Raw genomic sequence first — 263,546 nt, forward strand, 5'->3', positions numbered from 1 at the left:
CTGCGGGGACAGCAAGCGCCGGTGCAGGGGGACAGCGAGGCCCGTTTGTCCCCCGTTGTGTGGACCCGCGCGCCGGCCCTACCTGCAGGAAGCCGCCCAGCTCGCGCCGCAGCAGCTCCCGGAGCTCGGCCCGGCTCAGCCGGCGCCGGTCGCCCTCGCGGCCCGAGTAGCGGTGGAAGACGTGGATGAGGGTCTCCATGGCGGCCTCCAGCCGCGAGGCCATGGGGCGGCTGCCGGCGGCGCGCGCTGGGTCCCGCTTCGGATGGAGGATGTGCCGGGCAGCGCTGCAGCGCGGAGGGGACCGGGAGCTCCGCGTGTCCCCCCGGCTCTGCTGACGCTCCCTCCCTAATCACCCCGTGTCCTGCATGGATTGGGATAATGGGGCCAGCGCGGATCCTTCGGGAACCCCGGCTCCGCGGCAGGCCGCCTGTCCGTCGCCTCCCCCTCTGGCCCTGGGGGTATCCGGTGTCCTCGGAGCCGATCGGATGTCACAGCCTGGCTCCACGGGCCCCAGTGCAGAGAGGCCTCTTGTTGTGTGACGATCCGATGCCTTTCCCAGCGGGAGAGGTTGCTGCAGCAACAGCTGGCACCGGGAAACCGGAGCCCTCATCCGGACCCATCATCCCAACTGTCCTTGGGGCCGGCATCCGGGCGGGAGCGGGGCTGGCATGGGGATCCCGGCCTTGCCGCAAGAGCCGGGTGGTGCCGGGCTCCCTCTCTCCCACATTCCCGTCCTCCCGGCGGCTGGGCGCTAATTGCATCCCGCTGCCCTCCAGCCCGCTTCCCGTTCCCGGCGCGGCCCCGGCTGCCTGCGCTCGTCCCGCGGGAAGGCGCCGGCGCAGCCGGGGCCGCGCGGACGGAGCGGGGAGCGGCGCATCCCCTTCCCCGCATCCCTGCGGCTCCGCGGCCCCTTCCCGGGATTGCGGCCGGGCTCTTGCCCAAGCGGGTGGCACACACCCTGGGACAGCTCCCAGCCTCCGCGGCTCCCCTGCTCCCAGATAAACCAGTTGCTCCAGTTGCTGGTGCTGGGGCTGGGCCCATCCTGCCTTCCCGAAGGCTCCGACGGGCCATGGGATGCGGGAAGGGGCTGGGATCCGGGAGGCCTGGGGAGGCTGTGGCTGCAGGGAACTGCGGGGGGTTCCGGAGCGGCTGCTCCTCCCGTGCCGGCTGCTCCTGCCTGGCCCCATCCTGGCACCCCGAATTCCAGGGCCGGGGAGTCACGGACCTGCCTGGCACCCCGGGGCTGGTGACTCATCCCGGCGGTTCCCCAGAGCTGTCGCCGTGTCCGGACGCGGGACTCTGCGGAAGTGCCGGCCCCGTCCCCTCCGTCACCCCGGGCGCAGGGCCGGGCCGGATGGGACCGCAGGAAACCCATTCCTGCCCCCTGAGCTGGAGCCGGGGCGGGAGCCGCGATACTCCCAGCCCTGTGCCCGGGCGCAATGAGTGCGTCCGGCCTCAGCGAAACCGGGCCGGCCGCGCCGGCGCCTCCCCGGGGCCGGGGTCCCCCCAGCGCCTCCGGATGGGAATGCGGTTTGGAAAAGCATCTCCTGGGATGCCCGTTGCGGCATCCGTGTCCCGCGGTCCCCGTGGGAATGGAGGGGACCTGCTCCAGCTCCCGGGAAGCAGCCTGGGCAACCGCGGTAAAAATACCGTGTGATTAAAGGGAAACGCCGGGGTAATTCCCACCCCCTAATTAATTTGGATTAATTAATTTTTTACAAAGCCCACTATTAATAGCGATGATGTCAGCGGGTGCCTGAGTCACCACTCTCACTCGGTGCGGGTCGAGCTCGCCCGGGTCTGCGGTGGCGCCGAGCTGAGGCCGGGCCGCACTCAGTGCATGTGTGTTGGGGACAGCGTGCGCTGGCCGGGGGCCTTGGGCCGCTGCCTGCGCCGGGAAGGAGGAAATGATGGGAAGGGGGGGGATGGCTCCGCGCTGGGCGGCGTCTGCGCGTCCGGCATCCGTGTGTCCGTGCGGACGCCACGGGAAGCCCGGCGTAAATCCCTGCCTGCTGACAAGGCGGGTAAGTCGGGACGTCCCCTTGTCCCCTTCCTGCTGCCCCCTGTGCCCCGGGTGGCTCTGAGCACCCCTTGGAGCCAGCGGAGCCCCTCACCGGGGCGTCCGGCCTGCGTCGCGGCAGGGGCTCGGCGCATTCCCGGGTGCCGCTCGGCTCCCCGGTGCTGCTGGGGGCGCAACCGGAGCTGTGGTGACGCCGGGCGCTCTCGCGTCCCTCGACGGAGCGGCCGTGGCGGCGCCGGCGCTCACCGAGGTGGAGGCGGCCATCGAGGCGCTGGCCCGCGCCTTCCCGGCGGCGCCGGCCTCGGAGCTCGCCGGGATGCTGCGGCGGGAGCTGCCCGGCCTGGCCCAGGTGGGGGCTGCAAGCGCGAAGGCATGGAAGGGGGAAAGAGTGGGGAAAAGGGGCAAAACGGAGGCGCCGTCCGTGGATCCGAGCTGTGCTCGGCATGGGGCGGGCCGGGGGTCCGCGCTGACGCCCGCCCGGCTCTTCCCGCAGGATGCTCCATCGCTGCAGGCCGGGATTCGGGAGCTGGAGCGGAGCGGGGCGGCGGAGGTGCCGTTCGCGCAGTACTGGCGGCTGCTGGGGGAGCTGGCGCGGGATCTCCGCGCGGCGCGCGCGGGCCGCGGGGCGACCCCCCGCCAATGACCGCCCCGTTCCCGGCTCCGGCCCCGCGCGGCTCCTCGGGGCTCCCGGCCCGCGGGGGCGGCCGGGCGGGAGGCGTCTCCCGGCCCCACGCTGGCGCGCGGCCAGGCCGCCGGGCGCCCCACGCGCGCCGCCCCGGCGCATAAAACGCGCCCGCGCCGCGCAGCCCGCGCACACCCCGCCGAGCAGGTAAGCGCCCCGCGTCGCCGCGTCCCGGCCGCTCCCGCGGCCGCCGGGGCCCGGCCTCCCCGCGCTTCCCGGGGCGCCCATTCTGCTTTCCCCCCTCGCCGGACCCGCAGGAGCCTGCACGGACCTGTCGGATTAAGCGCGCCGGAGCCGCCGAGGAGCAGCATGGGCCAGTGCAACTGCCACAAGAAGCGCAAGGTCCCCGGGAGCCGCCGGCGCGCGGGGACGGGGGGCGCGGGATGGGGCGGATGGGGAGCACCCCACGATTCTCGCCATCCTGCCCATCCTACTCTATGGGGAGCAGCTCCCTGTGGGCCGCGCGGAGCCGGAGCCGCCGGCACGGCATTCCCTGCGCCGGGATCCAGGATGGCCGGCTTCTCCCGAACGGCACCTGCTGCTGCGGCCGGAGGGCCGGGGCCGCGGTGACTCACGGCCGCGGGAGGCTCCGAGGGGAGCGGGATGCGGCCCGGGGCCGCCGGGCGCCCGGCACTGACTCACGTCGCCGCTTGTGCAAAGGAGAGGAAGAACCAGTCGGGACGGCGGCGCTCCGCGCGCCGTGGGTGTAGCGCCCCGGGGACGCCGGCGCGGCCGCTCCTCGTGGGGCCGGTGGCCTCGCGGGGCAGCGGGGACAAGGGGGGACACTGCGGCGTCACTGCGGGGCCACCGGGTCCGTGTGGGGTGTCCCGGGCGCGCGGAGGGACGCGGCTCCTGCAGGGTGGAGCGCGGCCGCACGGGCTGCAGCACGTCCATGGGGAGGGACGTCCTGGCCCGAGGGAGGGACAACACGTCGGGATGGAGGGACGTCTTGTCTGGATGGAGGGACATCGCGTCTGGATGGAGGGACATCGTGTCTGCACAGGGGGCCGTCATGTCCCCGTGGAGGACACCATGTCCGCATGGAGGGACATCACGTCTGGATGGAGGGGCACCATGTCCCTGTGGAGGGACAGCGTGTCCAAATGGAGGGACATCATGTCCCTGTGGAGGAGCATCACCTCTCTAGGGTGGTATCATATCCATATGGGGCGAAGTGCAGCTGATGGAGCCCACATAGAGGGGTGGCACCTATATGGCCAGCTGGCACATCTGGACTATCACTTGTATGGTGGGATGTCACATCCATATGGTGGAATGTCACATCTGTGTAGCGGGATATCACATCTGTATGGTGGGATATCACATCCGTATGGTGGGATGTCACATCCATATGGTGGGATGTCACATCCATATGGTGGGATGTCACATCCATGTGGTGGGATATCACACCCGTGTGGTGGGATATCACATCCGTATGGTGGGATATCACATCTGTATGGTGGGATATCACACCAGTGCGGTGGGATGTCCCCTCCGTGCGGTGGGATGTCCCACTGGAGGGCGGGATGGGACGGACGGCTCCTCTGCATCCCAGCCCGGCGCTCACGCGCACGCTCCACGCAGGACGGCCAGGAGCTCACGGACGTGGAGCGGGCCATCGAGACCGTCATCAACCAGTTCCACTGCTACGCGGTGAAGGGCCAGAAGGAGTACCTGACCCCCAACGAGATGCGCGAGCTGGTGGTGCAGAAGCTGCCCCACCTGGGCAAGGTAAAGCGGGGGGCGCGGGGCGGAGGGGACGCGGCGGGGGGACCCGGCGCCGCTGACCGCCCCGCGCCCGCAGTCCGTGGGGCCGCTCGAGGAGAAGATCGAGTGCATGGGCGACCCCGACGAGGCCAAGCTGGAGTTCGGCGAGTACTGGGACATGATGGGCGACGCGGCCAAGGGCTGCCACAGGAAGTAGCGGCTCCCGCTCCGCTCCCAGACGCCGCCGGCCCCGCGGCGCTCCGGCTCCCCGTCCCCGTGCCCTGCTCCGGCCCCGCCGCTGCCCGCTCCGGCCCGCGGCCGCGCACGGAGCGGGATGGGCACCCGGAGCCGCCCGGCTCCGTCCCGGGGGGCTCCCGGCTCCGCTCCCCGATCCAGCCTCCGGATGCAGCTTCCCAGTCCCGGAGCGGCCCTGGAGCCTCCCGCCCCGCTCCGGCCTCGCCGCCGCTGGAGCCAGGCGCGTCGGTTGTGGCCGGCGGGCTTCGCTCGCTGCCGTTTTTGTATAAATTAATAAAGGAAAAGCCTGGCGACAAGAGGGCAGCGCCTCGTGTGTCCAACGCGCTGCGCGGGGCGGGCGCTGGGCACCGCTCGCGGCCCCGGCGGGAGGGCTCGGGGTGCGTGGGACTGTGTGGGTGCTCACTGGGTGCCACGGGGGTGCATGGGGTGCTGCGGGGGTGCTGCGGGTGTGCATGGAGTGCTCTGGGTGTGCACGGGGTGCTGCGGGTGTTCACAGGGGCTTAGGGCTGTGCACTGGGTGCTCTGGGTGGTCACTGGGTGCTGCGGTGGTCACTGGGTGCTCTGGGTGTTCACAGGGGGTTAGAGCTGTGCACTGGGTGCTCTGGGTGTGCGCGGGGTGCTCTGGGTGTGCACGGGGTGCTGGCGGTGTTCACAGGGGGTTAGGGCTGTGCACTGGGTGCTGCAGTGGTCACTGGGTGCTCTGGGTGTTCACAGGGGCTTAGGGCTGTGCACTGGGTGCTCTGGGTGGTCGCTGGGTGCTGCAGTGGTCACTGGGTGCTCTGAGTGTGCACGGGGTGCTGCGGGTGTTCACAGGGGGTTAGGGCTGTGCACTGGGTCCTGCGGGTGGTCGCTGGGTGCTGTGGGTGGTCACTGGATGCTCTGGGTGTTCACAGGGGGTTAGGGCTGTGCACTGGATGCTCTAGGTGGTCACTGGGTGCTCTAGGTGGTCACTGGGTGCTCTGGGTGGTCACTGGGTGCAGCCGGGGTGCATAGGCCGTGTCAGACCCCAACAGTGCCGGAGGGACATGGGATGCCGACAGGGAAATCCCACCAAGCAGGAAAGCGCAGGATTCCTGCTAACTGCAGCAAACTGGAAAGCAGTGACAGCCATGGAGCCTCGTTAGCGGGGATTCATTCCCGCGCCCCATCAGCGAGGTTAGGGAACGTGTGCAGGGAGCAGCGCCGGGCCAGGACGGCAGCATTGGAAGGAGGGGACGGGGACGATGCCCCCATGGGCGGCCGGCGCCCTGGCGGTGGCAGCTCCGTCGGGAGCCGCAGCCGCCTCCGGCCCCGCGCCCCGGGGCCGGTTGCACAAGGAGGATGAGTATTTGTCGTGCCGGCCTCGGGAATTAATGCATGGAAATTAGGCGGGAAGGTGTGGCGTGGGCTTAATGGGAGGCAGGAAATGTGTCAGGGGGGCCGAGCGGCGGGAGCGGGAGAGGCCGCCCGGACGCCTGGGCCCCCGCCGCCGCTCCGGGCAGGCTGCCCACGCGGCAATTGGCCCGTGGGAGTGGGGGACTCCTGGGCCTTGGTTCCGGCCGCTCCCGGGGTGACAGTGACGCGGAGACCAGGGCAATTCCTGTGGCATGAGACATCCGCGATAACGACCTGTTGCAGACGGGAAGTCCTTGGAGACACCAGGGTGGCACAGCCGGCTGACCCCTCGGTGTGCTGGGAAAGGTGGAGGAAGTGGGAAAGGTGCCGCATCCCACGGAAAAGCCCTTGCATGCAGGGATTGGGTACAGGAACCTCTGGCATGGCACATCCAGATCCCACCATGGTGCATCCAGATCCCACCATGGCGGTGCAGATCCCACCATGATGCATCCGGATCCCACCATGGTGCATCCAGATCCCACCACAGTGCATCTGGATCCCACCATGGCACATCCAGCTCCCATCATGGAAACATCTGTATCCCACCATGGTGCATCCAGATCCCACTATGGTGCATCCAGTTCCCACCATGGCGGTCCAGATCCCACCATGATGTATTCGGATCCCACCATGGCACATCCAGCTCCCATCATGGCACGTCTTTATCCCACCACGGTGCATCCAGCTCCCACCACGGTGCATCCGGATCCCACCGTGGTGCTCGCAGCCCCCGGGTGCCCCCGAGGTCCTGGGGAGCCCCGATGGCAGCAGCCGCGGCCATGTCGGGTGCTCGTACCCGCCCTGGGTGCCCTGTAAAAATAAGGGCCTGGCTGGGTTGTGCCACTGCCAGCCCCGGGATGGTAATGACAGCGTGAGTCACGCTGAGCTGTCCCCCGCGGGGGCCGGGAGGGATTCCCACCCTCCCGCGATCTTGCATCAACGGCGGCACCGGAGCGCTGGAACGGGGCCGCGCTCGCTGCTGCCGGGATCGGCGGCTGCAGCGGGGGTGTCCCGCGGTGCCGAGCCGCGCTCCGGCTCCGGCGCGGCCCCTTCCCTGCGGAGCCTCCCGTCCCGCCCCGTAAACACGCGGCTCCCCGCGGCGCCGCGTCTAATCTCGGCATCGCGGCTCGGGCCCCGGCCGACGCGCAGGGCTGCAATTTGCAGGGACAATTAATTAAGGCTGCAAGTTCCCGAGCCGGAGCTGCCGGCCGCGGAGCTGCCCCCGCGCCGCTGGCTGCAGGGGCCCTCCCTGTGGCAGCATGGGGTGTCCCCCGTCTTCCTGCCAAACTGCCCTCCGAACCGCTCCGCTGAGCCCAAAACGATGCCCACGGGACCAGCCTGGCACATGCGCCAGCTCGGGGGGCTGCAAATGGCCCAGGGGGCTGCAAACGGCCCAGGGGGCTGTAAACGGGCCGGGGGGCTGCAAATGGAGTGGGGGGCTGCAAATGGGTTGAGGGGCTGCAAATGGGCTGAGGGGCTGCAAATGAGCTGGGGGGCTGCAAACGGGCTGAGGGGCTGCAAACGGCCCAGGGGGCTGCAAATGGTGTGAGGGGCTGCAAAGCTCCCAGGGGGTTGCAAAGGGGCCGGGGGCTGCAAGGGGGGCTCTGCCCCGCGGTGCCGCTCGCCGGGCCCGGCCGCGTGTTGCAATCGGGGCAGGTGAGCGGCGCCGGGAACGCCCCGGCAGCGTCAGGGCCCCGGAAGGGCGGGAGCCTCTTTAAAGGCGGCCGGGCCCCGCGGTATGGGTGCGAGGTGAGGTGAGCGCGGTGCCCGTGGTGCCCATCCGGAGGCAGCCGGCAGCGCACGGACGCGCGGAGCGGGACCCCCAGGTAAGGCCTGGGATGGCCACGGGAACGGCCCTTGGGGGAGCATCGGGCAGCGGGTGCTGCGGCAGCCTCCGGCGTGGCGGGACGTGTTGGAACAGGACGGGAAAATGTCGGAGCTGGATGGGTGGGAATACGGCGGCGCTCCCACCAGGATCAGCCACCACTACCGTGCTCCAGCAAAGGGGCCATTTCCCCAACTCTGTCCCGCTCCAGCCGCTGGGCTTTGCATGGGAGGACAGACGGATGGAAAAAGGGCGACGACGCGGAGATGCCGGCGAGCCCCGACTTGCCCGGTCGCTCGGCTTCGCCCCCGCCGCAGCGGAGCCGGGACGCCGTGGGGATGGGCTGGGCGCGCTGGGAGCAGGGCGATCCAGACGGGATGAGGATCCCACCCTGCAACTGTCGGATTGTGCCCAGATGCCGGGGGGGCCGGGACGGTGTTCCCGAGTTCCGGAGCTCACCCGGCGCAGGAAAGCGCCAAGGCCGGGTCAGGCCACGCAATTCCCCTTCCCGTCAGCACACATCCTGCCGGGATCCAGTGCCGGCTCCTGGGTCGGCTCCATCCTGCCAGGTCTATCCTTAGGAAAGGGCTTCCTGGTGCGGCCAGCAGGAGCAGGTAAAAATCCCTGCGGATGAGGCCGGAGCCAGCGGGGGGAACCGGCCGGTAATTCCTGACCTGCCGCCATTCCCAGCCCCATTCCTGGCTAATGAGCGCCGGCCTGGGGCCAGCGGGAGCGGGCGCTATGGGGCCATAATTGGGATCCCAGCACCAGCGCGTGGGCACCCGCAGCACAGGCGGGACGTGTGGGGCAGTGATGGGGGGTCCCGGCTGTGCCCGGGGGGCAGGACCCCCCGAATGCAGCGCGGGGGATAAGGCTGAGCCTCCCGGCAGGCGGCGGCGATGGCCGATGGCACGGAGCTGGAATGGGCCGTGCAGGTGCTGGTGAACAACTTTGACAAGTACTCGAGCTGCTGCTGCTGCCGCCAGCCCCGGCGCATCAGCAAGAAGGATTTCCGCAAGATGCTGAGCCGCGAGCTCAACCACATGCTGACGGTGAGGTGGGCGCGGGGCACGCGGAGCGCGCGGGATGCACGGAGCCCCTTCCCACGGGATGCGCGGGGCGCCTTCCCATGGAGCCCCTTCCCACGGGATGCGCGGGGCGCCTGCCCATGGAGCCCCTTCCCACGGGATGCGCGGGGCGCCTGCCCATGGAGCCCCTTCCCATGGGATGTGTGGGGTGCCTTCCCACGGAGCCCCTTCCCACGGGATGCGCGGGGCGCCTTCCCATGGAGCCCCTTCCCACGGGATGCGCGGGGCGCCTTCCCATGGAGCTCCTTCCTACGGGATGTGCGGGGCGCCTTCCCTTGGAGCCCCTTCCCACAGGATGTGTGGGGTGCCTTCCCACGGAGCCCCTTCCCACGGGATGCGCGGGGCGCCTTCCCATGGAGCCCCTTCCCACGGGATGTGCGGGGCGCCTTCCCATGGGATGCACGGGGTGCCCGCGCGCAGGGTGGGTGCGTGAGCGAGCACGGGGCCGTGCCGGCAGCCGGCTGATCCTCTCCGCTCGCTTCCCTCCCCGCGCGCCGCAGGACACCGGGAACAAGCGGGCGGCCGACAAGCTCATCTGCGACCTGGACGAGAACAAGGACGGGCGCATCAGCTTCGATGAGTACTGGACCCTCATCGGCGGCATCGCCAGCCCCATCGCCCACATCATCCGCCAGCAGGAGCAGAGCGTCAAGTACACCAAGTAGCGACACGAGCGCCGCCCGTTCTCAGCCCTCCGCCTCGGCCCCGCCCGCAGAAGCTTCGCCCCTTTTTCCCCCGCCAAAAACCAAAAACACCCGCCCCCCCCGCCCCCCCCGGACCCCCCCCGGCCCTGCCTGTTATTTATTGCTGCAATAAAACGCGGAGGAGCAGCGGGTCCGGCCGGCTCTGCCTTCCCGGGGGGGGACGGGGGGGTTGCGAGGCCGCCAGGGGCCGCCAGGGGGCGGCAGACACCGCCGGGGGTGGGGGGGGACCGGGGGGGGGTGGATTCATCCCGCCCCCCCCGGCGGGACGGGGCTTCCCGCGGGATGAGCTTGGAACGGCGGGGAGGGGGGGAACGGAGGAGGGGACACCCCGGGGGGGCCAAGCGGGGAGCTGGGGGTGCCCGGGGTCCCCCAGCCCCATGGGGTGTCCTGGAGCCCCGTCCCCATCCCGATGACGCCCGGGGATTTTCCATCGGGAGGAGGCTCCCGGGGAGGGGCCGGGCCTTCCTCCTCCTCTTCCTCCTCCTCGCCAGGCCCCGCTGAGGTTGAGTCAGGCCGCAGGAATCCTGCTGCGCCGGGCAGGGCTGCAGCGTGACTCGGGCTGCGCCCCGCGCCACGTCCCGCCGTGGGCGTCCGGGGTGGGAAGAGCGGCCCGTGCAGTGGGGAGCGGGCGCCCGTTGGTGGGCACTGCACTGGCAGGTGCACGGGGCTGCATGGTGCACGTTGCATGGGTGCATGGTGCACGTTGCACGGGTACATGATGCACAGTGCATGGTACGCCATGCATGGCGCACGTTGAATGGATGCATGGTGCACAGTGCATGGTGCACGATGCACAGTGCGTGGTGCATGATGCACAGTGCATGGTACACCATGCATGGTGCACGTTGCACGGGTGCATGGTGCACGTTGCATAGGTGCATGGTGCACGTTGCATAGGTGCATGGTGCACAGTGCATGGGTGCATGGTGCCCAGTACGTATGTACGTGGTGCATGGTGCACATTGCACAAGTTCATGGTGCGCGATGCATGGTGTGTGGGTAGATGGTGCATGGTACACGGTGCATGACACCAATCCCCCACCCTTCATACCATGCCCAGGCACCCGGGCTGGAGCTTGCGGTGCTGCCCAAGCAGCTGTGCAGCCCTCAGCATCAAGATTTCCCCCCAAAACCCTCAAATCTGTGCCCCCCTGCACCCCCGGGAGCAGCCAACTACATTTGCTCCCTTATTCCAGCAGAGCCAGGATGTGGCCCCCTCGTCCCCCTCCCAGCAGCCGCTAATCGGATCACACGGACCGTTAGGCAAAAATGAGGCGTGGGCGAAACCGGGGTGCTGGGAAAGCCCAGGGGCGCCGCGGGCGGTGGGTATAAAGCGCCCGCGCACGCCGGGCACCCACAGCGCCGCGTTCGGCACCACCCGCTGCCCCCGCTCGCCCCATGGCCTCCTCGCTGGAGCAGGCGCTGACCACCATGGTCTGCACCTTCCACAAGTACTCGGGCCGCGAGGGCGACAAGTACAAGCTCAGCAAGGCCGAGCTCAAGGAGCTGCTCAACAAGGAGCTGCCCGTCTTCGGGAGCGTGAGTGTCCCCTTCCCGCCGGGATAACCCCTGCGCTCCCCGCGCTGCCTCGTGAAATGGTCAGGAGCCCCATTGGGATGGAGGGATGGGAGGAACTGAGGCCCTGGGAGGAGGCAGAGCAGGAAGAAGAGAGGGAGGAAGAGAGGGAGGAAGAGCAGAGTCCCTGGGCAGCAACAGGCCTATGTGGGAAGGAAGCTCGGCTCTTCTCAAACCCACAAATCCCCCTAGAAATATTCTGATTGACGGAAAAACACAAAAGTTCTCCCATTTCACCCCCTCCTCCCCCACACTTTACTTCCATTTTTTGGCACTTCCCCTTGTGGTTTCCAGCTCCAGCCGTGCTGGGGGGCGAAGCTGCGGAGATTTCCTAGCAGGGCAGACGATGCTCCCAGTCCCCGGCCCGGCCGCGCTCGCCCCTCTCGCACCCTCCTTGCAGGTTTTGGGACCCGGGGGTGGTGGTGGGGAACCGGCCCCATTTTGGGTGCACTGCAGGGGGTGGGAGGCGCTGAGCTGCTCCGCTCTGCCCCTCGCAGAAGCAGATGGATGAGGCCGAGTTCCGCAGGATCATGAACGACCTGGACCACAACAAGGACAGCGAGTTGGACTTCCAGGAGTTCGCCTGCTTCATGGCCTGCGTGGCCATGGGCTTCAACGAGTTCTTCAAGGGCTGCCCGGCCCCGCAGCCCCGCAAGAAGTGAGCGCGGCCCCCCCGGCCCCCGCGGGCTGCCGCTATCGCAATAAAAGCGTTGACGAAACCTCCGAGTGGCTCTGCCGGGTCTGTGGGCAGTGAGAGCAGACAGGTGACTCACGGACAGCCTCTTCCTGCACCCCCCCCCGCCCCAGAATTTTCCATGGAAAAGCTCACACAAAGCTGCTCCAAGCAGCAGGAAAAGCTGCGGGAAGAGCCCGGGTGGGACGGGAGGCAGCGGCTGGCAGGGGGATGTGGGGCGGCCCGGGGGTCCCGTGGCTCCTGGCTCATCCCAGGTCCCCGGGAAGCAGCCCGGGCTGTGGGACCTGGGGAGGCTCCAGCCTCGCTCCCGCCTCTGGCTCCTCCCGCAGTTGGGAGCCTCCTCCCCACACCGGGATTCGCACCCGTTTGGCGCTGGGCCAAAAAGGTCCTTGGAGAAAGGAGCTGGAAGAAAGGAGACAGGCGGGGAATCACTCCCGGCCCCGTCTCTTTTCCCGTGCGGTTCTCCCCCCGTGCTCCAGAGGTTTTCAAGGGGAGCTGCGGGAGCACCAGGGCGTTTTCCCTGTGGTTCTGGGCACGTACAGAGGCTGCACAGGGCCCGGAATAGCCGCATTGCGTAACGCAGCGCCAGGGAAAGGAGCCTACGCGGGTTGGGAAAGTGAAGGCGGCGGAGCGCGATTCCCGGGACCCGCGGGACCCGCGAGCCTCGGGGGCTGCGGGGACAAGCGGCTGCGGGGGCAGCGGGCCGGGCCGCCGGCGGGTCCCTGCGTCCCCCCGTGTCCCCGCGATGGGAGCTCCCCGCAAACGCGTCCCCGGGGCGGGGAGCGCCGGCCCCGCCGCGGCTCCTTTCACCCGGGCCGGGTAGCGCCGGATTTTTGCCCCGCTGAGTCACGGGCCGGGCGGCGGCTCCCGGCGGCGGGACGAACCCCCCCCGGAGCCCCGGCGGGATCGAAGCCCCTTTCGGCCCCGTTGGAGCGGCCCGGGGGGCAGCGCGGGGATGGGGGGCGGCTGCAGCCCCCGCCGCACCCGGCGCTGCGCAGCCCGGTGGGGGGGGGGGGTACCGGGGGCGGCACCCGGGCGGGAGCGGCTCCCCGCGGCCCCCCCGCCGTGGGAGGACCCGGGCCGCCTCTATAAGAGCGAGTGGGAGCCGGCCCGGCCCGTCCCGCCGCTCCGCTCCCGCCGGTAAGTGCGTCGCTGCCGCCTCCCCCCGCAGCCGCCCCCTCCCCAGGCCCCGGGCGCCTCCAGATGTGCGCGGGGCCCTTCCAGATGTGCGCGGGGCCCTTCCGGCATTGCGCAGAGCCCCTTTGCAGCTGCTTGTTCCCCCCTCTCCAATACTGACCAAGGGGTCTCGGGGGGCCCCGCACTGACCCCCCAATCCCGCTCGCCCGCAGCCTCCAGCCATGGCTGCCAATCTGGACCACGCCATCGGGCTCCTGGTGACCACCTTCCACAAGTACGCGTGCAAGGAGGGTGACAAGAACACGCTGAGCAAGGCCGAGCTGAAGGAGCTCGTCCAGAAGGAGCTGAGCATCGGCTCGGTGAGTGCCGGGCTGGGCTGCCGCGTCCCGCTGCGCTGGCCCGTTGCCGCGTCCCGCTCCGGCAGCGTCTCACTCCCACCCCTTTTCCCGCTCCAGAAGCTGGAGGAGGCCGAGATCGCCCAGCTCATGGCCGACCTGGACCGCAACAAGGACGAGCAAGTGAACTTCACGGAGTACATCACCTTCCTGGGGGCCTTGGCCATGATTTACCACGATCTGCTGAAGGAGTGCAAATAGCGGAGCCGCCCGCGATGGGGGGAAAGGGGGGCGGGGAGACGGGCAGGAATAAAGTCCCTTTTGTATAAGTTTTTGGTTATTTTTGATTCTTAAATAAAGCATAACTTCATGGTTGATGTTGATTTTCTTGCTTTACTTCCTTCTCCTCCTTTGGGCCAGGGGGGAGGAGGGTGCTGAGGATGAGGAGGGACGGAGCGGGAAGCAGAGCCCAGGGCCGCTCCTGTTTGGGTGCTGCCGCTGCCCTGTCCCTTGCTGAGACCCACAGGGGAGGACATGGGGGGACAGCGGTTCCCAAAGGCCTGGGGTGGGGGGCGCAGGGGACCCTCCTGTCCTTGGAGGGGGCTCCTAAGCAGGAGCATGGCCCAGTGCAGGGCTGGGGGGCTGGATTGCAGTGGGAGAGCCGGGAACAACACGGACATTCCCAGGGGAATTGAGCTCTCTGCCTGCTCCAGCAGAGCCGCAGCTCCCGGGATGGGTCACCTGCCACCACCCGTGGTGTCCCCAGTGGTGGCAGGAGGCAGAACCCGCCTCGGGGGCTACGCGGTGCCAGCACAAACAGGGGCACGGCCGCTCTGACGGTGCCACGCATCCGTTCACACCTCGGGGACAGCTCGCGTGTGGCCGCAGCACCCGCCTGGGTGAGGCGGCACATCCCACATCCCGCCCATCCACCTCGGGACACGCAGGGACGGCCCCGACCGGCTCCTTCCTGCTTCTTCCAGGACATCCTGGTGTCCCGTACACACACAAAAAACAGCAAGTCCATGCTGGGGCTTGCACCACCTCTCCGCAACCTTTCCCCAACCTCTGCACAACCTTTCGCAGCGGGAACACCCAGCGCTGCCCCCAGACCCCAGCAAAACGCACCCGGTTGTGGCTCTTGCAGCAGCCGCAGAGACCCCGGCAGCTCCTGTCCCCCGGTGCCCCCCGCCGCTCCCGGCCCCGGGGCGTCTGGCGGCGCCTCCCTGGGGAGTTGCCGCTTCCCGGAGCCGGGTGGGAGCCACCAGCCGGGCCTTGCACAACCGCCGTCTTCTCCCGCCCCGGGCGCCGCGAGGGTGTCGAGCCGGTGCGCGGGGAGGTATAAGAGGCGCCGCGCAGGCAGCGCCGCCTGCACCGCTACCCCGGACACACCGCAGGTACCGGGGCTCCGGGGCGGCCGCGCGATGCTGCTGCGGGGTGGCCGCTCCGGAGGCCCCTCCGAGCCCTTCTCGCCCTCTCTCCCGCAGGTTCATCGCCATGAAGACCGACCTGGAGCTCGCCCTGGATTGTGCCGTCAACGTGTACCACGAGTACGCGCTCAGGAAGCCCCTGGACGACTACCTGAGCCGCGGCGAGTTCAAGGCGCTGCTGAAGGACACGGCCAAGCCCTTCCTGGACAACACCAAGCCGGTAAGGGCAGGGGCAGGTGGATGAGTGGGTCCTTGGGTCGCCCGTGGAGGCGGCTGGCAGAGAAGGAGCCCCGGGATCCGCCGGGATTCACCTTTCCGGTGTGTCCCGCTGCAGCCCGGGCTGTCCGTGGAGGCCTACATCGAGCAGCTCTTCACCAAGGCGGACAAGAACCGCGACGGGCGCCTGAAGTTCACCGAGTTCCTGAGCACGCTGTCGCTCATGGCCATGGACGCCCATAAGAGATCCCACGAGGATCCCAAAGAGCCTGGCCACGACCATGACCACGACCACGGGCACTGAAGCAGGTCCTGGTGACCATGTCCAGCACCTCGTGCTATTCCTATCCCGTTGTCCGTTTCTGCCCTCACTCTTGAAATAAAGTTTATTTCTCCCAGCACCAAATGGGTCTGTCCTGTTGCCTCAGGAGGGCAGGGGAGGGTACAACACATCCACCCCAGCCCTCGGTGTGGGGCAGATACTGTAACGAGGGCCATGGGGGGTTTTGGGCTCCTCCTGCCACCTCTCCCCGGTGACCAAGGGACCCGGGTCTTGTGGGGCTCAGCTCTGCACTGATGTGGGACAAAAAGCGGAATTCTGCTCCACGGCACCGAGGTCATGAGCCCCCCCGGGACAGGATGCCCAAGAGGGAAAGAGGCTCCTTGTCCTTTGGGGTTTGCAACCATCTGAGCAGGAATTGCTCAGCCCTGGAGCCCAGGCTCACCGGCTGCACCCGGGAACAAGGGGGGATACTGGGGGGCGTCCAGGGGGTACCTGCTCCCCAGGGCTTGCCTTGCTGCGTTGCACCCCCAGGACACAGCGCTCACCCCCAGGGCTGGCGGGGACACTCGGCCTCCCCCGGCTCCTCTCCATCACCCCCCAGCCCAGGAAGAAGCCTCAGGCCGTGCAGCCCCTGTCCCCAACCGCCAGCCCAGCCGGGGGGCGAGGTGACCCCCCGCAATGCCAGCGGCCCCCATGGGCAGAGGATGATGCCATTAGTCAGAGATGCCAGCAGGGAAGCGCCTCCGCCAGGAGCGTCGGCCCTCCCGTTTCTTCCCCTCCCTGCCCTATTCCTGCAATCTGCTCTGCTATTTTTACCCTCCTCCGTGGCACCTTCATTGTCCTTCCAATACCTGCTCCATTTCCAGGACGTGTTTGTGCCCTGCAAGAGCAGTGCCGTTGAGCTGCTCTTGCAAAACCCCTACAGGGTAAGGGGCAACCTTGGAGCCTCGGCAGCCTGGGCTCTTGCTCAGAGCCTCTGCGGTGCTTCCAGAGCAAAGGGAAAATCAGGGCATGAGCAAGGGGCAAGGAAACCATGGGGAAAAAGCAACATAGCGAGGGGCGGATACAACCTGTGCCGTGGTAGGTTGTACAACGACGCGGCGGGTGCAGAGCCGGGGATCACACGGGCAGCAGCGGGGGAGAAGCCGCCCATGCGTCTCCCCCCGTCACTGTCCCCGTTTCCGTGACCAGCGCGGCCAAAAATCCCTAGAATGTCACAAAACCTGCAAGGTCCCGGCCGGTCCGGTCCCAGCGCACGCGAAGGTTGCACAAGCGCACGCAGCATCTCCCCTCGCCGCGGGCGCTCGCGGCACCCCGGTGGGCGCTACCGGGAAGAAGGCGCCGGGGAGGTGACTTCCCACCTTGCAATTTCCAGGTGCGGGAAAGGGCAGCTCAAGCTGCTGCTTGCCGCCGGTGCGTCACGCGCTGATGAAAGAGGCCTCCGAAGCGGATAAAAGGCCCCTGGGCTCTCTGCAGACAAGCCGGCCCCCGCAAAGCTCCTCGACAGCAGGTAGGTGACAGCGCGAGGGCCCGCGCGGCTCCTGGGCGCTCTGGGGACCCGGCCGGGCACCCTTCAGCTCTGGCCCCGCACGGTGCCGGGTGCCTTGGGCTGCAACGAGGCTTTTTGCCGTTCAAAAGCCACCGCGCTTCCACGGCGGGGCTAGTGGCACACGGGGTTTGCGGCCCAAAGGGACATCAGGGATGGAGATGCAAGGTCCACCACCGAGCCACCTTCACGCCCTTAACTAGCCTTAACCAAATGGCCTTCACAGATCTCGAGGTCTATGGGTTTTTTTTATATGGCTATAGGCCTATTAGAGGCCCTTGTGCAGACCGGCCCCGTTGTGCTTGACGAGCACGAGCCGCTTTGCGGGTGCAGCTGCAATTAGAGGCGGTCGAGCAAAGCGGGAGGACGGCAACGTTCCCCGAGCCGTGCGCGACATCCTGGTGCCTGGGAGCCGCTACGGGCCGGGAGCCTCCGCCTGGGAAGCGGCTCTGCTCCTGACGCTGCGGGTTTCTCCGCAGGTATCCACGTGTCTGGCCATGTCCGCCGCTACCACCAGCCTCCCCCAGCCCCGGCCGCTCCCGGGAAACTGCAGCATGGAGACGGCCCTGCAGACCATCGTGAACGTCTACCACCGCTACAGCGCGCGGCAGGGCAAGCTCGACCTGCTCAGCGCCCAGGACTTCCAGCAGCTGCTCACGGAGCAGGCGCCCACCTTCCTGGCTGCCTGCGTGAGTGCAGCGCGCTCAGGGCTGGGGACAACACGGAGCGGGGACGCGGTGGCCACGCAGCTTCCAAACTTGCCCTTGTCCCCTCTTACAGGGCAGGAGCCGCCGCGGCTACCTGGAGAACCTCTTCAAGGAGACCGATATCAACCGGGACCACGAGCTCTGCTTTGAGGAGTTCAGCATCGTGCTGGCCAAGCTGGCCGATGACGCCCATCGCATCAGCCACGGCAGCGACCGCTGCGGGCAGGAGGCCGACTGAGCCCGCGCGGCTCCGCTCGGGGCCACGGGCTCCTGCCCGGCCGCTCCCGTCCTGCCTGCCCATAAACCAATAAAGCATCACCTAAACCAACCGTCTCCTTCCTATTCCGCCTACATCCGCCCCATGGGAGTGGGGTAGGTGCTCGGTTCATTTATGCCCAGTCTCTTCCAGACACAAAATGAGCAAAGGGCAAAATTACCAGGAAAAGGCATCAATTTCCACAAGGATAATTCACAGCAGGATGTGTCCTCACCACCACGACAAGCTGGGGGCTCTTGGTGCGTCCTGGAGGACACTTTCCCCATGCACATTAAGGCTTTCTGCTCGATAGGGAGTGTATTTAACTCTCCTTTCCCCAAATTCCAGAGGAAAACTCAAAATGCAGCTTTTTCCACCAGCTCCCTCCTGATCCCCTCATCACCCCATGCCCCTTGATGGGGGAAGCTCCCGGGTGCCCGGCCAGGCCCCGCTCCGGGGGCGCATCCCGCTTGGAGCCGGGGCCCAGCCCCGCGCTGGCTCTCGCTGCCGGCACAGGCGGATTTTGCAAACGCTCTGGGGCGGCTGCTGCACGGGGCACCCGGCCAGGCCGCTGCTCCAGGGCAGGAGCGGCCCCGGGTGCCTCAAACCAGACTCGTCATCCGTCACCCGCCGGCACCGCGTCCCGCTCCTTCCTGGGCACCTGCGTTTGCTCAGCCCCATGCGGGGCTGGGGGCAGAGCCCAGGTGCAGCCGCAGCCTCAAAACGCCGGGATGCCAAGACCACAAGAGCTGCAGTTTCCTGAAATTGCCACAATTCCGCAACGGGGCTGCCGGTCCTCACTGCCCTCTTGTGAAATGTCCCGGCCCTGCCGTGCACCAAAATATTGTGAAATGCATCGCGGGCCCTTAGCGAGCGCTGCCCGTGCACGGTCCTGCCAAGCATCTGCCCCCAGTCCCAGGGCGACGCTGGCCTGGCCCGACCCGCACTTGAAGAAAGCGGCGCCAGAAAATCTTGTCCTGCTCCTGCTGCAGCCGCCCGGGATGGGTCGGCCACGTGGGGACACGGCCTCTGGGCCGGGTAAAAATACACCTTGGGCCCCACCCTGGCCCTGCGGTTTGAGGAAAAACATCGACTGGGGAAAAACCGGCTTCGGCGGCAGCTGCTCCGGTGGTGCCGGGGCCAGCCGGGCTCCCCCCGCGCTGCCAGGGTGGGCGCTGGAGCGGGGCAAAGCTCTGCACCGCCTGGGGCAGGGGGAAGAGCTGGGGGTGGCCCTGGGGGCACCTCCTTGGAGGTGCATGAGAAGCCCCCAAAATCTCAGCAGAGACCAGGCCCGATGGAAGCAGTGGAGAAGAGGGCAGGAGCTGCAGCCTGGGTCACTGATGCCACTGTGTCCTGGTCACCTCCCGGCGGGATGTGACGCTCCGGCGTTTCGGGAAGAGCCGCAGAGACCTGTTTGAGGAAGTGGCAGCTCCCGGCCTTGGGCAACGCAGGACGATGTCGCGAGCACGGACTGGAACTGCACGAAACGGGGGTGTTTCACAAGCGGGGGGCGGCCGGGAGGGCTATAAGAGCCGCCGCTCCAAGAGCATCTCCACTCCGGTCCAAGTCCGCACCGCCGCGTTGCCGAGATGAGCCAGGTGAGTCGAGGGCTGCCGGGGGCTTTTCCTTCTCTTTTCCAGGACCGGAGCAGTTTGCAGCCCACTGACCCTCCACCTGCGGTGCCGCTTGGGTTTCCGGAGCCACCGGCTGCAGTGGTGGCTCCAGCTCCAGCTGTTTGGCCGGCGGCTCTTCCCAACACATCCTGGTTATGCTGGAGCCTTGCTGGGCAGCATCAGCAGCCCTCCGGTCTCCTTCATTTCTCCCTCCATCCTCCTCCTTGCAGACCTGCCAGACAGCCCAGGCACCGCTCTCCGAGCTGGAGAAGTCCATCGACACCATCATTGATGTCTTCCACCATTACTCGAGGCGGGAGGGAGACAAGGATACCCTGACCAGGGCAGAGATGAAGCTTCTGCTGGAGAAGCAACTTGCAAACTACCTGAGGGTGAGTCCAGTCCTGGGAGATGGAGGAGACCTGGGCTGGGATGTGGCCAGAGCGTCACCTTCCCTCCTTGGCCCTTCCCTTGCAGCATGTGAAGAACCAGAGCTCCCTGGACCAGATCTTCAAGGACCTGGACACCAACAAGAACCAGCAGCTGAGCTTCGGTGAGGTGATGATGCTCATCGTGCGGGTCACCATCGCCACCCACGAGCACCTGCACTTCTGCGAGGACAAGCAGGGCCACCAGCACGAGCACCAGCACCAGCATCACCACTGAGCAGCACCAGCATCGCGCGCGGAGCCGCAGACCCAACCACGTCCCTCCTCACGCGGCCTGTCGCTTCCCCACTGGTTAATAAAGATTTGCTGATGCTGTCAAAGCTCTTGTGGCCATTGAATGGTTTTTCTGCAAGGGACCAGCCTGCTCCCCGTTGGGGATTAAACTGAGGGGGTTGTAGCAGGGTGGGGGTCTAGGAGAGGTGGGAGCTCAGGGTTGAAGGAGCAGGGTGGTGCAAATCCCATCCCAGTGCACCAGAGCTGGGCAAAGGGAAGGAGCATCCCCATCCGCCCGGGATGTAACGGAGCGCAGGGCTCTGGGTCTGCGGGGATGGTCTCTGCTACAGACCACAGCTCGTGGGAGAGCGCAGCAGGGAAACGTCCTCACCAAGCTGTCACCGAGGCAGGCAGGGGGTCACCGGCAGAAGCAGTTTGGAGGAGGGAGCGGAGAAAAAGGAACCCTCGTGATTTCCCAAGAGCGCCTCGAGCGCTGAAATCGCCGGGCGCCGTGAGGAAAGAGCCCCGGCTCCCACCCGCGCCCATCGCCGCGGCCTCGGGGCTGCCCCCGCTCCGCGAGCCGCGGCGCGTCCCTGCTGCCCCCTCGCGGCAGCCCCGGTCCGGCACCCTTTTCTTGCCCAAAAAAGGCCTGTTTTAGGGCCAGAGGCTCCTATTCCCCTCCAACACGACTTTGCTGGGGGCAGCTCGCAGTTCCCAGCTCCCGTGGCCTCTTCCCATCCCTATGGCTCACGGTGCAGCACGGGCAGGTGGCAGCACGGCCAAGGATGGGCACTGGAGCCACCTGCACAGGTGGCATCACCTGCCCTGGTGACACTGGCCCTCCTGAGCACTGCAACCCCCCATCAGCTCTCGTCCCTCCAAGGGGCTCAGTGGTGCCCACAGATACCAGGTCTGCACTGCAGATGCAGGCTGGGTCCCTCCTCCTCATCCTGAACCCGGGAACACCCATGCGTGACTCCTCATCCCTGCAAAACGACCTCACGTGTCCCTGCAGATCCCCCACATCCCTGCAGACCGTGTCCCTGCAGACCATGTCCCTGCAGATCCCCCTTCCAGCTCCCAGCGAGATCAGCATGAGGAGCCCTAGCCCTGGGGCTGGGTTTTATGAGCGGCCGCGGGGATGCGGCGCAGCTGTGCCAGGCCGTGCCGGCACCTGGAGCAGCGGGAGGCAGGAAAATCACGGGTGACTCAGGGTGATTTTCCTCCCCGCTTCCCCGTTCCCGTGGTGGAGCGGGATGCTCAAGGGCGGCGAAGGCCTCATCGGTGCATCCTCCTCCTCGCGCGCCCGCTGCCGTCACCCCCAGGAAGGGCCCCGTTCTCCCGCTGCGGCCCCCGCGCTGCCCTACATTCCCGGGGGAAACACCCTGCCGGGGAGGTGCTGCCTCCGGAGAGGCACCGGGAACGGGACGGACGGGCAGAAATCCGCACCCCTCCGCCCACCCTCCCGGCTCACACGGATCCGCGGGAGCTGCTCCCGCCACCGCAGCGAGCGAGCGGGGGGTCCCCCGCGTTGCCCCCGTCGCCCCCGTGCTCAGGACGAGCGTTTGCGTCTCCAGCTCAACCCCGCGATCGCGGCCGGGCCGGGGGAAGGTCCCAGCGTGTGAAGCCCCGCGCCCGCCCGGCTCCTCCGCAGGCCCCGGCATGTCCGGGCTCCTCCGAGCCATCACGGACATGATGAGCAGCCGCCGGGGCAGCGCCGGGAAGGGGAAGAAGCCGGAGCCGTTCAGCCGGAGCGAGTTCAAGAAGCTGCTCCAGCAGGAGCTGGCGCCGGCCAAGGTAGCGGGGGCGCGGGGAGAGGGATCCCGGCGATCCCGGCGACCCGAGCCGGGCCGCTCCGGCGGGAGCCGCGCTCTGACGGCGCCGCCGCTCCTCTCCTCGCAGCGTCCGTCCGGCAGCGAGTACCGGAGCGTGTCCGCGGCGGACGCGGCCGCGGAGCCCATGAACCAGCCGGAGCGGGGCTGCGCGCACTGAGCGCCCGCGGCTCCGGCGGCCCCGCGTTGCCGAGAGCCGCAGACGGAGGCGACGCCGGCGGCGTGGACGGGAGAGCGGGGAAGGCGCCGGCGCCGCGGGGAGCTGGAGGCTGCGGCCAGGGGTTGGCGGCTGCTCCTGCGAGTGTGTGGCAAAATTCCCATGGAATTGGCTGGGGGGAGAGGAATGGATCCCAATGCTTACAAGAGTGTTTCCCTCTAATAAAGGAAGCTGGGGCTACACATTGGCTTTCTTCTCCCTTGCTTTCATTTTAGGAAAGCTTTTCCTGGGGTCCCGGTGCGATCGCTTGCATGAAGGGATCCTGCTCCCCACGGCAACCCCGGAAACGGAGGCTGTTGTGACAGGCAGGGAGGGTGGAAACCATTTGTTCCACCGGAAAAAAAAATATTGCATGCAGCACGATATTGCAGGCGGTGTTTGCATCCTGCTCTGCACGGGGCCATGGGCTCGCAGGCAGGTCCAGGAGCTGCACTGCGGGGTCAGGGGCTGCTGTCACCGTGCGCTCAAGATGCGGGATGTGGGATACGGGGCAGCTCTGTAAACTGCTTGGAGGGATGAGCTTCGGCACTGTGTACTGGCCAGGTTTTTAGGGCTATTTTTCTTCTTGTTATGACTATTCTATGATGCAATTAAAGAAAAGCAATAAACCTCCACACATGAAGTATGCCTGGCTGCCGCGAGCAGTGCAGGGACACCCGGCGTCCCAGAACGGGTCAAGAACGGAGCCCTGGGGCCAAGAGCAGCTGAAATCCCAATGGTGGCGGCAGAGGGGCAAGGGGAAGACGCTGGGATGGAGAGTTCAGGGCAGAAGGGCAGTGCGGGGGGACTGTCCCCAGCAGGGTGATGGGGACCCGGCCAGGGCGCAGGGGAATGGCACGAGCAAACCAGGGAGGGCTGAAGGAAGCAGCGACACAAGGGAAGGTTCAGGACATGATGCTTTTATTGGTCCCCGGGCGCCTCTCGGGGCCGGGGCGCAGCTTGCAGGGAGCCCATGGGGCTGGCGGTGCCCGGGCCCCGCTCACTTCTGCTTGTGCTGCGGTGCCTGGTAGATCTGCTGCTGCTGCTGCGGGCACTGCACCTGCGGCTTCGTGCTGGTGCCGTGGCAGCAGCTGCCGCCGCTGTGACAACCGCCACCGCTGTGGCAGCCGCCACCGCCGCTGTGGCAGCCACCGCCCCTGCTGCTGCCGCCGCCGTGACATCCGCCGCCGCTGCCGCCGTGGCAGCCGCCGCCGCAGCAGCCGCTGCTCTGGGGCACGTAGCGCTCCTGGTCCTTTTCCTGGCGGGAGCACATGGCTGTCCTTGCGCTGGCCTGCGGGGAGAGGAGCTGTCGGTGCCTCTGGGAGCCCTGGCCCAGGCCCCAGCGCGTCTCCAGTGCATTCCCAGTGCATCCCTAGTGTATTCCCAGTGCATCCCCAGCATGTCCCCAGCATACCCTCAGTGCATCCCTGGTGCATTCCCAGCACATCCCCAGCATGTCCCCAGAATATCCCCAGTGCATCCCTGGCGCATTCCCAGCACATTCCCAGCATGTCCCCGACATATCCCCAGTGCATTCCCAGTGCATCCCCAGCATGTCCCCAGCACATCCTCAGTGCATCCCCAGCACATCCCAAGCACTTCTCCAGTGCATTTCCAGCATATCCCCAGCACATCCGCAGCACATCCTCAGTACATCTCCAGTGCATCCCCGATGCATTCCCAGCACATCCCCAGTCCATTCCCAGCATGTTCCCAGCATATTCCCAGTACAACCCCAGCACATCCCCAGCACATCCCCAGCACATCTCCAGTGCATCCCTGGTGCATCCCCAGCACATCCCCAGTCCATTCCCAGCATGTTCCCAGCACATCCTCAGCACATCCCCAGTGCATCCCCGGTGCATCCCCAGCACATCCGCAGCCTATTCCCAGCTTGTCCCTGGCTGGATGTGCCACCGGGCACAGTCCTGGCCGCTCTGCAGCCGCTGCCGGATCCTCCCGGGCAGCAGGGCCTCGAGCCGGCGCTTCGGAGCCGCCCGGGTCGGCAGCATCCCCGTGCATTGGGCTGCGTTGGGCCCCGGTGCTGCGTGTCCCAGCTGCGGGTGCCGGCACAGCCTCAGAGCAAGGCCGGTGCTCCGCTGAGGAGACGTCCTGTCGGGAATGCGTGCAGCTTACCTGCACTCGAAGGAGAAGCTGAGAGGAGAAGCGGATGAGGATGGCCAGGACGGGCTCCGCTTTATACGGATCCCGGGTCCCCTATCCGGAAATGAGACAGCTCCCCGTCACCGCGATTTGTTACTGTCCTGCCCAATCCCCACACGACCGCCCGCTGTTTACTGGGCTCGCCTGACTCACCGGTGATGGATATCGGTCCCGTTTTATCTGCTTCCTGTGCTGCATAAGTGTCTAATTGGCAGCCTCACCTGTTCGATGGGGAAAACCGTGGCTGCCCGCGCTTCCAGGGCTCGTCTGCCCCTGCCTGTTTTGCTAAATTAAATCTCGGCCTAATTATGGGCCCGTCTTGTGTGGCTTTACTCTTGGAGTCCTGCTGCTGGGATGGAGCTGAAGGAACCTGGGAATGATCCCAGCAAAGAGGAGCAGAAAGTGCCCCCTCTTCCCTCCCAGAGCGGAGCGGGGATGCGACACTCCTGGGCTTCCCCAAGGAAGTGTCTCGGGTCCTCAGGCTTCCTTCTCCTCTCCATGACCCCAAAAAGGCCCTGGATCTGCTGGGTCCCCATCTCAGGGCATCAGTCCTAGAGGACAGAGGACAAGGGATAAAAGCAGGGACAAGCCCGAGAGCAAGAATATCAGGCTGGAGATGCTCAAGAAGGTGCTGAGATGCCCCTTGGCGTATGAAGGAGCTGGAGCAGCTCCCCACTGTCCCCGCTCATCCCATCCTCAGGCTCATCCCATCCTACGTGCCACCCACCAGCACCCCCGGCCAAAGCAGTTGGACTCGGGGTTCCTCCTTGCCCTGATCCCCGGAGGTGACGTTAATAGTGGAATATTCTCGTGTCTGCACCCTGTGCACACATTGCAGGGAAAGGAAAGCACTGACACACGGGAGGGCTCAGGAAATTGGGGCTTCTTTGGATCCCAGGCAGCTTCTGGTGCCCCCAGTGCTCAGCTGCATCTCCAGGCCCAAGCGGCACCTTCGGCACAGCAGGAGGCTGTGGGAATCACGGGAATGGGGAGAGCCCCAGCGCGCCTGGGTACATTGCACAAACAGCAGAAGAATGAAGATTTGGGTGAAACCATTATTCACAGCACAGCACTAATTAGAGCGGGGCGGTGGCAAACATGTTTATCGCCTCGCGGGAGATGGAGCCGCCCCCCGCGCGGGGCCTGCCGGGACGATGCTCCACCACTGGGACCCAAATGGGTTTCAGCACTGTGGATTTTGCCCCGGGGTTTTGGCTCTGCCCATGGCCACGAAGGGTGGTCGGTGCCCGCAGGGTTTCACCCTGCTAGAGCGAGTGGGTCCGCCCGGTCACCTGCCTCTTGCTTGAGAACCTGCCTTAGTTTCCTTGGTGCCGTTCCAGCACCCAGAAAGACTCTTATTTTCACCTCTCTGGGGAGACGTCTGGCTGGTTTATGTCACAGAAGCCCAGAATGGTTGAGGTTGGATCCCTAGGGATCACCTACTTCAAACCCCTGCTCTGGCAGGGACACTAGAGCACGGGGCAGCCGGTCGCATCCAGACGGGTTTGGAAGATCTCCGGAGAAGGAGCCTCCACAGCCTCTCTGGGCAGCCTGTGCCAGGACTCTGTCATCCTCACAGGAAAGAATTTCTTCCTCACATGGAGATGGAGCTGCCTGGGATTCAGTTTGTTGCCCCTTGTCCTGTCACTGGCCACCACTGGGAAGATTTTGGCCCCATACTCCCTACAGTCAGTGCTGAGGCAGTGGCTGCGATGGAGCAGTTGGAGTAAGGTGACCCCCAGGATGGCTGGGTACATGGCAGCTTCAGACCAAGGGACAGGAGCAGCAGGGAGGGATGGAGCGGAAAACACCGACACGAGGGGACTGCGATGGGAATCTTTTTATTGCTAGAGCTGTTACAGTGCAGAGCATGTCCGTGTTACATTGCCCGAGAGGAAGAGGAAAAATCACAGGATCACAGCTCAGTGATCACACTCAGAATCCCACTCATTGCTTCAGGTTGCACGAGGACAGGAGGGAGGAGGAGACATTTCTCTTGCTCTCCCATCTCCTTGTTGGATCCTCTTATTTGATCTTCCTGGCTGGTGCTTGGCAGACCTGTGTTTTGCAGGCGACCGGTGCTTTGCAGGCGACTGGAGCATTGCAGACCTGTGTTTTGCAGGCAACTGGAGCATTGCACACCTGCGTTTTGCAGGCGACTGGCGCTTTGCAGACCTGCGTTTTGCAGGCGACTGGCGCTTTGCAGGCGACCGGAGCATTGCAGACCTGTGTTTTGCAGGCGACCGGCGCTTTGCAGACCTGCGTTTTGCAGGCGACTGGCGCTTTGCAGACCTGCTGCTGCTGGCTGGGCCCTTGCTGGAGCGCGGGCACGCAGCCCTGCTGCACGGCCGGGCCGGGCGCCTGCCCCGGGCAGCACTGCTGGGCGCGCGGCGCGGCCGGGACGCAGCACGGCTTCCCGCCCTGGTATCCCGGGACGCCGCAGGACGAGGGCTCGGCGCACACGGCCCGGCAGCCTCCTCCGGACGAGCCGCCGCACCTCTCGGAGCAGACCGACCTCCCGTAGCTGTTGCATCCTCCGGAGGAGCCGTAGCTGTACGTGGGCCTGCGCACACAGCCCGACCCGCAGCCTCCTTGGTAGGATCCCGAAGACCCGCGGCACCTCTCGGAGCAGACCGACCTCCCGTAGCTGTTGCATCCTCCAGAGGATCCGTAGCCGTACGTGGGCCTGCGCACGCAGCCTGACCCGCAGCCCCCGTGGCACGCGTTGGCCGCGGAGGAGCCCTGGCAGCGCTCGGAGCACACGGGCTGCCGGTAGCCGTAGTGCCGGTAGTCGTGGCCGCACATGCCCTCGACGCCTTCACCGTCGCAGCCCGAGCAGGAGCCGTAGCCGTAGCGGAACGGCGTGCGCCGCATGTCCAGCCAGGACCCCGACGGGTCGTACCAGGTGGAGTTGAGGTTGAAGTAGGACTCTCTTCCGGAAGAGTAAATCATGTCTGAGCTGCAGGGATCAACCTGAAATGCACGGGGGCAGATAGGAGACCTCTTGCATTTCCATCCCCTCTATTTCCATTTAGCTTCCCCCAAAGCGGCCCTGCTCATCTTCAGAGCCTGGGTCTGAAGGCAGCTCTTGATGCTGCCCAAAGCTGCCCAGCTGTGTCTGAACCCTCCTCCTGACCTTATCCATGGCTGTTTTGTCCCTGGAGCACAGAAAAGAGCTGGCACCCTGCGGCACATAGTGACCGCTCTGTGGGTCCCCCATCCCGGCCCCTGGCGGTTCCTCCCTCCACTTTGCCCATCATCACCCGTCCCTTGTGCTCCAAGCACGATCCGAGGGCTGGTCACACACCCCCAACCACAGCATCCCGCACCCAGATGTCCGGAGCGACCCGCGCTCCTCCAATGTGTCTCTTACCAGCTGGCGAGGGGAGGCAGGCGAGGGGAGCAGACTGAGCGCTCCAGGGGACGGAGGCCTTTTATACGGTCTCAGGCCTTGCAGAGTGAAACACTCTGCAAGAACGAGGATTAAAGTATTTATTGACAGAACATGCCCTTCATGTGGATGCTGTTCCCAGCGCTTGGCATGCTCTGCCTGACTCACTGCTCCTGATAAGTATCTCCTAATTACGGCAAAGTTAGGGAGCAGGGCCCAAAGGGACTCGCATCGTTAAGCCACACATCAGCTACACGAGGCAGGTAATAACCAACTTATTCACTGCCTTCAGAGCACTGAGCCGCCGAGCGGAGGCTGACGAGCGCCCCGTGAGTCAGGGAGAGCCATGTGCCTGGTGCTAATATCCCGTCTTAGCTAGGACATCACGTTGTGCTAGAGCTGTAACATCCATCCGTGGGGATGTCCCGTCATCCTATAGCACTAAAGTCCTCCCCTAGGTGGGTTGTCCCATCATCCTGACGTGCTAATGTCCCATTTTAGATGGAACAGCACGTGTTCCTAGAGTGCTAACATCCCATCTTAGGTGAGACATCCCATCATCCTAGAGCTCTAATGTCCAGTCTTACGTAGGACGTGCTACTGTCCTAGACCGCTAGCATCCCATCTTATGTGGGACATCCTGTCATTCTACAGCACTAAGGTCCCATTTTAGGTGGGATGTCCCATCATCCTGGTGCTCTAACGTCCCACCTTACGTGTTCCCATCTCCTGCCCCTCAGAAGCCTTTCCAGGTACTTGGAGCACAGAGAGAGAACTGGGAAGGGGCCACGGAGTCACCAGGATCAATATGTGTCATGACACTCCCTGCAGGAAAGAAGGACTGAAGCAGTTTGGGAAGTGGCAGTGGATGCTCATGCAATGCTGCCTTGCCAGAAAGGGCTCTGTGAACCTCCCCAGGGGACTCAGGGGAAGGAGACATGGAGGAAATCGCCAGCAAAATAAGGATTTTTAAAGGCAGAGTTCCTCTGGATTTCCGTGCTGGCAGATTTCCCTCGGGTTGAGATTTGGGCTTCCCCCTCGCGGTGGGAAGCGCTGAGCGGAAGGTGCCTCTGGCACATGGACTCATCCCCCGTGCTGGGACATGTGCGGGATTACTGGGATTAGCAATTAGGGAAACCCTCCCGGCTCAGCGTCTCGGGAGGGCACGAGCTGAAGTCCCTGAGGGCGGAGGATAACTTTGGTGTTACTTTTGCAAAACTTCTTGTGGGAATTGTAATGGCTTCACACATGCAACACTGGGCAAAACTCAGGGTTTTTGGGAGGTGTTCAGGGGCAAAAGAAAAATCAAGCATCAACTTAGTTTTGTCAGCTTTATTCTGGAATACACAGGGAGGGAGAAAAGCCGCAGAGTCCCTGGTGCTCCCGTGGTCGTCGCGGGCGGCTCTTCTTCATTCCAGCTCTACCCCCGCGGTGCCGGGGGCAGCTCCAGGCGGTGCCGGGGCGCGCGGCCGCCGGGCGCGCGGGGCTGCGGCGCGGGGCGATACTGCTGCAGGGGCCGCAGGTGGATCCTGGGCCGGGGGCGGGCGGGCTGCGCCGGGGGCAGCTCCAGGCGGTGCCGGGGCTTCCCGGGGGGGCGGCTCGGCAGCGGCCCCGGTTCCCCGGGGGGGCGGCTCGGCAGCGGCCCCGCGGGCTCGCGGCGCGGGCAGCCCCGCGGTTCGCTCTCGCAGGAGCCCTCGATGTCGCGGCTGATGCTGCCGGGCTCCCAGCCGTGGGGCTGCATCCCAGGGAATCCCGGGGATGAGGCAAGCGCTGGGGGCTGCTCCTTTTCCCTTGGGATTGTCAGGACCCCCCCCCGCCCACGAGAGCTGCAGGGACGGGTCGGGCGGGAAGCGCGAGTCCTGCCGCCGGAGCCGGGGCCGGAGCTTTTATCCGTGGAAGTGGCATCCTCGCAGTGATGCACTGCACGGGAATGAGCAGCTGAGCTCTGAGCGCCGCTTCCCAGCCCGGCTCCTTCCCCGGCACTCGCTGCGGGACTCATTGGTGGCAATTAGCACGCGCAGTGGCCATTAACTAATTAGTCCTGCCATCGGCCGTGCTGGAAATTGCCCCGAGTCACGTCACTCCGGTGCTATGGGAGGCGAGGATCGTTGGGATGCCGCGGTGCTGAGTGATGCGCCCGGGAGGAGCGCGTGGCCAGGCTCCCCCTTGCCAACACGAGGAGCAGAGGGCCGGGATTGGCAGCAGTTCTCCATGAGCTGGAAGGAAACTATGAGAAATCGGTCACGGGAAACAAGAAGCTTCCTGCCAAGGCAGTGGAACTCTGTTTTCAATCAGAAATGACAGTTTCTTCAGGGGACCATCTCAACTCAGCTGTCCTGACCACCTCTAAACTGGGATTGCCCCCATTGCCCCCTCTTGCCTGTGCCCCTGCCCAGGCTGGATGACCTGGGATCTTCCCCATATCGCCCCAGCTGCCCTGGCACAGATGGACCATCCGGCACTCACACATGGAGTCTGCGGAGGGGATGTGTTTTATGCTCCATAGCAAAGATAACAGCTACAGGCCAAAGGAATCTGATCCCAAGTGAGCAGCATCCGGGGCAAGAGAGCAGCAATGGCACCGAAAGCCCCTTTATGCCCCACGCTCCGAGCAGCGATGACCTGGGTAATTAACCTGCCCTCGGTAATGAACCATTTCGAGCCGTGTCAAGGGCCCTGTCGCCTCCTGACGCGCGGGGGTGACTCATCCTCCGAGCAGCTGCTCCTCTTTGCATTTCTGCGGGTGGCCAAGGCGCTTTTTAAGCACCGGCAAAACATCCCCGGCAGCAGCCGCAGGCTGCAGCCGCACACGGGGCGGCCCCGGTCGCTGCAGCCGGGTCTCCTAAGGGATGTGCAGAGATTCGTCCCGGGATGGCTGGGATTGAATCACCTGGAAAAGCACGAGCAGAATCCAGGGTGCTGCAAATGGCCTTGCTGCCATTGGGATAATTTATTCCTCTGCTTCGGGCAAACTCTATCTGGCAGGAAGCCTTGTGCAGAATGAGAGAAAAGACCTTTCTGCCTGCTAAGGGGATACTTGAGTTTTTGAGCCTTAGCACAGTCCCTGAATTAAGCTGTTATCACATAAATTGGATTTTCATGCTAGAAAAGATGCTTTGCCATCACTTTGCCTCCCAAGGGGCTCATAAACCGTGAAGTGCAAGTATGTCACTTCTCATCCCCTAAATTTGCCAAAATTTAATATGATTCCAGATGAAAGGAGATATTTTTGCTGAATCCTCCAGGCTGAACTTGCATCTTCACATCTTTCACAGGCTCCCTCATTCCCTGCTCCCTCTCTACTCTGATAACGTGCCTGCCTCCCTATTAAGGCTGCTGAGGCTGATAATCCATCAAGCCTCTCAAAAAGGCTGCTTCAGAGCCTAGCAAATGCACTGGGAAAACTCCTAGTAACAGAGAAGCCTTCGGAGCAGCACCAGGACCACCACGACGGCCAACTTGGTGCTTCTGCAAAACAAGGAGTGAGACCGGCCCGGAACTTCTCTGCTTGCTGCTCTCCTCCAGTGCTGTCATCTGCACCGTGATGGATAATTGGAAATGCTTATTAATCAGCAACTAAGCAAATTCTTAAAAAAAAAAAAAAAAGAAAGGTCCAGAACAGAGCTACAGTCAGGAAAAAAAAAAATAAATGAATGAACATATTCCAGAAGTTTGTGAAGTCAGACTCTAACTTTTATTGCCCTTCATGACTACTTGGAGATTAAAGCAGGAGGTGGAGTTTGGTACAGCAGCAGCATCGCACATTCCCGAGGAAAAGCAGCAGCAGGACTAAGGCTGGCAGAGGAACTGCTGAGTGGCAGCAAAGCCAGAAGAAGGTTGCAGGAAAGAACAGGGGAGTCTCTAAGCAAGGGCAGATCCGCGGGCAGGCGCAGGGCACCCAGCGGCATCAGCAGCAGCCGCTGCCGCCGCCGCAGCAGCTGCTGTTGTTGTTGTTGTTGCTGGTCACGGTGTAGCAGCAGCCCTGCATGGGCACGTAGCAGCCCTGCGCGGGCGGGCAGCACGTCTGCGGGCAGCAGTACTGGGCGGGCGGGCAGCTCGGCATCTTGCACTGCGACTTGCCCCCGGAGCAGTACACGGTGTAGCTGTTGTTGCCGCTGCTGCTGCCGCAGCAGCCGCTGTTACCAGAGCAGCATCCGGACATGGTGGCTGTGGGGTGGGCAAAGCTGGAGGGACAGAGACGGCCTGGATGTGACTGAGAGCATGCTAATACATTTGGAAATGCAGAAGTCATTCAAGGCTCTGCTTATGCTGAATTTAGAGATTCCAGGATTTAACCCAACGCGCACTTGTTTTAGGGTAAATAGTGCTCATTACGCTTTTCTCTCTATTTTTCCCTGGAGTGCGGGTGCGCAGGGCATCCCAAATGCTTTGGGGATTGCACCACTTGCACCCACCCACTTGCACCCACCCACTCGCACCAGGGCACCCCAAATGCCTTAGCAAGAGGCACAGCGCAGCGTACAGGACCTCGGCTCTCTCCTAGGATGTCCCCTCCTGCATGACCCATTGACATCCCCGGAGCCTCTCCAACCTCTAACACTTCTACCTTGTCCCCACAGTGCCCAGTACGAAGCTCATAAAAGCCAAGCTGCAGCTGGAGTCCCAGGCCAGATACACAGTTATATTCTAGATCTTGTTTTAAAGCATCCCTATCATTTTCATTTCGTGAGAAGATGTAGATGTTCTCACTTACCCTGTGGACTGGTGAGGACAGGAGAAGGGAGGCGAAGGCGAGTGAATGAAGTGCGCTGGGTCCCGAGCCCTTTTATAGTCCCGAACACCTTCCTCGTGGAAGTGAGACAGCCACTGACCATTCCAACTTCCCTGTTTATTCACCCAAACCCATACTTCTTAGCTTTACGTGTCTTCTGGTATTCGTACTTTGCCTTATTATTTGTGATCACCACCTTTGTTTCACCTCATAATTATTTAGCCTGCAGATAATCAAAGGGCTTCTATGAATACTAACGAATTTGTCCTCACCGCAACCTTGCAGGGAGCCAAAAATGCATCCTTGTATCTGCTTGGAAAATGCACATGCTAAGGGTCTTACTCAGAGGTGGATGGTGCTGAATCAGTGCTAAGAGCCAAGGCTACAACTCGTGGCCTGCATCTTTGAGGCACGTGAGGGGTTATTTCACTGGACTGGTGTTTGAGATAAATATTTAGAAGATTTCATGAGAACAGGTGTCCATTCCCAGTTACAGGACATGCACGTGAGGACGGAGCTGTAGCATCACGAGTCCAGGATGTGGTGACACTCGTGACGGGTCCTGAGACCTCAGTCACCTTCACAAAGGGGATTTTGTGATGGAACTGAGGGTACCTTTGCCTTGTCCTTGGGAATGTCTAGACATTTGCAGATCCTCCAGCCTGGGTGGTTTGGGTCTGTGTGTAGCACAACTAACACCGGCAGACAGGAGCACTTCAGTTCTGCTTTGCTTTGCTGGGACTTCTTCCTTAGGAATATTTTCTAAGCCTCTGAACTGAGTTGTTTTAATTAGCAATTAAAAAGTCAAGGGGCAGCATTCCCTGTGCAAATTGCACTGCAAGCAGGCAGGGCTCTAGGGCCGGGCGCGATGCTTTGCAAGTGCAATGTCCCTCCTGCCTCCTCTCCTTGCATGCAGCAAAACTCCCATGCCGGAGCACCGGAGCGCGGGGTCCGTGGGGTGCAAAGCGTGGGAGCACGGGGGGAGTCTGCAGGGCTCTTTGGGGCCATTGGAAGCAATAAATGAAGCAGCCCCATGTGAGAGAAAATGAGTCCTGTCTGCTGCCGCGGAGCCAAGCGGGAGGTGGGAGCACAGAAGTGATGCAGGGGAGACGTTGTTGAGCTGGAAATATTTTCGTGGAAGGGAAAAAGGTCAAGGTAAGGCAGGGCCGTGGGCGGCAGAGCCAGGGTGGATGAATGCTCATTTGGTGCCTGTCTCTGCCCCGAATGCACGTTGCTGTGGGGCTGAATGATGGCAGGAGAACGGGATGTTCGTGAGGAATTTTTTTCCATGGCCTAAAATTGCGGCTCTCGTTTGAAGACCTGGCAACGCTGCCCTGAGACGAGCGCTGCCTAATGGGAGCTGCTGGATCCTGCCTGGCAGGTTCCCTACCTGCTGCCCAGCACCCTGCAGCATCCTGAGCCCGGCTGAGCCCTGCGAGCTGCTACCAGGCCCAAAGACCCAGGCTGGGAGCCTGGCAGCTCTATGCAAGCTGCGGGGGAACACGCGGATACCTTCCCTTTAATGCCATATTGCTCCTGCAGCAAAGCCAGGCAGCTCCTTTCCAGGCTTCCCTGGAGAGCAATTCCTCGAGTAAAATGATGAAGATACAAAACATGCGATGGCAACTTCTCCAAGGGGGGAGGAAGAGCATCCGTGGAATTTCCTTTGCAGCAGGTACATCCTGCCCATGATGTGATGTCCATGCACTCGGATGGTTTTTGGCAAGTGGGTTACAGATCCCAACACAGAGCAGGGACTCAAAGCGCTTGCAAGAGTCACAAAAGGGCACTAGACATGGGAGGGGGACCGTGGTGCAGATGTTGAGCTCTGTTCTTTGGTACAAGCTCAAACCTGGGCTCTTGCTGACCCAGTCACTGCTCAAAGATGGTGGAGGCTTCTCAGATCAAAACCTGGTAGCCCAGACCTTCTAGCAGGGCCAAGACCTCCTTCTAAGTGTTCAGCTATGTGTAAGGACTCTTTATATGGTCTGAAGAAGACCCTGAGCTGATGGAAATGCTAAGAGCTTTCCTAGTCGTGATGTGCTTGTGTCACAGCCTTCCAGAAGTTCCAGAAAGTTCAAGTCCTTTGTATGTTCCTATATTTTTTCCCTATTTCTTTATATTTTTACTGTGAAAGCCAAAATTCTGGTTGTGTAGATAGCAAGCTCATTTTTGATTGGAGCTGTGGATAGGCTCAGGCTGCATCAGGGATGCACGAATTTTTCTTGTGAAGCCCAGACCCCCTGGATGGGAGGATGTCCATCACCAGAAGGAAAAGGGATGGAAGTGTGGCAGGCCTAGTGAGGCAATGGGGAAGCACCCATTAAAAAGCAAATAACCACCAAGTGTTTTGCTGCATCATGAACAAGAGATTTTATTGTTTTTCAGGCAGAATGAAGCAAAAGATGGAAAGAACTTAACATCCACTACGCAAAGAGGTAAATGAGGTTGGCGAAGGAGCATCTTGCAGTGCCGAGCGGCAGCGCTGTCAGAAGCGTTGCAAGGAAGCAGGAGAGGAGGGTCTCGAAGCAAGGCGGGAAGCGAGCAGGACACGTCGACGTCCGCGGCAGCGCAGGGGCACCGAGGGCAGCGTCAGCAGCCGCAGCAGCTGTTGCAGCAGCTGCTGCTGTTGTTGTTGTTGTTGTTGCTGGTCACGGTGTAGCAGCAGGTCTGGATGGGGCTGTAGTAGCCCTGCAGGGGCAGGGGGTAGGAGCGCACGGGGCAGCAGTACTGGGCGGGAGGGCAGCTCGGCGTCTTGCACTGCGACTTGCCCCCGTAGCAGTACACGGTGTAGCTGTTGTTGCCGCTGCTGCTGCCGCAGCAGCTGCTGTTGTTGCTACCAGAGCAGCATCCGGACATGGTGGCTGTGGGGTAGGCAAAGCTGGAAGGGACACAGAGAGTTCTTGTGATACGGACTAAGCTTTTCCTCTGCCTGGATTTCTGAGTAGTTTATGCAGGTTAAATCATGATTATCCCTCAGGACATCCCAAGCTGGCTTGGGATTGCCTTGCTGCCTTGGCTCCCATGTCAACCCATTCCTGAGTTCTCCACATTACCCCCTAGTGCCTTTGACATATTCTCCAGCACCGGTTCCATTAGGAAGAAACCACCCAAGTGGTTCAAAATCAGTTTCAATTCAGCCAGTGTAGGAAATCACGGCTGTTTTCCTGCAAAAGCACACAGAAATGCAGTAGAAAGCCCAAGAAAAAGCAGGCAACAAGCTCCGACTTACCCCGTTCACTAGCGAGGAGAAGAGAGGAGAAGGCAAGTTGAGCGGATGGAGAGCACTGTGATGGGGAGCCTTTTATACGCCTCAAAACCTTCCTCCTGGAAATGAGACATTCTTCAGCAATTCTGACTTCACCGTTTATCACGCGGTCTATGCATTTTACGTCTCTTCCGGTATTTAATCTTTGCCTCTTTCCATTCGCTCACCCCCTATGTTTTGCACCATAATTAGCTGTGCACATAAGGTGCAGGTGTAAATTTTCTCATGAATTTGCATTACGGGGAACCGGAGGAGCCTATAAGGTATTCGTATCCGCTTCCTAAGGAATGACCTTGAGATGCTTAACAATTTGCCTCGGGGAGGCCTGGAGCAGTGGGAGAACCGTGACTGGAACTCGGGAATGTCACTGCTCATTTGCCTTCTCTTTGCATGGCTGGGACTTTGGGGGACAAGTGGAAACTATTGGCAAATGCAGATCCTTTTATTCCTCCTCTCTGAGGTGGTTGTATGGCCAGAGTTAAGACTGAATAATTTCTCCTATCTTGGACTTGTGCTGCTTCTTATCCTTCCATTTCCATCCATGCAAGGGAAGACTGAGTCTATATCAAGCAGCTTTCCAAGCAGCAGACGCAAATTCCAGCTTTTCTCTGGGTTGGGATGGGGAAGGAACCATGGCTATGGGCAGGGCTAGGCCTGGCCTGTGTAAGGAGAAGGCAGCTTTGATGGAGTTTTCATTTGATGAGGGACGACATCAATATAAGAAAGGATTCTGAAGATACTTACACAGCATTTATTTGTGCTCATTAAAGGTGCCATCATGTCCAGCAGATCCCCACTGTGAGGCTGGTGGCAGGTGATCCAAGGTGGCCGGGACACGTAGGTTCTCCCAGGACGTGAATACGCTCTCCCATGGCATTGAGTGTCTCTCCTGGAATTTCCCCAGGGGAACTTTGTTCCGGTCACACGATAGTAGACAGATACCTGCCTGCAACGTCCTCCTTGTGTAACCCTTCAGACATGCAGGCCATCCAATAAGTCATTTATTTCTTTTCTTTTTTTTTTAAATCAGATTTGATTGTCAGAATTTTGGTTAAAATGATGTCTGGATAGAAATGAATATGAACCTGCGAGGCTGTTGGTAATCATGGTCTTGATGCTGTGGCGACCCTGGAATTTAAGGTGTTGGAAATAGCATCCTGCACACTAGATTCCTCCTCTGCAACACACTGTGCCTTTGCCAACATCCATGGTCAAGTGAATTTGGGAATGGCCATGTTTTCTGAAGGGAGGAAGCTGTGATCCCTGCTCTTTCAGCATGTGCTGAAGTTAATATTCACAAGATTTCCTTAACAGAATATATTTCTGTTATGGTGTGGTATAGGGAACACTTCTGCTAGTTTAGTGAAACTTATTTGCTTATTAATCAAAGGTCTGAATAATCTTTTTATTAGAATCGTAGTAGAGAAGATTATTTAAATCCAGACTTGGTGTACGCTCCGAAGGTTAGTTAGAGGGAAGCAATCCAGAGAGTGCCCAAGGCATTTTCCTTAGACCTGCAATTCACAAATGTGTCCTGAATTTTAATAGCAAAGTAAGTCCCGGCCAGGTAGAGAGGCTTTGTTGACTCATGAGTTTGCTATTTTAAGAATGAAGCTTTTAAGTTTTATTTTAGTGCCTGGGTTTCATTCTGATGGTTGTAATGCAGGAATGCTGCATGCAAGACATGAAAGGCTCTGTTGATATAAAAATAATCAACCATTTTAAAGTGGTCAGTTTTATTTTTGAAGACAGTATTGGAAGAAGATGGCACCTGGTACTCAATGAGTAGTGAAAACCTCTTTTGGTACTTATGGAAATTCTGACATCCAATATCAGCGATGAGTTCCCATGTGCATTTTCAGGTGGAGAACTATGCATGCTTCATTGCCAGTGTGTTCTCCATGTTTTCTTTAACATAAACGTTCAGTTTTATAGTCAAAATCACAATGAGTCTCTGAGGTAGAGGGTCGGTAGGTGGAAAGGGTATCACACTGTTCTGCTGTGTTTATACATGGCCTAATTTATGCCCATGGACAGCAGAGCAGAGTCTGAGCAGATCTTTATGTTTCCTGCAGGCTCTGATGTGATATGGGAGCACAGACATGAGGAGATGACACCAAACGAAATGGCACCAGAGTGAGGACTCATTCCGGGCAGAGGAATGACAAGGTAGTTTAGAATTTGCTTAAGAATAAGTTTTATTGTCTACCAGTGAAGAGAGAAAATGAAGAATGATCCTGTTAACACCAGAAGTATCCCATGTCCCATACACCAAACTTATCCCATGTCCCATACACCAGGAATACCTACTTCTATATAAGATTTCTTTGCCTTATACAATGGGCAATATATTCAAGTACTCTACAGAAGGCTAAAGAACAAAAGAACAGAGAGAAAGAAGAAGACAGCTTAATTTCCAAAACAAGAAGAAAGTCGTTGGGCGTTTGCTCCATCACTGTGTGAACCAGAAAGCAATGTTGTCACCTCCTTGTAGTGCCTGGTCCTGTCACACTCTGGAGACGGGAGCCGGCAGAGCCGCTTTTCCACGCGGAGCAGGACCCTCAGCACCTTCGGATGGGGTAGCAGCTCTGCTGCGAGGGGACGCAGTACTTGCTCAGCGGAGAGCAGTAGGACACGGGGCTGCAGCTCACTACGACGGGCCTTTTCACCACGGCTGAGCAGCAGGACAGAGCTCCGCAGCAGCAGGGGAAACAGCCGCAGCGGCTGCAGGGCAGGCACCGCTGCGTGCATGGCTGGGTGCAGCAGATGGGCTGCTGGCACGGGTCACAGCAGACGGATTTCTGGCACGGGTCACAGCAAGTGGACTTCTGGCATGGGTCACAGCAGACGGACTTCTGGCACGGGTCACAGCAGGTAGATTGTTGGCATGGGTCACAGCAGGTGGACTGCTGGCACGGATCACAACAGGTAGATTTCTGGCATGGATCACAGCAAGTTGGCTGCTGGCACGGGTCACAGCAGACAGACTTCTGGCATGGGTCACAGCGAGTGGACTGCTGGCACGGGTCACAGCAGGTAGATTGCTGACACGGGTCACAACAGGTGGGCTTCTGGCACGGGTCACAGCAGACGGACTGCTGGCATGGGTTGCAGCTGGACTGTTGGCATGGATCACAACAGCTGGACTGCTGGCACGGGTCACAACAGCTGGACTGCTGGCACGGGTCACAGCAGGTAGATTTCTGGCACACCTTCACGCAGCAGCGGGCCTGCTGGCACGGGTCACAGCATGTGGCCTGTTGGCACGGGTCACAGCAGCGGGCCTGCTGGCACGGCTGGCTGCAGCACACCGTCTTCCCACGAGAGCACATGTTTTATGTAGCTGTAGCGCAGGCAGAGACGAAGGAACGGAGACCTGAAACACAGCGTACGCTCAGACCCGCTCCAGCTTGGCAAATTCATTGAGCTGTCTGGCCTTATCCCAGGGAAGTGCCGCAGACCTTCTGAACTACTCTGGGAACTTCCCTTTGCTGATCTATGAACATCCCTCCATGAACCACCAACCCCAAAACTTCCTTCTCCACTCCCAAAGCCTGAGCTCTTTCCGCTCTGTTTTGCAGGAAAATCTGGACTCAGGCAGAACTGTAGATCAGACACAAAGACACTTCTAGACTCATTGCTTGACCAGAACCCTGCTAGAACCCTCGTTAACAGAGAACGTTGCCAGCAGGTGAACTTACCGTGCTAACGGGGTGGTGTAGTTGAGTGAGGAGCAAAAGGATGGGAGGCCTTTTATTTAGCTCGAAATTTGCCTGTCGGAAATGAGATACCCCATAGCAATTCTGACTTCATCATTTGCCCACCTAACCTATACTTATTCGTTGAACGTGCCCTCATCTGGTTAGCCTCTGCCTCATTATTTTTGATCACCCCCTCAATTTTGTATTATTAACAATTTGTTCTGCAGATTTTTTACAGTTTTTTAATGTCAAGTTAATTCTTGTGGACTGCTTAAAAGGTATGTTTCTGCTCATTTTGCATATGGCAGTCATTAGACAGATATGCTCAGTGCCTTGTCCAGAGGCAATGAGTGCTAGATTAACATAAAAAATCCTAATTGTCATAAAGAAGTGGTGGATTCCAGAGGCAGGTGGAGGCCTTTTGGGCACCTGTCACTCCATCACTTGTGATTTGTTTTTGGATGGAGAAATGGCCAAGCCTGGTGTCTTCTTTGGGGTCCTGGTCATCAGAAGAGCAAACACAGAACACAAAGCTCTTGACATCTCATTCCTTGTTCAGGGCACTGGAAAATCCATGCCCTCTGCTTTGCTAGTATGAGAAATCCTAGCTGAAAGAATCATGAAGAAATTTGGAGTAGAGTTTGGCCCAAAGCAGAGTCCAGATTTTTTCCAATTCCTTTCTGACATATTTAAATAAAAGCAGATCACAATACTTTTCTAATGTTTCTGCTTAGCACGTTTTGATCTTCAAAATTCCTATTACATTCCTTTAAGTTCTAGTATGCCCTTGAGTAAGGAAAGATCCACCTAAGGACGTCATTTCTGGAATCAACTCCATGCTCCGTTCTCAGTCATCTATTGACAGTCATTAGTGCTGATGCTAATGATCATGTTGCAATTATTCATTAATGGTGTCACTATTTATTTTGCGCGAAAGCCTGAAGGCCTTGCATGATATGCTGAGCATCTTAAGAACTTCAAATTAAACTACGTGTTTTTAAAAACATTGTCTCTCTCTAGTCAGAGGGAATTCACAAGACCCAGGACCATGACGTGTATCGTTAAATGTTTCATTTCTGAGATCATTTGGGGATGGAGGGCTCCTTCTACCGCTGAGAGCCATAGGGGACCTCAGACCACCCTCCCAGGCAGCAGGCAAGAACTCACCGTATCTCTGCGCAAGGGCTTTCTAAAGTTAATTTTCCTATCTGTTGAAACACAGGCCCAATTTCCTATTGAGTTTGTCTAGCATTGTGCTAGCCCAGGTTAGAGCAGGTTGCTGCCACATGTTAAAATCTAATTAGAGATACAGATTTATAGCAGTTGGATGCAGGCATCTCTGCTGGCAGCAAGGGAGGCTCATGCCAGTCTGGAGTATGGCCTGGTGTGGAGTTTTGAGCCCGGAGCATATGGAGAAAGGACAGGAGGCTCCAATATTAACAAACACAGAGGTGCTGAGGAAGAGATGTTGGTCCAAACAAGGCAATTTTTATGTGACTTTGTACAGCTCTAGTGCGTTACTTCATCCATGACCCTGCTAAGGCAAAAAATACATAGCTGTCATCAGACCTGCGTTTGCATCAATGATGGATAAAGCCATGTGAGAGAAATCCAATCCACAGAGACTCCTGGCCGGTTTTATAGGAGGAGGTTTATGAAGGAAAAGCCCAGCCATGTCCAGAAAAGATCCCAATTAAATTCTGAGTGGAGAAGATGAACTCTCGAAGCCTCCATAAGATGTCCAAAATGCTCCTGTGCTGCCCGTTTGGCTTTGAGAATTAGGTAGGAGGTGGAGCAATCCTTCCACGAAGTAGCTAATGCAAATTCTGTGTTATTAAACTTGAGGGAGTTGCTCCTGGTTAATCCTGGCGGTGGAAATCGGCTATTACGTTGTTAAACACAGAGCTGGGATTCCTGAAGTGTTCCTCTTGGCCATCTTGAGCATACGGATGTGAAAGAATTCTTCCTCCTCAAAATTTTTATGGTCTTTGATTTTTTTTAATGATTCCAATGAGATAAAAGCTTTGATTATTGCTATCCTAGTGGTAAACATTTCCAGGACTGACAAAAGCTCTGAGCATTTTGTAGGAAAAAGGAAAGGAAGAGGAAATAAAATACTCTGCATTAGTCACAGAATAGAGAGCTCTAGACGTTGTGCAGGAAAGGAAAGTGAAGGAATAAACAAACATAAAAGAACAAAACTTCTATGAACTGAAAGACTTATTGACTCATCACCCTCTAATGCCCAGACGAAGAACGAACAGGGAAAACACAGCGTTCCCCAGGGCTGTGTGAAAAATGAGCCATCCCTTAGCAATGGCAACAACACAAATGTAGGTCAGTAATTAATTATCCTCTGCATCTCATTCATAGCTTTTCCTTTTAATAGGCTCTTCCTCTATAATGACAATTTCCCCCATAACTTACAAATAAGTAATTTCTATTGGGTATTTACTGACTGTTTATTTACTAGGGACTTCCAGAAGTCCGTTCCCATGCCTGCCTGGGATGGGTGAATCACACTTGGGGAACTTTCTCTCATTACACACTGTGCAAACTTTTTAACTAAGGTTGTTCCAGCTCAGGTTAAGGAACCTGCGGGATTTGCTTTGTTTTGTTTCCAAATCTAGCAATGACTTTTAAAGATCCTGTTTGCAGGAAAAGCATGAACGTGCAAGCCAGGCCCCCGGCTGTATCTTGAACCCGCACTGCATCTGCTGAGCTCTGTGCATCTGCTCTGCTTTCACACCTGGAATGTTCCCCTGCACGAGGACGGTGTCCTGGTATCGCTGGCAGGCACCGTGGGCACTTCCTGCCGCTTTCGTTTCTGCAGTTTTCCATTAATTTTAGTCATTGGAATGACTAACAAAAACCTCAAGGAAATCATGTGTAAGATGCCATCAGACAAATAGGTATCAGGGAACAGTGATTAAATACACTCAGCACGATATGGTAGTCTTGAAGCAGAATTTTTATTGTCTTGCTGGAGGCAGAATCAGAAAAGCGAGACAGAAACTGCTGACAGCAGCCATTACAATGGGCATTGGCAGAAGGAACATGAACAGCTCAAAGACACTTCACCCCATCCTGACGCGACCCACCGGCTGCTTTGAAAGCATTTGCTTGCAGAGAAGCAGCAGAGCTGGCCAAGGAGGAGAGCCCAAGGAGGCAGCCGGCAGATCCGGGCTCAGGGCTGGACGCTGGTGCTAGTACTTGGGGTACGAGGAGGGCAGTTTGCAGATGTTCTTGGAGTACTGGGGGCAGCTCGGGACCGGGGGGCAGTACTGCAGCAGTGGGGGGCAATAGCGCTGCACCGGGGGACAGCAGGGTGCCACGTAGCCGTACGTCTGCACGGGCTGCACCTGGATGGTGTAACGGCAGGAGGATCCCGAGTCGTGGCACGAGGAGCGGGAGCCGTGGCACGAGGAGCGGGAGCCGTGGCAGGAGGACTCGTAGTCGTGGCAGGTCCCGCGGGAGCACATCCTTCTGGAGTCCTGGCCAAGCTGTGGGGAACAAAACACCCTCCTGCTGAAACGATCCCTCTATTTTCTTCTTACTTTTTACCTGTTTTTCACTGGACCTCCCCAGCAAACTCCCTCTCTGTTTCTTTCTCCTGATTAACCCTTCTCAGGTCCAAACGCTCCCTTGTTGCTGCCTAAGCATCAAGGGTTGCTCCAGCTATTGGGGCACTGAGCTTGGCCACAGTGGCCCAATGCAACAGGCCCTGCTCTCAATCCCCATTTACATCAACAAAATATTCAGTGGAAGGATCTTCTGATTATAAGCAGAAATGGTAGAATTGGTCTTACCCTCTTCAGCTGCAGGGAGAAGCGTCTGGAAGAGAAGATGAGCAACTGAGGAGGACTGGGCCGAGAGGACTTTTATATGGTCCCAGCAGTTTATCTCGGATGTGAGCCATCCCTTTGCAATGGCAATTTAATTATTTACGCGCTCAACGTGGCACGTGCTCACGCTATCCTATTTTTAGTGTTTCCGCTTTGACACGCGATATTTTGTCCCGTGTTAATTCCTGATGAATTCCCCATAAGGTTTTTGGGAAGGTATTTCCCATTTCCTGGTGACTGACGCTAATCTCAGCGGTGTTAATTAGCTTGCCAGTGGGCAACAGGGATTGCATCAGGGACAGAAGTGTCTTGATGTCTCAGAAACGCTGACTCCTGGAGAAGTCCTGCTGATCTGTGCAGGTGACGGCTCAGGACTTTAATTTACGTGTTGCTTAATGTCAAGACGAAACGCGATTGCCACCTGCGAGCGCCGGGCATGGCACCATTCTGGGGAGTTTAGCTCGATCTCTCGAGTTACTTGGCATGGCCAAAAACAAAATGTTTCTGATTCTTCATCTTCTCAATGTGCCAGATGCCCTTGCTGACCCCAGCCGCTTTCTCCACAAATATTGAAGATCACTTAATCGTTAAGATCAGGGAAAAAGGTCGAGCACTGATCTCTGCCTGGTGCTTGTGCATTTAAGCATCGCTATTCTTTGGCTGCTCTTTCACTTAGTTTCTTTTTGACTCCTTGTAGCTGACCTCATCTGCAGAGATGTATGGAATGCAATGGATTCAGAGAAAGGGTGCTTTTCAGCTGAAGTTTGGGCAAATTTGGGCTCTACTGGCAAAATTACGGGATATATAATCCTGTTTGACTTGGTCTTTGAAGTATGAGAAAATGAAGCCCTTAACTCAGCGACTTTTGGAAAATGTTACCCATTAGCCTAATAGACTAAACACTCACAGGAAGCTCTTTTTCCTTCTCTCTAAAGTAATGGTGTCCTACAGCTTTTCTTCAGGCTAGAGCTGCTGTAATTGCTTGTGGTGAGTTTTGTGCAGCTCAGAAGGATGCACGAATTCCTCGGGCCATTTTGTGACTCAGTTGTGGGTCAAAAACTGAAATAGGCTCTAGCTGCCCAGTGAGTGAAACCGCTGTTTGCCTGGTCTTCGTGCTCATCCTCCGTGGCAGTTCTCGTTTCTGTTCCTTCACTGCCTTGTGAGGGACCTGCTCGCTGATGCTCCTGCTAAACCCTTCCACCTCCTCGCCTCACTTCAGAAATTGGGGTGTCATGAGATTCCACCTGCTCAAAAATGTTTCTGAATCTTTTAAATACAGGTTGGGAGAAGAAAAATGTGCTCTCCAAAGAGTTCACTCATTGCTTGAGCTCTTTTTACAGGAGTAAGCAAGGAAAGCCCAGTCTGCAATGATGAAATGTAATTTTTAGTGATGCATAGGTCAGTACTTGCTTGGTTATGTTCAACACTGTTTCGTTATGATCCCTCCATAATGACATGCTAGGGAGTTATTATTTGTGTTACGCTAGTGCAGTCTCGAGATGAACCTTCCCTGGGCTAGGCCATTGCTCTGTTCCAAAGTATATGCTAGGAATATGGCAACCCTGGGATACAGACTTGAAGCCCGGGTTTTCTGTTTTTCAGAAGATCTCTTTTCTGTCTTTCTGTTTTTCTTTTTTCCCTCTACTGTGTCTATTTACCTCCCAAATACACGAGGGAGTTGTTGTTATAGGCTAACAAATATTATGCAGTTTCCAAGCATTAGAATACAAGGAGATTTGACTGAAGAACCGAGGAAAGAGAGTATCTAAAGAGAAAAGTGAATAAATAAATCGAATGACGATGCACGAATCTCATGAATTGGAAGCTTTATTGTTTCCCACGCCCAGCTGAGGCTGAAGCAGAACTGCAGGCATAACAGCAATTACACGCTGAATAATAAGAAAGGACGTTTCCCGAATAATTAGAAAGAATGGCATCTTGAGTGGTAATTAGGGGAACACTTCATCCAGAAGAGTGGCGAGGTGCATTGCAGACACCCAGGGGTTTCAGGAGAATGAGATGATTTGTGGCATCCAAGGGAAGGGGGAGCTGGCAGCTCCTGGCTCGGCGGTGGCTCCTGTCCCTTTAGTATTTGGGGTACGAGGAGGGCAGCTTGCAGATGTTCTTGGAGTACTGGGGACAGTATTGGACCGGGGGGCAGTACTGCTGCAAGGGGGGGCAGTAGCGCTGCACCGGGGGGCAATAGCGCTGCACTTGTGGGTAGCACGGTGCCACGTAGCCGTACTTCTGCACGGGCTGCACCTGGATGGTGTAACGGCAGGAGGATCCCGAGTCGTGGCACGAGGAGCGGGAGCCGTGGCACGAGGAGCGGGAGCCGTGGCAGGAGGACTCGTAGTCGTGGCAGGTCCCGCGGGAGCACATCCTTCTGGAGTCCTGGCCAAGCTGTGGGGAACGGACAACGTGTCACCCGGGCAGGCAAACTCCTCTGCAATCTGCATTTCCTTAGCTCTTTCTCCGTAGGCTTCTGAGGAGTTAATTTTCCTCTGCTTTGTAATATATATGGGAGATCATGACTCTGAAAGTGACACTGCCTTGTATTTTAGGAGATATTCTGCTGTTCCTGTTTTGCATGGTCTGATTCTGACAGGAATTTCCTTAACAAGATGCTGCAGACTACTTTGTTAAGTCTAGTTTACTCTTAAGGCTTTGCATCTATTTATCTGAGATCTCTCTCTTGCTCTCCACCACCAAATACTTCAGGATTAATTCTCTGACGGACCCAAGACTTCTTGTCTTTGCAGTGCCAGTCCCTCAACTCTTCCCATTTTTCTGCCATCCTACCTGCACAAACACACCACACGAGTCCTTTGCACAGTTTAAATATACAGGCATCTCTTCACATACCAAGAACTACAATTCTCTAAGACAAAGATAAGGTCAAACTAACCAGCCAAGAGGATATCCCACTGCTGAGCGCAGTATCGATCCCCATAACCCAACTTACCCCTTGTCAGAGCAAGCAGCAAAAGAGAGAAGTGAAGCCGAATGAAGGAGGAACAGGGAACAGAGCACTTTTATACACTTCCAAAGAGTTGCCCAAGAAATTATGCATTTCCTGGTAACAATGACAATTAATTATATCCCCGCACCGATGTTTACCTCATGTGCCTAGTTTTTAGCATTTCCTACTTGTCACAGCCAGGAAAAGCAATTATGAATTTTCCCATAACAGGTTAATAGCCTTTGGATTTCCTAATCTGCTCTATGTAGAGATTTTGAAGGTAGTTGCATGTATACATCTCAAGAACAAACCTAACCCTAGAGTTATTAAGTGATTTGTTGTTGGGCAACCAGTATTACATCAACTTACAATTCAAAAGTGTTGACTCCTACCTGCACGCTGCCCCTTTGCCTGCATGGCAGGCTCACATTTTGATTAATACGTTTTTTTCATAACACGAGGAACTGTAATTAGCAGTCACAACTCACAAGGACTGTACTTGGAGAGGTGGAAATCTAGCTGGCTACCTCCCGCACACGTAATGCCTCAACACTGGAGATGGCTTTAGGTGAAGGATGTTCCCACTGGAAAGGTCTTTTATTCAGTTTGTGAGTCTACCAACTATCACCTGTGCTTTTTTTTCCTTGTTATTCTAGATATTATTCTATTTACTTTCTTTTTTGAAGATGATTTCAAATCCTAGGAAGAAGTGATTTGGTCTTGGAAAATGTCATCACTAGAACACTGCTAGTTTCACACTCCTGAGTTACTTAAGCGGTTTTATAATTTTTCTTAGTGCAGTGTTTCGCTATTTACTATGGAGCTTCTCTTAGAATGGCCTAGACCTTGACGTTAGGATAATGCTACACACGGTTGTTCCTTTCCCATGGCTTTTATTCAGCCTGGTGCTGCAGGAATGCTTTGGGAGAGCTCCGTAGGCCAGTCCAGATGTGATGAAACTAGAGGGTCCCCAAGAGTTGCTTGCTGAGTTCTCAAGTCAGGAACTATTTGTATAGACACGGTCTTCATCTCTCTCAGGGCTTATCTTCACTGAGTTTCTTTAGTTGATCTTGATTTCGCAAGTCCACGATTTAGCAAAAAAAACAACAAAGTCTGAAAATGAGCCCTTGTGTAGGAAAATCTGATCTGTGACTACTTGGACAACACTGTGAGTTTTAAGTAGCATAGAAATGTTTCCTCTAGGTTGTTAAAGGGTTAATTTTTGGGAAGACCTGTGTATCAGTTGTGTGTCTTGTAGGGTGCATTCTTTTCACCTTGTTTTAGACATTAAAAGATATTTGTTTAAATTTAAGCTCGTTGTCTAACTCTTGCTAAAACCAATGCAGAGGAAGAGTCACTGGAGGAAGCGACTCATCCTGTTCTGGAGTAGCTGTCCTGGCTAGATGGCTGACAGCTGAAGAGATAAAGATTGAGGATCTGTTTTTAAGTGTATGCAGTTTTCAAAGAAAACAGTAATTTGGAGATCATTAAAAGGAGGGTTAGAAAAGTCTTCGGGGCACCTCTTTGCATTTATTAGACAACTCAAAACCTTTTAATCCTGAGTCAGAGTGACAGACAAACTATGTGGCACTACCGAATGAGGGAACTGAAAGTGTGAATCCTTGCCTAAGAAAGGTATACATGAGGACCCTATATGCTATACACAAATACATCCACCTGGCATAGAAATATATCTGGATTTACCTGCTTTCAGTCACGTTGAAACTTTAGGGTTTTTTTATGATGTTTGAGAAACAGAGGATGAAGAAATTGTGATTAAGAAGCCTGAAACTGAGACAATTTTCTACACATAAGTTAATGAACAAATAAATCATGAACTTTTGATACTTTTGGAAATGAAATTTTATTATCTTATGTGTATGTTTGGAGGTTGACACAGGAACATCACATGTAAACCGCTGCCAGCAGAAATCATTCAGAAACTTTGACAGGATGAATCTAAACATGCACTTGCACGCCAAATAAATTAAAACACATTACATTTTGATAAAACATAGAGGAAGTGCTCAAGCATCTCTGCAAAACGAGAATGAGAAGTGATGATCCAAGCTTTGGCACCAAGACATCTAAGGAAGTTGGGAGCCGGCAGATCCGGGCTCAGGGCTGGACGCTGGTGTTAGTACTTGGGGTACGAGGAGGGCAGTTTGCAGATGTTCTTGGAGTACTGGGGGCAGCTCGGGACCGGGGGGCAGTACTGCTGCAAGGGGGGGCAGTAGCGCTGCACCGGGGGGCAATAGCGCTGCACCGGGGGACAGCAGGGTGCCACGTAGCCGTACTTCTGCACGGGCTGCACCTGGATGGTGTAACGGCAGGAGGATCCCGAGTCGTGGCACGAGGAGCGGGAGCCGTGGCACGAGGAGCGGGAGCCGTGGCAGGAGGACTCGTAGTCGTGGCAGGTCCCGCGGGAGCACATCCTTCTGGAGTCCTGGCCAAGCTGTGGGGAACGGACAACGTGTCACCCGGGCATGGAAACCGCTCTTGGATCCTCTCCCTGGCTGCGGATTTCCTAGGAAACGCTCTGCTCTTGTTCATTCAAGGATAAGGCAACATCGATGCCACTTAGGTCCTTGAAGACAACCTACAGCTCCTACTAAAGACATGATCTTTTACAGATGCAACTTGTTTTTGATCAAATTTGTTTTTGAGCAAAGATCCAAGCCCATACCAAGACTCAGTCTTCCCTGTCCCCTCTCCTCAAAAACTGTGGAAATATCTTCTCCATTAGATCCTCTGGCTGTTCTTCTCTGTCTGTAGCTTCAAGGCCATAGTCAAGATTTTACTGAGTCTGATCCTCTGCCTATTAAGAACATATCCCACTTGTAATTTGCATTAATAAAATAGTTTACCTACAGGGACTTGGTCTCAAGCCTGACCAATGTCCAGTGGTAAGACGTGAACTATCATTGTCCAGCCCCACCAAAGTCTGCATGGAAGCAAATGTCCCTCATTAGGGAGAAACAGAAAAATTGGACTCACCCCTTCAGCAGCAGGAACGAATGTATGTGAGCGCAGAGCAGCGAATGAGGAAAACTGGGAAGAGAGACCTTTTATACTGTTCAAAGGGTTATCTAGGACATGAGACATCTCCCAGCAATAAGTGTAACCTAATTACATATACCAGCCCATTTCTATCCGCTGTATTCAGCTTCCGACATTTTCCCTTTGATGCCTTGTGTTTTTAGCATTATAATTGTCCCATAGGATATTAATAGCACGTTAATTCTTTTACGTCTCTATGAAAGAGATTGGAAGGTATTTGTGCACCTACTTCACGTGAAGGGACGCCAATACCGAAGATATTAAGAGATCTGGTCATGGACAAGAAGTATCGGGTGGGAGAGATGTTTGTCATTCAGAAATACCAGTTCCTTAAGCTGTGTGGGGAAGTCACATGGACCAAGAGTTAAATGTGATTGCACTGTCGCATGAGAAAAAAAAAAAGATTACTAATGGCAACTCATCTGGATGATGCTTATGGCAGGAATAATCTAGCTGAATTGCTCAATGGTACTGGATGTTTAATGAGAGTCCCTTGCTCATACTTGCAGCCTAACTGCACAGTGTTCTATGAAAGATGTCTTTTTCTCCTGCAAAAGATGCCATTTTAGTGTTCATGGCAGTGGTACCAAACCCCGGAGCAGAAAAGTTTGAGCATGCCTGATCTCCCAGAAGTGAGATTTCTTTCACTTCCCATTTTCAGAAGCACTTAAATGATTTCTCCAGCTCGTTCCTTTAGGCCCTGCTGAGATGTCTAACAGTTGTGGTTGTAAAACGACGGGCCATGCACTTGCTTCCAGATAAAGACTCAAACTTTTATTTCAAGATAATGTTGAAGCCAATATTTGGACTATTAGCTGGGGTTTGAGGGCTCTCCTAGTACTGCTGTCCTGATTTCAGCACTCAATCATGGTCTTTCGGTAGCTCTTCCACAATATGCATTAGATAGTGTGATGGTTCAAGAAAAAAGAACCAAAACAGAGTAATGGAGTAGAGGCAGATGTGTTTGAATCTGGATTTTCCTATGAATCATGTATGAACTCAGGTCTTCCTCCCCATGTCTACTTACAGGTCATGCCCATCTAACCTGGCAATTACATATTCTTGTCACATAAAAGGCAAGGATGTGTCAGCACTGGGATGGCACTGTGGGATTAGGCGTCAGGCACAACTGATTTCGAGTAGTCTTCTACTGACTCACTGGGATCCCTTGAACCAGTTTGTTTGCACCTGCATTTCAGTATCACAATATACAAAACCAACCTATAAATACTTTGTGGCAAAGTCTTAAGCAGGCCTTTGTTAGGCAAAGCCTTTAAAATCTTTGATCCTGTATGGGATTAGCTCTATCATCATATAAAAAAGAGTGAGTCCTGTAAAAATGTCAGGAATCAAGGGCAGCCAATAAAACCGGCTGTGGTCAGGGGAACACGAAGCCCCCATTCTCCACTGGTGGATCACCACTCCAGCCCGAGACTCTATAAAGCTTTCCCACTCCAGTCCATTCCCTTTAGAATGAATTGGGATCACTCTGTGTTGTCTGAAGTAAGTGATTACAATGGATCATGGCAGCTTATTTTTCCATTATAGCTCTGTGTTTATCTACCGTGTCTTGACATGGCTCTGACTAAATGCAAACAGCTTATTTTTATAAATAGTGCAATAGAGAGACTTTCTATAGAACAATGCTTATATTTCATTGGTAGCCAAACATTTAAAATAATAACTTTTTTTTTTGTCTAATATCTCATTTGTGGGAGGAATGGTATAGTATCTGGGACTTTAATCTCAAATCCTGACTGGACATAGTCCTAATTGACCTATACCAGCTGGTCTTGCTTGAGAAGGAGGTTTGGACCAGATGATGTCCAGAGGTCCCTTCCATCTCCAACTAGTCTGGGATTCTGCTTCCATCACAGGGAAGGGTCTTTCCTTTAGGTTTACCCCTTGACCAAGATGAAGAGCTCTTCTGGGAGAGGGTGGTTCTTCAACTTGAACTCAACCTGCTATGGCCCTGTTGTAAAGGTTCTCCAATGGGCAGCGGTGGTGGCAAGGACAGAAGGGAGATGTAGTGCATGGCAGAGTGAAGCACAACACGTGTAGGAACATGCTCTGAGGACCAGCCCCTGCCTCTCGCGCTCCTGAGGCTTCCTTGGGCTTATCCTGCTTTTTCAGTCTGTTCCTTCCCCTTGTCTCCTCCTCACTTGAACAAGATGCTGACCAGAAAGTGTCCTCTGCAGAGATTGTCCTCTGTTCAAGCATCACGGCCAATGTGGCCTCTGTGTTCTGCGGTGGGAGGGCTGTTTCTGCTGAATTTATGCAATCCACTTTCTGGCTGTGTATGCGGAGATAACAAAACTCACAGCTACAAAGAGATTTGCTGCCTCTGTTCCTCAGGCTCATACCGAGGATGTCTTCAAATGTCACAACCTGCAGCGCTGCGGGTGAGCTGGCAGCGTAGGTGAAAACTTGGACTGCCTAGAAAGAATTGACGGGAGATTTTATCTCCCTCAAACCTTTCTAGTCAGATTGAATCCCAGCCCGGAGCCTCCTCTGCTTTGATTCCTACCTCCTGTTTGGTGCAGGTGGGTTCAGCATTGGCAAATGATTGTCTGAGGATCTGGGTGGATGTGACTGTCCAGGACACCATGAAAAGCTCCTGTCAGCGGGAGCTGCACAGCCCTGACCTTGCAACCATGTACTGCAACATACTAGAATGATGCTGCTCATTATTTTAATTAAGAGTAATAATAAAACAAGTGCTAATAATAAGTTCCTTGTTCCTTTCAAAGATTTAGTACAAAGTTTTTTTTTCTCCTAATTAAATATCTAATGTATTACACACAATACTGCACCCATCCCACAGAGGCACCAATTTCCGTAGATATCTGCCTCTGTGTCTACGGACACCGGAAAAGAACTGAGGGATGAATCTAGTGAAATAAGAAATGTTGCTCTAGACTCTTATGGACAGTTGTCCATTTGCTATTCCCTCTTGTGGGATTAACAAATGATGCAGCTCTCTGTACCTTCACCTGCAGACAGCTTTCCTAAACCTAGATTTGTCTGGAAGATGCACTAGATACGGGGACCAAAGAGCTGAGCTTGTGTGCGTCACCCATACGGAAGTGCAATGGAAGAGGGGAGGCACGCACAACCTTTGGCAAACTGTAGAAAGCTCCGTTCATTAAGAGATAAGGACTCAGGAGTGGAGCTAAGACGAGGCAGAGCGCATGAGGGACGCACACACCAGGACACCAGGATTCTTTGTGAGCTTTAGGTTTTAATATCATATCTTTGCTACTGAAGACAGAAGCAGGAAATCAACGGATTCAAATACTGGAACACGAGAGAATAAATCACATTTCTGGCAGGTTAACATCACTTTGCATTATCAGGCGAAGGAGGGAGTATCTGTGCGGGAGGGAAGCGGCAGGGCCTGCCCAAGCTCCGGGCTGCATCTTGAGGGGGAGAGGAAAATGCGGCCCTGCAGTGTGCGCTGACCACGGGCTCCTTCTCGCCGCTTCACTTCTGCTGCTGCGGGGGCCACTGCACCGGCTGCTTGATCTGCTGCTGCTGCTGGCAAGGAGCGGGGGCCACCGGCACCTGGGTGACCACGGGCTCCTGCGGAGGCAGCACCACCACCGGCGTGACGCCCGGCACGGGCCTCACTTCGTGGCACACGACGTCCTCGGAGCCGTGGCAGGACGAGCGCTCCTTGTCGTGGCAGGAGGAGCCCCCGCCGTGGCAGGAGGAGCTCTCGGTGCTGTGGCAGCCGCGGTCTCCACGGGAGCACATCTTCAACGGGAGCCCTGGGAGGGAGAGGAGCCTCCGTGAGTGTGCACGAACAGCACTGCTTTCTCCTCTCTATTCCGGCTCAGATTTGTTCTGTGTGTTTACCATTTATCTATGCATTGCTCAGCATTCATCTCCTAAGGCTCCATGGCATTTGCCTGTCCTCCTAGGCTGCTTTCCAGGCTTGAAGCCTTCTTCCTGCAGGGCTATATCAGCCAAAGGCCTTCACAAACTCCTGTGGCTGCCTGAATCCCCGTTTCTGCCCGACATTGCACTCCATCTCCCTGGATTCCCTTTCTGTATCCCAGAAGGACTCGTACAAGAGGCTCGGGGATTATTCCAGGGCAATGAAGAGCCAAAGCGCAAAGGGCACGAGGAATATACCTACCCTCCCTCCTGTTTTTAGAACTGCCTTCTCAGTTCAGTCCCACGTTTCTTCAAGGATATCTTGATCCTTCCATTTCCTGAAGATTTACATCTTCCAGAGGAATTTATTAGTGGAGTCAGGCTTGTAAATACAACTAAAAACCCAGCTTGAACAGGAACTTGGCACCTATCTCCCAAAGTCTCTTCTGAAAAATAGCCTACCACCTCTCATTCATTCTCACACCCCATTCCTCACTTCCTTTAATTCCCATTTGTCCTTAGAAAACTAGGAAACAGGAACACGGAAGCAATCTGAACATATTAGTACATAATAAGAACAGTATTAGCAGCCTCAAAAGCAATTTTGATTGAATAAAACTGTCCCAGGCCCTGAGAAAGAATCGATCTCTTGACAACCTCAGTATCTGCAAAGAGACTGATCTTTGTAAGAATACAGCAAATTTTCATAGAAACCGTCAGCCATGGAGTAGAAACTTACCCTGGATGTAGCTGGGAACACTGAGAAGAGGGAGCAAAGGCGAATGAATGAGGTGCTCTGCGCTGTGGGAACTTTTATACGATTCCTAGCGCTCTTCCTGAAAATGCAATAACCCCTGAGGAGAAATGACCAATGTATTTACAAAACAGCCACACCTCTAATTATCTACCACCTTCAAAAGCTTATTCAACCTGCTTCCTTTGATTGACTTGTCATATTTTAGATTGTCTTCCCTGTGTTACACAGTTTTAATTGCCACCCTGCCCCATGCCAGTGGTAATGCACCAAGAGTGAAAACTGTGTGGGTGGCTCGGCTGCCTCACTGTCATGCCAGGATGAATTCTATGTTGCAAAACTGATGGCAAAGCTGGTGCTTTTGGGGTTCTTGTTCTGCTGGAACCTCTCACCTCGAGCCTGGCAAGGAGTGAGGTTGCAGGGCCTGGCCATGGCTCCCTCTGACCCGTCCTGGAATGACTGGGGCTTTGCACAGTGGACAAGAGCTGCCACTTTTAGGCTTTCAGATAGTTTTTCTAAACCTAATTCCTAAAATTCCTAAAAATTCCTACAGCATCTTTACAGGCACCTTCACTCCGTAATGTGCCTACGGCTGCCTGCAGCGGTGCCAGCTGGTCGTGGAGGGGCTCGGCATCCCCTCCCTGCCTTCGCTCCCTGTCTGGGGCTCATTTCCCTGGTGTCTTGGTCACCTTCTGTAGTGATAAAACGGGAAGAACGAAATGTGTGACCACTGCAGAGTGACAGCGTGCTGCGGCAGCCAGGGGATCCACGTGGGGAACCTTGGAAAGTCTTGGCTTGTACTAGTGAATTCCCAAAACCTGTAGTGCGGTCTCAGTGAGCACAACCCTTTCCTGTAAATAGATTTTACAGCCATTTCACTAGTTTTGGCATAATTACTGCTAATCAACACAGTTGACATCTCTTCTGGCCAATATTGAAAAGTTCCAGGCAGAATTCTTCTTTTGAAATGTTTTTTTTTCCTTATATATATAGATATATACATTTAGTCTGTCCCTCAAGCAGCCCCTGTCCGTGATGGGAAAGGCTCGCTGGCAGGTGCTGATTGAGCAAACCCGGCGTGTGAGTAAGTTGTGAGCAAGGCTGAGGTCAGAGCCCCTTATCAGAGCCCAGCACACGAGGCCGTCTCACCCGCTCTGCCCCGGGGCAGGAGGGGGTGGCAGGAGAACGGAGCCTCCATGCAAAGTGCTGGAGCGGCTGCCGCGAGGCCGGTGCCTGCCCGGCCCCGATGCCGCTTGCGGTACGACCGCGGCTTTGCCGATGCTCCCGGGGTGCTCCCAGCGGAGAACTGACTGCAGCCACCACAGCTTTCTCTTTTCCCTTTCATTAGCATCCGGATCATGCAGCTTCAGCAGTTTTCCTTTCATCTTACTGAGCACCTCAGTTTGTGTCTTAATCTCTCTGCAAACACTGCAGGTGCAAGGTTTTGGAGGGCAGAAAGCAGCTGAACATCTGAAGCTGCAGAGGGGTGGCTAACACTTGCTATCTCTAGAAGTATTTTCTTTGGTTTGTGTCTAGAGGCATCAGGTTGTGACTTTCATCTTCTGCGAAGATGCCAAATACGTGTTTACCTTTCAGCCTGTGTGTCTGCATGCAGCTGGTGATGCACCGAGGCAGAAGGGCAGCGCTTTGGCAAGCACGGACACGCTTGTGAACGAGATCTCCAAGTTATTAGCGCCTCTTGCAACAAAAGAGTTATCGTTCTTCCCATATTGCGCAGGCAGGGAGGCGGGAAGGAAATCTGCGTGTGCGAACGTGTGTGTGTGTCTGTGTGTAAAACTCAGACTCCACCTGTCTCCATCTTCCCGCTGCAGGCGAGCCGTACGTGCCAGAGGATCCCTCTGCAGCCCGCGCGCGCGGCGCTGCTCCGACGTGCTCTGTGCATGCGCCCCAGGCCCGCGGCTTCGCTGCAGCAGAGCAACGCGCAAGCACCGGGCGCAAGAGCAATTTCCCCCCTTCTGTCCTGCGTCTGTTATCTGATCTGTCTTGGTTCGTATCGAAGCCTGTGGAGCAACGGCCAGGTGGGACAGGGAGTAACAATTACGGACAGACACACATGACCAGTTCACTGGGTGTCTTTTCCTGCATTACTAATATTGGATGAGTCAAAAAGTAAACAAAAGAAAAACAGAGAATAGTCCTGAAGCCCTAAAAGTTTGCCATATTCCACGTGGCAACCGGCCCCTGAAGTTGAAACCTCCACTGTCCTATCACCGTGGCACAGAGGAACCACAGGATCAGCATCTTCTTCCTTCTTCCTAATTTAGGACCCATTTTTATCAAAAAATGCCATAAGATTACTCCGAAGAAGCCAATGAGTTCATTCATGTTGCGCCATGCCCCTGGTGCAAGCAAAGGTTTACGTGCTCGGGCTTACAACATCCCCTGCAATCTCTTTGGGACAGGAGCTTGGTAGATAATTGTTTCCAGGTAAACAATCTCGCATTCCCAAGGTCACTGTGTAAATAATAATCAGCTGGAAATCACCTGGGAGTTCTGCCTATCCGCTCAACCTAGCTCGGAGCTGCCTGCGCATCGAGGTCGAGGCTCTGGAGAGGGTTGAGGGCCCTTCCACTGCGAGAGACTGCACAAAATCCAATAGCTGCTCTCGCTATTGAAAACTATGTATTTTAATCGTACTAAAGTATACATTGAAATGGATTTCATGTATGTTGAAAGATAAATCTTCCTTAGCCCACTTTGAAGTAGACTCCATAGGTATCTATCAAAGATCCACTTGTATTTTGAACAAAGAAACCATACAGAGTGGGGAGTTCCAGCAGGCAGGAAGGTTTTATTTCCCATCCCATGAGAAAAAGAGGATGGAGGGAGCAATCCCTTCCCAGCCCCAAAGCACCAATGATTTGTTGGCCGTGAGCATGGCCTGGCCCAGGGAAGGAACGATAACGAGGGGGCTGGAGAAGAGCCGTGATGTGGCACAGCCCGGGCACTGCTGTCCGGGCACTCGGGGGGCTTTGGGGCTGGTCACTTCTTCTGGCTGAGGGGCCACTGGCACTCCTGCTTGGTCTGATCCGACTTGATTTCAGGAACGACCACAGGGCATTTCTGCTGCATAGACTGGGAGCAGCCGCTGCCTCCAGAGATGATCTCTGGGCCACCGCAGTACCCGGATCCACCGCCGCCCTCACCCGCTGTGATGCACTTGTCTCTTGATGACATCTCATACCCATAGCCGGAGTCTCTTCCCGTGCCATAGCCCCATCTCCCACCGTAGCTGGATGCCCCACCAGCCCCGGAGCTCACAGCACTGCCCAAGTCCTCAATGCTGTACCTTGGTCCTCCCTCTGTGTCGCACACGGACTCCCGTGCCATGCCCCATGCAGATGACCCCCCACTGTCCCCACGGGTTATTACAACACAGCCGTCACCAGCGCATCGGTATTCCCCTCCAGCGACAAAGGTGGAAGAGCTGGGCATGAAGCGGCAGGGTGAACTGGCCCGGCTGTAGGTAATGGAGCCTTCCCCATCGCAGAAGAAGGAGCCGTGTCCCCGGAGGCTCGACACGCCGCCACGGCTGCAGTAGCCCGTGCCGTAATGCGACGAGATCTCATGTCTGTAGCCTCTGCGCCGGCGAGGACACCTCCCTCTCAACCAGCGGTATATCTGGAAGAGGAAAACATCCCACGGGTACAGGAGACGCTGCTGTTTTTGGATGTTTTGTTCCATTTTGGGGGATGGCGGGGGAGACCGCGGTCAGGATGGTCACGAAGGCTCTACCAGAACCTGTGGGAATCCTGGGCTGGGCAGCAGCACACTGGGATAACTTGTTTTTCACCTCTAGGGTGCAGTTCTGGAGAATCAAAATCTGAATACATCCTTTTGCCTTAATTTATCTAATAACTGCTACAGTTCTCACTGCTCATCATCTTGTCTGTAAAAATTGCAGAAATTACCCTCGTTTATGTTTTTAAAGCACTGCAAGAGTGGCCAAATAAAACCTCCGTGAAAGATAATGGGACTGGCGGGATGCAGGCTGCCGTTACTCAGTATCCCCAGGGATTTTTTAGATAAGTTAATCAGCACAGCCGTGAGAGAGATGCGATCAGTACGGATCCTCTACAGGCTTGTTGCTGAATAATACGAAGAATGCGCCCAGCGCTTTGCAAGTTTACTCAAATATGCAAAGAAAAGGCAATGGCCATGTGCTGGTTCTACTGCAGACTTAGCTGTGGCCTCCTCAAGGTCTATAGCCTCCTGAAGCGCATGGTCCCCAGCACTGTGACCTGCCTCTCCCTCGTTTCCAAGCCATCTGAGTGATGCTGCACCACAGCAAGAAGCCACAGCGATCCCAAGAACTCTGCTCTGGGCACCCAGGCAGCACGGCACAGCTGGAGACCCTGTGCCACCAGCTAAGCAGGACGTCTCCACCTAGGTCTACGTGCTAATAAAGCCTCAGAAAAAGCAGACTTACCCTCTTCATCCATTGGAAACACATTTAGAAGATAAAAGTCGACTGAATGAGGAGGTTTAACACAGAGGAACCTTTATATGGTGCCTAGCATATAAGGGAAATGAGACACACTAAGGAATGGCAATGATTTAGATACCAAACTGATTTAAATACTTGCTTTGACTCATGACTTCTGATCGATATCTCCAGGCTGCTTTCTTGCATTGCAGGGATGCTTCTGCTTAATGATCCTATTCCTGTGCTCCCTCTGCTACAGGGGACCGCTCTGGTCCCAGAGCAGCAGCCGTAACATGGCTGGGGGCTGCTTTTGGGAGGCTGAAGAACATGGTGGCCAAAGGGAGACGTGAGGTAGAGGGCGGCCGTGACTGCATCCACTCTGGGAAGAGGCAGGGCAACGCCGTGGCCAGGGATGTTGCTCTGGGCTTCTCCACAGGTAGCTGGGAAAGGCTCGGAACGCACCAAGGGGCAGGTTGTGGGCAACTGGGGTGGCCACAGGCTGGTCACAGCTCTTGGACCCAGCATCTCATGGGTGGCTCTGAGAGAACACTATGGACCCAGAGAGAACCCTGAGAACGCTATGGACCCTGGAGAGAACTATGGAGGTGAACGTCCATGGATGGATTCCTCTGCTGGACAGCGACAAGCATTTTTGTTAGCCAAATGCTGCCTTTCTGCATTTCCTGGCTAGGCCTCTCTGACTCAGAAGGACTCCTGAGTACGAGGGAGCCCTGTCGAGATGGCTGCTGGGGAAGGACGCTCTGTGGCCACGCGGCTAACGCTGTGCCAGCGTGGAACCCAAGGGACCAGCCTCACAGCACAGCTCTTGCTGCAGGATTAGGGCTGCTTAGATCTGAGCCGTTTTGCTGCGGGGACAGCTCTGGCAGAAGGCCACATACACCAGCCACTAGCTAAACCAAAGCAGTCCTGCTGCTGCCCTTGCTTCAAGGCAGATGGCAAGAGCCTGGCCAAGGAGGGTTTAAGTCCTGAGGGCATAACTGGTGTCTACCCAGTTGCCTCAGGGCAACCTTGCTGCTGGCTTGCTTTCCTTCTGCCTGGCCCCGGACTGGTTTGGCTGGGCCAGTGTGGGCCAGGCAGTGCTCAAAGGCACGAGGGGAGGGAAAGGAGTGGAGGGAGGCGGATAACGGCGTCTCTTTTGGCTATAAACAGCCGGGTTTTGGGTGCGCTGTGACGGAAGCGGCTGTGCCGCTCGTGCGCTCCCGGCCGGTTCCAGCCAGTTCTGTAACGGTTGAAAGCGGCGCCAAAGCGACAGCCAATCAGAGGCGCCAGCGGGGGGTCACGTGCGCGCGTGTGGCGAGGTGGGAGCGACGCGGCGAGGGCGGCGCGGAGCCGCCGGGGACCCGCGGGGTCCGGGCTGGCCGGGAGCCTCGAGGGACCGCGCTAGAGCACGGAGAGCGGAGGGAGCGGAGCCACCGGGGACCTGCGGGGTCCGGGCTGGCCGCGAGCCTCGAGGGACCGCGCTAGAGCACGGAGAGCGGAGGGAGCGGAGCCGCCGGGGACCTGCGGCCGTCCGCGGGGTCCGGGCTGGCCGCGAAGGACCACGCTAGAGCACGGGGAGCGGAGGGAGCGGAGCCGCCGGCGAGGCGCGGCGCGGCAGGCCAGGTAACACCCCCCGAGGGGCCGGCGTTTGTGTTGTGTGTCCACTTGTGTTGGAAAGGTCTTTAAATGGTTACATTAGGCGGCAATAAATCAAGGGGAAAATGCCTGATCCTGGACTGGTAGGGTCAGGAGCGTGGTGGGGAGGGCAGGAGCAGGCGGGTGCTGGCAGTGAACTGCTAGTGGTATGAAGAGGGGTGAGGATGGAGCTGGGGTGCTGGTCTCTCGCAAGCTCCCTGCAAGGGCTGTTTCTTCAGGAGATGTTGAACCAAGAGCTGAGGGAGCGACCTGGGGAAAACACCCTGCGAAAGTGCCAAGAGGGAGTTGGGGGGTGGTGGGTGCTGGATGGTTTTAGGCTGTGCTCTTGGTTTCCGCATGTGAGTGGAGCCCATGCTGAAAAAGGATGGTGTAAACTTCTAGAGTCTGAGGTGTTTTTAGAGCCACGGTGATGGCAACTTGCTATTCAACCCGCCGTCTTTTCCATGGAGGAATGGAGAATGAAATATCCTCTCAGATTTCTGATTCTCATAATCATGAGAGACTACTCAAAAATAAATACATAAATGAAGAGTTCCTTAGGACATTATTATATTTATTACATTCTGGATATGCTTTTGGAAAAAACAGCAGAGCTTGATCAAAAACACCATGAATGTAGACGAGGGCAGAGTGCTGTCATAAAGAGTTTGCAGCTCAGTTATGCAGCCTCAAGAGAAGAGAACACGCTGGGAGGAAGCAGAAAACCTTGGAAGAGAGGGTCCAGAGAGGAGAGGGTGACCTGTCATGGACTGTTGTTGCTGAGTGCTGGAGCCATGAGTGGCCATCACTTCTGCTGGCTGGGTGGCCAGTGACAGGCCTGCTTGGTTTGATGGGACTCAATGTTGGGAATGACAATGGGGCATTTCTGTTGCATGGACTGGGAGGATCCTCCACTGCTTCCTCCTGAGCTGATGATGACTGTGTGGCCAGAGGAGCTGCTGCTGCCACTGCTGAATCCTCCACCGCAGCATCCAGATGATCCCCCACTGCTCCCACCTCCTGATATAATGATCTTTCCTCCTGAAGACCCTCCGCTGGATCCTCCTCCCGTGCCATAGCCTGAGGATCCTCCACCGCAGCATCCGGAGGAGCCACCTCCTCCTCCTCCAGAGCTCACAATAATCTTCTGACCTGATCCCCCACTGCTACCCCCATAGCCTCCTCCTATGCCGTAGCCTGAGGATCCTGAGAATCCTGAGGATCCTCCACTGCAGCAGCCAGATGATCCCCCACTGCTCCCACCTCCTGATATAATGATCTTTCCTCCTGAAGACCCTCCACTGGATCCTCCTCCCGTGCCATATCCTGAGGATCCTCCACCACAGCATCCAGAGGAGCCACCGCCGCCTCCTCCAGAGCTCACAATGATCTTCTGTCCTGATCCCCCACTGCTACCCCCATAGCCTCCTCCCGTGCCATATCCCGAGGATCCTCCACTGCAGCCTCCGGAGGAGCCTCCTCCTCCTCCTCCTCCAGAGCTCACAATAATCTTCTGGCCTGATCCCCCACTGCTACCCCCATAGCCTCCTCCCATGCCATAGCCTGAGGATCCTCCACTGCAGCAGCCAGATGATCCCCCACTGCTCCCACCTCCTGATATAATGATCTTTCCTCCTGAAGACCCTCCGCTGGATCCTCCTCCCTTGCCATATCCTGAGGATCCTCCACCACAGCCTCCGGAGGAGCCACCTCCTCCTCCTCCAGAGCTCACGATGATCTTCTGTCCTGATCCCCCACTGCTACCCCCATAGCCTCCTCCCGTGCCATATCCTGAGGATCCTCCACCGCAGCCTCCGGAGGAGCCACCGCCTCCTCCTCCAGAGCTCACAATGATCTTCTGTCCTGATCCCCCACTGCTTCCACCAGATCCTCCTCCCATGCCGTAGCCTGAGGATCCTCCACCGCAGCAGCCAGATGATCCCCCACTGCTCCCACCTCCTGATACAATGATCTTTCCTCCTGAAGACCCTCCACCGGATCCTCCTCCCACGCCGTAGCCTGAGGATCCTCCACCGCAGCACCCGGAGGAGCCACCTCCTCCACCTCCGGAGCTCACGATGATCTTCTGAGCGGAGCCTGAGCTGCCCCCGCCAGATCCACCCCCACTGCAGCATCCGGACGACCCTCCACTGCCACCCCCAGAAGAGATGATAATGGAGCCTCCGCTGGATCCTCCTCCCATGCCGTAGCCTGAGGATCCCTGCATCTGTTGGCAGGAGGCCGTGCCGCCGCCGTAGCTGCTGGAGCCTGCGCTGCCGCAGCAAGAGGAGCCTTGGTAGCTTGAGGAGCCGCCACCATGGCAGGACGAGCCACCACCGTGGCAGGACGAACCGCTACCGTGGCATCCTCCCGACTGGGAGGATGTTTCATGGCAGCCTCCGGAGCGCTGTCGGGAGCACATCTTTGAGCAGCAACCCTGCAAGAGAGCGCCCTGTCAGGAAGGAGCAGCAAAGAAATCTCTGAGCATAGGACAAAAATTGATTATTAAGTAGTACCTGACAGATATCATCCCTTCTGTTCTAGCGTCCTGCCCTAGAGGAAAGGCAGTTCTTTAAACTCTTTTGGTAGGAAGGTTCTGCCCTCAAATACTCATTAACGGATTTTCAGATGAAACAGTTACAGGAAACACTGCATGTTGGTGGACTCCAAGTCCTCCTAGAGATTTCCCTATGTGTCTTGGCATGCAGAGAGCAGACAGTCTATAAGCCTTGGTTCCTGTGTAGATCACTCTTGATTTACAGCCTACTAAGCTTCACGGCAGCCAGGAGCTCAGCTGCATCCCTGCACCCTGGGAGTAGCACGAACAACTCCCATCTTAAAGGATGGCAGTCCCCCAGGCACACCCAGCTGTCAGAGCACATTCTGCCCCAGGCTGAGCTGGCAGGATTCCCTTGTGTAAAGCACGCTCAGAGAACGATGAATGGAGCGACTTCTCCGCATTAGGGGCTGAAAAAAGTTCCAGGGTGAATGCACTTACCTTTGTTGGGACTCGAAGTGCGTGCTAGGCTTGCAGGCAGGTGAATGAGGAGCAGTAGGATGCAGCAGCTTTTATATTGTATTCTTAAGGGAAATGAAACACTCTAAGGAATGCTAATACACTTACTTAATGAGTCCGGTGCTAGCTGTCTCTTTTGACTCACTTGTATCATATAGGTGATAGAGAGGAGATAAGCAGAATGTAATCACTAATTTTATGTAATCATTCATTTCCGGGAGTCGTGCTGTGAACCGTTGGGGGCCTAGTCTCTTGAGGTCTCCTTTGGGGACCCCAAACCCTTCCTGCTGGGCTGCAGCTTCCTAGATGTTTGCTCCATCATTCACCCCTCAGCATCCATTCTTTACTAAGTAAGTGCTGGAGACATGGAAGACGAAGGATAAAGGATGAGCTGGAGCAGTATCCAGGAATATTTGGGGAAAATGGGGATTTCCCACAGATTGGTGAGCTGGAGTGGGAACTGGACAGGGAAGAGGTGTATGTTCAGCCTGCTGGAAACGGACAACCATATGTTGAACCTGGCAGAGGTACCATTTCTGATGGGACAGTGTAGCTCTTCAGAGGTGCTGTTGGGCTGTCTTTGCTGCGCACCTGAGCCCAGAGCTGTGTCAAGGATCTTTGTGAGGAAGGCAGAGATTTGAGGGCCATTTCCCTGTACTGCTCAGGAGCAGGAGGACTAGCACTGCTTTTGCATGGAGCAGGAAGGTCTGTGCTCAATTCCATCTGCTTAGGAATGCTTATGATGGGGTTTTGCGGGGGAATGTTTTGGCACCTGTTTCCAAAGTTGCGTTTGAAGGCTGTCAGGACTATAGCATCGAACCATGGAATATGAAACACCTCTTCAACCTCAGTGCTTTTGTGAGGGTCCTGCTTCTCTTTCCAGCCCACCCACATGAGAAGCTGGGGAAACCTCTGGGTATTTTCCTATGAAATATGCCTTGCTGGAGACCAGCAGTTTGTCAGCACAGGAGCTGCAGTGCTGTTGGCTGTGTTTTGCAGCAGCTACATCCTGTCACAGTTTCATGCGTGTTTTGAGAGTGACAACAGCATCCACTCCCACAGAAGACAGAGCAGAAGAAGGCGTAATTGGGGGGTTCTAGCTGAGAGGATGTGTGACAGCAGGATCAAGTGGGCCAGCCTTGTCACGATGAACGTAGCTTAGGGCACGCGCACAGCTTCAGTGGTGTGGGCACAGGACCGTGCACCCATGTGGTCTCTAAGAATGTGGGTACCATTTATCTTGCTTTGGACTCACTGCAGTGTCCCCAGTTTCACTCTAGTCACCCAAAAGAAAAATATATATTCTCATGGGAATTGTGACTCTCACCTGTGAAATGTGGGTGTTGTGCTACTGAATATCACAACAGCTTAATCCCTCCCTGCGAATGTAACCTGTAATGACTTGCACAAAGGGACACCCAGGATTTGCAGTTCATCTGGACCTGGGGTATGAGGGAAGGCCACAAAGCAAAGCATGGCCTTCCAGCGGGTGTGACAAACTAATCCTGCAAATATGTACATTTGTGTGTACATGCATGTGTACAGGCACCGAGACTGTGTATGTAAGGCCCCACACAGAGGAAGTGCCAAGCTCGTGATGTGCACACATGTGGTGCCTGCCCCATGGAGGAGACCATAGTTGCTGCAGGGGTTGCTGTTGCCATAACCCTCCTCAAGTTAGTCTCAAGTGCAGAGTCCACCCCAGTTCCGACGCGTATGCTGAGTAAAAGGAAGGCAGGGTGCAGGAGGCTTCATGGGGTGAGGCTGCCCAAAATCTGGATGCTGCCCCTGCTCTGGTGTCCTGGGTGCACCCTTTTCACCTCTGAGGTCCAGTTGTCCCAGAATGGGGAGGAGATAGGTCATGCCATTTTTCAGTTTAGTCACTGCAGGTGCCTCAGAGGATGAGGCCTTGGTGCATTTTGTTACAAGTTATTGTTACTCTGTAAAAGACAGAATCATGTCAGTGAGTATTTGCAGAATGCAGAATTGCTAATGCAAACCTCTTGGAAAGAGAGCCTCTTGCTCCTACTGTGTTTACTGTGTCCCAGCTCGCTAGAGGAGGTAGACAATAAAAATCTCATGTGTTAAAATTTATGGAAGTCAAGACTGAAATCTTAACTTTTACTGAAGACTTCTTGTTGCTGATGTCAGCACAAATGTTGGATGTTGTTTACCAAAATGAGTAGTTTTCTTATGTTAAATATGGGGAGTGTGTGTGAAGACCGGAGCCTTTCCAAAGGATGCTGTTCTTTGTATTGAAGCCCAGAGTTTGTACTATTCTTCCTCCTCTGGGAAAGAGGAAGTGAGGATGAGTTATTCCCTGTGCTAAAGTTTCATTCTTGGTGGCTTTTACTGGAAAGAAGGGTCTAAACCATTGGCTTAAGCAGCAACGTCTCTTTCAAGCACTTCTTTATACCCTTTTTTTCCTAGCCCTGGAGGAAGAAAAAGACTTATTAAACTGCATGTATTATGTATGGCTATTTAGTTCTTGAAAGGAAACATGGAACTGATGCAGGATAAAGCAGACGACAGCAGTGCTTTCTGTACACAGCGAGTTTTATTTCAGTTGATATTGGGTGAGCAAAGCAGCAGAACCTGACCAACTGCATCTTAAACCCAGCATCAGAGCACAGCAGGTTGTGCAGGACGTCGCAGTCCAGGGATGCAGCCTCAAAAGAAGAGAACACGCTGGGAGGAAGCAGAAAACCTTGGAAGAGAGGGTCCAGAGAGGAGAGGGTGACCTGTCATGGACTGTTGTTGCTAAGTGCTGGGGCCATGGGTGGCCATCACTTCTGCTGGCTGGGTGGCCAGTGACAGGCCTGCTTGGTTTGATGGGACTCAATGTTGGGAATGACAATGGGGCATTTCTGTTGCATGGACTGGGAGGATCCTCCACTGCTTCCTCCGGAGCTGATGATGACGGTGTGGCCAGAGGAGCTGCTGCTGCCACTGCTGAATCCTCCACCACAGCATCCAGATGATCCCCCACTGCTCCCACCTCCTGATATAATGATCTTTCCTCCTGAAGACCCTCCACTGGATCCTCCTCCCATTCCATAGCCTGAGGATCCCCCACCACAGTATCCGGAGGAGCCACCTCCTCCGCCTCCGGAGCTCACGATGATCTTCTGTCCTGATCCCCCACTGCTACCCCCGTAGCCTCCTCCCGTGCCATATCCTGAGGATCCTCCACCGCAGCCTCCGGAGGAGCCACCTCCTCCTCCTCCCCCAGAGCTCACAATGATCTTTTGACTGGATCCCCCACTGCTACCCCCATAGCCTCCTCCAATGCCATAGCCTGAGGATCCTCCACCGCAGCATCCAGATGATCCTCCGCTGCTCCCACCTCCTGATATAATGATTTTTCCTCCTGAAGACCCTCCACTGGATCCTCCTCCCACACCGTAGCCTGAGGATCCTCCACCACAGCATCCAGAGGAGCCACCTCCTCCGCCTCCGGAGCTCACGATGATCTTCTGACCTGATCCCCCACTGCTGCCCCCATAGCCTCCTCCCGTGCCATATCCCGAGGATCCTCCACCGCAGCCTCCGGAGGAGCCACCTCCTCCTCCTCCAGAGCTCACAATGATCTTCTGTCCTGATCCCCCACTGCTTCCACCGGATCCTCCTCCCGAGCCGTAGCCTGAGGATCCTCCACTGCAGCAGCCAGATGATCCCCCACTGCTCCCACCTCCTGATATAATGATCTTTCCTCCTGAAGACCCTCCACTGGATCCTCCTCCCGTGCCATAGCCTGAGGATCCTCCACCACAGCCTCCGGAGGAGCCACCTCCTCCTCCTCCAGAGCTCACAATGATCTTCTGTCCTGATCCCCCACTGCTTCCACTGGATCCTCCTCCAATGCCATAGCCTGAGGATCCTCCACCGCAGCAGCCAGATGATCCCCCACTGCTCCCACCTCCTGATACAATGATCTTTCCTCCTGAAGACCCTCCACCGGATCCTCCTCCCACACCGTAGCCTGAGGATCCTCCACCGCAGCACCCGGAGGAGCCACCTCCTCCACCTCCGGAGCTCACGATGATCTTCTGAGCGGAGCCTGAGCTGCCCCCGCCAGATCCACCCCCACTGCAGCATCCGGACGACCCTCCACTGCCACCCCCAGAAGAGATGATAATGGAGCCTCCGCTGGATCCTCCTCCCATGCCGTAGCCTGAGGATCCCTGCATCTGTTGGCAGGAGGCCGTGCCGCCGCCGTAGCTGCTGGAGCCTGCGCTGCCGCAGCAAGAGGAGCCTTGGTAGCTTGAGGAGCCGCCACCGTGGCAGGACGAGCCGCCACCGTGGCAGGACGAGCCACCACCGTGGCATCCTCCCGACTGGGAGGATGTTTCATGGCAGCCTCCGGAGCGCTGTCGGGAGCACATCTTTGAGCAGCAACCCTGCAAGAGAGCGCCCTGTCAGGAAGGAGCAGCCAGGAAATGCAGTTTAAGATCTCTTATGTTGTGAGAGTGATACCCGTGATATGATATGAATGATAGGCACTGCTGTCACAATAATTTCCCTAATCCCACGCAATCCTTTTAAAACCCATTCACATTGAAAGGACATTCTTTCTATTCTCCAATCTTCCTTTTTCCCCAAGCGTGTGTGATCCATGGATCACAGCAACATCTGAAAACTTTGCACTTACAAGAGGTTGCGCAAGATAATCCACCCATCATTTAAACTCTTTATCCCATAACTTTTCCATCTGGATATCTACGGTGATGAAACACACTGTTTCCAACATCATGGGATCACTTCTCTTTCTCCTGGCATTATCTGAAGATATAAATTAATCAAAACAACCTTCCCGTCCTTCAGGTCGCACCCACCAGGCTTACTCTACCAAGGCGTTTCTGTTTTGCAAGTGTAAATATAAAAGGAGAAGGGTCTCTCCCTTTGGCGGAAATGGACTTACCCTTCTCAACTCCGACAACGTGTACGTTGGAGTAAAGCTGAGTGGATGGTGCACTGTGAAACGCAGCAACTTTTATACGATTTTGTAGCTTTCCCGTACGGAAGTGAGACACGCAAAGGAATGGTGATGGGTTTATTTACGAACCAAACCCAGATCAGGCTGCCCGCCTCTGACTCATCAAATTTGAACACTTTTCTGCTGTATCATTTCCTAGGCTATCTGTGGTTTGGTTGTGGATGTCACTTGGGAGCACCAAGATTTTGTTGGGTTTGAACTGAAAAGGTGGATTCATCCCAATTTGGGAAATGGCTCTGGGATTTCTGAGGAAGAAACGAAGTTGGGAATGCCCTGTGCTCCTGGGAGCCTCTGAAACTTGGCTGTGGCCTGTGTGTGTTCTGGGTCACTTCTGGGCGTGGAGATATCTGTTAAGAGCACTCTCCACACCTTGAAGAGCACCCTGAGCTTGCTGTTAGCACTGTGCGAGCAATGGCAGTGCTTGTGACGTTCCTGGTCACCGGTATTTTAATACTCTTGGGCTTTTCCCTATTGAAACTGCAATTAACTTGACTATTTCAGTGGCAGCATTGGCTGTTGTATGATGGCAGAAGCTTGGCCATACTCTTTTTGAGGACATGTGTAGCTCTGGAGTCCTCTGGGGAGAGAATGGAGTAACGGACCATGTGAACACAAAGCTCCCTTTCCTTGCTAGCAGGCATGGGTCATCCCTGTCTCTCCTCCGCCAGTTCTAAGCATTTATCATCTACCTTGTGTGGAATGGTTCAGGCAGAGGTTTATTTTCTTTTGCCTGCTAATTGCCAGAAAATACCACATCAAAGAAATTGCTTCCCATAGGGAACCTCCCTCTGAAGACTTGTACCTGGAGCGGTGTTTTATTCCTGTGTGAATGAGGTTCTTGGTTGCTCCATGCTTGGTGTCTCAGTTCTTGGAAGGTGCTTTCTAAAGTCTGTCCCAGTTGCCTGATGCACAGGGGAGTTCAGAACTAGAGCAGAGCTTGGGCAGACCCCCCATTCTCTTTCCCAATCAGTTCGGTAGACTGTGCAGAAGGGGCACATGTCCCCTCTGCAAGGGACACAGCCTCACCTATAACCAAATGTTGTAATCTTTTGTACTAGAGTATAAAGAATTTTTGCTTCTTTTCTCATCCATTTAAATAACTTCCTTGGTTCTTGCATGATGCTTAGATGAGGTAGAGATTCATTCTATGCCTAAAGACAGTCTTTTTGCAATGTTTAACTTTGTGGCATCTTATCTGATGGGCAAAAGCTAAGATGGTGAGGTAGTGACTGACATTAAAAGATGGCACAAAAATAGTCAGTGAATTTGGCTGTTGGGTCCATAGGATCCCTTCTCCGTGTGGGTTTCTATTGCAGTTTTGCTCTGCAACTTTATTGCTATAGCATCAGCTCAGAAGAAAATAATAGAATAGCTTAGGAGAAATAATGCAAAATATATGGTGTAAACCAAACACAGAAGTTCTCCAGAAGTGCAAGTTTTATTGTCTCATGCAAACACTATGAAACCAAGGCAGAAAACAACCATGAAACAACCCTGGCATCAGCCTGCAGAGGCTCTGAATCAACAGGAGTATTGAAGAGAAAAACTCAGGAGAAAGACATCATGCGAATGAAATCAGTAAGGCTTGTTTGCGTCTTGGGCCTTCTTGATCAGAGAGTCCCTTCTGCAGCAGCTACTTGTGCATACACTGTGGTGGCCAGGAGATGGGCTGGGTCTCCTGTTGGATGGACATCCCTCCAGAGCTGGATGAACCACCTCCGCTGCCGCATATTGCAGAGGAGGATGAGCCCTGGCCCTGGTGGCCTGAACTACCACCACCACCACCACCACCACCACCTCCTCCTCCTCCAATGCAGATGGGTCCTTGGCTTTGGTGTCCTGACCCTCCGCCACCACTACCACTCCCTCCTCCTCCTCCAATGCAGATGGGTATGTGGCTTTGGTGGCCTGAACCACTGCTGCCACCACCCCCTCCTCCTCCTCCAATGCAGATGGGTCCTTGGCTTTGGTGTCCTGACCCTCCGCCACCACCACCACCTCCTCCTCCTCCTCCTCCTCCTCCTCCAATCCAGATGGGTCCTTGGCTTTGGTGGCCTGACCCTCCGCCACTACCACCTCCTCCTCCAATGCAGATGGGTCCTTGGCTTTGGTGTCCTGACCCTCCGCCACCACCACCACCTCCTCCTCCTCCAATGCAGATGGGTCCTTGGCTTTGGTGGCCTGACCCTCCGCCACCACCACCTCCTCCTCCTCCTCCTCCAATCCAGATGGGTCCTTGGCTTTGGTGGCCTGACCCTCCGCCACTACCACCTCCTCCTCCAATGCAGATGGGTCCTTGGCTTTGGTGTCCTGACCCTCCACCACCACCACCACCACCTCCTCCTCCTCCTCCTCCTCCAATGCAGATGGGTCCTTGGCTTTGGTGGCCTGACCCTCCGCCACCACCTCCTCCTCCTCCTCCTCCAATGCAGATGGGTCCTTGGCTTTGGTAGCCTGAACCACCTCCTCCACCTCCTCCACTTCCTCCTCCTCCTCCTTTGCTACCCACTCCAATGCAGATGGGCCCTTGACCCTGGTGGCCTGAACTTCCTCCTCCTCCTCCTCCACCTCCTCCACTTCCTCCTCCTCCTCCTTTGCTACCCACTCCAATGCAGATGGGCCCTTGACCCTGGTGGCCTGAACTTCCTCCTCCTCCTCCTCCCCATCCTCCTCCCCATCCTTCTCCTTTTCCTTTTCCTCCTCCTCCTCCTCCTCCTCCTCCTCCTCCTCCTCCTCCTCCTCCTCCAAAGGAAGACGATGTTATGTGGACCTGGTGGCCTGATGCACCTCCACCACCACCACCTCCTCCTCCGCTGCCACTGATGGATCCTTGGCTCTGGTGGCTTGAACCTCCTCCCCCTCCTCCAAAGGAGTGAGATGATACGTGGGTCTGGTAGATAGCACCACCACCGCTGCTTCCTCCTCCACCGTGGCAGGATGATCCTTGCGTCTGGTAGCCTACAGATCCTCCTTCCCCACTGCTATGGCACGATCCTCCTCCACCACCTCCATGGCATGATCCTCCTCTTCCACCGCTGCAGTGGCATCCGCCAGACTGCTCCCGGATCCCTTGGCCATCACCCTTCTGTTGATGGGAGCCCATCGGCACAGGGCTTGAGGCCCTCCAAGAGAAAGAAAAAGAGACTTTATAGCAAACCCAGGGAAGGAATGTATGTGTTAGTTTGTCCCCCATCTCTTTCCAAAAACAGGCTGATAAAAGAAAATGTCTTCCCTCCTTTTTCTGTCTTCCATCCATCTCTGCTAGCTAAGGTAAAAGGGTATTCTCAGCCTCAGGAATATCTAGCTCCAAAACAGTTACCTGGAACAGCCTGGGAAGCTGTAATCTCATTCCACAGCGCTTGGTCCGCTGTTCTCTGGGGCTAGGCTGTTCTGTCCACCCTAACCGGTCCTTTTGCTAAGATGGTTGCAACCATAATCATTCCTTAATTGCTCCTTCTTGCAGCAAGTGCCAGCACGGCATACCGCTGGGAGAGGTACGCAAGGCCGCGGCACTCCAGAATTACCCGTATCCAAATGGGGGCTTGGAGTTTCCAAAGGGTTGCAGAGCTCGAGGACAGGTGCTGACATTCCATGTCATACAAGAAAACCTAAGAACACTAGTCATCCTTTGCATAACAATAACTTAATTGCCCTTTAAATCCTTTTATCCTCGATTTCAAAAGGGCCCAGTGACTTTTTCTTTCTTACTAAAAAACAGAAGAAACGGGAACAGCCAATGGAAGAGCAAACAGCACTAGAAGAACAAACTGTGCAAAACTTCACATCAACAGAAATCTAGTTCACGTTCAGTGGGTACCTGGGTCCAAAGTTGAGACCTGTGAAAGTTCGGGGCAATTTGAGCCCGGATTTGGCTTTTAACCTCACCAGAGTCTGCATCCTTCTCTACTAGCAGTAGCAATTTACACTCATCAACAGGCAAGGGGGAACTCTGCTAATGAGCACAGGCTGTGCTCTCCAGATGTGCCCATGGAGGAGCTGGTTCCTCCAAGGAAAAAGATGCCCAAAAGAGTACCCTTTTAAATGTAGATGAAAAGCTGAAAAATAGAAATAAAACTCCATTCTTTAGTTCAGTTCTTTTGTTTTCTACTCTTTGCTAGGTACCTGTGGAGACACTTTGTTTTTCTGTTCTTTTCATGATTTATAGTCCAGAAATGCTTAGGATTTGCCTGTATAAAGCAGTGCTGCATGGTATCGAACCCAGATATGTGCAGCTAAACCAGGAGGCTTCAAAGTCCATGTTTTCTGTATCCCAGCTCTCTCTATATTGCATAAGATGAAGCAATCCCACATACCAAATGATTAGGAAAAAAAAGCCTGACTGTAAAAGAATATTTTTGGACCGCAAGACCCAAAGCCATATTGAATCTCCAGTTTAGCATTGCTGGGCTAATCAGTGAGGTTAATTTTCATCAGTAGCGTGAAATGCCTTACCGTGTCCCACAGCAGGAACCAGTGGCAAGAAGTGAAATCGAGTGCGTAAAAGTGGTGGGTGAGAACTTTTATATAGTATCTAGTCCTCCTCTTGGAAGGAAACCGTGATTGACTTATTTACCAGCCAAACCCAAGCACAGCTACCCACTTACTTGGCATAATCTCAGGCTTCTCATTCTGATTGATATCTCTCTTCCACCACCTCTTCTGTTTTTAACTGTATTAAAGTTACTGGATAGCTCCACCTATGCAGGGGAGAGTGAAGAAATGGTGGAAAGCAAACGGGTTCATGAACAAAAAATAAAAACAAGTGGTTTCCTTTCACATCTCTCATACAGAGGGGACCAGCCTTCCAGAAATGGGAAAAACAGGAATTTTAGGCTTTGTAGAACATAAATCATTTGTCTCTTGTCTAAAATGAGTATTTCTGAACACTGCGACATGACCGTGCCATGTTATTATTTTGTGTTGTAAGTGGCAGGTCGGTAGGAGTGTGTCACATGTTCTGATGCCACCCACACTATTGCCTGGGTGCTGCAAAGCAGCCATTAAGCTCTGGTTCAAGGAGTGTAGGTTCTCCAGTAGACAACACCGGCCTGTAGGGTCCAACCTGAAGTGTTGCAAATCTGGGTCATTTACACACATGGAAGATTTGACCAAGAGAGAAATGGAATAAAAAGCCAAACAGCCAAAGAAGCAGTAAATGGGTCTTAGTATAGAGTTGCAGTAGTGCCAGGGCGCCAGGGTTAGGACAGGGACTTCTTCTGCCATCCTGAGCCACAGGGACCTCGACACGAGCTGCCCTCCCCGCTGGCTGCAGGAGCCGGTGGCCGTGTCCCTGGTTGCTGCGGAACCGGGCGGGAGGCAGAGGAGCTACGTTTGCCCTCGGCAGGGAGAATTGGTACCACTTGATAATGTTCTTGAGCAGACGGTGCCTGCCATGGCCAAGGGCGTTATCGGGATGTGGCCCAGTTGCACAGAAAAGGTCTTCCATTTTTTTCTGTTCACTCATGGTTACCTCTATACCAATAAAACCCTTCCCTCCAGGCAATCTTCTAAGTGCAGATGCCTGGAAGAGGCTTCCAAGTGAGTTAGAGCTGGCCGGAGCTGTGCTGTTTCCAAGCCGCTCTCTGGGATGGAGAGGCTCAGGCTGGGCCATCCCCAGGCTCTGCTAAGGAGGCCCGAGAGCTGAGGCTGAGCAATGTAAGGCTGAGGTGAAAGATCCTCCCGTAACTGTTGGTTCTTGGAAAAGGGCTCGTTGTTGCTGATCAAGAGGAACCCGCAGACACAGAGAGCTCCCCCAGGAACTGGCCTCCCTGCCTGGGTGTCCCTCCCAGGTTGTCCTGTTTGGAGGTAGAGTCAAATAAAGCTAAAATAAAGATCACCTGCTATTCCCAGCCACTCTTTCACTCAGTTTTGATCCAGCAATTCCTGCAGTGCGACTGCTCTGGTTACACCCAGAAGCAGCCAACGGAGACCACATAATTCATAGGGCCACAGAGACCCAGTCGCAGATAACGTCAAAGCCCCTCTGTGCTGTGCCCAGATTGGGGAGCTAAGTAGGACATAGATAGATGTCAGTGGACTTGCTGTTTGTCTGAAAACCAAATTAAAGGCTGTGGTTGGAGCATATACTTAGCATATCTAGAACAGCTTGTTTACGTGTGCCGAGATCAAGGGCAGTTGGTGTGCAGCAGCAAGGGGTTCGGCCTGTTCTGGCATGTACAAGGTGAGCCCTAGCATTTTAGGTCCGTGTTCTGCGAGCTGGGCGTAACGAGGCCTGTCGCCCTAAATACTGCTGTGTGCTTGCCTGGGTAGGCAAAAGCAGCTCAGTTGCATGCTGCGAGTTTGTAAAAACAGTTCCTGCAAGCAGTAAAACAGGGGTATTGGTGAATTGTGAAGACACATTCAGAAAATGAGATTTTGGTATTAATCAAGCCCTCCTTCTTGAAAGAAAGAATTAGGCTGCAAAGGCAGGGGCTCCCCAGCGCTCGGATGTCAGCATGCTCTTCTCTCTGAAGATTTAATGTAGAGAACCAAGGAATGCTGTGTGTGTTGGGTGTTTTGTTAGCGGTTGCTCACAACAGAGCAGAGTTGGTAGCTACCAAGGGTGTCTCAGGAGGGTGGAGTGTAATGAGCACCGAGGCGGATGTGTCCTCGTGATGCGTTTGCTCAGCACCTCCTGTTTGTATCCGCCGCGTGGGTTATGGAAGAGGCATGATCCTGACACCCAGCGTGGCGGCAGGAGAGGCTGCGTTCCCCTCACGTGGCAGGTGACACCCGGGGCCGCCCTCGGTTCTGCTGGATGATAGAGCCCGATTCCCGAAGCGCTCAGAGTATTGTGGTACTGAACTCTCCTGCTCTAACAGTGTTGCAGGGCGGTGGTAAAGGAGGAGGCAGGAGGAGAGGCTGCTGGGATGCTGGACACTTGCCGTCTGTTCCTCACCGAGAATCATCTCTTTTCTAAGATGGCAGTTTTTCCATTAGTAAATAAATACAATAAAGCATTTAATATCCTGGTTCAATGCACTGAACACCTGCAATGCCCGGCTGCCCTCCATGGCATACAGCAAGGCCCTGTGGGGTCTGCAGGCAGCTTTGTGCCATCGGGGTGGGCATGGAGTGCGGCACACACGTCCTGCCTCCTCTTGTACCATCACCCTGCAATGGCCAAGGCTCTGCTTGGGCCAGCGGGTGCATCCAGCACCCTGGTCCTCAGGAGCTGGATCCAGCTCTGCTGGACAGAAACCTCTCTGCTCCTTCCTGTAGCGTTTCCTTATGGCTATTTCCTCACTCCTCAGCTGTTAGGACAGGGCACAACCTGCCTAATCCTTCGTGTCGCCTGGGTGCAGGAACCGGAAGGGAAGGATTACTTGTAATCTGGGAATGTTTCTGCCTCCAGCTCTCGGATTCTGCGTCTGTTTTGGGGATCAAGGCTTTCAAGCCTTTGCCATCCACAGTGCCAGCTCTTCCCTCGCCTCCATCCACCGAGAAGTTTCCCTCGTGCCCTCATTTCTCTGCACAGCCATCCATGATCACAGCTGGGTCTGTTTTTGCAAGGGTGACTTTCCCCTGTGCTTAACATATAATGACTTGGTGGTTCAGCAGTTGTTTGCCCAGCCGTGGGTTCCTTTCCTGGTTTCACTTTTATCTGCTCACTGCAGTTTACCACTAAAGCTATGGGCACACCCTGCTTTGAATTTCCTTCCCCCCATGCTGGTTCCTCATTCTTCCAAAGCTCCCTGGGGAATTACTGGTGCTAACCCTGGGAATTTGGTCTGGGTGAAATAGGAAGACTTGGGCCTGTTCTGCCAGGACCAGCAACACCTGCCCAACATTACTTAAAGCAAATCTCACACTGGTACAGCTTTGTGCAGCTTTAAATCACAGCATTTCACAGAGGTTACTTCATTGAAAGTAAAACAGAAAAAAAAAGAGAGATCCAAGTGTTCCTGACTGCTCTCTGTAAAAATTGCCAAAGTTTGGTGCGTGCTCAGACACTAACGTACCTGAGATATGCTGAGTACTAAATAACTGGCTCCTTCAAATGCTTTCTGTTGCTCTAGATAATATATATTTCCTGCCTCATAAAAAAATGGGCTCTCAAAAGAGCCCATGACCTGTGCCACAGGTATGGCACTTCTTCCCATCTTAAATGTGTTGACCGGAATGACAGAGCCCCGAGAAAATTGCTGCCATGTTAGGCAGGGGAGGGAGGACCATTTCCTTCCATTTGCGGATGGGGAAGTGAGATAGAGGCGGGAATGACAGCCTGGATGCTCCGGGGAGCCCTGCGGTGGAGCCGAACCCGCGAAGGCCACGTCCTGAGCGCGACTTCCTGCGCTGACGATACGGGAAAACGTGGTTTGCCGGACAACAGTGGGACTTGGGTGGGGGTGACTAGTTCACGAGGCTCCCGTGTTCCTGCGCCGTGACGTGGGACGGGACAGCTGTGGCGAGGGCCTGGCGCTGGCCGGCCGTGCAGCCCTGCCGTTGGACCTCGCCTTGCGCAAGCCTCTTTGTAAGGCCTTGGTTTTGGTGGGGCTATTTCTGCCTTGTGACAGTGTGAGCGGGGCTGAGTCCTTCCCATGTGCACAGGTTATTTATACAAACGAGAGACAAGTGCTTTGTTTCCCAGCAAGCCCAGGCAGGTGATTCTTGTCCTCAATAACTGAACATTTTTAAGGTCTTCTGAAAGATCCGTAAAGGGGACAAGAACCCAAATGGTCGTGTTCTGTTGCGCTATCTGCTGTGCTAAATGTCGGGGGACTTTGTTGCTGTCAAGAGGGGTTTGCAGGGCCTGTATCAGCACCCTGTGGGTCTGGGTTCAGGCAGAGGTAAGGCCGCTGCAGCCTTGCCACATCGCTCCCCAACACGACCTCTTCAGCAGCGGGCATTTTTTCTCCCTGTCTCCTCCCTAACGGGGAATAGGGACATTTCTGGGATGCCAGGAGGGTTTGCATGTACAACATGCCGTCGTGTGTCACCCAGTGCCGGTAGTGCGTCATGGCCAGGCTCACTTCACTGCCCGCTGTGGTCCCTGGTGTCGGTGGCAATGCACAGGACGCAGCGAGGGAAGGCAGCAGAGCTGCTCATCACTCAGCAAGTCCGACTGCATTGCTTCCTATTTTTACGATCCACCCAGCTCTTTAGTGGGTCATCCGCTCGGCTCTACCTGTGACACTCATGACGCTTCCTCCCCATATTAAAGTCGTTTGCACCAGCCCATTAAAATTATAGTCATCGAATGGAAAGTCTTAATTGCTCCATTCATTATCATCAGTGGTCATATCCGACAGTTAATTTATTTTTCTTGGGAACTCCCCAGTGGCTTCACCTGGGATCCAGATGAGCTGGTTGGATGGGAAGGGAAGGGCAGGCGAAGCGAGGAGTGCCACCAAGCCAGAGGCGCGTTTCTGTGGACCCCAGTGAGCGCTCGCTGGACACGAAGCCACCCTGAGTTAGGACCCAGCCATCGTCAGAATTAACACGGGCTTTGGAGCAGGGGAGGGGAGCGTGGAAGCACGAGGGTTTTTAAAGGAGCGTGCAGGATCTCCCCTGCGCCACGAGGTTGTTCTTAGTTACGGCATCAGCAAGGCGACAGAGAACATCAAACCAGCCAAACGGGGAGATGTGCTTTACAGGACAGAGAAGCCCCCGGGCAGAAGGTCCCTCTGAAACTCGTGTCAAGGCAGGAGCCCCTGGAGGTTTCTCCTTCCAGCAAAACAGTCCAGCAGCGCAGGACTTGCCACAGCCCAATCCCGGGAGGAAGCTGAAGGGATTTTAGGATAGAGGGAGAAATGATGTCTTTGAACACTGTAGTAAACCTTATTTCTTCTTCTGATGCAAAGATCTTTGTACATCCCTGAATGCAGCCTGTGAAACAGCATCTTCTCCTTTCAGAGCATCCGGCAGGTTGTGGCCTCCCCCGGGACAAGGCCGGGGCAGCGATAGGAAGGGCACTTGTATAACCTGGTGGCTCAAGCAGCCAAGTGCAGGTTCCCAGCAGCTCCCGTTGGACACCAGGTCCCTCTGCCCTGGAGCTGGCACATCCATGTAAGGGATGTCACAAGACAGACCATCTGGCTGGGCGAGGGAGACGCGGTGTTTGGCCTCTGCAGTAATCGCAGTATTAACATTTGATAAGTCCACCACTGCTTGCTTTTTAAAGCTGACCCATATCTTCAGAGCTTCTTTTAGCTGCGGGCACGCCGTCCGCCGCGTGTGGGAGTCCTCCCATCACATACCTGCTCTTCCACATCTCCCCGGCTGACGCGTGTTGCAACACTTTATCTCCACGTTGGCCGCTTGTCAGCGGCGCAGCGGCTTGCATTTCAACAGCACGGGACAGGACTCCTTTGCTGCTCTGCCTTCCCACACCCACATTCATTCTTCTGGTGCCAAAAACACCTTATGCAACACCTCAGATTCCCTTCGAAATGCAAAAAGGAAAATGTGAGCTGCGGATGAAGCGCTGCCTCTTGCCCGGAGGCCGAGCCCCGTTGGGCTGCAGCGAGCAGCTAGAGAGCAGCACCCACTCGCCTCGCTTTGCAGAGGCAGCAGCGCGTGGGCCGGGGTGGCTGCGCTGCAGCCCCACGTCACCACGTCCCTGCGCTGCCACGCGATGGTGCTGCAGGACCGGCAGTGGAGAGGGAGGAAACTCTGCGGGCACCTGCTTGTGGTGGCTGAACAGTCCACTAGGGACCTGTGCAACACCTGGTCCAGGAGGACCAGATACGTCTGGTAGTGCCACAGGGCATCAGAAGTCCAGGAATAAAGAAACCCTATACAGAGTGCCTAGATATACCGAAACAGCAGGACATGGCTCCTGTATCTGCGTAGGAAAGGAAAGCCTCTCCGGAAGCACACACAGCATCAGCAGCGGCGGCTGCCCCGGCCGTCCCCCGTGTCCCCGTCCCCTCTGCATTGCAGGGCTTTGACCTCCTTGGCGTCCTGCTCTCGGGGCTGTGTGTGCTTTGCTGCTGCTGCTGCTGGCACCCCCAGGGGAGGCCCAGCCACCGGGCACGGTGTAAGCAGAGACCCGGGCACTTTCAAACACCACCGAAGCGCCCTCAGTCCCCGAGCGCTGCGTCCCAGGCCCTGGGGTAACAGGTGGGAGCAGGAATGGGAAACATCCCACTTGCTGGGTATCGTGCAAAAGCTTTGTCCTCCTTTGAATCGCGACCACATTAAAGGAGCTCCCTGTGGGTACTCGGTGCAGAGCAGAAGTTTATTACTTTTTTTCTCCCTGGTAGAGTGATCCTGAGCGGGTGTAAGTCCTGCTCGCCTCTGGCTCCAGGGAAGTCAGGCAGCTTCAAGGGCTTCTGTCGCGGGGACTGTCAGTTCCAGAACACTCTTCTGCTTTAGTTTGAGGTTCAAACCTTTCGCTATTTTAAAAATGCACCCTTGCTGTGTAAATCAAAGTGACTTTGGCCTCCTGTAGGGTATTAAGTCTTTGTACAAGTGACTTGTTTGAAAGTCTCAATTCTGATAACTGACAAAAAAAATGGCTGCAAATCCAACCATTTCTGCTCTCTACCGAGTGTTCTGTGCTGTGCTCGCGCGCCCGGGGTGTGCGCTTAGCTGGCGTGGGAGCCCTTGGTCCTGCCTGCTGCAGGAGCTGGGCCCGGCCACAGGATGGAGCACTAGGAATTGCTGGAGTTCAGATCGCAAACACGGGGTAATTAGGCAGTGGGTTTAATTGGGGTTTCCTGGTAGATGGGCTCGTAACCACCTCGGTTTGCAAACAGTTGCTCCTGGTGGGCACCATCGGGTGGAAGCTGCTCCTCTCCCAGGGGCTCATGCGCAACAGGGGGGTTGCAGGAATTACAACTGAATGGGGTGGAGGGAGAGGCAAAAAAAGCAGGCGTGTTCTTGCAATAGAGGCTTTATTATATGGGGGACATTGTGTATATACCGTAGGGAATGAAACATGCAGGCTATAGCGTATTTCCAGGCTTCTAGCTGGTACATCAGAGACGCGCGTTCAGGCAGTGAGTGCTGTGAGGTGCTTCACACTCTGGATCCTTTCCTGGTGGTGCTCCAGGCCTGTTTTCCTGAAGCTTACACTCGATTGTTTTAGTTTTGCTGGTTCCTTATGGGGCAAGGCACAGAATTGACAGAACAGCTTCTCTTTCAGCAAACCTCTTTTGGGACCGAGCTGGCAGGTGGGAAACGTGGATGCTCAGCACCGTTAACCAGCGGTGTAACGTGGCGATACCAAAGAGGAGGGCTGGGTGTCCTCAGTGCCCAGCAAGTGCCGTGGAAGTGTGAGTGTCACCGTCCCAGCTGGCGCCCTGAGCTCTGTGTCCTGCTTTTCATTGCCTGGCTGCTCGGTGGGCACCTCCTCGGCGGTTAGCAGGGCCCGCTGCCGTAGCTGTAGCTCTTGGACCACTGGTACGAGTACGGGTAGGAGCAGTGCTGGCCCGCGCAGGCCGTCGCGCAGCCGCCCGTGCACTGCGGCCCCGGCAGCTGCTCCCAGCCCTGCACTTGGAGCTGGGGGCACTGCAGGCCGCAGGGGACGGCGCAGCGGGTGCAGCGGGCGCCGCGGTCCTGCACGACGCGCGTCTCCACGCAGCTGGTGCTGCTCTGCGCCGTGCACAGCTCGGCGCCCTTGGCGGGGCCCGGCGTGCACGTCACCACGCAGGGCTTGGGGCATGGCAAGCAGCTCGGCGTGGCGCGCGCCGTCCCGCCGGGAATGTACCACTGCTGCTTGTACTGGTAGCCGTAGTGAGACATCTCCCCGGGACGCGTTAAGCCTTAAAGCAAGGAGCAGGGGTTAAAGCGCGACAGGGACTTGTCATGGGCCACCACCCCTTTGGCCTTTACTCTGACGTGCTACTGAATCACAGACAGGCACGGCTTAGCCCTGCTGCTGCAGGGGCCACCGTGGGTTCCCTGTGGGATTCCTCCCCAAGGGACCAGCATGGGTTTCCTGCGGGATTCCTCCTCCAGGGACCACCGTGGGGTTCCCTGTTGGATACCTCCTCCAGAGACCAGCATGGGTTTCCTGTGGGATTCTTCCTGAAGGGATCACTGTGGATTCCCTGTGGGATTCCTCCTCCAGGGACCACTGTGGGGTTCCTCCTCTGCACCAAGCAGGGGGAGGCTCAGGCGAGCGGCCGTGATGGGGCTGTGTGAGGTGCAAGACTGTCACCTCCAGCTGCTTCCAGCTGGGGACAGCAGGGTGCCAGGAGCTGCTTGGTCACCCGAGCGGCTGCAGGGGATGCTGGACACAACGGTGGGACCGTGCAGGGCCCGTCCCAGCAGCAGGGGAAGCGGCCAGAGCCGCTTCTGCCCTAGAGAAGCTGTGGGGTGTCCTCCCTGCCAAGGACGCTTGACGGAGCACGGAAAAGTGCTGAGACCTCGAGCTGCCTAATTAAAGCCAGAATCTCCCTGCAGATCAGCCGTGTTCAGCGTCCCCGAGCCTGGGCGTCTGCAGGTCCCTGGGACTTGCTTCCCAACCCAGGATTATTCAGAGCGCTGAGCTTTTATATATATATATATATATTTAATCTTTTTATATACATGTATAAAAAAGCCAAGCTTTTGATTCTGTATAGAAATTGTCCTCAGTGGTGTCATAGCATCTGTTGCAGATTCCCTGTTTTGCAGGGTAAAGTTCAGCTGCTCACAGAATTAGTGACTCCAAAGGTGCTAAATAAGCGATCTCTAAGCCAGGAGGAAGTTGGAAAGCAGGATTTTCAAAGCAGATTAAAGGTACGGATCACTAAATTGCCAGATAAACATATTCCAAATTCACATCGGTAAATGTGAAGGTAAATCTCAGACTTACTTCAAATGCCTGTATTTAAGCTTACAATAAAAGCCAATAACAATATATATTTTTTCTCTCAGGGAACTATCGCCTTATTTCTTAATGTCAGAATATTTCTCCAAGATTTAGATGTAAATTCAAAACACAGCAGAAGTCAGTAGAAATAGTCCTATAACTTACCGAGCTCACAGCAGAGGGTGAGAGACGAGGTCTGTATCGAAGCAGGGAGATGTGTGTTTTTATACTGTCTCCTAAGCTGCTTGGAAAATCTTAGATAATCTCATCGTAATGGGACGTGGAAGGGAATTTTTTCATGTATAACTTTTTCATTGACTGTAATTATTTTACTCCCTTGTGATTATTAGGGTTTTGTTATCCCCACACAGCATGAAATGCATCTCATACCCTGTGGACTCTTTCCATTTTCAACCTTTATGGGCTAATAAAGTGCCTTGTTTTATCCCATTGACCTCATTAGTTGTATAAGGAAATCTGTTGGCTCCTCCACAAACTTCTTTTAGCATCCAGACAACAGGGAATCAGCGCAGGGAATGGGGCACTCATTGCCCGTGCTCAGATACCCCCTTCATGACATCCAGTTGAGTCTCCTGGGGGGAATACTGGGAATGACCAGGTTGCTTTGGATTTTGGGCAAGTTTTTCTGATCCGCTCCCAATATCTTGCTCTTTGGGCACCCTGGCAGAGGGTTTGACTCTGCATTGCTGCTGCCTTGTGCTTGCTCCTCCCCAGGGAGCCTCTTCCCTACGTGAGATATCATCACGCCTCCCTCAAAACCTTGCTCACATAAAAGATTAATGAGCGTTCGGGAGGAATTAAGATGTCCAGTTATGAAGGTGCCTTTTAATAGCTTCTGTCAGTGCTATTCTGGTTTGCTGCGTAAGGAAACGCGGGCCTGCCCAGGTGTGGTCCTGGCAGGACCGTCCCCATCATCAGGGCAGCGAAGCTGGGACACCTTAAAGTTTCATCCTGCACTTTCATAGCTTGAGACAGCCTTAAAAAAACAGAGTTTTGTTTTCTATGAAAGAATAAGCTCACATAGCTAAAGGTAGTTGTAGTCCCGACAAAGTTAAAATAGTGAATAAACCAAGCAGAGTAGTTTATAAGGTAGTTGAGCTGATCCCTTGCTCAGGAAGGAGACATCAAGAGTAGCTGAAGCTCCGAGTTTCTCATGGCTTTTATGCACTTTCCAAGCCAGTCTGGTGGAGATGACTTTTCTTGGAGCATGAGGTCCTTATTAATTGATGCAGTAAATCCTTCTGTTTAATTGGGATGTCTCGGGCTCAGACATGGAGAAAATGCCGCCGTGAGGCCACATGGAAGGGGTGGAAGGGGTGGAAGGGGAAGGAAGTTTGGGGTTTTTAGTTTGGCTTTACAAATCTTTCCTGGGTATCCTTAAAGACAGAAGGATGTTAAACTCTCATGAAAAATCTCACCACTTGAACTAGATACCGAATAGCCACGTCCATTCTCTATGGAGGACTTCCAAGGTGCTGGGCCTGTCAGTGTCTTAGGTGCTTTTCTGTCTTTCCCTGACGAAGATCACAATTTTTGTATTTCGTGTTTTCTAAGACCTGGGGTTTGGGTCCGCCCGTGAATGGCGCTGACACGCGGGTGCTCTTAGCTGCACGGTCTCCTCGTGGCGCCTGGCCAGGCTTCACGCTTGACTCAGCCCTTCTTTGCTGGCCTCCTGCAGCAGGGCTGGGGCTGGGCCTTGCAGCGCCCTCGTTAAGCTCTTGTTAAACATCCCTGTGACAACCCCGCTCGTGTTGAACACGAGGGAGCGTTTACGCCTTGCTTTGGAAATGCTTTCAGGAGGCATCCGCTTGCCTAACATGAGTGTTGTTAGCCTTTATGTTCGGATAAATGGACTCTGCGGTGATTTTTAACCCCAGGCAGTCAGCAGTGGAGAAGGAAGCAAATTCCAGCCCTATGGATTCCTCTTGCAATTACTCTTGAACTTTGAGAACAACAGATTATTAATCTGTTTTGTTAAATCAGACTTAAATATTTGTTTTTTTTATCTCTAATCAGCTAACATTAAAGTAATTGTAATTCCAACCTTTCTGAGGAATGACTTTAGGGGTAATCCCTATCTGATCTAAGCCAAGATAGACCCATGTTGCAACTCACACCATTATTCTCCATTGTAAAAAGGCACAGCCTTTTTCCCAAAGGAACGACAAGTATCTTAATGGCGTAATGGTGCGGGGAGGGTGGCACAGGAAGATAAATCTCGGTGTGCAATTAGCCTGGATGTCTTCCTACAATTTAATTCCCATTGTGTGAAAACCTTGATAATTCTAATTCAGAGCAGTGTGTATCGCTCTGTGTGGGCAATGTGTGGGCTGGTTGTTATAATGGATTTAGGTGCCCTTTGGTTGGACAAGCGACTCGGTTGAAAACATCAGACAAGGTCTTGGAAAATCTGCACCTCACTGTATTTTTTTTTGTCATTTTTTAAATAAAGTCATGATTCCCACCTTTAGAATATGGGCTCTAATGTCCTATAAAGGGGAGACCTGGAGCACGATCCCGATCCACGTGCCTTCTGCGTGTCTGAGTAGACTCTCCCCTCTATAAAACGTGGAAATAGCAGGGATTGGGAGACAATAAAACTCAAGTTGGGTAGGGGGGAGGACAAACCAATAATTACAAGGTGATTTATTAAAACAAATTGACACTCATTAGCAACGCTAACCCTTTAAAGAAGCGAGTTTAATATCTGATGAGGCCCTTGTGCATGGGTGACTCACGCTTTAGGCGGTCTCAGAACAGGTATAAAACCTCGGCCGCGGGTCTTGCTTGACCATTTCTCTTGTCTTGTTGCTTTTGTGAATTCGGTAAGTTTGCTCTGAATTTCTCTTCCTAGCCTTGTGTGTGCTGCTGGTTTTTACTCAGGGTGAATCCTGTGCTAGTGGTGTGTGACACCATAGCGATCTGAAGATTCTTCTTGATGAAAATTAATGCTTTTGTGGGGGGCTAACTATAGGCTTTGGTAAATGCTGGCCTCAGAAGCTGTCTGGGTGTTCTGAAGACGTCTGAGCTCCTACTGCTTTTCCATGAAGACTCATTTCCAGGTGCTGCTGTTCGCTAGAAGTGTAGCTGTAGCTTCCTGAGCACCTGAGTCTGCATCTTCTCCCCCTCTAATCTGACTGTTGATTTGGTTCTTGATCCTTCAGCTTGCAGGAATGTCGCTCACGTTTTCTCTGTTCCTTCGTGCTGCAGGTCGCCCGGCCCTGAGCCATGTCCTGCTCCGCGGCGCCGTGCGGGGCGGCCGCGCCGCAGCCCCTCGCCAGCAGCTGCAACGAGCCCTGCGTGCAGCAGTGCCCCGACTCCCGCGTGGTCATCTACCCGCCCCCCGTGCTGGTCACCCTGCCCGGCCCCATCCTCTCCACCTTCCCGCAGCAGAGCGTGGTGGGCTCCGAGGGAGTCCCCGAAGTTGGAAGTGGCCCTGCTGGTTCCGGCATTCCCGGGGGCTCCCGTGTTTATGGTGGTGCCCGGTGGGGACGAGGGTACCCGGTGGGGAGCTGTGGACCGTGCTAAATCCACCACAAAGAGCACCATGCAGGAATGAAAAGCAGGTGTAGAAACACGGTTCCGATGCATTAGAAGGGCTGAGCATGCAGGGCTGTAGTGGTTAAATATCTGGAAATGCCTACAGCTTCTGAAAAAAGCATCCATTTACATTCTTCCCATGTTATCCTCTATGAGTTTCCTAATACCTTCCCATCTTTAAGTACTCTGTTCTTAATGCTATGGACTAAATTGTAATTCTTTGCCATGATATATAAAAGCCTCCAATATAAAAGGATCAGGTTGGCATGCATTGCACGTTCCTGTTGTAGGCTCTTTCTGTGGCTAACAAGGTATAAAAGTCTTAGCACGAGACCACGCTGTGCTTCGCTCCGTGCATTTCTTGCTGTGATCAGGGCTGTGTGTCAGCGCCGGGCGGCAAGAGGGAGACGGCCCCAGCTATTACATGAATCACTTCGAATCAAATCACAGGCTGCGGCCCGTTTGTAATCTGCACCGTGTAATTCTGCCCCTGTGTGATCTGCTTGCTCATTAAACAGCACCTTGCAACATGTCCCTGGCCTCTGTGCGTGTCTGTTCCTCCTGTTCAGGTGCTTTTGTCCTGCTGCACCAGGCTGATGCTGTCGCGCTGCTGCAGGAGAATGATCTCTGGAGAGATCTGGCGCACAAGTGTCTTCATTAGCTGCTACCCTCAGGGCTAGCCTGTCTGAATGGCAATAAAATGTGGCAGTGCAGGTGGGGAAGAGTCCGTATTACCGAAAGGAAACTGAATTCCCATCTTTACTCCTCCAAAATGTTACATTTTTTTCATGTGCATGGCAGAAAAAATAATGGCATTCATCTGTACAGTCTGGAAATTCAGAAATACATATCATAAACCCCTCACAGGCTGTCAGCGCTGCTCCTGTGCTGGAAGTGTTCCATAACTATTGGTTTGCAGCAGAAATACGGGACTACAGGCCGGCAAAATACTGCGACCGTTCAGGGTTGTTTCGTACTGGTCCCGCCTTGAAAATTATTGTTCTTGTGTGCAAGACAAACAAAACGCATGTGCTTTGTAATAGCGTGTAATTGGCTGTTGGTGAGCTTGGATGAGAAGGTGATTAAACCAGCTTCTTGCCAACCACATGGATCCTCCCATCCAAAAGAGAAATTCCCTAAACCTCAAAAACCAGATGAAGGAGTCCTTATTATTGTTATGCTAATGGCATATTTGGAAATCAAGTAAAGTTTATTAGTGAGAGCTCTAAGGTTGCTCTTTCAGCGTAATAAGTTGAGACTTGTATTTACCACAAAACACCAAGTGCCGATGGAAGGGGGAGGTTTTGCCAGTGAGTTTTCTCTGCACCTGTGCTGGTAACGTGCCCTTTCCCTGTCCATATGGAGCAAAATATTCGCGTGAGGGGCTCTGACGTTTGCAAAGAGCAAGAGAATACCTCTTAGTAAGTGGACAGCATCTTGTGAAGGTAGCAGCCTGTTTCAAACACTAAAAAGATGCTGAAGTAACATGCCAGCTTGGAGCTGGCAATCAGAAGCCTGACTAAATTTGCAGGAGGGAGTTTTCTGCTGGCTAACGAACCCGGCCATGTCCCGCAGGGAGATCTTGCAGGATGGGGAGCACGTTTGGCTTCCCGGCTCCGGAGCCTGTGGGTGGCCGGGCACTACCAGCATTCCTGGCGCCGGGAAGCGGCTCGGAGGGCCCGGGAGGTGCAGCCAGGGTCGGTCGGAGCACGGGCAGAGCGGAGGCAGCCCTGGGGCCACAAGGGGACCTGGTGAATTGATGGCAGCCCCGGGGCCTGGCTGGCTGGGGCAGTTGCAGCCCGTGGCCTTGGGCCACGTTCCTGGGCACTCGGGTGTCATCGGAGCTGCTGTTAGGAGTGACGGGGCCTCTAACACGGGGAGCAGAAACACGAGGCACCTGCAAAGAGGGACCAGGGCGGCTGAAGGACCCAAACGGCTCCGAGACCTCTCCCCAGCTCTTAGTTTTTTTGTGTGTTTTATCCCGTCGTCCTGCGTCCGTGCATGCTTGGCCCTCCCGCCTCGCTGCCGCAGCGGGGGAAGCCACCACGCGAGGAGGCGTCCGGGGCGGGAGCCCTTCCCGGGGGGACCCAGCCCTCGCGGTGCTGACTGCAGCGAGCCGAGGGATTAGCCCGGAGGCGCCGCAGGCAGCGCCGCTCCCCGGGGCCGCACGCGCCGCTCGCAGGCCCTGTGGGAGCCGTGGGCGGACGTTGCCACCCTGCCCCTCTTCCCGAGCTGTCCTCACCCGACTCCTGCTCCCAACTGGGGCACCGGGAGCTATTGCGGAAGCCGTGGGGAGCAAAACCCCCCATGTGGCAGCGCCGCGTCCCGCTGCGCCGGGGTCCCCGCCGCAGACGCGCCGCCTGCGCCGCGGTTCTGCCTCGCGGCCTGGCTTTGATGTGTGAGCGCGTTTGCATGGGGTCAGCGCGGCTCTGTCTGGGCCGCGCTTGCCGAACCGCCTTGTTTCGTGCGAGATTATAATCTTTAATATTGTAAATCTGAATCTAGGCTGCTTTGTCTCCCCAAGTAACGTGGCTGAGGCTGACGGGAACAGCCTGACTAACCTGGCTGCTCAGCCCCATGGCCAGCGAGGCTCGAGGCTGCTTTGCCTGTGCCTGTTCCTCCTGGGCGCCTTTCTGAGCCCGTGAGCACCTTCCCTGTCTTTCCTTGGCCACCAGGTCAAGCTCCTGCTTAACAACCTCTTGCTTTTGAGGGTTATTTTTCAGTAGCCTTCAAACACAAGAGACTACTGGCCTGATCCAGGAGCGTGTGCGTGTGTAGCCAGCAGCTTATCCCCTTTCCAGAAGTATTGCTTAAAAACAGCATCATGCATTAGTTAGAATAAGGAAGAACTTACTCTTCCTGCTCAGGAAGAGGTTAGGGCTGGAGCACGATGCTCCCTCACACCTGTGGTTTGGACACCCTTAGCCGCAGGGCTGTTGCAGAGAGGAAACTGCTGCTCCCTTGCAGCGCATGTAAGCAAAGAGGAGACTGAATGGCTGATATTGCGCAGAATCATTTTAATGGAAATAAAGAACAGAACAAGCAGTTACAGAGTGTTTCCAGCTTTACAGAAGGGCCCTCGGCAAGCAGAGTGTTTGGTGCCAGCTGATGCTCTCTCCTCGTAGGAGCTGGGGAGTTTGACAGTCCAGTGTGGTCTTGTTCACCGAGCTGCTCGTAGATCCGTCTTGCTGTCGCGAGAGGCCCAGCATGGCACATGCAGCAGGAGCTTCTCCAATGTGTGTCGGCTTTGGCAAAGTTTGGAGCTAGGCAGAAAGGGATTCATTCATGGCAGCTGCAGAAAGCGGGTCTGATAACCAATATAACTTATTACTCTAGCAATACAGGGTGGCTGTAAATTAATTTCAGATGCATTTTACACGCTCCTGGAGTCTTGCTTCATCCCATGAGCATGTTGTGAGGATGCCTGGGAGCTTGCTGTAACTCAAGGTGCCCTTTGGAGCAGGAGGAGGAAGGCCAGAGAGGCGGAGAGGTGAGAGGGCGGGTCGCATGCAGCCGCGTGCCCCCAGGTCCCGCTGTGCCGGCGGGAGGCCTGGGCGCTCCGCGCGTCCCGTGAGCCGTGGCCGTGGTCCTGCCGTGCCGTCCGAGCCGCCGCAGCCGCCGCCTCACCAGAGGTGCCTGATCCCGCGGCTGGATCTGGCGCCGAAGCGAGCGGAGAAGGGGAAGGTGAAGTCATGGTTCTGCACCTGCCGGTGGGCCCAGGAATGGTCCCCGTAACCAGACCAGCCTTTGTTCCCATGCAGGTTCCCAAAGCTTCTGTGGCCGGAGGAGTTCCTGAATCGGTCCAGGTCCCAGCTGTAGCCAGATGAGTTCCCGGATCGATCCAGGTCCCAGCTGTAGCCGGACAAGTTCCCAGATCGATCCAGGTCCCAGCTGTAGCCGGACAAGCTCCCGAATCGGTCCAGGTCCCAGTCCAAGTTGGACAGCCTCCCGAATCGGTGCTGGTCCCAGCTGTAGCCAGCTGGGTTCCTGAACTGATGCAGGTGCCAGCTGTAGCCGTCCAGGTTCCCGAATCGGTGCAGGTCCCAGTTGTAGCTGTCTGGGCTCCCGAATTGATGCAGGTCCCAGTGGTAGCCGTCCAGGTTCCCGAATTGATGCAGGTCCCAGCTGTAGCCGTCCGGGTTCCCGAATCGGTGCAGGTCCCGGCTGTAGCCGTCCGGGTTCCCGAACTGATGCAGGTGCCAGTTGTAGCCGTCCAGGTTCCCGAATCGGTGCAGGTCCCGGCTGTAGCCGTCCAGCTTCCCGAATCGGTGCAGGTCCCAGTTGTAGCCGTCCAGGTTCCCGAATCGGTGCAGGTCCCAGCTGTAGCCGTCCGGGTTCCCGAATCGGTGCAGGTGCCAGTTGTAGCCGGCCAAGCTCCCGAATCGGTGCAGGTCCCAGTTGTAGCCGGCCAAGCTCCCGAATCGGTGCAGGTCCCGGCCATGGCCATAGTGGCTCCTGAACCGGTGCAGGTCGTGGTGGCCATAGGGGCTACCGAATCGGTGCAGCTCCTGGTGGCCTCTGAAGCCGTCCAGGTGCCCGTAGTGGCACAGCGAGTCGTGCACGGCGTCGCGCTGCTCCCTGGAGAACACCATGGTGCTGGGCTGCGGGGGGACCTGCAAGACACCGCGGCGGCTGAGCGGCGGCCCCGTCCTCCCTCCAGCTCCCCATGCGCCTGCTCCCCGGCCTGTTTACCTCCTGCTTATCTCCTGAACCCCAAATGACCACAGTTAGTTGCAGAATATCCACGTATAGGTGTGCAAGTTAAAAACGCCAAGTATATATGTACACCGAAGAGTTATATATGATCTATATATACACGTATCTATATATCCGCACAGCCCCAAACTTCCAGACATATATCCATGCACACGAAGAGGTACCAGGGAGCAGAAGAGAGTCGGAAGGGACTTACCTGCTTCACCGAGGAGGATCTCGAGGAGGTTGGAGAGGATCGGATGAAACTCCTGGGCCGAGGGAGCGTATATATACGTTCTCCAACATAGGGGGGGAGTTATCCAACCTATCCTGCTGCATATATTATTCCTTCAAATGGGGTAATTGGAGTCAGTGATTTTCATATTTTCATAAGTTTGGTGTTGTGACACATATGTAATACCTTCATAATTTCCATCTTTTTAAAATAAGAAGAAATGGGCTCAGCACATTTCGAGTAAAATTGCAAGGAATTCTTTGTAGTTAGAGGGATGGGAATTCTTCTGGGAGATGTTTAGAGCATTGCTGGTTGCACGGTTTGCGTGGACGTATTGCATCCTCTTGCTTCTTGTGTCCACGGAGGATTTATTGGTCATTTTTGGTTTGAGGGGTTTGGTGGTAGGACTCCACGCAGCGTTACCATGACCTGCGACATGGGGCAAAGCTCTTGCCAGCACCTTCGTTTAGTTCTGTTTTAGGTTTAGTGCTGCTGATTTTGGAGAAAATTTTCAACTCTTAAGACAAAGGATTTTTTCGGGGGTGGATTTTTGCTTTCTTAAACATATAATGCATCACCTTAAAAGGACTTAGCAACGAGAGACCTTGATGTGTGTTTTAAGTGACCATATTATTAAATCTTTCAGTGACAAACTATTAATATTTAAATACTGCAACACTTTGCAAATTGAGAACATTAATGAGTGTTTATGAAGTGCTTTGGTATTCAAAATTCTGAGGAAGCCTCAACATCCTGCTTGCTCATTATTATCCTTATTTTATATTCAAATTAATGCTGGAAATGAGGTGAAGGTCATCCAAGGAGTTCTTGAGCAAACTCCGGTCGTCCTGCCTGTTGCGCCAAATTTGATACGCGAGGCTGATTCTTTGCTTAGGAAATACTAACATGGTGCCTTGGAAAACAGAATTCAGACGCTACCATTGAGGATTTTCAGGACCAAAAATTCCTTCTTGTTTTCTCCACTATATTCTGCTGAGCTCAGGGTCAGACCCTCCAACAAATTGAAGTGCAAGAGATGTCGTAGGTAGATTTTCGTTGAATACTTTTCTTCTACTCGCACAGCGCCATTTCTTTGATTCACTATGAACAGTCTGGAGGAATGCAATTGAGTTTATTCTTAACATGCCGGTCCTGTTTGCTATGAAGTTGCTATGAAACCTAGCATAAAATTCCTGACATAAACTTACATTTCTTTTAAACGGAAGCCTGTACCATAGTGCATTATTTTGTGATGAGCAATGGAGATGTTTCAAAATATGAGGAGGTTTGACTTTTTACGGAAAATGTCTCTCTGTTTGTCCTTCCATTGACTTTGGGAACTTGGGAATGCCTTCAAGTTGTACATAAAATAAACTTCAGTTTTGCAAGCACAGACAATAAAATGCTATCAGGAATGCAGTTGGCCAAGAAAATGTTAAGATGAAAGAAACCTGTAATGTGTGTGACATATGGGAGGCTGAGAACAAACTAATAATCCCAAACAATGAAGGAAATTATATTAATTGAAGATATGACGTGTACAAGCAAGTTTGTTTTCCGACCAATAAGGCTGCGAACCCTGTGAGTACATTGGGCGTCTTAGATAAGCCGGGCAGGCAAGAAACGGTATAAAAAGGGCTCCGAGCTCCGACTTCTCCATCAGCTCTTGCCTCTCCTCCTCCTGGTGAACTAGGTGAGTCTGCTCTCAATTCGATCTCTTCTTAAGGATTAGGAATGTTGGGTTAGTGGTCGTTAGGGTTGCAGCTCTACAGCTAGAAGGTTCCTCTCTACCTCCTCTCTGTCCTTGCTCCGCTGCAGAAATGGGGAGATGAGGGGGATTGGACTAGGTGGTCTCTAGAGGTCCCTTCCAACCTCAACCATTGGGAGGTTCTGCGAACGCTGGGGCTCAGACGTTGGTACTTGGGTTCCCAGCGGAGGCTCATGGTCATTTGCAGATCCGTAGTGCTCCTCACTGGCTTCTTCCTCACTCCCAGTGTTTCATCCCGAAGGAGCCCCTTGCTTGAGGGTAGATCAGAGGGCCCGAGGTTCTTGCCTGTGCTAGGGTGTCTTTTGGGGTGTGCAGGTGGCATTTCTAGATGCAGGTTCCAGTGGTGGATCCTGGAACTTCAGTGCAACTCTATGCTTTTAATTTGCTGGAAGACACACAAGATTTGCAAATGTGGAGCCTGCAACGTAGTGACTTGATTACTGATCTAGTGAACTGGTGATTACTGGCTTTTGTGAATATCCAGTATCCTGAAAGAAATTCTGGTTTATTACCTCTTTATCATATTCCTGAAGAAAGTTTCTGAAACAGCAGCAAGGAAGTTTCAGTCTGTGACAGGAGAATTCCCCAGTCCTGGATCTCAGCGAGCGAGAAAGGACATGGAATCTGTTAAAAAGTGGATGAATAAGACAGGCTAGAGGAGGACGATAGGCAAGGGAAAAAAGGATAACAGATGAAGTCAAGATCTGAGGAGTCTGATCCTAATTTCTGCTCCTTCCTTGGTCCCTCAGTAGCACATGGTTTGATGCTGTTCCTTGCGCTGCAGTTACTTATTCTCTTGCGTTGCTCCCTGCTGCCCTGTTCCAGGTTTGCCTCCATCGCAGAAAGATGACTTTCTTCCAAGGCCAATGCGACGATGACTGCTACTACCCCTACAGCTACGGCAACCTCTACGGCTACCGGGGCTACGACTGCGGCAGCCCCTGCGGCTACCGCAGCTACGGGGGGCTCTACAGCTCCCGGGGGCTCTACGGCCTGGGCGACCGCTACGGCTACCGGGGCTATTACGGCTCCGGTGACTTGTACGGCTATGGGGGCCTCTACGGTGGCTATAGGGGCTTCTATGGCTCTGGAGACTGCTACGGCTACGGAGGCTTGTACGGCCGCTACTCCTACCCCTTCTCCTCGCGGTACGGCCGGAGGTTCTCCTACGGAGGCTGCTACCCCTGGTAATTCCCGCGGGATCATCCTGGAGGCGAGGAACGACCCGGACCGGCAGGCACGGATTGACGGCCCCGCTGCGCGGCAGCGTTTCCCGGCGTGCGGAGCCTCCGCTCCCCGGGAGCACCGAGCGCTCGGTGCTCTGGAAAAGCTGCTGCTGCTTTAGATCTGTTTGCTCTCCTGTCTCCTCCTCCTGATCTGTTGCTAAAAGGAAAATCTTGCTGTTGCCCAACACTAAACACTCTGGAAGTGCCGTGGGAGCTCCTGGCTCTTGCGCTTGCTGCGGACGACGTGCAAAGCGTATCAGCCCGGAATGAGCGTTTAATGTGTCTCGGGGAACGTAGCCTTTCTCTTCTGTATGCCTCTGGGCTTTTGCATTTGTGTTTCACTCTTATTAAAAGTTACACGCATCTATACAATATTTCTGTTTTTTCTTTTTTATTCACTACCATTTTTGAAATACCTTCAAATCAACAGCACCACACAGAGTAGCTTGCTGGGGGCTGTGACTGCAGCAGGTCCCTCTGCAGGGGCTGATGGTGCAGGTCGAGCCTCTGAGTTTTTGCTCTTTGCTACCCTGCTCTATCTCTGCACCAGTCTGTGAGGAGGACAGTGACTGCAGTGCCCTAATTTTAATAGGGAAACGTAGCTGTGCTTAGGAATTCCCTTCCCCGTTGTGTTTGTTATACAGCATTAAGGCATCTTTCAGTAACAAACCATTAATATTTAAATAATACAAACATTACAAAAGTCTTTAATGAGTGTTTTGGAGGAACATTGATACCATAAATCCTGATGAGACTCAGCACTTCCAAAATGCCTGTTATTATCCTCATTTCGTATGTAAATAAGGGATGGCTCATTGCAGCGAAGGTCACACGAGGAGCTGTTTCTTGAGAGAGAAACTCAAGGAGGCCCCGACGTCGTGCGCTGCAGTCTGCTTCGTCAGTGGAACCTCTGCTAGATGGGGCTGACAAACCGAGAATACAAAATATGCGTAATCTGTCTCCCAGCAAACGCTGACTCTATGAATGTCACGGTTGTTCTTTAGTGAACTAGCCTAGAATGAAAAAACTCAGCGCATCAGGTGAATGAGCCCGTGACCTTCATGTTGTCACGAGGAGATGAGACCAGACTAATGCTGCCAGATTTAAGGAAACTAATTACGTTAATTGAAGTTGTGATGCGTGCAAAAAACATTTACTTTTCTTACTCTTTGCTCGGGTAAGGAGGTTAGAAGCTCCAGGTGACGCAGAAGTTGCTTTTGAAGGGTTACCAAAGGCAGCTGCCTCCTGAAAAGATGAAGGACGATGAAACGGCCATTAATTGTCCTGCAAAGTTGGGCATGTCCACGAGAGCTTTCTGAGTTACCCACCTGATCAGGGTGAAGGGAATATTTTGATTTCTTAAATTGATATTGATCCTTGAAAATCAGCAGCTGGCCGTGGGAAGCATCAGCTCATCAATGTGTGTACCTCAAAATCCACAAAAACTATCGGAAAGAGAAACCGTTTCCATTTTCATCTTGATACATTGGAATACAGGGTCTCTTACATCAGCTGGTGACTCCTCTTAAAAATCAAACCCATGCACAAGATGTAGCTGCTTTGAAATGAAAGTCAAGGACGTTCAGATCTGTCTGTGGATCCCAATCAGCTGAAGGGATGAGTTGCCTTGATTTGCATTGCAGACTGTTACACCTGATGTGAATTTAGCATGGTGATTCAGCACATGAAAAGCCTTTGGTGGAGTCTGTCTGGAGTCCTCTCCCATGTGCAGCTGCTGCCTTGGTCAGGTATGTTCCTCTACAAAGCAGTGCTCCATGGATGCAGATTTGGAATGGTTGGACCCAAGCGGAGCCTCTCTGGCAGTTCCCTGGGGACTCAGCAGCATCTCCTCTGTTCTCCCTGTGTTCCTTGCTGATCCCCTCTGCCTCCTGAATAACCTGCTGAATTAGTGTCTGGGATTGGTATCATTCCTGGGATCTGGTTTCATCTGGATGTGAATGCAGATGAACTTTGCTTCCTCCCTGCAGGATGTTGCACCTGGTGCTTATGTGATGAGGCAAGAAGCCCTCGAGCGAGGCCTCGGCAGCGGGGAGACGTCTGCGCCCACGTCTGTAATTCTGCCTGCTGCATATTCGCAGGAGACTTGGATCCCTGTGGGCCTGGAGTGATGTCTCCTATTGGGAGGCTTCTCTTGTGGCTGGGATGGCTGCAGCCTGGGAGGCTCATTCCTTGGTCATTAAGCTGTCAATCACTTTTACTTCTGCCCTTCTCCCTCCCTCCTGCTAATTATGGGGGATGTAATTAGTGCTTCCCATCGTAGCTGCCTTCTCTTCTCCTGTAACTCAGCTCTTGTGCATGGCTGGGGCTGGGAACTGCAGGAGAGGAGAGGGGCAGGATGGAGCCCTGGGCTTGCACAGGGCATTGCCCACGCTGGGTGATCTCTGCAGAACAAATGGCCATGGTTAAGCTTTAATATTCATGGAGAGGAGAGGGAAGTGAGCTCCCTCAGCTCTTGTATCTGATACCCCATTCAGAGGCACAGGAATGCTGAGCAAGTCCGGCACTTTGTGTCTTGCTTTGGCCCCATCTTTGGTCCTCAAATGTGCATAACTTGGGATGGAGCCATCAGCAAATGCTTGTTATTATTAATTTTCCTCAATCTAAACATCTCTCAGCTAACACTTTGCAGCATATTGTCTGCGTTTGGTGAAAGAGGGGCAGAGTTAAGGTGACCCTGAAGTCTGAGGGAGATGGAGGTTGGGGCATTACTTGTGTCCTTAGCAGCCTTGGACTTTATAGAGTGCTCAAAACCACAGTGCTGAGAAGCAAGTGGCTCCTGTACATTGCACCTCAGGGAAACAATTAGAAATACCAAGCACAAGAGGGGGGAAAAAAGCAGAACAGAAAGCAGCAATACGATGCTGGATTTTTAATGAGGCTGAGAAGCACAGTATACAGCAGTTACAGCGGTGCGGGCTGAGAACACAGGTTTCTACACTGTGTAAGCAAGGAACTATGAAGAATTACTACATTTCAGAGGCGATGCATGGAGGATCATTGGACATAGCTGCAGACTGGGGTGTTCGACCGAGGCGTGGAGCAGCGGAGCCTCCCGACTCCGGTCGCCGTTGCAGCAGCTTCGCAGGGAAACAGCTTGTACAAGGAGCCGTAAATTGCGCTCTGGCTTCCTACTTGTCGGGCTGTATTTAGCAGGAGGAGCAGCTGCTGTAGCTGTATCCGCGGGTGTAGCGGGAGGAGTAGGGGTAGTAGCAGCGGGAGCCGCAGCCGTCGCCCAGGCTGTAGAGGCCGCGGGAGCCCCACTGGCCGCGGTAGCCGCAGGGGCTGCCGCACTCGTAGCCGCGGTAGCCGCAGGGGCTGCCGCAGTCGTAGCTGCGGTAGCTGTACACGGTCCCGTAGCTGCAGGGCGAGTAGCAGGAGTCCTCGCACTGCCTCTGGTAGTAGTAGGTCATCTTGGGGCCGGGGGAGCCTGCAACACAGCAGCGCAGAGGGGGTTAGATGTGCCCGAGAGCCCGAGCCGCAGCTCGCGCCGCTCTGCAAATGCCACGGAACGAGAAGAAGCAGCAGGAGCTCCCCGGCTCCTCATTTTCAAATGGTCTCCCTGGTTTTCTGGCCCAGCTTGCCCCTTTCTGTGTCTTTTCCCCCTGCTTTTCTTATTTCCCCCCCCACTTCTTCCCTTGCTGCCGCTGCCTAAAATTTGCAGCCCGGTTTTGGCCCTCGCTGGGATCAGGCTCCTCGTGAGGAGGTACCTGGCGTCTCCTGCGTTAGTATCCAGGGCTTCCCCGGAGCCGGTGAGCGGAGACGCCAGGTACCGTGCGGACACCAGGAGCTGGTGCTGGCAGGAGGTGGAGCGGGGAGCAGGGGCAACGTGGCGGAGGGCGGCTGAATTCGGCCAGCTGCAAGTTTGTCCCCTCTGAGCCCCGCTTGCCCCTTAATTACCGATTAAACATCTAAGAGCCATCAGAGCAGATGAGGAATCATCTATTACTCCCTGTTTTTGTCTTAAATAATGCAAGTGGTTGCCTGCTTCTCAGTGAAGAAGCCTATAAGGCTGCAGTATACAAGAAGGTCAAATGCTCCTCGTGTGCTTCCAACTAGGAAGAGCTAGATGCAACCGTCCCCAAAGCTTACATGGATGTTCTAATACCCCATTTCTAACAGAAAATCATGGCCCTCACTCCTAACACCCAGATACTCTCTGATAGCACTAGAGCAAGAGCCCCGTGGCCGCCGCGTAGCTGCCCTGACTTACCGAGCTGAGCGCGAACCCGAGTGCTGCGGTGCGGATGGACGGTCGCGGAGTTCCGTCCCTTTTATATGTTTTTCTTGGCCAAGCCTCCAGCGCTTCGGACTCGCGTTCATCACAAAACAAATTTTCTTGTGCACGTCACTCTTCCCGTTGATGTAATTGTGTGTGTGTGGTTGTTTGTTTTATTTTTTTTCGGGGCTGTGATGATTAGTCAGTTCTTGGCTTCCCAAAGCATGACGTTTACACTGCAGCTTGCTTTCATGTTGGGGCTTCCTGGATCAATTATATCTATAATATGGTGAAACCCAAGTTATCCTGCTTCCCCTTTCCTGTTATATTTAGGACAGAGTTGATTGAGACTTGAAATCCCTATATTTGGAGGGAGGATCAATGTTTTGCTACGTGAAGTTTTGTATTGAAACCACCTTTGATTTGAGAAGAAATTTCCAAAATTTTTGCAAAAGATAATCATATAAACCGTCTCTTGTTTCTTCATCTCTTTCTGATTTGGTTACAAAATTGCAATTTTAGGGTAGATTCTTGAAGTTATTTGCATTTGCTGCTCATGTGTTTATGACTGATAGGTAGCAATTAGTAAAGCATCTAGTGGTTTTCAGAGATGCTGATATTTGGAATATCCAGTTTTTGCACCATATATGAAATAAATTAGAGGTTCGTTCCCCGAGAGAACAAGGCCAAGCAAGGCAGAGCTCCTCAGATCCAAAAATACCTGCTGAGCTGTTCACGCTCAGATCAGAAAATGATTCATTCGGGAGCTTATTAAGAGAAGCAAGATAAAAGAAACCGGAACATATCTCTCTAATAGCCATTCCCTTCCCGCGAAGGCCCCCAAATACTTAATATTATTTAATGCAACGTCATTTTAATGTTGCTGAGGTTCTGAACAATGCCAGTAATGACAGTGAATAACGCTGAGCCCTGTGAGCAGAATGCGACCTGGAAAGCAGCAATATCCCGGCCTTCCCGGTGACCTTCACCTCCAAACCCTGCTGTTTACTTGCCTCTAAAGCAAAACTAATAACAGGTACGTAGAGGCTCGCTCCCTCTCTTGGGATTTTGAGTGTTAAAGCCTTCATTAATACTTATTAAAGATTCCCATGCACAAAGAGTTTAGTTATTTAAATATTACCACTTCATTCTCGAAAACGCCCCAGTGTTATGTAAGGTAGCTGCTAAAAATGACCATCATGTTTCTGCCTCTATTAATGGAGTAATTTAAGGCTTCAGAATGGAATCTCTAAAGGATATTTCTACTAAAAATATATGTGAAAAGTCTGCTTCAGAGCTTATAGGCTGGTTCTCATTTGGTTTCAGTATGTAGGCATAGCAAATCTTAATAAATCTTTTTCCCTCTGCTACAGAAAGTGTTGGAGGGGGTTGCTGTGAATATGAGAAAATGCCCAAACTGAGCCGTGGTGGTTGCTGCTCCCAGCATTGCTGCCGAGCAGAGCAAGCCTGGGCACCAGCACCCCCTGCCCTCTCTGCGGGGAGGTGAAGGAGCCCCCGGGGCGCAGGGCGCTCTTGTGGCATCGGAGCAGCGGCTGGAAACCCCGCGGGAACGAGCGGTGCTGGGTGAGGAGTCACCGCGGCGGCCGCATCCGCCGCCCGGGGCAGAGCCCTGGCCCGCACGGAGCTATAAAAGCCCGGACGGGCAGGCGCCCGGCACTTGCTTCTTCCAGCTGTGCTCCCTGCTGAACTCGGTAAGTCTCAGCAGCTTGTAAAGGAAATCAGCCTGGTTCATACTGTTTTTTCCCCCTTTTTTCATGCCGTTCCTTCTCTTTCTTCCTGGGATGGGAAATCTGGAAGGCTTCAAAAAAGCTACACTGAACATGAGATACATTTACGGATTATGTGCTGTAGATCAGGTGTTAGGTGTTGTAGATCAGTGCATTGGAAATGAAGGTTGTGATTTGATGAGGACTGTTTGCACCTGACATAACTTCAGACATTCTTAGTACTAATGAAAATAGAGGGGGAAAGTGTGTTATTTATGCAAGAAACATCTTTCCCCTTCCTGAAGTTTTGTCTTACTCGTGTTCTGCAGTATCCCATATAATTTCTCATTTCTGCACTGCAGAAATTCCCCATGAGCTCCCTGAGGGCTCTGGTACAGGTGACATCTCTTGGTGTGGCAGATCAAGACCCTTGGGCACAGCTGGGGGCAGGCAGGAAGGTCCAACAGGCTGCTCAGGAGGTGATTTGGGGGGAGACGCAGTGTTAAATGTGGGGTGCATAAGCAGGCACATGGGGAGGGTTCTGTCCAGCACGCCCGTGTTCGCTCTCGGGATACACTCGAGCTCTGCTCTGCTCCTGGCGCCGTTGCCTTATGGGTTTCTTGTCTGCGCTGCTGTGTTGCAGGCTCCCCCGGCCCCAAGATGACCTACTACTACCAGAGGCAGTGCGAGGACTCCTGCTACTCGCCCTGCAGCTACGGGACCGTGTACAGCTACCGCAGCTATGACTGCGGCAGCCCCTGCGGCTACCGCGGCTATGAGTGCGGCAGCCCCTGCGGCTACCGCGGCCAGTGGGGCTCCCGCGGCCTCTACAGCCTGGGCGACGGCTGCGGCTCCCGCTGCTACTACCCCTACTCCTCCCGCTACACCCGCGGATACAGCTACAGCAGCTGCTCCTCCTGCTAAAGGCGGGGGGTTTTAAGGGGAAATGAGCACGGAGATTCACAACCATCATTACAGGGGCTGCTTGTGGGAGCTCGGTGTCCAGAGTGTTTTGGGCAGCTTGGTGTTTCTGCAAAACCTCTAGCTTCGTGTATTTCCAAAACTTGCTCTTTCCCTAATGCCTTCCTTGCTATTGACCGCTCTGTTGGGTTGATGGACACAGGGCTTCCTGTGGTTGTCACCAACTCCTGGACTCGGTCATGATGTTAAGGATCCCTGCGCTATGTCTCTCTCTAGATTTGTGTCTCTGATCTTGTTTCTGCTGAAGATGCACAAGAGAAGTGCATCGCCTGCTCCGCTTTGCGCTGTTAGGCTCAAAGGGAAAAGCTTGGAAATGGAAATTGGTAGTCCAAATAGCAAAACTGACTTCAACCGAAACTGATAAAATGAAATCTCTGTATTCTTTCTGCTTCTACTTTCTGTATCATTTTGGATTATGAGCTTTATCCTTATTAAAAATGTTACAGCATCATTGGATTTTTTTTGGTTTTTTTTTGCTCATCGGTGTTTCATTTTGTTAATATTGCACTATAGTAACTCAAATTGGCCTCTGGTTTGAATGTACCCAGATTTTCCCTTTGCTCCCCAAACTGATGTCTTTATGAGTTGTGCTGTGGATGTCAACACAGGGTGCTACAGCCATTGCCACCACATCTTGGTAGCCACAAATGGCGATGGAGGAGCCTCTTGAGCCAGAGGAGGAGGCGGGAGGCTGGGAGCAAAGACCTCTCCTTCTCCAAGGCTTTTGTGCTGGGGGTGTTTAAGGGCTGCCTGGGTGTTAGAGACCAAACCTGTTGCAAAGCAGAAACTTGCACACGTTCTCCTCACTTCAGGCGTTCACAGTGATCACTGTGAGCCTCTGCTTCTGTGACAGTGGATAGCATGGAGTTTCAGGTCTGTGTGGTTATTTCTGGGTGCTATCCTTCGGCGCAAGGCCAAAATGACTCTGTTATTCATTACTGAAGTATCTAACTAGCAACAGTGCCGAACTCTTAGTAGTATGAAGTGTAATGTAGTTAAGGCACAAAGTAGCCTGGGCAGGGCTTTGAAATCCTGATTAAGCCTTAGAAGACTTAAATCTGTAATTGACATCAGAGTGCCTATGCAAGAATAGGCTTAAAGTGAGCAGGAAGACGGAGTATTTTGTATTTTTAAAAAATTAGTATTATTCCCTCTGAAAGTGATAATGAACTCTTAATAAAATGGTATTGTACACGTATAAAATATTAAAGATTATCTACAAATAAAATAGAAATCCTGAATTCTGCAGCACCCTCAATAAACTCCTCTCTGCTCTTCTTTAAAGGTTGTTCAACAGCTGCAGTTGGAAACTCAGGTTGCAGCAGAGACCAGAGTGAAATGGGCTGCCCAGCAAGAGAAGACGGAGTCACCGCTTCTGGGCTCTGTTGTGGCTGTTCGGGCAGACCCACATTAGAATGAAAAACTTGAAGGCCATAAAATCATATTCTGACTAAAGCATGACTTAGCAAGCACTTCTGAAGTGACTATTATTAACTAATGGAGCACTTAAAAAGAACAGAAGGCACTTAATACAGTAATAATGCACGACGAACATATAAAATACTTATGAGCGTCTGTGAAGTGCTTTGAACTTCTCCAACTACCCAGCATGGGAGATCTGGAAGACTTCAAAAAAGCAACACCGAACATGAGATACATTTACGGATTATGTGCTGTCCTAAGCTGCCCTTGGAATGAGGTTAGTAGTTTGTTGGGTTTTTTTTTGGCTAAGCTTAGTGATCTTCTGAGTATCAAGGTGTCCCCTAACTCATGTGAGCAATGGCACATGGCAAAGGATGACCAGCCTCTGAGCTGGAGCTCTGGCATTGCCATGTGTCCAAGAATCATGGGAAAAAGCGGTCAAAGTATGAAGAATATTCTGACAGGGAAGGGAGACCTGGAAACGCAGTGGTGTTGAGTGCTGCAGGGTGACGGGGACAGCTCATGGGACGTGCTCTCCATGGCCCAGCCCCAGGGCCAGCATTCCTTTGCGTGCACCAACCAAAGAGGCCCCAGGCTCCAAGCAAGATGCTGCAGGAGCTGAGAGAGCCCAGCGCCGTGTGGGCTGCTGCTGTGGGGCAGGTGGGGAAGGAGCAAGAAGCACCAGGAGCCAACGCTGCGATGCAAGAGAGATTTTATTGGAGCTCCCAGGGAGGAGGCACACGGGGAGGAGCAGGATGGAGGCCATGGTGAGGCCGCGGTCCCTGTGCGGAGCTGCAGGGCGCAGCCGAGCAGCGGCCGTGCCGCAGCAGGAGGGAGCGAGCGCTGGGCTGTGCCGCAGGAGCGATGCCTTGCAGGGTGCCAGGGATGCGGAGGTGCCGCTGCATTTCGGGAGCTGTCCTTGGCGTGCGGCCGTGTCCAGCGTGGGGCTTAGCAGGGCCCACAGTTGCCGTTGAGGTAGCGGTGGCCAAAGCCCCAGCCCCCAGAACCGCAGCTCCCGTAGGAGCCGTAGCCCCCGTAGCCCCCAAAGGCTCCGTAGCTTCCAAGGCCTCCGTAGCTTCCAAGGCCTCCGTAGCCCAGATAGCCCCTGCGGCCTCCCAGCGCCCCCGCGCTTCCAAAGGTGCCACCAAAGGGACTTCCAACGGCGGGGACGCCCTGGGAGCCAACGATGCTGGACTGCGGGAAGGAGCTGAGGATGGGCCCGGGCAGGGTGACCACGGAGGCCGGGGGCTGGATGACCACGGTGGAGTCGGGGCACTGGCGCACGCAGGGCTCGTTGCAGGAGTCGGCGAGCGGGGCCGGGGTGGCCACCCCGCAGGGAGAGGCGCACACGGCGGAGCAGGACATCCTTGGGCTGGGCACGGCAAGCTGCGGGACAAGGCAGAGCCGCGCTCAGCGCCATGCGGAGCCCCAGGGGCCTGCGCTGCTCTGGACTCGCCCTGGGCACCCCAGGAGGCTGCGGGACGTCCCTGACACCCTGGGGCAGCCGGCGCCACCCTGGGAAATGCCCCACACACCCCTTGGCCCTGCAGCGCTCCGGGGACACCCCAGCACCGGGAGAGCGGCCATCGCCCTGCACAGAGCAGGGGGACAGCCCAGAGCACCCCGAGAGGTGGCTGCGCCGCTCCACGGACACGGAGCATCCCAGCCCTTTGCCTGCCGCAGCCCTCCGTGCCCGAGCGCCCCGAGCAGCAGCAGGGCCCAGGAGCGGGAGGCAAGCGGAGCGGGAGAGCAGGGCGAGGAGCAGCCAGGGAAGGCAGCACCGAGGAGGGAGAGGCTGCCAGGTTGGACTTACTGTTCGGAGGAAGGAGTGGAGCGAAGGCGGCTGGATGGAGGGCTGCAAAGCCCAGAGCTCTTTTATACCATGGCAGAGGCCCCGGGCAGCAGCCAAGGGGCGGTTGCGGAAGCCCCTGTTAATGCGGCCGTAAAGCGGCCACGCGCCCCGCGTCACCTAATGATGGGGCAGAGGGACCCAGCGCTGCGGAGCCCCAGGCAGCCCAGTCTTGTGAAGGGAGGCGGCGCTGGCAGCTGGAGCCGTGACACTGAATGACACGAGGGACCAGATGCTGTCACTGCTGACAATAGCAAGAACGGCCGATCTGTCCTTAATCCCACGTTGGGAATGCAGACGGGAGGAATGGGCGTCTTGCAGACGCGCTGGTAAACGCGGAGTCCACCCAGCACGTGCGCTATTAGCCCCGTTTTATGGGCTGGTAAACAGAGGAGGCCGCAGTCAGCGGAAAGGGAGAGGCCGTCGCGACTGCGCGTGGCCCTGGAGTGTCCCCAGGCCGTGCGGCGGCCGTGACCCCCGGGCTGGGGCACGTGGGCATGGCCAAGTGTCCCCGTGTCCCATGCGCGTCCCCACAGGGTACTGCACGCTCGGGACTGCGCGACGGGCGGGCGAAGAGCAGCCATGGACCGGGCAGGGCAGAGCCCGTCCACGCGGAGAGCTGTCCGGACACGTTGGCTGGGGGATCAGGAGCCGATGGCGGTGCCGGTGCCTGCAGGCCAAGTGTTGCCGCGTGATCCTTTTGTGTCATTGCGCGTCCCCAGCGCGCTGGGCCCCTCTGCCCCATCATTAGGTGATGCGGGGTGCGTGGGCGCGTTACGAGCGCTGGGGATCAACAGGGGCTGCAACAACCGCCCTCTGGTTGGTGCCCGGGGCCTCTGCCACGGCTATAAAAGAGCGGAGGCTGCAGAGCCGTCTATCCAGCTGCCTCCACTCGAGTCTCCTGCCCAGCCCAAGGATGTCCTGCTCCGCCGTGTGCGCCGCTCCCTGCGGGGTGGCCACCCCGGCCCCGCTCGCCGACTCCTGCAACGAGCCCTGCGTGCGCCAGTGCCCCGACTCCACCGTGGTCATCCAGCCCCCGGCCTCCGTGGTCACCCTGCCCGGGCCCATCCTCAGCTCCTTCCCGCAGTCCAGCATCGTTGGCTCCCAGGGCGTCCCCGCCGTTGGAAGTCCCTTTGGTGGCACCTTTGGAAGCGCGGGGGCGCTGGGAGGCCGCAGGGGCTATCTGGGCTACGGAGGCCTTGGAAGCTACGGAGGCCTTGGAAGCTACGGAGCCTTTGGGGGCTACGGGGGCTACGGCTCCTACGGGAGCTGCGGTTCTGGGGGCTGGGGCTTTGGCCACCGCTACCTCAACGGCAACTGTGGGCCCTGCTAGGCCCCACGCTGGACACGGCCGCACGCCAAGGACAGCTCCCGAAATGCAGCGGCACCTCCGCATCCCTGGCACCTTGCAAGGCATCGCTCCTGCGGCACAGCCCAGCGCTCGCTCCCTCCTGCTGCGGCACGGCCGCTGCTCGGCTGCGCCCTGCAGCTCCGCACAGGGACCGCGGCCTCACCGTGGCCTCCATCCTGCTCCTCCCCGTGTGCCTCCTCCCTGGGAGCTCCAATAAAATCTCTCTTGCATCGCAGCGTTGGCTCCTGGTGCTTCTTGCTCCTTCCTTTTTCACATCCTGGCCCCATCAGCAGCCCTAGACACGTGAGAGCTGCTTGGGCCATTTGCACCCAACTCCCACCACAAGTCCTCATTAGGGGAACATCTGCAATATGTCCCGTTCTCCCAGATGCCTCTTCTGCAACATCTGCTTCCACGGGGTGCTCCACCACATGCAGAGGACACATGTGGCTTGTTCAGCAAAACCGGTTTACTCCTTTCTCTCCTTTTCTTTGCATCTTGGGCTCCTCCACACCAAGGCAAGAAGAGGTATTAGGCACCCCCAGGCACTTGGTGTTCTGTCACCTGCATTCCCAGCACACACAGGGCCATGGGTCTGTTGGACCCAACCGGAGCCTCCCAACAAACCCAGGCCCAGGACAGAACCTCTGCTGATCAGGATTTGGCTTCGTGGTGGAGATGGTGCCCGATCCCCAGCACTCCCCACCAACCTTTCCTCAAGCTTCTTTGGCTCCCTTCCTCTTCCTCCTCCTCCTCCCTGATCCCAGCTCTGCTGGGGGCTCCTCTTTCCCCGCACCGTTCCAGCAGGAGCTCCTCACTTCATTTCCCCTGTATTGCCCCACCGCAGCCCTGGGGACACAGCTCTGATGGGACAGGAGCTGGACAGAAATGCTCCCAAAGGGAAAAGGCAACGAGGAAAGTTCTGCTGGGGTTGAGGTGCAGGATGTGGGAACGTGGAATAGCACCATGCCGGGGTTTGCCCCTTGGCCACTGTTTGTGCATTCTCTGTCTTCACAGCTGGGCATGAAGCAGTTTTCCTGAGCACCCCAACAGCAACCAAGGTGCTGCCCTGCTACTTGGGTGCTTCCCTGGCACACACGGGCACTGCCATGGCACCGTGCAGGACCAGGATGGCACCGTCTAAAGAACATGGGGGAAAGAGGGATCCTGCATGGTGGATTCCTGCTAACCTCTCAAAGCCTTAGAGGCTTTGCCCTCGCAGCTGCTGTGATGCCCTTGCACTTCATAGGGTGTTTGATAGGAGCCAGGACCCCTCAACTCCTAAATGTCCCGAGTGCCGGGGAACCCGGGAGGATGCGGATCCGTCTCGCCCAGCCCTTGTGCAAGCGTTCAACTCCCGTGCAGGCACAACAGGATGGCCACAGCTCAGCAGCACCTCTGAGCAGGGAACAACGTCCTCCCATTTCCCTGGCCTCCCGAGCGGGACTCTACCAGCCCATGAAGGAAGGAACCAACAGCCATCCCGGCTGTTCTGGCCATTTCCAAGAGATCTGCGTCATGTCCACAGCGCTTTGACATGAGCAAGGTGAGACCTGGAAACAAGCTGAAGGCCAATGTGACGCCAGTCTTCAAAAAAGACAAGAAGGACCCAGGCAACTACAGGGCAGTGAGCCTCACCTCCGTCCCGGGAAAAGTGATGGAACGGCTCATCCTGGCTGTTGTCTCCAGGCACATGGAGGACAAGAAGGTGGTCAAGGGTAGTCAGTATGGATTCACCAAGGGGAAGTCTTGCTTGACGAACCTGATAGCCTTCTATGATGGAATGACCAGCTGGATAGATGAGGGGAGAGCGGTGGATGTCGTCTATCTCGACTTCACCAAGGCTTTTGACACCGTCCCTCACAACATCCTCCTGGGCAAGCTCCGGAAGTGTGGGATAGATGAGTGCACAGTGAGGTGGATTAGGAACTGGCTGGATGGCAGGGCCCAGAGAGTGGTGATCAGCGGTGCAGAGTCTGGTTGGAGGCCTGCAGCTAGCGGGGTCCCCCAGGGGTCAGTCCTTGGTCCAGTCCTGTTCAATTTGTTCATCAATGACCTGGATGAAGGCACAGATGCTCCCTCAGCAAGTTTGCTGATGATACCAAACTGGGAGGAGTAGCCGATACCCCAGAGGGCTGCGCTGCCATCCAGAGGGACCTGGACAGACTGGACAACTGGGCGCTGAAAAACCTCATGCAATTCAACAAGGCCAAGTGCAAGGTCCTGCACCTGGGGAGGAATAACCCCAGACACCAGGACAGGCTGGGGACCGACCTTGTGGAGAGCAGCTCTGCAGAGAGGGACCAGGGTGTCATGGTGGACAACAAGGTGACCATGAGGCAGCAGTGTGATCTTGTGGCCAAGAAGGCCAATGGGATCCTGGGCTGCATTAAGGAGAGCATCTCCAGCAGATTGAGGGAGGGGATCCTGCCCCTCTACTCAGCCCTGGTGAGGCCACATCTGGAGTATTGTGTCCAGTTCTGGGCTCCACAGGACAAGAGGGATGTGGAGCTGCTGGAGAGAGGCCAGCGCAGGGCTCCGAGGATGAGGAGGGGCCTGGAACATCTGCCCTATGTGGAGAGGCTGAGGGAGCTGGGCCTGTTCAGCTGGAGAAGAGAAGGCTGAGAGGGACCTGAGCAGTGTCTAGAAGTACCTCAAGGGAGGCCGTGAGGAGGATGGTGCTGGTCTCTTTTCAGTGGTGGCCAATGACAGAACTAGAGGTAATGGGCCCAAACTGAAGCACCAAAAGTTCCAGAGGAACTTAAGGAATAATTTTTTAACAGTGAGGGTGACGAGCACTGGAACAGGCTGCCCAGAGAGGTTGTGGAGTCTCCTTCTCTGGAGATCTTCAAACCCACTTGGACGCAGTCCTGTGCCACGTGCTCTAGGTGACCCTGCGTGTGCAGGGGGTTGGACTAGATGACCTTGAGAGGTTCCTTCCAACCTTAAGGATTCTATGATTCTATGAAACACAGTGGTGTTGAGTGCTGCAGGGTGATGGGGACAGCTCATGGGACGTGCTCTCCATGGCCCAGCCCCAGGGCCAGCATTCCTTTGCGTGCACCAACCAAAGAGGCCCCAGGCTCCAAGCAAGATGCTGCAGGAGCTGAGAGAGCCCAGCGCCGTGTGGGCTGCTGCTGTGGGGCAGGTGGGGAAGGAGCAAGAAGCACCAGGAGCCAACGCTGCGATGCAAGAGAGATTTTATTGGAGCTCCCAGGGAGGAGGCACACGGGGAGGAGCAGGATGGAGGCCACGGTGAGGCCGCGGTCCCTGTGCGGAGCTGCAGGGCGCAGCCGAGCAGCGGCCGTGCCGCAGCAGGAGGGAGCGAGCGCTGGGCTGTGCCGCAGGAGCGATGCCTTGCAGGGTGCCAGGGATGCGGAGGTGCCGCTGCATTTCGGGAGCTGTCCTTGGCGTGCGGCCGTGTCCAGCGTGGGGCTTAGCAGGGCCCACAGTTGCCGTTGAGGTAGCGGTGGCCAAAGCCCCAGCCCCCAGAACCGCAGCTCCCGTAGGAGCCGTAGCCCCCGTAGCCCCCAAAGGCTCCGTAGCTTCCAAGGCCTCCGTAGCTTCCAAGGCCTCCGTAGCCCAGATAGCCCCTGCGGCCTCCCAGCGCCCCCGCGCTTCCAAAGGTGCCACCAAAGGGACTTCCAACGGCGGGGACGCCCTGGGAGCCAACGATGCTGGACTGCGGGAAGGAGCTGAGGATGGGCCCGGGCAGGGTGACCACGGAGGCCGGGGGCTGGATGACCACGGTGGAGTCGGGGCACTGGCGCACGCAGGGCTCGTTGCAGGAGTCGGCGAGCGGGGCCGGGGTGGCCACCCCGCAGGGAGAGGCGCACACGGCGGAGCAGGACATCCTTGGGCTGGGCACGGCAAGCTGCGGGACAAGGCAGAGCCGCGCTCAGCGCCATGCGGAGCCCCAGGGGCCTGCGCTGCTCTGGACTCGCCCTGGGCACCCCAGGAGGCTGCGGGACGTCCCTGACACCCTGGGGCAGCCGGCGCCACCCTGGGAAATGCCCCACACACCCCTTGGCCCTGCAGCGCTCCGGGGACACCCCAGCACCGGGAGAGCGGCCATCGCCCTGCACGGAGCAGGGGGACAGCCCAGAGCACCCCGAGAGGTGGCTGCGCCGCTGCACGGACACGGAGCATCCCAGCCCTTTGCCTGCCGCAGCCCTCCGTGCCCGAGCGCCCCGAGCAGCAGCAGGGCCCAGGAGCGGGAGGCAAGCGGAGCGGGAGAGCAGGGCGAGGAGCAGCCAGGGAAGGCAGCGCCGAGGAGGGAGAGGCTGCCAGGTTGGACTTACTGTTCGGAGGAAGGAGTGGAGCGAAGGCAGCTGGATGGAGGGCTGCAAAGCCCAGAGCTCTTTTATACCATGGCAGAGGCCCCGGGCAGCAGCCAAGGGGCGGTTGCGGAAGCCCCTGTTAATGCGGCCGTAAAGCGGCCACGCGCCCCGCGTCACCTAATGATGGGGCAGAGGGACCCAGCGCTGCGGAGCCCCAGGCAGCCCAGTCTTGTGAAGGGAGGCGGCGCTGGCAGCTGGAGCCGTGACACTGAATGACACGAGGGACCAGATGCTGTCACTGCTGACAATAGCAAGAACGGCCGATCTGTCCTTAATCCCACGTTGGGAATGCAGACGGGAGGAATGGGCGTCTTGCAGACGCGCTGGTAAACGCGGAGTCCACCCAGCACGTGCGCTATTAGCCCCGTTTTATGGGCTGGTAAACAGAGGAGGCCGCAGTCAGCGGAAAGGGAGAGGCCGTCGCGACTGCGCGTGGCCCTGGAGTGTCCCCAGGCCGTGCGGCGGCCGTGACCCCTGGGCTGGGGCACGTGGGCATGGCCAAGTGTCCCCGTGTCCCATGCGCGTCCCCACAGGGTACCGCACGCTCGGGACTGCGCGACGGGCAGGCGAAGAGCAGCCATGGACCGGGCAGGGCAGAGCCCGTCCACGCGGAGAGCTGTCCGGACACGTTGGCTGGGGGATCAGGAGCCGATGGCGGTGCCGGTGCCTGCAGGCCAAGTGTTGCCGCGTGCTCCTTTTGTGTCATTGCGCGTCCCCAGCGCGCTGGGCCCCTCTGCCCCATCATTAGGTGATGCGGGGTGCGTGGGCGCGTTACGAGCGCTGGGGATCAACAGGGGCTGCAACAACCGCCCTCTGGTTGGTGCCCGGGGCCTCTGCCACGGCTATAAAAGAGCGGAGGCTGCAGAGCCGTCTATCCAGCTGCCTCCACTCGAGTCTCCTGCCCAGCCCAAGGATGTCCTGCTCCGCCGTGTGCGCCTCTCCCTGCGGGGTGGCCACCCCGGCCCCGCTCGCCGACTCCTGCAACGAGCCCTGCGTGCGCCAGTGCCCCGACTCCACCGTGGTCATCCAGCCCCCGGCCTCCGTGGTCACCCTGCCCGGGCCCATCCTCAGCTCCTTCCCGCAGTCCAGCATCGTTGGCTCCCAGGGCGTCCCCGCCGTTGGAAGTCCCTTTGGTGGCACCTTTGGAAGCGCGGGGGCGCTGGGAGGCCGCAGGGGCTATCTGGGCTACGGAGGCCTTGGAAGCTACGGAGGCCTTGGAAGCTACGGAGCCTTTGGGGGCTACGGGGGCTACGGCTCCTACGGGAGCTGCGGTTCTGGGGGCTGGGGCTTTGGCCACCGCTACCTCAACGGCAACTGTGGGCCCTGCTAAGCCCCACGCTGGACACGGCCGCACGCCAAGGACAGCTCCCGAAATGCAGCGGCACCTCCGCATCCCTGGCACCCTGCAAGGCATCGCTCCTGCGGCACAGCCCAGCGCTCGCTCCCTCCTGCTGCGGCACGGCCGCTGCTCGGCTGCGCCCTGCAGCTCCGCACAGGGACCGCGGCCTCACCGTGGCCTCCATCCTGCTCCTCCCCGTGTGCCTCCTCCCTGGGAGCTCCAATAAAATCTCTCTTGCATCGCAGCGTTGGCTCCTGGTGCTTCTTGCTCCTTCCTTTTTCACATCCTGGCCCCATCAGCAGCCCTAGACCCGTGAGAGCTGCTTGGGCCATTTACACCCAACTCCCACCACAAGGCCTCGTTAGGGGAACATCTGCAATATGTCCCGTTCTCCCCAGATGCCTCTTCTGCAGCATGTGCTTCCACAGGGTGCTCCACCACATGCAGAGGACACATGTGGCTTGTTCAGCAAAACCGGTTTACTCCTTTCTCTCCTTTTCTTTGCATCTTGCTCTCCTCCCCAGCAAGGCAAGAAGAGGTATTAGGCACCCCCAGGCACTTGGTGTTCTGTCACCTGAATTCCCAGCACACACAGGGCCATGGGTCTGCTGGACCCAACCGGAGCCTCCCAACAAACCCAGGCCCAGGACAGAACCTCTGCTGATCAGGATTTGGCTTCGTGGTGGAGATGGTGCCCGATCCCCAGCACTCCCCACCAACCTTTCCTCAAGCTTCTTTGGCTCCCTTCCTCTTCCTCCTCCTCCTCCCCTGATCCCAGCTCTGCTGGGGCCTCCTCTTTCCCCGCACCGTTCCAGCAGGAGCTCCTCACTTCATTTCCCCTGTATTGCCCTCCGGCAGCCCTGAGGACACAGCTCTGATGGGACAGGAGCTGGACAGAAATGCTCCCAAAGGAAAAAGGCAACGAGGAAAGTTCTGCTGGGGTTGAGGTGCAGGATGTGGGAACGTGGAATAGCACCATGCCGGGGTTTGCCCCTTGGCCACTGTTTGTGCATTCTCTGTCTTCACAGCTGGGCATGAAGCAGTTTTCCTGAGCACCCCAACAGCAACCAAGGTGCTGCCCTGCTACTTGGGTGCTTCCCTGGCACACACGGGCACTGCCATGGCACCGTGCAGGACCAGGATGGCACCGTCTAAAGAACATGGGGGAAAGAGGGATCCTGCATGGTGGATTCCTGCTAACCTCTGAAAGCCTTAGAGGCTTTGCCCTCACAGCTGCTGTGATGCCCTTGCACTTCCCAGGGTTTTTGATAGGAGCCAGGACCCCTCAACTCCTAAATGTCCCGAGTGCCGGGGAACCCGGGAGGATGCGGATCCGTCTCGCCCAGCCCTTGTGCAAGCGTTCAACTCCCGTGCAGGCACAACAGGATGGCCACAGCTCAGCAGCACCTCTGAGCAGGGAACAACGTCCTCCCATCTCCCTGGCCTCCCGAGCGGGGCTCTATCAGCCCATGAAGGAAGGAACCAACAGCCATCCCGGCTGTTCTGGCCATTTCCAAGAGATTCTGCATCATGTCCACAATGCTTTGACATGAGCAAGGTGAGACCTGGAAACAAGCTGAAGGCCAATGTCACGCCAGTCTTCAAAAAAGACAAGAAGGACTCAGGCAACTACAGGCCAGTGAGCCTCACCTCCGTCCCCAGAAAAGCGATGGAACGGCTCATCCTGGCTGTTGTCTCCGGGTACATGGAGGACAAGAAGGTGCTCAAGAGTAGTCAGCATGGATTCACCAAGGGGAAATCTTGCTTGACGAACCTGATAGCCTTCTATGATGAAATGACCGGCTGGATAGACGAGGGGAGAGCGGTGGATGTCGTCTATCTCGACTTCACCAAGGCTTTTGACACCGTCCCTCACAACATCCTCCTGGGCAAGCTCCGCAGTGTGGGATAGATGAGTGCACAGTGAGGTGGATTAGGAACTGGCTGGATGGCAGGGCCCAGAGAGTGGTGATCAGCGGTGCAGAGTCTAGTTGGAGGCCTGTGGCTAGTGGGGTCCCCCAGGGGTCAGTCCTTGGTCCAGTCCTGTTCAATTTATTCATCAATGACCTGGATGAAGGCACAGATGCTCCCTCAGCAAGTTTGCTGATGATACCAAACTGGGAGGAGTAGCCGATACCCCAGAGGGCTGCGCTGCCATCCAGAGGGACCTGGACAGACTGGACAACTGGGCAGTGAAAAACCTCATGCAATTCAACAAGGCCAAGTGCAAGGTCCTGCACCTGGGGAGGAATAACCCCAGACACCAGTACAGGCTGGGGACCGACCTTCTGGAGAGCAGCTCTGCGGAGAGGGACCTGGGTGTCATGGTGGACAACAAGGTGACCATGAGGCAGCAGGGTGCCCTCGTGGCCAGGAAGGCCAATGGGATCCTGGGGTGCGTTAAGAAGAGCGTCTCCAGCAGGTCGAGGGAGGGGATCCTGCCCCTCTGCTCAGCCCTGGTGAGGCCACATCTGGAGTATTGTGTCCAGTTCTGGGCTCCACAGGACAAGAGGGATGTGGAGCTGCTGGAGAGAGGCCAGCGCAGGGCTCCGAGGATGAGGAGGGGCCTGGAACATCTGCCCTATGAGGAGAGGCTGAGGAAGCTGGGCCTGTTCAGCTGGAGAAGAGAAGGCTGAGAGGGGACCTGAGCAGTGTCTAGAAGTACCTCAAGGGAGGCCGTGAGCAGGATGGTGCTGGTCTCTTTTCAGTGGTGGCCACTGACAGAACTAGAGGTAATGGCCACAAACTGAAGCACCAAAAGTTCCAGAGGAACTTAAGGAAATATTTTTTAACAGTGAGGGTGACGAGCACTGGAACAGGCTGCCCAGAGAGGTTGTGGAGTCTCCTTCTCTGGAGATCTTCAAACCCACTTGGACGCAGTCCTGTGCCACGTGCTCTAGGTGACCCTGCGTGTGCAGGGGGTTGGACTAGATGACTTTGAGAGGTTCCTTCCAACCTTAAGGATTCTATGATTCTATGAAACGCAGTGGTGTTGAGTGCTGCAGGGTGACGGGGACAGCTCATGGGACGTGCTCTCCACGGCCCAGCCCCAGGGCCAGCATTCCTTTGCGTGCACCAACCAAAGAGGCCCCAGGCTCCAAGCAAGATGCTGCAGGAGCTGAGAGAGCCCAGCGCCGTGTGGGCTGCTGCTGTGGGGCAGGTGGGGAAGGAGCAAGAAGCACCAGGAGCCAACGCTGCGATGCAAGAGAGATTTTATTGGAGCTCCCAGGGAGGAGGCACACGGGGAGGAGCAGGATGGAGGCCACGGTGAGGCCGCGGTCCCTGTGCGGAGCTGCAGGGCGCAGCCGAGCAGCGGCCGTGCCGCAGCAGGAGGGAGCGAGCGCTGGGCTGTGCCGCAGGAGCGATGCCTTGCAGGGTGCCAGGGATGCGGAGGTGCCGCTGCATTTCGGGAGCTGTCCTTGGCGTGCGGCCGTGTCCAGCGTGGGGCTTAGCAGGGTCCACAGTTGCCGTTGAGGTAGCGGTGGCCAAAGCCCCAGCCCCCAGAACCGCAGCTCCCGTAGGAGCCGTAGCCCCCGTAGCCCCCAAAGGCTCCGTAGCTTCCAAGGCCTCCGTAGCTTCCAAGGCCTCCATAGCCCAGATAGCCCCTGCGGCCTCCCAGCGCCCCCGCGCTTCCAAAGGTGCCACCAAAGGGACTTCCAACGGCGGGGACGCCCTGGGAGCCAACGATGCTGGACTGCGGGAAGGAGCTGAGGATGGGCCCGGGCAGGGTGACCACGGAGGCCGGGGGCTGGATGACCACGGTGGAGTCGGGGCACTGGCGCACGCAGGGCTCGTTGCAGGAGTCGGCGAGCGGGGCCGGGGTGGCCACCCCGCAGGGAGAGGCGCACACGGCGGAGCAGGACATCCTTGGGCTGGGCACGGCAAGCTGCGGGACAAGGCAGAGCCGCGCTCAGCGCCATGCGGAGCCCCAGGGGCCTGCGCTGCTCTGGACTCGCCCTGGGCACCCCAGGAGGCTGCAGGACGTCCCTGACACCCTGTGGCAGCCGGCGCCACCCTGGGAAATGCCCCACACACCCCTTGGCCCTGCAGCGCTCCGGGGACACCCCAGCACCGGGAGAGCGGCCATCGCCCTGCACGGAGCAGGGGGACAGCCCAGAGCACCCCGAGAGGTGGCTGCGCCGCTGCACGGACACGGAGCATCCCAGCCCTTTGCCTGCCGCAGCCCTCCGTGCCCGAGCGCCCCGAGCAGCAGCAGGGCCCAGGAGCGGGAGGCAAGCGGAGCGGGAGAGCAGGGCGAGGAGCAGCCAGGGAAGGCAGCGCCGAGGAGGGAGAGGCTGCCAGGTTGGACTTACTGTTCGGAGGAAGGAGTGGAGCGAAGGCAGCTGGATGGAGGGCTGCAAAGCCCAGAGCTCTTTTATACCATGGCAGAGGCCCCGGGCAGCAGCCAAGGGGCGGTTGCGGAAGCCCCTGTTAATGCGGCCGTAAAGCGGCCACGCGCCCCGCGTCACCTAATGATGGGGCAGAGGGACCCAGCGCTGCGGAGCCCCAGGCAGCCCCGTCTTGTGAAGGGAGGCGGCGCTGGCAGCTGGAGCCGTGACACTGAATGACACGAGGGACCAGATGCTGTCACTGCTGACAATAGCAAGAACGGCCGATCTGTCCTTAATCCCACGTTGGGAATGCAGACGGGAGGAATGGGCGTCTTGCAGACGCGCTGGTAAACGCGGAGTCCACCCAGCACGTGCGCTATTAGCCCCGTTTTATGGGCTGGTAAACAGAGGAGGCCACAGTCAGCGGAAAGGGAGAGGCCGTCGCGACTGCGCGTGGCCCTGGAGTGTCCCCAGGCCGTGCGGCGGCCGTGACCCCCGGGCTGGGGCACGTGGGCATGGCCAAGTGTCCCCGTGTCCCATGCGCGTCCCCACAGGGTACCGCACGCTCGGGACTGCGCGACGGGCGGGCGAAGAGCAGCCATGGACCGGGCAGGGCAGAGCCCGTCCACGCGGAGAGCTGTCCGGACACGTTGGCTGGGGGATCAGGAGCCGATGGCGGTGCCGGTGCCTGCAGGCCAAGTGTTGCCGCGTGCTCCTTTTGTGTCATTGCGCGTCCCCAGCGCGCTGGGCCCCTCTGCCCCATCATTAGGTGATGCGGGGTGCGTGGGCGCGTTACGAGCGCTGGGGATCAACGGGCTGCAACAACCGCCCTCTGGTTGGTGCCCGGGGCCTCTGCCACGGCTATAAAAGAGCGGAGGCTGCAGAGCCGTCTATCCAGCTGCCTCCACTCGAGTCTCCTGCCCAGCCCAAGGATGTCCTGCTCCGCCGTGTGCGCCTCTCCCTGCGGGGTGGCCACCCCGGCCCCGCTCGCCGACTCCTGCAACGAGCCCTGCGTGCGCCAGTGCCCCGACTCCACCGTGGTCATCCAGCCCCCGGCCTCCGTGGTCACCCTGCCCGGGCCCATCCTCAGCTCCTTCCCGCAGTCCAGCATCGTTGGCTCCCAGGGCGTCCCCGCCGTTGGAAGTCCCTTTGGTGGCACCTTTGGAAGCGCGGGGGCGCTGGGAGGCCGCAGGGGCTATCTGGGCTACGGAGGCCTTGGAAGCTACGGAGGCCTTGGAAGCTACGGAGCCTTTGGGGGCTACGGGGGCTACGGCTCCTACGGGAGCTGCGGTTCTGGGGGCTGGGGCTTTGGCCACCGCTACCTCAACGGCAACTGTGGGCCCTGCTAAGCCCCACGCTGGACACGGCCGCACGCCAAGGACAGCTCCCGAAATGCAGCGGCACCTCCGCATCCCTGGCACCCTGCAAGGCATCGCTCCTGCGGCACAGCCCAGCGCTCGCTCCCTCCTGCTGCGGCACGGCCGCTGCTCGGCTGCGCCCTGCAGCTCCGCACAGGGACCGCGGCCTCACCGTGGCCTCCATCCTGCTCCTCCCCGTGTGCCTCCTCCCTGGGAGCTCCAATAAAATCTCTCTTGCATCGCAGCGTTGGCTCCTGGTGCTTCTTGCTCCTTCCCCACCTGCCCCACAGCAGCAGCCCACACGGCGCTGGGCTCTCTCAGCTCCTGCAGCATCTTGCTTGGAGCCTGGGGCCTCTTTGGTTGGTGCATGCAAAGGAATGCTGGCCCTGGGGCTGGGCCATGCAGAGCACGTCCCATGAGCTGTCCCCGTCACCCTGCAGCACTCAACACCACTGCGTTTCATAGAATCACAGAATCATAGAATCCTTAAGGTTGGAAGGAACCTCTCAAGGTCGTCTAGTCCATCCCCCTGCACACACAGGGTCACCTAGAGCACGTGGCACAGGACTGCGTCCAAGTGGGTTTGAAGATCTCCAGAGAAGGAGACTCCACAACCTCTCTGGGCAGCCTGTTCCAGTGCTCGTCACCCTCACTGTTAAAAAATATTTCCTTAAGTTCCTGGGGAACTTTTGGTGCTTCAGTTTGTGGCCATTACCTCTAGTTCTGTCAGTGGCCACCACTGAAAAGAGACCAGCACCATCCTCCTCACGGCCTCCCTTGAGGTACTTCTAGACACTGCTCAGGTCCCTCTCAGCCTTCTCTTCTCCAGCTGAACAGGCCCAGCTCCCTCAGCCTCTCCTCATAGGGCAGATGTTCCAGGCCCCTCCTCATCCTCGGAGCCCTGCGCTGGACTCTCTCCAGCAGCTCCACATCCCTCTTGTCCTGTGGAGCCCAGAACTGGACACAATACTCCAGATGCGGCCTCACCAGGGCTGAGTAGAGGGGCAGGATCCCCTCGACCTGCTGGAGACGCTCTTCTTAACGCACCCCAGGATCCCATTGGCCTTCCTGGCCACGAGGGCACCCTGCTGCCTCATGGTCACCTTGTTGTCCACCATGACACCCAGGTCCCTCTCCGCAGAGCTGCTCTCCAGAAGGTCGGTCCCCAGCCTGTACTGGTGTCTGGGGTTATTCCTCCCCAGGTGCAGGACCTTGCACTTGGCCTTGTTGAATTGCATGAGGTTTTTCACCACCCAGTTGTCCTGTCTGCCCAGGTCCCTCTGGATGGCAGCGCAGCCCTCTGGGGTATCGGCTACTCCTCCCAGTTTGGTATCATCAGCAAACTTGCTGAGGGAGCATTTGTGCCTTCATCCAGGTCATTGATGAACAAATTGAACAGGACTGGACCAAGGACTGACCCCTGGGGGTCCCTGCTAGCTACAGGCCTCCAACCAGACTCTGCACCGCTGATCACCACTCTCTGGGCCCTGCCATCCAGCCAGTTCCTAAGCCACCTCACTGGGCACTCATCTATCCCACATTGCCAGAGTTTGCCCAGGAGGATGTTGTGAGGGACGGTGTCAAAAGCCTTGGTGAAGTCGAGATAGACGACATCCACCGCTCTCCCCTCGTCTATCCAGCTGGTCATTACATCATAGAAGGCTATCAGATTAGTCAAGCAAGATTTCCCCTTGGTGAATCCATGCTGACTACTCTTGAGCACCTTCTTGTCCTCCATGTGCCCGGAGACAATGCCCAGGATGACCGTTCCATCGCTTTTCCCAGGACGGAGGTGAAGCTCACTGGCCTGTAGTTGCCTGGGTCCTTCTTGCCTTTTTTGAAGACTGGCGTCACATTGGCCTTCAGCTTGTTTCCAGGTCTCACCTTGCTCTCTCACCTTGCTCATGTCAAAGCGTTGTGGACATGACGCAGAATCTCTTGGAAATGGCCAGAACAGCTGGGATGGCTGTTGGTTCCTTCCTTCATGGGCTGGTAGAGTCCCGCTCGGGAGGCCAGGGAGATGGGAGGACGTTGTTGCCTGCTCAGAGGTGCTGCTGAGCTGTGGCCATCCTGTTGTGCCTGCACGGGAGTTGAACGCTTGCACAAGGGCTGGGCGAGACGGATCCGCATCCTCCCGGGTTCCCTGGCACTCGGGACATTTAGGAGTTGAGGGGTCCTGGCTCCTATCAAACACCCTATGAAGTGCAAGGGCATCACAGCAGCTGCGAGGGCAAAGCCTCTAAGGCTTTGAGAGGTTAGCAGGAATCCACCATGCAGGATCCCTCTTTCCCCCATGTTCTTTAGACGGTGCCATCCTAGTCCTGCACGGTGCCATGGCAGTGCCCGTGTGTGCCAGGGAAGCACCCAAGTAGCAGGGCAGCACCTTGGTTGCTGTTGGGGTGCTCTGGAAAACTGCTTCATGCCCAGCTGTGAAGACAGAGAATGCACAAACAGTGGCCAAGGGGCAAACCCCGGCATGGTGCTATTCCACGTTCCCACATCCTGCACCTCAACCCCAGCAGAACTTTCCTCGTTGCCTTTTCCCTTTGGGAGCATTTCTGTCCAGCTCCTGTCCCATCAGAGCTGTGTCCCCAGGGCTGCCGGAGGGCAATACAGGGGAAATGAAGTGAGGAGCTCCTGCTGGAACGGTGCGGGGAAAGAGGAGCCCCCAGCAGAGCTGGGATCAGGGGAGGAGGAGGAGGAAGAGGAAGGGAGCCAAAGAAGCTTGAGGAAAGGTTGGTGGGGAGTGCTGGGGATCGGGCACCATCTCCACCACGAAGCCAAATCCTGATCAGCAGAGGTTCTGTCCTGGACCTGTGTTTGTTGGGAGGCTCCGGTTGGGTCCAACAGACCCATGGCCCTGTGTGTGCTGGGAATGCAGGTGACAGAACACAAGTGCCTTGGGGTGCCTAATACCTCTTCTTGCCTTGGTGTGGAGACCAAGATGCAAAGAAAAGGAGAGAGAAAGGAGTAAACCGGTTTTGCTGAACAAGCCACGTGTGTCCTCTGCATGTGGTGGAGCACCTCGTGGAAGCAGATGCTGCAGAAGAGGCATCTGGGGAGAACGGGACATATTGCAGATGTTCCCCTAATGAGGACTTGTGGTGGGAGTTGGGTGTAAATGGCCCAAGCAGCTCTCACGGGTCTAGGGCTGCTCATGGGGCCAGGATGTGAAAAAGGAAGGAGCAAGAAGCACCAGGAGCCAACGCTGCGATGCAAGAGAGATTTTATTGGAGCTCCCAGGGAGGAGGCACACGGGGAGGAGCAGGATGGAGGCCACGGTGAGGCCGCGGTCCCTGTGCGGAGCTGCAGGGCGCAGCCGAGCAGCGGCCGTGCCGCAGCAGGAGGGAGCGAGCGCTGGGCTGTGCCGCAGGAGCGATGCCTTGCAGGGTGCCAGGGATGCGGAGGTGCCGCTGCATTTCGGGAGCTGTCCTTGGCGTGCGGCCGTGTCCAGCGTGGGGCTTAGCAGGGCCCACAGTTGCCGTTGAGGTAGCGGTGGCCAAAGCCCCAGCCCCCAGAACCGCAGCTCCCGTAGGAGCCGTAGCCCCCGTAGCCCCCAAAGGCTCCGTAGCTTCCAAGGCCTCCGTAGCTTCCAAGGCCTCCGTAGCCCAGATAGCCCCTGCGGCCTCCCAGCGCCCCCGCGCTTCCAAAGGTGCCACCAAAGGGACTTCCAACGGCGGGGACGCCCTGGGAGCCAACGATGCTGGACTGCGGGAAGGAGCTGAGGATGGGCCCGGGCAGGGTGACCACGGAGGCCGGGGGCTGGATGACCACGGTGGAGTCGGGGCACTGGCGCACGCAGGGCTCGTTGCAGGAGTCGGCGAGCGGGGCCGGGGTGGCCACCCCGCAGGGAGAGGCGCACACGGCGGAGCAGGACATCCTTGGGCTGGGCACGGCAAGCTGCGGGACAAGGCAGAGCCGCGCTCAGCGCCATGCGGAGCCCCAGGGGCCTGCGCTGCTCTGGACTCGCCCTGGGCACCCCAGGAGGCTGCGGGACGTCCCTGACACCCTGGGGCAGCCGGCGCCACCCTGGGAAATGCCCCACACACCCCTTGGCCCTGCAGCGCTCCGGGGACAGCCCAGCACCGGGAGAGCGGCCATCGCCCTGCACGGAGCAGGGGGACAGCCCAGAGCACCCCGAGAGGTGGCTGCGCCGCTCCACGGACACGGAGCATCCCAGCCCTTTGCCTGCCGCAGCCCTCCGTGCCCGAGCGCCCCGAGCAGCAGCAGGGCCCAGGAGCGGGAGGCAAGCGGAGCGGGAGAGCAGGGCGAGGAGCAGCCAGGGAAGGCAGCGCCGAGGAGGGAGAGGCTGCCAGGTTGGACTTACTGTTCGGAGGAAGGAGTGGAGCGAAGGCGGCTGGATGGAGGGCTGCAAAGCCCAGAGCTCTTTTATACCATGGCAGAGGCCCCGGGCAGCAGCCAAGGGGCGGTTGCGGAAGCCCCTGTTAATGCGGCCGTAAAGCGGCCACGCGCCCCGCGTCACCTAATGATGGGGCAGAGGGACCCAGCGCTGCGGAGCCCCAGGCAGCCCAGTCTTGTGAAGGGAGGCGGCGCTGGCAGCTGGAGCCGTGACACTGAATGACACGAGGGACGAGATGCTGTCACAGCTGACAATAGCAAGAACGGCCGATCTGTCCTTAATCCCACGTTGGGAATGCAGACGGGAGGAATGAGCGTCTTGCAGACGCGCTGGTAAACGCGGAGTCCACCCAGCACGTGCGCTATTAGCCCCCTTTTATGGGCTGGTAAACAGAGGAGGCCGCAGTCAGCGGAAAGGGAGAGGCCGTCGCGACTGCGCGTGGCCCTGGAGTGTCCCCAGGCCGTGCGGCGGCCGTGACCCCCGGGCTGGGGCACGTGGGCATGGCCAAGTGTGCCCGTGTCCCATGCGCGTCCCCACAGGGTACTGCACGCTCGGGACTGCGCGACGGGCGGGCGAAGAGCAGCCATGGACCGGGCAGGGCAGAGCCCGTCCACGCGGAGAGCTGTCCGGACACGTTGGCTGGGGGATCAGGAGCCGATGGCGGTGCCGGTGCCTGCAGGCCAAGTGTTGCCGCGTGCTCCTTTTGTGTCATTGCGCGTCCCCAGCGCGCTGGGCCCCTCTGCCCCATCATTAGGTGATGCGGGGTGCGTGGGCGCGTTACGAGCGCTGGGGATCAACAGGGGCTGCAACAACCGCCCTCTGGTTGGTGCCCGGGGCCTCTGCCACGGCTATAAAAGAGCGGAGGCTGCAGAGCCGTCTATCCAGCTGCCTCCACTCGAGTCTCCTGCCCAGCCCAAGGATGTCCTGCTCCGCCGTGTGCGCCTCTCCCTGCGGGGTGGCCACCCCGGCCCCGCTCGCCGACTCCTGCAACGAGCCCTGCGTGCGCCAGTGCCCCGACTCCACCGTGGTCATCCAGCCCCCGGCCTCCGTGGTCACCCTGCCCGGGCCCATCCTCAGCTCCTTCCCGCAGTCCAGCATCGTTGGCTCCCAGGGCGTCCCCGCCGTTGGAAGTCCCTTTGGTGGCACCTTTGGAAGCGCGGGGGCGCTGGGAGGCCGCAGGGGCTATCTGGGCTACGGAGGCCTTGGAAGCTACGGAGGCCTTGGAAGCTACGGAGCCTTTGGGGGCTACGGGGGCTACGGCTCCTACGGGAGCTGCGGTTCTGGGGGCTGGGGCTTTGGCCACCGCTACCTCAACGGCAACTGTGGGCCCTGCTAAGCCCCACGCTGGACACGGCCGCACGCCAAGGACAGCTCCCGAAATGCAGCGGCACCTCCGCATCCCTGGCACCCTGCAAGGCATCGCTCCTGCGGCACAGCCCAGCGCTCGCTCCCTCCTGCTGCGGCACGGCCGCTGCTCGGCTGCGCCCTGCAGCTCCGCACAGGGACCGCGGCCTCACCGTGGCCTCCATCCTGCTCCTCCCCGTGTACCTCCTCCCCGGGAGCTCCAATAAAATCTCTCTTGCATCGCAGCGTTGGCTCCTGGTGCTTCTTGCTCCTTCCCCACCTGCCCCACAGCAGCAGCCCACACGGCGCTGGGCTCTCTCAGCTCCTGCAGCATCTTGCTTGGAGCCTGGGGCCTCTTTGGTTGGTGCATGCAAAGGAATGCTGGCCCTGGGGCTGGGCCATGCAGAGCACGTCCCATGAGCTGTCCCCGTCACCGTGCAGCACTCAACACCACTGTGTTTCCAGGTGTCACTTTGCTCATGTCAAAGCGTTGTGGACATGACGCAGAATCTCTTGGAAATGGCCAGAACAGCCGGGATGGCTGTTGGTTCCTTCCTTCATGGGCTGGTAGAGTCCCGCTCGGGAGGCCAGGGAGATGGGAGGACGTTGTTGCCTGCTCAGAGGTGCTGCTGAGCTGTGGCCATCCTGTTGTGCCTGCACGGGAGTTGAACGCTTGCACAAGGGCTGGGCGAGACGGATCCGCATCCTCCCGGGTTCCCCGGCACTCGGGACATTTAGGAGTTGAGGGGTCCTGGTCCTATCAAAAACCCTGGGAAGTGCAAGGGCATCACAGCAGCTGCGAGGGCAAAGCCTCTAAGGCTTTGAGAGGTTAGCAGGAATCCACCATGCAGGATCCCTCTTTCCCCCATGTTCTTTAGACGGTGCCATCCTGGTCCTGCACGGTGCCATGGCAGTGCCCGTGTGTGCCAGGGAAGCACCCAAGTAGCAGGGCAGCACCTTGGTTGCTGTTGGGGTGCTCTGGAAAACTGCTTCATGCCCAGCTGTGAAGACAGAGAATGCACAAACAGTGGCCAAGGGGCAAACCCCGGCATGGTGCTATTCCACGTTCCCACATCCTGCACCTCAACCCCAGCAGAACTTTCCTCGTTGCCTTTTCCCTTTGGGAGCATTTCTGTCCAGCTCCTGTCCCATCAGAGCTGTGTCCCCAGGGCTGCCGGAGGGCAATACAGGGGAAATGAAGTGAGGAGCTCCTGCTGGAACGGTGCGGGGAAAGAGGAGCCCCCAGCAGAGCTGGGATCAGGGGAGGAGGAGGAGGAAGAGGAAGGGAGCCAAAGAAGCTTGAGGAAAGGTTGGTGGGGAGTGCTGGGGATCGGGCACCATCTCCACCACGAAGCCAAATCCTGATCAGCAGAGGTTCTGTCCTGGGCCTGGGTTTGTTGGGAGGCTCCGGTTGGGTCCAACAGACCCATGGCCCTGTGTGTGCTGGGAATGCAGGTGACAGAACACCAAGTGCCTTGGGGTGCCTAATACCTCTTCTTGCCTTGGTGTGGAGACCAAGATGCAAAGAAAAGGAGAGAAAGGAGTAAACCGGTTTTGCTGAACAAGCCACATGTGTCCTCTGCATGTGGTGGCGCACCCCGTGGAAGCAGATGCTGCAGAAGAGGCATCTGGGGAGAACGGGAGATATTGCAGATGTTCCCCTAATGAGGACTTGTGGTGGGAGTTGGGTGTAAATGGCCCAAGCAGCTCTCACGGGTCTAGGGCTGCTCATGGGGCCAGGATGTGAAAAAGGAAGGAGCAAGAAGCACCAGGAGCCAACGCTGCGATGCAAGAGAGATTTTATTGGAGCTCCCGGGGAGGAGGCACACGGGGAGGAGCAGGATGGAGGCCACGGTGAGGCCGCGGTCCCTGTGCGGAGCTGCAGGGCGCAGCCGAGCAGCGGCCGTGCCGCAGCAGGAGGGAGCGAGCGCTGGGCTGTGCCGCAGGAGCGATGCCTTGCAGGGTGCCAGGGATGCGGAGGTGCCGCTGCATTTCGGGAGCTGTCCTTGGCGTGCGGCCGTGTCCAGCGTGGGGCTTAGCAGGGCCCACAGTTGCCGTTGAGGTAGCGGTGGCCAAAGCCCCAGCCCCCAGAACCGCAGCTCCCGTAGGAGCCGTAGCCCCCGTAGCCCCCAAAGGCTCCGTAGCTTCCAAGGCCTCCGTAGCTTCCAAGGCCTCCGTAGCTTCCAAGGCCTCCGTAGCCCAGATAGCCCCTGCGGCCTCCCAGCGCCCCCGCGCTTCCAAAGGTGCCACCAAAGGGACTTCCAACGGCGGGGACGCCCTGGGAGCCAACGATGCTGGACTGCGGGAAGGAGCTGAGGATGGGCCCGGGCAGGGTGACCACGGAGGCCGGGGGCTGGATGACCACGGTGGAGTCGGGGCACTGGCGCACGCAGGGCTCGTTGCAGGAGTCGGCGAGCGGGGCCGGGGTGGCCACCCCGCAGGGAGAGGCGCACACGGCGGAGCAGGACATCCTTGGGCTGGGCAGGAGACTCGAGTGGAGGCAGCTGGATAGACGGCTCTGCAGCCTCCGCTCTTTTATAGCCGTGGCAGAGGCCCCGGGCACCAACCAGAGGGCGGTTGTTGCAGCCCCTGTTGATCCTCAGCGCTCGTAACGCGCCCACGCACCCCGCATCACCTAATGATGGGGCAGAGGGGCCCAGCGCGCTGGGGACGCGCAATGACACAAAAGGAGCACGCGGCAACACTTGGCCTGCAGGCACCGGCACCGCCATCGGCTCCTGATCCCCCAGCCAACGTGTCCGGACAGCTCTCCGCGTGGACGGGCTCTGCCCTGCCCGGTCCATGGCTGCTCTTCGCCCGCCCGTCGCGCAGTCCCGAGCGTGCAGTACCCTGTGGGGACGCGCATGGGACACGGGGACACTTGGCCATGCCCACGTGCCCCAGCCCAGGGGTCACGGCCGCCGCACGGCCTGGGGACACTCCAGGGCCACGCGCAGTCGCGACGGCCTCTCCCTTTCCGCTGACTGCGGCCTCCTCTGTTTACCAGCCCATAAAACGGGGCTAATAGCGCACGTGCTGGGTGGACTCCGCGTTTACCAGCGCGTCTGCAAGACGCCCATTCCTCCCGTCTGCATTCCCAACGTGGGATTAAGGACAGATCGGCCTTTCTTGCTATTGTCAGCAGTGACAGCATCTGGTCCCTCGTGTCATTCAGTGTCACGGCTCCAGCTGCCAGCGCCGCCTCCCTTCACAAGACTGGGCTGCCTGGGGCTCCGCAGCGCTGGGTCCCTCTGCCCCATCATTAGGTGACGCGGGGCGCGTGGCCGCTTTACGGCCGCATTAACAGGGGCTTCCGCAACCGCCCCTTGGCTGCTGCCCGGGGCCTCTGCCATGGTATAAAAGAGCTCTGGGCTTTGCAGCCCTCCATCCAGCCGCCTTCGCTCCACTCCTTCCTCCGAACAGTAAGTCCAACCTGGCAGCCTCTCCCTCCTCGGCGCTGCCTTCCCTGGCTGCTCCTCGCCCTGCTCTCCCGCTCCGCTTGCCTCCCGCTCCTGGGCCCTGCTGCTGCTCGGGGCGCTCGGGCACGGAGGGCTGCGGCAGGCAAAGGGCTGGGATGCTCTGTGTCCGTGGAGCGGCGCAGCCACCTCTCGGGGTGCTCTGGGCTGTCCCCCTGCTCTGTGCAGGGCGATGGCCGCTCTCCCGGTGCTGGGGTGTCCCCGGAGCGCTGCAGGGCCAAGGGGTGTGTGGGGCATTTCCCAGGGTGGCGCTGGCTGCCCCAGGGTGTCAGGGACGTCCCGCAGCCTCTTGGGGTGCCCAGGGCGAGTCCAGAGCAGCGCAGGCCCCTGGGGCTCCGCATGGCGCTGAGCGCGGCTCTGCCTTGTCCCGCAGCTTGCCGTGCCCAGCCCAAGGATGTCCTGCTCCGCCGTGTGCGCCTCTCCCTGCGGGGTGGCCACCCCAGCCCCGCTCGCCGACTCCTGCAACGAGCCCTGCGTGCGCCAGTGCCCCGACTCCACCGTGGTCATCCAGCCCCCGGCCTCCGTGGTCACCCTGCCCGGGCCCATCCTCAGCTCCTTCCCGCAGTCCAGCATCGTTGGCTCCCAGGGCGTCCCCGCCGTTGGAAGTCCCTTTGGTGGCACCTTTGGAAGCGCGGGGGCGCTGGGAGGCCGCAGGGGCTATCTGGGCTATGGAGGCCTTGGAAGCTACGGAGGCCTTGGAAGCTACGGAGCCTTTGGGGGCTACGGGGGCTACGGCTCCTACGGGAGCTGCGGTTCTGGGGGCTGGGGCTTTGGCCACCGCTACCTCAACGGCAACTGTGGGCCCTGCTAAGCCACAGGCCCTTAGAGGTTGTAGCTTCTTCCTTATGTCCTCCCCCATAACTGCTTGTCCCTTCTGACTCCCAGGGCAGCAGAAAGCTCCTTGCCCCCGGGCACAGCCTTGTGGGTTCAGGACTTTCCACAAATGGGGTCTTGTTCGTACTCAAGTCTCACATCCTCTCCTCTTTGCCATGTGGCCAAAGGGTGCTCAAAGTTGGGGAGTTTGCTCTGCTCTGTATTGCTGTAATGCTCCTGCTCTAAGGGTTTTTTGGGGTGGAACCTTGCATTATGATTTGTCTCAAAGCTTATAATTGTCAAACTTGCACTTTGTTGTTTCTGCACTGTTTTGTCTCCTCTGTTTTTATGCCTTTTGTCCATTAAAGTATCCTCATTGCATGATCCGAGTTTACTCTTCTTATTCTTCCTGATGGTGACGTACGTTTCTATGACTAATCGTCATTCTTAGGTGTTTTATGGCCAATGGGATATTCTAAAGGTTTCTGGATGTTATGAATATCTCAGAAATAATTTCTGAAATTCAGTATAGCAAAAGTTGCCACAAAACCGTTACCATCTTTGCAAGACAAAGCACCCAAAGGTAAGACCTCAGGGTATGTTTTATTGTTCCACATCAGAATTAAACCTAAGCAAGTGGGATGTTTTCTGGAAGGATGTCTTCCCCATTTATACTTTCGGAAAAGGTTAGAGGTTTATCAAGAAAGAGAAGATAGGGGAAATAATTTTGGTTATCCAATGCCAAGGGAATAAAGGATGAAGAAACGCTTACAACAGGATCCAAAGTGATGTTTGTTCTATGTCCCACTAATGGTGAAGGAGTTTAGTGCAGCCTCAACCCTGCTCATCTGCACAAGGGACTTGCCCAAGCGTCCCCTGCTCCTCGCCAGTGAGTGGAATCTTTGGGATAAAGCAGTGGGAGGACCCTCTATCCCAAGACGGACACGGCACATTTGGCCTGGAGCCCTTGCTGAGCCACTGCAGGCAGCACCGTCTGCACATGTCCAGGACTGAGGTTGCTCCTGGATGTGTCAACCTTCAGCGCCCGTCTAACGGGTCTGTGAACACGGCTGAGCAGGAGCACCTGTGGAAAAGAGGATTCCTGGGATTCTGTGACATTTGGGCATGAAGAAACATGGACTGCCTACGAGCGTATGCAAATATGCTTTAAATCTAGCCAGAATGTGAAAGGAGAAAGGCATGAGTGCAAGGCAAAGAACACCCAGAGGCTCTACGGAACAGAAAATTTATTTGGAATGAGACAGCTCTTCTACAGCTTGGAAACAAAATTGTACAGGGTGTGAAGACTTTGCAGGTTTCCACGGGCACCGGCCGGGGTCGGGGCGGTGCAGCCCCTGAAGCACATTGCTCCGCTCTGGTGCGGTTGTGGGCTATGTCTAGCAGCCAAAATCAGTGTCAAAGTCCATACTATAACTGGGACGGCACAAAGCACAGCGCAAGCAGGCGACTAAGCTGCAAAGCTGGCAGAAAACAGCTCTAAAGGAGGACCAAGGGGCTGCACACCTGGGCCTGCGAGGAAGGCGCTGGGCTGGGGCTCATCTCATGGCCTTCAGCTGGGCCGGGCGGCACCCAGCGCTCAGCCCCGCTCTGCTCCTCCCTCAAACTGCACCCCGAGCTGCTCCTGCTGCTCCACATCGACTCCGTGTGGCAGCACCTGGGATCAGTACGTCCAGCGCTTCCCGGAGCGGTACGAGTTGCACGGATGTGTCCATTGGGAAGAGTAGCTGTAGGAATACTTGGGGACGTATCGCGGCTCCGGGCGGGCCAGCACCTGGGGGACGAGTTTCTCGGCAGCCGCCTCCAGCCGCCCGGCCGCCTCCGTGGCCAGCGGGGCCGGGGCCTCGGCCAGCGGCGCCGGCTCCGAGCTCCCCACCACGGTCTGCTGCGGGCACGTGGTGAGGATGGGCCCCGGGAAGGTGACCACGACCGGCGGCGGGAAGATGATCACCCGCGAGTCGGGACAGGCCACCACGCAGGGCTCGTTGCTGCTGGCGGCCAGCGGCTGGGGACACTTGGCCTCGCAGGGGGCGGCTGGTGCCAGCTGCTCCGAAGCCATCGGGGGAAACCTGGAATTTAGCTGCAGGACAAGGAAAAGGCAATGAGCTGCGGCCGGTGTTTAGGCAGAGCAGGAATTCGGATCAAGGCAGCAGCCCTGCGCTGCTCCCTCTTGCCTGGCTTGTGTCTGTTTGTCTTTTCTAATAACGCTTTCTGCCTTGTTTTCACCACTCTACTTCTCTGGGAGAAAACAATCCTGGGAGCTGCCTCCAAAACAGGCTCCAAAGCCTCCGAGCCCTCCGGGATGTTCCCGAAGGCAGGACAGGCCGGAGCTTGTTCCGACGGCGCCTCTCTCCTCCCACATGCAGCTTCCCAGGCAGCACCTGTGGGTGCGGGGGAGAGGGAAAACCCCATTTCCTATAGATCTAAACCTAAACTGCTCGGTCTGCCTTGGTTCTCTGTGGCTGTGCAAGAAGCTGGTGCCAGAGCAGCTGAACACGGATTATTTTGGATACCCAGATCAGTGCGGTTTGTGTGTTGTGTTCAAGTTCTTGGTTTCTCATACAGTTTAGCAACTGGCTTAATTCCTCCTGCTCTTTGCCTTTTCTCTTGTTTTAGACTGTGGATGAGTGATGCTGTTGAACCGAATGAGAATGCTACAGCTTCAGCACAGGGTACACAGATTTAGTAGTGTTTATTTCTTATTAAACCTTAGCATTGTCACAGTAGGGTTGTGCTAGTTCTTACTTTAACGTTGTAAATCTGCAGTGCTCTATGGTGAGGAATAAAGCAAAAGGTCTTGTTTTACTTCCAGGTAAGTCCTGTGGGCTGGTGTAAAGCAAAATTCCTGCCCTGAAACTCTAGGAAAGGGGAGGAGGATTCAGGCTCTAGGCTTTAAATATAGAGTCAGCAACACTTGCTAAGGAAGGAGATATTAAATTGCCAAGAATTATGTAAAAAAATATCTCTTCAAAGCGGCTTTCTGTGACTTCTGGAGCTCCGTGCTGCCTCATGCGGGTGCTGGCGGCACAGGGGGGACAAGCCAGGCAAGGAGCCACTTGATCTGTTCTCCTGTCTCAAATATCTTCAGGGGAAAGTAAAAGCATCCTCAAATGCATCATGACAGGAAAAATAAGCGTTCACAGAAACTTCCCCCAATACCCTTACATTAGAGCTTAGCTTTAACAACAAAAGCATAATTTCACTTCTGCAGGAGTACGTTAAAGAAGCAGCAAAGTTGAGTGTTAATCAGACACGAACGTTTCTAGCTGTGTTAAAATATCTGCGTCTGGTCCTGACTTGCCCAGTGAGACTCGCAATCAGGTTTGGCGAGGTTACGAGCAGAAGCAGTGCTGTGTTTCTAGCTGTGCACAAGCAACCCCAAGCACCAGAGCTGCTCTAATTACCGTTGAAATCCCCCCGCGTCCGCACGTAACAGCAGCGGAATCCCCGTGCGAGCCCCGTAAGCAAACCCAACGTTAGCATCTGTTCTTGGGGTGCTGCTGAGAGCTCCTCAGAACCAAGAGCTTCATATTCCTCATTCTCGCATAAAATTAACAGCCCCAAAGGCGCCTTGAGAAACCCCGAATTTTATTTTTACAGTCTTTATCCAGCATCATCTGTTAAAATAAATCTCTAGAAAAATCATCAGAAAAATACTTACTAATATCCAAGAGTCAGAGTATTTATGCAGAAATTAGTCCCAATTTTAGCAAAATTCTGTCTAAAGCAAAATTAAACTCGATTTTTTTTTTAATAGTTGTCAAAACAGACTTACTCAGTGCACCGGAGAGAACAAGCCAAGAGCAGTAGCTAAAAAAAGCCTTGCACTGAGAGCGTTTTTATACCTTTGCTGGGTTGCCTGGAGGCAGAGACACCCTTTGAATGAAAGGCTTTAATGACACACGAAGCAAACTACCCAGTCCTCCCTGGTGCTCTCATTGCTCTTCCTTGCTGCTCTCGACTATCTGGGGTGGCGTTAGGTCACGGTAGGAGATGCAGATTGGAACCTGCCGGCCTCTTTCATCTCCCGGTTTCCTGCTCCACCGACTTCATCATCTTGGTGCGTTTCTAATTTTTAAGACACTTCTTGTGACTTATCTCCGCAAATAGCGTGACTGAGCAGGGACGTCCATCACGAGACGTCACCAGGACTCGTTTTCCTTGCTGGGATCACAGGCCAACACCTATTTTTTTCCTCCCAGTGCCTGGATAAATTTTTAGAAACTCAGGGCTTGTTTCTCAGCTCATGTCGTGTTAATTCAGCTTGCGTCTGCTTTTAGACCAGGCTAAGTGTTAGGAACTGTCTGTTCAGCCCAAATCAAGCTGTTTCAAATGATGAAGCTCAGAATTAGGAGCCGATATAATGAATGTCTTGTCTATTTTGCCCTGTATGAGGTTGGAGCAGTCTAACCCCACCAAGGTATTATTAGTATTCATGTGGAATAATCTCCTCATATAATGCACAGACAGACATTCCTGAAGCTCTTTGAAATCTCCCTTCTCGATGTCTCCAGGTTATTCCCAATAAACTCCCCAGCCTGGTAGGTCTTTAGGTAAAATGTCTGGTACAATATGCCACAAGCACACCCAGTATAAATGGTGGTTTTGATTCATTTAAATGCACTTGGTATTTTTATGTGCCACAGAGATGCCAGGCTTGGAAATGAGGGGGAAATGGGCATTTTGAGCCCTCAGTGTGTGTCATTCTGATTTCCAGGCAGACAACTCCTGCAATGAGGTTCTCCAGGCACCTGCTTTATTTCCTTATGATCAGGAGTCTGAGAATCTTGTGCCTTGGAGGACCTTGCTATACAGCAGCATATATACACGTATATTTTTAATATTTTCAGCGTCTTTTTGTTCTGACTTCAGGGGGTTTCTTGCTGGAAAACCTCCTCCACCAACCCTGGCCCAAAATTACCTTTGTAAAACACATGTGTGAAATACACCCTGTGAGAAGCCAGCAGAGTTCTCTTGAGATGCCATTTGGGACATCCCTGACACAACCGAGATCAAATCCCAGATGTTGTGTTAACAAAGTTCCCTAACTGCAAAGCAATTGACTCTTTTCAAATACAGCAATTTGCTCTTTTTCTCCCCCAATTTTTCTTTGCTCTAGGAGTGAATAGCAATGACAATGAAGACAATGCGAGGCAGAGTAGTATGTGTTGTATACCCCACCATATGAATATTTATATCCTAAGCAGCTATTAATTTAAAGAAAAACACTTTAGAAAATTATATCCCTGTGTAAGGCAGGGACAGCGTTCATAAGCCTTTCCTGCAAAGATAGGATCTGCGTGGTCCGACCGGTCCTGCGCGGCTTCAGAGCGCAAATCCTTTGTTTTAAAGCTGAGTCAGGAGCACTTGCTAATGAAGAAACAACCAAGAGAAAATGCTGCCGATGTGGATCGGCATCATCCGCCCCTCGGCTTCAAAGACACGGAGCTTGCTGACATCGCGGCTGGGTTATATCAGCAAAAACTGCCCATTAGGCAAGCGAAAACTGAAATACAAGTTCAGATCACTAGCAAAAGTTAATCGGTTATGAAGTAGAGTGGATGGATCCACCATGTTTTGCACCAGCAAAAATTCACCTGTTAATGTCTTTTTTTCTTTTTTCTTTTTTCTTTTTCATAAGAAATGCAAGGGAAAGTGAAGGCAACGAGTCCTGGTCTAATTAGGGCAGTGCAAGAAATGACCTTGATGCACCTCCTTCAAAGTGATCCTGTTGCCCAACACGAAGCGTCACACGCTGCTTATTGTCATAATCCAACTATTTGCATAGGCAACATATTCCAGGCTGTTTGTGAAATGTTTTCGATCCTCACAGCGTTCTCATGGCGTTTAATTATTCTGGGTGTTTCCACAGACATCACATAAATCCTAATTTACGGCATAAGTAGCGTAATAACTAAAAACCTGCAGACAGAGTGTGTGATGGGGGAGAAGGAGGGTTTTCTCCCAGTGCAGTTGTTGGTTCTATGAAACAGCCCCTTTGCTGCTGATGCTCTAATAAGGTTTGGTGGTGGGAAGGGGACGTTTTGCTGCAAGATGAGGGCAGATGAAGCAGGTGGCACGGGCGCTTTGCAGGGTGTCGTGTCCCTGCCGTGGGGCTGGGCTTCCCTGGCTTTTGCACGTCCTCACCAACCTAATTTCCGGGGTTCAGAGACCCCTGGGAGAACTCGGGGCTGAACTAGACTTTGTTACCGAAAAACAAGCTCCAGCTTAGAAAAGATGATTAATTTGCATGAAAAACTTTAAGGAAATGAAGCAAAGGGGGTGGGACAGGAGAGAAAAGTGCAGATTGTCAAATGAAATGTTGGAGGCCAATTCAGGGGGAAGAAAAAAGGAGAAGGAAGGTGTAATCCTGTGCTTTTGTGTAGTATAGAAATGAGTCACAGGTGCGAGGTGCCAAGGAAGCAGGTCCCGTGTTGCCTCCGCAGCTCCCTCTGGTAGCCCCACGCGGCACTGCGTGGCCGGCCTTGGTTTCCCCCGAGTCCTCCCGGTTTCTTTAGGCTTCTCCATCCAGCCGGTCGCTGGAGGGAGCGATGAGAAGGCAGCGGGTCCAGTGGCTGCACTTGGCACCTCTCACTCACAGACGTCTCGAGTGGGTTGTGCTGAGACCGTGGACTGGGGATGAAGTAAGAGCAGGAGGTCCAGGCTGGGATATTTTCCCCATGAGGACAGTCAAGGGAAGGGGCCCAGAGGGGCTGTGGAAGCTCCATCCCAGGATATTTTGGGGACAAATATGAAAAATAGCTATTGCTCCTTGACTTATGTTAGTCGAGAGCCAACAGGAGTGATCTTGGTGTATAAAAGTGAAGGTTATTTTTCATTATTTTCATTTTAGTTCATGGTCAAGACACAAATGATGTCTGATGCCATGGCATGGTGCACCTGCAAAACACCCCAGAGCATTTGCAATGTCTCTGCTCTCGGCATCCTCCGGGACACGTTTCCCAGGTGAATTCCTCACTCTCACCCCCACCAAGGGATCCCACAAATCCGCCTGGGTATTTAAGGCTCTTCCTGGCACGGCGAGCAGCGTTAGTAAATCAGGAGCAACCGCAGGAATGTAAATAAATTGCATGGGTATTTTTAGCAAGCCACAACCTTGTGGTGAGTCACCCCTGTCTCATGGGGCAGCTCATCCCAAACGCGGCCCCGCACCAGGACCAGGACCGGTCATTGCCCCCGAGCCAGGGGAGCGCTGGGGCTGGTCGCAGTGTGTTGGGAATGGTGGTTTGTGTTGGGAATGGTGGTTACACGTGTGTCTTAGGAGGATGCTGTTACTTAATATGTGGACGCGGAAATCCAGGAAGATGCAGTTGGATTTAGTCTGTTCCAGGACTTTGTGTGAAAAAAAAAGTCAAGAGTTTTCAGCTCCTGTGCTCTAAAATAGTAAAGATCAAGTTTCAGAACATGCTGAGCTAGGTGACATTAACTATATAATAGCACAGCACTTTGCCTATGTAAATTCAAGTAAAGGCAGAAGCATTTCCAAATCCTTTCCCTGAAGGCATTTGGAGATTTCCCTGTGAATGGTTTTGCCCCAGGGATTCCCGGAGAGGGGGTTGGCAGGAAGACTTTGTTTCTCTTAAATCAAAGCAGAGCTTCACGGGGAGCCCATGAGAGCAGATTTAACCCGTGCAAAACAGGAGGCATCACAGAGGGGTGCCCAGGAGAACAAAGAGGACCCATTAAAAAGGATACAAATAAGCGATGCTTTTATTTCCATGTAAAACGGTGCTGCCGTGTGGCAAGCGACACTTGCAACCCTGGTGCGAGTGTTTCCAAAGCGCGGATGTTGCTCAACATCTGGATGTCCAAATCCAAAGGTGTTCGCGGTGGTTTTGCAACCGTTGTTTTGCAACTGCTGCAAACGTGCTGCTCTGTTGTGCTTGTGTACAAATATAATTATTGTTTGTGAAACTCTCAGAAAACTTGAGATATGTGTTATTACTGAAGGGATCTTGCAGCATCCACCAGAAATTAGGTTTAATTTATGGTTTAAAAAAAAAAATTCTAGCACTTTGAATTTTGCAGACTGCAGGAACTCAAGGGGGTTAGCAGGTGAAACATGTCCTGGAAGATGGGAAAGGCTGTTGCAAGAAAATGGGCTTGTGCAGAAATGACAGCAGGGGAAATGTCTCTGCTTCAGAATCTTGTGAAGCAGTAGCTTTCAGTTCTGATTCCAGCAAACTTTGACGTTGTTTTTAGCTGGGTCTGTATTTCAGTAAATCCACCAAAAAAAAAAAAAAAAAAAAAGCCTACATTTCTCTCTCATTTTTCCAACCGCCCCCTGCCCCCCAATAATTTTTGAATGTATTTGGTGCAGAATAACAGAGGAAGTGTGAACAGCGATCCTCCCAAGAGCCAAAAACTTAGATATTTAGGAGCAGAATTGCTCCCCTGCGTGGTCCATGAAGCCTCTTTGGGAGTGGGATCAGGAGCAGGTAAATGCTCAGCCTAGAAACACCCCAGGCATCAGCATTGCCATGGCCAGAGATTTCCCAGGACTGTCTTTATTCTGTGGAGAAATGTGATCCCAAAGATTCTTGAAAAATGACAAGGTTTGGTAATATCAGGTGGTTACTTGGTTGATGCTGTTCTGGAGGCTGCCCCTCTGCAGGGGGCCAGGGGATTTGGATTGATTCAAAAATGAAGCAGAGAGGAAAAAAGGAAAACCAAAAAGTGGATGTGATGCTGCATGATAATATTTAATGGGCATGAGAAGCTGAATATACATGTGCAAAATAAGGCAGGTAGGAGATAGCCAAAGCGGTCCAGGACTTCGTGAGGGTCTCTAATGAATCTCCAGGTCCGTGATTTTGCATGGGTTGTTCTTCTTTCTCTGACTGATCAGAACTATTTTACCATAAAATCTGGTATTTCAATTGCTTGAAGCAGGTTTTTGTTTGTTTGTTTGTTTGTTGTAGTTGCTGTCGCTGTTGTTTTTCTTTGCTTTTATTTTTTGCCCTGGTTTGCATAAAATGGAGCATAGGCAGAAAAAGAAGCTGGTAGCTGTTACATCACAGGTCTAAGAGGAAATAAAGCACAAGCAAGACTCACAAATGCCTAAGGTTCAGAAATGCCAAGTAGAGCTGATAGGTGTTTGGGGTTTTTTGTTTGCTTTGTTTTCCTGATGTTAAATGTTGCTGTAGCACAAATATACAGGTGAACTTCTATTTTACTAAAACTGCATTTTGGAACTCAAGATTTTCAGTTGTATAATTTGAAAACATGGTTTTCTGCTTTTTATTTCAAGAGGAGCTGATAACAAAAAGTCAATGTTGGAATAAAAAAAAATTAATTTATTGAAGGTTAACATTTTTACCAAGCCAAAAATCTTTTTTTTTTTTAAAAAATCTTTTTTTCATGGATTATTTTCCTTTTTATTTCATCCTAATTTTGAGTAAAAATCAAAAACCAAAATTTCAATTTCTTGCTGTCTGGGAATCCTAGTCCCTGCGCAGCTCTCACGCCAGGGTGCTGCGTGCCCTATGAACCCCCGAGGAGCTCAGCGCTTCTACAATCCATGATCCGTAAAGCTTAGTCACAATCTGTCTCACTTTTCAATTCTGCTTTGCAATGAATCCATGGAAATTCACATGGAATTTAGGTTGGCCTGCAAGTTCTATAGCAAAATGGCTTGGAGAATGGAGGAGAGAAGGGATTACAGTTTCCCGTATCAAGCAGTGGCAATCCTGAGTTAAACGCTGTCCCAGAACCGCACAAGCCCCTCAACCCCAGAGATCCCCTGGAGCCAAGAAAGCTCTCGAGATCCAACAAGGCCGTAGATCCCACTATGGTTTGTTGCGGGAAAGTGGTGAGAGTTGGGCCGGGATAAATCACAGAACGAGGTGGCAAGTCAGGGTCCACTAGGTCCACTATCGTGTCGGGGTATTTAATGACACAGGTCTCATTGGAGGTGAGGGCAAAGGGCTCGGGGCAGACGATCCCTGGTGGCACGCAGCACTCGTCATAGAGAGACATGGCATGGACGTGGACCTGAAACACACAGGAGGGAGCAGAGAGGGGCAGGCGTTAGTCCAGCAACACGTTTACGGATCAGGCACCACGGCCTGGAGAAGGAGGATTCTCAGGTTACATAGCATGATTATACGCAAACAGGGAACTAGAAAGTGCAGATATTTCAGCTGATAGTTAGATGTTCACCCAGTTTCCTCCTTCCATCCAGTAACTCTTCTTCTCAAGTAAACTTAGAACTTAATTCCTTTCTGATATCTTTTAGACCACCTGATGATATTTCTTTAGACCTCTTCCATGTTCAGCCTGATGTGGTCTAATCCTGTTGCTTCTCCTCCTCTAACTCCTACCCTGTTCCACTGCTCTCACTTCTGCATATTCAAACACCATTCAAAGCACCAAATGCTGCTCCAGGTTCCCGATTTCAGTTTTAAGCCGCTCGGTGCCCACCGGACCAAAACACCACAGTGAAGCCAGTTACCTCGTTTCACCCGGGTGGAAGTGGAGCATAAGAACGAGGGTAGAGACCCACCCAGCTTTTATTGCCCTCTGTGTTACAGTATTTTTAGTTGTAATCAGCAGCTCTTTAAACAGGTACCTGCTACCAAAGCCAGATTTTTCTTGGGCATCTTTTAATTATGCAGTCATTGCCCTGAATTGTGCCCACACTAATTAGACGGGGCAAGCAGGGTGAGGGAGAAGTGATAATTATCTCAACTTTATCAGTGTGAAACTGAACTGGAAGGGATTAAGGGGTTGGCATAGAGGGTTGGCCTAAATTGATTTCCAGAATAAATCCCACTGGTTATCTCCGAGATCCTGCCGAAATCTGGGGGGAATTTCTTGCGTCTCCATCAAGAATTCTTGTTTTAGCCACGCACAGTTGTTGTCTTCTGCAGCCCTCAAAGCTGCATTTTCAGCACTTTCACACTAATTAGCCTGTGCTGTTGACTTGCAGACAACAGCAGAATATTTTGCTAGCTGAAGAGCTGGCTCCAAAGTTGTTAGTTTTGCATTTGGCTGCAGAAGGAGCTGCTGCAGCAGCTCGGCCCAAGCGCGAGGATCCCTGCGTGGACTTGTACGGGTGAACCACTTGTAGGAGTTCATCCTAGTACATGTGCAAGGAAGGAAGGAAGGAGCATTTGGACACTCCTTCCAGGCATGGCATTCAACACTAGAAATGTATTTTAAAGAAAAGCAGCAGCCCAATGACTTCCTAAGAAGAAAATCCAAGTTTCATGCTCCATAGGAGTTTGAGAATATTTAGGGCAAATTCTTCAGCTGTGAGAAGAGAGTGTAGCTTCACTGAAGACAGCCGAGAACTTTAAAGATTATTTAAATTATTCCTTTTTTTTAAATGACCATATGTTTATAATATGAAAGAATATTTTCCAGTATCAAATTATGAAAAATATTCAAAGTTGTGATGGAACTGTACAGATCATCCCTGCTTTAAATGAATGCCCTGAAACACTAACGCAGCTGGCGAGTGCCGGTTGTCGTGTCTCCAGTTTAAAAGGTCTATTGACATAAAACTGAAGGACAGGAGAAAGTATCTTTCTGGAACAATACCCCTTACCATTTCCTAAATTTAACCTATCATTTGATAATATTTAGATAGCAATAAGTAATTGATTCAAAATTGACTTACCCGGATCACCAAGGAGAAGAGTTTAAGAAAAGTGATTAGAAGAGTTCGACGTAGCAAATGCTTTTATACACTTAGTCAAATTGCCTGGAGGATGTGACACCCTTTTTGCACGAAGTCCTAATTAGTTGCAAAACAAACCTCTCTGCATGCATAACTTCTGTACGGAACGAAACTGTTTTGCTCACTGTTTGTGTTTGCTAGCGCTGAGGTCCGACACGCGCCGTGCCGAGTGTGTTACACCCCGCAGGCCGGCTTCACTTCGGTGTTTCATGGGTCAAAAACATTGATAAGCTCCATTAAACACCTTTCAGCCACAGCACGAGCTGACCAAGCGTTCAGGTATTTACTGCTTTTAGTTTTTTCTCCTCAACTGTAACTGGTGAAAGAGATTCAAGGAGCATCAGTGGTGCTATTTGCCATAAGGGAAGAGGGTTTTATTTTCTTTTTGCAAGTGTTTACTATTGTCTAATGCAGAAGAAAAGAGGGTTTACAGAGCTTGGCTTTGGGCAGTGAATGTGCACTGGGATTCGGGAGAAAAACTCAAGCAACTCATAGCTCTTCCCAATGAGATGGGATATGCTCATCCTGGGGAGAGCTCTCAGCATTCTCCACTGACACATTGGTCTTTGCAAACTGTGCTTGCATAAAATGCAGCTGGAGCAGGTGGATTCGCTCCAGCTCTGTTTGCAGGCTTTGACTGTGTTGCAATTAAAAAGCCACTTGTCACCAATTGCTTTTGGTGGTTGGCTCAGAGCTATGGCAAAGTCACAGGGCATTGCAGAGCTGGGGGGATTGCACATCCCAGGATGCCAGACAGCACCTGGGACGGGTGTTCCCATCCAGGCTTTGTCCTTTTAGGACAGTAAAAAGACTAGGGAAAGCACCTGGGAAATGACTGATCTGAGGAGACTTTTGTTTTCCTTTCTCTAGCTGCCCTGCTCCTGCCCAGGTTTTGCTCCTGAAGCAAATGAGACTCAACTTTGATGGAGAGTTTGGAAAAGGAGGGCTTTGCTGAGGCCTCGGTGAGCAAGCCAAGGGCTACTGCAACATGGTGAAGAACATTCTTTTATATATAAACACCTTAAAGAGGAAATCAATATTTCAGCAGTGTCACGTCAAACAAGGAGGAGGGAGCCACTCTTCTCCTGGGAACACACTTGTGAGCTTCTTAGTCTAACAGTCACCAGCTCATAAATCCCTAACAGTTGTTGTTTCTCTTTTAACTACAAATAAATAAAAGCTATTCTTAATTAAAATCTTATTGTGCTACCGAGGATCCTGCTCATTAACATGCACCACTTGCTGGGGTGCATTATCATACCCAAAGCACAAAGTTGGATGTGAATAAACGACTGGGAAATAACCGGAACCCTTTTGTTGAGCTCCCGAGCTGCTGTGGATGCTCCTGCCCTGCCGACATCCTCCCAAGCTACAGATAACTTATGCTATGAGGGAGATTTTTAGGTAAGTAATAATTAAGAACAAAGGAGTGCTGCCTCCTTGTTTGCAAGGCACGGGAGGTGGGAATGTGTCTGCAGAGCAAAAGGCAGGGGTTGTCCTTCAGTCTGAATGTAAATCTACAAGCGGAAAACAAGGCTTCCCATAGCAGGCAACAGGCGCCAGAGCCTCATGGTGTCTTCTAAGGCAGTAACGTGTCTACGTGGAGATTTGGAGCATTTGAGCTCTCTCTTTTGACAGAAGGTGGAAGATCTGGAGTCAAAACATGGGTTTGTGCTTCACCATTAGAGCTGACAGAGCTGACTGTTTCTTTTTTCAGTACCACCTTGTTATGTTTTAGCTAGGTTGTTTCCTACTGCCCTACTAAGAGATAAAACGTTATTGCATTTTAGCTAGGTTGTTTCCTACCGCCATAATAAGAAAGAGGGAAAATGAGTACAGTTTTTCCATTAGAAAGGGAATTTTGTGGGCCACCAGGCTTGCAAGAGATTCCTGAAATGTTGAAAACTCCCTCAAAACAGGGTGCTGCATAATGCAGGTTTTGCTGCAGGTGCTTGGTGGAAACCCAATATAGTTCTTAATAAACACTGCAGGAAGATAGCTGGAAATGGGCAGTAAGAAATCTTAGCTGCCAACCACACTCATCTTCTGCCACTTAATCATCTTGAGCCATTAATCTGAGCTTAGTCTAACATCATTATCCAGGGCTTCTCAATCCTTTCTAAAAACTGTTCCCAAAACTCCTCAGTGCTTTGTGCTCTTTGCATCCTCTTCCTCCGGCCCCTTATATCACCTTTTACATCGTGGGACTCCTTGAAACTTGCTATTTTTACAGTTTCTGGCCCTATTCAAAACATCACCCAGCACTTCCCTTACAGCCTTTTTTTTTTTTTTTTAATTGCCTTGGGCAAATTTTAATTCTAGTTATTATGCAGGTTTAATAAAATGAAGCACAGAGGCTAAATGAATTGTCAGAGGTCACTTGGTGAGCAAATGGGACAGCCTGGAGTGAAATGGGCTTTCCTCACTGCCATTTATCGTATTATTTGTTATTTGAACTGCAATAACTCTTTGAAGTCCCGATGAGGATCGCGTTGCATCGGGCAAACAAAGGGCAGGTCTCTACACCGAGCAACAAGCGTTCCAACTGATTAGATATGTCAAACAAAAGAGAGAGGATTATCATCTCTTTTACAAATGCAAAATTAATGCACAGGGATTAAGGGAGGGGCTTTTGGTGCAGAAAAGCACAGTGAGCACTTTTTGGTGTGGCCTGGAGTGACTTTTCCAATTTTACATAAGAAATCTGTGGCAGAGAAGGAGTAAACACAGATTTCCTGAGTTTTAATACCTGATTTAACTCCAGCGGTATCCATTATTCTCCCAATATTAGTAATCACATTCTCCCAATGCTGTTTCCAAACTACAGTGAGGATTTGATGCAAAAGCTCAGCCTTATAGGATGAATAAAATGTATATAGCCAAGATTAGACCTGTGGCCTGGACATCTGGGACCTTCTCTCTAGGACTGATCTCTTTATACCAAAGATGAGTGCTTTAAAGCTGAAATCCTTCCATTGCAGAGATCTGCTTGATCTAAGAATAATTTAGCTTTTTCACAGGGTAGGAAATCAAGGTTTTCAAAGATGCTTCAAGTACTTAAGATGACCTCTCCAGGTAAAATCGGTGCCTTCATTTATGTATTTTGAAACCTGAACTGTCTTTTAAGAAATCTGCAATTACGATGCCTGCAAATTAATACCTAAGGAATAATGATCTTTATTAAAAGAAATTCTTTTAATGAAAACCTACATTAAAAATCATCCCTAAGGTAATTGCTGGCTACCACGGAATAATTGTCTTAACCTACCCAACCTGTAGGTTTTGCCTACTTTCCTGAAAAGAATAGTTAAAGAGAAACCAATAAAGCAAGCAAATAAAGGAAAGAGTAAGGAGAGAAATGGGAGGCCTGGGTGGTGGAAATTTTCTTAAATTGACCGAAATATTAAAGAATCTTTTGTATATGAGGTCCTAATTAGTTATCTAACTTTCTATTATTTTTCTTTTACTGGAGCAAGATTTGCATATTCTCTGCATTTATCAGACTAGTCTGATCTGGCTTTGGCTTTTTTGTTGTTTGTTTGTTTGGTTTTTTGTTTCTGAGAGGTGTCAAATGGATTCAGATGGGAAGTAGAAAAACGTTACAAGAAAACTGTGGTTTCTAAGGATGTGCTTTTAGTGCAGGTTTCCATCTACAGCCGTGTGAATAGTGCTGAGACCAAGGAAAATGTTCTGGTTTAAACCTACTGATATGTTGGCTTCATATTTCTAAAAGTGCTCTTAAAACAGTACAGAGCTGCTTTTCAAATGCAAATGAAGCAGAAATGAAGTATGATGCAAACACCTAGAGAATGTGCATTAACAACCTTGACACGTATTTCAGGGTGACTTTATAACTCTGTTCTAAAGCGCTGCAATCATGCCGGATACTTAAAATATGATAATAAGTGTTTTGCATTTATAAATCATTAATGAGGCTTTGTAAAGTGCTTTTAAATCCTTTAATCTGAAACTTCCGCAGGCTGTTCCCAATGACTGTCATTGCTTTACAGCTCTCTTGCAGGAATCATTTAAAAGATGAAGACTGCAGAATTATGGAGGAAAAAAGAAGAAGAAGAAGAAAATAAAGAAATACTGGCAAATGAGAGGCTTAAAAGATGTTCAGATAAAGTTGGGAGAGCATGAAAGAGGCAGCATGAGCACTTTTTTTATTTTGAAGTCTCCCAGTATCCCACCAGGTAAGACGGTGCCCCAGCCATGATGGCATCTTACTTACTTGCATAGTTGCAGGAGCTCGTACATAAAACCTGCAAAGGGAATTTTTCAGTCCCAGCTGCAGATGTGGCCGCAGCATTAGGGGAACTGGAATCCTCTGCTGCTCATCAGTCTGGTCCAAGCAGCTGAGGAGACTCTGTTGCACAATCATGGATCACTGGTCCATGAAGGAGCAACGTTTTCTGAGGCTGGGATCCAACTTCTTGCAGGGGAAGAAAATTCAGGACCAAGGCGGGAAATACAGTCCTTCTCCCTATATATCATGTAATGTGAACTCACTCCCCTAAGCCTGCAGGTTCCCTAGGTACAACCAATGGCTGAAGTAATAGGTACGGAAGGATAAATCTTTCTTCGGGGTCACAAAAGTAATAGTTATGATCTCTGGCGTCGCTTCATGCCCAGTGTAGTGATTCCCCATAACATCCCCTCCGAGACTTCCATGCACTGACTCGGAGCAGCAAGAGACCTCCAGGGAGATGGGGTTTGCAAGAAGGGGTCCAAATCAGTCCTGCTTAACAGCCAAAGTGGTGTTTATTTGCATCTACTGGGGTCAAGGGCCAGCAGAGATGCTCTAGGGGTGAACACAATCTGATACAAGTGCAGTGTAGGGGGAAAAAAAAAATCCTGTGTTATGAGGCAAGAAATCATGACTTGATTAGAACCTGATTAGTGGAATGTGACTTTGATCCCTTTATTTTAAAGGGATAATATTACTCAATTCATGGGTGTCTAAAATCACTGCTACACTTTAAATATATTAACACAGCACTTTGCATTTGCAAATCCATAATAAGGGCTTGTGATGTGTAGGGAGGCCGCAAGACTTTCTGATAGGAGTTGTTGCCTGAAGGATTCCTCCAACACACCTCATAATTTAGAAGGGATTTACAGACAGAAAAAAATGCCACTCTATTAGAGAAGCCACCAGGTAGAAGGTAAACAACTCCCGATGGGAAAGCTGTCCCTAAGGAAGGGCAGGGCCAGGCTCCCAGAGAATGTGGAGTTCTACCTGATTAGCTTGTCCCGTGGGCTGACAGAGAGGGCTTCTTATATGGGAACACAGAGATGAATTATGCAGAGATAAAAAAATCTTCATCATCCTTTGTGGCTCTCAGTACCCATCCAGACCCCTTGGCCAGGGTCACTGCACGGAGAAGCATCATGGAGGCCAACCAAAGGTTCAGCACAGAAGGACACATTGCCCTTCAGAAAGGGCTAGGATAGCCAGAACCGTTCTTTTCTTAAAATATAAATTATCAAAAGACAAAATCCTAATTTATGTTGGTGAAAGACAAAGAGAGAGAAGACACAATTTACAGGAAATGAATGAATCAAATTTTGAAAGTAACAACAGAGATGGTCATGGAGCTCCTGGCATCAGACTAGTTCTTGGGAAAATGGGAGGTTAATATTGTTATTGAGTCCCCCCAAATCTTATTTTGTTGACAAGTGCTACTGTTTCATACAGCTGTAAAAACTTAGAGCAGGTGAGGATCAGCTCCACAGGTTTTATAGAGGGTTCTTATGACAAATGCAAAACCACTTTTAATGAAAAAGTTAATCACTCTGGTTTCTGAAGCTGTTAAATATTGCCTTTTTAGGGAGTAAATGTGACTCTCCAACTTAAAGTGATGTTATTATCCAAGTGACATAACTATTTACTTTTAGTCATATACTTAGAATATTTGCAGAGGATATGCACTTTGTATGTCTCAACCATTAATGAATATTTGGGACTGACTTTGAAGTTCTTTCCTTTAAAGAAGCCAAAGCAGAAGCTTCAATATTGCTCTACAGCCCAAGGGATCTGCACGCAGACACACCTCAGTGGTTTCTAAATATATAATGGAAGAAAATAGAAAATCCAGATTCTGATATTAGCAATTAGGGAAAAAATACTGAAAATGAAATGTACTTTTGTAGAAAAAAATAATGGTTTTATAAAAATATTTCCATTACTCTTGGAAGTCATCACTTACCCCAGTCTGATGATCACTACAGGATATATTCCCTATGAATGCTGAGCAGGACATTTCCACTGAGGAAAAAATCTGCAAGACAATTCTGGATTGCTCTGAAAAGCAGCTATTTTATAGTGTTAAATCCCAAAGCCACAGACTCTCAACCCCTGCAACATTTCATCCATCCAGTTTCACATCAAAGATTTAGTATGAAATTTTTATGTCTTGTGCAGTCTCTGTTGCTGTTAGCACATGGATGATTCAAAGACTTGCTGTTTTGTCAGGACTTCACGGCAGTCTGGAGTGTCAGATGTTGTACCATGGTGTTTAATTGATATCTGCAACGTTCAACTCAATGCCTGGCTGAGTAGAAACAGCTGATCTGTATAGTTCACCGTCCTTGCACAGTGTGAAAAGAGCTTCCCTTGTATTTACTGTGTCTAGCCAAAGCCATAGTCTTAAATTAAGACTATGAGAGGGGAAAAAAGAATACTTCCCCCCCCAAAAAAAAATTAGAATGAATAAAAATCCAAATTATTAGCTTTTATTTCTCAAGAATTCTGCACAAGATCTCAGGATACAGGACTATGAGGTTTCATGGCAATAAACAGCTAGGAAACAGGGGAGAGATTGGGTGGTGATACTCAGATCGATCACCTTATGGCTTTTATATAACTAATATTGTTGTGCAAAAATACTTCCCCAAAATAGATATGAATTATTACATGGTCCCGTCCTAAGAAACAGTGAAAAATATTTGGAAATCTGCTTGCGTAAAACCCACAAAAGTTCCACAGATCTAGTGCAAGTATGGCACAATTCCCTTCTCCAAATGGACATTCATTAAAGAAGGACCTTGAACTAGCAGAGAAGAAAAAAAATTCTTCCTGAACAGAGAAACATAAATGTCTGAATGATGTGAATTGATGCTATTCTATCTCAAAATCTTTTCATCCTTCTGCAAGAGGACAGACAGCGCTGTGGAGCAATGGGCATGCCATGAGCAATGGAAGGCACAGGGAGCAATGCAGGAAAGAAGACAAGACACCATTTGGGGAGATCAGTGGGATTTGCATGCAAGATGAGCGTGTTGGTAAACACATCATATGCAGAAGCGGCGTCTCTGAGCCTGGGGCATCTGCACCAATATAAAAGGCAGCTCAACTGCAAGCTCTCTCATCCACTCCTCTTGCCTTCTCCTCCTTGGTGAACAAGGTGAGCTGAGATCCCCTCTGCCTCTCCTCTCCTTCCTTGGTCTCCTCTCCCTCCTGCTCTCTGGGTACTCCTCAGTGCTCCACAGCTGATGCCTTTTCCCTGGCTCTCCCTGTGCTCCGGCTGCTCCTCACACGCTGCCCGTGTTTTCCCTGCCCTCTCTTCCAGGTGCACCTCCATCCCGCAGACATGTCCTGCTTCGATCTGTGCCGTCCCTGCGGACCAACCCCCCTGGCCAACAGCTGCAACGAGCCCTGTGTGAGGCAGTGCCAGGACTCCCGCGTGGTCATCCAGCCCTCTCCCGTGGTGGTCACCCTGCCCGGCCCCATCCTCAGCTCCTTCCCGCAGAACACCGCCGTGGGATCCAGCACCTCCGCTGCTGTTGGCAGCATCCTGAGTGAGGAGGGAGTCCCCATCTCCTCCGGGGGCTTTAGCCTCTCTGGCCTGGGTGGCCGCAGCTTTGGAAGGAGGTGCCTGCCCTACTAAATTGTGCGTGGACGGCCCGTGAGCCCCTCAAGCAGGAACCCCAAAGCAGGGGGTGCTGGACTGAGGACGCAGCTGCTGGCCACAGTTTCCCCATGGGATGAGCATCCTTGTGTCCTCCTGCAAAGGAGGCAGGCAAGCAAGGCTGCCCGCCTGTGATGCCTGGAAACATGGCCAATGGATGTGCTCTTCTTCTCCCACTTTCTTCTCTTCATCATGAGTCCTAGATGTCTCCTGCTGCCCTGTGCCATGGGCTCATCCTGAAGCAAGGCTCGCAGGGCCCTGCTCTCAGCCCCTGGCCCTCTGGCACGGCTGGAAGATGTGTGCTCAAGGGGTGGCTGTCTTGGACCGGCCTCGCTGTTCCCGAGACGGCCTCCCTTCCACCATGTGCTGCTTTGTTTCACTCTTTTGACTCATTAAAGTGTTGTTGCATCCTAATATGAGTCTCCTCGTGTTTCCTCCTCCTCTCTTGGGTTATCCTTCCAGGATGCCCTGCACAATATGTGATGCTGGGGAGGGTTCTGGGATGTGCTAAAGGAATGAGGTGGACCTCCTTCCTTTCTTGCTTCCCTCCTGGACAATTGGGAGCAGGGGGAGGAAGGGTGACTGTCCTCTATAGTTGATGAAGACTTCCCAAACTCTCCAGCTCCCTTGGCCATCAACCCCGGGTTGGCTCTTTCTCCCAGGAAATCCTTTCTTGTACTCCCATCTTTCCAAGGTGGCTCTGTGTCCTAACTCTGCAGGTCCAGCTGTAACCCATCTCTATGCTTGCTAACTCCAGCACCCATATGTGAACCATGAACATTTGAGGAAAATCTTGTAAGGGATACTAACTGCATCCTCAGCTCTTGATCACACACATGGGGTGTTGCAGAGCACTAGACCCTTTGGGCAGGGCCTGCCTATGAGTAGGTTTGACCGTGGGAGTTCTGAAAGGCAGGAGATAGGTGAATCGATGCATGGGCTTGTGTGTTTGGGGCAAAAGGACATGTAAAGGGTCCTGAAGACAAAAGGGAGGTCTTTCTCTGTTTCCATAAATGACCGCTTCCTCTTTGGAAGGAGGAAGTCTTTCTTTACGTTGCATGGATTGCTGCACCCTTGGCATGGTATCTGAGGCACACAGGTGCTCTCTTGTGCAAGCCCATTTCCTTGCTTTGATTGATTCCACCTATCATCTTCAGGGAATGCCTGTGCACCTTCACAGCTGCCTTCATTTCCCTCCATTAGGAAGCTGACTTGAGTCTGTGTGATAGGGAGGAGGATCTCCACTCCTCTGGTGGAGTTGCAGCCTACTCTGGGCATGTTCTTTGCTAGCCTTTAGGAAGGAGGACATGGCTGAACCTGTGTGAGGAAGTCTGTAGTGCTCCACTCAGCGCTATCATTCTCATCTGTCTCAGCCATCCTTCCTCCTGTCCTGGGAAATGCACTTCCATGTGTTGTGTCCTCCTCCTGGTATGTGTCCTGGGGCTCACCTGGACTTCCACTCCCTTCCAGCTTGTCACAGCAGTGAGTTCAAGAGCACTCTTGGTTTTGGGGGTGACTTGTTGTGGCGAGGGACTCCCATGAGGTGTGTGGATGTGCTTGGTGTTCAGTCAGTGTGTATGGCCCAAGCTGGAGTTTTGGCATGGGCATGGCAAGGAAGAAGGAAGTAAAGCAAGTCCACAGCGTGTGCTACGGTTGCTGGGGGACACAGGACATGTACAGTACTGACTCACAAAATCATTTGGGAGGGGAATGTCCTTTTTCCTTAAACATGGGATGTTGGTTGTATGAGAGAGGATAGAAACTGTGAGGAGAAGGGAAACTGCAAAACAAGCAGGCTATCTTCACCCCAGGAACAAAGCAAGAGCTCGCACAGAAGCAGAGGTGCCCTGTCTAGAATGATGAAGCCAAAAAGAGTTGCTGTGACCACGGCGCTTGAGAGAGACAGTGATGTGGCCTCTCTCACAAATGGAAGTCCAGTCTAGAGCTGCCAGATCACAAGGAGACCATCCCAATTGTTTGAGACCAGGCTTAGAAGAGGGCCCCAGGAGGAAAGAAGCTGACATGGGCTGGTGAGGCTGGATGTCTCCTTTCCTTTCCCTTCATCTTCTGCCCATAATTCCATGCAATTCTCCAGGGAAACCTACACGTCTTTAATACAGTCATTTGAAAGGAGCTGGGTGGTGGAACAGGCATGTCTTGAGCATGGAAATGAAAAGGCAATGTTGCAGGGAACAAAAACCAGCGTCTCCATTTCCTTAATTGGGATTTTTTAAATGCAAGATGAGAGTGTTGGTAAACAGATGACATGCACAGAGGGCGTCTCTGAGCCTGGGGCATCTGCACCAGTATAAAAGGCAGCTCAACTGCAAGCTCAATCATCCACTCCTCTTGCCTTCTCCTCCTTGGTGAACAAGGTGAGCTGAGATCCCCTCTGCCTCTCCTCTTCTTCCTTGGTCTCCTCTCCCTCCTGCTCTCTGGGTACTCCTCAGTGCTCCACAGCTGATGTCTTTTCCCTGGCTCTCCCTGTGCTCCGGCTGCTCCTCACACGCTGCCCGTGTTTTCCCTGCCCTCTCTTCCAGGTGCACCTCCATCCCGCAGACATGTCCTGCTTCGATCTGTGCCGTCCCTGCGGACCAACCCCCCTGGCCAACAGCTGCAACGAGCCCTGTGTGAGGCAGTGCCAGGACTCCCGCGTGGTCATCCAGCCCTCTCCCGTGGTGGTCACCCTGCCCGGCCCCATCCTCAGCTCCTTCCCGCAGAACACCGCCGTGGGATCCAGCACCTCCGCTGCTGTTGGCAGCATCCTGAGTGAGGAGGGAGTCCCCATCTCCTCCGGGGGCTTTAGCCTCTCTGGCCTGGGTGGCCGCAGCTTTGGAAGGAGGTGCCTGCCCTACTAAATTGTGCGTGGACGGCCCGTGAGCCCCTCAAGCAGGAACCCCAAAGCAGGGGGTGCTGGCCTGAGGACGCAGCTGCTGGCCACAGTTTCCCCATGGGATGAGCATCCTTGTGTCCTCCTGCAAAGGAGGCAGGCAAGCAAGGCTGCCCGCCTGTGATGCCTGGAAACATGGCCAATGGATGTGCTCTTCTTCTCCCACTTTCTTCTCTTCATCATGAGTCCTAGATGTCTCCTGCTGCCCTGTGCCATGGGCTCATCCTGAAGCAAGGCTCGCAGGGCCCTGCTCTCAGCCCCTGGCCCTCTGGCACGGCTGGAAGATGTGTGCTCAAGGGGTGGCTGTCTTGGACCGGCCTCGCTGCTCCCGAGACGGCCTCCCTTCCACCATGTGCTGCTTTGTTTCACTCTTTTGACTCATTAAAGTGTTGTTGCATCCTAATATGAGTCTCCTCATGTTCCTTCCTCCTCTCTTGGGTTGTCCTCCCAAACTCCCCTGGGCAATAAGTGATGCTGGGAAGGGTTCTTGGATGTTCTAAGGGAATGAGGTGGACCCCCTTCCTTTCTTGCTTCCCTCCTGGATGATAGGGAGGAGTGAAAGGAGGGGTGGTTGTCCTCTATATGTCACAAAGTCTTCCCAAACCCTCCAGCTCTCTTGGCCGTCAACCCAAGGTTGTCTGTATTTCTCCCAGGAAATCTTTGCTTAACCTGCCATGTCTCTAAGGTGGTTCTGGGACAAGGCAGAGATCCAAGGCAGATGTAACCCTTTGAGGTCTTACTCCAGCCCCACCATCTCCCATCAATGCCCGTTAACCTCCCTGCATCCACACCTGAGGCAAGACACTTCAAGAAGATCCCCCAAGGGTGAGGAATTGGCATTCAGTTTGGCCACAAACTGAAGCACAAAAAGTCCCAGAGGAACTTAAGGAAAAAATTTTTAACAGTGAGGGTCCCAGAGCACTGGAACAGGCTGCCCAGAGAGGTTGTGGAGTCTCCTTCTCTGGACATCTTCAAACCTGCTTGGACGCAGTCCTGTGCCACGTGTTCTAGGTGACCCTGTGTGTGCAGGGGGTTGGACTAGATGATCTCCAGAGGTCCCTTCCAACCTTCAGCATTCTATGATTCTATGATCTCCAGCTCATGCTAAGCAGAGTGTTGCAGGACACTAGAGCCTTTGGGCAGAATGTCTGTTTTGGAGGGGAGGTGGTGCCTGCCCGGGGCTCTACTGAGCACCTGTAGGAAATTGCTTCCTTGCCTGCTCTGGTCTGCTTTGCTCTTGGCTGTGAGGGAAAAAGCCCTCAAACAATAGTGATTTATTCTGTTGTCTTGAAGACTTAGAATGCTGCTTTATCTGAGAAAGAAAATATTCCCTAGTATGTAGGATGACTTTTCCTTCAGCAGAGGTTGGGGAATCACAGGGAAACATCTCCAAGCATTTCAAGAGTTGTCTGTAAAAGCTGTATGTAGAGCCCAAGCACAATTGTCCAGCAGCATATGGGTAGGGAGAAGGAAGAGCTGTGAAGACACAAAGCACCCATTAGAGAACCCTGAGGTGTCTGCAAGGTTGAGGAGTGGACAAATAATACTGTGTGACACTGTGATATGGGAGAACAACATCCATCTATTGGGAGAGCTTGTTCAGGAGACAGAACAAGCATTTAGGAAATGCTGAGAGATGTGACAACGCAGAACTGGTCCTGCAATGTCTCCTGAAGGAGAGGCAGATGCCAAAGAGAGTCTAAAAGCACGTCAGAATAGTCTGCCCAAGTGAAAAGACGTCCAAGACAACATGAAAGAACTTGGAAGCACAGAGAATTAAGGATGTGGCCTCTCCTGGCAAAAGGAATGTCTGGTCTTTTATCATAGGTCTGGAGAAGACCTAACTGCATCCATTAGGACAAAGTTTGAAGCCTACCCTTGGAGGGGAAGATGCTGACATCAGCTCAGGAGGTTGCACTACTCTGCCTGATCTGTGTCCCTGCCATGATGTGTAATATCCCTAGGAAACTTGTGGGCCTCTAATGCAGACACTTGAAAGGAGCTGAGTGGTAGAATGGGCATGTCCTGAGCACGGAAATGAAAAGGCAATGTTGCAGGGAACAAAAAAAGGCATCCCCATTTCCTTAATTGGGACGTTTTGCATGCAAGATGAGCGTGTTGGTAAACACATCATATGCAGAAGCAGCGTCTCTGAGCCTGGGGCATCTGCACCAGTATAAAAGGCAGCTCAACTGCAAGCTCTCTCATCCACTCCTCTTGCCTTCTCCTCCTTGGTGAACAAGGTGAGCTGAGATCCCCTCTGCCTCTCCTCTCCTTCCTTGGTCTCCTCTCCCTCCTGCTCTCTGGGTACTTCTCAGTGCTCCACAGCTGATGCCTTTTCCCTGGCTCTCCCTGTGCTCCGGCTGCTCCTCACACGCTGCCCGTGTTTTCGCTGCCCTCTCTTCCAGGTGCACCTCCATCCCGCAGACATGTCCTGCTTCGATCTGTGCCGTCCCTGCGGACCAACCCCCCTGGCCAACAGCTGCAACGAGCCCTGTGTGAGGCAGTGCCAGGACTCCCGCGTGGTCATCCAGCCCTCTCCCGTGGTGGTCACCCTGCCCGGCCCCATCCTCAGCTCCTTCCCGCAGAACACCGCCGTGGGATCCAGCACCTCCGCTGCTGTTGGCAGCATCCTGAGTGAGGAGGGAGTCCCCATCTCCTCCGGGGGCTTTAGCCTCTCTGGCCTGGGTGGCCGCAGCTTTGGAAGGAGGTGCCTGCCCTACTAAATTGTGCGTGGACGGCCCGTGAGCCCCTCAAGCAGGAACCCCAAAGCAGGGGGTGCTGGACTGAGGACGCAGCTGCTGGCCACAGTTTCCCCATGAGATGAGCATCCTTGTGTCCTCCTGCAAAGGAGGCAGGCAAGCAAGGCTGCCCGCCTGTGATTCCTGGAAACATGGCCAATGGATGTGCTCTTCTTCTCCCACTTTCTTCTCTTCACCATGAGTCCTAGATGTCTCCTGCTGCCCTGTGCCATGGGCTCATCCTGAAGCAAGGCTCGCAGGGCCCTGCTCTCAGCCCCTGGCCCTCTGGCACGGGTGGAAGATGTGTGCTCAAGGGGTGTCTGTCTTGGACCGGCCTCGCTGTTCCCGAGACGGCCTCCCTTCCACCATGTGCTGCTTTGTTTCACTCTTTTGACTCATTAAAGTGTTGTTGCATCCTAATATGAGTCTCCTCGTGTTTCCTCCTCCTCTCTTGGGTTATCCTTCCAGGATGCCCTGCACAATATGTGATGCTGGGGAGGGTTCTGGGATGTTCTAAAGGAATGAGGTGGACCTCCTTCCTTTCTTGCCTCCCTCCTGGACGATTGGGAGCAGGGGGAGGAAGGGTGACTGTCCTCTATAGTTGATGAAGACTTCCCAAACTCTCCAGCTCCTTTGGCCATCAACTCCAGGTTGGCTGTTTCTCCCAGGAAATCCTTCCTTAGACTCCCATGTTTCCAAGGTGGCTCTGTGTCCTAACTCTGCAGGTCCAGCTGTAACCCATCTCTATGCTTGGTAACTCCAGCACCCATATCTGAACCGAGAACCTTTGAGAAAATCTTGTAAGGGATACTAACTGCATCCTCAGCTCTTGATCACACACACAGAGTGTTGCAGAGCACTAGACCCTTTGGGCAGGCCCCGCCTATGAGTAGGTTTGACCGTGGGAGTTCTGAAAGGCAGGAGATAGGTGAATCGATGCATGGGCTTGTGTGTTTGGGGCGAAAGGACATGTAAAGGGTCCTGAAGACAAAAGGGAGGTCTTTCTCTGTTTCCATAAATGACCGCTTCCTCTTTGGAAGGAGGAAGTCTTTCTTTACGATGCATGGATTGCTGCACCCTTGCTCTGGCATCTGAGACACACAGGTGCTCTCTTGTGCAAGCCCATTTCCTTGCTTTGATTGCATCCACCTGCCATCTTCAGGGAAGGCCTGTGCACCTTCACAGCTGCCTTCATTTCCCTCCATTAGGAAGCTGACTTGAGTCTGTGTGATAGGGAGGAGGATCTCCACTCCTCTGGTGGAGTTGCAGCCTACTCTGGGCATGTTCTTTGCTAGCCTTTAGGAAGGAGGACATGGCTGAACCTGTGTGAGGAAGTCTGTAGTGCTCCACTCAGTGCTATCATTCTCATCTGTCTCAGCCATCCTTCCTCCTGTCCTGGGAAATGCACTTCCATGTGTTGTGTCCTCCTCCTGGTATGTTTCCTGGGGCTCACTCGGACTTCTTCTCCCCTCCACCTTGTCACAGAGGTGAGTTCAAGAGCACCCCTGCTTCTAGGGGGGACTTGTGGCGAGGGACTCCGATGAGGTGTGTGGATGTGCTTGGTGTTCAGTCAGTGTGTATGGCCCAAGCTGGAGTTCTGGCATGGCAAGGCAAGGAAGAAGGAAGTAAAGCAAGTCCACAGCATGTGCTGTGGTTGTTGGGGGACACAGGACATCAACAGTCCTGACTCACAAAATCATTTGGGAGGGGAATGTCCTTCTTCCTTAAACATGGGCTGTTGGTGGTATGACAGAGGGTGGAAACTGTGAGGAGAGGGGAAACTGCAAAGCAAGCAGACTATCTTCACCCCAGGAACAAAGCAAGAGCTCGCACAGAAGCAGAGGTGCCCTGTCTAGAATAATGATACTGAAAAGAGTTGCCGTGAACATGGTGCTTGAGAGGGACATTGATGTGGCCTCTCTCACAAATGGAAGTCCAGTCTAGAGCTGCCAGATCACAAGGAGACCATCCCAATTGTTTGAGACCAGGCTTAGAAGAGGGCCCCAGGAGGAAAGAAGCTGACATGGGCTGATGAAGCTGGATGTCTCCTTTCCTTTCCCTTCATCTTCTGCCCATAATTCCATGCAATTCTCCAGGGAAGCCTACAGGCCTTTAATACAGTCACTTGAAAGGAGCTGAGTGGTGGAACGGGCATGTCTTGAACATGGAAATGAAAAGGCAATGTTGCAGGGAACAAAAACCAGCGTCTCCATTTCCTTAATTGGGATTTTTTAAATGCAAGATGAGAGTGTTGGTAAACAGATGACATGCACAGAGGGCGTCTCTGAGCATCTGCACCAGTATAAAAGGCAGCTCAACTGCAAGCTCTCTCATCCACTCCTCTTGCCTTCTCCTCCTTGGTGAACAAGGTGAGCTGAGATCCCCTCTGCCTCTCCTCTCCTTCCTTGGTCTCCTCTCCCTCCTGCTCTCTGGGTACTCCTCAGTGCTCCACAGCTGATGCCTTTTCCCTGGCTCTCCCTGTGCTCCGGCTGCTCCTCACACGCTGCCCGTGTTTTCCCTGCCCTCTCTTCCAGGTGCACCTCCATCCCGCAGACATGTCCTGCTTCGATCTGTGCCGTCCCTGCGGACCAACCCCCCTGGCCAACAGCTGCAACGAGCCCTGTGTGAGGCAGTGCCAGGACTCCCGCGTGGTCATCCAGCCCTCTCCCGTGGTGGTCACCCTGCCCGGCCCCATCCTCAGCTCCTTCCCGCAGAACACCGCCGTGGGATCCAGCACCTCCGCTGCTGTTGGCAGCATCCTGAGTGAGGAGGGAGTCCCCATCTCCTCCGGGGGCTTTAGCCTCTCTGGCCTGGGTGGCCGCAGCTTTGGAAGGAGGTGCCTGCCCTACTAAATTGTGCGTGGACGGCCCGTGAGCCCCTCAAGCAGGAACCCCAAAGCAGGGGGTGCTGGCCTGAGGATGCAGCTGCTGGCCACAGTTTCCCCATGGGATGAGCATCCTTATGTCCTCCTGCAAAGGGGGCAGGCAAGCAAGGCTGCCCGCCTGTGATGCCTGGAAACATGGCCAATGGATGTGCTATTCCTCTCCCACTTTCTTCTCTTCATCATGAGTCCTAGATGTCTCCTGCTGCCCTGTGCCATGGGCTCATCCTGAAGCAAGGCTCGCAGGGCCCTGCTCTCAGCCCCTGGCCCTCTGGCACGGCTGGAAGATGTGTGCTCAAGGGGTGGCTGTTTTGGACTGGCCTTGCTGCTCCTGAGACAACGTCCCTTCCACCATGTGCTGCTTTGTTTCACTCTTTTGACTCATTAAAGTGTTGTTGCATCCTAATATGAGTCTTCTCGTGTTCCTTCCTCCTCTCTTGGGTTGTCCTCCCAAGATGCCCTGGGCAATATGTGATGCTGGGGAGGGTTCTGGGATGTGCTAAGGGAAGGAAGGAGGTCCACCTCATTCCTTGCTTACTGGAGGATTAGGAGCAGGGAAAGGAGGTGTGACTGTCCTTGATAGGTGATGAAGTCTTCCAAAACCCTCCAGCTCTATTGGCCATCAGCCCTAGCTTGGCCTTGATTCTCCCAGGAAATCTTTGCTTAGTCTGCCATGTATTCAAGGGGGCTCTGGGGCAGGACAGACATCCAAGGCAGATGTAACCAACCCTTTGAGATCTTTCTCCAGCCCTGCCATATCCCATCAATGCCCCTTAACCTCCCTATATCCACACCTGAGGCAAGACACTTGAAGAAGATCTCACAGGGGGGAGGAATTGGCATCTCAAGCGCATGCCAAGCAGAGTGTTGCAGGACAGTGGAGTCTTTGGACAGAATGTCTGTTTTGGAGGGGAGGTGGTGCCAGCCTGGGGATCTACTGAGCACCTGTAGGAAATTGTTTCCTTGCTGGCTCTGTTCTGCTTTGCTCTTGGGTGTGAGGGAAAATGCCCTCAAACAATACTGATTTGCTCTGTCATCTTGCAGAATTAGAGTGCTGCTTTCTGTGAGAAGGAAAATATTCCCTAGTATGTAGGATGACTTTTCCTTCAGCAGAGGTTGGGGAATCACAGGGAAACATCTCCAAGCATTTCAAGAGTTGTCTGTAAAAGCTGTATGTAGAGCCCAAGCACTATTGTCCAGCAGAATATGGATAGGAAGAAGCAAGAGCTGTGAAGACACAGAGCACCCTTTAGAGCACCCTGAGGTGTCTGCAAGGTTGAGGAGTGGACAGCTAATACTGTGTGACACTGTGATATAGGAGAACAACATCCATCTATTGGGAGGGCTTGTTCAGGAGCTGGAACAAGCATTTGGGAAGTGCTGAGAGATGTGACAACACAAAACTGGTCCTGCAAAGTCTCCTGCAGGCGAGGTAGATGCCAAAGAGAGTCTAAAAGCATGTCAGAATAGTCTGCCCAAGTGAAAAGACGTCCAAGACAACATGAAAGAGCTTGGAAGCACAGAGAATTAAGGATGTGGCCTCTCCTGGCAAAAGGAGTGTCTGGTCTTTTATCATAGGTCTGGAGAAGAGCAAACTGCATCCATTAGGACAAAGTTTGAAGCCTACCCTTGGAGGGGAAGATGCTGACATCAGCTCAGACGTTGCACTACTCTGCCTGATCTGTGTCCCTGCCATGACGTGGAATATCCCCAGGAAACTTGTGGGCCTCTAATACAGACACTTGAAAGGAGCTGAGTGGTAGAATGGGCATGTCCTGAGCACGGAAATGAAAAGGCAATGTTGCAGGGAACAAAAAAAGGCATCCCCATTTCCTTAATTGGGACGTTTTGCATGCAAGATGAGCGTGTTGGTAAACACATCATATGCAGAAGCAGCGTCTCTGAGCCTGGGGCATCTGCACCAGTATAAAAGGCAGCTCAACTGCAAGCTCTCTCATCCACTCCTCTTGCCTTCTCCTCCTTGGTGAACAAGGTGAGCTGAGATCCCCTCTGCCTCTCCTCTTCTTCCTTGGTCTCCTCTCCCTCCTGCTCTCTGGGTACTCCTCAGTGCTCCACAGCTGATGTCTTTTCCCTGGCTCTCCCTGTGCTCCGGCTGCTCCTCACACGCTGCCCGTGTTTTCCCTGCCCTCTCTTCCAGGTGCACCTCCATCCCGCAGACATGTCCTGCTTCGATCTGTGCCGTCCCTGCGGACCAACCCCCCTGGCCAACAGCTGCAACGAGCCCTGTGTGAGGCAGTGCCAGGACTCCCGCGTGGTCATCCAGCCCTCTCCCGTGGTGGTCACCCTGCCCGGCCCCATCCTCAGCTCCTTCCCGCAGAACACCGCCGTGGGATCCAGCACCTCCGCTGCTGTTGGCAGCATCCTGAGTGAGGAGGGAGTCCCCATCTCCTCCGGGGGCTTTAGCCTCTCTGGCCTGGGTGGCCGCAGCTTTGGAAGGAGGTGCCTGCCCTACTAAATTGTGCGTGGACGGCCCGTGAGCCCCTCAAGCAGGAACCCCAAAGCAGGGGGTGCTGGACTGAGGACGCAGCTGCTGGCCACAGTTTCCCCATGGGATAAGCATCCTTGTGTCCTCCTGCAAAGGAGGCAGGCAAGCAAGGGTGCCCGCCTGTGATGCCTGGAAACATGGCCAATGGATGTGCTCTTCTTCTCCCACTTTCTTCTCTTCATCATGAGTCCTAGATGTCTCCTGCTGCCCTGTGCCATGGGCTCATCCTGAAGCAAGGCTCGCAGGGCCCTGCTCTCAGCCCCTGGCCCTCTGGCACGGCTGGAAGATGTGTGCTCAAGGGGTGTCTGTCTTGGACCGGCCTCGCTGTTCCTGAGACGGCCTCCCTTCCACCATGTGCTGCTTTGTTTCACTCTTTTGACTCATTAAAGTGTTGTTGCATCCTGATCTCAGTCTCCTCGTGTTCCCTCCTCCTCTCTTGGGTTGTCCTCCCAAAATACCGTGGGCAATATGTGATGCTGGGAAGGGTTCTTGGATGTTCTAAGGGAATTAGGTGGACCTCCTTCCTTCCTTGCTTCCTTCCTGAATGACTGGGAGGAGGGAAAGGAGGGGTGTCTGTCCTCTCTAGTTGATGAAGTCTTCCCAAACCCTCCAGCTCTATTGGCCGTCAACCCAAGGTTGTCTGTATTTCTCCCAGGAAATCTTTGCTTAACCTGCCATGTCTCCAAGGTGGTTCTGGGACAAGGCAGAGATCCAAGGCAAATGTAACCCTTTGAGGTCTTTCTCCAGCCCCAACATCTCCCATCAATGCCCGTTAACCTCCCTGCATCCACACCTGAGGCAAGACATTTTAAGAAGATCTCACAAGGATGAGGAATTGGCATCTCAAGCTCATGCCAAGCAGAGTGTTGCAGGACATTGGAGCCTTTGGGCAGAATGTCTGTTTTGGAGGGGAGGTGGTGCCTGCCTGGGAAGCTACTGAGCACCTGTAGGAAATTGCTTCCTTACCTGCTCTGGTCTGCTCTGGTCTTGGGTGTGAGGGAAAGTGCCCTCAAACAATAGTGATTTGTTCTGTTATCTTGAAGATTCAGAATGCTGCTTTCTCTATTAAAAAAAAATATTCCTTAGCAAGTAGGGAGTTTTTTTTTCATCTGGAATCCTTTATTCTGGGACCACCGGGGATTTCGTTTGCTTGCACATGTCCTTGTAGAAATGACTGCTTTCTAAATGTTGGTTGCCGTAGACATTTTTAAGGTCGGCTCACCTTCCTGAATGCAGAATCTGTCTTGGACTAGCGTGATTTGTGCGTTGGGCAGCTCTGGTGACCAGGCACTCTGTCCGCCCTTGGGGATGAGGATATGGTCCAGGGTGTGTGGGAAGCACAGCTGCTGCCTTCAGAGGGGCTGGGATTTCCCTACGGACAGGGTGTCTCCACTTGTGTCCCAGGAAAAAATGTTCAGAGTGTTGGATCTTGCCTTTGTCATGCTTCCCAGGGGAGGCCCTGAGGCTTAAGGCCCTGCAGGCTGCCATTGGTGCAAGTCCAAGACCAAATTCCCTTCAGCAGAGGCTGGGGAATCACAGGGAAACATCTCCAAGCATTTCAATCGTTGTCTGTAAAAGCTGTATGTACAGCCCAAGCACAATCGTCCAGCAGCATATGGGTAGGGAGAAACAAGAGCTGTGAAGACACAAAGCACCCATTAGAGAACCCTGAGGTGTCTGCAAGGTTGAGGAGTGGACAACTAATACTGTGTGACACTGTGATATGGGAGAAAAACATCCATCTATTGGGAGGGCTTGTTCAGGAGCTGGAACAAGCATTTAGGAAATGCTGAGAGATGTGACAACACAAAACTGGTCCTGCAAAGTCTCCTGCAGGAAAAAATGGATGCCAAAGAGAGTCTAAAAGCATGTCAGAATAGTCTGCCCAAGTGAAAAGACGTGTAAGACAACATGAAAGAGCTTGGAAGCACAAAGAATTAAGTATGTGGCCTCTCCTGGCAAAAGGAATGTCTGGTCTTTTATCATAGGTCTGGAGAAGACCTAACTGCATCCATTAGGGCAAAGTTTGAAGCCTACCCTTGGAGGGGAAGATGCTGACATCAGCTCAGGAGGTTGCACTACTCTGCCTGATCTGTGTCCCTGCCATGATGTGTAATATCCCTAGGAAACTTGTGGGCCTCTAATACAGACACTTGAAAGGAGCTGAGTGGTAGAATGGGCATGTCCTGAGCACGGAAATGAAAAGGCAATGTTGCAGGGAACAAAAAAAGGCATCCCCATTTCCTTAATTGGGACGTTTTGCATGCAAGATGAGCGTGTTGGTAAACACATCATATGCAGAAGCAGCGTCTCTGAGCCTGGGGCATCTGCACCAGTATAAAAGGCAGCTCAACTGCAAGCTCTCTCATCCACTCCTCTTGCCTTCTCCTCCTTGGTGAACAAGGTGAGTTGAGATCCCCTCTGCCTCTCCTCTTCTTCCTTGGTCTCCTCTCCCTCCTGCTCTCTGGGTACTCCTCAGTGCTCCACAGCTGATGCCTTTTCCCTGGCTCTCCCTGTGCTCCGGCTGCTCCTCACACGCTGCCCGTGTTTTCCCTGCCCTCTCTTCCAGGTGCACCTCCATCCCGCAGACATGTCCTGCTTCGATCTGTGCCGTCCCTGCGGACCAACCCCCCTGGCCAACAGCTGCAACGAGCCCTGTGTGAGGCAGTGCCAGGACTCCCGCGTGGTCATCCAGCCCTCTCCCGTGGTGGTCACCCTGCCCGGCCCCATCCTCAGCTCCTTCCCGCAGAACACCGCCGTGGGATCCAGCACCTCCGCTGCTGTTGGCAGCATCCTGAGTGAGGAGGGAGTCCCCATCTCCTCCGGGGGCTTTAGCCTCTCTGGCCTGGGTGGCCGCAGCTTTGGAAGGAGGTGCCTGCCCTACTAAATTGTGCGTGGACGGCCCGTGAGCCCCTCAAGCAGGAACCCCAAAGCAGGGGGTGCTGGACTGAGGACGCAGCTGCTGGCCACAGTTTCCCCATGGGATGAGCATCCCTGTGTCCTCCTGCAAAGGAGGCAGGCAAGCAAGGCTGCCCGCCTGTGATGCCTGGAAACATGGCCAATGGATGTGCTCTTCTTCTCCCACTTTCTTCTCTTCATCATGAGTCCTAGATGTCTCCTGCTGCCCTGTGCCATGGGCTCATCCTGAAGCAAGGCTCGCAGGGCCCTGCTCTCAGCCCCTGGCCCTCTGGCACGGCTGGAAGATGTGTGCTCAAGGGGTGTCTGTCTTGGACCGGCCTCGCTGTTCCTGAGACAGCCTCCCTTCCACCATGTGCTACTTTGTTTCACTCTTTTGACTCATTAAAGTGTTGTTGCATCCTAATATGAGTCTCCTCATGTTCCTTCCTCCTCTCTTGGGTTGTCCTCCCAACCTACCCTGGGCAATAAGTGATGCTGGGGAGGGTTCTGGGGTGTTCTAAGGGAATGAGGTGGACCCCCTTCCTTCCTTAACTCCTGGACGATTGGGAGCAGGGGGAGGAAGGGCGACTGTCCTTTATAGGTGGTTAAGTCTTCCCAAACTCTCCAGCTCCCTTGGTCACCAACTCCAGGTTGGCTGTTTCTCCCAGGAAATCCTTCCTTAGACTCCCATGTTTCCAAGGTGGCTCTGTGTCCTACCTCTGCAGGTCCAGCTGTAACCCATCTCTATGCTTGCTAACTCCAGCATCCATATCTGAACCGAGAACCTTTGAGAAAATCTTGTAAGGGATACTAACTGCATCCTCAGCTCTTGATCACACACACAGAGTGTTGCAGAGCACTAGACCCTTTGGGCAGGCCCCGCCTATGAGTAGGTTTGACCGTGGGAGTTCTGGAAGGCAGGAGATAGGTGAATCGATGCATGGGCTTGTGTGTTTGGGGGAAAAGGACAAGTAAAGGGTGCTCAAGACAAAAGGGAGGTATTTCTCTGTTTCCATGAATGACCGCTTCCTCTTTGGAAGGAGGAAGTCTTTCTTTACGATGTATGGATTGCTGCATCCTTGCTCTGGCATCTGAGGCACACAGGAGCTCTCTTGTGCAAGTCCATTTCCTTGGTTTGATTGCTTCCACCTATCATCTTCAGGGAAGGCCTGTGCTCCTTCACAGCTGCCTTCATTTCCCTCCATTAGGAAGGTGACTTGGGTCTGTGTGATAGGGAGGAGGATCTCTACTCCTCTGATGGAGTTCCAGCCTGCTCTGGGCATGTTCTTTGCTAGCCTTTAGGAAGGAGGACATGGCTGAACCTGTGTGAGGAAGTCTGTAGTGCTCCACTCAGCGCTATCATTCTCATCTGTCTCAGCCATCCTTCCTCCTGTCCTGGGAAATGCACTTCCAAGTGTTGTGTCCTCCTCCTGGTATGTTTCCTGGGGCTCACTCGGACTTCTTCTCCCCTCCACCTTGTCACAGAGGTGAGTTCAAGAGCACCCCTGCTTCTAGGGGGGACTTGTGGCGAGGGACTCCGATGAGGTGTGTGGATGTGCTTGGTGTTCAGTCAGTGTGTATGGCCCAAGCTGGAGTTTTGGCATGGGCATGGCAAGGAAGAAGGAAGTAAAAGAAGTCCACAGCATGTGCTGTGGTTGTTGGGGGACACAGGACATGTACAGTACTGACTCACAAAATCATTTGGGAGGGGAATGTCCTTCTTCCTTAAACATGGGCTGTTGGTGGTATGACAGAGGGTAGAAACTGTGAGGAGAGGGGAAACTGCAAAGCAAGCAGAGTATCTTCACCCCAGGAACAAAGCAAGAGCTCACACAGAAGCAGAGGTGCCCTGTCTAGAATGATGATGCTTAAAAGAGTTGCCGTGAACATGGTGCTTGAGAGAGACATTGATGTGGCCTCTCTCACAAATGGAAGTCCAGTCTAGAGCTGCCAGATCACAAGGAGACCATCCCAATTGTTTGAGACCAGGCTTAGAAGAGGGCCCCAGGAGGAAAGAAGCTGACATGGGCTGATGAAGCTGGATGTCTCCTTTCCTTTCCCTTCATCTTCTGCCCATAATTCCATGCAATTCTCCAGGGAAGCCTACAGGTCTTTAATACAGTCACTTGAAAGGAGCTGAGTGGTGGAACAGGCATGTCTTGAGCATGGAAATGAAAAGGCAATGTTGCAGGGAACAAAAACCAGCGTCTCCATTTCCTTAATTGGGATTTTTTAAATGCAAGATGAGAGTGTTGGTAAACAGAAGACATGCACAGAGGGCGTCTCTGAGCCTGGGGCATCTGCACCAGTATAAAAGGCAGCTCAACTGCAAGCTCTCTCATCCACTCCTCTTGCCTTCTCCTCCTTGGTGAACAAGGTGAGCTGAGATCCCCTCTGCCTCTCCTCTTCTTCCTTGGTCTCCTCTCCCTCCTGCTCTCTGGGTACTCCTCAGTGCTCCACAGCTGATGCCTTTTCCCTGGCTCTCCCTGTGCTCCAGCTGCTCCTCACACGCTGCCCGTGTTTTCCCTGCCCTCTCTTCCAGGTGCACCTCCATCCCGCAGACATGTCCTGCTTCGATCTGTGCCGTCCCTGCGGACCAACCCCCCTGGCCAACAGCTGCAACGAGCCCTGTGTGAGGCAGTGCCAGGACTCCCGCGTGGTCATCCAGCCCTCTCCCGTGGTGGTCACCCTGCCCGGCCCCATCCTCAGCTCCTTCCCGCAGAACACCGCCGTGGGATCCAGCACCTCCGCTGCTGTTGGCAGCATCCTGAGTGAGGAGGGAGTCCCCATCTCCTCCGGGGGCTTTAGCCTCTCTGGCCTGGGTGGCCGCAGCTTTGGAAGGAGGTGCCTGCCCTACTAAATTGTGCGTGGATGGCCCGTGAGCCCCTCAAGCAGGAACCCCAAAGCCAGGTGCTGGCCTGAGGACGCAGCTGCTGGCCACAGTTTCCCCATGGGATGAGCATCCTTGTGTCCTCCTGCAAAGGAGGCAGGCAAGCAAGGCTGCCTGCCTGTGATACCTGGAAACATGGCCAATGGATGTGCTCTTCTTCTCCCACTTTCTTCTGTTCATCATGAGTCCTAGATGTCTCCTGCTGCCCTGTGCCATGGGCTCATCCTGAAGCAAGGCTCGCAGGGCCCTGCTCTCAGCTCCTGGCCCTCTGGCATGGCTGGAAGATGTGTGCTCAAGGGGTGTCTGTCTTGGACCGGCCTCGCTGTTCCCGAGACGGCCTCTCTACCACCATGTGCTGCTTTGTTTCACTCTTTTGACTCAATAAAGTGTTGTTGCATCCTAATATGAGTCTTCTCGTGTTCCTTCCTCCTCTCTTGGGTTGTCCTCCCAAGATGCCCTGGGCAATATGTGATGCTGGGGAGGGTTCTGGGATGTGCTAAGGGAAGGAAGGAGGTCCACCTCATTCCTTGCTTACTGGAGGATTAGGAGCAGGGAAAGGAGGTGTGACTGTCCTTGATAGGTGATGAAGTCTTCCAAAACCCTCCAGCTCTATTGGCCATCAGCCCTAGCTTGGCCTTGATTCTCCCAGGAAATCTTTGCTTAGCCTGCCATGTCTTCAAGGTGGCTCTGGGGCAGGACAGACATCCAAGGCAGATGTAACCCTTTGAGATCTTTCTCCAGCCCTGCCATATCCCATCAATGCCCCTTAACCTCCCTGTATCCACACCCGAGGCAAGACACTTGAAGAAGTTCTCACAAGGAGGAGGAATTGGCATTTCAAGCGCATGCCAAGCAGAGTGTTGCAGGACAGTGGAGTCTTTGGGCAGAATGTCTGTTTTGGAGGGGAGGTGGTGCCTGCCTGGGGATCTACTGAGCACCTGTAGGAAATTGTTTCCTTGCTGGCTCTGTTCTGCTTTGCTCTTGGGTGTGAGGGAAAATGCCCTCAAACAATACTGATTTGCTCGGTTATCTTGAAGACATAGAATGCTGCTTTCTGTGAGAAGGAAAATATTCCCTAGTATGTAGGATGATTTTTCCTTCAGCAGAGGTTGGGGAATTATAGGGAAACATCTCCAAGCATTTCAAGAGTTGTCTGTGAAAGCTGTATGTAGAGCCCAAGAACTATTGTCCAGCAGCATATGGGTAGGAAGCAAGAGCTGTGAAGACACAAAGCACCCTTTAGAGTACCCTGAGGTGTCTGCAAGGTTGAGGAGTGGGTAACTAATACTGTGTTACACTGTGATATGGGAGAAGAACATGCATCTATAGGGAGGGCTTGTTCAGGAGACAGAACAAGCATTTAGGAAATTCTGAGAGATGTGACAACACAAAACTCGTCCTGCAAAGTCTCCTGCAGGCGAGGTAGATGCCAAAGAGAGCCTAAAAGCACGTCAGAATGCTCTGCCCAAGTGAAAAAACGTCCAAGACAACATGAAAGAACTTGGAAGCACAGAGAATTAAGGATGTGGCCAGTCCTGGCAAAAGGAATGTCTGGTCTTTTATCACAGGTCTGGAGAAGAGCAAACTGCATCCATTAGGACAAAGTTTGAAGCCTACCCTTGGAGGGGAAGATGCTGACATCAGCTCAGGAGGTTGCACTACTCTGCCTGATCTGTGTCCCTGCCATGATGTGGAATATCCCCAGGAAACTTGTGGGCCTCTAATACAGACACTTGAAAGGAGCTGAGTGGTAGAATGGGCATGTCCTGAGCACGGAAATGAAAAGGCAATGTTGCAGGGAACAAAAAAAGGCATCCCCATTTCGTTAATTGGGACGTTTTGCATGCAAGATGAGCGTGTTGGTAAACACATCATATGCAGAAGCAGCGTCTCTGAGCCTGGGGCATCTGCACCAGTATAAAAGGCAGCTCAACTGCAAGCTCTCTCATCCACTCCTCTTGCCTTCTCCTCCTTGGTGAACAAGGTGAGCTGAGATCCCCTCTGCCTCTCCTCTCCTTCCTTGGTCTCCTCTCCCTCCTGCTCTCTGGGTACTTCTCAGTGCTCCACAGCTGATGTCTTTTCCCTGGCTCTCCCTGTGCTCCGGCTGCTCCTCACACGCTGCCCGTGTTTTCCCTGCCCTCTCTTCCAGGTGCACCTCCATCCCGCAGACATGTCCTGCTTCGATCTGTGCCGTCCCTGCGGACCAACCCCCCTGGCCAACAGCTGCAACGAGCCCTGTGTGAGGCAGTGCCAGGACTCCCGCGTGGTCATCCAGCCCTCTCCCGTGGTGGTCACCCTGCCCGGCCCCATCCTCAGCTCCTTCCCGCAGAACACCGCCGTGGGATCCAGCACCTCCGCTGCTGTTGGCAGCATCCTGAGTGAGGAGGGAGTCCCCATCTCCTCCGGGGGCTTTAGCCTCTCTGGCCTGGGTGGCCGCAGCTTTGGAAGGAGGTGCCTGCCCTACTAAATTGAGCGTGGACGGCCCGTGAGCCCCTCAAGCAGGAACCCCAAAGCCAGGTGCTGGCCTGAGGACGCAGCTGCTGGCCACAGTTTCCCCATGGGATGAGCATCCTTGTGTCCTCCTGCAAAGGAGGCAGGCAAGCAAGGCTGCCCGCCTGTGATGCCTGAAAACATGGCCAATGGATGTGCTCTTCTTCTCCCACTTTCTTCTCTTCATCATGAGTCCTAGATGTCTCCTGCTGCCCTGTGCCATGGGCTCATCCTGAAGCAAGGCTCGCAGGGCCCTGCTCTCAGCCCCTGGCCCTCCGGCACGGGTGGAAGATGTGTGCTCAAGGGGTGTCTGTCTTGGACCGGCGTTGCTGCTCCCGAGACGGCCTCCCTTCCACCATGTGCTGCTTTGTTTCACTCTTTTGACTCATTAAAGTGTTGTTGCATCCTAATATGAGTCTCCTCGTGTTTCCTCCTCCTCTCTTGGGTTATCCTTCTAAGATGCCCTGCGCAATATGTGATTCTGGGGAGGATTCTGGGATGCTCTAAGGGAATGAGGTGGACCTCCTTCCTCCTTTCTTCCCTCCTGGAGGATTGGGAGCAGGGGGAGGAAGGGTGACTGTCTTCTATATGTGATGAAGACTTCCCCACCTCTCCAGCTCTCTTGGCCATCAGCTCCAGATTGGCCGTTTCTTCCAGGAAATCCTTTCTTAGACTCCCATGTTTCCAAGGTGGCTCTGTGTCCTAACTCTGCAGGTCCAGCTGTAACCCATCTCTATGCTTGCTAACTCCAGCACCCATATCTGAACCGAGAACCTTTGAGAAAATCTTGTAAGGGATACTAACTGCATCCTCAGCTCTTGATCACACACACAGAGTGTTGCAGAGCACTAGACCCTTTGGGCAGGCCCCGCCTATGAGTAGGTTTGACCGTGGGAGTTCTGAAAGGCAGGAGATAGGTGAATTGATGCATGGGCTTGTGTGTTTGTGGGGAAAGGACATGTAAAGGGTCCTGAACACAAAAGGGAGGTCTTTCTCTGTTTCCATAAATGACCGCTTCCTCTCTGGAAGGAGGAACTCTTTCTTTCCAATGCATGGATTGCTGCACCCTTGCTCTGGCATCTGAGGCACACAGGTGCTCTCTTGTGCAAGCCCATTTCCTTGGTTTGATTGCTTCCACCTGCCATCTTCAGGGAAGGCCTGTGCTCCTTCACAGCTGCCTTCATTTCCCTCCATTAGGAAGCTGACTTGAGTCTGTGTGATAGGGAGGAGGATCTCCACTCCTCTGATGGAGTTCCAGCCTGCTCTGGGCATGCTCTTTGCCATCCATTAGGAAGGCGGATGTGGTCAACCTGTGTGAGGAAGTCTGTAGTGCTCCACTCAGTGCTATCATTCTCCTCTGTCCCTGCCATCCTTCCTCCCGTCCTGGGAAAAGCACTTCCAAGTGTTGTGTCCTCCTCCTGGTATGTGTCCTGGGGCTCACCTGGACTTCCACTCCCCTCCAGCTTGTCACAGCGGTGAGTCCAAGAGCACTCTTGGTTTTGGGGGTGACTTGTTGTGGCGAGGGACTCCGATGAGGTGTGTGGATGTGCTTGGTGTTCAGTCAGTGTGTATGGCCCAAGCTGGAGTTCTGGCATAGGCATGGCAAGGAAGAAGGAAGTAAAGCAAGTCCACAGCATGTGCTACAGTTGTTGAGGGACACAGGACATGTACAGTACTGACTCACAAAATCATTTGGGAGGGGAATGTCCTTCTTCCTTAAACATGGGATGTTGGTTGTATGAGAGAGGATAGAAACTGTGAGGAGAAGGGAAACTGCAAAGCAAGCAGGCTATCTTCACCCCAGGAACAAAGCAAGAGCTTGCACAGAAGCAGTTGTGCCCTGCCTAGAATGATGAAGCCAAAAAGAGTCGCTGTGACCACGGTGCTTGAGAGGGACATTGATGTGGCCTCTCTCACAAATGGAAGTCCAGTCTAGAGCTGCCAGATCACAAGGAGACCATCCCGATTGTTTGGGACCAGGCTTAGAAGAGGGCCCCAGGAGGAAAGAAGCTGACATAGGCTGATGAAGCTGGATGTCTCCTTTCCTTTCCCTTCATCTTCTGCCCATAATTCCATGCAATTCTCCAGGGAAGCCTACAGGCCTTTAATACAGTCACTTGAAAGGAGCTGAGTGGTGGAACGGGCATGTCTTGAGCATGGAAATGAAAAGGCAATGTTGCAGGGAACAAAAACCAGCGTCTCCATTTCCTTGATTGGGTTTTTTTAAATGCAAGATGGGAGTGTTGGTAAACAGATGACATGCACAGAGGGCGTCTCTGAGCATCTGCACCAGTATAAAAGGCAGCTCAACTGCAAGCTCTCTCATCCACTCCTCTTGCCTTCTCCTCCTTGGTGAACAAGGTGAGCTGAGATCCCCTCTGCCTCTCCTCTCCTTCCTTGGCCTCCTCTCCCTCCTGCTCTCTGGGTTCTCCTCAGTGCTCCACAGCTGATGCCTTTTCCCTGGCTCTCCCTGTGCTCCGGCTGCTCCTCACACGCTGCCCGTGTTTTCCCTGCCCTCTCTTCCAGGTGCACCTCCATCCCGCAGACATGTCCTGCTTCGATCTGTGCCGTCCCTGCGGACCAACCCCCCTGGCCAACAGCTGCAACGAGCCCTGTGTGAGGCAGTGCCAGGACTCCCGCGTGGTCATCCAGCCCTCTCCCGTGGTGGTCACCCTGCCCGGCCCCATCCTCAGCTCCTTCCCGCAGAACACCGCCGTGGGATCCAGCACCTCCGCTGCTGTTGGCAGCATCCTGAGTGAGGAGGGAGTCCCCATCTCCTCCGGGGGCTTTAGCCTCTCTGGCCTGGGTGGCCGCAGCTTTGGAAGGAGGTGCCTGCCCTACTAAATTGTGTGTGGACGGCCCGTGAGCCCCTCAAGCAGGAACCCCAAAGCCAGGTGCTGGCCTGAGGACGCAGCTGCTGGCCACAGTTTCCCCATGGGATGAGCATCCCTGTGTCCTCCTGCAAAGGAGGCAGGCAAGCAAGGCTGCCCGCCTGTGATGCCTGGAAACATGGCCAATGGATGTGCTCTTCTTCTCCCACTTTCTTCTCTTCATCATGAGTCCTAAATGTCTCCTGCTGCCCTGTGCCATGGGCTCATCCTGAAGCAAGGCTCGCAGGGCCCTGCTCTCAGCCCCTGGCCCTCTGGCACGGCTGGAAGATGTGTGCTCAAGGGGTGTCTGTCTTGGATCGGCCTCGCTGTTCCCGAGACGGCCTCCCTACCACCATGTGCTGCTTTGTTTCACTCTTTTGACTCATTAAAGTGTTGTTGCATCCTAATATGAGTCTCCTCATGTTCCTTCCTCCTCTCTTGGGTTGTCCTCCCAAACTCCCCTGGGCAATATGTGATGCTGGGGAGGGTTTTGAGATGTGCTGAGTGAGGTGGACCTCCTTCCTTGCTTGCTTCCTGGAGGATTGGGAGCAGGGGGAGAAAGGGTGACTGTCCTCTGTAGGTGATGTAGACTTCCCAAACTCTCCAGCTCCCTTGATCATCAACTCCAGTTTGACTGTTTCTCCCAGGAAATCTTTGCTTAGCCTGTCATGTCTTCAAGGTGCCTCTAAGGCATGACAGAGATCCCTAACACAGTTATTACCCTATAGGTCTACCTGCCATCCTCCTGCTTCTGCTCTTGCCTTTGCCCGTTCTGTTTCTCTTTAGCTTTCTTAGACAGCTGTACCACCAGTTTCGAGGTTGTGTGTGGCATGTCATACTGTTGTAAGTGCGCTAATTGTATTCTACTGTGTCTATTTAACACTTTATCCAGGAAAAAAGAAGTTATGTAGGATATAGCTTTTATTTCCCAATTCTACCTTTCTGCTGCAGATGGTAAAACCACCAGCTTCATGAAGGGAAGCATCCCTATGTGGATCTGGCGTATAGCTTGGCATTGCATGGCACAGGGATGTGGTGGTTCCTCCTCGAGAAGGTCATGTAGCAGCAGGAAAGTCACCTGCTCCTTTTTCCCTCCATGCAAACATGCACAGTTTGTCTCCGTGCCGCCCATTTCTTTGTATGGTGGAGTGAGCAGCACTTCTTGTGCTGTACCCGGTGTGTGGGGAATGTGTCTGGCCTTTCCGCAGAGCTGCAGCCTGGCCTGCCCTGTTGGAGAGTTGGCCTCCACAAAACCCATGCCCTTTGCTCTGCTGAAAAGCCCTCAAGAAAAATGCCCACCTTGATGTAGGGCCTTCCTGAGGTCATGTTGGAAGTGAGGGGCTGTAAGAGGATGCCCCAAGGAGGGAAGGCAGCATATGCAGCTCTTGATCATCAATCAGAGTGTGGCAGGATGCTGGAGCCTTTTGCAGGCTCTTTCTATGCAAGTCCAAATGTCAGATCACCAAGACCACTTAGGAAACTGCCTCAGGGTGTATTAAGGTGATTAAGGGGAAGTAACATAAGCCCTGATGTCTACTTCCCTCGAGCAGTTTCTTTTTCTGAGTCTCCCAGACCATGTTTGCCTCTGCACAATTTGGGAATCAAAACTCAACATCAGAGTCACACCAACCTGTAGGATTTACTTCTAAGACAGCAAGATGGTGAAGGTAGGTGGAGGAGACGATGTAGCCAGTCCCTGCAGAAGGAGGTCCATGATTTTCTGGCTGTGGATTTAACAAGCAATTATGCCATTCATTGTACCAAGCCTTAAATCAAGGCCCTAGAGGGTAAGAGGCTGACATTGTCTGACAAGACTGGACAGATCCGTGTCATTTGCTGCATCATCTGTCTGCCCTGATGTGTAGTTTCACCAGGAAATGTCTTGACCTCTAATATAGCCACTTGAAAGGACGTGCATGGTGGAATGGGCACGTCTTTAACGTGGAAATGAAAAGGCAATGTTGCAGGGAACAAAAACCTGCGTCTTCATTTCCTTAATTGGGATTTTTTACATGCAAGATGAGAGTGTTGGTAAACAGATGACATGCACAGAGGGCGTCTCTGGGCCCCAAGCATTCGAACTAGTATAAAAGGCAGCCCAACTCCAAGCTCAATCATCCACTCCTCTTGCCTTCTCCTCCTTGGTGAACAAGGTGAGCTGAGATCCCCTCTGCCTCCCCTCTTCTTCCTTGGTCTCCTCTCCCTCCTGCTCTCCGGGTACTCCTCAGTGCTCCACAGATGATGCCTTTTCCCTGGCTCTCCCTGTGCTCCGGCTGCTCCTCACACGCTGCCCGTGTTTTCGCTGCCCTCTCTTCCAGGTGCACCTCCATCCCGCAGACATGTCCTGCTTCGATCTGTGCCGTCCCTGCGGACCAACCCCCCTGGCCAACAGCTGCAACGAGCCCTGTGTGAGGCAGTGCCAGGACTCCCGCGTGGTCATCCAGCCCTCTCCCGTGGTGGTCACCCTGCCCGGCCCCATCCTCAGCTCCTTCCCGCAGAACACCGCCGTGGGATCCAGCACCTCCGCTGCTGTTGGCAGCATCCTGAGTGAGGAGGGAGTCCCCATCTCCTCCGGGGGCTTTAGCCTCTCTGGCCTGGGTGGCCGCAGCTTTGGAAGGAGGTGCCTGCCCTACTAAATTGTGCGTGGACGGCCCGTGAGCCCCTCAAGCAGGAACCCCAAAGCAGGGGGTGCTGGACTGAGGATGCAGCTGCTGGCCACAGTTTCCCCATGGGATGAGCATCCTTGTGTCCTCCTGCAAAGGAGGCAGGCAAGCAAGGCTGCCCGCCTGTGATGCCTGCAAACATGGCCAATGGATGTGCTCTTCTTCTCCCACTTTCTTCTCTTCATCATGAGTCCTAGATGTCTCCTGCTGCCCTGTGCCATGGGCTCATCCTGAAGCAAGGCTCGCAGGGCCCTGCTCTCAGCCCCTGGCCCTCTGGCACGGCTGGAAGATGTGTGCTCAAGGGGTGTCTGTCTTGGACCGGCCTCGCTGTTCCCGAGACGGCCTCCCTTCCACCATGTGCTTGTCTATTTCACTCTTTTGACTCATTAAAGTGTTGTTGCATCCTAATATGAGTCTCCTCGTGTTTCCTCCTCCTCTCTTGGGTTGTCCTCCCAAGATGCCCTGGGCAATATGTGATGCTGGGGAGGGTTCTTGGATGTGCTAAAGGAATGAGGTGGACCCCCTTCCTTTCTTGCTTCCCTCCTGGACGATTGGGAGCAGGGGGACGAAGGGTGACTGTCCTCTATAGTTGATGAAGACTTCCCAAACTCTCCAGCTCCCTTGGCCATCAACTCCAGGTTGGCTCTTTCTCCCAGGAAATCCTTTCTTGTACTCCCATCTTTCCAAGGTGGCTCTCTGTCCTACCTCTGCAGGTCCAGCTGTAACCCATCTCTATGCTTGCTAACTCCAGCACCCATATCTGAACCGAGAACCTTTGAGAAAATCTTGTAAGGGATACTAACTGCATCCTCAGCTCTTGATCACACACACAGAGTGTTGCAGAGCACTAGACCCTTTGGGCAGGGCCTGCCTATGAGTAGGTTTGACCGTGGGAGTTCTGAAAGGCAGGAGATAGGTGAATCGATGCATGGGCTTGTGTGTTTGGGGGAAAAGGACATGTAAAGGGTCCTGAAGACAAAAGGGAGGTCTTTCTCTGTTTCCATAAATGACCGCTTCCTCTTTGGAAGGAGGAAGTCTTTCTTTCCAATGCATGGATTGCTGCACCCTTGGCATGGTATCTGAGGCACACAGGTGCTCTCTTGTGCAAGCCCATTTCCTTGGTTTGATTGCATCCACCTGCCATCTTCAGGGAAGGCCTGTGCACCTTCACAGCTGCCTTCATTTCCCTCCATTAGGAAGCTGACTTGAGTCTGTGTGATAGGGAGGAGGATCTCCACTCCTCTGATGGAGTTCCAGCCTGCTCTGGGCATGCTCTTTCCTAGCCTTTAGGAAGGAGGACATGGCTGAGCCTGTGTGAGGATGTCTGTGGTGCCTCACTCAGCACTGTTATTCCCATCCTTCCTCCTGTCCTGGGAAATGCACTTCCAAGTGTTGTGTCTTCCTCCTGGTATGCGTCCCGAGGCTCACTCGGGCTTCTCCTCCCTTGTCACAGCGGTGAGTCCAAGAGCACCCTTGCTTCTGAGGGGGACTTGGTGTGATGAGCAAGTCCCATGACGTGTGTGGATGTGCTTGGTGTTCAGTCAGTATGTATGGCCCAAGCTGGAGTTGTGGCATGGGTATGGTGAGGAATTAGCAAATATTTGTGTCCTCAGGATTTGCCTTTGTTTATTTTTAGTCGTCCCAACTTAATATAAATGGTTAATACCCTAAGTGTGGAATGGCCACTTTTTTCCTGTAAAAACATGCTGGTTCTGGTATTTTGAGAGCTTAAGGGGTACTGAGAGCGGTGAGAAGACAAAAAAAAAAGAAGGGCATGTTAATTTCTGCAGAGTAGTGCTTTATTTCTGAGGTTTTGAATACCCCTCGAGCATACCTACCCTGCTTGGAATGAAAGCTTGAGTAAACTTGTGTGTTTGTGGGTGGATTGGATATGAATAGTCCCCTTATAGAAAAGGCACTGGAAGGCTTTATGACAGTTTTGGAATGAAATGAAGCCTCCTTTGTTAGGCAAAGGCTTAAAGAAAGCCCTTGAAGCAATATTGGACGGCATCTGCTCATGGGGATGACTGCTCCTTCTCTTTGCCTTCATCTTCTGTCTGCAATTGCATACAATTTCCCCAGGAAACCTTTTGGCCTCTAATACAGTCACTTGAAAGGACTTGTATGATGGAATGGACACGTCTTTAAGGTGGAAATGAAAAGGCAATGTTGCAGGGAACAAAAACCAATGTCCCATTTCCTTAATTGAGGCTTCTTGCATGCCAGATGAGCATGTTGGTAAACAGATGACATGCACAGAGGGTGTCTCTGGGCCCCAGGCATTTGAACGAGTATAAAAGGCAGCCCAACTGCAAGCTCTCTCATCCACTCCTCTTGCCTTCTCCTCCTTGGTGAGCAAGGTGAGCTGAGATCCTCTCTGCTTCTTTCTCTTCTTTTTCCTCTGTCTTCTCTTTGTTCTGTGTGTTTCCATGGAGTTCCTGCCTTGCTGCTTGTTTTCGTATGAGCCTTGCTACTTTGTCTTGCTCCTTTTTCTTGACTCTCAGCCATTGGCAGGGGACTTGGGAGAAGGTCTTGTGCTGCCTTCTCAGGGGAACCGATGGGCCTCATCTCTGAAAACTCTCCTCCTTTTTGTGCATCTTCTCCCTGCTCCACAGCTGATGCCTTTTCCCTGGCTCTCCCTGTGCTCCGGCTGCTCCTCACACGCTGTCCGTGTTTTCCCTGCCCTCTCTTCCAGGTGCACCTCCATCCCGCAGACATGTCCTGCTTCGATCTGTGCCGTCCCTGCGGACCAACCCCCCTGGCCAACAGCTGCAACGAGCCCTGTGTGAGGCAGTGCCAGGACTCCCGCGTGGTCATCCAGCCCTCTCCCGTGGTGGTCACCCTGCCCGGCCCCATCCTCAGCTCCTTCCCGCAGAACACCGCCGTGGGATCCAGCACCTCTGCTGCTGTTGGCAGCATCCTGAGTGAGGAGGGAGTCCCCATCTCCTCCGGGGGCTTTAGTCTCTCTGGCCTGGGTGGCCGCAGCTTTGGAAGGAGGTGCCTGCCCTACTAAATTGTGCGTGGACGGCCCGTGAGCCCCTCAAGCAGGAACCCCAAAGCCAGGTGCTGGACTGAGGACGCAGCTGCTGGCCACAGTTTCCCCATGGGATGAGCATCCTTGTGTCCTCCTGCAAAGGAGGCAGGCAAGCAAGGCTGCCCGCCTGTGATGCCTGGAAACATGGCCAATGGATGTGCTATTCTTTAAATTTCTGCTTTTGATGACTTTCCTTGTATCTGTGATTTTCATTTTTAATTTGTCTTGGTATGTTGCAGTTCTTTTAAGATGTCATTGGTGGGATTTTACTCAGGAATTAACAAAAAGCAGAGTCTTCCTTTACTATCTCTCAGGTTTAATGATATAATTGGCTTCACTCCTTTTTTTTTTTTTTGCAGAATGCATTATAATTTTCTTTGTAATTAAACTAATATGGCATCCTCATTTGAGTCTCACTGTATTTGTTTTTCTCCTCCCCTTTTTTATTTTCAACACCTTTTTGTGAAGTTTTCCATTTTATGGAACAGCTAGGCAAGGTGGAAGGGCTACTTGGTGGAAGCTATCGATCAAACAGACTGCAGGAGTCAGTCCAAATGAAGGAATTGTGTTGTTTACACTGTTCCTGATGAGTTCAAGAGCTTTCCATAAATATTCTACTTCACATCTATGGCCTTATTTTCTTCTTTCAGTTTGAAGGGGCTTTGATTGTGTCATTCATTTGACATCTTTGAAATTCTAACAACTTGAATGTGGCATGTAGAAGTTCTAGAAATAGCATTTACTTGAGAAAGCCTTTTTTTATCCCTTAATCAGATGGGATACCACTCTTTTCAGCTTTAAAACATGACATACTTTCTGAAATATTTGCTGTGGTCTTGACTCACTTTCAAAGATGAAGTGATTGTTCCAATCTCAGCAGCGTAATAAGACATTTGCATGCCTGGACCATTAGTAACTTTTGTGATGGACTTTGAAGTCCTCTGTTCTTCCAGGCCTGAATTCAAGCACAGTAATACTTAGTCTCTAGGTAATTCACATTGGAACACCAGTAATAAAGAGGGAAAATGTACATGAATGAGCAATCTGAAATATTTCCAGATATATCCTTGATACTTGAAGCTTTTCAGGCCTTTCCACAACTTCAGTAAAATAGACTTAGAAGGCAATTTTTGATCAGAGACCTACCTCTGTCTAATATCTATCACTTATCACTTTACCTAGTTGTAGGCACCGTCATTGTTGCCTCAAGCTACCATCTTAAAGAGGTGCTATCCTACCCTAAGTCATGGAACGGCCTGGAAAGCACACATGTCTATATGGTACTCTGACCACAGAATTTGCATGATAGAAGCAATTAATATTTATCCTGATCTCCAAGAAATCATTTGTCTTACTCTGATACAAACCATCAGAACTTTCTGATGACAGTAAGGCATTTTTCTGTGATACAAATGAAAATGACATAAAAAAACATGAGGAGTATAGAAATGAGGTTCAGGAGGATGAACTAACTAGGCCTGTGTGGCCTGTGGCCTTTGTCCGCCAAACTCGTGTATTCGAAGGTGCCTTCATGGTGTTTGTTGTGGAAGTGAAACGTCTTCTCTCCTGTGCCTATGCTGCTAATAATAATTTTAGAAGTGTCTTAGAGCTAAGGCTACATGGAGACACAGAGCATTTGTGCAGGAAATCAAGTCTTTAGTAAATGTGCTATTAATTTGAAAGCTACATTCCCTTTGCAAGTCAAGATCAGAGGAACAGATACACTAAGAACTTCTTCCCAAATTCTCAGTCTGCTTGGGACTACTGAGACATCCTTTCTTTGTGTGAATTAATTAGTTCCCACATAATGCTTTTTTCAGGTTTTTTTTTTTTTGGATAATGAAATTGTTTTGTTTTTGTTTTCCAGTCTAGGTTCATCCTGGCTTTGCATGAGAAGCGTGCTGGGCCTATTAAAAAGCTTTCATCTTCAGAATTTGTGGGTACTTTTGTGGGTAGATTGAGAGTACAATCTAAAAATCATATTCAAGGCACTCTGTGTGCAGTTCCATCCCTGACCCAGTTAAGAGCAATTGCCAGTCTCTAGTCTGGTCTCTGGTGAGATCTCCATGTCTCCTAGATGAGCTCTTTGAGCCAGTACACCCAGTATGGAGCCACGTCACTGTCAGGAGACAGTTCGTGAGTCTTTTTGAAAATGCTAGTGATCTTTGATGAGCTTGTTTGAAAACATGACATCCTGAACCATAGAGAAGCTCTCATATTAATAGAAGAAAGCAGAACAAAAGTGTTGAAAACTTCTGTGGATGTTGTTGCAAGTTTTACAGGCAAGTTAATTCTCGAGGTTGCCCATAAGTACCTGTTGTTACAGAAAAATATGTTTCAAATACAATTTTGCCAAGTGTTTGTGGCCTGAGAGAGTTGTTCAGACCTGGAAAGGAAGTGAAATTTTTTAATGTCAGTTAGTCACTTTAGCTAATGCCACTGAAATACAAAGAGCAGCTGAAACTCTGCAGAAGATGAGTGTGTGCCTTGTTAATGAAAGATATAAAGCATTTTGAAGCTCCACCCAGGGAGCTATTTCTGCTGCTATCAGTATTTGATGAAAGAGTGATTTTTCTTTTTTCTTTTCTTTTTTCTTTTTTTTTTTAAAAAAAACATGGAGATCTGATTCTTTCTTGAAGACTCCGGTGGGATTTCACATGTATGTATGCCTGTGTGTCTTTGCAGGACCCAAAAAAAGAAGCATATATGTTCTTATTGTGCTCAACTGGAGTCACACCTTTATCAATATTGGTGGAGTTTATTAAAGATTTAAAGGTGTACTATCCATAGGAGGAAAAAAAAAATGAATGATAAATCATATATCTTAGGAAACTTCTTAGGACTTCTTCCTAAGCTTCATCTTGGTGAGTAGCACAGGAATAGTTTTGGCCTATAATGCCATAAGATCAGAGAAACTTGTATGATGAAATATGCATGTCTGTCTGAAGACCAGGAAATGAAAACAAAGTAGAGAAGAGTGAGGAAAAGATATTTAATCAGTTGGAAGCGTTTTGCATTAGGGACTACTTGTTTGTAAGTAATTTCAGGCTCAAAGTGTGTCTGTGGTCCTCAGGCCATCAGAGATGCAGTATAAAAGCTACCTCAGCTCAGGATTCTTCCTTCCACTTCTCTTACCCTTTTCTGTTTGGTGGACAAGGTTGGTTCAAATCTCCTTCTTCTTTATGTACTGAATTCTTGCTGTCATAACAATAGGTTGTACCTTTTTTTTTTTTTTCTCTAAGGTGTTCTAGGTGCTGGACTGTAGTGAGGGGAGACTTCTTCCATTAAAAAAAAAAATACTTTTTTTGTTGCTTGAGTTGCAGGTATTTCTGGAGGTCAGCCTTGACCACACAGATCTTTGAAATGTGGATATAAATTTATTCAAATATGAGTATTCAACTGCATTAAGTGACTTAGCAAATTCCAATACTATTAATATTAGAGATTAACAAACTGAATAGCCTGACCTATGTGCTCAGCCATCTTTAAAGGAACAAGTTGCATTTTATATCTTTAGGGACCACTGTCACTACCACTAAATTTTGCAATTTCAGCCGAGTTGATATGAACAGAAAACTGCAGTGTTTATAAGGGATATGAATACATTTGTCTTCAGAGATTTCATCCAGAACTGCATTCCATGCTATTTATTCCATGCTTTCTTCCCATAGAAAGCTTCCTTGGTGTTCCCATTTTGATTATGATGGATCTAATATTGGGCATAGGAGGAAACAGGAAGGTTAACATGAATAAAATGCCAGAAGAAACAACTGATGAACAACGAAACTAGGAAGGACTGAGGTTTTAGAAAACAATTATGTAGAACTACAAGTTTTCAGCCATTCAAAATACTAAACCTAAGGTCACAGATCACTAATCAGGATCTGAGAGCTATTTCAGCTTTCCTCTTCTTATTGAATAGCTCTGAAGTCACTTACCTTCAATATTCGACTCAACGTGACTTATACAGGTCCTTATACTGTGGTGCTTGAATTGGATTAACCCGAGTGTGGTGCGGTGCCTCTGCTGCATGTGTTTCTGGTTCTGTATTTCAGCTTTACCTCCACCCCGCAGACATGTCCTGCTACGAACGCTGCCCTCCCACCCTCTGCGGACCAACCCCCCTGGCCAACAGCTGCAATGAGCCCTGCGTGCGGCAGTGCCAGGACTCAACCGTGGTCATCCAGCCCTCTCCCGTGGTGGTCACCCTGCCCGGCCCCATCCTCAGCTCCTTCCCACAGAACACCACTGTGGGATCCTCAGCATCCGCAGCCGTTGGGAGCGCTCTCAGTACTGGGGGGGTCCCCATCTCCTCTGGTAGCTCCTTGGGATTGGGGAGCTTGGGCTATTCAGGCTTAGGCAGTGGGTACAGCCGGCCCTACCGTCGCTACAACACCTACCGCAGTGGCTTCTATGGGCCATGCTGAAGTTCTGAAGACGATGTGAGAAGGAAGGACCAGAAATACTGAAGCAGGACCTGGATGCAGGACGGAGCTCATGGCCATGGTTTGCAGACAAGGTGTTGGGTGCCCACAACTCCCCCTGCCATTAATGGAGCTATGAGAGCTTGACATCGCTTAAAATCAGGCCCCTCCTCTTGTTATACTACTTTATATTTCTACACAAGGATGTAGCTCTGCTGTGCATCACTGCGTTTGATAGTGCCTGGTTTAGAACTTAAAATTTAGACGGTAGAATGGACTTGATTGTCAAGGCAAAATGCTCCACTGAGAGAAGAGTGCTGTTCGTGGCACATGTCACCATGAGATGTGTCATTCTTGCCAAATTAAAGCCTGCTGCTTTGCACTTTTTATGCTGCTCTTTGGTGTTATTAAAGTTCCCCTTTACTAAATCCCACGTCTTCTCTTATTTTTCTTTCCCTTCTCCTTCCTTTTGTATCTTTGGGAGAAATTCATCACTGTGTAGATGACTACTACAAAGCATAAAGGCGAAATGAATGCTACACTAAAGAGAGTTGAACAGGATACATTCAGAATTCACAGTTGAGAAAATACTGTATTATGCAGCTGAAATCTAGTTTTATACATTAAAAAGCTTTAGGAAACTCCTGGGTAAAGTATTCTCTGTGAAAGTAAGGACATGCGATTAAAAAACAGAATTCGCACATTCATTGTGGATACTAAAGCAACAGATCTCCAGGAAATTCTGAAGATGTTCTGATTTTTAGGGAGGAGTTGAGGCTTTTTTTATACTTCAAACAATTCTGGCTATCACATAATTTTTGTTGTTGGATAAATTGTCCCCAGCAGTTAAATTGTTTTGTTTATGGTTTATGTTCCAGTCTGGTCGCATCCTGACATCAGATGAAAAGCCTTCTTCAGAGGTCCTTTCATCTCAGACACTTATGGATCATTTGAATGCTTTGTACTATTTTACAGTCACACCTCTGAAGTTAACATAAGAGTGACACAAATTTCCATTCATGTAAGTAATTTGTCATCTCTTCTGCAATTTACTAGTTCCCCAGCCTCTTATGAATGCAATCTGTTGGTTAGCAAGGTGTTTTAATTAAGAGTCTGGACTGTGAAACCTCATTAGTGATTTATAAGGAAGCTGTTATGTTTTGGTTGACCATCTTTAACCCCAAAGAGCAAGATCCAAAGACTTTCAAACTTTTTCATAAAATCCAAATGCCACTTCGGCTAAACTGGCAGACTATCAATGAAAATATGTCTAGATCTTTAATGAGTCCCTTTCTGAAATATTATATGCCCTCCAAGAAGAGCTTTTTATCTTCCCAGAGGGAAAAATTGAGGGAAAGTTCACATTCTTTAGCTATCTTTGCATAGATGTAAGAGGAAGGAATTCTCAGTGAGTCATAGCTTTCACTTTCCGTAAGGAAACATTTTTAAAATGTATAAAGACTACAAGAAGTACACTGGATAGCAGAGATTTTGAGGAAACAAGAGAGCAGTGGCTCTAATAAAAAGAAGGTAAGTTTCTATTAAGAGTCATTAGAACATGATGTCCTAGGAATCTGCAAAAGATGAAGCTCTTTTTTAATATATATAATCAGTTATGACAATTTGTAATAAAATAAACTTTCCCATTTTGGGACTTGATCTTGAGTCACATACTTTCAGCTTAGCTGACGTTAGCATCGTGTCGCGTCCCATGGACATTAGGCAGCACGAAACTTTGCAGTTCTGAGCCATTAGGGAAAGGTTGCCCTGGACATTGGAGGGCTCTGTTCTTCTGAAGCTAAAGACACCCTTCATTTAGCATTAATTCACATCTCTTGCTGGGGGGTTGTGGCACCTAGGGTGACCTGATTCCTTGTCTTTGCATACTTCCCATTTGTGCCAGCATTTCCAGTCATCTGGAGTGCAGCCAGCATAGGCCATTCTGGCTGCAGAGGGGATGCAAATCATGTCCTGATAATGGCAAATTACTGGGTGTAACTTGTCCTGACATCGCAGTTTAGTTTAGTTCTGTCTCTAAGAACCAATACTCAAATGCTATCTTAACATACGCATTCATATTCAATTTGACATGAAAATTGCTGCACATTCCTATGGCTTCCTGGGGTTTTAAGCATGAGTAATGGTGATTCCTCAGATGAAAGACTGCATGGAAATCAGATCCAGAATTAGAGGCAGTTAATAAATGTCCCAAAGTAATAGGATTGACTCAGCAAACTCTCTCATTAAAATGTGATTGCTTGTCACCTTAAAGAGGAACAAGCAGATAAAATTTTGATTAGGTTAAAAAAAAAATTACGTTCTTACATATGTTTGCATTAGCTGTGTTTATACAGACTTGAAAAAACATGAGTTAGCTTGAGCAGATCTAGAAAGTGTTGCATCTCTGATCAGAATTTCCTTGGCCTTTGCAATACTCATGGAAATTTGGTTCTTTTCTGAATTGCGTGGGATTGAAATGGTGCAGATGTATAAAAATTGGGAATATCTGTTATACATCTAGTCTTGTGGTCAGGCTGAGTCCTTGAAATGCAAATGCTTAGGAATTGAACTCAGTCCTGTTGAGGACATGATTGTTCACCTAAAGGAGTGAAGTCTTGAGTAAGGACATTGCGTCGCACATGCTCTTGTTAAGCTGTGTCCTGAAGACCAAAATGAAACATAAGTAGCCCATTGGCCTTAGGAGGCAATATAATTATTGCTGCAGTTCAGATGAATCATCACAGTATTCCAAAGAATTAGGAGAGTGCATAAGGTTGAAGATGAAAGATGTCTGTGGTGGAATGTAATAAGTGAGGGGAAAAACAGAGAAATACAAAATGATATTTTAAAATAAAATGTTTAACTAGCTTGGTAGATTTTGCATGCAAAAGTACTGATCATTAAATAATTCCATGCATAATCCATGTTTCAGAACCTCAGGCAGTCTGGATAGAGTATAAAAGCCTATACAACCCCAGACTCTTCCATCCACTTCTCTTGCCTTTTTTGCCCTGGTGAAAAGGTAAGTCTGAACCTACCATTGTCTTTTTAATGTTAAGTTTTTACTTTGATGACTACTTTTATTTTGTCCTTAGTTCTTGATAAATATTAGAGGGTTGCTAGCTTTTTCTCTTTTGGGGAAGAAAATTAGAAAGGTTTACTTCCTTCAAAAAGAAAGGAATAATTCATACAGGGCATGCTGATACAGGACTTGGAGCATCCAGGCAAGAACGACATTCCCGAAATAAGCAGCTTCATGATCCATTCTAGAGGCCAGTCAAAACTAGAAATAAAAGGGCCTGGATGGAAATATGAAGTCTCATTTTCAGAATCTGTAACTATTTTGAATTCCTGAATCTATCTAAACTTCTCTTTTCCATGGACAGGAAAATGTTTATTCCAGTAGACTCAATTTCATCAGACTCTAACTAGGGTAGAAACTTCTGATCTGGAAAAAAAAATCCTTTCCCCGCTCCAGATTTACCTGTTCAGTTCCATTTATAAGATGTCTGGGAGCAAAGAACTTCTCTTAAACATGATTTTTTACAAGGCTCCCAGTGCTCTTGGTTGAACAAAATTCCAGTGCTGGGATAAGGGGCAGTGCTGATAAAGAGAAAAGGAAACCAGATTGCTCTATGTTATTTTCAAACTACTGTGTTTTTTGTCTAATAAGTCATTACCACTCTCTATAGTTACTTTTCAAATATGTTACCTAGGCAGCTGACAGCTTTAACACAGATTCTATATTGCACGTGATTTCTTCCCTTTTTCAGCTTTACCTGCATCCCGCAGACATGTCCTGCTATGATGTGTGTCCTCCTGCCCCCTGCGGCCCGACGCCGCTGGCCAACAGCTGCAACGAGCCCTGTGTGAGGCAGTGCCAGGACTCGACCTACGTGATCCAGCCCTCTCCGGTGGCGGTGACCCTGCCCGGCCCCATCCTCAGCTCCTTCCCGCAGAACACGGCCGTGGGATCCTCCACCTCTGCGGCCGTTGGGAGCATCCTCAGCGCCGAGGGAGTTCCCATCAACTCCGGTAGCTCCTTGGGATTGGGGAGCTTGGGCTATTCGGGCTTAGGCAGTGGGTTCAGTCAGCCCATCCGTCGCTACAACGCCTACCGCAGTGGCTTCTATGGGCCATACTGAAGCTCTGGAGAAGATGCAAGAAGGAAGAACCAGAAATACTGAAGCAGGACCCGGATGCAGGATTGAGATCATGGCCGTGGTTTTTGGACATAGTGCTGGGTGCCCACAACTCCCCCTGCCATTAATGGAATTGTGAGAGCTTGGCATTGCCTAAAATCAGGCCTTTGTTTGTTTTACTCTTTTTATGCTTTATATTTCTAAAGAAATGTTTGCTTTTCTACTGCTGTTGCATGGACTTGGTTGCCAGAGCAGGCTGAAAAAAGAAGAGACCCAGGATGAAAAGGCGTATTAGTGCTTTTCTTATTGAAGCCTGGAAATATATCCCTTATACTTCACACTTTTTTATTCTACTTTTCATAATTAAAGTCATGTTGCATCATAATCTAAGTCTTCTGGTGTTTGTTCGGTCTGTAGTCCCAACTAGCAGCTTGCACTAGATAAAATTTCTTACTGTTTCAAGGTTTTCTTTTTTAAATGAAAGTTACTTTTCTTTTTATTTCACATTGATCACATATAAATAATCTGGCTCGCTGCCTCTATTCCAAGAGATCATTTCCACAAGACGTGCTCTTCCAGATCAAGAATTTGCTGCATAATACTGATTTAGAGGAACCCTCTTTACCTCCATGGTAAAAACCACACTAAACCAGTCCCTGCAGAAATACTCCACCAATCTGCATGCAGTAGTTAGTTACATTTATTTTTTCACAAAAGGAGGAATTGTAACATAAATTGTTTAAGATTATTAGACCACAGCAAGATGCAAAAACAAACCTCAAACTTTGACTATTTTTAAGTTCTTCTTAACAATATTTGAATAACATTCACAATGAACAATACTATCATGAGGTAGCAGCCCTGGAGACCATTTACAGCATATGGGATTTGGGGACGTCTGTCTTCAGGGACGTGTAGCTGGGAGGTTCAAGTCCCAGATTCTGCCTCTACCAGAGATCTTAGATGGGGCGTACGGGACATCTTATTCTGTGTCTGGGCTCAAGCAACAATGCAGCAAACAATACATGAGGGACTTGCAATACAAACAACAACATTATGCAGAGGTACCCAGCCTGAAGCTGAATAAAAGGATTATTTTGTATTTTCCAAGCAGAACTTGGGAAAAACAAACAAACAAACAGAAACTCCCAACTTCACTCCCCCAAAATCCCAACTTCATTCCCAAATCTTATATAAGCAATAAGAGAGTTTAAGTCTGTGTCACATATCTTAAATTTCTGCATAATATGATATCTGGCATGTTTAGAGCTTTAATAAAATTTTGTGATAAGCTTGGAAGTTCTCAGATCATGAGGAGCCTATGACCAAGCCAAACCAGATTCTGTTCCCAGGGGATCTTAACAAAGACGCTTATAATTTAGAGATGATTTACATGTCTCAGTAGTTAAAATGCAAGGAGAGAAAACACCTGAGTACTGATCTCAGTACCAAGGATGGTTTATGTTTTTTAGCCCTTTACTATTCATTCTGTAAGTCCTCCTTGGAGAAAAAGTTTGATTTCTATTGGTTGCACAATGCAGAAAACAGAGCAAAGTGGCAGAAAAGACGATACCAAGCGAAGAAATTAGAGCCAGTCTGAGAGAATCGTATATTCATAAAATTTGTGCCTCAGAAATTTCCACAGAAGTACAATATTTTGATATTATCCCCTTAGACTGGGCTTATATTCTTTTGTTTCTTCTTCCATGTCAAAAAAGCAATGTCTTAAAGGTTCTCTGATTATACCACAGCTTTTTGATTCCTCATTTTCTGCCCGTTCTCACTGTGCAGCTCCTTTTCTGAGCTGCATTTACATTGTGCTTGTGTTTCTGGTCATTTTCTGGAAAACTCCCTGTCTCTCCTCTTCCCTAAGGGCCCAAATCCCCAAACGAGGTGTGCGTCTGTGTTGACACCCAGCTCATTAAAAGCTGAAATACTATATGATTTGCAAGCTGTATTTACCTTGGAGAGAAGGGCTGGTGCAAGGGACTGCATTATGTAAACTCTGCTTAATCCCCTTTAATGACACCAGACAGGCCCCAAAGGGTTTTGAAGGCAGAATAAATTATTCTGAATTAATCATCCAATGTTACCAGAAATTAACTTGGGCCAGAATAGTTTAAGATGAAAGAAACTTGTGGTCAGATATACATGCCTCAAGATAAGGAAGTAAAACAGTATTAAACACAAATATTGAGGTAAAAATACATGTAATCAGAACTGGCTCATAAATAACTTCATGCACAAAGAACGTCCCAAGCTGTTGGGCAACTTGGGATGCAGTATAAAAACCTGAGCAACTCAAGGCTCTTCCATCCATTTCTCTTGCCTTCTTGCCTTGGTGAATAAGGTAAGTCTGTATCCATCTATTCTCTTTCTACAATGCAAATTTATACCTTGATAATTTCTAGTTTTATAACTTTTGCTCTATCATATTGTAGCATATTTATCTTTTTGCTCTGAGTGAGGTAATTGGGAAGAGTTTTTACACAAAAGGGAAAGTTCTGCCCCAGTGGGAAGTTATGAAATGTGCTGAGCGGGGGGGTTCAGAGACAAGCTAGCCAGAGAGGTTCTTCTAATCACCTTTGTGACCCAAACAAGTCAGCAGGTCTTAGAGCTGAACAAAAGAAATCAGCAGGGAGGTCTTGGGTCCATCCAGAATGTGGAAAAACCATCTAAGCTAGAAGTTCACCAGAACAAGTGTCCTCATATGCTGACCAATACTGGCTCTTAATTCTTTGCCATCGTAGGTCACTAGAAGTCCAAATTTGAAAGCAATTCTCACTCCATACATGTCTTGGAGACTTAGTTCATGGTTCATATTCAGGCAAGGAGAGACCTTTAGTACAAACAATTCTGGACCGATTTCCACTGCAGCTTCTGAGACCTGCTGAAAATGCCAGTATTAATAACAAGCCACAGGAAACAGAAGTGTCCCTGAGCTCAGATACCTGCTCTTCCATTTCTTATTAAAGATACTTTGAATGCCTCAACTTTTATTTTTCATTTCCCTTGGGAGATCAGACTGAGATAGAACTTGTGTGAGAGGACCTGATAGGAAGGGAGTGGGAAAGGCTGTGTCAATGCTAGGTGGGATGTTTGTCATCGTGCGCTGTTGAGTGAACAGGTGAGCTTGCTTCAGGAATAATAAGCCAGGTCTTACCCATTCCAGCTGAGCACTATCATCCGAAGGCTGCAGAGTCCACCTTCATTTCTCTAGGAGACAGAGCTCTAATAATTTTCCTGCGCTCCACCACAACCGCAAGGGCAGTGCTGAAAGTGCCCTTTCCCAGAGTAGCGTTATGGCCATGTGGTTAGGGCACCCTCTGCAAAGTGAGAGAAGAGGTTTTCAGCACCAGCACATTCCCCAGTTCCTGCGTGAGTTCCCTAACCACGGAGGCCTCAGGGTAAGTTACCGCCTGCAATTCACCAGCTCTACGTCCCCTAACAGTCACCAGACTGGATGAAAATGCAAATTCAACCCTGTTTTCAAACTACTTGCTCTGAATCTGGAGCTAAAATATCCTGCTTCCCACGTAATCTCTTGTTTGTTTGCTACATAGTCCCCATATCATAGTATTTCAGCTGTATAAATAGAGCTTAAATACAATTCCCATATTGCATTTGCTTCTTTTTCTGTGTTTCAGATTTACCTCCATCCCAGAGAGATGTCCTGCTATGATGTGTGTCCTCCCGCCCCCTGCGGCCCAACGCCGCTGGCCAACAGCTGCAACGAGCCCTGCGTGCGGCAGTGCCAGGACTCAACCGTGGTCATCCAGCCCTCTCCCGTGGTGGTCACCCTGCCCGGCCCCATCCTCAGCTCCTTCCCACAGAACACCACTGTGGGATCCTCAGCATCCGCAGCCGTTGGGAGCGCTCTCAGTACTGGGGGGGTCCCCATCTCCTCTGGTAGCTCCTCAGGATTGGGGAGCTTGGGCTATTCAGGTTTAGGCAGTGGGTACAGCCGGCCCTACCGTCGCTACAACACCTACCGCAGTGGCCTCTATGGGCCATGCTGAAGTTCTGAAGACGATGTGAGAAGGAAGGACCAGAAATACTGAAGCAGGACCCAAGAAACAGGACGGAGCTCATGGCCATGGTTTTTGGACATGCTGTTGGAGCCCACATCTCCACTGGCACTTAATGGAACTGTGGGAGCTTGGCATTGCTTAAAATCAGGCCTCTGCTTGTCTTCTGTAACACTTTACCTTATATTTCTGATCACGTTTCGTTTGCTTATACTTTGTTGTATTTTACAATGACTTGGCAAAACATGGAAATCTTGGCAGTTGTTCTGCACAGCTGACCTGATACAGTCCACTTAGACAAAGAAAAGGAAGATTACATTTTGTTGAGTGTCATTGTGGAAGGGATGGTTGGATACTGCCCTTACTGCACCCAGGCAATATATGCTCTATTCCTTCCGTTTCTCAGTCTCATTAAATTTGTGCTGCATCATACTCTGAGTCTCTTTGTATTGTTTTCTACTCCCAGCCCCTCTTCCAGCTTGCCTGCCTTGGAGCAGGTCTTGCTGCAAGTCTTCAGTGTCCAAAATACAGTATAAAGATGTTCAAGACAATTGCCAAAGGAGAGTAGACACATCTCTGGTCTGTGTTGACAGAGATGGCTTTGATAAGGAACAAGAACGGTGGAATAAACTCATTTGAGAAAGGGAACAAGCTGTCTCTTTGAAGCAGAATAGGCTAATTTGAGGGAAAAGCTTGTAGGGAGGAACTCCTAATCCCTCTGTAGACTCATGGAAAAGACTATGAAGTAGATGGGGCAGGAGATATGTCAGGAAAATCTAGATGGGCATGAGGAACACTAGCAATTATGGGGATGAACCACTTTCTGAAGTGTTACATCTAGGTTTGACCTCAGTTTGCTGTATAATACGGTACAAAAGGGGATGAAGAGAGGAGGAAGAGAAGACTGAATGGTGTTATTGCCACCAACTCAGCCACTGACATTTGCTGAACTAGAAAGCAGATCTGAGAGAAAGGTATTAAAAGACTTAAAGTTCTGACCCTTTCCCACAGTTTCCTTATAAACTGTCTCCTATCTGCTGTGCCTAAGAAATCTGAACGTTTGGGGCTCTTGCTTTCTTCTAGTTTTGTTGTTTGTGTTGGATTAAATGTTGTTTTTCCATAGACTGGAAGCCTTGGGCCCTGTAGGGAAAAAGGTTGAAACAGGGGATGACTCCGTGTCCCATCTGCCCATGCAGCTCCCAGCCTATCTGTGATGCTCCTTGCTTGGAGCTGGTGTCTGTACAGACTGATGTTGAACTGTAATTAAGCCTGAGAAAAGATGTTGACACAGTTATATTGACTACGGTCATTAGCAAGGCTAAATTAAAGGCAGCACATTGGTTCCACAAAATAATTCATATTTTCAAGGAGACAGATTTATTAATAAACAACAGAACAGACTGGAAACCTCACAATTTGATATTATAATGCAGCAGAAGGCTAGCCAGAATTAAATGTTTGGCCGTCTCGACTGCAGAGAACTCATCCTTCCTTTGCAGCTCTAGGAAAGCAGCTGTCTCCTATGGATGCCAGCCTATATACCGACCTATAGATATCAAATCTAGTAGCGCTGAGTCAAAATTTCGCAGTTTTGGAGGGGCTGGAAGCTCACACAGCCCTTGGTGCGGGGACTAAGGTCTCTGAGAGGGATGAGAGGTGAGACGGGGATGGGGGCAGGGGCTAGTGAAAAGTTTCTTATCCCCTTAGTGAAAAGTTTCTCTGTTTCGCTTTGCAGCAAAACTTCGCTAATTTGTTGCTAAAAAGTATCAGAGTTACAACATTGCAATCCTTGCCCTTCCTTTACTCTCTGGAGAGTCCCACCGAGTGCAGGCCTGCAAAAACACAGGCTCTTCGGCAGCCTGCTGGCGATAACATGGAATAATGCAGAATAAAACAGGTTTCTGCATTATAAGGAACAATGAGGAGCAGCAAACACCTGCTCCAAGCAAAAGAGTGGCCAGTATTTTCCTAAGTTTCTCCACTCATGGCTGATACCTGCTGCTGATTGCCTGGAAGGAGCCAAATTCCATGCAAGGAAGCAAGAGAACATCCATTGGCTGTGCTAGACACTGAGGTTTTGGTGTCACCACCACCAACACGATGTGTTTTGAGAGGAAATTTTGCTTGAAGTCAGACTGTGCTGTGTGTACAGGAATAAGAGAAGAGGGAGGGACGCTCCAAAGAGTCCAAGCTTTTTGGCATTCTCAGGCTGTCTGAAGGATCTGGGACATGCTTGCACATCAACATGCTAGTTCCTGAATTAATTCCTTTTTGCTAATGGCAACGCTCCCACTAGTGAATTTTTCTTTTGTTTACTGTTTGTGTTTATTACCTGGACTCCTCCTGGCATTATACGAGAACCGCAAGCCGCAGGGTCGCTTTCATCCTTATGGTTTGCATGCTTCAAATATGCCTGGCTCCATTACGCCGACTCCACCTTCCCAAGCTGTGGATGAGACAAAACACGATTTGGTTAGGAATTTTGTTGGCTCTTCAAGATTTTTGCCTCTCTGGCCTTTGAGATTACCCCCGACTGACACAGTGGGAGCTTTTAATTTAAGTCGTGAGTGTGCAGTTTCTTCCCTGATAAATGCAAAATTTAGGTTTGCTCTTCTTTTTAACATGCCAAAGAGCAAAGTCCTAAAGCTTTCAGCTCCTGGGTGAGGAGATCAAGCAGGCTAATATGAGGCTTGGTCACCTTCAGGAGAGGACTTGTGAATCTTTTATCTATCTAATCCTATCGTTTGATGAGTTCATTTTAAAAGTATGTACTTCTGCTGTGGTCAGTACATTGCTACAGAGGGATATATTTTTGCATTTTGCTACTAGGGAGAGGTTTTGTGTGGATAAAAGCACTGAGAAATGACTGGTAAACCTGAAGGGCTGAGGGCTTCACCCATAATGTTGCTGATTGTGGCAGTATCTGTGTTATCATCACGTATATAACAGCAGGCAGTAGCTGATAGCCAGAACATGATTTTTAAACATTTGATTTTGTGGGCACAAATACCTATGTTTTAAAGGGGGGAAAAATAAAAATAAAATAAATAAATAAAGAAGAAGAAGAAGAAAAAGTCAGTTTCTGAAGCCATATAATGCAATGTAGCTTCTGCAATGCAATTAGTCATCCTGCTCACAGATTTTGGAAGTGTATTATTATCCAGATGATATTCAAGTATTGTCACATACTTCTTTTTTTTTTTTTTGATAATGCAAAATTTGCATGTCTGAGCCACTAAAGAAAATGTGCTGTGAACTCTGAAGGTCTTTGTTCTTCAAAAGTGTACAATCAACATTTATTTCCCAGGAGATCTTCATGAATATACTCACAATTTAAAGACAATTTACATGTCTCTAGAAAACTCATTAAAACATTAGCAGAAGAGAGACTGGAATACTAATCCCTGCCCTAAAGTCTGCTTATGCATTGCATTCAGCTACTTTTTAATCTAGAAATTGTCTTTGAAAAAGAAATTGAAATGTTGCACATTGCAATGCTCTTTATGACCATGCAAAATGAAGATAAAATTATCTGCTTTCAAGAGAAAAAAAAGTTGATGAACATTATGCATACTTGGCACTTCTATAGGTAGCTACCATTAATTTGGAGTAAAATTTTGTATAATAATGTAAGACACAGTAGGGCAGCAGAATGGCAAAAGAGCAGATGTAAAATTATCTGGCAATTTAATGATGTCTTAGGCAAGCTTGGGCAGAACTTGATGTGCTGATGTCTCTGAGTTGTCTAAAATCTACCTGCAGCCTCAATCTGACCTTAATTATTTTCCTGGAGTTAGATGAAGGGATAAAGCTAAGGCTGCATAGTCCTTAGATTAAGGACCTGAAAAAACACAGTCTCTAAATTGAAGGCCTGTATCTCAAAGTCCTTCCTGGACGTTGACTATTAAACCATTAGGTTGGGCCCCTGATGCTCTTTGGTCCTGTCTCCCAAGTCAAGGAAGTAAAACGATTGACTCCCTTTGGTAACTGGCTTCCCAGAAGGGACCTTGGAGAGCAAATCGGTGTGATTGACTCTGGAAGCGCTGCTGGAGTCAACCTGACTTTTTGTATTTCTACAACAGTCTGGCTATTCGAAAGAATTTTGATGTATCGATCAAAAATACCAACTTCTAGCCTTTTCAGAGCTCTGCTTCTCAACCACTTGCACTCTTCAAAGGGGGAGCGGGAAGTCACAGGGGAGTATTTAAATCATATACTTCTCAATATATATATTCATCTTTGTTGAATGACACACACTGCACTTTCCTTAGGATTCAAAGCAATTTCTTTAGCAACTCAGCTGACCAGGAATTAACCGGGCTCATAAGATTTTAAGATAAAAGAAACTTCTGTGGTGGAAGGCACATATTACAGCAAGGAAATTTAAATGTGGTAATAAACACAAACAGTGAGGAAAAAGCAGCTCAACAGCTGGGGATAATTTACATGCAAGAACCTTTAAAAAGTAAACAGCTCCTGCACAAAGTACGTCTCAGGTCCTCAGGCACTCTAGGGCACAGTATAAAAGCCAGCGTGGTGCAAGAAGCTCCTATCCACTTCTGCTTTCTCCTCCTTGGTGGACGGGGTAAGTCTGATCTACTCGCTGTCTTTCTATGTCCTGACTTGTTGCATTCTCTATACTTTATTTTTACATGATTTTTTTTTTGCTATAGCAATAGTTCTTTGTTATAGCAATACCTTATGCTCTTTATTGGGGTATAGAAAGACTTGCAAGATCTTTGCATAAAGCAGCCGGTCTTTGAAGGGTAGCGAGCATTGACTGCAAGACTACTTAAACAGTTTTTAGATGGGTCACTCGGTTTGTATAGAGAGGATGGAAGCTATTTGCTAATCAAATAACTTCAGAAAAGGTTGGCTTCAGAGACGGGCAGAAAGCAGCTTTCTGCGCAAGACTGATAGAAGAGGAAATGAGGCTGAAGAATATGGGGAGATCGTGTAAGAGCTGGGCAGAATTTTTGGTGCTCCAGAGACCAGCAACAGGGAGGACAACAGCTTCAAGTTATGCTCCTTATTTCTACGCACTCAGGGTTTTCCCTCACTCTGCAATCAGCACTCAGTTTCTCCTATTCCCCACCGCACAGTGATATGACATAACTGCAACTTTTTTTGTGCATTTACCCCCCTGCCTTTCAGATTTACCTCCAGCCCACAGACATGTCCTGCTATGATGTGTGTCCTCCCACCCAATGTGGCCCAACGCCGCTGGCCAACAGCTGCAACGAGCCCTGCGTGCGGCAGTGCCAGGACTCGACCTACGTCATCCAGCCCTCTCCAGTGGTGGTGACCCTGCCCGGCCCCATCCTCAGCTCCTTCCCGCAGAACACGGCCGTGGGATCCTCAGCATCCGCTGCTGTGGGGGATGCCCTCAGCGCTGGGGGGGTCCCCATCTCCTCCGGCAGCTCCTCAGGGCTCGGCGGCCTCCACGGGCGGCCGTTCCGCCGCTACAATCGCCGCGGGAGCTGCGGGCCCTGCTAGAGCCACCCGCGAAGCCATGAGCAGAAGCTTGGAAGCACAGCACGGATGCAGGACTGAGGTCACAGCCCAGGCTTGCTGACCACCCTCGGCTTTTTCCTAAGCTCAAGGAGCTGCAGGAGCTTGGCATAATTTTTAAGATTAGGCCTATATATGTCTTAATTTTAGTATTTCTGGTTTAACACCTTTCTCTTGATTGATGTAGTAAGAAATTTGACTTGCTGTAAGCTATCATCTTGAAATAGAGGATCAGTTTCATTAACCTTGAATCTTATTGCTTCCTGTGCTGTACATTTTTTTTTTATTCTACTTTGCACTCTCATTAAAATCACAATGCATCATAGCAGGAGGCTTCTGGTGCTTTTCCTCTCCCTCCCTTTCCTCAGGGGAAGATTTGCTGCAGTGCAAGTTCAGTGCCAGGCAGATCCCTGTTGAAATTACACTACAGCAGGAGGTAATTCCAACTGTGCAGTAGCAGCAAGCAATACCACATCTCCTCCTTCCTTAAGCTGTATTTTCCCCTAGCTATATCCCCAGTACAGCACAAAACAATCATTCCTGACTGAGTGGGGAAGAGAGGTTTCAAAAATACCCTGGTTATATACTAAGAACAAACAAAAACCTCCAAGAAATCTCAAATTTTGTTTTGCTCGGCCACTTTGACTGGAAGGAGCATTTGCTAACAAAGATGGGTAAATAGAAAAAACAAAGAAGCAAATAAGAAAAATACCATTTAAGATTAACAAAGCAGAGGAAAAAAGAGCATGCAAGAACCTTCCTTCCCTTGCTTATCACCCTGTGAATGTTCCAATTACACGGTAATTGGCTGCTAAATTACCAGGTGATTTTGAGGCCTTTGAGGTGTCACCAGAAATCCTCAGAGCAATAACAATTACCTAGAGCAGCTGACACACAGGGAGGATAATGATTTTTAAATTGCTCAACAAACATACTTTCCCACAATGTTATTGATGCCTTAAGGATCCCAATTAAACTGTCGTTACACATTTGGGGAAAAAAGAGATTGAACAGGGCTCATTGCCCAACACGTTAACATGGCCTAACATGGAGCTTTGCTCTAAGAGGAGGCCGAGGACAAATGAAAACCAGAGAGGCTCAACATGCCATGAAGTCAATCTTTAATTGAAGGAGGGCTGGAGCAGGCATTGGTGGAAAGCAAAGACAAGACAAAGCAGAAGCGTGCTGTGATGGCCATAACAGTCTTTTTGAGGACATAGGGGACAGACGGTGACTGGAATGGTGGGTGACACCAAGGCCGTGTGGCCAGGGAATGAGGGAGCCAAGGGAAGTCAGGGACAGGCAGTCCCCTCCTGCACCCATGCTGGGGACGGGAGGGGATGGGTGCTGCAGCCCCCAGACAGCTCCTGCTCCATGTCTCCATGCCGTGGTCCTCGCTTCCAGGCTGGTGCTGGCTCCACACATGGTCCTGGGGGCTCTAGAAAGCCGCACAGCTGCCACGGTGGGAGCTGCCCCAACTTTGGTTGTAGGGACAGTAATAGCCTGTGCCACAGGAGGAGAAGGCAGAGCTGTATGACCTCCTGCCACTGGCCAAGCCCAGCGAGTCCCCAGAGCCCCCATAGCCTGGGAAGCTCCCACAGCCCCAGGAGCCCCCCAAGCCCAGGGAGCCCCCATAGCCTTGGGAGCCCCCCAAGCCCAGGGAGCCTCCATAGCCAGGGAAGCTCCCATAACCCCAGGTGCCCCTGGAGTCCCCCAAGCCCAGGGAGCTCCCAGAGCTCAGGGAGCCCCCAGAGCTCCACAATCCCCCCAAGCCCAGGGAGCCCCCAGAGCCAAAAGAACTTCCATAACCCAGGGAACGCCCTGAGCCCCACGAGCTCAAGGGGGTCCCTAGAACAGACGGGCCCGAGGACCCCACAATGCTGTCCTGAGGAAAGGAGCTCAACACAGGGCCCGGCAACGTCACTGCCACCGGTGGTGGGAAGATGATGGCTCTGGAGTCAGGGCACTGCTGCACACAGGGCTCGTTGTAGCTCTCAGCAATGGGCTGAGGGCAGCTCACACCGCAGGTCTCCACGGAGCGGGACATCTTCCTTGCGATCACAGGGAGCCTGCAACACACTGCAGGGAGCAGGTTTCATTTCCCCCTGACCTCCCTTCTTACTCTAAAGTAAGTTCAGGTGAGAGAAAAAGTTCTGGCACTCCAGGAACTATCACACTGAATTAGATACCTATGTCCAGGCACATACAAGATTCCCTCAACTCCATTTACTGTAAGAGCAAATAAGGTGCTTGTTTCTATACATAAGACCTATTACACAAAGCAAGGTATTCCCCCTGCATCACTGCTGCAGTTCAGAGCACAATGAGTCTCGTTTAAGACTAACTTAAACCAAGTGATGTTTTCCAGTGTTTTGACCCTTCTACCTTTACTTGCTGTAAAATACAGCAAGTTATTTCTACAGCTCCTCCAGTCAGACTCAGCTTCAAGAAAAGGTAAGATAAATGCTACAAAGAGGCTTCTTTTTCTTCTGCTCTAGAACATCTTCCAAATCCAAGAGACACATTCTATCCTTATTAACATATAATGTAACAAAAACAACACCAAGAAGCCTAGGAAAAAGACATCAATTGAGTCAAAGCAGCCTTACCTCACTGACCACAAGGAATAAGTCTGGAAATGTAGATAGAAAGGCTCTGAAGGAAGCTTTTATATGATTCTCAGATTGCTGAACCACCCCTAGTGCCTCAGGTGCTCCATAGTACCCAAACAACCTCAATCTTGAGAGATTTAATCTCACTTACTTTGCACTGCCACTCCCCAGCTTTAAACACAGGTGTGATACTATTATCAATAGTAACTCATGGTCCTCAGCCTGGTGACGGAGGGGATCTTTCAGGCAGGTGTGGGCTATCAGCAGAACAGCGTGACCATCAGGGCCGCCTGCTATTTAATTATACCTTAGCTTTTAAGGAAATAAAACTTGACTGTTATAGTGCTACTGTCCTCACTGTGTAAAAAATAAACCAGAGGTATCATAACAAACCATCAGTGAACTTTTGCTATGCAAACTCAACTCAATTTCCTGGGAGTAACCAAAGAAAACCTAATTTCCAAACAAGAGCCAGGCTCAAGTTTATGATTGCTGGGACTAGGTCCCTGAATTCCAGGAAACTGCCCCAATAGCAATTGAATATCCATCATATAATCTCCCTAAATATATTTCTACATAACGAAACAAAGAAGTCAACCTCATGAATGAAGCTCATATCATTGCAAATGCTGAAGTAGTAAGTCACAGCCTGATCTGGATAACAAAAGGAGTGACATTGGTCTGCATATTTTAAACAATACTGTTTCATAATCTCCATTTAATATGATAATAGCAGAAACTGCAAGCATTAAGAATGAATGAGTGTTTGTGAAGCAGCTTAAGTCATTATCTTCCAGGTGCCTCTCATTATTATCAGCAAATCCTGATGACACTTCAAAAATACAATTCTCTTACAATTTAGAGACAATTTAAAGCCTATCTTTTGCAATATCATTAAATTATCAAACAACAGTTTTGCAAATAATTGAATGATGCTGCAGAATTATCTCATTAAATATACACATCTTTTAATACTCTTTTATATATTGCCTCTTTTTTCAGTGCTTCTGGAGAATAAGATCTTTCTTTTCAGCATCCAGAAGCTGGGTTGTCACTAATATTTCTAGTAGTAATTGGAAGCATTAATAAAACTTTGTTTGTTTGTTTGCAATTTATTATCTCTTCCTTTATCATTTAACAAGTACATTAAATCAGACAGGTCTCCTTGTCTGGATGAAATTAAAAGTCTAAAACATGAACTAAAAGCTTTGCCAGGATTTACTGTCTCCTTGCCATTACTAGCTACATAGAGGTCCCACCAGAAGTGACCCTATAACACGTCAACCCTGCTATATAACAACATTTATAGATCCATAATCAAGTACAAGGATGGCTATGTGTCCTCTGGGAGCTGAAGTTCTGGTTCACATTGGGTGACCTTCACCTAGTTCCTGCGTGTGGCTCCCTAAGGCCTCTGAACCATGGCAGCACTTCCCAACCATTAAAATGGGATAAGCACTTTGCTCTTTGGCAAAGTTCCCTGAAATCCCCCGCAGTGGCGATGATTGCAGGACATGTCGCATCACACCCATGTTAACGCTTGGGAGGTACGGTGCTGAGGTGGCAGCATTAGAGCTTCCGATATCACGTTTATTTTGCAGCAAATAAGGGCTAGAGGTACAAAGGGCAACACAAAAACAATGGTCAGAGAAACATATAAAAGCCTCCAACACCCAGAGCCCTTCCATCCACTTCTCTTGCCTTTGTCTCCTGGTGAACAAGGTAAGTGCAGCTTCACTCTAGCAAGACACTATGTCTTTCTATTGCTGTTAGAGTTTATTTTATCAATGTGCTTATCATATAGATGATTTATTGTTTCCTCTTAAAATTGGTCTTATTTAGGCCAGTCTGGCACTTTCTAGTTTCTCCAATATTGAATTTGCAATTTCAGAACAAATTTCTGACCAAGGGGATCACAATATACACATGCTCTGAGATATATTTACTGGTGCAGAGATGTTGCTCTTGATTTGAACTTTATTTGAATTTGCTGTTTGTTTTTTATTCCTCCCAATTCCCCTGCTAATCCCAGCTTGGTTCATCTTGCCCTAACTGACCTTTATTTACATCAAACCTGCTCCCTGCAGTGTGCTGCAGGCTCCCTGTGATCGCAAGGAAGATGTCCCGCTCCGTGGAGACCTGCGGTGTGAGCTGCCCTCAGCCCATTGCTGAGAGCTACAACGAGCCCTGTGTGCAGCAGTGCCCTGACTCCAGAGCCGTCATCTTCCCACCACCGGTGGCAGTGACGTTGCCGGGCCCTGTGTTGAGCTCCTTTCCTCAGGACAGCATTGTGGGGTCCTCGGGCCCGTCTGTTCTAGGGACCCCCTTGAGCTCATGGGGCTCAGGACGTTCCCTGGGTTCTGGAAGTTCTTTTGGCTTTGGGGGCTCCCTGGGCTTGGGGGGATTGTGGAGCTCTGGGGGCTCCCTGAGCTCTGGGAGCTCCCTGGGCTTGGGGGGCTCCAGGGGCTCCTGGGGTTATGGGAGCTTCCCAGGCTATGGAGGCTCCCTGGGCTTGGGGGGCTCCCAAGGCTATGGGGGCTCCTGGGGCTGTGGGAGCTTCCCAGGCTATGGGGGCTCCTTGGGCTTGGGGGGCTCCTGGGGTTATGGGAGCTTCCCAGGCTATGGGGGCTCCTGGGGCTCCGGGGACTCGCTGGGCTTGGCCAGTGGCAGGAGGTCATACGGCTCCAGCTTCTCCTCCTGTGGCACAGGCTATCACCGTCCCTCCAACCAGACTTGGGGCAGCTCCTGCCGTGGCAGCTGTGGGGCTTTCTAGAGCCCCCAGGACCATGTGTGGAGCCAGCACCAGCCTGGAAGCGAGGACCACGGCATGGAGACATGGAGCAGGAGCTGTCTGGGGGCTGCAGCACCCATCCCCTTCCGTCCCCAGCATGGGCGCAGGAGGGGACTGCCTGTCCCTGACTTCCCTTGGCTCCCTCATTCCCTGGCCACACGGCCTTGGTGTCACCCATCATTCCAGTCACCGTCTGTCCCCTGTGTCCTCAACAGGACTGTTATGGCCATCACAGCACGCTTCTGCTTTGTCTTGTCTTTGCTTTCCACCAATGCCTGCTCCAGCCCTCCTTCATATTAAAGATTGACTTCATGGCATGTTGAGCCTCTCTGGTTTTCATTTGTCCTTAGCCTTAGGAGTCCAGAATTTCAGTTTTAGGTGGGCTATTAAATTTGTTTTTACACAAATCAATAGGACAACAGGAGCCAGGGGAAAACCTGCACTGAGGATGGCAGAAGGGTTTGCACAAACTTATGAGCTGCCAGTGTCAGGTCCAAGGGGAATGGAAACCTGATCCTGGGAGCTGAGCTTCTATTCCCATAAGACTGTTAGCAAAGTCAACATAAGGGGGAAAAAAAATCCAGAAATCTGATTTAATGCAGCAGAATTTTAATGACAATTAGAGGAAAGCAGCACAGACTGAGCTGTCAGCACAGCCATGTTTCCACCTTGGACAACAATTAACTGCGCACACCACGGTGAGGCTGGGGATGCTCCAGATGCCTTTAGCAAGGTCTGCAGGCTCCTCAGAAGAACCAGCGAGAAGTGGACGGGATGCAGAATCCACTACCAAGCCCAGAAAGTTCAGAAGCTCTGGATCCATAGCTGAGGGTGGTGCCAGAGTTGTAGAGGCTCCCAGAGGTGAGGAATCCCCCTGAAGCCAAGGAGCCACCAAAGGCAGGAGCTCCAGAGGAGCCCACCACGGACTGCTGTGGGAAGGAGCTGAGGATGGGGCCGGGGAAGGTGACCACCACGGGGGGCGGCTGGATGAGGGCCGTGGAGTCAGGGCACTGGCGGGCACACAGCTCGTTGCAGCTGTCAGCGATGGGCTGCGGGACGGCGATGCCGGTGGCCGCAGGGTACAGGTCGGAGCAGGACATCTTGCTGTAGTGGATGGAGATCTGTAAGGCAAAGCAAGGCAGGAGACCAAAAGAAAATCAGAGGGTTTTCAAGACCAAGTTCACAGTGCTGATCGATGGTTTATAGAAACCATGCACTACTGCTAAGAATCTGAATTTATCTTTAAGAATCCTCTAAGTTTCCTGTGTTATAAATTGCAATTGAGTAAGAAGAAAGAAGTGGAAAAAGTCTTACTGAGCTCAGGCAGATGGATATGTCAGCAGTGGTGTCTGGACAACCTCCGTGGTGTCTGGAAGATCGCAGTGGCTGTGTTTATATACAGCTTCTCCGGACACCTGCAGGAAGAGAAACTCATGTTTTGCTGGAGGTCTGGCTCCAGTGTTTGACTGCCTACCAGAAACTGTTTAACAGCATTCAGTGATGATATTGTTTTGTTCACTGTGGTTATAGTTTTATTCAAATTCATCATGCAGTGTGATGTCGATGTTACACCATCATGATGTCTTTAATCTTTGGTCTTAATGAGTTGGTTTAATTTTTGGTATCATTGCAGTGATCTCACTGGAGTTTCCACATGCATTAAGCTGACTTAACACATTAGCTCTTCCTTTATTAAGTTGTCATAAGTCCAGCTGTGCCTAGATTTTGTAAGAATCCTCTTTGGCTGACATGCATTTTGCCTTTGCAGCCCATAAACAAGTAAAACACCCTAGGAATAGCCAGGAATTTGTGTCATTCACATCCCTAACTTGAATAACCAGAATGAACTCACATTTCAAGTGATCATCATGCTGAGATCATATAATGCACAGGGGACAGAAAGTCATTGGTTTGGCTGGATGCTCAGGGATGCTGTGTGCATTAAAACTTACCAAGGCTCCTTGAGCAGCAACAACTTCGCAAACATTCACTAGCTGATGTTCAGCCCAGCTTATTTTGGGAGCTGTGTTAATGTATGAAAATGATTGATCTAGATACTTCCTTGTTACACAATAGCATCACTTTAAAATACAGAAATCATGGTAGTTTATGCCTTTAACTAGGTCAAGATTTGCATCCTGGCTTTCATGGGTCAGTCTGAATGCAGTTCTCATCTTTCCCCCCCTAAAAAGAAAATTCCATTCAAGGTTTTTCATCAAATCCTAAATTAGTATGAGATCACATTTGCTGTGCAATAGGTGAAGACAAGTCTCTGCATTCAATTTGCACTGTCCAGAAAGCCTCTACATCTGTTTGTGATGACTTACCATCTATTTGTGGCAGGGGAGGTAAACGGAAAGGGTAGCTGGTCAAAGCGAGTACTTCCCCAGCAAAAGTACCCAGCATTTACTGTAGGGGAGGATAAAAAACCTCTCACCAGGCATCAAAAGTGATTTACTGACATCCACATCTCCAAGCATGGGGGCAATTCCTCGCCTCAATTCATGTTTTCCCACAAAGCCTGCAAGTCAGTACAAGTCTGATTCAGGGCAACAACCCCTTGCCACATCAGACATCCCCTTCCACTTGAGAATTTTATTTTGTATTTAATAACATCATGATTTAAATGCTCTCCAAATTACATAACTTTTGGGGGTTCCCATGGGAAAGCACTGATTTTCTGAGGCTTCTCAGGAACAAGAGTTATCAAAGCACTTTAGAAATACTGACTAATGATTTATACATGTAGATTTTTTTGTTATTATAATGCACTGTGCACATCCCAGTGGTGAGTAATAGCTTCAAAGGAAAGAAAGAGCCACTGAAGTCATATCAGGCCTCTAACCAGATTTATTTCCCAGCCTCTGGGTCAGGCAAGCTCTGTCCCTGAGCTGCTTTCACTTATGTGTGATGCAGGTTCCTCTGCTCATTTCCCAGTATGTTACTAATGTGCTTGGCAGGAACTTGTCAAAGACAAAGGCTTTCTGTTGCCAGAGCTGGAGAAAAAAATTACATTGTCAAATTTGTCTTCATTATTGCATTTTAAATGAAAGACCGTAGCATTTTACTAGTTTAGAGACTAGTCACTTGTCACTGTCTTGTATCTTGGCAAACATTCTTACTTTTAAAAGCTAGTTTATCCAAAGGGATAACTCAGGAAGCCATTTTAATGCAAGATACCATAGTAACAGTATCAACCAAAAGAAATACATTAGGGATCTAAAATACTTCTTTTTAGCTCATCTTTGCAATAAACAATGTAAGTACAGAAGAATGAAATAGTTACAAAAAAAAGAAAAAAAAAAAAGAGACAAAAGAAACACAGAGAAAAAACATTTCCAAGATGGAAAAAAAAAAAAAAAAAAAAACATTGTTTTTAGTCCTCAAAAAGAACTGAAGGGGAGAGGTATTTCTTTCCCCTTGACTGTGAATGAAAATTCCTATTCAAAATGATGAAGAGTTAGAAAAGACCCAGCAAGAAGAAATGCACATATCACGTGGAAGATTGCAGGGCATGATGAGTGTAGAAGTGCAGGAGAAAACCCTTATATTTGTGGAAAGCTCTAGAGGCAGATGAGTGGATGACAGAATGTTGTATAGAAAAACTGCAAAAAGACAAAAAATTGATGCATGATATTTATTGGCAAACAGAGTAGAATATAGTAAACAGCACAAAGAATATCATCAAAAAGAGATAAGATGAACAGCAAGGCATGACAATAAGAGGACATCCTTCTTGGGCAGTTTTTCCAATCAGTATATAAACACAGCTACAAAAATATCATACAACAGGTCCTGGCCCAATACAATGAAACATAACAGCAAATAGACTGAATGCTGAAAATGACAAAGATGCAAGAAGGACCAGGGCAAAGTTGGTGGAAACATCTATGAAATATGACTCAAAAAAAGAAAACATCCTAAACTGAGAAATCAATTTCACAGAATATGTTAATAACAATAACAAATGGAATCAAGAACATGTGTCCAGACTGACCACTAAAATGGGTGCATGGACTTGGTAACAGGGCTTAGCAAGGGCCACAGGGTCCCCAGAGCTTCTTGCTGTAGCGCGGCACAGGGGAAGGGCCGCAGGCAGGTGCAGCGTAGGGTCGGCCAAAGCTGCAGAGGCCCCCCGAGCCCAGGGTGGCCCCGCCGCCGTACAGGCCCCCCAGCCCCAGGGAGCCACCAAAGGCAGGAGCTCCAGAGGAGCCCACCACGGACTGCTGTGGGAAGGAGCTGAGGATGGGGCCGGGGAAGGTGACCACCACGGGGGGCGGCTGGATGAGGGCCGTGGAGTCGGGGCACTGGCGGGCACACAGCTCGTTGCAGCTGTCAGCGATGGGCTGTGGGACGGCGATGCCGGTGGCCGCAGGGTACAGGTCGGAGCAGGACATCTTGCTGTAGTGGATGGAGATCTGCAAGGCAAAGCAAGGCAGGAACCTTGGAGCAAGCAGGGCATCACGAGCATTCTGTGCTGAAGGACAACATTGCCCCCTTCTCCAAGCACTGACACAGCCCTGGCACCAGCACTGCCCACACCCTGCTGGGTCCCAGCCTGCTCCCCAGCACCAGCTCTCCTGCTCTCCTCATGCACAGCCACTGCAGCCCCACCACCTGGGCCCTGGAGAAGGAGGCACACACACCACACACAGCCATGACCTACCCTTGTCCTGAGCAGAGTGAGGCAGGAGGAGCTGGTGGCAGCTCCCACTGAGGGATGAGCTTTTATGCAGGAGCTCCAGGAAGAGCTGGGAGGTGCTGGGGGCACGTGGTCCTCCTGTGCTCAGCCCCTGCCTCCTCCCCAATCAGGAAGGGGCCCTTTTGCTGATGCTGCTTCCCTGTCAGGTGCTGCCTGTTGGATCAGCCCCTGCCATCACCCCACATGGATGCTCTCCAGCCTCACAGCTCATGGGCCCAATTAGCCGAGGTGTCTTTTCATTATCTCGTGTGTCACAGGACACGCACCATGACACAGAGTCCCCAGCAGCAGCCTCATGCCACCAGCGTTGCCAAAGCAGGAGGGGCTGCTTTCCAGCGAGGGGCTGTGGCAGGGCTGGGCTGCAGTGCAGCTTGGAGGGAGCTTTTCCATGTGCTGCCCAGGAAGAAAGCCTCTGGGAATGCCTCCAAAGGGCAGCGCCTGCGTGACGTACCCAATGCGCTGGTTATCTGCAGAAGCGCCATGTTACGAAACACCCAAATCAAAGGCCTCTACTCATGCGCTCCCTACTCAGCAAGTTGCAGTGTTTGCCAGGCCAACGCGCTGCTCCCCCTGCTCCTCACAGCAGCGCAGCATCTATGGGATGAGGGGAGGCAAAGCTCTCCCTTTGCCCTGGGCTCCGTGCTGCAAGATGCAGGGAGCCATGTGGCACGTGGTGCCTGGGATGAGCAGCCAGAGCTGCTGCCAGGGGACACAGGGGCCAGCCCGTGCTGGGAGTGACGAGGTCAGCGGGCAGCTGAATAAGCAGGACCCTCTGCTTCCACGTACTCCTCTAATGAGGGGGACGCGGGTGCTCATTGTAGCCAGGAAGCCAAAAGTGCTGAGGAGCTGCGTGGATGGCACGCGTGGGCCGTGCGGGGCCTGTGAGTCACGGAGGGGCCCGGAGCTGGGCAGCCATGTCAGCAGCTGCACGCAGTGGTGCTGCTGTGGGCTGGCCCTGTGGCTCTGTGCTCACAGGGCCTCTATAAAAGCCCTGCGTGGGCCAGGCTTCCCACACACTTCTCCTCACGCCTCCTCCTCAAACAGTGGGTAAGTGTGCAGACGCTCGGGCCCCTCTAGCCTGGCTCCCTCCACCTCACAGGGACTCACTCTCATCTCCTCTTACCTCTTTGTCCTCTTTCAGGTCTCCATCCATCCCAGCAAGATGTCCTGCTACGACCTGAGCGTGCCCAAAACCAGCGTGGCCGTCCCGCAGCCCATCGCTGACAGCTGCAACGAGCTGTGTGCCCGCCAGTGCCCCGACTCCACGGCCCTCATCCAGCCGCCCCCCGTGGTGGTCACCTTCCCCGGCCCCATCCTCAGCTCCTTCCCACAGCAGTCCGTGGTGGGCTCCTCTGGAGCTCCTGCCTTTGGTGGCTCCCTGGGGCTGGGGGGCCTGTACGGCGCCGGGGCCACCCTGGGCTCGGGGGGCCTCTGCAGCTTTGGCCGACCCTATGCTGCACCTGCCTGCGGCCCTTCCCCTGTGCCGCGCTACAGCAAGAAGCTGTGGGGACCCTGTGGCCCTTTCTAAATCCACTCCTGGATGGCATCACCTCAGCCTTGCCTCCCATCTGCTCTCCTCACTCAGCTCCTTCCACCTGTTTCTGTGGGACCTCCTCCTCCATGCTCCAAGCAGCACCCAACTCTGCAAGAACATCATGAATGGAAGAGTATCTTCTCCCTAAAGAGCCGCCTCACAGGGGAAGCATGAAGCATGGCTCTGGTGGAAAACTGGGATGAACTTCCGTCTTCTTTGTCCTTGTATATCTGTATCCAGTCCACTCTTTCTTAAATAGCAATAAAACGAGTCTTCATCCAAAGCATACATCTCTTGTTTCTCTTCCAATTTTGTCTGGGGATCCAGTTCTACGCTCCACACATGGCTAATGAGATGTGAGTGAGGGGAGCTCTCCTTTGGGCTCTGCTCTAGCACAGCTGGATTTGCTGCTCCTCAGCTGACAGCCTCCTTCTTCAACACAGGGGGCTCCTGCTCCACAACGGCACTGGCCATTTTGGCCTCTGCACTCCTGGAACCTCCCAGAGCACAAACTCTGCTGCCCACTAAGCATGGACGGAGGCAGAGAGATGCCTGGGGCTGTGAACCCACCTTTGTGTCTCAGCTGCTCTGCTCTCTGCCTTGCCACACAAAGACAAGATGATGCTTCCCCATCTGACCACCAGCAGTGGGGACAACCGTGTATGGGCACCTTATTGCTTGGAGAGGGTGCTACAACTACAGATCATTCATCCCACTGCTGTAGTGCAGGCTAGTCTAGAAGACTCTCAGAGACCGTGTGCTTCTGCGCAGAGCAGGTACAAGAGCCTCTAGCAGCTGGTGGTGTCTCCATTGGCAGTGTTTGCAGAATGACTGAAGGGTTGAGATTGGAAGGGACATTCAAAGATCCTTTTGTCAACCCACCCAGCTCAGGAATGCTCACCTACCTCAGGGCCAGAAACCGTGTGTTTCTGGAGAGGAATGAAGAGGACCTGCAGCAGGTGTGGGTCTTTTCATGGCAATTTGCTGAATCCCTGAAGGGTGAGATTGGAAGGGACATTTGAAGATCATGTACTCCAACTTAAATGTTCAAGCATGGGCCCCTTATTTGCAGATGCTTTCTGCCTCTGGAGAGGAATTATAAGGGTCTCCAGCAGCTGCGGGTCTTCCCATAGGCAGAAGTTATAGAAACCAGGCAGAGTTGACATTGCAGGGTACATCTGAAGATCCTCTACAAGACCTTCCCTGCTCAAGCAGGGTCACCTCACATTGTGCCACTGCTCATCTGCATAGTATATGACAAGATCTCCAGGAGGTGTTTTTATTATAATGGGTAGAAATTGCAGAATCCCTGAAGAGAGGAGGTTGGAAGTGGTCTTTGGAGAACCTTTCCTCCAGCTTCCCTGCTCAAGCACATTCCATTTCCAGGCACAATCTCCTCAGGTAGGTGAGGATCTCCAAATAGCCTCATACAACTTGTGTTATTCAGGAACATTGTAATGGTACCATAAAACTTTGGAAGGGAAACGAGAGAGACAGGCTTTGGCTGCAGATTTATTTTATTGCAATCTGAGTAGGACTGATTGGAGAAGACAAAGAAGCACAAAGCAGGCAGTAGTTCTACGCCGTCTTCCACCAAGGCCAGGCTTCAAGTTCCTCCCATGAGGTGGCTCTTCAGGGAGAAGATCTTCTTGCTTTCATGGTGCTGCTGCAGAACTGGCTGCTGCCTGGAGCATGAAGGAAGAGGCAGATGGGAAGCAGGCGGAAGGAGCTGAGTGAGTAGAGGAGACAGGAGGCAAGGCCGAGGTGATGCCATCCAGGAGTGGATTTAGAAAGGGCCACAGGGTCCCCAGAGCTTCTTGCTGTAGCGCGGCACAGGGGAAGGGCCGCAGGCAGGTGCAGCGTAGGGTCGGCCAAAGCTGCAGAGGCCCCCCGAGCCCAGGGTGGCCCCGGCGCCGTACAGGCCCCCCAGCCCCAGGGAGCCACCAAAGGCAGGAGCTCCAGAGGAGCCCACCACGGCCTGCTGTGGGAAGGAGCTGAGGATGGGGCCGGGGAAGGTGACCACCACGGGGGGCGGCTGGATGAGGGCCGTGGAGTCGGGGCACTGGCGGGCACACAGCTCGTTGCAGCTGTCAGCGATGGGCTGTGGGACGGCGATGCCGGTGGCCGCAGGGTACAGGTCGGAGCAGGACATCTTGCTGTAGTGGGTGGAGATCTGCAAGGCAAAGCAAGGAAGGAACCTTGAAGCAAGCAGGGTGTTACAAGCACTCTGTGCTGAAGGACAGCATTGCCCCCTTCTCCAAGCACTGACACAGCCCTGGCACCAGCACTGCCCACACCCTGCTGGGTCCCAGCCTGCTCCCCAGCACCAGCTCTCCTGCTCTCCTCATGCACAGCCACTGCAGCCCCACCACCTGGGCCCTGGAGAAGGAGGCACACACACCACACACAGCCATGACCTACCCTTGTCCTGAGCAGAGTGAGGCAGGAGGAGCTGGTGGCAGCTCCCACTGAGGGATGAGCTTTTATGCAGGAGCTCCAGGAAGAGCTGGGAGGTGCTGGGGGCACGTGGTCCTCCTGTGCTCAGCCCCTGCCTCCTCCCCAATCAGGAAGGGGCCCTTTTGCTGATGCCGCTTCCCTGTCAGTTGCTGCCTGTTGGATCAGCCCCTGCCATCACCCCACATGGATGCTGTCCAGCCTCACAGCTGATGGGCCCAATTAGCCGAGGTGTCTTTTCATTATCTCGTGTGTCACAGGACACGCACCATGACACAGAGTCCCCAGCAGCAGCCTCATGCCACCAGCATTGCCAAAGCAGGAGGGGCTGCTTTCCAGCGAGGGGCTGTGGCAGGGCTGGGCTGCAGTGCAGCTTGGAGGGAGCTTTTCCATGTGCTGCCCAGGAAGAAAGCCTCTGGGAATGCCTCCAAAGGGCAGCGCCTGCGTGACGTACCCAATGCGCTGGTTATCTGCAGAGGCGCCATGTTACGAAACACCCAAATCAAAGGCCTCTACTCATGCGCTCCCTACTCAGCAAGATGCAGTGTTTGCCAGGCCAATGCGCTGCTCCCCCTGCTCCCCACAGCAGCGCAGCGTCTATGGCATGAGGGGAGGCAAAGCTCTCCCTTTGCCCTGGGCTCCGTGCTGCAAGATGCAGGGAGCCATGTGGCACGTGGTGCCTGGGATGAGCAGCCGGAGCTGCTGCCAGGGGACACAGGGGCCAGCCCGTGCTGGGAGTGACGAGGCCAGCAAGCAGCTGAATAAGCAGGACCCTCTGCTTCCACATACTCCTCTAATGAGGGGGACGCGGGTGCTCATTGTAGCCAGGAAGCCAAAAGTGCTGAGGAGCTGCGTGGATGGCACGCGTGGGCCGTGCGGGGCCTGTGAGTCACGGAGGGGCCCGGAGCTGGGCAGCCACGTCAGCAGCTGCACGCAGTGGTGCCGCTGTGGGCTGGCCCTGTGGCTCGGTGCTCACAGGGCCTCTATAAAAGCTCTGCGTGGGCCAGGCTTCCCACACACTTCTCCTCACGCCTCCTCCTCAAACAGTGGGTAAGTGTGCAGACACTCGGGCCCCTCTAGCCTGGCTCCCTCCACCTCACAGGGACTCACTCTCATCTCCTCTTACCTCTTTGTCCTCTTTCAGGTCTCCATCCATCCCAGCAAGATGTCCTGCTACGACCTGAGCGTGCCCAAAACCAGCGTGGCCGTCCCGCAGCCCATCGCTGACAGCTGCAACGAGCTGTGTGCCCGCCAGTGCCCCGACTCCACGGCCCTCATCCAGCCGCCCCCCGTGGTGGTCACCTTCCCCGGCCCCATCCTCAGCTCCTTCCCGCAGCAGGCCGTGGTGGGCTCCTCTGGAGCTCCTGCCTTTGGTGGCTCCCTGGGGCTGGGGGGCCTGTACGGCGCCGGGGCCACCCTGGGCTCGGGGGGCCTCTGCAGCTTTGGCCGACCCTACGCTGCACCTGCCTGCGGCCCTTCCCCTGTGCCGCGCTACAGCAAGAAGCTCTGGGGACCCTGTGGCCCTTTCTAAATCCACTCCTGGATGGCATCACCTCGGCCTTGCCTCCCATCTGCTCTCCTCACTCAGCTCCTTCCACCTGTTTCTGTGGGACCTCCTCCTCCATGCTCCAAGCAGCACCCAACTCTGCAAGAACATCATGAATGGAAGAGTATCTTCTCCCTAAAGAGCCGCCTCACAGGGGAAGCATGAAGCATGGCTCTGGTGGAAAACTGGGATGAACTTCTGTCTTCTTTGTCCTTGTATATCTGTATCCAGTCCACTCTTTCTCAAATAGCAATAAAACGAGTCTTCATCCAAAGCATACATCTCTTGTTTCTCTTCCAATTTTGTCTGGGGATCCAGTTCTACGCTCCACACATGGCTAATGAGATGTGAGTGAGGGGAGCTCTCCTTTGGGCTCTGCTCTAGCACAGCTGGATTTGCTGCTCCTCAGCTGACAGCCTCCTTCTTCAACACAGGGGGCTCCTGCTCCACAACGGCACTGGCCATTTTGGCCTCTGCACTCCTGGAACCTCCCAGAGCACAAACTCTGCTGCCCACTAAGCATGGACGAAGGCAGAGAGATGCCTGGGTCTGTGAACCCACCTTTGTGTCTCAGCTGCTCTGCTCTCTGCCTTGCCACACAAAGACAAGATGATGCTTCCTCATCTGACCACCAGCAGTGGGGACAACCGTGTATGGGCACCTGATTCCTTGGAGAGGGTACTATAACTACAGATCATTCATCCCACTGCTGTAGTGCAGGCTAGTCTAGAAGACTCTCAGAGACCGTGTGCTTCTGCGCAGAGCAGGTACAAGAGCCTCTAGCAGCTGGTGGTGTCTCCATTGGCAATGTTTGCAGAATCCCTGAAGGGTTGAGATTGGAAGGGACATTCAAAGATCCTTTTGTCAACCCCTCCAGCTCAGGAATGCTCACCTACCTCAGGGCCAGAAACTGTGTGTTTCTGAAGAGGAATGAAGAGGACCTGCAGCAGGTGTGGGTCTTTTCATGGCAATTTGCTGAATCCCTGAAGGGTTGAGATTGGAGGGGACATTTGAAGATCATGTACTCCAACTTAAATGTTCAAGCATGGTCACCTTATTTGCAGATGCTTTCTGCCTCTGGAGAGGAATTATAAGGGTCTCCAGCAGCTGCGGGTCTTCCCATAGGCAGACGTTATAGAAACCAGGCAGAGTTGACATTGCAGGGTACATCTGAAGATCCTCTACGAGACCTTCCCTGCTCAAGCAGGGTCACCTCACATTGTGCCACTGCTCATCTGCATAGTATATGACAAGATCTCCAGGAGGTGTTTTTATTATAATGGGTAGAAATTGCAGAATCCCTGAAGAGAGGAGGTTGGAAGTGGTCTTTGGAGAACCTTTCCTCCAGCTTCCCTGCTCAAGCACATTCCATTTCCAGGCACAATCTCCTCAGGTAGGTGAGGATCTCCAAATAGCCTCATACAACTTGTGTTATTCAGGAACATTGTAATGGTACCATAAAACTTTGGAAGGGAAACGAGAGAGACAGGCTTTGGCTGCAGATTTATTTTATTGCAATCTGAGTAGGACTGATTGGAGAAGACAAAGAAGCACAAAGCAGGCAGTAGTTCTACGCCGTCTTCCACCAAGGCCAGGCTTCAAGTTCCTCCCATGAGGTGGCTCTTCAGGGAGAAGATCTTCTTGCTTTCATGGTGCTGCTGCAGAACTGGCTGCTGCCTGGAGCATGAAGGAAGAGGCAGATGGGAAGCAGGCGGAAGGAGCTGAGTGAGTAGAGGAGACAGGAGGCAAGGCCGAGGTGATGCCATCCAGGAGTGGATTTAGAAAGGGCCACAGGGTCCCCAGAGCTTCTTGCTGTAGCGCGGCACAGGGGAAGGGCCGCAGGCAGGTGCAGCGTAGGGTCGGCCAAAGCTGCAGAGGCCCCCCGAGCCCAGGGTGGCCCCGGCGCCGTACAGGCCCCCCAGCCCCAGGGAGCCACCAAAGGCAGGAGCTCCAGAGGAGCCCACCACGGCCTGCTGCGGGAAGGAGCTGAGGATGGGGCCGGGGAAGGTGACCACCACGGGGGGCGGCTGGATGAGGGCCGTGGAGTCGGGGCACTGGCGGGCACACAGCTCGTTGCAGCTGTCAGCGATGGGCTGTGGGACGGCGATGCCGGTGGCCGCAGGGTACAGGTCGGAGCAGGACATCTTGCTGTAGTGGATGGAGATCTGCAAGGCAAAGCAAGGAAGGAACCTTGAAGCAAGCAGGGCATCACGAGCACTCTGTGCTGAAGGACAACATTGCCCCCTTCTCCAAGCACTGACACAGCCCTGGCACCAGCACTGCCCACACCCTGCTGGGTCCCAGCCTGCTCCCCAGCACCAGCTCTCCTGCTCTCCTCATGCACAGCCACTGCAGCCCCACCACCTGGGCCCTGGAGAAGGAGGCACACACACCACACACAGCCATGACCTACCCTTGTCCTGAGCACAGTGAGGCAGGAGGAGCTGGTGGCAGCTCCCACTGAGGGATGAGCTTTTATGCAGGAGCTCCAGGAAGAGCTGGGAGGTGCTGGGGGCACGTGGTCCTCCTGTGCTCAGCCCCTGCCTCCTCCCCAATCAGGAAGGGGCCCTTTTGCTGATGCTGCTTCCCTGTCAGGTGCTGCCTGTTGGATCAGCCCCTGCCATCACCCCACGCGGATGCTGTCCAGCCTCACAGCTCATGGGCCCAATTAGCCGAGGTGTCTTTTCATTATCTCGTATGTCACAGGACACGCACCATGACACAGAGTCCCCAGCAGCAGCCTCATGCCACCAGCATTGCCAAAGCAGGAGGGGCTGCTTTCCAGCGAGGGGCTGTGGCAGGGCTGGGCTGCAGTGCAGCTTGGAGGGAGCTTTTCCATGTGCTGCCCAGGAAGAAAGCCTCTGGGAATGCCTCCAAAGGGCAGCGCCTGCGTGACGTACCCAATGCGCTGGTTATCTGCAGAGGCGCCATGTTACGAAACACCCAAATCAAAGGCCTCTACTCATGCGCTCCCTACTCAGCAAGTTGCAGTGTCTGCAAGGCCAACGCGCTGCTCCCCCTGCTCCTCACAGCAGCGCAAGGTCTATGGGATGAGGGGAGGCAAAGCTCTCCCTTTGCCCTGGGCTTCCTGGTGCAAGATGCAGGGAGCCATGTGGCACGTGGTACCTGGGATGAGCAGCCGGAGCTGCTGCCAGGGGACACAGGGGCCAGCCCGTGCTGGGAGTGACGAGGCCAGCAAGCAGCTGAATAAGCAGGACCCTCTGCTTCCACGTACTCCTCTAATGAGGGGCACGCGGGTGCTCATTGTAGCCAGGAAGCCAAAAGTGCTGAGGAGCTGCGTGGATGGCACGCGTGGGCCGTGCGGGGCCTGTGAGTCACGGAGGGGCCCGGAGCTGGGCAGCCACGTCAGCAGCTGCACGCAGTGGTGCCGCTGTGGGCTGGCCCTGTGGCTCTGTGCTCACAGGGCCTCTATAAAAGCTCTGCGTGGGCCAGGCTTCCCACACACTTCTCCTCACGCCTCCTCCTCTCGCAGTGGGTAAGTGCAGACACTCGGGCCCCTCTAGCCTGGCTCCCTCCACCTCACAGGGACTAACTGTCATCTGCCTTTCCCTCTCTGTCCTCTTTCAGGTCTCCGTCCATCCCAGCAAGATGTCCTGCTACGACCTGAGCGTGCCCAAAACCAGCGTGGCCGTCCCGCAGCCCATCGCTGACAGCTGCAACGAGCTGTGTGCCCGCCAGTGCCCCGACTCCACGGCCCTCATCCAGCCGCCCCCCGTGGTGGTCACCTTCCCCGGCCCCATCCTCAGCTCCTTCCCACAGCAGTCCGTGGTGGGCTCCTCTGGAGCTCCTGCCTTTGGTGGCTCCCTGGGGCTGGGGGGCCTGTACGGCGCCGGGGCCACCCTGGGCTCAGGGGGCCTCTGCAGCTTTGGCCGACCCTACAGTGCACCTGCCTGCGGCCCTTCCCCTGTGCCGCGCTACAGCAAGAAGCTCTGGGGACCCTGTGGCCCTTTCTAAATCCACTCCTGGATGGCATCACCTCGGCCTTGCCTCCCGTCTCCTCTCCTGACTCAGCTCCTTTCACCTGTTTGTGTGGGACCTCCTCCTCCATGATCCAAGCAGCAGCCAACTCTGCAAGAGCATCATGAATGGAAGACTATCTTCTCCCTGAAGAGCCACCTTACAGGAGAAACTTGAAGCATAGCCATAGTGGAAGACCGGGTTGAACTTCTGCCTTCTTTTCCTTGTATGTCTGTCTCCAGTCCACCCTTTCTCAAATGGCAATAAAATGAGTCTTCATCCAAAGCATGCCTCTCGTTTCTCTTCCAACGTTGTCTGGGGATCCGTTTCTACTCACAACACATGGCTTATGAGACGTGAGTGAAGGGAGCTCTCCTTTGGGCTCTGCTCTTGCACAGCTGGATTTGCTGCTCCTCAGCTCACAGCCTCCTTCCTCAACACAGGGGGCTCCTGCCCCACAACGGCACCGGCCATTTTGGCCTCTGCACAGCTGGAACCTCCCAGAGCACAAACTCTGCTGCCCACTCCACATGGACGGAGGCAGAGTCATGTCTAGGGCTATGAACTCACCTTTGTGTCTCAGCTGCTCTGCTCTTTGCCTTGCCACACAAACACAAGATGATGCTCCCCCATCTGACCACCAGCAGTGGGGACAACCGTGTATGGGCACCTTATTCTTTGGATAGGGTACTATAACTACAGGTCATTCACCTCACTGCTGTAGTGCAGGCTGGTCTAGAAGACTCTCAGAGACTGTGTGCTTCTGTGCACAGCAGGTACAAGAGCCTCTAGCAGCTGGTGGTGTCTCCATTGGCAATGTTTGCAGAATCGCTGAAGGGTTGAGATTGGAAGGGACATTCAAAGATCCTTTTGTCAATCCCTCCAGCTCAGGAATTCTCACCTACCTCAGGGTCAGAAACCGTGTGTTTCTGGAGAGGAATGAAGAGGACCTGCAGCAGGTGTGGGTCTTCCCATGGCAATTTGCTGAATCCCTGAAGGGTTGAGATTGGAAGGCACATTTGAAGACCGTTCACTCCACCTTAAATGCTCAAGAATGGTCAGATTAGTTTCAGATGCTTTCTGCCCCTGGAGAGGAATTATAAGGGTCTCCAGCAGCTGTGGGTCTTCCCATAGGCAGAAGTTGCAGAAACAAGGAAGGGTTGACATTGCAGGGTACGCCTGAAGATCCTCCACGAGACCTTCCCTGCTCAAGCAGGGTCACCTCACATTGTGCGACTGCTCATCTGCATAGTATATGACAAGATCTCCAGGAGATGTTTTTATTATAATTGGTAGAAATTGCAGAATCCCTGACGAGAGGAGGTTGGAAGTGGTCTTTGGAGAACCTTTCCTCTACCCTTCCTACTCAAGCACATTCCCAGTTCAAGCACCATCACCTCAGGTAGGTGAGGATCTCCAAAACGCATCATACAACTTGTGAAATACATTGTAATGGTGCCAGAAAACTGTGGAAGGGAAACGAGAGAGACAGGCTTTGAATGCAGGTTCATTTTATTGCAATTTGAGAAGAAGTGATTGGAGAGGACATACAAGCACAAAGCAGGTAGTAGTTCTACACAGTCTTCCACCAAGGCCATCCTTCAAGCTTCTCCAAGGAGGTGGCTCTTCACGGAGATCTTGCTTTCATGGTGCTGCTGCAGAGTTGAATGCTGCTTGGATCATGGAGGAGGAGGCACATGGGAAGCAGGCGGAAGGAGCTGAGTCGGGAGAGGGGACGAGAGGCAAGGCCGAGGTAATGCCATCCGGGAGTGGATTTAGAAAGGGCCACAGGGTCCCCAGAGCTTCTTGTTGTAGCGCGGCACAGGGTAAGGGCCGCAGGCAGGTGCAGCGTAGGGTCGGCCAAAGCTGCAGAGGCCCCCCGAGCCCAGGGTGGCCCCGGCGCCGTACAGGCCCCCCAGCCCCAGGGAGCCACCAAAGGCAGGAGCTCCAGAGGAGCCCACCACGGACTGCTGTGGGAAGGAGCTGAGGATGGGGCCGGGGAAGGTGACCACCACGGGGGGCGGCTGGATGAGGGCCGTGGAGTCGGGGCACTGGCGGGCACACAGCTCGTTGCAGCTGTCAGCGATGGGCTGCGGGACGGCGATGCTGGTGGCTGGAGGGTACAGGTCGGAGCAGGACATCTTGCTGTAGTGGATGGAGATCTGCAAGGCAAAGCAAGGCAGGAACCTTGAAGCAAGCAGGGTATTACAAGGATTTTGTGCTGAAGGACAACATTGCCCCCTTCTCCAAGCACTGACACAGCCCTGGCACCAGCACTGCCCACACCCTGCTGGGTCCCAGCCTGCTCCCCAGCACCAGCTCTCCTGCTCTCCTCATGCACAGCCACTGCAGCCCCACCACCTGGGCCCTGGAGAAGGAGGCACACACACCACACACAGCCATGACCTACCCTTGTCCTGAGCAGAGTGAGGCAGGAGGAGCTGGTGGCAGCTCCCACTGAGGGATGAGCTTTTATGCAGGAGCTCCAGGAAGAGCTGGGAGGTGCTGGGGGCACGTGGTCCTCCTGTGCTCAGCCCCTGCCTCCTCCCCAATCAGGAAGGGGCCCTTTTGCTGATACTGCTTCCCTGTCAGGTGCTGCCTGTTGGATCAGCCCCTGCAATGGCCCCACATGGATGCTCTCCAGCCTCACAGCTCATGGGCCCAATTAGCCGAGGTGTCTTTTCATTATCTCGTGTGTCACAGGACACGCACCATGACACAGAGTCCCCAGCAGCAGCCTCATGCCACCAGCATTGCCAAAGCAGGAGGGGCTGCTTTCCAGCGAGGGGCTGTGGCAGGGCTGGGCTGCAGTGCAGCTTGGAGGGAGCTTTTCCATGTGCTGCCCAGGAAGAAAGCCTCTGGGAATGCCTCAAAAGGGCAGCGCCTGCGTGACGTACCCAATGCGCTGGTTATCTGCAGAAGCGCCATGTTACGAAACACCCAAATCAAAGGCCTCTACTCATGCGCTCCCTACTCAGCAAGTTGCAGTGTCTGCAAGGCCAACGCGCTGCTCCCCCTGCTCCTCACAGCAGCGCAAGGTCTATGGGATGAGGGGAGGCAAAGCTCTCCCTTTGCCCTGGGCTTCCTGGTGCAAGAGGCAGGGAGCCATGTGGCACGTGGTGCCTGGGATGAGCAGCCGGAGCTGCTGCCAGGGGACACAGGGGCCAGCCCGTGCTGGGAGTGACGAGGCCAGCAAGCAGCTGAATAAGCAGGACCCTCTGCTTCCACATACTCCTCTAATGAGGGGGACGCGGGTGCTCATTGTAGCCAGGAAGCCAAAAGTGCTGAGGAGCTGCATGGATGGCACGCGTGGGCCGTGCGGGGCCTGTGAGTCACGGAGGGGCCCGGAGCTGGGCAGCCACGTCAGCAGCTGCACGCAGTGGTGCCGCTGTGGGCTGGCCCTGTGGCTCTGTGCTCACAGGGCCTCTATAAAAGCTCTGCGTGGGCCAGGCTTCCCACACACTTCTCCTCACGCCTCCTCCTCACGCAGTGGGTAAGTGTGCAGACACTCGGCCCCCTCTAGCCTGGCTCCCTCCACCTCACAGGGACTAACTGTCCTCTGCCTTTCCCTCTCTGTCCTCTTTTAGATCTCTGTCCATCCCAGCAAGATGTCCTGCTACGACCTGAGCGTGCCCAAAACCAGCGTGGCCGTCCCGCAGCCCATCGCTGACAGCTGCAACGAGCTGTGTGCCCGCCAGTGCCCCGACTCCACGGCCCTCATCCAGCCGCCCCCCGTGGTGGTCACCTTCCCCGGCCCCATCCTCAGCTCCTTCCCGCAGCAGGCCGTGGTGGGCTCCTCTGGAGCTCCTGCCTTTGGTGGCTCCCTGGGGCTGGGGGGCCTGTACAGCGCCGGGGCCACCCTGGGCTCGGGGGGCCTCTGCAGCTTTGGCCGACCCTACGCTGCACCTGCCTGCGGCCCTTCCCCTGTGCCGCGCTACAACAAGAAGCTCTGGGGACCCTGTGGCCCTTTCTAAATCCACTCCTGGATGGCATCACCTCGGCCTTGCCTCCCGTCTCCTCTCCTCACTCAGCTCCTTCCACCTGTTTCCCTTTTGCCTCCTCCTCCATGCTCCAAGCAGCGGCCAGCTCTGCAGCAGCATCATGAAAGCAAGAAGATCTTCTCCCTGAAGAGCCACCTCATCAGAGTAGCTTGAAGCATGGCGTTGGTGGAAGACCGGGTTGAACTTCTGTCTTCTTTGACCTTGTTTTTTTCTGTATCCAGTCCACCCTTTCTCAAATTGCAATAAAATGAGTCTTCATCCAAAGCATGTCTCTCTCATTTCTTTTCCTATCCTTTCTGGCACTATTACCTTTTCCCTGAACTACACAAGCTGCATGAGGCCGTTTGGAGATCCTCACCTACTTGAGGTGATGGTTCTTGAACTGGGAATGTGCTTGAGCGGGGAGGCTGGAGGAAAGGTTCTCCAAAGGCTGCTTCCAACCTCCTATCTTCAGGGATTCTACAAGTTCTACCCATTATAATAAAAACACCTCCTGGAGATCTTTCCACATTCTGTACAGATGAGCAGTCGCACAATGTGAGGTGGCCCTGCTCTAGCAGGGAATGCCTCGTAGAGGATCTTCAGATGTACCCTGCAATGTCAATCCTTCCTGGTTTCTGCAACTTCTGCCTATGGGAAGACCCACAGCTGCTGGAGACCCTTATAATTCCTCTCCAGAGGCAGAAAGCATTTGAAACTAAGGTGACCATTCCAGAGCAATTAAGGTGGAGTACACGATCTTCAAATGTCCCCTGCAATCTCAAACCTCAGGGATTCAGCAAATTGACATGGGAAGACCCACACCTACTGCAGGTCCTCTTCATTCCTCTCCAGAATCACAGTTTCTGAATCTGAGGTAGATGACCTTTCCTGAACTGGGTGCACTGACAAAAGGATCTTTAAGTGTCTGTTCCAATCTCAACCCTTCAGCCATTTTGCAAACATTGCCAATGGAGACATCACCAGCTGCTAGAGGCTCTTGTACCTGCTGTGCACAGAAGCATATGGTCTCTGGGACTCTTGTAGACTAGCCTGCACTACAGCAGTGGGGTGAATGATCTGTAGTTGTAGCACCCTATCCAAGGAATAAGGAGCCAATATGCAGTTGTCCCCATTGCTGGCGGTCAGATGAGGAAGCATCAGCTTGTCTTTGTGTGGCAGGGCAGAGAGCAGAGCAGCTGAGACACAAAGGTGGGTTCATAGCCCCAGGCATCACTCTGCCTCCGTCCATGCTGACTGAGAAGCAGAGTTTGTGCTCTGGAAGGTTGCAGGTGTGCAGAGGCAGAGATGCCCAGTGCCATTGTGGGGCAGGAGCCCGCTGTGTAGAGGAAGGAGGCTGTGAGCTGAGGAGCAGCAAATCCAGCTGTGCAAGAGCAGAGCCCAAAGGAGAGCTCCCCTCACTCACATCTCACAAGCCATGTGTTGAGAGTAGAAATGGATTCCCAGAAAACATTGAAAGGGAAACAAGAGAGACACAGGTTTGGCTGCAGGTTCATTTTATTGCGATTCGATACGGAGTGATTGGAGAGGACATACAAGCACAAAGCAAGTAGTAGTTCAACGCAGTCTTCCACCATGGCCAAGCTTCAAGCTTCTCCAAGGAGGTGGATCTTCAGGGAGAAGATCTTCTTGCTTTCATGGTGCTGCTGCAGAGGTGGCTGCTGCTTGGAGCATGGGAGAAGAGGCAGATGGGAAACAGGTGGAAGGAGCTGAGTCAGGAGAGGAGACAGGAGGCTTGGCCGAGGTGATGCCATCCAGGAGTGGATTTAGAAAGGGCCACAGGGTCCCCACAGCTTCTTGCTGTAGCGCGGCACAGGGGAAGGGCTGCAGGCAGGTGCAGCGTAGGGTCGGCCAAAGCTGCAGAGGCCCCCCGAGCCCAGGGTGGCCCCGGCGCCGTACAGGCCCCCCAGCCCCAGGGAGCCACCAAAGGCAGGAGCTCCAGAGGAGCCCACCACGGACTGCTGTGGGAAGGAGCTGAGGATGGGGCCGGGGAAGGTGACCACCACGGGGGGCGGCTGGATGAGGGCCGTGGAGTCGGGGCACTGGCGGGCACACAGCTCGTTGCAGCTGTCAGCGATGGGCTGCGGGACGGCGATGCCGGTGGCCGCAGGGTACAGGTCGGAGCAGGACATCTTGCTGTAGTGGATGGAGATCTGCAAGGCAAAGCAAGGCAGGAACCTTGAAGCAAGCAGGGTGTTACCAGCACTCTGTGCTGAAGGACAACATGGCCCCCTTCTCCAAGCACTGACACAGCCCTGGCACCAGCACTGCCCACACCCTGCTGGGTCCCAGCCTGCTCCCCAGCACCAGCTCTCCTGCTCTCCTCATGCACAGCCACTGCAGCCCCACCACCTGGGCCCTGGAGAAGGAGGCACACACACCACACACAGCCATGACCTACCCTTGTCCTGAGCAGAGTGAGGCAGGAGGAGCTGGTGGCAGCTCCCACTGAGGGATGAGCTTTTATGCAGGAGCTCCAGGAAGAGCTGGGAGGTGCTGGGGGCACGTGGTCCTCCTGTGCTCAGCCCCTGCCTCCTCCCCAATCAGGAAGGGGCCCTTTTGCTGATGCTGCTTCCCTGTCAGGTGCTGCCTGTTGGATCAGCCCCTGCCATCACCCCACATGGATGCTCTCCAGCCTCACAGCTCATGGGCCCAATTAGCCGAGGTGTCTTTTCATTATCTCGTGTGTCACAGGACACGCACCATGACACAGAGTCCCCAGCAGCAGCCTCATGCCACCAGCATTGCCAAAGCAGGAGGGGCTGCTTTCCAGCGAGGGGCTGTGGCAGGGCTGGGCTGCAGTGCAGCTTGGAGGGAGCTTTTCCATGTGCTGCCCAGGAAGAAAGCCTCTGGGAATGCCTCCAAAGGGCAGCGCCTGCGTGACGTACCCAATGCGCTGGTTATCTGCAGAGGCGCCATGTTACGAAACACCCAAATCAAAGGCCTCTACTCATGCGCTCCCTACTCAGCAAGTTGCAGTGTTTGCCAGGCCAACGCGCTGCTCCCCCTGCTCCTCACAGCAGCGCAGCGTCTATGGGATGAGGGGAGGCAAAGCTCTCCCTTTTCCGTGGGCTTACTTGTGCAAGAGGCAGGGAGCCATGTGGCACGTGGTGCCTGGGATGAGCAGCCGGAGCTGCTGCCAGGGGACACAGGGGCCAGCCCGTGCTGGGAGTGATGAGGCCAGCAAGCAGCTGAATAAGCAGGACCCTCTGCTTCCACGTACTCCTCTAATGAGGGGCACGCGGGTGCTCATTGTAGCCAGGAAGCCAAAAGTGCTGAGGAGCTGCGTGGATGGCACGCGTGGGCCGTGCGGGGCCTGTGAGTCACGGAGGGGCCCGGAGCTGGGCAGCCACGTCAGCAGCTGCACGCAGTGGTGCCGCTGTGGGCTGGCCCTGTGGCTCTGTGCTCACAGGGCCTCTATAAAAGCTCTGCGTGGGCCAGGCTTCCCACACACTTCTCCTCACGCCTCCTCCTCACACAGTGGGTAAGTGTGCAGACACTTGGCCACCTCTAACCTGGCTCCCTCCACCTCACAGGGACTAACTGTCATCTCCTCTTACCTCTCTGTCCTCTTTTAGATCTCTGTCCATCCCAGCAAGATGTCCTGCTACGACCTGAGCGTGCCCAAAACCAGCGTGGCCGTCCCGCAGCCCATCGCTGACAGCTGCAACGAGCTGTGTGCCCGCCAGTGCCCCGACTCCACGGCCCTCATCCAGCCGCCCCCCGTGGTGGTCACCTTCCCCGGCCCCATCCTCAGCTCCTTCCCACAGCAGGCCGTGGTGGGCTCCTCTGGAGCTCCTGCCTTTGGTGGCTCCCTGGGGCTGGGGGGCCTGTACGGCGCCGGGGCCACCCTGGGCTCGGGGGGCCTCTGCAGCTTTGGCCGACCCTACGCTGCACCTGCCTGCGGCCCTTACCCTGTGCCGCGCTACAGCAAGAAGCTCTGGGGACCCTGTGGCCCTTACTAAATCCACTCCTGCATGGCATCACCTCGGCCTTGCCTCCTGTCTCCTCTCCTGACTCAGCTCCTTCCACCTGTTTGTGTGGGACCTCCTCCTCCATGCTCCAAGCAGCAGCCAACTCTGCAACAACATTATGAATGGAAGAGTATCTTCTCCCTGAAGAGCCGCCTCACAGGGGAAGCATGAAGCATAGCCCTAGTGGAAGACCGGGTTGAACTTCTGTCTTCTTTGTCCTTGTATATCTGTCTCCAGTCCACTCCTTCTCAAATTGCAATAAAAAGAACCTGTAGCCAAAGCCTGTCTCTCTGTTTTCCTTTCCAAAGTTCTCTGGCACCATTACCATGTTCCCGAATTACACAAGTCATATGAGGCCATTTGGAGATCCTCACCTACCTGAGGTGACAGTGCTTAAACAGGGAATGTGCTTGAGCAGGGAGGCAGGGAGAAAGGTTCCCCCACGGCCGCTTGCAACCTCCACTCTTCAGGAATTCTGCATGTCCAGCCCAATAAAACACAAATGCCTCCTGGGGACCCTTTCACATGCTATACATATGAGTAGTTGCACAACATGAGCTGACTCTGCTCGAGCAAGAATGGTCAAGAAGAGCATCTCCAAATGGCCTTTCCAATCTCAACCCTTTAGAGATCCTACAAACACCGCTCACGGGAAGACCCATAGTGCAGGAGGTCCTCCTAATTGCTTTCTGGACGCATATGGTTTCTATTGAGGGAGGGTGGAGTAAAGGATCTCCAAATGTCTCCTGCAATCTCAACCATTCAAGGTTTCTGCAAACATTGCCCATGGGAACACCACCAACTGCCAGAGGCTCTTGTACCTGCTCTGCACAAAAGTACACAATCTCTCAGAGCCTTCTAGATTAGCCTGCACTACAGTGCTGGGGTGGACGACCTGTAGTTGTACCACCCTATCCAAGCCTTGAGATGCTCCTGTGCAGTGTTCTCCAACATTGGTGGTCAGATGGGGAAGCATGATCTTGTCTTTGTGTGGCAGGGCAGAGAGCAGAGCAGCTGAGACAGAAAGGTGGGTTCACAGCCCCAGGCATCACTCTGCCTCCGTCCATGCTGAGTGGGCAGCAGAGTTTGTGCTCTGGAAGGTTCCAGGTGTGCAGAGGTCGAGATGGTCAATGTTGTTGCAGGCAGAAGCCCCCTGTGTAGAGGAAGGAGGCTGTGAGCTGAGGAACAGCAAATCCAGCTGTGCAAGAGGAGAGCCCAAAGGAGACCTCCCCTCACTCACATCTCATAAGCCATGTGTTGTGAGTAGAACTGGATCCCCAGACAACATTGGAGGGGAAACAAGAGAGACACAGGCTTTGGCTGCAGGTTCATTTTATTGCCATTTGAGAAGGAGTGATTGGAGAGGACATACAAGCACAAAGCAAGTAGTAGTTCTACGCAGTCTTCCACCAAGGCCAAGCTTCAAGCTTCTCCAACAAGGTGTCTCTTCAGGGAGAAGATCTTCTTGCTTTCATGGTGCTGCTGCAGAAGTGGCCGCTGCTTGGAGCATGGAGGAGGAGGCACATGGGAAGCAGGCGGAAGGAACTGAGTCAGGAGAGGAGACGGGAGGCAAGGCCGAGGTGATGCCATCCAGGAGTGGATTTAGAAAGGGCCACAGGGTCCCCACAGCTTCTTGCTGTAGCGCGGCACAGGGGAAGGGCCGCAGGCAGGTGCAGCGTAGGGTCGGCCAAAGCTGCAGAGGCCCCCCGAGCCCAGGGTGGCCCCGGCGCCGTACAGGCCCCCCAGCCCCAGGGAGCCACCAAAGGCAGGAGCTCCAGAGGAGCCCACCACGGCCTGCTGTGGGAAGGAGCTGAGGATGGGGCCAGGGAAGGTGACCACCACGGGGGGCGGCTGGATGAGGGCCGTGGAGTCGGGGCACTGGCGGGCACACAGCTCGTTGCAGCTGTCAGCGATGGGCTGCGGGACGGCGATGCCGGTGGCCGCAGGGTACAGGTCGGAGCAGGACATCTTGCTGTAGAGGATGGAGATCTGCAAGGCAAAGCAAGGAAGGAACCTTGAAGCAAGGAGGGTGTTACAAGCACTCTGTGCTGAAGGACAACATTGCCCCCTTCTCCAAGCACTGACACAGCCCTGGCACCAGCACTGCCCACACCCTGCTGGGTCCCAGCCTGCTCCCCAGCACCAGCTCTCCTGCTCTCCTCATGCACAGCCACTGCAGCCCCACCACCTGGGCCCTGGAGAAGGAGGCACACACACCACACACAGCCATGACCTACCCTTGTCCTGAGCAGAGTGAGACAGGAGGAGCTGGTGGCAGCTCCCACTGAGGGATGAGCTTTTATGCAGGAGCTCCAGGAAGAGCTGGGAGGTGCTGGGGGCACGTGGTCCTCCTGTGCTCAGCCCCTGCCTCCTCCCCAATCAGGAAGGGGCCCTTTTGCTGATGCTGCTTCCCTGTCAGTTGCTGCCTGTTGGATCAGCCCCTGCCATCACCCCACATGGATGCTCTCCAGCCTCACAGCTGATGGGCCCAATTAGCCGAGGTGTCTTTTCATTATCTCGTGTGTCACAGGACACGCACCATGACACAGAGTCCCCAGCAGCAGCCTCATGCCACCAGCGTTGCCAAAGCAGGAGGGGCTGCTTTCCAGCGAGGGGCTGTGGCAGGGCTGGGCTGCAGTGCAGCTTGGAGGGAGCTTTTCCATGTGCTGCCCAGGAAGAAAGCCTCTGGGAATGCCTCCAAAGGGCAGCGCCTGCGTGACGTACCCAATGCGCTGGTTATCTGCAGAGGCGCCATGTTACGAAACACCCAAATCAAAGGCCTCTACTCATGCGCTCCCTACTCAGCAAGTTGCAGTGTCTGCAAGGCCAACGCGCTGCTCCCCCTGCTCCTCACAGCAGCGCAGCGTCTATGGGATGAGGGGAGGCAAAGCTCTCCCTTTGCCCTGGGCTTCCTGGTGCAAGAGGCAGGGAGCCATGTGGCACGTGGTGCCTGGGATGAGCAGCCGGAGCTGCTGCCAGGGGACACAGGGGCCAGCCCGTGCTGGGAGTGATGAGGCCAGCAAGCAGCTGAATAAGCAGGACCCTCTGCTTCCAGGTACTCCTCTAATGAGGGGGACGCGGGTGCTCATTGTAGCCAGGAAGCCAAAAGTGCTGAGGAGCTGCGTGGATGGCACGCGTGGGCCGTGCGGGGCCTGTGAGTCACGGAGGGGCCCGGAGCTGGGCAGCCACGTCAGCAGCTGCACGCAGTGGTGCCGCTGTGGGCTGGCCCTGTGGCTCTGTGCTCACAGGGCCTCTATAAAAGCTCTGCGTGGGCCAGGCTTCCCACACACTTCTCACGCCTCCTCCTCTCGCAGTGGGTAAGTGTGCAGACACTTGGCCACCTCTAGCCTGGCTCCCTCCACCTCACAGGGACTAACTGTCCTCTACCTTTCCCTCTCTGTCCTCTTTCAGGTCTCCATCCATCCCAGCAAGATGTCCTGCTACGACCTGAGCGTGCCCAAAACCAGCGTGGCCGTCCCGCAGCCCATCGCTGACAGCTGCAACGAGCTGTGTGCCCGCCAGTGCCCCGACTCCACGGCCCTCATCCAGCCGCCCCCCGTGGTGGTCACCTTCCCCGGCCCCATCCTCAGCTCCTTCCCACAGCAGTCCGTGGTGGGCTCCTCTGGAGCTCCTGCCTTTGGTGGCTCCCTGGGGCTGGGGGGCCTGTACGGCGCCGGGGCCACCCTGGGCTCGGGGGGCCTCTGCAGCTTTGGCCGACCCTACGCTGCACCTGCCTGCGGCCCTTCCCCTGTGCCGCGTTACAGCAAGAAGCTGTGGGGACCCTGTGGCCCTTTCTAAATCCACTCCTGGATGGCATCACCTCGGCCTTGCCTCCCGTCTCCTCTCCCTGACTCAGATCCTTCCACCTGTTTCCCTTTTGTCTCCTCCTCCATGCTCCAAGCAGCGGCCAGCTCTGCAGCAGCATCATGAAAGCAAGAAGATCTTCTCCCTGAAGAGCCACCTCATCAGAGTAGCTTGAAGCATGGCCTTGGTGGAAGACCGGGTTGAACTTCTGTCTTCTTTGACCTTGTTTTTTTCTGTATCCAGTCCACCCTTTCTCAAATTGCAATAAAATGAGTCTTCATCTAAAGCATGTCTCTCTCATTTCTTTTCCTATCTTTTCTGGCACTATTACCTTTTCCCTGAACTACACAAGTTGCATGAGGCCTTTTGGAGATCCTCACCTACTTGAGGTGATGGTTCTTGAACTGGGAATGTGCTTGAGCGGGTAGGCTGTAGGAAAGGTTCTCCAAAGGCTGCTTCCAACCTCCTGTCTTCAGGGATTCTACAAGTTCTACCCAGTATAATAAAAACACCTCCTGGAGATCTTTCCACATTCTGTACAGATGAGCAGTCGCACAATGTGAGGTGGCCCTGCTCTAGCAGGGAGTGCCTCTAGAGGATCTTCAGATGTACCCTGCAATGTCAATCCTTCCTGGTTTCTGCAACTTCTGCCTATGGGAAGACCCACAGCTGGTGGAGACCCTTGTAATTCCTCTCCAGAGGCAGAAAGCATTTGAAACTAAGGTGACCATTCTAGAGCAATTAAGGTGGAGTACACGATCTTCAAATGTCCCCTCCAATCTCAACCCTCAGGGATTCAGCAAATTGACATGGGAAGACCCACACCTGCTGCAGGTCCTCTTCATTCCTCTCCAGAATCACAGTTTCTGAATCTGAGGTAGATGACCTTTCCTGAACTGGGTGCACTGACAAAAGGATCTCTAAGTGTCTGTTCCAATGTCAACCCTTCAGCCATTCTGCAAACATTGCCAATGGAGACATCACCAGCTGCTAGAGGCTCTTGTACCTGCTGTGCACAGAAGCATATGGTCTCTGGGACTCTTGTAGACTAGCCTGCACTACAGCAGTGGGGTGAATGATCTGTAGTTGTAGCACCCTATCCAAGGAATAAGGAGCCAATATGCAGTTGTCCCCACTGCTGGCGGTCAGATGAGGAAGCATCAGCTTGTCTTTGTGTGGCAAGGCAGAGAGCAGAGCAGCTGAGACACAAAGGTGGGTTCATAGCCCCAGGCATCAGTCTGCCTCCGTCCATGCTGACTGAGAGGCAGAGTTTGTGCTCTGGAAGGTTTCAGGTGTGCAGAGGCAGAGATGCCCAGTGCCGTTGTGGGGCAGGAGCCCGCTGTGTAGAGGAAGGAGGCTGTGAGCTGAGGAGCAGCAAATCCAGCTGTGCAAGAGCAGAGCCCAAAGGAGAGCTCCCCTCACTCACATCTCACAAGCCATGTGTTGAGAGTAGAAATGGATTCCCAGAAAACATTGAAAGGGAAACAAGAGAGACACAGGTTTGGCTGCAGGTTCATTTTATTGCGATTCGATACGGAGTGATTGGAGAGGACATACAAGCACAAAGCAAGTAGTAGTTCAACGCAGTCTTCCACCATGGCCAAGCTTCAAGCTTCTCCAAGGAGGTGGATCTTCAGGGAGAAGATCTTCTTGCTTTCATGGTGCTGCTGCAGAAGTGGCCGCTGCTTGGAGCATGGGAGAAGAGGCAGATGGGAAACAGGCGGAAGGAGCTGAGTCAGGAGAGGAGACAGGAGGCAAGGCCGAGGTGATGCCATCCAGGAGTGGATTTAGAAAGGGCCACAGGGTCCCCAGAGCTTCTTGCTGTAGCGCGACACAGGGGAAGGGCCGCAGGCAGGTGCAGCGTAGGGTCGGCCAAAGCTGCAGAGGCCCCCCGAGCCCAGGGTGGCCCCGGCGCCGTACAGGCCCCCCAGCCCCAGGGAGCCACCAAAGGCAGGAGCTCCAGAGGAGCCCACCACGGCCTGCTGTGGGAAGGAGCTGAGGATGGGGCCAGGGAAGGTGACCACCACGGGGGGCGGCTGGATGAGGGCCGTGGAGTCGGGGCACTGGCGGGCACACAGCTCGTTGCAGCTGTCAGCGATGGGCTGCGGGACGGCGATGCCGGTGGCCGCAGGGTACAGGTCGGAGCAGGACATCTTGCTGTAGAGGATGGAGATCTGCAAGGCAAAGCAAGGAAGGAACCTTGAAGCAAGGAGGGTGTTACAAGCACTCTGTGCTGAAGGACAACATTGCCCCCTTCTCCAAGCACTGACACAGCCCTGGCACCAGCACTGCCCACACCCTGCTGGGTCCCAGCCTGCTCCCCAGCACCAGCTCTCCTGCTCTCCTCATGCACAGCCACTGCAGCCCCACCACCTGGGCCCTGGAGAAGGAGGCACACACACCACACACAGCCATGACCTACCCTTGTCCTGAGCAGAGTGAGGCAGGAGGAGCTGGTGGCAGCTCCCACTGAGGGATGAGCTTTTATGCAGGAGCTCCAGGAAGAGCTGGGAGGTGCTGGGGGCACGTGGTCCTCCTGTGCTCAGCCCCTGCCTCCTCCCCAATCAGGAAGGGGTCCTTTTGCTGATGCTGCTTCTCTGTCAGGTGCTGCCTGTTGGATCAGCCCCTGCCATCACCCCACATGGATGCTCTCCAGCCTCACAGCTGATGGGCCCAATTAGCCGAGGTGTCTTTTCATTATCTCGTGTGTCACAGGACACGCACCATGACACAGAGTCCCCAGCAGCAGCCTCATGCCACCAGCGTTGCCAAAGCAGGAGGGGCTGCTTTCCAGCGAGGGGCTGTGGCAGGGCTGGGCTGCAGTGCAGCTTGGAGGGAGCTTTTCCATGTGCTGCCCAGGAAGAAAGCCTCTGGGAATGCCTCCAAAGGGCAGCGCCTGCGTGACGTACCCAATGCGTTGGTTATCTGCAGAGGCGCCATGTTACGAAACACCCAAATCAAAGGCCTCTACTCATGCGCTCCCTACTCAGCAAGTTGCAGTGTTTGCCAGGCCAACGCGCTGCTCCCCCTGCTCCTCACAGCAGCGCAGCGTCTATGGGATGAGGGGAGGCAAAGATCTCCCTTTTCAGTGGGCTTACTTGTGCAAGAGGCAGGGAGCCTTGTGGCACGTGGTGCCTGGGATGAGCAGCCGGAGCTGCTGCCAGGGGACACAGGGGCCAGCCCGTGCTGGGAGTGACGAGGCCAGCAAGCAGCTGAATAAGCAGGACCCTCTGCTTCCACGTACTCCTCTAATGAGGGGGACGCGGGTGCTCATTGTAGCCAGGAAGCCAAAAGTGCTGAGGAGCTGCGTGGATGGCACGCGTGGGCCGTGCGGGGCCTGTGAGTCACGGAGGGGCCCGGAGCTGGGCAGCCACGTCAGCAGCTGCACGCAGTGGTGCCGCTGTGGGCTGGCCCTGTGGCTCTGTGCTCACAGGGCCTCTATAAAAGCTCTGCGTGGGCCAGGCTTCCCACACACTTCTCCTCACGCCTCCTCCTCTCGCAGTGGGTAAGTGTGCAGACACTCGGCCACCTCTAGCCTGGCTCCCTCCACCTCACAGTGACTAACTGTCATCTGCCTTTCCCTCTCTGTCCTCTTTTAGATCTCTGTCCATCCCAGCAAGATGTCCTGCTACGACCTGAGCGTGCCCAAAACCAGCGTGGCCGTCCCGCAGCCCATCGCTGACAGCTGCAACGAGCTGTGTGCCCGCCAGTGCCCCGACTCCACGGCCCTCATCCAGCCGCCCCCCGTGGTGGTCACCTTCCCTGGCCCCATCCTCAGCTCCTTCCCACAGCAGTCCGTGGTGGGCTCCTCTGGAGCTCCTGCCTTTGGTGGCTCCCTGGGGCTGGGGGGCCTGTACGGCGCCGGGGCCACCCTGGGCTCGGGGGGCCTCTGCAGCTTTGGCCGCCCCTACGCTGCACCTGCCTGCGGCCCTTCCCCTGTGCCGCGCTACAGCAAGAAGCTGTGGGGACCCTGTGGCCCTTTCTAAATCCACTCCTGGATGGCATCACCTCGGCCAAGCCTCCCATCTCCTCTCCTCACTCAGCTCCTTCCACCTCCTTCCCAGCTGCCTCTTGCTCCATGCTCCAAGCAGTGGCCAGCTCTGCAGCAGCACCATGAAAGCAAGAAGATCTTCTCCCTGAAGAGCCACCCCATCAAAGAATCTTGAAGCATGGCCTTGGTGGAAGACCAGGTTGAAATTCTGCCTTCTTTGTCTTTGTATGTCTGTCTCCAGTCCACCCTTTCTCAAATGGCAATAAAATGAGTCTTCTTCATCCAAAGCATGCCTCTCTTGTTTCTCTTCTAATGTTGTCTGGGCATCCAGTTCTACTCACAACACATGGCTTATGAGATGTGAGTGAGGGGAGCTCTCCTTTGGGCTCTGCTCTTGCACAGCTGGATTTGCTGCTCCTCAGCTCACAGCCTCCTTCTTCAACACAGGGGGCTCCTGCCCCACAACGGCACTGGGCATCTTGGCCTCTGCACTCCTGGAACCTCCCAGAGCACAAACTCTGCTGCCCACTCAGCATGGACAGAGGCAGAGTGATGCCTGGGGCTGTGAACCCACCTTTGTGTCTCAGCTGCTCTGCTCTCTGCCCTGCCACACAAACACAAGATGATGCTCCCCCATCTGACCACCAGCAGTGGGGACAACCGCATATGGGCACCTTATTCCTTGGATAGGTTGGTATAACTACAGATCATTCACCCCACTGCTGTAGTGCAGGCTAGTCTAGAAGACTCTCAGAGACCATGTTCTTCTGAGAGGAGGTGCAAGAGCCTCTAGCAGCTGGTGGTGTCGCCATTGGCAATGTTTGCAGAATCGCTGAAGGGTTGAGATTGGAGGGGACATTTAAAGATCCTTTTGTCAACCCCTCCAGCTCAGGAATGCTCACCTACCTCAGGGTCAGAAACCGTGTGTTTCTGAAGAGGAATGAAGAGGACCTGCAGCAGGTGTGGGTCTTCCCATGTCAATTTGCTGAATCCCTGAAGGGTTGAGATTGGAGGGGACGTTGGAAGATCATGTACTCCACCTTAATTGCTCAAGAAAAGTCACCTTAGTTTCAGATGCTTTCTGCCCCTGGAGAGGAATTATAAGGGTCTCCAGCAGCTGTGGGTCTTCCCATAGGCAGAAGTTGCAGAAACAAGGAAGGGTTGACATTGCAGGGTATGCCTGAAGATCCTCTACGAGACCTTCCCTGCTGAAGCAGGGTCACCTCACATTGTGCGACTGCTCATCTGCATAGTATGTGAAAAGGTCTTCAGGAAGTGTTTTTATTATAATGGGTAGAAATTGCAGAATCCCTGACGAGGGGAGGTTGGAAGTGGTCTTTGGAGTACCTTTCCTCCAGCTTCCCTGCTCAAGCACATTCCTTTTCCAGGCACCATCTCCTCAGGTATGTGAGGATCTCCAAATGACCTTATACAACTTGTGTTATTCAGGAACATGGTAATGGTAACATAAAAATTTGGAAGGGAAACTAGAGAGACAGGCTTTGGCTGCAGATTTATTTTATTGCAATATGAGTAGGACTGATTGGAGAAGACGAAGCACAAAGCAGGCAGTAGTTCTATGCAGTCTTCCACCAACGCCATGCTTCAAGTTCCTCCCATGAGGTGGCTCTTCAGGGAGAAGATCTTCTTGCTCTCAGAAGAACATGGTCTCTGAGAGTCTTCTAGACTAGCCTGCACTACAGCAGTGGGGTGAATGATCTGTAGTTATACCAACCTATCCAACCAGCGACTCTCAGTGCTGTAGAGCTGGCCACTGCTTGGAGCATGGTAGAAGAGGCAGCTGGGAAACAGGTGGAAGGAGCTGAGTCAGGAGAGGAGACGGGAGGCAAGGTCGAGGAGATGCCATCCAGGAGTGGATTTAGAAAGGGCCACAGGGTCCCCACAGCTTCTTGCTGTAGCGCGGCACAGGGGAAGGGCCGCAGGCAGGTGCAGCGTAGGGTCGGCCAAAGCTGCAGAGGCCCCCCGAGCCCAGGGTGGCCCCGCCGCCGTACAGGCCCCCCAGCCCCAGGGAGCCACCAAAGGCAGGAGCTCCAGAGGAGCCCACCACGGCCTGCTGTGGGAAGGAGCTGAGGATGGGGCCGGGGAAGGTGACCACCACGGGGGGCGGCTGGATGAGGGCCGTGGAGTCGGGGCACTGGCGGGCACACAGCTCGTTGCAGCTGTCAGCGATGGGCTGCGGGACGGCCACGCTGGTTTTGGGCACGCTCAGGTCGTAGCAGGACATCTTGCTGGGATGGACTGAGATCTAAAAGAGGACAGAGAGGGAAAGGCAGAGGACAGTTAGTCCCTGTGAGGTGGAGGGAGCCAGGCTAGAGGGGGCCGAGTGTCTGCACACTTACCCACTGTTTGAGGAGGAGGCGTGAGGAGAAGTGTGTGGGAAGCCTGGCCCACGCAGAGCTTTTATAGAGGCCCTGTGAGCACCGAGCCACAGGGCCAGCCCACAGCGGCACCACTGCGTGCAGCTGCTGACGTGGCTGCCCAGCTCCGGGCCCCTCCGTGACTCACAGGCCCCGCACGGCCCACGCGTGCCATCCACGCAGCTCCTCAGCACTTTTGGCTTCCTGGCTACAATGAGCACCCGCGTCCCCCTCATTAGAGGAGTACGTGGAAGCAGAGGGTCCTGCTTATTCAGCTGCTTGCTGGCCTCGTCACTCCCAGCACGGGCTGGCCCCTGTGTCCCCTGGCAGCAGCTCCGGCTGCTCATCCCAGGCACCACGTGCCACATGGCTCCCTGCCTCTTGCACCAGGAAGCCCAGGGCAAAGGGAGAGCTTTGCCTCCCCTCATCCCATAGACGCTGCGCTGCTGTGAGGAGCAGGGGGAGCAGCGCGTTGGCCTTGCAGACACTGCAACTTGCTGAGTAGGGAGCGCATGAGTAGAGGCCTTTGATTTGGGTGTTTCGTAACATGGCGCCTCTGCAGATAACCAGCGCATTGGGTACGTCACGCAGGCGCTGCCCTTTGGAGGCATTCCCAGAGGCTTTCTTCCTGGGTAGCACATGGAAAAGCTCCCTCCAAGCTGCACTGCAGCCCAGCCCTGCCACAGCCCCTCGCTGGAAAGCAGCCCCTCCTGCTTTGGCAATGCTGGTGGCATGAGGCTGCTGCTGGGGACTCTGTGTCATGGTGCGTGTCCTGTGACACACGAGATAATGAAAAGACACCTCGGCTAATTGGGCCCATGAGCTGTGAGGCTGGAGAGCATCCATGTGGGGCCATTGCAGGGGCTGATCCAACAGGCAGCAACTGACAGGGAAGCAGCATCAGCAAAAGGGCCCCTTCCTGATTGGGGAGGAGGCAGGGGCTGAGCACAGGAGGACCACGTGCCCCCAGCACCTCCCAGCTCTTCCTGGAGCTCCTGCATAAAAGCTCATCCCTCAGTGGGAGCTGCCATCAGCTCCTCCTGTCTCACTCTGCTCAGGACAAGGGTAGGTCATGGCTGTGTGTGGTGTGTGTGCCTCCTTCTCCAGGGCCCAGGTGGTGGGGCTGCAGTGGCTGTGCATGAGGAGAGCAGGAGAGCTGGTGCTGGGGAGCAGGCTGGGACCCAGCAGGGTGTGGGCAGTGCTGGTGCCAGGGCTGTGTCAGTGCTTGGAGAAGGGAGGCAATGTTGTCCTTCAGCACAGAGTGCTCGTGATGGCCCTGCTTGCTTCAAGGTTCCTGCTTGCTTTGCTTGCCTTGCAGATCTCCATCCACTACAGCAGCAAGATGTCCTGCTCTGACCTGTACCCTGCGGCCACCGGCATCGCCGTCCCGCAGCCCATCGCTGACAGCTGCAACGAGCTGTGTGCCAGTGCCCCGACTCCACGGCCCTCATCCAGCCGCCCCCCGTGGTGGTCACCTTCCCGGCCCCATCCTCAGCTCCTTCCCACAGCAGTCCGTGGTGGGCTCCTCTGGAGCTCCTGCCTTTGGTGGCTCCCTGGGGCTGGGGGGCCTGTACGGCGCCGGGGCCACCCTGGGCTCGGGGGGCCTCTGCAGCTTTGGCCGACCCTACGCTGCACCTGCCTGCGGCCCTTACCCTGTGCGCTACAACACAAGAAGCTCTGGGGACCCTGTGGCCCTTACTCTGACTAATCCACTCCTGGATGGCATCACCTCGGCCTTGCCTCCTGTCTCCTCTCCTCTCCTGACAGACTCAGCTCCTTCCACCTGTTTGTGTGGGACCTCCTCCTCTATGCTCCAAGCAGCAGCCAACTCTGCAACAACATTATGATGGAAGAGTATCTTCTCCCTGAAGAGCCGCCTCACAGGGGAAGAATCAAGCATGGCTCTTTTGGAAGACTGGGTTGAACTTCTGTCTTCTTTGAACTTGTATATCTGTATCCAGTCCACTCCTTCTCAAATTGCAATAAAAAGAACCTGTAGCCAAAGCCTGTCTCTCTGTTTTCCTTTCCAAAGTTCTCTGGCACCATTACCATGTTCCCGAATTACACAAGTCGTATGAGGCCATTTGGAGATCCTCACCTACCTGAGGTGACAGTGCTTGAACAGGGAATGTGCTTGAGCAGGGAGAGCAGGGAGAAAGGTTCCCCCACGGCCGCTTGCAACCTCCACTCTTCAGGAATTCTGCATGTCCAGCCCAATAAAACACAAATGCCTCCTGGGGACCCTTTCACATGCTATACATATGAGTAGTTGCACAACATGAGCTGACTCTGCTCGAGCAAGAATGGTCAAGAAGAGCATCTCCAAATGGCCTTTCCAATCTCAACCCTTTAGAGATCCTACAAACACCGCTCACGGGAAGACCCATAGTGCAGGAGGTCCTCCTAATTGCTCTCTGGACGCATATGGTTTCTATTGAGGGAGGGTGGAGTAAAGGATCTCCAAATGTCTCCTGCAATCTCAACCATTCAAGGTTTCTGCAAACATTGCCCATGGGAACACCACCAACTGCCAGAGGCTCTTGTACCTGCTCTGCACAAAAGTACACAATCTCTCAGAGCCTTCTAGATTAGCCTGCACTACAGTGCTGGGGTGGACAACCTGTAGTTGTACCACCCTATCCAAGCCTTGAGATGCTCCTGTGCAGTGTTCTCCAACATTGGTGGTCAGATGGGGAAGCATGATCTTGTCTTTGTGTGGCAGGGCAGAGAGCAGAGCAGCTGAGACAGAAAGGTGGGTTCACAGCCCCAGGCATCACTCTGCCTCCGTCCATGCTGAGTGGGCAGCAGAGTTTGTGCTCTGGAAGGTTCCAGGTGTGCAGAGGTCGAGATGGTCGATGTTGTTGCGGGCAGAAGCCCCCTGTGTAGAGGAAGGAGGCTGTGAGCTGAGGAACAGCAAATCCAGCTGTGCAAGAGGAGAGCCCAAAGGAGAGCTCCCCTCACTCACATCTCATAAGCCATGTGTTGTGAGTAGAACTGGATCCCCAGACAACATTGGAGGGGAAACAAGAGAGACACAGGCTTTGGCTGCAGGTTCATTTTATTGCCATTTGAGAAGGAGTGATTGGAGAGGACATACAAGCACAAAGCAAGTAGTAGTTCTACGCAGTCTTCCACCAAGGCCAAGCTTCAAGCTTCTCCAACAAGGTGTCTCTTCAGGGAGAAGATCTTCTTGCTTTCATGGTGCTGGTGCAGAGGTGGCCGCTGCTTGGAGCATGGAGGAGGAGGCACATGGGAAGCAGGCGGAAGGAACTGAGTCAGGAGAGGAGACGGGAGGCAAGGCCGAGGTGATGCCATGCAGGAGTGGATTTAGAAAGGGCCACAGGGTCCCCACAGCTTCTTGCTGTAGCGCGGCACAGGGGAAGGGCTGCAGGCAGGTGCAGCGTAGGGTCGGCCAAAGCTGCAGAGGCCCCCCGAGCCCAGGGTGGCCCCGCCGCCGTACAGGCCCCCCAGCCCCAGGGAGCCACCAAAGGCAGGAGCTCCAGAGGAGCCCACCACGGCCTGCTGTGGGAAGGAGCTGAGGATGGGGCCGGGGAAGGTGACCACCACGGGGGGCGGCTGGATGAGGGCCGTGGAGTCGGGGCACTGGCGGGCACACAGCTCGTTGCAGCTGTCAGCGATGGGCTGCGGGACGGCAATGCTGGTGGCCGCAGGGTACAGGTCAGAGCAGGACATCTTGCTGTAGTGGGTGGAGATCTGCAAGGCAAAGCAAGGCAGGAACCTTGAAGCAAGCAGGGCATCACGAGCACTCTGTGCTGAAGGACAACATTGCCCCCTTCTCCAAGCACTGACACAGCCCTGGCACCAGCACTGCCCACACCCTGCTGGGTCCCAGCCTGCTCCCCAGCACCAGCCCTCCTGCTCTCCTCATGCACAGCCACTGCAGCCCCACCACCTGGGCCCTGGAGAAGGAGGCACACACACACCACACACAGCCATGACCTACCCTTGTCCTGAGCAGAGTGAGACAGGAGGAGCTGGTGGCAGCTCCCACTGAGGGATGAGCTTTTATGCAGGAGCTCCAGGAAGAGCTGGGAGGTGCTGGGGGCACGTGGTCCTCCTGTGCTCAGCCCCTGCCTCCTCCCCAATCAGGAAGGGGCCCTTTTGCTGATGCTGCTTCCCTATCAGGTGCTGCATGTTGGATCAGCCCCTGCCATCACCCCACATGGATGCTCTCCAGCCTCACAGCTGATGGGCCCAATTAACCGAGGTGTCTTTTCATTATCTCGTGTGTCACAGGACACGCACCATGACACAGAGTCCCCAGCAGCAGCCTCATGCCACCAGCATTGCCAAAACAGGAGGGGCTGCTTTCCAGCGAGGGGCTGTGGCAGGGCTGGGCTGCAGTGCAGCTTGGAGGGAGCTTTTCCATGTGCTGCCCAGGAAGAAAGCCTCTGGGAATGCCTCCAAAGGGCAGCGCCTGCGTGACGTACCCAATGCGCTGGTTATCTGCAGAGGCGCCATGTTACGAAACACCCAAATCAAAGGCCTCTACTCATGCGCTCCCTACTCAGCAAGTTGCAGTGTTTGCCAGGCCAACGCGCTGCTCCCCCTGCTCCTCACAGCAGCGCAGCGTCTATGGCATGAGGGGAAGCAAAGCTCTCCCTTTGCCCTGGGCTTCCTGGTGCAAGATGCATGTAGCCATGTGGCACGTGGTGCCTGGGATGAGCAGCCGGAGCTGCTGCCAGGGGACACAGGGGCCAGCCCGTGCTGGGAGTGACGAGGCCAGCAAGAAGCTGAATAAGCAGGACCCTCTGCTTTTGAATGCTCCTCTGATTATGGTAACATGTGAGGTCATGGTGCCCAGGTATAGGAATGCCATGTAAACCCTTATCTTGGACTCAAATCACTGGGTAATGATCTGTGAGTCACGGAGGGGCCCGGAGCTGGGCAGCCACGTCAGCAGCTGCACGCAATGGTGCCGCTGTGGGCTGGCCCTGTGGCTCTGTGCTCACAGGGCCTCTATAAAAGCCCTGCATGGGCCAGGCTTCCCACACACTTCTCCTCACGCCTCCTCCTCTCACAGTGGGTAAGTGTGCAGACACTCGGGGCCCCTCTAGCCTGGCTCCCTCCACCTCACAGGGACTCACTGTCATCTCCTGTTACCTCTCTGTCCTCTTTCAGGTCTCCGTCAATCCCAGCAAGATGTCCTGCTACGACCTGAGCGTGCCCAAAACCAGCGTGGCCGTCCCGCAGCCCATCGCTGACAGCTGCAACGAGCTGTGTGCCCGCCAGTGCCCCCGACTCCACGGCCCTCATCCAGCCGCCCCCCCGTGGTGGTCACCTTCCCCGGCCCCATCCTCAGCTCCTTCCCACAGCAGGCCGTGGTGGGCTCCTCTGGAGCTCCTGCCTTTGGTGGCTCCCTGGGGCTGGGGGGCCTGTACGGCGCCGGGGCCACCCTGGGCTCGGGAGGCCTCTGCAGCTTTGGCCGCCCCTACGCTGCACCTGCCTGCGGCCCTTCCCCTGTGCCGCGCTACAGCAAGAAGCTGTGGGGACCCTGTGGCCCTTTCTAAATCCACTCCTGGATGGCATCACCTCGGCCAAGCCTCCCATCTCCTCTCCTCACTCAGCTCCTTCCACCTCCTTCCCATCTGCCTCTTCTTCCATGCTCCAAGCAGTGGCCAGCTCTGCAGCAGCACCATGAAAGCAAGAAGATGTTCTCCCTGAAGAGCCACCCCATCAGAGAAGCTTGAAGCATGGCCTTGGTGGAAGACCAGGTTGAAATTCTGCCTTCTTTGTCCTTGTATGTCTGTCTCCAGTCCACCCTTTCTCAAATGGCAATAAAATGAGTCTTCTTCATCCAAAGCATGCCTCTCTTGTTTCTCTTCTAATGTTGTCTGGGCATCCAGTTCTACTCACAACACATGGCTTATGAGATGTGAGTGAGGGGAGCTCTCCTTTGGGCTCTGCTCTTGCACAGCTGGATTTGCTGCTCCTCAGCTCACAGCCCCCTTCCTCTACACAGGGGGCTCCTGCCCCACAACAGCACTGGGCATCTTGGCCTCTGCACACCTGGAACCTCCCAGAGCACAAACTCTGCTGCCCACTCAGCATGGACAGACGCAGAGTGATACCTGGGGCTGTGAACCCACCTTTGTGTCTCAGCTGCTCTGCTCTCTGCCCTGCCACACAAACACAAGATGATGCTCCCCCAACTGACCACCAGCAGTGGGGACAATCGCATATGAGCACCTTATTCCTTGGATAGGTTGGTATAACTACAGATCATTCACCACACTGCTGTAGTGCAGGCTAGTCTAGAAGACTCTCAGAGACCATGTTCTTCTGCAGAGGAGGTGCAAGAGCCTCTAGCAGCTGGTGGTGTCGCCATTGGCAATGTTTGCAGAATCGCTGAAGGGTTGAGATTGGAGGGGACATTTAAAGATCCTTTTGTCAACCCCTCCAGCTGAGGAATGCTCACCTACCTCAGGGTCAGAAACCGTGTGTTTCTGAAGAGGAATGAAGAGGACCTGCAGCAGGTGTGGGTCTTCCCATGTCAATTTGCTGAATCCCTGAAGGGTTGAGATTGGAGGGGACGTTGGAAGATCATGTACTCCACCTTAATTGCTCAAGAAAAGTCACCTTAGTTTCAGATGCTTTCTGCCCCTGGAGAGGAATTATAAGGGTCTCCAGCAGCTGTGGGTCTTCCCATGGGCAGAAGTTGCAGAAACAAGGAAGGGTTGACATTGCAGGGTACATCTGAAGATCCTCTACAAGACCTTCCCTGCTGAAGCAGGGTCACCTCACATTGTGCCACTGCTCATCTGCATAGTATGTGAAAAGGTCTTCAGGAAGTGTTTTTATTATAATGGGTAGAAATTGCAGAATCCCTGACGAGGGGAGGTTGGAAGTGGTCTTTGGAGAACCTTTCCTCCAGCTTCCCTGCTCAAGCACATTCCTTTTCCAGTCACCATCTCCTCAAGTAGGTGAGGATCTCCAAATGGCCTCATACAACTTGTGTTATTCAGGAACATGGTAATGGTAACATAAAAATTTGGAAGGGAAACTAGAGAGACAGGCTTTGGCTGCAGATTTATTTTATTGCAATATGAGTAGGACTGATTGGAGAAGACGAAGCACAAAGCAGGCAGTAGTTCTATGCAGTCTTCCACCAACGCCATGCTTCAAGTTCCTCCCACGAGGTGGCTCTTCAGGGAGATCTTCTTGCTTTCATGGTGCTGCTGCAGAGCTGGCCACTGCTTGGAGCATGGTAGAAGAGGCAGCTGGGAAACAGGTGGAAGGAGCTGAGTGAGGAGAGGAGACGGGAGGCAAGGCCGAGGTGATGCCATCCAGGAGTGGATTTAGAAAGGGCCACAGGGTCCCCACAGCTTCTTGCTGTAGCGCGGCACAGGGGAAGGGCCGCAGGCAGGTGCAGCGTAGGGTCGGCCAAAGCTGCAGAGGCCCCCCGAGCCCAGGGTGGCCCCGGCGCCGTACAGGCCCCCCAGCCCCAGGGAGCTACCAAAGGCAGGAGCTCCAGAGGAGCCCACCACGGCCTGCTGTGGGAAGGAGCTGAGGATGGGGCCGGGGAAGGTGACCACCACGGGGGGCGGCTGGATGAGGGCCGTGGAGTCGGGGCACTGGCGGGCACACAGCTCGTTGCAGCTGTCAGCGATGGGCTGCGGGACGGCCACGCTGGTTTTGGGCACGCTCAGGTCGTAGCAGGACATCTTGCTGGGATGGACGGAGACCTGAAAGAGGACAAAGAGGTAAGAGGAGATGAGAGTGAGTCCCTGTGAGGTGGAGGGAGCCAGGCTAGAGGGGCCCGAGTGTCTGCACACTTACCCACTGTGAGAGGAGGAGGCGTGAGGAGAAGTGTGTGGGAAGCCTGGCCCACGCAGAGCTTTTATAGAGGCCCTGTGAGCACAGAGCCACAGGGCCAGCCCACAGCGGCACCACTGCGTGCAGCTGCTGACGTGGCTGCCCAGCTCCGGGTCCCTCCGTGACTCACAGGCCCCGCACGGCCCACGCGTGCCATCCACGCAGCTCCTCAGCACTTTTGGCTTCCTGGCTACAATGAGCACCCGCGCCCCCCTCATTAGAGGAGTATGTGGAAGCAGAGGGTCCTGCTTATTCAGCTGCCCGCTGGCCTCGTCACTCCCAGCACGGGCTGGCCCCTGTGTCCCCTGGCAGCAGCTCCGGCTGCTCATCCCAGGCACCACGTGCCACATGGCTCCCTGCATCTTGCAGCACGGAGCCCAGGGCAAAGGGAGAGCTTTGCCTCCCCTCATCCCATAGACGCTGCGCTGCTGTGAGGAGCAGGGGGAGCAGCGCATTGGCCTGGCAAACACTGCATCTTGCTGAGTAGGGAGCGCATGAGTAGAGGCCTTTGATTTGGGTGTTTCGTAACATGGCGCCTCTGCAGATAACCAGCGCATTGGGTACGTCACGCAGGCGCTGCCCTTTGGAGGCATTCCCAGAGGCTTTCTTCCTGGGCAGCACATGGAAAAGCTCCCTCCAAGCTGCACTGCAGCCCAGCCCTGCCACAGCCCCTCGCTGGAAAGCAGCCCCTCCTGTTTGGCAACGCTGGTGGCATGAGGCTGCTGCTGGGGACTCTGTGTCATGGTGCGTGTCCTGTGACACACGAGATAATGAAAAGACACCTCGGCTAATTGGGCCCATGAGCTGTGAGGCTGGAGAGCATCCATGTGGGGCCATTGCAGGGGCTGATCCAACAGGCAGCCCCTGACAGGGAAGCAGCATCAGCAAAAGGGCCCCTTCCTGATTGGGGAGGAGGCAGGGGCTGAGCACAGGAGGACCACGTGCCCCCAGCACCTCCCAGCTCTTCCTGGAGCTCCTGCATAAAAGCTCATCCCTCAGTGGGAGCTGCCACCAGCTCCTCCTGCCTCACTCTGCTCAGGACAAGGGTAGGTCATGGCTGTGTGTGGTGTGTGTGCCTCCTTCTCCAGGGCCCAGGTGGTGGGGCTGCAGTGGCTGTGCATGAGGAGAGCAGGAGAGCTGGTGCTGGGGAGCAGGCTGGGACCCAGCAGGGTGTGGGCAGTGCTGGTGCCAGGGCTGTGTCAGTGCTTGGAGAAGGGGGCCATGTTGTCCTTCAGCACAGAGTGCTCGTGATGCCCTGCTTGCTTCAAGGTTCCTGCCTTGCTTTGCCTTGCAGATCTCCATCCACTACAGCAAGATGTCCTGCTCCGACCTGTACCCTGCGGCCACCGGCATCGCCGTCCCGCAGCCCATCGCTGACAGCTGCAACGAGCTGTGTGCCCGCCAGTGCCCCGACTCCACGGCCCTCATCCAGCCGCCCCCCGTGGTGGTCACCTTCCCCGGCCCCATCCTCAGCTCCTTCCCACAGCAGTCCGTGGTGGGCTCCTCTGGAGCTCCTGCCTTTGGTGGCTCCCTGGGGCTGGGGGGCCTGTACGGCGCCGGGGCCACCCTGGGCTCGGGGGGCCTCTGCAGCTTTGGCCGACCCTACGCTGCACCTGCCTGCGGCCCTTCCCCTGTGCCGCGCTACAGCAAGAAGCTCTGGGGACCCTGTGGCCCTTTCTAAATCCACTCCTGGATGGCATCACCCCGGCCTTGCCTCCCATCTCCTCTCCTCACTCAGCTCCTTCCACCTCCTTCCCATCTGCCTCTTCCTCCATGCTCCAAGCAGTGGCCAGCTCTGCAGCAGCACCATGAAAGCAAGAAGATCTTCTCTTTGAAGGACCACCTCATGGGAGGAACTTGAAGCATGGCCTTGATTGAAAACCAGCCTGACCAGCAGACTACTTTGTCCTTGTATGTCTTTCGCCAGTCCACCCTTTCTCACCTTGCAATAAAATGAGTGTGCAGCCACAGCGTGCCTCTTTTGTGCCCTTTCCAGTGTCCAGTGGGATTCCACTTCCGCCCTTGGCACATAAACCATGCGATGTAGCTGAGCAGAGTCTCTCAGTCTGCCCCACAAGAGCCTGAGTTTCTCTTTTGTCTGCACTTGCAGGGGTGGGAGGCTCACGTCCTCACTATATTGGGGAGGATAACGCTGGGTGCCCCCTTGCCCAGCAGGCAGAGAGGGGGCTAAAGGTTGCTACTTTCCAGGCTCAGCAGGATATGTTTTGCACTGGGAAGGACTTTTCACAAGTTTGTTACATTTTCAGCAGTCTCTGGTGCTCTGCATTTCAACAGCTTCTCTCCAGAGCATGCAATCTCCCCATACAATGCAGTCACCTTTTGGGGGCTACCCTAAAAATTGTTCCCCTTTTACCATTTTTGCTGATTATGGCCCATATTTTATCAGACCTTATCCTCCACCGTCAGCAGGTGCACGGCTTTACATTGTTTTGCTAAAGCATTTGCCATTACTGTTATTCTCATGTGTTAGCACACCAAGTTTATCCAGACTTCAATTGACTTCTTTTTAATGCCACTCAGCTGTATGTTATCTGCTTGTAACATGGAGCTCTCCCGAGTGATGTGGGAATGCCATAAAGGCAAGCAGATAATTAGAGGTATTCCAAGACTGATCGCTTTTTAACAAGCCTTGTAACCTCCTTCTGTGCCTATAATTCCCATATGCCATTAGACACTGATAGAATGGATATCTAAATGTTTATCTAGCCTGTTTTGCAATCAGACATGAGCTCACCTTGCATGGGCATCCAACTCAGAAGCTGTGTAATCACCTTAGCTGGTGCTAATACCTCTAACCATAACTTGCTATCTTAGGCTAGGCACTTGCCACTCGAGGCAATAGGCATCCAAGTGGGATTTGGCTGCTGCTCTCTCCTGGAACCTGGAGCTCAGCAGTTCAGCCGTGATGGAGTATCATTTGAATAAATTCTCTCTTAGAATCTATGCATAAGAGTTTTGATTGGTGCAAAAGCAAAAAGGAAAAGAAATTCCACTCTTGTAAAGTTGTCCCAGGAACTTCCCTCAGCTGAGTCTATGGGATGGGAAGGGGGTTTTGCTCAGTGCAGCAGAAGTCCTGAGCTGAGGAGGCATGGGGCAACAGCATCAGCTGTCATCTATGATCTTCTTATAGCACATTTCCTGACTAAAGCATATTGTCAAATATTGTTGATTCCAGCTCATTACTACTTGCAGCACATGGCAGCCTGACATGCCTAGTTACACTTGGAGGCAATGAAAGCACAGGATAAAATCTATCTCATTTCCATAACATTGGCAGAACTTCTCATTTGCAATGACATAGCATTTCTTCAGTACAAGAAATGATAGACTTATGCATGCCAAATTTCTTTGAAAGAATCCCAGGGAAGCAAGTTTTAAAGACCGAGTATTGATTCCTTCTCTTTTTACTTCACCTGCTGACTTACCCACTTGGCCACAACTTCCCTGAGGCAACAACTATCATAGCAGCACTTAACAATGGAGAAGAGGCAGTACTTGATCTTTACTCATCAGATAAATTGCTAAAAAATTGTCTGACATTGTTTCTCTTCTGCCTATTGTTTCCTCCCCAAATCTACTTTGAAAGGACTTCAGGCCAGGTTTTTTTCTTCAGACAGTGCCATGTTTTCCAGTGCATGACCTCCACTGCACATAGATGCAAAAATAAATGGTCTAAACTCTAACCACAAGGAAGAGAAGAGAGGGGAAGTCCAACTGCCACAGTATTTAGTGTAGGAGAGATCTAAAGAGAAAATATCATCTCAATAGGGATGAAAAACTGGCAGAGAATCTTCAGTTATGAGCCCTACCATCTCCCTGCAGGAATTTTTGGTGCAGGACAGAATTGTTAAAGCAGGATAAGAGACTTTCATATTTTTACTTCGTTCTGATGCACCCTCCAAGTTGTTGCTACACATGATGGAGGGCAAATCTTGACCTCCAAGGGACCATTAGGAAACGAGAGACAAGCTTTGTCTGCAGACTCATTTTATTGCAAGTTGAGAAAGGGTAGACTGGAAATAAACATACAAGGACAAAGCAGACAGCAGGTCAACTCAGGCTTCCACCAAGGCCATACTTCAAGCTTCTCCCATGCAGTGGCTCTTGCAGGGAGAATACACTCCGACATCAATGGTGCTGCTCCAGGGTTGGCTGCTGCAAGGTGCATGGAGGAGATGCAGCATAAATGGAGGCACAGCAAGAGAAATTAAGAGAGAAATGAAAATGCAAAGAGTTTTTGAACATCTCCAACTCCACTGTATCCAGTGGTGATTCTTGATGTTCTGCCTTTTTACTCAGGAGTTGATTTGTGGATCAGGATTGCATCTCCTCTTTGCCGGTTCTTCCTCACTCAGGAGCTGTTTCTGATGGATTTAGCAGGGCCCACAGCTGCCACGGCGGTACCTGTTGTACCGGTAGGAGTAAGGGCTGCAGTATCCAGCCCCATAGGATCTTCCGTATCCATACAGACCCCTGTAACCCAGCGAGGAACCCCCATAGCCATAGAGACCCCCATAACCCAGGGAGCCTCCATAGCCATACAGGCCTCCATAGCCCAAGGAGGAGCCTCCATAGCCATAGGGACTCCTGTAGCCCAGGGAGTAGCCTCCATAGCCACCAACGACTGGAGCTCCAGAGGAGCCCACGACTGAATCCTGTGGGAAGGAGCTGAGGATGGGGCCGGGGAAGGTGACCACCACGGGGGGAGGCTGGATGACGGTGGTGGAGTCGGGGCACTGGCGGACGCAGGGCTCATTGCAGCTGTCAGCCAGGGGCTGGGGGCGGGCGATGCCGCAGCTGGTGGTGGGACACAGGTCGTAGCAGGACATCTTGAGGGGATGGAGGTCAGCTGCATCACAGAGAGAGCAAGGTGTTATTTACATTCCTAAACATGCCATATAGTTCCCTGGCTTTCCTCAGAAAGGACTACTTTGAAGCACACCGATTTAGCTATAGCCCTTAGAACTGAAAAATGTGGCAGAGCAGTAAGATTGGTTGTTCACACCCCTTGATGAGTCACCATCTCAGCAAGGACTGGGACTCCAAGGATGGAGTGTGTCGTTATGCATAATTTTGTGACACTGACTCTTCCTTCCCACTGATCCCTTTTGTGCTGAGGCTTGTGAGAACAGGGATTATAAGCCATTCCCTATTCAGATTTACTAACTTGTTTAATGAGGTTGCTCCAAGAAAATTGCAGAGGTTATTATACCCAATTTCCAAACACTGACCCAATACACAGAAATATTTAGGACTAGCTTCACAGCACAGCTTTTTTCCTGCACTCTGAGCTCTTTCAGAAGAGGAACCTCTCACTCCAAATGATCCCTCCCATTTACATAGAAAATTCAGTAGCTCGTCTGTGAGCTCATTTATTCCCTCTATGCCCCTCTCTTCATTGAATCCATCTATCACAGTGTGTTCTCAACAGCTCTCATTTCCTATATCCTATTCTATGTAGTTCAATGCCTTATCTCTGCTAGCATTCATAACCATATGTCTCTAGTGTATAAAAGTCTCCAGTGATCTGGACTTTTTTTTTCTCTTCCAGTTACCTAGTGAAAAGGAAAAAATAAATTCATATTGAATTAGCTATAACATTTCCTTAGCTGTTAAAGGTGGCTAAACAACAAAATTACTTCTCTACCCTATAAAAGAACTTCCAGAACTTGCTTTGAAAGGAAATACCCATCTCAAATGTGAGAAGAGCTAGCACCTTTAGTAATCTTCAAAAGATTCATCTTTTCTCCTACTACGCGATCCCAAATGGAAGTATCACCCTAGACTGAAGTTTACAGCAAAGAGAGATTCTAGTAGTCAAAAAAGAAAGTGTCATCACACTCACCAATTCAGCAAGAAGAATGAGTGGAGAAAGAGTTTGGAAGAACTCTGGATGGAGAGAGCTTTTATACAGTCCCTCAACTGCCTGGGGGCTGAGAGCCAGTTTGGTGAATGTGAAGCTAATGAGTTGACACTGCACATTTTTTGTATTGATACCTCCACAAAGTGTCGAAATTGTTTTGCTTTCTGTTTATTGCCTGATCCCAATTATCATGTAGCATAACAAGCTCGTTACATCACTAAGTTCTTTCATCTGAAACACTGATGGGCAAAATTAATGCATCTTTCATCTTAAAACATGATTCATGAAATTACCATCAGTTTTCTATCCTCTTTAGAGTTGCGCCCTATATTAAGCAGCTTATACATATTTACTTATTCTGTTGCTGGCTTATATGATAATGATGCTCAGGCATTTATCAAAAACAACCTGCTGCGAGATGTTTCTTTCCAAATCCCTTAGATCAGGCATCCCTCTTAAAGAGGAATTACATTTTATCATTAAATCCTCAGAAGGCATGTAATATTTTCTGCTTAGTTATTTCTGCCTGAGATGTGATACAACTCATACAGGAGTCCACTGAGACTTTTCAGGACTCTTGAAATCAATTTTTGAGGGGGAGTATCTCTTAACACATAGCAGCAGTTGTCCTAAACATCCTTTAAGTCTCTCTTAACCCTCAGACTAGAGCCTAAAGCTCAGTTTGGTTCTGAAGAGAAAGATATTTATATTTGTAATGTTTGGCGTGGAAAACTCAGATCACATTAATTCATCCAGGAATGTGAAACTTATTGGTATCCTGTTTGCCCATTTTCTATGTTTTCCCTCTGCTCTTCTTGTGGTAAGTCTGCAAGTATCCTGCTCTATGGCTGATCTTTGGGAAACTGCACGTCGCAGCCAGCAAGGGTTGAGGGCATCTCCCAGTAAGGAGCAAATATGAGCTGGAAAATGATCAGGAAAAGCAAAGGTTGGCCTTTGCTGAGGTTTCTTTCTCTGTTTATGGCACCATTGTTTGTTAAATCATCAACATAGTTATCCTCTTATCATCTATTATTTCTAAATAAGCTTCTCCAACCCTTGAGATGCACTAGATTCCCCGAGCTATAAAGCTGTCCCTGTGATTTCTGAGCACATTCAAAAAGATTTTCTAACACTTCACAACCACTCATTATAGCGTGTACACGCCATTTCATAATTGTATAAAAAATTATGTAGAGATATTTACACCCACTGTTATGAAAGACTATCTCACTCAGATACGTCAAGGTCACTTTGGTCTTTCCGATAATGAGTTCATGGTTTGTAACACTTTGGGGAGTTTTATTTAAGAAAAAAAGTCAAAGGAATGAACTTTGCCTTCCTTCTGTTTAAGTGCACATGGGTCCAGAGATGGAAATGTACTAACATTACCTGAAGTATTAAAAGATCCTGGGATACAATGGGTTGTATACCAACAGAATGAAGTCTTCAAAGGTCACTTGAACTCTTAAGAGGAAACTCATTTTGTCTCCAGGTATACTGCTGCCTGGATTCACTAAACTGAAAGACCTGCACCAAGACGAAAGAAAGGACAGTTTACCCATCATCTTAATTACCCGGGACTCCTAAAGAAGTGGTGTCAGCTAAGTGCCTCCCATAATTCTAAATAAAGCAATGAAATCATACGCAGCATTACTTTGTCCTAAGCCTGGAGATAATGGCAATCACGGTGGCAGAAAACTCGTGTCACGCTACATGTGGGTTTGAAGTACCTGTAACACGCAAAAACAATTTCAGCACTTTGAGGAGCTGTGTGTCCTACAATTTGGGGCTGGGACCTAATTATGAGCTCATGCATAGGATGCCTAACACCCCCTGGGCAATCTAGGAGCTATATAAAGGCTCACTCCACTCAGGCTTCCTATACACTTCTCTCAGCCTGCTCTCCTTGGTGAATAGGGTAAGTGGAATTTCTTCTGAAATCTGTAAAAGTTAACTTCTTGTTAGTAACTGTTGATTTTTACTTAAGGTTAGCTTCTCTCCCTGTACTGCCAGGTCCTCAACGTGTTTTTTCTCCAAAAATCGTGTTAGTTTTCCCATTCAAGGCTGGTCTCTTATAAAGGCAGGATATAGAAGCAAATAGCGAGGATACGCTGAGCAGTTCTGAATTCAATTCTAAGGCTGCAGAGAGATACTAGACCATTTTAGGAGCTCTAGCTTCCAGTGCAAAGAATATTATCATGGACAATATACTTAGATTATGGCTTTGTTACTGATAATCTGTTTGGCTGTTCAGAATCATAACCTAACATTATTTCTTTGTTATTAATGTAAAAAATGTATTAATGTAAATGATGTCTTGCAGACTTACCTCCACCCCCGCAAGATGTCCTGCTACGACCTGTGTCCCACCACCAGCTGCGGCATCGCCCGCCCCCAGCCCCTGGCTGACAGCTGCAATGAGCCCTGCGTCCGCCAGTGCCCCGACTCCACCACCGTCATCCAGCCTCCCCCCGTGGTGGTCACCTTCCCCGGCCCCATCCTCAGCTCCTTCCCCCAGGATTCAGTCGTGGGCTCCTCTGGAGCTCCAGTCGTTGGTGGCTACGGAGGCTACTCCCTGGGCTATGGAGGTCCCTATGGTTATGGAGGCTCCTCCTTGGGCTATGGAGGCCTGTATGGCTATGGAGGCTCCCTGGGTTATGGGGGTCTCTATGGCTATGGGGGCTCCTCACTGGGTTACAGGGGTCTGTATGGATACGGAAGATCCTATGGGGCTGGATACTGCAGCCCTTACTCCTACCGGTACAACAGGTACCGCCGTGGCAGCTGTGGGCCCTGCTAAATCCATCAGAAACAGCCCCAGGACAAGGAAGAACCAGCAAGCAAGATGTAATGGGTTTGCAGCTGAAGAGCTCTGAACTTCCACTGCTCTGGATGAAGACCTTGGAGCTCTCCCCCTTCAACTCCCATTAACTGTCTCCTTTTAAATTCTTGCAGTTTCTGACCTAATGCTTCTCTCCTCACATTTCCCAAATGTCTGGGGGCAAACATGTAACAAAATTGTTCAGTTTAAGCTCTTATTTTTCCATATCAACTTCTCAGAAAGATCATTGATGAATGTATACTTGTTTCATATTCCTTAGAGGCTCTGGAAATGTCTTATTTTCTCAGTATCATTAAAAACTTGCTGCATCTGATTTGTACTTTCTGATTATTTCCTCCTCCTCCCGCCCCCATATATTTATCCTGTTTGTGTAATAAATATATCTCTACCTGTTCAGTAACAGGACTGCACAGTAGAGAAAGGCCCTGCTCAATGCAGCAGGAAAATAGGAGATTTCAAGTGCATACACAGAGTATGTAAGTGCTCAGCTCAGAAGGACTTTGCCTTACTCTCCTTCTTCCCCTTTTTCACATGCACGTTCTTAACACTTTTGAAAAGTTTCCCTCCTGGAAAGGTGAAGGAGGTACATCCACTGGTTACAGATATTATTAGTAGAGGAATGAAACAATGCATTAATGAACTTTAAGTACCCCCTAAAAACAGTATGTAATTGAAACTTAGTGAAAAGTTCTTCCAAGCACATCTTTGATTCATCTCTTTGAACTTCAGGTGATCATCTAAGTACTGAAACTCTTGCTTCAGAGACGGTCTCTGAAAAAAGTGAATTAATTTTCTCTCAGACCCTCTCAGAAAGAAAATTTCTAAAGTATCTAAATGAAGTATAGGCAGAACATCACTATGGTGCCCAGAGAGTTTAAAAGATAGAAAAGACTATGAGTCTGTACAGGTTTTTCCAACCTTAAGCTAGAAAGGGAACTGCACATGCAGCTGCCCATGGATCCCCACTTTGTCCTCAGAGGAAGACTTCCCAATAGGAAAAAGCAATTTTTACCCCCTTAGTCTGCAACTCTGCCTTCCAGCTTCTCCCAACAAATGTTCTTTAATTTTTCTCACCTTAGAGGGCTCTGAGAGAGCATGTTCTTCTCTGAAGGTCTCCTTTCCCTGCCCCATAGCCTCCTGCCTCCCCTCTCAGGAGCTCCATTTATCCATACCCTTTGCCCACTTCTCCTGACCTCCCTAAATCTCTTCCCACTCAGGAGCATCACTCCCACCTGAGCCTCCCAGCTGCAATCTCTTCTGCCCCATAATTTGCTTTGAATCCTACTTCACTGCAGCCATGGAAGCAGCTTTGATTCAGGTCCAAGTGCCTCCTTAGAGAAGGGGAGTTCAGGGTAGTTATTTTATGAACACTATTTTACAGTGACCCAGCCTAGCTAGGGAGGGAACAGTAGTGCTCACAAACACAGTAATAAATTGAGCACAGCAAAGGCAGATTGACCTCATTGATGCCTGGGCCATTTCAGATGTGCTTCTGAAGTGAGAACCTCATCCTAAATAACAATTAGAATTTTTCCCTTCAGCTCTCCCTTCCTAAGTGCCCACAGACTTGAGAATTTTCATCCATAACAGCAGAAATGAAAACCAAAATTCTAGTTATCTGATGCAAAGCAGAATCATTTTAATGAGAATTAAACACTTGTAGAAAGAGCATTTTGAAGTAGAAAGAACACACATAGGTGGAAAAAGCGAAGAGGCTGTGAAGAAGTTGAAGGTGTGCTGTGCACGTCCAGCTCCGTTGTGGTGGGATTGTAGTGATCAGTAAGCAGCAGTGTTTCTTGGGGAACTCTGCTGTGGATCAGGATTGCATCTCCTCTTTGCCGGTTCTTCCTCACTCAGGAGCTGTTTCTGATGGATTTAGCAGGGCCCACAGCTGCCACGGCGGTACCTGTTGTACCGGTAGGAGTAAGGGCTGCAGTATCCAGCCCCATAGGATCTTCCGTATCCATACAGACCCCTGTAACCCAGCGAGGAGCCCCCATAGCCATAGAGACCCCCATAGCCCAGGGAGCCTCCATAGCCATACAGGCCTCCATAGCCCAAGGAGGAGCCTCCATAACCATAGGGACCTCCATAGCCCAGGGAGTAGCCTCCATAGCCACCAACGACTGGAGCTCCAGAGGAGCCCACGACTGAATCCTGGGGGAAGGAGCTGAGGATGGGGCCGGGGAAGGTGACCACCACGGGGGGAGGCTGGATGACGGTGGTGGAGTCGGGGCACTGGCGGACGCAGGGCTCATTGCAGCTGTCGGCCAGGGGCTGGGGGCGGGCGATGCCGCAGCTGGTGGTGGGACACAGGTCGTAGCAGGACATCTTGAGGGGGTGGAGGTAAGTCTGCAAAACACATTAACGAGTGGATTACAGCAGAAGGAAAGACTTGAAGAAAAAAAATAACATCTTGCATTAAACTTATAGAAGAGTATAGGACATTGGGTAGGTAGGTGGATTTCCCAGTTTGCAAACTTGATGTCTTATTACTTCATAATCCCTTTTTCTAAAAACAAAAAGTCTGAGAGTTCTGAAAAAGAAAAGCATCTATACACACAAAATTACATAAGGAACATTATATCCATCTCTGAAATTATTTCCCCGCACAAAGATCCTGCAAATAATTTAGATAACTATTCATACACAATACCAAAAACTAAAGCAAGAAACAAATTTACTGTTTCCAAAGCCTTCTGGTGATTCAGGAGGAAAACTTGGGCTTGAGTTCAGTGGCTCTAGATGAGATGTAATTTATTATATATATTTTAATTACAGTAGCTTCTCCTTCCCACTCATCCCTATTTTACTGGGAGTTGTAGGTACACGGATTATGAGATGTTCCCTGTTTGGATTGGTCACAAAGCAATTTGACAAGGCAATAAATCCTCAGGTGGTGAAGTTGTTATCCCTGTTCCCAGCTAGGCAGCTACAGTACTGAGACAATCTGGATTTTTTTCAACTTAAGTCAGTATTCTAGGCTCTGATAACTTTCAAAAACCTATTTTCAAATGGCTAGTCCCAGGACAAACAAGATCTCCTCAGTAAATCCAAGAATTCAGTCCACTTCCTCTCCTCTAAATTTAGCTATTTTCTCTAAGAATGTTTCTACTTTAATAATTGTCTTTAATACATGATGTTTTAAGTTTTCTTAAACTGCAATGGTGACACCCTTACTAACAGCTGAACCACACACTATTGCAAACCTTTGGAGCAGGTTAAATGTCTTCCACTCGGGAAGCATTGTGCATGTCCCAGAGTTTCTGATGCCAAGCTGGTACATCTATATATCCCTTGAAGAAAATGGCAGTTTCTGCCCACCCAGAGCCAGTTTTGGGATCTTTCTCCCAATGCAGCCCAGAAACATTCTACAGAATGAATAGTGGACATCCACTGAAGTTGAGATCTGCGGTAAAAAGATGCATTGGTAGATAGAGAGAAGAATCGGACTTACCCAAGTTCTGGAGAAGTCAAGTGAAGTCAAGTGTGGAAGAGCTATGAGAGAGAAGAGCTTTTATACTTTATCACAGCACCTAGATTACCATACGGGTGTAAGAATAAAATTGGTTGCCCGCCCAAATTTCAGGCACGTGTAAACTCTAGAGATGATGAAATTGCTACGCTCATTGTTAGGGTTTATGAGTCCTTTCAAATTCTTCTGTAATAGGACCTAAACATTATATTAGATTACAGAGAATTCTTTCATCTTGTGTATTGTTGGGGAAAATTAATACCTGGCATCATTCCTGTCACTTCCTTGGAATTAGGACAGAAATTAAGCCAGCTCTATTCGTATTAATTAAACACCGGGAGAGCATCTCAAACGTTTATCGGAATCACAAACTGCTGTCATGGACAAGATTTTTAAGCACATGTAATTCACATTGCAATCTGCCAGGACAGAACTAAAAGATAGTCAATGTAAAATGCAGGAAGGTTGGAGACACTTTCCGCGTGCTTACCTTCCCCATCCGCAGCTGGGGGACATGGCACCCTCAGGAGCTGATGACTTAGGAGATAGAGAAGAAACCTTTATTTTCCTTGGGTGGTGGTGGTGTTTTTTGCTTTTGTTTTCTTCTATTTTCCTCTTTTTTTCAGCGGGGGGAAAGGGGAAGGTTGTTCGTTTGTTTTCAGAGATAGACATGAAATATGTTTCTAAGATAAATAAAGCTACAGTGGGATTATTGAGCTGATCAGTAGTGATGAGCCAAACAGATTTTTTTTTCAGGTGTTGCTTGTCAAATGCTGTTAGTGCGTAAATGGTACTTGGGAATAGTTATTAGTCCTAAGAAGACTTGAGCTGTTTCAGTACAAATGGATCCTAGGGTGTGAAAAGAGAAATTTGACAGAAGGGCTTTGAATTGTTGACTTTGATTCTGAGGAATTCATGACCATCTATAATACTGTTGTTGTTTCATGCCACAAATCAGAATTGGGCTGAGCTGGCAGTTTCTGCAAATAGGGAACAATTATGAACTTGAAGCATATCATGCGAAACAAAGGTGTCTTCTTCCCTTGTTTACCAATGTATTACTCTAACACTGCAGACTCTATGCCATAAATTATCTCTAAATTATGAGCTCGGTTTTTGGCCTTTGAGGTGGTTAGAGCTTTTCCCGGACAATAATATTTCCAAGCTTCTAGGGAACAAGTCTTTTCATATGCCACAAACTATCCACTAATGATTTGGGAATGAACTCTTTCAATTAGGCTAAATGAATGTACCATTTCAGCGCCTAGCAATTATGAAATAACATCACATTAAAATATGTAAGTCAAGGTCGTTTGGGTCCTTCATGACTGAATTCTAGACATTTGCACATCCTCACTTTTCTTCAGTATAGAAGCATGGAAGGAAATATGAACTATTTTAAAATGTACCATTTTGTAAGCTGTATAATCAACACAGCTTTGTCATTTGCAGTTGCATGACATCAGTTCACAGAAACAAAGGATTTGGTTATTTTCTCAGATTTCTCCAGTTCTACCAATTCAACTGCCCTATGCAGGTAATAGTTGTTCTGTCTCTATCATGCCATATTGACAGGTAGCTTTTGCAGGTTGGCCCCATTCACCTTCCATTTCTATGTTTCCTTCCCTGTTGTCTTCGAGACTGCCTGGTCCAAAGATTATTGATGGATTCTGGAAGATTTTATATTAAGACACAGATGATGGGATGATGCAGGTGACCCATATTTAGCAAATCAAGTGTTTCATAACCTTAAGAACACAAAGATCACACCATGGAGCCAAACAAAGGAAAACCACTCAAAGACCTCAGAAGACCCTTTAAGGCCACAGGAAGTTTTCACTGTTTTCCTTTGGGCATTGTATTCACCTCATGTAAAGTAGCTGAGAGTGAAAATGATAAATATTCCTAAAGACCACTGCAAAAGTTGCTCCAAAGAACTCCACTCAGTTATCTGCCAGCCTGGTTTCAATGGAAAGATCTGTGCCCATCAGGTGACAGTGATTCTGATGAGCCACCCAGTGAGCCACCTCGTGTTGCCTTGATGATGGTGAAGCTAAGGAGCATAAGCTAGCATAATTCCTGCTGTACCACCACGGATGTGAGTGGAATGATAAGATGATTATGACTTGCAACAATTTGAGGCAAAAGAGGCCTCTATGATGAAATGTGCCTATCACGTTTCATGTGAACTTGAACCAACAAATAAACAAATAGTCAGCAAAGCTTTGAGAACCTACGTGTCCCATTAGTTTTGGGTTTGCCCCAATTATGTGTATGCATAAATTGTAGCTTGGGTGATCCCCATGATCTGGGGAACAGTATAAAAGCTCTCCCCACTCAGGGCTCCTCATTCCATCTTTCTTGCCTTAGTTGCCTCCGTGAGAAGGGTAAGTGCCATTCTATGAGCTCTCTTTCCTAAAATTCAGCTATCTCTCTTTTTGCTACATTTTTGATATGATGTGTTTACATGTATGCATGTATTTGTTGGGGAGACAAGGCTATGTGGGAGTAATATGAAAGTATCATCTATGGAAATATTGGCATGTAGAGGTAGAATCAGGGAAAACTGACCCAGCTTTCATGCTCTCTTGCTCTGGGCAGGCAGTTGGACTAGATGGCCTCCAGAAGTCTCTTTTAACATCATTTTTCTTTGAGGTGGAATCAGATCCTACAGCAATAACCTTTTGGAAGAGCTTAGATCCCAGTGTATTTATTTGTAGTAGAAACCTAGCCCTAGTTGTCTAAGTATACCAGTTCTGCATGTGGAAAATCAGGCAAATAATCTTTACACCCACCCTGTGACTCTCAAGCTCCTTTGCAAGCACTCGAGAGCAGGGAATGCATCATTTAATCTGTGTTTAGAGCAGGCTCAGCAAAGTGTCAACATGATTTTAGTTGTTGCTTCTGGAACCATGTTACAAATCAGTATGCCAGAGCTGTTCTTCCAGCAGGCCATTAACTCAACACGTGTGCTCTGCTGGTTGTCAGGTTGCTCTTTGTTATTCTGGTCAGCATAAAGCCACCTTTTTGACACAGCCATTGTAAGAGGGGCTGCAAAGCTCAGTGAAAGGTAATTTGAAAAGTAAGGGGTAAATAATATTATTATGGTGTCTGGTAATGGGGAAGAATAAAGAGCTGCTTCTTCCAGAAAGCCAAGCATAAGAAAGTAAGAATGACACCATAAAAACAATGACTGGACAGTGTGCAGTCTCAGCAATCTTGATTTTTACAAGGGAAAAAGGCATCACACAATTCAAACTGAAGAGGGGGAAGGACTGAAAGATAAAGCCATTATTCAAGTCCACCTGGGCAACTTTTAAACTCTTTTTTTTTCCCAACAGAACCTGTGCATTTACATACCGTTGTGTCTTGCAGACTTGCCTCCATCCCCTCAAGATGTCCTGCTACGACCTGTGTCCCACCACCAGCTGCGGCATCGCCCAGCCCCAGCCCCTGGCTGACAGTTGCAATGAGCCCTGCGTCCGCCAGTGCCCCGACTCCACCACCGTCATCCAGCCGCCCCCCGTGGTGGTCACCTTCCCCGGCCCCATCCTCAGCTCCTTCCCCCAGGATTCAGTCGTGGGCTCCTCTGGAGCTCCAGTCGTTGGTGGCTATGGAGGCCTGTATGGCTATGGAGGCTCCTCCCTGGGCTATAGAGGCCTGTACGGCTCCCTGGGCTACGGGGGTCCCTATGGCTATGGAGGCTCCCTGGGCTACGGTGGTCTCTATGGCTATGGGGGTTCCCTGGGCTATGGGGGCCTGTATGGTTATGGGGGATACTTGGGTTGTGGGGGCCTGTACGGATACGGAAGATCCTACGGGGCTGGATACTGCAGCCCTTACTCCTACCGGTACAACAGGTACCGCTTTGGCAGCTGTGGGCCCTGCTAAACGTAGCCAGAACATCCACTGAATAACGACAAGTCTCTCTTTTCTTCCTGAGTCCTCCTCTTATACTATCCCAGGTTCTTTTTTTTTTTTTTTTTGCTGTCTTCTAATTTATCATGTCTGATGTGGCAGTAAAACATGTAACTTTGCACCTTTCACAATGTGATTGACATTGGCATGCTGAATATCCCTTCTTGATACTGCAAAATGCTTAATTCCTTTTCATTCTCATTAAACTTCTGTTGCATGATTTAAAAAAAAAAATGCTTGTGTGGTTTTCTGTTCTCATCCCTTCAGATTTTGACAATTCCTCTGCATAAAGCTGCTTCTTAGACATTTAGCTGCAATATCATTGCACAAAGCCTCTTAGACTTGTTGCATCATTGGGCTCAAATAATATGGTCACAGCACCAGCCACAGGACAGCAGCTCTGAAAAATAGTTCATGAGATTCCCCACTCCTGAGACCAACATGCCGTGACCAACCAGGTCCATGCACCACTTGCTGCCTAATTCCTCCAGCTCCATCCCCACCTAACTGCCACTGGTCATTGGAACCTGCTCAGATCAATGCAGTTCCTCAAAGTTATACGAGCCCTGTAGGAAAAATGTTTTTTAAATTACAATTACTCACAGGACTTCAGGTTGTCATGCGCCTTATCAGGCAAACAGCTGCTCTTATCTTGTTCCTGATAAAAGCCAGCTCCACCTGGTCTGATGTGTAGAACTGAGGTTATCCATCAGGGAATACCTGCCCAAAGGCGCAGCCAACTCCTCACGCCCCGGAGGCCGTTTCTACACCCAGTACAGACATTGTACCTACACCACTTTCAAGCTTTGTCTTTTATTCACCTAAATTAATTAGAAACAGCAGCTGGATCAGGTAATTAATTATCAGAAACCAACTAGAAATTAACTCTCTCGACTGTGATGGGGGCCTCTGCAATGCGAGAGTATCAGCAGTTTGGAGCGGTGCCATCCTGGTCTTTCCCAGCTGGATAGCAGGTTATATCGCTGAGAACTGGGCTCTGTGCAATCTGTTGTCAAAACACCACGTAGCCCTAAAAACCTGCATATAGCACTGCCTGCTCCTAAGGAACAAGAAAAGATTAATTTAAACTTACAAAAAAATGATAGTTTGATTTCTAGAAAATGAGTGGATCCAAGAAGAAAAAAGACAAAGGAAGCAAATAAACAGAATTTGGGAGAGGGACCTTTTTACACAGTTCTGAGACTCATGTCTCCAGCAACTCGTATTTATCTCACATGGTTCACCTCAAAATGATGAAATAGTTTTGCTCAATATTGATGTTTGTTATTCAGTTCAAATTCTCAGCTGCCCAAGAAATGCAAATGACAAAACAAACCTTTCTTTCATCTTCGCACTTAATTGGCAATGTTCATTCCCAGTAATGTTCCATTAACTGCATTAAGTGACAGTGTGAATTATGCTGGCTTCATTTCTTTGCTCTTCTCATTGAGCTGATGGAAGGATGGTGGCTCTGACGTTAGTCGTAATTGCCACCTGCTGTGCTCAGCAGATTTTCTTTCCATCCCTCTTTACTTGTGCCAAATAAAGCATAACTGACACCAAACATCGGGTCTTCCCTGTGAAATCAGTGAGGTCGGAGCTCACATTTGGAAAGGACCATCCTGCAGAAAAAAATCAAAAGGCTCCTTACTTATAGGAAAGCACTTTCCTAAATTTCCTCCCAGGCTCTCCCATCTTTCTGTCCCTTCATAGCTGAGAGGTAAATTCTTTGGTCATGGCAAAGATAAACATTTTCTCAGCAGCACGTCTGGGAAGAAATCTTCAAAATCACTTCCACGAGCTTCTCCTCTGCAAGCTGGAGAGGCAGATCCAAGAGCAAACCACTCCTATCATACAGGAAAAAGAAGAATGAGAAGATATTGCTTGATTGAATGCCCAGAAATGCTTCAGTTATTAAAATAATATGTCTTGTGCTGGTCTCCCCAACCAGCAAGGGCTATTATAAACTCACAAGTCATTCGCCAGCGGTTCCTGGTGTTATTTGGATGAGGTTCTGCTTCCATGGCTGTGCGTGGCAGCAGCATCAGGAGGGCTCTCCCGCCTCCCTGCAAACTTAATTGCAAACTGTGTGAGGAGATGAGATTAGAGCTTCTCTCAGAAGGGTTTACAGGCAAACATGTATGACAGCAGGTTACAACTCTGATTAAAATCATTACGAGACATTAATGAAGGAAGTGCTAAATGCACAGAACCGGTTTAATCCCTCCCGCAGCGCCAGGGAGGCTGGAACGATAGCAGCACCGCAACCTCTCAATTAGGCACCAGATGAAAGGGACCGGGTGCGTATCAGGCTGCTTCAGGGATTTAGGGCGGTTTTGCAAACAGCAAGAAAAAAAAAAAAAAAAAAAAGAGTTTCGTCACTGGAAAAAATTAAAAGCAGATCGGGGCTGGTTGGTGACTTCACCCGCACTGCGTGTCCCAGCCCATCTGCAGTGCAGTATAAAAGATGCTGCAGCGCTGATATGCTCACCCTGGTCCTTGCCATCAGGTAAGCTGGATCCTATATTCTCTCTTTCTAAGAAGCAAAATGCCTCTGCGTTGTAATTTTCAGCTTAGAGTTTCATTCTCCGCCATTCTGCTGAGCCTTTAGAAATCTTTCCTTTTCTCTCTCTTTTTTTTCTTCAAATCTGCTTGCAAGCTCTGTTATTGTCAGCCTCTGAAAACAGGGTTTGAGGCATTTAGTCCTCTGTAATTCAAATTTGAGCATGCCAGTTCTGCCAGCGGCTTTAAAATGCAGATTGACCCTGTACCGTTTCAGTGAATGACTCGCTTGCAGAAGCACGGCTAGATCCTAGGCTGTGTATAATGACACAGCGGAGGAATTCTATTACCTGCATGGCTATTTTATTGCAAGGCAATTCCAGCTGTAATTTGTTTTTTATAGATAGGCTAAGAACTAACATTACTAACAAAACAATATTTCCTGATTTTTACCAGAAGTGCTGCTGAGCCACAAGCTTTAGTGACCAAAGCTGAAGTTGGGAAAAGAGTTTGCAAGCTGAATTATTATCTGGTGCAAAAAGGCAGCTCCTTGCTTTTTCTCCATTTGCTCCATGCTCTATACGAATTTGTGTCATTATACTGGGAAATATCTGTTCCAGGGTCACGGCTGCAGCGACCCCGCTACGGCACCGCTCCCAACCGCGGCTCCGGCACCGCATCCACCCCTGCCTGGAGCTTCCGAGGAGGCTGCAGCCCTGTCCGAGGGCAGCACAAAGCTGCAGAAGGGCTTTACCGAACGAACACCCGTGCAGAGCTGCAGGACAGCAGCGCTCTTCCTCCTCCTCGCTGCTCCCAGCCTTTGCTTCTGATCCTTCTGGTTTCCAGTTTTTTGCTCCCGCTCTTTCCTGCCATGGAGCAGACTCTGCAACGTGCAGGACTTGGGAACAACATTTATCTTCATCGACAACTTTGCCACAGGCAGGAAAAACTCACCAGGGAAAAGCAGCACCTCTGAGCAGAACATACATTGAGAGGTCTCTGAAACTGTCTGGAAACAGACTTTTTTTTTTTTTTTTTCTTTTTTTTCCTGTGAGACCTCACTTTGCAAATAGAAGCATTTCTTTGTATTTTTTTTTCTTTTGTTATTTCATGGTTTCTTATATTTATATATAGTATATATATTTTCCAAAGTTTTATTTTTTTAAGTGAGATAAACCGGAACATTTTCATGGACTTTTGCTTATACTAGCTGTGAGGCTGTACAACACACAGCAAGTAATGTATAGGACATAAGGAATTCCCCACAGACTGCACCAAGAGACATTTCAGGAGATAATGATAGATCCCAAGCATGGTTATTATAGAACTTGCTCCCTAAGTAAATAGGGAATATGAATAAATAAATAAAAGGTTTCCCTCGGGTTTCACTGCTAGAGCATCCTATTTAAAACATGCAATATTAAAATTCTGATCCCACGGCTGCAGGATCGACTGCAAACAGGCACCATGTGAATTCCTCCCTATTCCAATCCTGGAGGAGGCTGCAGGGCGCATCCCTGGTGCAGTGATGCCAGGTCACGGTGCCTGCCAGCTGCTCCTCAGCAGTGTGAGGTTGAAGCACCTGCATGAGCACTGGGCTCCATAAAGCCACCAAGGACACGGTGGAGCCATTCATTAGAGTCACACACAAGGATCCTGCCCCCAGGTGCCAACATTGAAGCGCAACTGGCTGCGTGGGGGGACGGATTCTCTGCTTACAACGTCCTCATGAATCAGCTTGTGATTGCATCTCCAGACCGAGGAGGGTGCAGTGAACTCCATGGCCCAAGCTCACATAGTGATCTCATCTCACACATCGTTTCCTCCTGTTCTCAGGCATTAGGTGTCTCACCGACATCGCTGCAAGGCTGGATGCGATTCACAGTTTCTTCTGGCAGGGCCAAGAGGAGGGAAAGGAGATGGGGTTGCTGGCACTTACTGCTGACAGCCTGGACTTCCCTGGCCTCCCTCGAGAGAAACCTTGCAGCCGTAGGTGGTCCCAGCACTGCTGGAGCTGGAGGACCAGGACCCCAGCACTGATGGGGCTCCACTGCAGCCCGTGTTCCTCACACACATCAGTGAAATTAGCTCCCATCTCTTCTATTGCCTTTATCTGTGACTCCACACACAGGTGTCTGCAACCCAAGTTCAGGGCAGCCACCTGGGAAGTGACAGGTGATTGTCAGAAGTCCTCTGAGAACAAGAGGAGGCAGCTAAAGGGCCCATCTTCCATCTTTCTCCTGTATTTGATTGCAAGATGCAAATTCAAGCTGGCCCAGGGGAATCAGCAATGCAAATTTTGCACTTTCTTCCATCCTCGTAACAGGTCATTTTAGCAAATAACGGGGTGGAAGAGCATACCTCTTCCAGCTCTACTCAAAGCCACCAGAGTCCATTATACAATTAGCACACACTCTATTTATGGTCCAGGTTTAACCTCTGGCTCCCACATGTGTCGTGCTGTGGCATCACAAGGACATGGGCAGAGCAGCTTCACCCAGGTCTGCTGAGAGCATTTGCAAATCCTTTCCCCAAATCTCTAAAAGGAAAGAAAAAATAATATATACATATATATATAAAACGAAGAAAACCCTACATGCATCCTTTGAAGTGACCAATACCATAGAGTTATGGCTGGAAAATACCTGATATTATTGCTCTGGTCTGCATAGCCATGCTAAAGAATACTTCCCCTTGCACAGCATCCGAGCAGCTACAGGGATAACCATACAGAGGACTGGAGATAGAAGAAAGGTAGATGCAAACAACATCTTTAAATATATCCTACCAAAAAAAAAAAAAGAAAAAAAAGAAAAAAAAAATGTTGCCTGCCTAAGTCACTACATCCTCATCTCATTCCAGCTGGTTTTACAAGTCACACCTTCAAACACTTTGAAGTTATTACCACATGTTAGTTCCTGTTTATATGAATTTCTCTGGTGCAAGATCGAGGCTTTCCCTAGAATTTGCCTGTTGGAGCCAAGGGAGGTATCCGGGGCAGGTATTCCCAGGAATTGCATAGGGAAGGACAGAAGAGCAGAGCATTGCACAACCCTTTTCAGCCAGGAATCCTGGTCTGAAACCACAAGAGATGCTGAGAGGAGGTGAAGAGGAAGATCTAGGAAACTTTATTTTACATATTTTAAGCTGGGCTGCCAAGAGTTTAGAGGTATCCATCGGGAGGAAAAAAAAAAAAAAGGCAAAAAAAAAATCAGATTGACCTACCAGTTCGGAACACCACAGGGCCAGGCCAAGGGAGCTCTGCTTGGACAGTTACCAGCTATTTTAAACAATGGCTTTTTTCAAGTCAGTGCAAGGTGTGGAGCTAAGTTGCAGCCTTGGGCAATCAGTGAAGCACAGGGAAGATCTTCCAAGTTACTCATGGTGTTTAACTATGTTATTACACCGCCAAGACACGCTGTAACCACAGCTGCCCTGGGGGATTTTTCACATTTAGCTGTAGCAGTTACAACACTTGTTTACTGAGTGTTACTTTCTTGCAAAAGTCAGCCTGCTTCCTCCTGCTTATAGGACCCTGGGCACCCACCAACTCGAGGTGTTAAGTGCAACTGAAAAGTGCCCTGATGCTCCTCCAGAGAGCAATTCTCTCCCAGAATGGCTTAGGGACAAGTAGTGGTGGACAAAAACAGGCTAGAAAGCTCAGAATTTTGTTGCAGAGCACTTTAATGATGAAGTAAAAAGCCAAATGCATTAATGAGAATGAAAAATACAGAGAATAAGTTGCCAGTGTCTCATTAAAGACAAACCAAAGAGTTGCTTCAGGGCTGCACATTGCACAGACACTATTTTTCAAAGCAGGGGAATACTTATGCAGTCTTGCCCTGCTCTCATTCAAATAAAGACAATAGAACAAATGCATAGATATCATCAGGAGCCACTGGAGAGAATAATTGCTAGACTCGAACATTAGCTTGAGAGTTCCACAAAAGCAGGATTTTTCAGAGCTGCCGGGCTGTTGCTCCTGGAAAGCTGTGCCAGGAACAGGGTCTGTGAAGGGGCATCTGCCTCTGCCAGGCGATTGATCCTTGCTCATCCATCGCTGCACATTTAGCATGGTCTGCAGCTCCCAAAACCATACCTAGTGGACCCATAGGAGGAATATGACCTCCCATAATTGTACAAGCTCCCAGATCCATAGGGACCCCGGGAGCCCAGAAAGCCCACGGATCCAAAGGAGCTCCCAATGCCGGCTGGTGCTGTGCTGCCCACCACGCTCTCCTGAGGACAAGAGCTGAGGATGGGCCCTGGGAATGTCATGACCACGGGTGGAGGGTAGATGACAGCCCTGGAGTCCCCGCAGGATGTCACACAGGGCTGGTTCCAGGCGTTTGCAATGGGTTGCGGACAGGCCACCTCGCAGGGTGGGAGGCAGCGGGAGCTGATCATCTCTCTGCAGAAAGACATCTTCTGGGAGCGGAGATGAGCCTGAAACACACGGTCAGTGCAGGGAGGTTGAAAACTCAGACACCAGGATAGTGAAACTTGACCAAGGGAGAGAAATGAAAGCTCAGGAGAAGGCTGAGCGGATGCTGATGGCTTCAGTTATGTCTTTGCAGCTCCGTTCCTTTTCTAGTCTTCTTCACATGCCCTCCCTTTCCTGTGGACCCATTTCTTCTGGCTCCTAATTGTGGAGCCAATTTGATACTTAAAATCATCATTAATTGCTAAAGGCCTTGTGCCTTTAAACTTGAGCCTTTTCGTTAACCACCTTTTTATCCCCACCATCTTTCTTGATTATGACCTCTTGTAAACCTTTTTTTTTCCTCCCCTCTCCACATATCTACAGAAACAAATAGAGCTGCTGACTGGCACTTAGACAGTAACGTATCCTGTGCTGGTTCTGCGCCACTTCTAATCACTACAACTGCTATATGAGGCAATTCATTGTTGTTCCAGCTTTATGAAAGCAGTAACAGGCTGAGAGTGAATGCATCGCCCAGAGCCATGTGGTGAGGTGACAGAGGAGGAAATCCAGCAAGCCAAGTCACTAGTGACACCAAGGTTCCCAAATCCCTTCCTTGCCACAGCTGGCCCCGGGCAGCAGGGTGGAATAAGCAGCAGCCCCGACACTGAGGAGTTCTCCCTTGCTCCACAGAGCGACCCCATTTGCGGTGGGAACGGGCCTGGGCATGATTTTGTTGAGCTCCTGTAAGGGCTTTAGTCATAAAAATCACTTAATTGCTCCTATAATTCCCTTGCAGCTCCTTTATCTCTGCCCTGCCTTTCTAAAACCCTTAAAAGGGAAGGCTGGGAGTAAAGAATAGGGACAAAGTGCCGGCTGTGACAAGCAAGCATAGAAAGCAATGCATGACAGGCTTTGTATTTGCTCAGAAATAACTGCAAAGAGCAAAGCAGAACAATATTACTAAAAGGGGCTTCCTGGTTCAGTTTTAGAGTCAGTTAATAAGTAATCACACAAAGAAAGGCTTATAAATACAGGAATTACCTTTACACGGGCTAATGCTCCAATATTTTCAGGTGAATTGATTCAAAGCTGCATCTGGCATCCTAAGACCTCACTATAAACAGCACTTGACAATCTGCACATAAATGAGTTTGCATAGCCTGAACTTCGCACCGCTCTGAAAAACCTTTTCCTGACATTCAATAGCCTGTGTCCACCCCTGCCACCAAAAAAGAAACGATCCTTTCCGCAGAAAAGCTTCAAGCGTTCCTAAGAATCAAGCCCAGTCTTGGGTGCAATCCCGTCCTGCTACAGCAATGGTGTAAGAGCAATCCAGGGAGAGAGGCAGACTTACCTCTTTGCACCAATGCAGGCAAGAGAAGCAGTGAATGGAGCCCGGTCAGCGCCTGCTTTTATGCTGGCGTTTGGGGGAACACGCGGCCGTGAACCAGCCCTCACGCGTGTAACCCCATTGCCTTATCCAGCAAAAATCCACCCCACCTGCAACTGCCCCAATTAACGATGAACTATCAGCACCACTGATCACTTGCATGTTCCCGTCATCAGCCTCTGACGGGCCATCCAGCAAATCCTTTCATCAGAGCTTCACTTGCCACATTCCTGTCAATTTGATGACTTGCTCTGGAATGAATCTACCCTTGTTTATTTATTTTTGTTTCTTTCCCTGTGAATGAATCAAAAGAGCAAAGAGAGGTCCTGGGATGCCCGTCACACCTGGGTAGCACCTTACTTTTGCCTAATTGCTCTATTAAAAGTACATTGTGCGATTTCTCTCTCCCCCTCTGAGCAACGACCTGCTCACAGTTTGGAAGGGAACAGGTCAGGGAGCAAAGGCAGCACAAATAACCCGGCAAAGACCTTGGCCTCAAGTGCAGCCGATGCAGAAGATTCTGCTGGTTTTAGCCCCACTGGTCCTCAAACCCTAAATTCTGTCTCCTTTCTGGCCCAGAAGAGCTGAGGGGCATTTTGCTCCTTCCACACGGGGGTGAAAAGCTGGATTTGCACTAGTTATCTCTGGGCTGGAAGTGGCTCACTACAATACTCCCATTTTCAATGGACATTATGGATGCTACATATCCAAAATCCATATGATAAAAAACAAGTCTTCACCCCCTAAAATCCTGCGCCTTCTAGGGACTCTAACATTCAATGCCTCATCTGAATGATGTTTTCTTTTTTTCCTGATTACTTCGTACTTTACAGTTTAAAAGGCCCTCATTCACACCCCATCACTTGACTAGTCACCAACACTAATGTGAGGAGGTGACATACATGGAAGACCGGGGAAGCCTTCATCCCGGGAAAGCAGCAGGAATTCCCACGGAAATGCCTCTGGAGACATCCTGCAAGCCAGCAATACCTGGAGCTGGAGGATCCAGGTCAACAAGAAACAGGATCAGAAGGGAAGGGAGGCAGCAGAGAACATTCTGGGGAAACAACCCACCCGGTCTCCTCCTCTAGCCTGAACCACACCTGGTTTCACACTGCCTGGAAGAGGGTGATGACACTGATGGTGTTACCCGCAAGTGAATCACGTAATTCTTGAAGAGGCATCTCCATCCTCATCATCAGCCCTCCCTGAAAGGGTGCAAAAAAAGCTACAAAATAGCATCCATCGATACTGCTGACATCCCAAAGCACTTTTGACTCATGATATTTAGGATTGCAACCACTTCCTGCACACGGATGATTTGCACCACACCACAGAGCAGCTTCTGATAATATTATTTCCCCCCACACACTATAATGGCAGGTTCATGCACTTTGATTTGAACCTTTCAAAATCATTTTTACCAACGCAAATAAGGCATAGAAAATTATTTAGAGCCAAATGGCTCTATTGAAAGCAAATCTAGCATGAGGTATGAGGTAGCTTTGCACGAATTCTTTGTATCTGCTATAGGTTACATACACTGAATTAGCATAACACACGTATGCACTAAATTAGAACAAAATCTATATCAAACACTGAATTTTATTGTAACATAATGAAAAGTGCACAAAAGGTTCTGCAAAAGCTTCCATGAATTGAGTATCACTTCTTTACAAGTGTGATGGAAAATCATCTTCATTGCATGCTGCCTCAGACCTAGAGCAAGTAGTTGCAATGAGAGACAAGGCAAACAGAA

At 53.1% G+C, this 263,546-nt stretch overlaps 63 protein-coding genes, 1 long non-coding RNA gene and 3 pseudogenes across 87 annotated transcripts in view; 41 read left to right on the forward strand and 26 right to left on the reverse strand.

Annotated features, from left to right (window-relative positions):
• S100A1 (S100 calcium binding protein A1) overlaps positions 1-250 on the reverse strand; it is a 457-nt gene extending 207 nt beyond the window's left edge. Inside the window, exon 1 of the mRNA XM_088535543.1 lies at positions 83-250. Coding sequence (XP_088391669.1) covers positions 83-223 — 141 coding nt within the window. The 5' untranslated portion in view covers positions 224-250. The remainder of the gene's footprint in view (positions 1-82) is intronic.
• Positions 251-1,984: 1,734 nt separating this feature from the next.
• On the forward strand, positions 1,985-4,678 carry LOC148592199 (protein S100-A14-like). 2 transcript variants are annotated; one of them, XM_088535383.1, is made up of 4 exons: positions 1,985-2,024; positions 2,960-3,044; positions 4,287-4,433; positions 4,507-4,678. In XM_088535383.1, exons 2-4 carry the CDS (start codon positions 3,012-3,014, stop codon positions 4,624-4,626), a joined length of 300 nt encoding a protein of 99 aa, XP_088391509.1. In that variant the 5' UTR covers positions 1,985-2,024; positions 2,960-3,011; the 3' UTR covers positions 4,627-4,678. The 2 variants fall into 2 exon arrangements, with proteins under 2 accessions (XP_088391509.1, XP_088391510.1); XM_088535384.1 differs by lacking the exon at positions 1,985-2,024 and adding an exon at positions 2,833-2,849.
• A 4,078-nt stretch (positions 4,679-8,756) lies between these two features.
• S100A16 (S100 calcium binding protein A16) lies at positions 8,757-9,688 on the forward strand. Its single transcript, XM_088535326.1, has 2 exons — positions 8,757-8,918; positions 9,455-9,688. The coding sequence occupies exons 1-2, from the start codon at positions 8,766-8,768 to the stop codon at positions 9,617-9,619; spliced, it is 318 nt and encodes a 105-aa protein (XP_088391452.1). The 5' UTR covers positions 8,757-8,765; the 3' UTR covers positions 9,620-9,688.
• A 1,368-nt stretch (positions 9,689-11,056) lies between these two features.
• LOC104569503 (protein S100-A4) lies at positions 11,057-11,900 on the forward strand. 2 transcript variants are annotated; one of them, XM_010216472.2, is made up of 2 exons: positions 11,057-11,197; positions 11,731-11,900. In XM_010216472.2, the coding sequence occupies exons 1-2, from the start codon at positions 11,057-11,059 to the stop codon at positions 11,893-11,895; spliced, it is 306 nt and encodes a 101-aa protein (XP_010214774.1). In that variant the 3' UTR covers positions 11,896-11,900. The 2 variants fall into 2 exon arrangements, with proteins under 2 accessions (XP_010214774.1, XP_088391641.1); XM_088535515.1 differs by having other exon boundaries at positions 11,737-11,900.
• A 1,367-nt stretch (positions 11,901-13,267) lies between these two features.
• On the forward strand, positions 13,268-13,661 carry LOC104569510 (protein S100-A6-like). Its single transcript, XM_010216480.2, has 2 exons — positions 13,268-13,423; positions 13,520-13,661. Exons 1-2 carry the CDS (start codon positions 13,286-13,288, stop codon positions 13,658-13,660), a joined length of 279 nt encoding a protein of 92 aa, XP_010214782.1. The 5' UTR covers positions 13,268-13,285; the 3' UTR covers position 13,661.
• Positions 13,662-14,875: 1,214 nt separating this feature from the next.
• LOC104569505 (protein S100-A12-like) lies at positions 14,876-15,349 on the forward strand. The gene is made up of 2 exons (XM_010216474.2): positions 14,876-15,049; positions 15,164-15,349. Exons 1-2 carry the CDS (start codon positions 14,897-14,899, stop codon positions 15,347-15,349), a joined length of 339 nt encoding a protein of 112 aa, XP_010214776.2. The 5' UTR covers positions 14,876-14,896.
• A 2,022-nt stretch (positions 15,350-17,371) lies between these two features.
• Positions 17,372-17,823, forward strand: LOC148592201 (protein S100-A7-like). The gene is made up of 2 exons (XM_088535497.1): positions 17,372-17,563; positions 17,655-17,823. The coding sequence occupies exons 1-2, from the start codon at positions 17,372-17,374 to the stop codon at positions 17,817-17,819; spliced, it is 357 nt and encodes a 118-aa protein (XP_088391623.1). The 3' UTR covers positions 17,820-17,823.
• A 1,529-nt stretch (positions 17,824-19,352) lies between these two features.
• LOC104569509 (protein MRP-126) lies at positions 19,353-20,219 on the forward strand. The gene is made up of 3 exons (XM_010216479.2): positions 19,353-19,435; positions 19,681-19,842; positions 19,928-20,219. The coding sequence occupies exons 1-3, from the start codon at positions 19,427-19,429 to the stop codon at positions 20,114-20,116; spliced, it is 360 nt and encodes a 119-aa protein (XP_010214781.2). The 5' UTR covers positions 19,353-19,426; the 3' UTR covers positions 20,117-20,219.
• A 1,540-nt stretch (positions 20,220-21,759) lies between these two features.
• LOC148592202 (uncharacterized) lies at positions 21,760-22,122 on the forward strand. The gene is made up of 2 exons (XR_015913954.1): positions 21,760-21,909; positions 22,015-22,122. It is a non-coding gene; the product is annotated as an uncharacterized LOC148592202 (long non-coding RNA).
• Positions 22,123-38,255: 16,133 nt separating this feature from the next.
• Positions 38,256-39,026, reverse strand: LOC104569508 (uncharacterized). Its single transcript, XM_010216478.2, has one exon. It carries the CDS (start codon positions 39,024-39,026, stop codon positions 38,256-38,258), a length of 771 nt encoding a protein of 256 aa, XP_010214780.2.
• A 17,872-nt stretch (positions 39,027-56,898) lies between these two features.
• Positions 56,899-58,369, reverse strand: LOC104569507 (uncharacterized). Its single transcript, XM_010216476.2, has 2 exons — positions 58,346-58,369; positions 56,899-57,537 (listed from the first exon to the last, which is right to left on the reverse strand). The coding sequence occupies exons 1-2, from the start codon at positions 58,367-58,369 to the stop codon at positions 56,899-56,901; spliced, it is 663 nt and encodes a 220-aa protein (XP_010214778.2).
• A 2,413-nt stretch (positions 58,370-60,782) lies between these two features.
• On the reverse strand, positions 60,783-62,399 carry LOC148592203 (uncharacterized). 2 transcript variants are annotated; one of them, XM_088535336.1, is made up of 2 exons: positions 61,027-62,399; positions 60,783-60,933 (listed from the first exon to the last, which is right to left on the reverse strand). In XM_088535336.1, the coding sequence occupies exons 1-2, from the start codon at positions 62,397-62,399 to the stop codon at positions 60,783-60,785; spliced, it is 1,524 nt and encodes a 507-aa protein (XP_088391462.1). The 2 variants fall into 2 exon arrangements, with proteins under 2 accessions (XP_088391462.1, XP_088391461.1); XM_088535335.1 differs by having other exon boundaries at positions 60,783-62,399.
• Positions 62,400-65,779: 3,380 nt separating this feature from the next.
• On the reverse strand, positions 65,780-67,378 carry LOC148592204 (uncharacterized). Of its 2 annotated transcripts, XM_088535338.1 has the most exons (2): positions 67,234-67,378; positions 65,780-67,152 (listed from the first exon to the last, which is right to left on the reverse strand). In XM_088535338.1, the coding sequence occupies exons 1-2, from the start codon at positions 67,376-67,378 to the stop codon at positions 65,780-65,782; spliced, it is 1,518 nt and encodes a 505-aa protein (XP_088391464.1). The 2 variants fall into 2 exon arrangements, with proteins under 2 accessions (XP_088391464.1, XP_088391463.1); XM_088535337.1 differs by having other exon boundaries at positions 65,780-67,378.
• Positions 67,379-102,533: 35,155 nt separating this feature from the next.
• Positions 102,534-102,950, reverse strand: LOC148592205 (claw keratin-like). 2 transcript variants are annotated; one of them, XM_088535353.1, is made up of 2 exons: positions 102,706-102,950; positions 102,534-102,660 (listed from the first exon to the last, which is right to left on the reverse strand). In XM_088535353.1, exons 1-2 carry the CDS (start codon positions 102,948-102,950, stop codon positions 102,534-102,536), a joined length of 372 nt encoding a protein of 123 aa, XP_088391479.1. The 2 variants fall into 2 exon arrangements, with proteins under 2 accessions (XP_088391479.1, XP_088391478.1); XM_088535352.1 differs by having other exon boundaries at positions 102,534-102,950.
• A 1,400-nt stretch (positions 102,951-104,350) lies between these two features.
• LOC148592206 (claw keratin-like) lies at positions 104,351-104,767 on the forward strand. 2 transcript variants are annotated; one of them, XM_088535365.1, is made up of 2 exons: positions 104,351-104,595; positions 104,641-104,767. In XM_088535365.1, the coding sequence occupies exons 1-2, from the start codon at positions 104,351-104,353 to the stop codon at positions 104,765-104,767; spliced, it is 372 nt and encodes a 123-aa protein (XP_088391491.1). The 2 variants fall into 2 exon arrangements, with proteins under 2 accessions (XP_088391491.1, XP_088391490.1); XM_088535364.1 differs by having other exon boundaries at positions 104,351-104,767.
• Positions 104,768-108,221: 3,454 nt separating this feature from the next.
• Positions 108,222-108,638, reverse strand: LOC148592207 (claw keratin-like). Of its 2 annotated transcripts, XM_088535355.1 has the most exons (2): positions 108,394-108,638; positions 108,222-108,348 (listed from the first exon to the last, which is right to left on the reverse strand). In XM_088535355.1, exons 1-2 carry the CDS (start codon positions 108,636-108,638, stop codon positions 108,222-108,224), a joined length of 372 nt encoding a protein of 123 aa, XP_088391481.1. The 2 variants fall into 2 exon arrangements, with proteins under 2 accessions (XP_088391481.1, XP_088391480.1); XM_088535354.1 differs by having other exon boundaries at positions 108,222-108,638.
• Positions 108,639-110,038: 1,400 nt separating this feature from the next.
• On the forward strand, positions 110,039-110,455 carry LOC148592208 (claw keratin-like). 2 transcript variants are annotated; one of them, XM_088535357.1, is made up of 2 exons: positions 110,039-110,283; positions 110,329-110,455. In XM_088535357.1, the coding sequence occupies exons 1-2, from the start codon at positions 110,039-110,041 to the stop codon at positions 110,453-110,455; spliced, it is 372 nt and encodes a 123-aa protein (XP_088391483.1). The 2 variants fall into 2 exon arrangements, with proteins under 2 accessions (XP_088391483.1, XP_088391482.1); XM_088535356.1 differs by having other exon boundaries at positions 110,039-110,455.
• Positions 110,456-113,912: 3,457 nt separating this feature from the next.
• On the reverse strand, positions 113,913-114,329 carry LOC148592209 (claw keratin-like). 2 transcript variants are annotated; one of them, XM_088535367.1, is made up of 2 exons: positions 114,085-114,329; positions 113,913-114,039 (listed from the first exon to the last, which is right to left on the reverse strand). In XM_088535367.1, exons 1-2 carry the CDS (start codon positions 114,327-114,329, stop codon positions 113,913-113,915), a joined length of 372 nt encoding a protein of 123 aa, XP_088391493.1. The 2 variants fall into 2 exon arrangements, with proteins under 2 accessions (XP_088391493.1, XP_088391492.1); XM_088535366.1 differs by having other exon boundaries at positions 113,913-114,329.
• A 1,398-nt stretch (positions 114,330-115,727) lies between these two features.
• LOC148592210 (claw keratin-like) lies at positions 115,728-116,144 on the forward strand. Of its 2 annotated transcripts, XM_088535359.1 has the most exons (2): positions 115,728-115,972; positions 116,018-116,144. In XM_088535359.1, exons 1-2 carry the CDS (start codon positions 115,728-115,730, stop codon positions 116,142-116,144), a joined length of 372 nt encoding a protein of 123 aa, XP_088391485.1. The 2 variants fall into 2 exon arrangements, with proteins under 2 accessions (XP_088391485.1, XP_088391484.1); XM_088535358.1 differs by having other exon boundaries at positions 115,728-116,144.
• A 3,471-nt stretch (positions 116,145-119,615) lies between these two features.
• Positions 119,616-120,032, reverse strand: LOC148592211 (claw keratin-like). Of its 2 annotated transcripts, XM_088535369.1 has the most exons (2): positions 119,788-120,032; positions 119,616-119,742 (listed from the first exon to the last, which is right to left on the reverse strand). In XM_088535369.1, the coding sequence occupies exons 1-2, from the start codon at positions 120,030-120,032 to the stop codon at positions 119,616-119,618; spliced, it is 372 nt and encodes a 123-aa protein (XP_088391495.1). The 2 variants fall into 2 exon arrangements, with proteins under 2 accessions (XP_088391495.1, XP_088391494.1); XM_088535368.1 differs by having other exon boundaries at positions 119,616-120,032.
• Positions 120,033-121,432: 1,400 nt separating this feature from the next.
• On the forward strand, positions 121,433-121,849 carry LOC148592212 (claw keratin-like). Of its 2 annotated transcripts, XM_088535362.1 has the most exons (2): positions 121,433-121,677; positions 121,723-121,849. In XM_088535362.1, the coding sequence occupies exons 1-2, from the start codon at positions 121,433-121,435 to the stop codon at positions 121,847-121,849; spliced, it is 372 nt and encodes a 123-aa protein (XP_088391488.1). The 2 variants fall into 2 exon arrangements, with proteins under 2 accessions (XP_088391488.1, XP_088391486.1); XM_088535360.1 differs by having other exon boundaries at positions 121,433-121,849.
• Positions 121,850-123,892: 2,043 nt separating this feature from the next.
• On the reverse strand, positions 123,893-124,327 carry LOC148592213 (claw keratin-like). 2 transcript variants are annotated; one of them, XM_088535351.1, is made up of 2 exons: positions 124,083-124,327; positions 123,893-124,019 (listed from the first exon to the last, which is right to left on the reverse strand). In XM_088535351.1, exons 1-2 carry the CDS (start codon positions 124,325-124,327, stop codon positions 123,893-123,895), a joined length of 372 nt encoding a protein of 123 aa, XP_088391477.1. The 2 variants fall into 2 exon arrangements, with proteins under 2 accessions (XP_088391477.1, XP_088391476.1); XM_088535350.1 differs by having other exon boundaries at positions 123,893-124,327.
• A 1,400-nt stretch (positions 124,328-125,727) lies between these two features.
• Positions 125,728-126,144, forward strand: LOC104568528 (claw keratin). 2 transcript variants are annotated; one of them, XM_088535363.1, is made up of 2 exons: positions 125,728-125,972; positions 126,018-126,144. In XM_088535363.1, the coding sequence occupies exons 1-2, from the start codon at positions 125,728-125,730 to the stop codon at positions 126,142-126,144; spliced, it is 372 nt and encodes a 123-aa protein (XP_088391489.1). The 2 variants fall into 2 exon arrangements, with proteins under 2 accessions (XP_088391489.1, XP_010213730.2); XM_010215428.2 differs by having other exon boundaries at positions 125,728-126,144.
• A 9,586-nt stretch (positions 126,145-135,730) lies between these two features.
• On the reverse strand, positions 135,731-137,960 carry LOC148592214 (feather keratin B-4-like; annotated as a pseudogene).
• Positions 137,961-145,448: 7,488 nt separating this feature from the next.
• Positions 145,449-145,760, forward strand: LOC104568527 (feather keratin 1). Its single transcript, XM_010215427.2, has one exon. It carries the CDS (start codon positions 145,464-145,466, stop codon positions 145,758-145,760), a length of 297 nt encoding a protein of 98 aa, XP_010213729.1. The 5' UTR covers positions 145,449-145,463.
• Positions 145,761-148,327: 2,567 nt separating this feature from the next.
• LOC148592215 (feather keratin 1) lies at positions 148,328-148,639 on the forward strand. The gene has a single exon (XM_088535374.1). The coding sequence runs from the start codon at positions 148,343-148,345 to the stop codon at positions 148,637-148,639; it is 297 nt and encodes a 98-aa protein (XP_088391500.1). The 5' UTR covers positions 148,328-148,342.
• Positions 148,640-150,773: 2,134 nt separating this feature from the next.
• LOC148592216 (feather keratin 1) lies at positions 150,774-151,397 on the forward strand. Its single transcript, XM_088535380.1, has 2 exons — positions 150,774-150,910; positions 151,077-151,397. Exon 2 carries the CDS (start codon positions 151,101-151,103, stop codon positions 151,395-151,397), a length of 297 nt encoding a protein of 98 aa, XP_088391506.1. The 5' UTR covers positions 150,774-150,910; positions 151,077-151,100.
• Positions 151,398-153,952: 2,555 nt separating this feature from the next.
• On the forward strand, positions 153,953-154,264 carry LOC148592217 (feather keratin 1). The gene has a single exon (XM_088535381.1). It carries the CDS (start codon positions 153,968-153,970, stop codon positions 154,262-154,264), a length of 297 nt encoding a protein of 98 aa, XP_088391507.1. The 5' UTR covers positions 153,953-153,967.
• A 2,193-nt stretch (positions 154,265-156,457) lies between these two features.
• LOC148592218 (feather keratin 1) lies at positions 156,458-156,769 on the forward strand. The gene has a single exon (XM_088535377.1). It carries the CDS (start codon positions 156,473-156,475, stop codon positions 156,767-156,769), a length of 297 nt encoding a protein of 98 aa, XP_088391503.1. The 5' UTR covers positions 156,458-156,472.
• Positions 156,770-159,374: 2,605 nt separating this feature from the next.
• LOC148592219 (feather keratin 1) lies at positions 159,375-159,686 on the forward strand. Its single transcript, XM_088535379.1, has one exon. It carries the CDS (start codon positions 159,390-159,392, stop codon positions 159,684-159,686), a length of 297 nt encoding a protein of 98 aa, XP_088391505.1. The 5' UTR covers positions 159,375-159,389.
• Positions 159,687-162,245: 2,559 nt separating this feature from the next.
• Positions 162,246-162,557, forward strand: LOC148592220 (feather keratin 1). Its single transcript, XM_088535375.1, has one exon. It carries the CDS (start codon positions 162,261-162,263, stop codon positions 162,555-162,557), a length of 297 nt encoding a protein of 98 aa, XP_088391501.1. The 5' UTR covers positions 162,246-162,260.
• A 2,185-nt stretch (positions 162,558-164,742) lies between these two features.
• On the forward strand, positions 164,743-165,054 carry LOC148592221 (feather keratin 1). The gene has a single exon (XM_088535376.1). The coding sequence runs from the start codon at positions 164,758-164,760 to the stop codon at positions 165,052-165,054; it is 297 nt and encodes a 98-aa protein (XP_088391502.1). The 5' UTR covers positions 164,743-164,757.
• Positions 165,055-167,609: 2,555 nt separating this feature from the next.
• Positions 167,610-167,921, forward strand: LOC104578942 (feather keratin 1). Its single transcript, XM_010226521.2, has one exon. It carries the CDS (start codon positions 167,625-167,627, stop codon positions 167,919-167,921), a length of 297 nt encoding a protein of 98 aa, XP_010224823.1. The 5' UTR covers positions 167,610-167,624.
• A 2,035-nt stretch (positions 167,922-169,956) lies between these two features.
• Positions 169,957-170,583, forward strand: LOC148592222 (feather keratin 1). 2 transcript variants are annotated; one of them, XM_088535372.1, is made up of 2 exons: positions 169,957-170,096; positions 170,263-170,583. In XM_088535372.1, the coding sequence occupies exons 1-2, from the start codon at positions 169,992-169,994 to the stop codon at positions 170,581-170,583; spliced, it is 426 nt and encodes a 141-aa protein (XP_088391498.1). In that variant the 5' UTR covers positions 169,957-169,991. The 2 variants fall into 2 exon arrangements, with proteins under 2 accessions (XP_088391498.1, XP_088391497.1); XM_088535371.1 differs by lacking the exon at positions 169,957-170,096 and having other exon boundaries at positions 170,287-170,583.
• A 2,249-nt stretch (positions 170,584-172,832) lies between these two features.
• LOC104578944 (feather keratin 1) lies at positions 172,833-173,623 on the forward strand. Its single transcript, XM_088535382.1, has 2 exons — positions 172,833-172,966; positions 173,303-173,623. The coding sequence occupies exon 2, from the start codon at positions 173,327-173,329 to the stop codon at positions 173,621-173,623; it is 297 nt and encodes a 98-aa protein (XP_088391508.1). The 5' UTR covers positions 172,833-172,966; positions 173,303-173,326.
• Positions 173,624-177,720: 4,097 nt separating this feature from the next.
• On the forward strand, positions 177,721-178,071 carry LOC104578943 (feather keratin 1). Its single transcript, XM_010226522.2, has one exon. It carries the CDS (start codon positions 177,721-177,723, stop codon positions 178,069-178,071), a length of 351 nt encoding a protein of 116 aa, XP_010224824.2.
• A 3,791-nt stretch (positions 178,072-181,862) lies between these two features.
• On the forward strand, positions 181,863-182,213 carry LOC104578945 (uncharacterized). Its single transcript, XM_010226525.2, has one exon. The coding sequence runs from the start codon at positions 181,863-181,865 to the stop codon at positions 182,211-182,213; it is 351 nt and encodes a 116-aa protein (XP_010224827.1).
• A 3,284-nt stretch (positions 182,214-185,497) lies between these two features.
• On the forward strand, positions 185,498-186,545 carry LOC104578946 (feather keratin 1). The gene is made up of 2 exons (XM_010226526.2): positions 185,498-185,617; positions 185,858-186,545. The coding sequence occupies exons 1-2, from the start codon at positions 185,513-185,515 to the stop codon at positions 186,227-186,229; spliced, it is 477 nt and encodes a 158-aa protein (XP_010224828.2). The 5' UTR covers positions 185,498-185,512; the 3' UTR covers positions 186,230-186,545.
• Positions 186,546-191,413: 4,868 nt separating this feature from the next.
• On the forward strand, positions 191,414-191,734 carry LOC104578947 (feather keratin B-4). The gene has a single exon (XM_010226527.2). It carries the CDS (start codon positions 191,414-191,416, stop codon positions 191,732-191,734), a length of 321 nt encoding a protein of 106 aa, XP_010224829.2.
• A 1,453-nt stretch (positions 191,735-193,187) lies between these two features.
• Positions 193,188-193,796, reverse strand: LOC104578948 (uncharacterized). The gene has a single exon (XM_010226528.2). It carries the CDS (start codon positions 193,794-193,796, stop codon positions 193,188-193,190), a length of 609 nt encoding a protein of 202 aa, XP_010224830.2.
• A 2,684-nt stretch (positions 193,797-196,480) lies between these two features.
• LOC148592223 (uncharacterized) lies at positions 196,481-197,134 on the forward strand. The gene has a single exon (XM_088535339.1). It carries the CDS (start codon positions 196,481-196,483, stop codon positions 197,132-197,134), a length of 654 nt encoding a protein of 217 aa, XP_088391465.1.
• Positions 197,135-197,898: 764 nt separating this feature from the next.
• On the reverse strand, positions 197,899-198,252 carry LOC104578949 (scale keratin). Its single transcript, XM_010226529.2, has one exon. The coding sequence runs from the start codon at positions 198,250-198,252 to the stop codon at positions 197,899-197,901; it is 354 nt and encodes a 117-aa protein (XP_010224831.2).
• Positions 198,253-201,183: 2,931 nt separating this feature from the next.
• Positions 201,184-201,549, reverse strand: LOC148592224 (scale keratin-like). The gene has a single exon (XM_088535370.1). It carries the CDS (start codon positions 201,547-201,549, stop codon positions 201,184-201,186), a length of 366 nt encoding a protein of 121 aa, XP_088391496.1.
• A 1,467-nt stretch (positions 201,550-203,016) lies between these two features.
• Positions 203,017-203,382, forward strand: LOC104566808 (scale keratin). Its single transcript, XM_010213613.2, has one exon. It carries the CDS (start codon positions 203,017-203,019, stop codon positions 203,380-203,382), a length of 366 nt encoding a protein of 121 aa, XP_010211915.2.
• A 1,792-nt stretch (positions 203,383-205,174) lies between these two features.
• Positions 205,175-205,540, reverse strand: LOC148592225 (scale keratin-like). The gene has a single exon (XM_088535450.1). It carries the CDS (start codon positions 205,538-205,540, stop codon positions 205,175-205,177), a length of 366 nt encoding a protein of 121 aa, XP_088391576.1.
• A 1,467-nt stretch (positions 205,541-207,007) lies between these two features.
• On the forward strand, positions 207,008-207,373 carry LOC148592226 (scale keratin-like). Its single transcript, XM_088535451.1, has one exon. The coding sequence runs from the start codon at positions 207,008-207,010 to the stop codon at positions 207,371-207,373; it is 366 nt and encodes a 121-aa protein (XP_088391577.1).
• Positions 207,374-209,166: 1,793 nt separating this feature from the next.
• LOC148592227 (scale keratin-like) lies at positions 209,167-209,532 on the reverse strand. The gene has a single exon (XM_088535452.1). The coding sequence runs from the start codon at positions 209,530-209,532 to the stop codon at positions 209,167-209,169; it is 366 nt and encodes a 121-aa protein (XP_088391578.1).
• Positions 209,533-210,997: 1,465 nt separating this feature from the next.
• Positions 210,998-211,363, forward strand: LOC148592228 (scale keratin-like). The gene has a single exon (XM_088535453.1). The coding sequence runs from the start codon at positions 210,998-211,000 to the stop codon at positions 211,361-211,363; it is 366 nt and encodes a 121-aa protein (XP_088391579.1).
• Positions 211,364-213,141: 1,778 nt separating this feature from the next.
• On the reverse strand, positions 213,142-213,507 carry LOC148592229 (scale keratin-like). Its single transcript, XM_088535454.1, has one exon. It carries the CDS (start codon positions 213,505-213,507, stop codon positions 213,142-213,144), a length of 366 nt encoding a protein of 121 aa, XP_088391580.1.
• A 1,467-nt stretch (positions 213,508-214,974) lies between these two features.
• LOC148592230 (scale keratin-like) lies at positions 214,975-215,340 on the forward strand. Its single transcript, XM_088535455.1, has one exon. The coding sequence runs from the start codon at positions 214,975-214,977 to the stop codon at positions 215,338-215,340; it is 366 nt and encodes a 121-aa protein (XP_088391581.1).
• A 1,793-nt stretch (positions 215,341-217,133) lies between these two features.
• On the reverse strand, positions 217,134-217,499 carry LOC148592231 (scale keratin-like). The gene has a single exon (XM_088535456.1). It carries the CDS (start codon positions 217,497-217,499, stop codon positions 217,134-217,136), a length of 366 nt encoding a protein of 121 aa, XP_088391582.1.
• A 1,467-nt stretch (positions 217,500-218,966) lies between these two features.
• On the forward strand, positions 218,967-219,332 carry LOC148592232 (feather keratin 4-like). Its single transcript, XM_088535457.1, has one exon. The coding sequence runs from the start codon at positions 218,967-218,969 to the stop codon at positions 219,330-219,332; it is 366 nt and encodes a 121-aa protein (XP_088391583.1).
• A 1,611-nt stretch (positions 219,333-220,943) lies between these two features.
• LOC148592233 (scale keratin-like) lies at positions 220,944-221,309 on the reverse strand. Its single transcript, XM_088535458.1, has one exon. It carries the CDS (start codon positions 221,307-221,309, stop codon positions 220,944-220,946), a length of 366 nt encoding a protein of 121 aa, XP_088391584.1.
• Positions 221,310-222,773: 1,464 nt separating this feature from the next.
• LOC148592234 (scale keratin-like) lies at positions 222,774-223,139 on the forward strand. Its single transcript, XM_088535459.1, has one exon. It carries the CDS (start codon positions 222,774-222,776, stop codon positions 223,137-223,139), a length of 366 nt encoding a protein of 121 aa, XP_088391585.1.
• A 1,793-nt stretch (positions 223,140-224,932) lies between these two features.
• Positions 224,933-225,298, reverse strand: LOC148592235 (scale keratin-like). Its single transcript, XM_088535460.1, has one exon. The coding sequence runs from the start codon at positions 225,296-225,298 to the stop codon at positions 224,933-224,935; it is 366 nt and encodes a 121-aa protein (XP_088391586.1).
• A 1,467-nt stretch (positions 225,299-226,765) lies between these two features.
• Positions 226,766-227,131, forward strand: LOC148592236 (scale keratin-like). Its single transcript, XM_088535461.1, has one exon. It carries the CDS (start codon positions 226,766-226,768, stop codon positions 227,129-227,131), a length of 366 nt encoding a protein of 121 aa, XP_088391587.1.
• Positions 227,132-229,015: 1,884 nt separating this feature from the next.
• On the reverse strand, positions 229,016-229,381 carry LOC148592237 (scale keratin-like). Its single transcript, XM_088535462.1, has one exon. The coding sequence runs from the start codon at positions 229,379-229,381 to the stop codon at positions 229,016-229,018; it is 366 nt and encodes a 121-aa protein (XP_088391588.1).
• A 1,475-nt stretch (positions 229,382-230,856) lies between these two features.
• Positions 230,857-231,222, forward strand: LOC148592238 (scale keratin-like; annotated as a pseudogene).
• Positions 231,223-232,841: 1,619 nt separating this feature from the next.
• Positions 232,842-233,207, reverse strand: LOC148592239 (scale keratin-like). The gene has a single exon (XM_088535463.1). The coding sequence runs from the start codon at positions 233,205-233,207 to the stop codon at positions 232,842-232,844; it is 366 nt and encodes a 121-aa protein (XP_088391589.1).
• Positions 233,208-234,677: 1,470 nt separating this feature from the next.
• On the forward strand, positions 234,678-235,045 carry LOC148592240 (scale keratin-like; annotated as a pseudogene).
• Positions 235,046-236,833: 1,788 nt separating this feature from the next.
• Positions 236,834-237,199, reverse strand: LOC148592241 (scale keratin-like). The gene has a single exon (XM_088535464.1). It carries the CDS (start codon positions 237,197-237,199, stop codon positions 236,834-236,836), a length of 366 nt encoding a protein of 121 aa, XP_088391590.1.
• Positions 237,200-238,665: 1,466 nt separating this feature from the next.
• Positions 238,666-239,031, forward strand: LOC148592242 (scale keratin-like). The gene has a single exon (XM_088535465.1). It carries the CDS (start codon positions 238,666-238,668, stop codon positions 239,029-239,031), a length of 366 nt encoding a protein of 121 aa, XP_088391591.1.
• A 2,552-nt stretch (positions 239,032-241,583) lies between these two features.
• Positions 241,584-242,200, reverse strand: LOC104576996 (scale keratin). Of its 3 annotated transcripts, none has more exons than XM_010224421.2 (2): positions 241,990-242,200; positions 241,584-241,938 (listed from the first exon to the last, which is right to left on the reverse strand). In XM_010224421.2, exons 1-2 carry the CDS (start codon positions 242,198-242,200, stop codon positions 241,745-241,747), a joined length of 405 nt encoding a protein of 134 aa, XP_010222723.1. In that variant the 3' UTR covers positions 241,584-241,744. The 3 variants fall into 3 exon arrangements, with proteins under 3 accessions (XP_010222723.1, XP_088391472.1, XP_010222722.1); XM_088535346.1 differs by having other exon boundaries at positions 241,584-241,899; positions 241,987-242,200; XM_010224420.2 differs by having other exon boundaries at positions 241,584-242,200.
• A 3,378-nt stretch (positions 242,201-245,578) lies between these two features.
• Positions 245,579-246,034, forward strand: LOC104576998 (scale keratin). Of its 2 annotated transcripts, XM_088535347.1 has the most exons (2): positions 245,579-245,792; positions 245,880-246,034. In XM_088535347.1, exons 1-2 carry the CDS (start codon positions 245,579-245,581, stop codon positions 246,032-246,034), a joined length of 369 nt encoding a protein of 122 aa, XP_088391473.1. The 2 variants fall into 2 exon arrangements, with proteins under 2 accessions (XP_088391473.1, XP_010222726.1); XM_010224424.2 differs by having other exon boundaries at positions 245,579-246,034.
• Positions 246,035-247,867: 1,833 nt separating this feature from the next.
• LOC104576997 (scale keratin) lies at positions 247,868-248,407 on the reverse strand. Of its 2 annotated transcripts, XM_088535348.1 has the most exons (2): positions 248,194-248,407; positions 247,868-248,106 (listed from the first exon to the last, which is right to left on the reverse strand). In XM_088535348.1, exons 1-2 carry the CDS (start codon positions 248,405-248,407, stop codon positions 247,952-247,954), a joined length of 369 nt encoding a protein of 122 aa, XP_088391474.1. In that variant the 3' UTR covers positions 247,868-247,951. The 2 variants fall into 2 exon arrangements, with proteins under 2 accessions (XP_088391474.1, XP_010222725.2); XM_010224423.2 differs by having other exon boundaries at positions 247,868-248,407.
• A 4,540-nt stretch (positions 248,408-252,947) lies between these two features.
• On the forward strand, positions 252,948-253,442 carry LOC148592243 (scale keratin-like). 5 transcript variants are annotated; one of them, XM_088535344.1, is made up of 2 exons: positions 252,948-253,161; positions 253,255-253,442. In XM_088535344.1, the coding sequence occupies exons 1-2, from the start codon at positions 252,948-252,950 to the stop codon at positions 253,440-253,442; spliced, it is 402 nt and encodes a 133-aa protein (XP_088391470.1). The 5 variants fall into 5 exon arrangements, with proteins under 5 accessions (XP_088391470.1, XP_088391468.1, XP_088391469.1 ...); XM_088535342.1 differs by having other exon boundaries at positions 252,948-253,158; positions 253,189-253,442; XM_088535343.1 differs by having other exon boundaries at positions 252,948-253,158; positions 253,210-253,442.
• A 6,491-nt stretch (positions 253,443-259,933) lies between these two features.
• On the reverse strand, positions 259,934-260,396 carry LOC104576999 (feather keratin B-4). The gene has a single exon (XM_010224425.2). It carries the CDS (start codon positions 260,394-260,396, stop codon positions 260,040-260,042), a length of 357 nt encoding a protein of 118 aa, XP_010222727.1. The 3' UTR covers positions 259,934-260,039.
• Positions 260,397-263,546: the final 3,150 nt, after the last annotated feature.

The sequence above is a fragment of the Tinamus guttatus genome, unplaced genomic scaffold, assembly GCF_059628265.1.
Source record: "Tinamus guttatus ecotype Peru unplaced genomic scaffold, ASM5962826v1 Tinamus_guttatus_pri_ptg000629l, whole genome shotgun sequence".
Taxonomy (NCBI): Eukaryota; Metazoa; Chordata; class Aves; order Tinamiformes; family Tinamidae; genus Tinamus; species Tinamus guttatus.

Coding starts and splice junctions, on each gene's coding strand:
- LOC148592199 (XM_088535383.1), top strand. CDS start 3,012: ATGGGCCAGTGCAACTGCCACAAGAAGCGCAAG. Junction 3,045..4,286: donor ACTGCCACAAGAAGCGCAAG/GTCCCCGGGAGC, acceptor CGCTCCACGCAG/GACGGCCAGGAGCTCACGGA. Junction 4,434..4,506: donor AGCTGCCCCACCTGGGCAAG/GTAAAGCGGGGG, acceptor CCGCGCCCGCAG/TCCGTGGGGCCGCTCGAGGA.
- S100A16 (XM_088535326.1), top strand. CDS start 8,766: ATGGCCGATGGCACGGAGCTGGAATGGGCCGTGCAGGTGCTGGTGAAC. Junction 8,919..9,454: donor AGCTCAACCACATGCTGACG/GTGAGGTGGGCG, acceptor CGCGCGCCGCAG/GACACCGGGAACAAGCGGGC.
- LOC104569503 (XM_010216472.2), top strand. CDS start 11,057: ATGGCCTCCTCGCTGGAGCAGGCGCTGACCACCATGGTCTGCACCTTC. Junction 11,198..11,730: donor AGCTGCCCGTCTTCGGGAGC/GTGAGTGTCCCC, acceptor TGCCCCTCGCAG/AAGCAGATGGATGAGGCCGA.
- LOC104569510 (XM_010216480.2), top strand. CDS start 13,286: ATGGCTGCCAATCTGGACCACGCCATCGGGCTCCTGGTGACCACCTTC. Junction 13,424..13,519: donor AGGAGCTGAGCATCGGCTCG/GTGAGTGCCGGG, acceptor TTCCCGCTCCAG/AAGCTGGAGGAGGCCGAGAT.
- LOC104569505 (XM_010216474.2), top strand. CDS start 14,897: ATGAAGACCGACCTGGAGCTCGCCCTGGATTGTGCCGTCAACGTGTAC. Junction 15,050..15,163: donor TCCTGGACAACACCAAGCCG/GTAAGGGCAGGG, acceptor GTCCCGCTGCAG/CCCGGGCTGTCCGTGGAGGC.
- LOC148592201 (XM_088535497.1), top strand. CDS start 17,372: ATGTCCGCCGCTACCACCAGCCTCCCCCAGCCCCGGCCGCTCCCGGGA. Junction 17,564..17,654: donor CCACCTTCCTGGCTGCCTGC/GTGAGTGCAGCG, acceptor CCCCTCTTACAG/GGCAGGAGCCGCCGCGGCTA.
- LOC104569509 (XM_010216479.2), top strand. Junction 19,843..19,927: donor AACTTGCAAACTACCTGAGG/GTGAGTCCAGTC, acceptor CTTCCCTTGCAG/CATGTGAAGAACCAGAGCTC.
- LOC104569508 (XM_010216478.2), bottom strand. CDS start 39,026: ATGTGCTCTCGTGGGAAGACGGTGTGCTGCAGCCAGCCGTGCCAGCAG.
- LOC104569507 (XM_010216476.2), bottom strand. CDS start 58,369: ATGTGTTTCCAATGGATGAAGAGG. Junction 57,538..58,345: donor GTTTCCAATGGATGAAGAGG/GTAAGTCTGCTT, acceptor TTCCTCTTCCAG/ATATACCGCTGGTTGAGAGG.
- LOC148592203 (XM_088535335.1), bottom strand. CDS start 62,399: ATGTGCTCCCGACAGCGCTCCGGAGGCTGCCATGAAACATCCTCCCAG.
- LOC148592204 (XM_088535337.1), bottom strand. CDS start 67,378: ATGTGCTCCCGACAGCGCTCCGGAGGCTGCCATGAAACATCCTCCCAG.
- LOC148592205 (XM_088535352.1), bottom strand. CDS start 102,950: ATGTCCTGCTCCGCCGTGTGCGCCTCTCCCTGCGGGGTGGCCACCCCG.
- LOC148592206 (XM_088535364.1), top strand. CDS start 104,351: ATGTCCTGCTCCGCCGTGTGCGCCGCTCCCTGCGGGGTGGCCACCCCG.
- LOC148592207 (XM_088535354.1), bottom strand. CDS start 108,638: ATGTCCTGCTCCGCCGTGTGCGCCTCTCCCTGCGGGGTGGCCACCCCG.
- LOC148592208 (XM_088535356.1), top strand. CDS start 110,039: ATGTCCTGCTCCGCCGTGTGCGCCTCTCCCTGCGGGGTGGCCACCCCG.
- LOC148592209 (XM_088535366.1), bottom strand. CDS start 114,329: ATGTCCTGCTCCGCCGTGTGCGCCTCTCCCTGCGGGGTGGCCACCCCG.
- LOC148592210 (XM_088535358.1), top strand. CDS start 115,728: ATGTCCTGCTCCGCCGTGTGCGCCTCTCCCTGCGGGGTGGCCACCCCG.
- LOC148592211 (XM_088535368.1), bottom strand. CDS start 120,032: ATGTCCTGCTCCGCCGTGTGCGCCTCTCCCTGCGGGGTGGCCACCCCG.
- LOC148592212 (XM_088535360.1), top strand. CDS start 121,433: ATGTCCTGCTCCGCCGTGTGCGCCTCTCCCTGCGGGGTGGCCACCCCG.
- LOC148592213 (XM_088535350.1), bottom strand. CDS start 124,327: ATGTCCTGCTCCGCCGTGTGCGCCTCTCCCTGCGGGGTGGCCACCCCG.
- LOC104568528 (XM_010215428.2), top strand. CDS start 125,728: ATGTCCTGCTCCGCCGTGTGCGCCTCTCCCTGCGGGGTGGCCACCCCA.
- LOC104568527 (XM_010215427.2), top strand. CDS start 145,464: ATGTCCTGCTTCGATCTGTGCCGTCCCTGCGGACCAACCCCCCTGGCC.
- LOC148592215 (XM_088535374.1), top strand. CDS start 148,343: ATGTCCTGCTTCGATCTGTGCCGTCCCTGCGGACCAACCCCCCTGGCC.
- LOC148592216 (XM_088535380.1), top strand. CDS start 151,101: ATGTCCTGCTTCGATCTGTGCCGTCCCTGCGGACCAACCCCCCTGGCC.
- LOC148592217 (XM_088535381.1), top strand. CDS start 153,968: ATGTCCTGCTTCGATCTGTGCCGTCCCTGCGGACCAACCCCCCTGGCC.
- LOC148592218 (XM_088535377.1), top strand. CDS start 156,473: ATGTCCTGCTTCGATCTGTGCCGTCCCTGCGGACCAACCCCCCTGGCC.
- LOC148592219 (XM_088535379.1), top strand. CDS start 159,390: ATGTCCTGCTTCGATCTGTGCCGTCCCTGCGGACCAACCCCCCTGGCC.
- LOC148592220 (XM_088535375.1), top strand. CDS start 162,261: ATGTCCTGCTTCGATCTGTGCCGTCCCTGCGGACCAACCCCCCTGGCC.
- LOC148592221 (XM_088535376.1), top strand. CDS start 164,758: ATGTCCTGCTTCGATCTGTGCCGTCCCTGCGGACCAACCCCCCTGGCC.
- LOC104578942 (XM_010226521.2), top strand. CDS start 167,625: ATGTCCTGCTTCGATCTGTGCCGTCCCTGCGGACCAACCCCCCTGGCC.
- LOC148592222 (XM_088535372.1), top strand. CDS start 169,992: ATGCACAGAGGGCGTCTCTGGGCCCCAAGCATTCGAACTAGTATAAAA. Junction 170,097..170,262: donor GCCTTCTCCTCCTTGGTGAA/CAAGGTGAGCTG, acceptor TGCCCTCTCTTC/CAGGTGCACCTCCATCCCGC.
- LOC104578944 (XM_088535382.1), top strand. CDS start 173,327: ATGTCCTGCTTCGATCTGTGCCGTCCCTGCGGACCAACCCCCCTGGCC.
- LOC104578943 (XM_010226522.2), top strand. CDS start 177,721: ATGTCCTGCTACGAACGCTGCCCTCCCACCCTCTGCGGACCAACCCCC.
- LOC104578945 (XM_010226525.2), top strand. CDS start 181,863: ATGTCCTGCTATGATGTGTGTCCTCCTGCCCCCTGCGGCCCGACGCCG.
- LOC104578946 (XM_010226526.2), top strand. CDS start 185,513: ATGGCCATGTGGTTAGGGCACCCTCTGCAAAGTGAGAGAAGAGGTTTT. Junction 185,618..185,857: donor CTAACCACGGAGGCCTCAGG/GTAAGTTACCGC, acceptor TCTGTGTTTCAG/ATTTACCTCCATCCCAGAGA.
- LOC104578947 (XM_010226527.2), top strand. CDS start 191,414: ATGTCCTGCTATGATGTGTGTCCTCCCACCCAATGTGGCCCAACGCCG.
- LOC104578948 (XM_010226528.2), bottom strand. CDS start 193,796: ATGTCCCGCTCCGTGGAGACCTGCGGTGTGAGCTGCCCTCAGCCCATT.
- LOC148592223 (XM_088535339.1), top strand. CDS start 196,481: ATGTCCCGCTCCGTGGAGACCTGCGGTGTGAGCTGCCCTCAGCCCATT.
- LOC104578949 (XM_010226529.2), bottom strand. CDS start 198,252: ATGTCCTGCTCCGACCTGTACCCTGCGGCCACCGGCATCGCCGTCCCG.
- LOC148592224 (XM_088535370.1), bottom strand. CDS start 201,549: ATGTCCTGCTCCGACCTGTACCCTGCGGCCACCGGCATCGCCGTCCCA.
- LOC104566808 (XM_010213613.2), top strand. CDS start 203,017: ATGTCCTGCTACGACCTGAGCGTGCCCAAAACCAGCGTGGCCGTCCCG.
- LOC148592225 (XM_088535450.1), bottom strand. CDS start 205,540: ATGTCCTGCTCCGACCTGTACCCTGCGGCCACCGGCATCGCCGTCCCA.
- LOC148592226 (XM_088535451.1), top strand. CDS start 207,008: ATGTCCTGCTACGACCTGAGCGTGCCCAAAACCAGCGTGGCCGTCCCG.
- LOC148592227 (XM_088535452.1), bottom strand. CDS start 209,532: ATGTCCTGCTCCGACCTGTACCCTGCGGCCACCGGCATCGCCGTCCCA.
- LOC148592228 (XM_088535453.1), top strand. CDS start 210,998: ATGTCCTGCTACGACCTGAGCGTGCCCAAAACCAGCGTGGCCGTCCCG.
- LOC148592229 (XM_088535454.1), bottom strand. CDS start 213,507: ATGTCCTGCTCCGACCTGTACCCTCCAGCCACCAGCATCGCCGTCCCG.
- LOC148592230 (XM_088535455.1), top strand. CDS start 214,975: ATGTCCTGCTACGACCTGAGCGTGCCCAAAACCAGCGTGGCCGTCCCG.
- LOC148592231 (XM_088535456.1), bottom strand. CDS start 217,499: ATGTCCTGCTCCGACCTGTACCCTGCGGCCACCGGCATCGCCGTCCCG.
- LOC148592232 (XM_088535457.1), top strand. CDS start 218,967: ATGTCCTGCTACGACCTGAGCGTGCCCAAAACCAGCGTGGCCGTCCCG.
- LOC148592233 (XM_088535458.1), bottom strand. CDS start 221,309: ATGTCCTGCTCCGACCTGTACCCTGCGGCCACCGGCATCGCCGTCCCG.
- LOC148592234 (XM_088535459.1), top strand. CDS start 222,774: ATGTCCTGCTACGACCTGAGCGTGCCCAAAACCAGCGTGGCCGTCCCG.
- LOC148592235 (XM_088535460.1), bottom strand. CDS start 225,298: ATGTCCTGCTCCGACCTGTACCCTGCGGCCACCGGCATCGCCGTCCCG.
- LOC148592236 (XM_088535461.1), top strand. CDS start 226,766: ATGTCCTGCTACGACCTGAGCGTGCCCAAAACCAGCGTGGCCGTCCCG.
- LOC148592237 (XM_088535462.1), bottom strand. CDS start 229,381: ATGTCCTGCTACGACCTGAGCGTGCCCAAAACCAGCGTGGCCGTCCCG.
- LOC148592239 (XM_088535463.1), bottom strand. CDS start 233,207: ATGTCCTGCTCTGACCTGTACCCTGCGGCCACCAGCATTGCCGTCCCG.
- LOC148592241 (XM_088535464.1), bottom strand. CDS start 237,199: ATGTCCTGCTACGACCTGAGCGTGCCCAAAACCAGCGTGGCCGTCCCG.
- LOC148592242 (XM_088535465.1), top strand. CDS start 238,666: ATGTCCTGCTCCGACCTGTACCCTGCGGCCACCGGCATCGCCGTCCCG.
- LOC104576996 (XM_010224420.2), bottom strand. CDS start 242,200: ATGTCCTGCTACGACCTGTGTCCCACCACCAGCTGCGGCATCGCCCGC.
- LOC104576998 (XM_010224424.2), top strand. CDS start 245,579: ATGTCCTGCTACGACCTGTGTCCCACCACCAGCTGCGGCATCGCCCGC.
- LOC104576997 (XM_010224423.2), bottom strand. CDS start 248,407: ATGTCCTGCTACGACCTGTGTCCCACCACCAGCTGCGGCATCGCCCGC.
- LOC148592243 (XM_088535341.1), top strand. CDS start 252,948: ATGTCCTGCTACGACCTGTGTCCCACCACCAGCTGCGGCATCGCCCAG.
- LOC104576999 (XM_010224425.2), bottom strand. CDS start 260,396: ATGTCTTTCTGCAGAGAGATGATCAGCTCCCGCTGCCTCCCACCCTGC.